Here is a 288358-nt window from a genome sequence, read left to right as displayed (position 1 = left end):
ATGTGTCATTCTGGCGTAGCGAGCTTCCCCGTATGTTAAAAAACAGTAGGGTTAAAACAAGCAAATACCGCCGTTAAAAAACACATATGTAAACACAAGAACACACATCCTTAATTAGACAAATGGCGCCACCTATAGACCTAAGCGAGACAATTGAAAACCTCTTAGCCCAGATCCCTACAGAGCTCCAAGATATAATTAACCATATGAATGATTCGGGGATAATTGACATAATGACGATAGATGAAAACCTATTATCCCAGATTCCCGCCGAACTCATAGAAATTATTACTCGTATGAATGAGTCAGGGCCTTCCGATGAAAACATGTTATCACAGATACCCGAAACAATCATATCTCTAATTACCCAGATGAACGAGAGCCCGAGGTTTAATTCTGAACCACATACACTTCTAAGCCAGCCTTTAACACCCAGATCCGAAGAGTCTGAAACCCAATACGATGTTTTTGAACAGTTGGACAAATGTCTAGCAAATCTGGAGGTGGAAGGTCTTGATCGCAGTGTACAGAACGAGAGCCCTAGGTTTAATTCTGCAACACATACAACTCTAAGCCAGCCTTTAACACCCATGTCCGAAGAGTCTGAAACCCAATACGATGTTTTTGAACAGTTGGACAATTGTCTAGGAAATCTGGAGGGGGAAGGTCTTGATCGCAGTGTACATGTTTTGCGCCGACATAAATTCAACAATATTGAGGTTCGACAGTTTTTCTATTTCGCATGGGGGGGTCAGATTCGGGAATATGCTGTGTTTTACGTAATGATTATGGACACTTTGAATGAACTGTTAGATAGGGTTAGAGATTATAGCGAACCAAGGGATCTCTTACAGTTGGAAATTTGTGGAGACAGTCTACATAGCAATGTATCGCTTATTTTACAGAATGGTGAAGCAGATCTTGAACAATTTGTTAACCTGCTAGAACGCCTTGTTCAGTCAAATTTAAACGTGCTAGCAGATAGGACCCTCGAACTTGTAGTACAATTAATACGTCAACCCCAAGGTGGCGGTGGTCAGAGAAGGAAGCTCGATAGCCTAATGCAGTCAGAAATCATAAGCAATAAAAGGGCCTACCTCATAAACGTGCCCAATCCTGGTAATAAGCTATGCTTTGCCATAGGTTTGGCCCACTTACTCAGCCCAGGATGTACTGATCTAGCAGCGTTACAAAAAGCTCAAGAGCTACAAACTGCTGTGGGTCTCGGTATACAGGATGCTGTGGCTTTCTCGGACATAGTCAAATTTGAAAACTTTCTGAATATCAAGATTGTGGTTTTGTACCACAGTAGGGCTAATGACGCTCTCTTGAAATTCCAAAATATACAAGAGCCACATCCTAAGACTATGTACTTTTATGTGCAAAATGAGCATTACTATGCCGTAACTAACATCACAGCGTTTTTAGGCACCCCATATGTCTGTCCAGCCTGTCATACCGGCTACACACGCAAGGGGGGGCACTCGTGCCGTTACAACTGTTCAGTATGTCTGGATAAACATTGCCCTATGCAACCGTTAAACTTGACCCCCTGTGAGGATTGTCACCGCACATGTCGTTCGGCCTACTGTTACGAAAAACACAAAACTGAAACATGGCACCCCAAGGCATGTAAATCTGTAAGCAGTTGTGACATTAACAAGAAATGTCCAAAATGTCATTGCAATTACAACCTTAAAATAGATAGCCCTAAACCTCATGTTTGTGGAATTCTACACTGCCCAATCTGTAAAGGGCCTTTGAAAAGCAGAGACGCTGAAGTGGTTCAAGAAGTACCACACGAGTGTTACATTCAGCCCGTGGCTGAAGATGAACATACAGAGAAATATGTGTTTTATGATTTTGAGACAAATCAGCAATCAGGGGTTCATTTGCCTATTTTTGTATCCACCATGACTTTCAAGGGTGAAAAGTGGTCGGCCGAGGGACCCAATTGTGCACGGCTCTTTCTAAAACATTTTAGAAAAGCCCAGTACAGAAACTTCACGTTTATAGCGCACAATGCTAGAGCCTATGACTCCTATCTGCTTCTGAACCCTTTGATACAGCAAGGCGTGGCCCCCAGTGTCATAGCTCAAGGGAGTAAAATATTATGTTTTGTTGACCCCGCCTTCAAACAGAGATACATTGACAGCTTAAGCTTCTTACCCATGAGATTGGCTCAAATGCCAGAGGCCTTGGGTTTTGAAAACTCTGTCAAAGGCTATTTCCCTCACTTCTTCACATCTGAGGAGAATCTACATTATATAGGATCTTATCCATCCCCCGAAATGTACGGGTGTGATCAAATGTCTCCCAAAGAGCGTGAGAGATTCATGACGTGGTACGAGACCGTAAGACATGGCACTTTTGATTTTCATAAAGAGATGGAATCATACTGTGACAATGACGTTGTTATACTTCGTGAAGGATGCCTCAGATTCAGAGAAGAGGTAATCAAAGATGCGGGCATTGACCCCTGGAGCTGTACAACTATTGCATCCGCGTGCATGAAAACCTATCGTACACACTATCTAACTCCAGCATCTATAGCTATCCCATCGCCAGACAACTACCGACGCCAATTCAAGGCCTACTCTAGTGGTTCCATTCAATGGTTGGAGTACTTGGCCCAGGATAAAGATATTTTTATCCAACATGCTTTGAATCGGGGGGAGAAGGCGTTTGGGCCTTACCATGTAGATGGATACACACAGATTGACGGGGTTGAGACAGTGTATGAGTACAACGGTTGTTTCTTCCACGGTTGTAAATTATGCTTTGTCCCCCAGGCCCTGTGTGTCCTAACCCAAAAGACTTTTGGGGAAATGTACCAAGAGTTTCAAGACAAACTGAATTCTTTAAAGGCTACTTACGGGTTAAAAGTTGTGGTTTTGTGGGAGCACGAATGGACAGCCCTCAAAAAGGCGGATCCTAGTGTTAAGGCCTTCCTTACCCAATATGACCCTCCAGAGCCCCTGGAACCGCGACAGGCCTTGTTTGGAGGCAGGACCAATGCTTTGACATTGCGTTATGTAGCTCAACCCGACGAGACAATAGGCTATGTAGATTTTACATCCCTATATCCTCATGTAATGAGTTCCTCATGCTATCCTATAGGGCATCCTGAAATTATTCACAGCGACTTTGACGTACCCCAAAATTATTTTGGTTTAATCAAAGCGACTGTCTACCCTCCTAGGGGGCTGTTTATACCTGTGTTGCCATACAAGGGTCCTAAAGGAAAACTTTTCTTTCCCCTTTGTCGCACATGCAGTGAAAACAACAACCAGGAAAACCCATGTGATCACACAGATCAAGAAAGAGCCCTGACCGGTGTATGGGTCACCGTAGAATTCTCTAAGGCTTTAGAGAAGGGGTATCGTGTGGCCAAAATCTTTGAAGTGTGGAACTTTTCCAGGAAATCAGACACACTTTTTAAAGAGTACATCAAGACCTTCTTGAGATGCAAGCAGATGGCTTCAGGCTATCCTGCATCGGTCACAGATCAAGAGAGTAAAGACAAGTACATTCAAGACTACCATGACAGAGAAGGCATACTTCTTGACCCTGACAGAATAGAGGTCAACAAAACCAAAAGAAATGTGTCGAAATTGTACTTGAACTCCCTTTGGGGGAAATTAGCGCAGAGATGCAATATGTTAACAACTTCGATCATTAAAGACCCTGAAGAATTTTTGGAATTTGTTTTTTCGGACCAATACGAAATTTCCCATTTTTCCTTCTTGAGTCAAGACATTGCATTGGTGCAATGGCGGCGCCACCAAAAGTGGGTTCTACCCCCTGGTAATGTAAATGTGTTTCTTGCAGCATTTACCACAGCCTATGGCCGACTTGAACTGTACACCCTCATGGAACAGCTTCAGAGGCGGGTTCTTTACCACGACACAGACTCTGTGGTCTATGTAAGCAAACCGGGGGATTGGAACCCCCCACTTAGCAACTATCTTGGGGGTTTAACGAGTGAACTCGAAGAGGGTGACCATATTACAGAATGGTCCTCATGTGGTCTAAAAAGCTATGCTTTTAGGACTAAAGCCAATCACGTGGTGTTGAAAGCCAAAGGCGTGACTCAAAACTACGAAAATGCCACGCGTGTAAACTTGGAATCAATCACGCGCTTGGTCGAGGGGTTCGTAAATGACAGGAATAGTGACTTGGAGATTTTGAGCTCCTACAACAAAATAGTGAGGGATAAAAAGGGGTTCCATCTAAGAAACGCACCACTCACTAAAAGATTCAGGGTAGTCTATGACAAGCGACAGCTATTGCCTGACGGTACCACATTGCCCTTTGGCTACTGACTTATGCTACAAGCCCCAGTGTGTCTTAAAGCGTAAGATATTATGACTGCTGTCGAGGATTTTGACCCACGTTTAAAACTGCCCTTTTCGGCCTTAATTGCAGGCCCTTCAAACAGTGGTAAAACTTTTTTTGTAAAAAGTATTTTAGAGAATTCTGAACATGTGTTATCTCAAAAGCCTGACAATATTGTATGGTGTTATTCCTGTTACCAACCTCTGTATGATGAATTATTGAAGACAATAAAAATCAAGTTTGTTGAAGGAATACCAGAATCTCTGTCTGATGATGAACTTCTCCCCCCACATAAAAGCAATCTGCTGGTTTTGGACGATATGCTATTTGCTGGTAGCGAACACCCTGAAATTGCAAGAGCTTTTACCCAATATACTCATCATAGAAACCTGTCCGTGCTTTACTTGGTCCAGAATGTGTTTCACCAAGGTAAAAATAGTCGTACCATTAGCTTGAATGCCAACTACATGGTATTGTTTAAAAATCCTAGAGACAAACTGCAAATTAGCACTCTAGCTCAGCAGATGTACCCTGGAAGGAAATCATACTTTATGGAGAGCTATGAGGACGCTACCAAAGAGCCATTTTCTTATTTAATCGTGGATTTAAAAGCAAATACTCCAGAACACCTTAGGCTACGTACAGGTCTGTTTCCGTGGGAGCGGCCTGCTGCATACCTTCCTAAAAAGTAAACGCTATGTCTCTGCGTTTAAAAAGAAACCTGCCCCTCTTGAGAAGGCTAGTTGGGTCTACAGCTAAAGAACGGAAGGCCATCTTGGGTCGCTGTTCTTCAGATCTCATATTATCCCTATGTGAGATTGCTTTGAATCTTCTCAAAGGACGCATTCCACTCACCCTGAACCAATTGAAAAAATTAAAGAGACAAAAGACCGCGATCAAACTCTTTGCCAATAAAAGGGCCAGTCTTCAAAAGAAAAGACATAGTATACAGCAGTCTGGGGGTTTTCTTCTGCCTTTACTCAGTATAGCCGTGCCCTTCATCACCAGCCTTATTGCGGCCAGACGTGGGGGTTGAACACGCGGTGTGATGGCCAATAAAATGTACTTGGTGCCTCAACAAGAGTTGGATAGACTTAAAAAACAAATGCAGGGTCCTGAAAATATCAGACAAACAGCGGAAAATGATTTGGATACGGCCATGAAGGATGTTTTGAACCGAAAAGGATTGAACCCCTATGATAAGATTCAAAAATACACAAACCTAATGCAAAGGTATTTGACTCTGGTAAAACAAGGGGAGAGAGAGACTAACCATTTAACACTTTCCCTACCGGACCCTTTAACAGATGTCAAACCTAGCGATAGCCACGCCCCTGTAAGGCCTGTACCGGCGATCTTACCTAGTGAAGATCCTATGTCTGGTGAAGCTCAAATGCCATTTGAAGACTAAAGTTATGCATGACCTACTGACACATGTGCCGTTACGTAACAGGAAGAATGTTAAATACATTATGAACAAGATAAAAGACTCAAAGGGGATAGCTGCTTGGAACGACTCTGGAGAGTTTATCCTTCAGGGCTCTGTTGTCAGGGGTTCCCATATGCTTGACTTGCTTAAAAGTACCACAGCTGCCCACAAGGTTGCTGATGACAGAAGGCCTCCCGGCTGGCGTCAGTTTCTTAAGGCCCTGGCAATCCTCAACATTCCCCTCTCGGGTGTACCCAACCATAAGCTTCGTCAACAGATTCAAGCTTTAAAACAAAAGCCTTCAACGAGATACAGCACCCCTAAAGATGCCCCAACGACACCGCCCCCCTATGAAAACGATGATGATAACTCATTTACTCCCCTGAACGTCTCAGGACCTTTTCCTAATCCCGATCTCTCGGGGTGGTTAGCCTTTTGAAAATGACTTTTGAATGACTATGATTAAATTCAATAAATTTTCTATTTGAAAAATAAGCAATTTAACATTTGTGGCATTCTTGAAACATATGACGTGAGCATACGCCTTGATTACGCGTTCTTAAAGGACACACATTTGAACACTTTTGATATTTTCTAACAAAACAAGATACAAGGTTATCATTACTTCTTAAATCATCCTTATAAAGAGACATAACATCTTCAAAAGAAACTCCCCGGGCTCTTTGGCACAGGTAAAATACACAGTGGTGACCGCATGTAGTGGAAAGGTTATCTTGCACTTGTTTGATGCTGTAGTAGATCTTTGAACCGTTTAGGGTCAAAAAATCTTTAATAGATTTAGGGAAATGTGAAAAACCGGGGGGAAAGCCATAGGAATCAAAAAAAGTTGAGATTTTTCTTCCACCTTCCTGTTCTAATGTCATAGCTAGCCAATGTTCACCAGGCATGTGTTTAGGATGGGTATTGACAATAAACATTGCAGGCCTCTCAGGCCATATCTCAATAGGTAATTCATCACAAGCCAACACTCCACAAAATTGTTTTCCAATCAAGCGGCTCATGAGCCCTTCCAACTCTTGGGTATTCATGTCTTTGCTCAAAGGTCCTTAATAATAATCCACTAAGACCTGTCTTCGGGCATTCACTTCCAAGATTGAATCAGAGCATGCGTAAACAATCATGCTAACTGTACAGGCTAAAGGTGTACGGAAACGCATTTCCAGCCTGAGGTTACCTTGGGACACCACAGACAGATTTCCTGAGGTGTCATCATCAGGGGATAAATTGAAAGCATACAACGTGTAACCCTCTGCAAAATCATTTCTGTCAATAGGTAAAGAGAGATCTTTTAGATGTCGCCCTGTAGCCAGGAATAGATTGTAAAATTCTCGCACAGATATGTTGTTATTAAATTGGGGTTGGAAAGCCTTAGCCGGAACCTGACGTCCGTCCTGACAGAGAGCTACATACTCTGCATTGAAGTGCTGAAAATTAAAGTTTTTTTTATCTAAACTGCCCGTATTAGAGGCGTGATCAACCAGACCTATAACCACATATCTAGGTAAAGGGCCTAGAAATAGGTTTTCTTGACTGCAGATTCTACTGCCCACAGGTATGCTAAAGGTTTTCATGGTAATTCTTTGGAGAGGGTAAAGGGCATTTCCTTTCATCAAAGCATGTGAGTGACCCAGGCGTACTGCCGGAGATAGACACTTTTTTAATAAAAAGGGTGGCCCCCAACACTTTCAAACTAAAATCCCCGTCTTGGGGAGACATCAGGCAAAACTCATCCTTGGCCCTGGTTAATTTTAATCTTAAATCAACCGAATTTAAGAGTAACCGTTCTTGAAAGAAAATGTCAGAGTGTATAGGGCCTAGCAAATGAAACTCTCGAGATTCGGCGCAGTAGCGAGCGCGTGCCGCTAGTCCTTTGTTTGCACCGGTGGAAGGGTCTGTCGATTCCATAGAGGCTCCTGCAGTATCCTTGCTAAACAGCCCGGCGCTAAATTGTGTTTTGAGAGTGTCTTCGGAGTAGTTTAGTAAACACTCCATGATGGCTCTATAAGGGTATGTGGCGCTGCTTTGACTGATTAGGCGTTCACCCAAAGTCACATCCACTTGGGAGAAAATGGTGGCCAAGGGGTAATTAGTGAGACTCACTTTGGCATCGCCTGCAATATTAGACCCATCTCTTTTGGTCACTTTTAGACGTAAATGCACCAAGGTGTTGTTGAGGTCCAGATAGTTGTCACCGTGGCCTGGTATGAAAAATTCGATAGGCCCGTTATCGATAATAGCCGAGAGGGGGGCTATCTCCACATAACTGGACCTGTCTATTGAATGCTGCGTTAACGGTGCCGTGAAAAGATCGAGTTCTGTCTTTATAGCTTCAGAGGACATTCGGTGTAAAAGAGCCATGTCACTTATTCTTTTAGAAAATACTTCCTAGTATTCTTTTTGTCTTTTTTGGTCCAGACCTCCTCACTTTACCACGTCTTTGACTTACTGAGGTTCTTTTAACAGTTAACCTCCGCTTTTTAGGTGCCGGCCTGCGCCTTAAACCTGGGGGTCTCTTTTTTGGTCTTCGAGACAATATCATAAGCCCCGAGCCTTCTTGATGCTCCACATCTGGTGACGCCCTTCGGGTCATAGCATTGGCTACAACCTCACTTACTATATTTTTAGCCGCTGATTTTAAATGTGGTTTGGCTATGCTGAAGCCTCTCTTCATAAACGGTAAAACCATCCTAAAGAGGTTACGAAATATACCCCCTATCCCCGCACCGTACATTGTCGGTGCTCCATGATATCCTGGTAGTCCATTACCAACTTGATCCACATAGTATGAAACATAACGGTTAGGGTCGAGCTGATGGTGCTCCATAACCCTTTTATTTGTATTATGTTTATAAATATAATACAAATATTATATATGTAGAGAGGTTTTGGTGGGTCTAAAGTGGAGTTTTACAATCGTTTTACCATAAGTAAATTCAATGTTTTCGTTCTGATCCGTTTTAAGCTCAACCAGAATGTTTTCAATATATTTCTTGCTGACATGTACGTAGTGCGGCTTGTCATAATTGACAGTGACGATGTCCCCATCCTTTCCGTCTATATGAACTGTTCGCAGGAGGGGCACACATGTGTCTCCGACCCTTTGATAGGTTATGATGTCGGTATACACAAATATGTTGTAAAAGCCTGCATGTATATCCGCAGGGAATGGGAATAATTTATCGTTCACATACGTCCATTTATTGGGACCCATCCCCAACATGTAGGCTAAATTACCGCTGGTCTTTATACCTCCGTTAGCAGGCCCTGAGATTTGTATCCTTTTATGGATTGGATTGTAGAATAGGAATATTTCCATCTTGTTCAGGGTTAGGTGTTCATTCAACTCTGAGACGATCCTGTCGACGGTTCTATAGAAACCTTTTTTAAGCTTAATAAGTTTCGCAGGTTCCGATAACTTTTTGCAATAAAAGTCACGGTCCTTATCTTTGATATTATACCAACTATGGGGGTATGTAATCTCGCTGAGACCTACTTCCCAAGCTTCTGATAACATATAGGCTTTGGAAAATTGGTTGTATAATTAGAACTCTGATTATTACGATATATATGTGCAGACGCATTACTGGGGAGAGTCAGGTAGAAGCCGCTGTGTTCCATGATGCACTCCTGTGTACACGCGAATGATGCGCTAGTTATCATGACTGTGGGTTTAAGTTAACACCCGTTGCATCCACCACATCGTGCTCCAATACCCAACTGTTGAACTTTTGGGGCCAGTTTTTCCAGCGGACCAGCAACCATTTTTTACCCTTTTCTCTCTTCTGATCTAGAATCTCCTCCACGTGAAAGACTTTGTCTTTACCCAACTGGACCTTCTGTAATTCCTTCTCATAAAAAGATCCCTCTATAAGATCCCCGTCATAATCTTTTAACTTGTAGACCGGGGGTATGCGTGGCAGACATTCTGTAACGGTAAACAACTCCGCGCTGTAACCTTGCTCGTATTTTTTGTCGAAAACACCCCTCAACTTCGATATACGCACCAAGTCACCCACTAGGAATTTAAAAGTCATTTTTTTCTTACGGCGAAGTGGGAACAAACCATACAGATTTTTAAAGACTTGAAAAGAGTTTTCAGAAGAGACCTCAGAGGACTTCATACGTATACTCTTATGGTAGCTGTTGTTGTACCCCTTTACTAAATCCTGAACTATATCTGTATATCTATGCGTGTTGTGAGCTGTAAAATATCTCCACATCCGCTCCTTCAAAGTCCTGTTAAAGCGTTCCACAACTGAAGCTTTCAAATCAGAGCCTGTAGCAAAATGTACTATATTATACTTATTCATGAGCTTCTGAAATGTATTATTAAAAAATTATTTTCCTCCATCAGTCTGCACTTTCTTGGGTGCGCCTCCTGCCTTCAAGATCGAGTCAAAGGCCCGGGTCACCTCTGCCCCGCTCTTATTTTTTAACACCCTTACATAGGCTAATTTAGAGAAAATATCTATAACCGTTAGCATGTAGCGATTTCCATCATTTTTATCGGCAAGGGACTGCATGTCACATAGATCCGCCTGAAATTGGGATAAGGGATGCGTAGAAAAAACTCTATTTCTTGGAAATTGTTTTCTTACAGGTTTATGGAGAGTATAGGCATCCTGCTCGGATAACCACTCATTCACTTTAGCATCGCTTAACAGGCTACCTGTTTCTGCGACTATAGCTCTCTGTAAACGCTCTTTACCCCCATAAGACCCTGGGTTAGCGGGATTATAATAAATGTTTTTCAACAGCTGCACAGCCATCCTTCTTGCCTCTCTGAGGTACAATAACGTTAATGAGCCACTTTCAAATAACGACAACATTTCAGTTTGTGAATTTTTATTTTTTAAGAATGCAACAAGTATTACGTATACAGACAATTCAGGATTTGTTGCAAGATACAAGTCCCAGTTTTCTCAACAATCACAGCATGCAACACCCTGTATATATGGTTTAGATTTACAGGGGTGTGTCGCTGAATTTTTAAAACACACACGTCTGATATATAAGCATATAAACAACAAATATGATACACGTTCACATTAAATGGTGGTTCAAACAAATAATGTAAAATCTTAGACAAAGTTATTTCTAGTTCTTCAGAATCATCAACAAGCCTTGATACCATATGTGTCCATTGTAAACTCTCGCCCGTATGTCGGACATGTTTCATGATTTGCTCCATTTTTAACACACGCTCTACAATAACCCCTGTATTGTGGGTCGTGTAGAACTTTACATTGTTCACATTATTTTCAATAATTTGGTGCATAACATTTGTAAGGTCTCTCAAAAGAAAAAAGGTATTTATTCGCTCAAACATCGTAGACACATAGTTACCCATAGCTTTACGTCTAAATAACAAAATGTCACTCGGTCTCTTGGGATTTATTGAGCCAGAAAAGCATCACATCAGCCACCACAGCTTCCCTGTATTTGTTGTCGTCCACCAGGGTGTGTCGGATTTCTTTGAGTTTCTCGTGGATGAAGATGGCCTCCTTCAGTTCATGTAGGAAGGCTTCGGTTACCCCGTAAACTCTAGGGATAGACGGCACAAGACCCATAGACTCCAGGGCGATGACCAGCACTGGTATAAACCGGCAGGACCACAGTCTTTTCACCAGCTCCTCAAAATGATTGAAAAAGTAGTATCTAGGAGGGTCGTAGAGGCAAGGATGACGACGCTGGCTGGGATGATTGATCTCACAGCCGATGCATTTTTCTCGTATATATTCGCCAATCACCACGTCTAAAAGTGTAGCTACAGAGGCCTTGATGGTATCCACAAAAATAGTACTGGTCACCCCATCAAACACATCCTCAGGCTGTGTAAATGTCGGGGGTGTCTCGGGTCTTGCCAGGGGGGAGTAGAGTGTAGGGCTTCGTGGCATTGAGTCCTTAGTGTCGGGCCCCCATGACGTAGCGGAGTCCTCGTAGATGGTCTGGATATCCATGGTGTATGATGAAATGAAGAACTGGCTGCTTTTTTCTTTTTATTGTAGAACCAGGCCTTTGGGTATCTGGGCGTGGTTAAAGCATCCGCTTACTTAGTTTTCTTCTGACGCTGTATCTTCTTGAGGCTCTTTTGAATCGTAATCTTTACGATTCGTATATATTATGCACTTCTTTAAATGAACAAGGCTCTGCCGCTGTTGGCTCTGTACAAAGAGAGCATCCAACGCCTGCAACATGTTCAATTCCATTACATCCCAACTTTTAAAAGGAATAAGCATACGCAGTCTGGAATCACCAGTCAGGCCACCCTCCCTAATGTTTTGGTTTCGGATTTCCTCGGTGCCGATATAGAACTCCACGCAGCCGCACGGACGTCCATTCTGTCTTTGTATTTTCACCCTGTGAAATATTCGTCCTGAGGAGTCAGGGGTACCTTCCCAACGGGTCTCGTGGCCCGTGAACACACTATACCCCTTGGTGATAAGGCCCAGTTCAGGACACACAACCTTGCGAAAAACCGACCAGTCTTCAACACCATATTCCAAGCCTACATTCGGGTCTGTATATTCTTCTCCTTCAGCTACCGTATAGAGGGTCACTCTACAGGCCAGGTAATCAAACCGATACCCCCACAGCTGGCCATTAGACATCAACACTTGATCTTTCAGCGCATTTGCTGGCGGTATTTGGGTTCTATACACATTTAAAAAACATTTTTTTGGCGCATCATATATTGCGGGTTGATACTTGGCCCTTGCTCTATGGGCAACCCTAAGGCCCGCTTCAGTTGTTACAGTCATCACTGCTTTGTCACTGATCCCAAAATCCATGGTTATTCTTAAGATCTTGTACAGTCTTAAACATGGATTGTTCAGGGGCTTTATAAGGCTGCTGCAAAGCCCAATACCCCCTGACATGACGTTTCCTAGACAACAACCCCGGAGGACTATAAGCAATAAAATAGGCCTTACTCTTTGAAATGTTCATTACACCCCCACCCAACCCGGTCCCCAACAGGACACTTGACATCAAACAGCATGACAAATTCAAAAACAGCATAACACTCTTTTACACACTCTAAGCCGTGAGAAACAGGAGGACCATTCATAGGGTCATAAACCACGCCCCCCCTCAAACCAACAGGGGGTCGGGACAGGAAGCCCAAATATGGGCATGCACACGTCAGCAGGACATAGGGTCATCAATCAACATTTTGACGCGTGACATCTACTTTATTCTCTCTTGTGCTCAACAGCTTATCATGAAATACTCTACCTCAGGCGAGCAAAACCTCGAGTCTTCCTTAGATATTGTGCACCAGCTGTTGTTTACAAATATACATAGACTGCCACCCCTTGTCTTACCAGAGGCTGCTGTTCTATCCTGCCGATGCAGTGTGTAACCCGCCAGCTGTATGTTAATCATGTCGTCGTTCAGCCACGACTCTGTGAAACATAAGATAGAATCGTTTTTAATGTCCCGTTGGTTGGATATATGTACATTTAACTCGTCCAATTTATTTTCCCAGCGATTGTGTGTGTTGGCCAGTAATACGGATGGCAAGGGCATATTAGCCGCTCATCGGTCGATCCTCACAAGGCACCCGGATTTCTTTCCGCTATATATTTTCTGTCGCTTTCTCCTGCGAATGACGGGGATGAGGGCCTGTTCGGGTGTCTGGAGTAAATCCCTCTCATCCGACTCATTAAAGAGACATTCTTTGTCCAGTTTAAGGTGAGTAATCGCTGTTCTGATGTCCAGAAGCTCTTTTCTGTCGTAAGAGACGGTAGCAGCAACATTATGTACAAAATAAGTTACGAAAAATGCGAAAAAAACTACAAAAATTGCACGGTTGGTTAAGAGCCCATGCAACGGCAGGAAGCCATCTGTTAAGCAATATCGAGGCAATTAGCAGGAAGTACAAGAACCAAATAAGCGCGATATGGAGAATTCATATTCATTCATATTTGAAGGCGATGTAAAAGCTAATGGAGAAAGTGGCAAATATATCAAATATATTGTGATATTTAAACAATTTTCTGACCTGATCTTTCTAAACAAACTGCTGAAGGAATTAAAATGTTATTATTTTTTCTGTTGGAGATGGGTTTCCATGCAAACACTTTGTGTTACAATTAAAGTTAACCGCATTTATTGTAATTGTGACACATTAACTACTGTAGTAGTCCATAGGCTATTAACTAAGGCCAATTGCTCCACTTCATTAATAACTTTTGACGAAAAGTTAAACTTTTAATTCTGCTCTCATTGGCACAGAGGACATCCTATAAGGGTCAAAGGTCAAGCTAATTTAGATCATATGCAGTTAATTAATCTCTGTGTCAATTAATCAGAGAAAGATAAATGTACTTTTTAGTGCCTCAGACAACCCAATCACTCTATTGTGCAATGACCTTGGTTCAGTTTGGGTTGTTCTTTGAAGACCATTCTCATATGATTGAGCCTTTTTTCCCACAAGGATAAAAAGTGGGATGCTCATTGGCTTATCATTTCCTGACTGTCTCGTGATCGGTTCCATCCATTGTTCTGTCACGCAACAGCCACGTCAAAATTGGTCCCATACTAGCTCCTGAGCTGTGTCATGTGTTTTTGAATTTCCACTTACAGTAACCTGCACTCATTCTTTCTCACAGCTGTGAATACCTTGGAATATACATATACAATATTTCTTTCATCCCTTTAGTGCTATTTAAACATTATCAACGTACTTGTCATGTGATTCTTGCATTACAGCCCTAATATTCTAGATACTTGTACTGTACCCAGCTAGCACATTTGTTTCCTTAGAAGTTGTGGGAATGTATACATACACACACATACAAAATATACAGCTGCCATCAATGTATTAATCAAAAGTCCATCGTTTTAGGCTCGTGGCAGGCAGACATATGTACATGTCAGTCGGATAAATACATTTGTGAGAAAAGAGAAAGTCGCCGAGCACGTAAGAGCCGTTGTTCTTTCATGTTACAGTCGGAGGCAGGCCTCAAGATTCCCGGTGAACGCGTCTGGCTTTCCTTCCTTTCTCCTCTTCTTTTAACAAGTCCAAGAGACTGGCAACCTGACCCCTTGCACTCGTCTGTGTCCTTTTCTCCAGTTCTATCCATCAAACAATGTCCGTCTATCCTCTTTTGAACTCAAAGGAGCCATTGAGGACGGTCAGCAAGTACGTGCTTGATCACAACATTGATTATTAATGGGCGAACCTTTGATTATCGATAGTTTTTCCTATGAATTTGACAATTTTCTGTTTACCTGCTGCGATGGATCCCTGGGCACAGTGAAAGGAGAGTTTTGATCCTTTTGATATTTAGCTGGGCTCTCCTCTCCTTGTGCTTTGCTTTGCCTCTCTCAGAGCATCCACAGGCAGCAGACCTACAGAGATGCAACTGAAGTGAGGGAGTCTAGTCGATCTGAAGCTCAAACACAAACACATGTGGGTGCCTCACTTGTAACATCTTCAAATGTTCTTTTAAGAAAGTTTCTCGCCAACCACATCAGTGGAGGCAAAAAACTTATGAAACGACCTGCCAAGCAACATACACACACACACATCTCCAGGTTTTTCGGATTCCTTCAATCGGAGAAGCATGTCTTAACCGCTCTCCCCCCCCTCACCCTTTTCTCTGCGAGACGCCTGCTTTTGACATCTGTTCTGGGTTGTGATGGGCGAACTTAACGGGAGATCAATAGTGGGAAGATTACTCACTCTCAGGTGGAAAGGTGAGGGGTACAGTTTAGCAGATTTTCCATGTGAAGGAGAGATGGAGGGGTGTGTGTGTGTGTGTGTGTGTGTGTGTGTGTGTGTGTGTGTGTGTGTGTGTGTGTGTGTGTGTGTGTGTGTGTGTGTGTGTGTGTGTGTGTGTGTGTGTGTGTGTGTGTGTGTGTGTGTGTGTGTGTGTGTGTGTGTGTGTGAGTGAGTGAGAGAGGCTAGGTAATCCCTCTGGGAGTCCTCTCATAGACTTCCACCGGATGGAAAAGGCTTGCGATGCGTTTGTGGTTTTCTTAAAGTCGGGAATATGAGCATCTGATACAGTAGGTAACAGCTTTCATGCAGAACAAAACAGCAGAGTTTGAGCCTCAATGAGTTGGCTGTATGAGACTGTCCTTCTGATGTCACTTTGACTTGTCTGATGGTGAGACTTTAGTTCTTCCCATCTGTTCTTTTACCCATTAAAGTATGGATATGATTCTGATCTGGGTAGAAGTTGCTTGTATAGGCACAAATCCACCCAAAATATCCTTGCATCGCTATCCTCCCCAAGCTGTGAACTTTGAGTATGAGTAGGATCCGCTTACCCTGAACAACCCTACATTAAACATAAACGGGTGGATAAACAAGCGCTTTCAACCTGCTCCTACAATTCTAGCGCTAATTTACTTGTCTTGACATTCAACCACCTGTAGGGGGCAACTTCAATGAGAACAGGTGTACTGAAACACAACAGTACACAGTTATTACTAATCCTATACAAACCAACGCAGTGAGAGAAGGAAGAGTGGCGGATTATCAGAACAAGATGCATCACAACAGGGTTGTGTTCATTAGGCAAACGGGAGAAAACAGATAGAAACAGGGAGCTACTACTTGGACTTGTCCAATAAGAAACGCTCATTTTCTGTTGCAAAACCTCTTCAAACGTTGCGTGCCCTAATAAACGTGACCCTGTTACCCGTGATCCTCTCAAATCTCTTTGATACTAGTGGTTGGGGTAAGGAATTCATGGAGACGTGGGATTGGAGGGGAGGTGGGCGAGGCGGGGATTGTACAGTATTTCATCCTCATCCCACAACTTGAATATCTGCTTTTTGTTTTAGTCACATCAACTGTTTCAATCCTCTTCCACTCCACCTCTTTCTCTCCCCAATTTCAACCTTGTCTCATTGCTGCAACTCCCCAACGGCACCCGGGAGGCAAATGTCGAGTCATGTGTCCTCCAAAACATGACCCGCCATGACCCGCCAAACCCGCTTAACCCGGAAGCCATCCGCACCAATGTGTCGGACGAAACACCGTTCACCTGATGACCGAGGTCAGCCTGCAGGCGCCCAGCTCGCCACAAGACCTCAGCCAAGTAAAGCCACCCCAGCCAAACCCTCCCCTAACCCGGACAATGCTGGGCCAATTGCACTCCGCCCTACGGGACTCCCGATCATGGCCAGTTGTGATACAGCCCGGGATCCCACTCCACCGCTTTCATTCACAGGAAATGTAATGGTGATGTTGACAGTCTCAATGTCACATGATGAATTCTGTGAGAAAATAGAAAATCTGATACCACAAGGCGATGCACAAGTGTCTGTGTGGCCAAAGCTGACCTGTGATTTGGGGGTGCAACCTTTGCACCTTCACGCACCTCACGGCCCTCAGAGACACACACACAAACACACACACACACACAAACACACACACACACACACACACACACACACACACACACACACACACACACACACACACACACACACACACACACACACACACACACACACACACACACACCATCCCTCAGAAACAAACCTCTGAAACTGACGAAACAAAGGAACTGATCATCCCTGTGCTGGTAATGAAAGGCTGTCACCTATCTCATCCCATTATAGGTTTCAATGTTATCGAGCACATCCTGACAATGACCGAAAAGACTAAACGATACAGTACAATAAGAACAGCTTTCCCAAGCCTCAAAAGAAACAAGGTGAGTGCTTTTATACAGGCTGTTAGCGCAGAACAGACAGATGAATATGCAGTGAAAACCAAGAAAGAGAAGGTTGCTATCCCAAAACACAGTAGCATTCAGATTGAGTGCCGCGTAGCTTCCCAGCCTTTCAAAGAGGACATGACAATGCTTTTCCAGCCAGACCTGAACCCGCAGTGGCCAGACGACCTTGAGTTCTTTGACACACTAGTCAGAGTCAGGAAAGGTGCTTTTCCAGTTATCAGGCTTGATGTCTCTAACCCTACTGACCAGGACATTGCCCTGCTAGGACGCACAATAATCGGTACAGTACAAACCATTATGACTGTGTTACCTGCCCAAGTCTTTGAAAAAACTGTCACCCCAGCCACAGTGAATCACACCAGCGTTCGAACCCCATGTACTGCTACTGAACAGTGGGATCCACCAGTAGGTTTAACTCACCTAACCGAAGAGCAGAGAGAGGTTGTTAGGCAAATGCTTAGAGAAGAGTGTCACTCCTTCTCCAGATCAGACAATGACATTGGCTGCATTGAACGATTGAAAATGACTATTTCTCTAAAGGACTCTGAACCAGTCAAGCGCACATACATGTCAGTGCCCAGGCCACTGTATCAGGAGATGAAGGGTTACCTTTATGACCTCATAGCCCAGGGCTGGGTTAGGAAGTCAAACTCTTCATATTCTTCACCTGTGGTGTGCGTTCGTAAGAAGGATGGGACCCTCCGGTTGTGTATAGATTACAGAGACCTGAACAGAAAGACACATCCCGACCGCCAGCCCATCCCTCGGGTCCAAGACATCATGGACAGTTTAGGTGGTAATTCCTGGTTCTCCCTCTTAGATCAGGGAAAAGCGTATCACCAGGGGTTCATCTCTGAAGAAAGCAGACCACTGACAGCATTTGTGACCCCGTGGGGACTCTATGAGTGGATACGGATGCCATTCGGCCTCATGAACGCTCCTGCAGCTTTTCAGCGGTGTATGGAGGAGTGTTTGGAAGGGCTCCGGGATGACATCTGCATTCCTTATCTGGACGACACGCTTGTTTTCAGTAAAACTTTCGACAGCCATGTGAATGATGTGCGAAAAGTTTTGAGGCGGCTCAGAGAGTATGGCATTAAACTCAAACCAAGTAAGTGTGATCTCTTTAAACCCCAGGTCCGTTATTTGGGCAGAGTAGTGTCTGCAGAGGCCAGCCAAGTTGACCCAGCCGATTTTGAAGCAGTAAGAGCATTGAAAGAAATCAGACCAGAGACTGTGGGCCAGCTCAGACAAATGCTTGGTTTACTCACTTACTACAGACAGTACATCAAATACTTTTCTAGGAGGGCCAGCTGCCTGTATGACCTCCTGAAAGCAGATTCAGAGAAATTACCTGACCACCCACGGAAAAGAAAAACAAAGAAAATAAGTCATGTGGTGCCCTCAAACAAGCCAATCCTATGGACTGACCAGCATCAACAGGCACTTGAACAGCTGATTGAGTGTTTGCTTCACCCACCAGTCTTAGGTTTCCCTGATTTCACTCAGCCATTTGTTGTACACACTGATGCGTCACACCAAGGCTTGGGAGCAGTTCTCTATCAAAAGCAAGATGGGAAGCTTAGGGTCATTGCTTATGGCTCTCGAACCTTAACAGCAGCTGAGAAGAACTATCACTACCACTCGGGCAAGCTAGAATTTCTAGCTCTAAAATGGGCAATCACTGATAAGTTCCATGATTATTTGTACTATGCTCCGTCCTTCACTGTATACAGCGATAACAACCCGCTCAGCTACATTCTGTCTACTGCAAAACTGAACGCAACCACTTCCAGGTGGGTTTCAGAATTGGCTGATTTCCACTTCACAATAAAGTACAGGCCAGGCAGAGAGAACGGTGATGCAGATGCGTTGTCAAGGATGCCACTGGATGTAGAGTCACTGATGAGAGAATGTTCTGAGGAGCTTCCACCAGACACCATTGCCGCCACGATACAAGCAGTTGAGGTACAGAAAGAGGCTGTTGTACCTTGGTCACTTTCAGCTGCAGCTATGTCAGTGTCAGCTGAAGGTGAGACAACCACTGCAACAACCAGCTCGATCCCAAAAGATGGGATAAGAGAAGCACAAGAATCCGATCCGGTCATCCGTCCTGTGCTCAATTTCAAACTGTCGGGTTCCAAACCACCAGTTAAAGAGCAAAAGGAATTCAGTCCAAAGACAAAATGCCTATTCAGAGAATGGGACAAATTGACAATAGACAGTGATGGCATTCTGTACAGAATCACTACAGCCCACAAGCAGTTAGTTCTACCAGAGCAGTACAAAGGTAAAGTGATGGAAGAGTTGCACAATAACATGGGACACCAAGGTACTGACCGCACTGTATCACTGGTACGTGACCGCTTCTTCTGGCCATATATGCAATCTGACATCGAGCACTATGTGACTAAAACTTGTAGCTGTGTCAAGCAGAAAAAGCCAGCCCATGAAACAAGAGCTCCTCTGACAAACATTGTGACAACACAGCCATTTGAACTGGTATGTATAGACTTCCTTCATCTCGACAGATGCAAAGGGGGATATGAGTACATCCTCGTGATTGTTGATCATTTTACACGTTTCACTCAAGCCTACGCCACCACATCAAAGTCAGGTAAAACTGCTGCAAATCTCATCTTCAATGACTTTGCCCTGAAGTTTGGGTTCCCGTCCCGCATCCACCATGACCAAGGGGGAGAATTTGAAAATCAGTTGTTCCATCAGTTAACCTCTTTGGGCTCAAGGGGCAGTATTGAGTAGCCAAATAAAAGGTGCCCATTTCAAAAAGGCCTCGTACTCAATTCTTGCTCGTACAATATGCATATTATTATTACTATTGGATAGAAAACACTCTCTAGTTTCTAAAACCGTTTGAATTATATCTGTGGGTGAAACAGAACTCGACTTAGAGCAATTTTCCTATGTGTATGTCAGAATGCAGAATTTTGCTGGCTGTTCTGAGACCTGTGTATTAATTTGCCTGTCCTCTATTGGTTGAGATGCACTGCATACGCCTTCCCCTGGGTGTCAGCGAATAGGGAGACTTGAAATGGAGTTTCTACGTAGTTCCCAAAGGTTATAAATTGCTTGGAACCGAAATGTCCCATCTTTCCACTCTTCGCTCTGACGCAGGGAGGGTCTTGGCATGTCATGTTAGAAGCTCTTGTTTTAGCTCCTAGTTATATCCGGCTCTGTTTTTATTCGATATAGGTGTTAAAGACATCGTAATGTTGTTATTTTAAACCGAATTATATCAGTTTATGTCAGTATATTGCGATTTTCGGGTATTTATTTTCGTGACGTTGTAGGAAGTTGGGTATCTCTGGCCCACATGGCTATTGTTTACTGCTAATTGCAACGTTGAAGACGACGTTCTCCAACCTAGCAACGATTCTTTTGGACAAAGGACACCTTTCCCAAGATTCTGATGGGAGTTCATCCAAAAGTAAGAACTATTTATGCTGATAATTCATTGTTCTGTTGGAAAAAGTAAAATGCATAAGACGCCATTACTTGCAGTGTAGCCTTGCTTTATCGCACCCTGCATTGCGCAGTAACGTTAATTTTAAAAATGTAATTCAGCGATTGCATTAAGAACTAATTTGTCTTTCAATTGCTGTCCAACCTGTATTTTTTTAGTCAAGTTTATGAATAGTTTTCGATAAGAATAGGGGCCTTTCCAAGATGGCGCCGGACAGATTGCTTGAGTATTTGGACACTATTTTCATTGTATAAGCACGATTTGTGCCGCTAAATATGCACATTTTCGAACAAACTCTATATGCATTGTGTAATATGATGTTACAGGACTGTCATCTGAAGAATTCTGAGAAGGTTAGTGAAAAAATTAATATATTTTGGTGGTTTCTACGTTATCGCTATTTTTGCCTTGAATCAATGCTGTTGTTATGTTTGCTATTGTGCTAAGCTAATATAACGCTATATTGTGTTTTCGCTGTAAAACACTTGATAAATCGGAAATATTGTCTGGAATCACAAGATGCCTGTCTTTCAATTGCTGTACAATATGTATTTTTCAGAAATGTTTTATGATGAGTATTTAGTTATTTGGCGTTGGTGTCTGTAATTTTTCTGTCTGCTTTCGGTGCAATTTCTGACTGTAGCTGCAATGTAAACTATGATTTATACCTGAAATATGCACATTTTTCTAACAAAACATATGCTATACAATAAATATGTTATCAGACTGTCATCTGATGAAGTTGTTTCTTGGTTAGTGGCTATTTATATCTTTATTTGGTCGAATTTGTGATAGCTACTGATGGAGTAAAAGACTGATGGAGTAAGAAAAGTGGTGTCTTTTGCTAACGTGGTTAGCTAATAGATTTACATATTGTGTCTTCCCTGTAAAACATTTAAAAAATCGGACATGTTGGCTTGATTCACAAGATGTGTACCTTTCATATGCTGTATTGGACTTGTTAATGTGTGAAAGTTAAATATTTAAAAAAAATATCTTTTGAATTTCGCGCCCTGCACTTTGAGCTGGCTGTTGTCATAAGTGTACCGACGTCGGGCTTGCACGCCAAACAGGTTAAAGAAACTCAGTGGCATGGCGGGGTCCAGAACAACACCCTACCACCCGATGGGGAACGGTCAAGTGGAACGCATGAACAGAACATTGTTGCAAATGTTAAAGACACTAACTGAGACACAAAAGTCAAATTGGAAGGAGTCTCTGAACAAACTGGTTTATGCCTATAACTGCACCCGTTGCGAAGTGACTGGCTATTCACCATTTTATCTTCTGTTTGGGAGATCACCCAGGCTTCCAGTTGATATGCTCTTTGGATTGTACACAGAGGCAGGTTCCAGTAACCATCGAGACTACGTGGAGAACTGGAAACGAGGGATGGAAGAAGCATACGCCATTGCAAATGAAAATGCTCAGAAAGCCGCTGAAAGAAGTAAGAAGTACTATGACGCTAAAGTTAGGAGTTCAGTGCTACAGCCTGGCGAGCGAGTTCTGATTAAAAACCTGACACCAAGAGGAGGACCAGGCAAACTCCGTAACTATTGGGAAGATACAATTCACACAGTAGTGAGACAAATGGGTTCAGACCTGCCGATTTATGAATTGAGACCAGAAAAGGGTAGGGGACGCTCCAGGGTCCTGCACAGAAACCTGCTCATGTCCTGTGACCACTTACCTTTTGAGACACAACCAGAAATGACCAAAGATGACAAAAGTCAGAAAAAAAGGAGACATCAGCCTGCATCACATCCTCTAGATTCTGATGAAGACAGCGGGGATGAATATGACCTTCATCATGAGCCGCTACAGGTTCCCACATCTCCTACAGTACCTGAGGAGAGGAATGCTGAACCAGCGAGAGAGTGGGAACACAGGCCCCCACCAGTGAAACAGACAGTTGCGGTGCCAGTCCCTGATACGCTACCAGCACAGCCTCTTGTTGAAAAGCGGCTGGAGGAGACAACAACAGTTCAAGACCTGCCTGCTGAGGAGATGAACTTGCCTGCTGAAAAGTTGCCTGATCATCGTCCACCAAGTGCCTTTCCTTCATTAACTTCTTGCGACTACAGGGGGTGCTGTTCCGAATTAGCATTTTGTCGTCTCCAAATTAAACTGCCTAGTACTCAATTCTTGCTCGTACAATATGCATATTATTAATTCTATTGGAAAGAAAACACTTTCTAGTTTCATACAAAGTTGGAATGATGTCTGTGGGTGACCCAGAACTCTTTCTACAGCGAAATCCATGACAGACAGTGAAAGGTCTGAGAGCGAAGCTCTGGTTTCAGATCAGTTTTTAAGGTCTCTGTCTATCCTATGGAACGACACGAACTGCACCCGCCTTCCCCTGGATGTCAGTAACCAATGAGAAGTGGAATGGGCCTTCTCCGTAGCTCTCAGAGGTTATAAAAGACCAAGGAGTGAGAGTACCCCCCCTTTCGACGCTCGCCCTTACGCAGGAAGGGACCTCCGGACGCCATTTTCACAGGCTCGGTTATCAACTTGAAATGTATCCGTCTGTAATTTAATTCGATATAGGACTTAGAAACATCATAAGGTAGTTAATTTAAACCGTTTTATAGGAAATTATATCCGTTTAGTGCGATTTTGAGGAATTTCTTTGTTGTGCACTCTGAAACTTTGGACACGTTTTGGGGTCCCGTTCGATCGTTAGTGGATATTTCGAAGGACAGAGGACATCTATCGACCAAAAGACGTTTATAACATAGAAAGGATACATTGCCCAAGAATATGATGGAAGAACAGCTCATAGTAAGCAATATTTAATATGATAAATTGTTGTTCTGTCGAAATATTTTAAACGCATATTTCGCCATTTTGTTTGGTATAGCTTCACTTGGCGAACCCTGTATTGAAAAGTAAGGATAATTTTACAAATGTAAATCAGCGGTTGCATTAAGAACTAATTTGTCTTTCGATTCCTGTCAACCCTGTATTTTTTAGTCAAGTATATGATTAGCTTTCAATTAAACTAGATCACTCTGATAGATGACGTCAGACATATTGAGGCTTGATTTCCTAGTATTTTTATTGTGTAACCACGGTTTTGTATGGCTAAATATGCACCTTTTCGAACAAACTGTATATGTATGTTGTAAAATGATGTTACAGGAGTGTCATCGGAAGAATTCTGAGAAGGTTAGTGAAAAAATTAATATCTTTTGGCGATGTTGACGTTATAGCGCTCTTTGGCTGGAATCGATGCTCTGGTAACGTTTGCACATGTAGTATGCTAACTTATCGATTTATTGTGTTTTCGCTGAAAAACGCTTAGAAAATCTGAAATATGGTCTGAAATCACAAGAACTGGGTCTTTCCATTGCTATGCTTTGTCTATTTTTATGAAATGTTTTATGATGAGTAAATTGGTCATACACGTTGCTCTATCTAGTAATTCTAGTCGATTTGTGATGGTCGGTGCAATTGTAAACTGTGATTTCTACCTGAAATATGCACTTTTTTCTAACAAAAACTATCCTATACCATGAATATGTTATCAGACTGTCATCTGATGGTTTTTTTTATAGGTTATTGGCTATCAATATCTTAGTTGAGCCGAATTGGTGATAGCACCTGAAGGAGTAAGAAACTGATGGAGTTAGAATAGTGGTGTATTTTGCTAACGTGTTTAGCTAATAGATTTACATATTTTGTCTTCCCTGTAAAACATTTTAAAAATCTGAAATGGTGGCTTTATTCACAAGATCTGTATCTTTCATCTGGTGTCTTGGACTTGTGATTTAATGATATTTAGATGCTACTATCTACTTGTGAAGCTATGCTAGCTATGCTAATCAGTGTGTGGGGGGTGGGGGGTGATCCCGGATACGGGGTTGAGGTTCGGTAAAAGTTAACTGATGCTGCTGAACCTGAGGAACCAGCATACCAGCTGCCACAAAGAGAGAGACACCCTCCAAGACGTATCACCTATGATCAGCTTGGTATCCCTTCCTGCTACAGTATCCAGCCACAGCCACAGTTGTTCCCTGTCTACTCTGCACCAGGACTGGTTCCATGGCTGCCATCACTACAGCAATGTTACTTTCAGCCACCTTACATGTATGGGCTTCAGCAAACATGAGGCTACAGAGTTGACATGTTTGACCATGGACTACTGACTGATTTCACAGACTGTCACAAGAGACAATTTGCAGACTATGCATTTAGATCATTAAAATTGATGGACTGTTGATCAATAGTATGAGAAAGGACTGTTTATGTTATACAGCTGGTCAACAGATATGGACTGTGAATAACTTGTTAGTTATATTTGAACTGTGACCCTTGACCTCTGCTCAAGTACTACCTTACAGAAGAGGATTTTCGAGGTCCAGTGCATACAGACTGTTGAAGAAGACAATGTTGGTAATGTTGGGACAACATTTATTTTGTCGGGGAGAGTGTGACAGGTTAAAGGAAATACTAATAGCCTGTTATACATTAAAAAGTATTAGTAAATTCAAAGTATGTGAGGATCTTAAAACATCTAAGGTTAAGAAGATCATGCATTCAGTATTAGTTGATAGATTGATAACATTTATATAATTGTGTTAAAATCCGTCAAGCATACAAAGGGTACGAATTGTGAGAGGAATGTGTAAACGTTATGTTGATTACTTTATGTTGTCGTGGGTAAAAGTGTTAATCTGTGATCTACTAAATGCTCTTAATCTATGAGCCTGAGATCGATTGCTCTGGTCTCCACTCAAGTTCACGGAGAATTCGCGGTCTTTTTCTCATTGCACTAAAAGTTCAATGAGTAAACATTCCGTATCACAATTGTGATTCTTTCTCCCCTTTTTCAGGTACGTTATTGATGATAAAAAAGAGTAATTTAAATGTAATAACTCGCTAACATGTCAAGAGTGTTTAAGGTTTGTCTTAGTAACATATTGAGGAAGTTAGTTAAGTTTGCAGAGAGTAATATGAGCCGTGCTCGGTTGCAGCTAGCTTCGTACTGCTAGGTACTGCTACGTAGCTGCCATTTTATGTCGATTGTGAATGAACATGTGCTTTGTTAATAAGAGATTTTGCGGCGTTATTTGTGTAATGGTTTTTCAAACACTTTATTGCCTGTTGATAAATTGAGTTATGGTTTACTGAGTTAAAGCTTTGTGCTTGACAGTTATATTGAAAATAGTATTTGTTTCAGTGATGTACAGTGTATACTGTTGTGACTTGAATAAGCCTTGTACCCTACAAAACTCTATTTCCTGTAGATCTGTTATTCTGTAAAATGTGTTACTTTTGTAAAATGATTGCACTAAAAGTTCAATGAGTAAACATTCCGTATCACAATTGTGATTCTTTCTCCCCTTTTTCAGGGGTGTAACACCTGCAGGCGCCCAGCTCGCCACAAGACCTCAGCCAAGTAAAGCCACCCCGGCCAAACCCTCCCCTAACCCGGACAATGCTGGGCCAATTGCGCTCCGCCCTACGGGACTCCCGATCATGGCCAGTTGTGATACAGCCCGGGATCCCACTCCACCGCTTTCATTCACAGGAAATGTAATGGTGATGTTGACAGTCTCAATGTCACATGATGAATTCTGTGAGAAAATAGAAAATCTGATACCACAAGGCGATGCACAAGTGTCTGTGTGGCCAAAGCTGACCTGTGATTTGGGGGTGCAACCTTTGCACCTTCACGCACCTCACGGACCTCAGAGACACACACACACACACACACACACACACACACACACACACACACACACACACACACACACACACACACACACACACACACACACACACCACACACACACACACACCACACACACACACACACCACACACAGACACACACAGACACACACACACACCATCCCTCAGAAACAAACCAACCATCTCCTCAACTCGATGTCACGTACACCATCTCCCATGTACCTGCTGGCCATTTCGGCTTGACAGAAAGCCTTTTGATAGCATGTCCTTGGTCCATATGCCTCCACGTTGCATCGCTCAGGGGAGTAAAGGGGTTTTATGTGCCATGTTTAAAGCGCATCCTTTGCACAGAGAACATGTTTGCCTGTACACACAGGGTAGATTAAAAAGACTCCGGCGGTGGCGCAAGGTTTGAGAAGGAAATATGTGACTTCTGACACTTTCGGAGGGATTTATTAGTGAGAGGAGACGGTGAAGGAGGTCGACCATCTTGAAGACCTAGATGAAAAAGATGCTTATCTCATCATGAGCAATGAGCACCCATGTTCTCCTTCATAGGGGCTGAAGGTTCTTTCGAGTACTCCTCTTAGCATGGGATGCGTCTCAAATGACAGCCTATTCATTTCACAGTGCACTACTTTTGACCAGAGCTCATAGGGCCAATGAGCCCCCATATGGCTCTAGTGGGCAGAGGTAGTGCACTAATTAGGGAATAGGGTACTATTTGGGACTCAACCCTAGTCCTTTAGGAGTAAAATAAGGCCTGTAGTGTGAAGTGAAGCAGCGTGTTCGTTTCTCATCTTCAACCATAACAGTGGAGCTGACAAATCTTTTTTCCCGCTATCCGTCCTCCTGCCCTTGAAAAGAACATACAGAGAGACAGCCTGGGAACTCTTAATGCTAACAACCAGAGAATCCGAGCAGAGCGAGCGACATCAAAGGGCTAACCAATTTGCACACCAGCTTACACACACCCACACATGTATACACAAACACTGTCATACATTTCTGTGAGGCATTCTCAGAAGTTCATTACAGTGCATGGGACTGTTGCCTCCCTTTGACAGGATGTGGGTTGTGTTCATTAGGCACCAAATGGACCAAACGGACTGAAACAGGGAGGGACTACCTGGACTTGTGCAATAACAAATGCTTGTTTTCCATTGCAAAACTTTTTAAAACATTGCGTGCCCTAATGAACATAACCCCGACTGGACTGCATGGGAAGTAGCGTAGCGTTCACAAAAGTGTTGAGAAATCTTTCCCTACTTCTAGCAACGCTGGCTTTCCCAGTCACTCTCTATTAGTGGTCATTTCAAAAAACAGCAGGAATCAGTTGTTTTGAAGGATTAGTGGCCATCTCCTCTAGTCTCTGATCCCTTCACTTCAGTTGCGAGAGCAGGAAACCTCCCTCCGCAGCCATCCAGTACACTTAATCTACCACTGCAATATTACACCCCAGGTCACTGCCAAGGCAAACGCAGCTAGCGCACTAGGATTTTCTCGATGGTTCCTGTTACCACGTATGTAGGAGAGAGAGAAGAGAGATCTCACACGAGGAGTGTGGAATGAGTGGGAACGAGCGAGGGAAGAAAGGACAGATTATCGTGAGAACAGAAGAGGAGGGGGACGTGTGGGAGGGGGGGGGGGATGGAGGGAGAGTTGATGGATCCAAGATGTGCAAAGATAGAAAGAGTCCTGAACCGCGATGAAAAGGTTTGGGAGACGTATGGAGTTATTCCACAAAGTCCTTGAGGAATATGATAATAATAATAATAATAATAATAATAATAACAGGGGATGGGAGGGCAAAGGTCAACGGTGACTTCATCATCACAGAACAGACCAAAGAGCTGTTTCACCACACAGCAAAGGTTGAAACAGCCCTTTAGCACTGGTCTAGGGACAGTTTTATATCAATAGTTAACAGTGGCCAAAATTCAAGGCCAATGTGATGAAAGACAAGCGTTTCGGCACAATTCACTTGAACATGAATTGAAATCAACTACACTGTGAATTGTTGGTCAGAAGTGGTCTCACCACATGTTGGAACGATTACATGACGTCATTGTGGTACAATTTCCCACCATGTGCACATGTGAGAGGAAACTATGTCACAGCCTCCAGATGGCACTGATAGACCATGGTGGGAGATACCATCTTTATCCTAATGGAGGGGGAAGTGGTGGGGTGGGTTAGTCCCTTAAGTCTAGGGAGAAACTCATAAATTGGGTAATGAGGAATGGGTAGATCAGACACTCCATTTCCGTGACCTACACACACACACATGCACACACACGCACACATACACACACCTTCTCAACAAAAAAATATGCAATCTTAATCGAGATTAACTGTGACTCACAAAGCCTGGATCAAGTCCAAAAAGACCACTGGATATAGGAATTTTAATTAATCAAAGATCTTTTTGATGTTAATTCAGCATGAGGTAACTCGTAATTAGCCTTTGAAGCTAACAGTTTTTCTGGGGTGGGGCTGTGAAAACATTGCAAAGAATTGCAGCAAGACCTAACAAGCACATATACTTTTGCGGCCGGTAGTGTGAAAGTACGTAGAGCTACTGTGTACCACAAACTACACACCCTGTAAACCATGCAAAGCACAGAGATCTGAGTGTTATTCACTGCCTATTCATTGTAGTTTATGTCCTAATCAGAAATGTAGATATGGTAAAACATTTTGTAGACAGACCACATTGTCAAAATGTGACCATTTCTGTATTTGTTGCTCCAATCTTACTTACAGTATCTTCCCTGCCATAATGATTTACCCGTAATACGCTTTATTAGATATGCAGTACATTGAGTAAGTGATAAGCAATGCTAGTATACCAGTGACCATGTGAATATTTAATTATTTGTAAGTTGTGTTTGTTAATTGTGTTTTTTAATCATCTGTTTTGTTGTTGATAAAATTGAATTTTATTGCATATTTCTGGTGGTTTTGACCCACAGATTTGCAGATGGACCGGCAGGTCAACTCTTTATGTCTTGGCTAGCTAGCTAGCTGGCTAATGGTTCTGGTTTGAATGATGCATCTGGACACAGTACCAGCTTTTTTGTTTCACCAGGCTACTTGTTCCTGATCTTTTGAAAACAATACTTTAGGAGTCACCTGAAGCTTGGGAGGAATGGGAGATGCAGTAGAAGAATACAGTGCTGAGGCAGAGGGCTCGTGGTGAGGACGACTGGCGAGCACGCTGAACTGCGTGTGGTCAGCTTTCTGGCCCCCAGAGCTGGTGAGACATCCCCACAAGTGGGTGCTACACATTGTGAAGGAGGAGAGGTCCAGTAGCTATATGACTCAGGCTGGTTCCCAGAGTATCCCTGTACAAGTTCATCACCAGACTCTTCATCAACCATCTCCCTGACCAACCTTCCTCTGATCGAGCCATTAACTGACCCTCTCCGTCTTTGGAGGATGCACGCACTCAAAGACATGGCCGCTAATGGTTGAACTACCGTAACCATAGCCAGGCTACTCATGATGATGCACTTGCTTGTTGTTGTTTTTTGTTTTGAGATTCTTATGAAAAGAGTTATATTAATGTAATAACTGATTATTATTTATGAATATATTATCACTGGCACATCGTGGGTTCATCTTTACATTCATGAAGTTGTAAACACACCACAAAACAACCAGCAAACTGTCCTGTGTTCTCTTTTTGTCTGCATGCATTTCAAACACATTTCAGTTTTTGTTTATAAATTGCTTAAGTGTTTAATCGGTGGTTTCAGAGTGGGGTGGAAACCGAAACAGAGAGGGACTTTTAAAGTGGATTATTCTCGCAAAAGGAAAACATTTTGGGGCAAAAAAAAAGCACTGCTGCTTGAAATCGATGCTTCTCCCCTGGTGTACCGGGGGGGGGGGATTTAACGCTGAGTGATCTGAAGTGGCGCCCTGCTGTGAAAACCTGAGTGCTTTGACTCCACATGAAACCGCTCCATCACACAGCTCCGTGTTGTACTAAAAAGCCCCTTATGAGATCATTAACAGAAGGATGAACAAACAGGGCCTAATGAGAAGGAGGACGAGAAGAAGCCGTTTGAATGAGAGAAATGAACGAAAGAAAGCTCGATTGGAATCGGAGATGTGATCACTGTTGGTTGGTGGAAGGATTGAAAAGTGGATCTGTATTGTTGAAAAGTGGATCTGTATTGTTGAAAAGTGGATCTGTATTGTTGAAAAGTGGATCTGTATTGTTGAAAAGTGGATCTGTATTGTTGAAAAGTGGCTCTGTATTGTTGTCTCGAGTCAAGACAGAGAGACTGAAGAGGGTTAGCTGCAAGTTACATACCTAAGGAAGAAGAGTCAGGACAGATAGACTGAAGAGGGTTAGCATCAAACTAAATACCTAAGGAAGAAGAGTCAGGACAGATAGACTGAAGAGGGTTAGCATCAAACTAAATACCTAAGGAAGAAGAGTCAAGACAGAGAGACTGAAGAGGGTTAGCATCAAACTAAATACCTAAGGAAGAAGAGTCAAGACAGAGAGACTGAAGAGGGTTAGCATCAAACTAAATACCTAAGGAAGAAGAGTCAAGACAGAGAGACTGAAGAGGGTTAGCGTCAAACTAAATACCTAAGGAAGAAGAGTCAAGACAGAGAGACTGAAGAGGGTTAGCATCAAACGAAATACCTAAGGAAGAAGAGTCAAGACAGAGAGTACGGAAGCGCTTAGAAATAAAAGAAAGACAAATACAGTTTATTTTAGTCTCATGTTATTGCATCTGTGGAACATTTCAGAGAAAACAAACATACACCAAACAGTGTTAAGCTGCAGTATACATTACTTCAGCACTGCCAATAGCATGTGTCATGTATGCCCATGCATGTGTACATACAATACATAACAGTACATCATATCAGAGGGCCTTCCTCGTCCTTAGACATATGTACCCTTTAGTGTATTGAGAGCAGATAAACCTCAGACCCCTTGGAACCTGCAAACTTTTCCAAATCAATCTCTGGTGGAGACATAGACTCGGCCCTCAAACAAACTGAGGGCCTCACCAATGAGGTCCGCCTCATAGTTCTCTGAACTCAAAAGATAATACGAGAAGAGAAGGACTTCGACAAAACAAATTGTTTCGGAACTGGGAACTCTGTGGGAACCCGAAACCCGAAACAGACACATTGACAGTTTCCTCCTGTTAACACACACACATGGGAAAACAAAGTCACATTAATGAAGCTATCAATCAAGTTCAAACGGCAACAACGGGCAGCCCCTATGCAAAGTGACACCGCAAAGCTGTGTGGTCCCCATACACACCTGCTTGTTTCCGCAACAGCAGGCAGCTCCTACGTCTTGGAAGGGTTTGCTTCTTCCCCCACTTAATCTGACTCAATGATTGATTGAATAACTTTGATTTTGAGCTTGTTATGTTACAGTCCGGGTTTCTTCCGCACTTTGAGCCACATCTATGTACTGTAATCAGCTACATTGTTTTGCTGAGCTGGAATGTTAAATTATTGACCTGTTGATTCTTTGATTATTTCACAACACTCATAGCTTGACAAATGTTTTCTCTGATTTGCCATAACATGAAATAGTCCACGGACACCGATTGAGAAATGAAGCATCAAACGAAAGGTGTCATGTTCTCTTGAGCTACAGCGGTCATTCGTAACAGACAGGCGATGTTGATTTGTGGGCACCACCACTAACTCAACCACTAACTCAACCACTAACTCAACCACTAACTCAACCATCAGGTCACTTGGGGCATCAATGGCGAAACACATGGCAACAAAGGATTAAGTTGTTGTGCGATGCTACACATTAGTCCGTTTCGGGACACAATAGGGTGTGACCACATGAAAAGAACATCCGCCCTTGAAGCAGCGCTATCACCGATCTGCCAGGAAAAAAACCTTGGCCCGGTTTTCACCACATGTACTGTTTTCCAACCAGTCAGCCACATGCATAGATTAAAAGCTAGCGACATTAAAAGGTTGACCACCTGTCTCAGTCCTCTCTCTCTCTGGCCTACAAAGAGACCACGGGGAGATTCCCTTCCGCCGAAATGTGCCACCTGCTTCCTTTAATGTCCAGCGACTTTTTTCAGCGACTTTTTTTCCCCAACCACAATAGCTCACTTTGTGACCGGTGCCCAGTTTAGCTACGAGGCTACATCAAACACTGCCGTCATATTGTGTCTTGCCTTCATCTCAGCTGCAAAGTGACGCACTGTTTTAAATCTGGCAAGTGGACCTCCTCAGAAGTTGTTTTCTTCATCGGCCTCAAGAGACATCAGTTGGACAAGCGAGTTTTCTCTCTGTCTTTTTCCCAAATGAGATGTTGTGGATTTTAATACTGGCTCTGGTGGTTGTTCAGGGAACATTTGAGAGTTAGAACATTTTGAATTCGACCATTCATATCTTAAACACGTTTTCTTGTTAAAAACAAATGAAGAAAATGGCGGTTCATGCTGTACAGTACATCTTTTGACATTCTGGGCGTCAGTATCAAAGCCTCTACAAAATCCTTTCATGCGGTAGAGTTGAAAGGCAAAACTAAAACCCTTTAAAGCAATAAAACATTCAAACTGTCTTCGACTACAATACAAACCACACTGTCATGGAAATAATGTGTCAAGTACAATGTTTTCCAAGCTCTAAGATTTTGAGTTTGTACATTACTGCATGTAATATCATCCTGTAATATCATCTTGACTGAGATTTGGGAAAGTTTCATAGTTCATGCAAAAAAAAGAGTTTGTTAAATATTTGGGAGATAGTGACTCCCCACTGGGCAAAAACCTGTTGAATCAATGTTGTTTCCACGTCATTTCAACCAAACAATTGAACGTGATGATTTTGAATCAATGTGGAAAACTGATTGGTTTTGCAGAAAGTCATCAATGTAAGGGAATTTCGTCTTTTTTTCACCCAACTTTTTAACCTACAGCAAATCCAATGAGACGGTGATTTTTGTTGTTGTTGATTTCAGATTGAATTCACGTTAGTCGACAACTCAACCAAATGTAAATCAACTCTAGACGTTGAACTGACGTCTGTCCCCAGTGGCTCACTTGCTTCATCAATCCATTGACCCAATGTTCAAATCAATCTGATACTTCATAGGAAAACTTGTTGGATGTTTCACAGTGAATGAGTCATACAAGCTGTCAGGCAGGCCAAGGCCTTTGTCGTGGGAACCATTTAGGATGGGAGAGCCTTGACACTTGCGTTCAAGGGGCAGCTTGAGGACACATAGTACGACTTAGACCTAGAATGAGAGAAGAAGAATGTCATGTTCTAGTCGTGTAACCACAGCCCTATGAAGTCCTTCGCAGAGCCAGAAGAAGAGAAGAAACCTGAGAAAATCATACTCATTTCAGAGGATGATCTCTTCTCCTCTGTACGTCTGTCATTCTCTCTCTCGCTCTGTCTCCCTCGGTCCGTCTTTTCCTCTCTCTCTCTCTCTCTCTCTCTTTCTCTCTCTCTGTCTTCTCCTCTCTTCTCTCTCTCTCGCGCTCTTTGCTCAAGGCAAGCTCTTTCATCTTTTGTTCCCACCAAAACAGTCATCCGTGACACTTAGGAGTTCATTTAACTTGAATGAAAAAATAAAGACCATGCAACGGGCCGATCCGTTCGGTATAACTAAATTACAGTAATGATGAACAACAGAGATTATTTGAGACGCCCTATGGGTCAGTGCGAGCCCCTTTGATGGGAGTTTATCAAATTGAACACAGCACATCGCTAGGGGGAGAGAGAGAGAGAGAGAGAGAGAGAGGGGGAGAGAGAGAGAGAGAGAGAGACAAAGAAAAGAGAGAGAGAGACAGTCAGTGTTACGCCGAGTTGTGCTCGGTGTTAAATGGAACTGTACAAGTCAAAAATGGAGAGAATTACATCAAAGGTGACTTTCAACAGTGGGATTTTACAACTCAGAGAAAAAGGCTAACTGTCATCGCAGTTACTGTAAGCTCGGGCACGGTTCGTTTTTCCTTCTCTGTTTTTGAAATAGAAAAGTTGTTATTTTCTCGTTCGTTTGAAATTGCATGTAGGTCAACGTCAATAGAGCCTAATGTGCAGTGGGTAAAACAAAAAACTGTAGTTGTATGATTTATGTCATCTACATTGCAACGCACCCCTTCACAAGAACCCAGAGGGGGTCATCAAAGAAGGTGGCGCTTTTTCCCCCATGCTTTTTCTGTGGTCTTGTATATTAAATATAAGAAGAGCATGTTGAAGAGATCAAAGGGGAGGCTGGTTTCTAGTAGGATGGTGTTGCTCTATTTCAACTAAGGCCAGCAGGCAGGAGTCACAAGGTAGGCTACTGTAACCTAACACGTACAGGTAATGGAGCAAGGTTGGGCTTTCCTCTAAACACTTGTGGTTGTCATTTGAAATATGACATTTGAGAACTCCACAAAGTGGCGGCCATCTTTTCTCGCTCCACTTCCCATATGTGCCCGGCTATACTTCAAACCGCCGCCAACAACACCACCTGTCTTTTTAATGTGCAGTAAACAATGAAAACACACTTCAAACGGTATCCGCTTGGCGCTTGTTTTTCCTACTAGCCCAAACTGTTTATCTTAAAGGCATACATCAAGCCACCTCGAGGCATTGTTTGCAAGCAAGCCACTTCCTTCTCTTTGGCTTGTGTGTATCAGGGCTGTGTCACCCTAAACCACATCTCTTTCAACGATCAATGGCAACTTCCTGCTACTGCCAAACGCTATAGACATTAATCATCTTATAGGCAACTTCCTGCTACTGCATATAGTTGATAGAACAGTCAGGGCATGGCTGACGGAAACTCCTTTTGAGTACATTTTAGTAGCATAGTATTTTATATTGATGAAGTTGAACCTCAAAAACATTCACTTTCAAGACCAATGAACCTCTTGGAAATGAGAAAAATGACATGCCTCCAGATGTTCAAAAAGAAAGAAAGAGATTATACAATGGTAATCAAATCCTACTTGAACTGCCCAGATGCATTACCAACAAAAACCCTATGATGCGAAAAAGGATTGTTTCACTTAAAAGCATGTCTTTGGTTCTGGATATCTGCCTCTCCTCGCCAGCTAGATTTGGTCCAGATGGAAGTCAAGTGAAGTAGGTCCCTTTCTCACTCACTCACTCACTCACTCACTCACTCACTCACTCACTCACTCACTCACTCACTCACTCACTCACTCACTCACTCACTCACTCACTCACTCACTCACTCACTCACTCACTCACTCACTCACTCACTCACTCACTCACTCACTCTCTCTCTCTCTCTCTCTCTCTCTCTCGCTCTCTCTCTCTCTCTTTATCTCTCTCTCTCTCTTTATCTCTCTCTCTCTCTTTATCTCTCTCTCTCTCTTTATCTCTCTCTCTCTCTCTTTATCTCTCTCTCTCTCTCTCTCTCTCTCTCTCTCTCTCTCTCTCTCTCTCTCTCTCTCTCTCTCTCTCTCTCTCTCTCTCTCTCTCTCTCTCTCTCTTTATCTCTCTCTCTCTCTCTCTCGCTCTCTCTCTCTTTCTCTCTTTATCTCTCTCTCTCTCTGTCCACATGTGTGTGTGAGAGAGAAAGAGAGAGCTTCCACGTGTGAGGTGGGCATAAGAGGGTCATGTGCGATTGTACATGTGTCAGTTCGTATATTCCAACGATGGCAAAAGTAATGCCATAATATCACACCTTTATTTGTGGTCTACTAAAATATGACTGGAAACCAAGCCGTCATCTGGTAACCCTCTAGCAAGGGTCATCTAAAACATAACCGGACATCAATTACTCTAAATGAATTTAAATCAATAGGAAAGAAAATGGTTGTGATTATAGGTCAAACTCTCGGCTTTTAGATCTGATATCATCCAATTCCAAAGATGCTGCCAATTGGCTGTAAACCCAGCACGATTCTGTAAACATTCTGTACGGCTCTGGCAACATTAGCCATGTATCTGGTGACTTTAGAACAGCGACCAGATGTCCTTTGAAGTCCGCTGATCCCACTTTGTAGCTGACAACAAATAACACACACTTTTATTACACGGGAAACATTTGATGCTTTCACATTTCTTCCCCTAATCCTTTTAAGTTTGTCCTCAGTGGGGGAAAAACTGATGTGCTCTCTCTCTCTCTCTCCCCCTGATTGCCTCTCTTTCTTTCTTTTCTTTCTTTCTTTCTTTCTTTCTAATCCTAGACTAAAGGGACTTGGATACCACTTGAAAAGTTGGATTCTGAAATAGCCAGAACCACATCTGAGAGAAAGACAGAGAATTAACAAGACACCACCAACTCAGGGCAAAAAGAGAGAGGAAAAAGCATATTGTTCAACATGGAGACCCAGAAGTATAATCCTGTAACATAAGTCATCCGGAGGCAATGAAACAGACTCCAAAGCAACTTTCTGAAGGCGGCCAGAGACGAAAATAAAAACTGTTGTCAGACAACATATTTGTCCTCTCTAGCGACTAGGCCTCGTTTGGATTTTGTGGCTTCCCGAGAAGAGAGACACGATGGCTATCTGTGATGCTTTGTGTGGATGTGTGTGTGTGTGTGTGTGTGTGTGTGTGTGTGTGTGTGTGTGTGTGTGTGTGTGTGTGTGTGTGTGTGTGTGTGTGTGTGTGTGTGTGTGTGTGTGTGTGTGTGTGTGTGTGTGCGTGTGTGTCAATTGACAGTGGATGGATAGTGACCAGCGTCATTGCTTTTCAAAGGGTGACTAAACCCCTGTCTCTTTCATGTGGGTGACGACATGACCTTGCTTGGTCTACGGAGGACGCCAGCCAGGCACCACAGTCCGGTTATAGGCAGTGGTAGGGCAAACAATGCCAGGGCCTGGTGCCATCCACCCCTGCATCTCTCCATCACCAGCTGCATCCTCTCAACAAAGCCAGGATTGAAGTGGATTCACTTATTTATTCCGCTTTCACAAGACTGACATGAAAGACTTGACTGTGTGTTTTAATGTATTGTAACTTTGTTGACTAAAGAAGGCTTGAGGAAGACACCCCATAGATCAAAGCTATGTGGAGACACAAAGTGGAGTTCCGTAAAATTTTGACACATAATGTCGTGACGTCGACTGGTTTTCCAGTAATCCTTTCAGACTGGATTACTCAGTTGTGACAGGAAATAAATCACCATGGAGGTGTCCCAAATGGCACCCTACTCCCTATGGGCCCTGGTCAAAAGAAGTGCACTATAAAGGGAGCCATTTGGGACGTGGCCATGACACTAAACCAGTGGCACATACATGGGCATCTACCACATAGCTACACAAGTAAGCCCCTACAACTACACAGCTTCTACACTTACGAACGTAGTCAAGGTTGGCCATTTTCCCTGACTGAGACAGAGAATGGCAAAGCCTCACGTCTTCACCCTGATTACGAGGTAGGATTAGTCCTGCCAGGAGAGACCGGGGTGTGGTGGCGGTGTGGGTAGAGAGAGAGAGGGGTGGGGGATGAGTAAAATAGGGGCGAAAACCAACTCAGGGCATGAAGACTTATCCACAGTCGGCTGAAGAGTGTTCCGAAGCCTGAGATAAGAGGAGGCACGGAATCAGATAAGGAAAGAACGGTGAACCATTCACTTTGCATAAGTCTCACCAAGCCAACTGCCCAGATGTTATCAAAAATCTCTCTCTCTCTCTCTGCCTTCTCTCTCTCTCTACCTGTTTGCTTCTATCTCTTTCTTTCTAATCCTAGACTAAAGGGACTTGGATACCACGTGAAAAGTTGGATTCTGAAATCGCCAGAACCACATCTGAGAGAAAGACAGAGAATTAACAAGACACCATCAACTCAGGGCAAAAAGAGAGAGGAAAAAGCATATTGTTCAACATGGAGACCCAGAAGTATAATCCTGTAACATAAGTCATCCGGAGGCAATGAAACAGACTCCAAAGCAACTTTCTGTTGTCAGACAACATATTTGTCCTCTCTAGCGACTAGGCCTCGTTTGGTGTTTGTGGCTTCCGAGAAGAGAGACACGATGGCTATCTGTAATGCTTTGTATGTGTGTGTGTGTGTGTGTGCGTGCGTGCGTGCGTGCGTGCGTGTGTGTGTGTGTGTGTGTGTGTGTGTGTGTGTGTGTGTGTGTGTGTGTGTGTGTGTGTGTGTGTGTGTGTGTGTGTGTGTGTGTGTGTGTGTGTGTGTGTGTGTGTGCGTGCGTGTGTGTGTGTGTGTGTGTGCCTGTGTGTCTGTGTGTGTGCGTGTGACCATCATTAGCAGTGGACAGATAGTGACCAGCGTCATTGCTTTTCAAAGGGTGACTAAACCCCTGTCTCTTTCATGTGGGTGACGACATGACCTTGCTTGGTCTACGGAGGACGCCAGCCAGGCACCACAGTCCGGTTATAGGCAGTGGTAGGGCAAACAATGCCAGGGCCTGGTGCCATCCACCCCTGCATCTCTCCATCACCAGCTGCATCCTCTCAACAAAGCCAGGATTGAAGTGGATTCACTTATTTATTCCGCTTTCACAAGACTGACATGAAAGACTTGACTGTGTGTTTTAATGTATTGTAACTTTGTTATCTAAAGAAGGCTTGAGGAAGACACCCCAGAGATCAAAGCTGTGTGGTGACAAAGTGGAGTCACGTTAAAGTGTGACACACGTCGTGACGTCTACTGGTTTCCCAGTAATCCTCTCAGACTGGATTACTCAGTTGTGACGGGACAAAAATCACCATGGAGGTACCTCAAATGGCACCCTACTCCCTATGGGCCCTGGTCAAAAGAAGTGCACTATTAGGGAATAGGGAGCCATTTGGGGTGCAACCCAAAAATCTAAACCAGTGGCACATACATGGGCATCTACCACATAGCTACACAAGTAAGCACCTACAACTACACAGCTTCTACACTTATGAATGTAGTCAAGGTTGGCCATTTTCCCTGACTGACACAGAGAATGGCAAAGCCTCACGTCTTCACCCTGATTACGAGGTAGGATTAGTCCTGCCAGGAGAGACCGGGGTGTGGTGGCGGTGTGGGCAGAGAGAGAGAGGGGTGGGGGATGAGTAAAAGAAGGGCTAAAACCAACTCAGGGCATGAAGGCTTATTCACCATTGACTGAAGCGTCTCCCGAGGCCTGAGATAAGAGACGGGGAACCACATCAGGAAGAAAATGTTAGGTCGGGATAAGTCTCACCAAGCCAACTGACCAGATGTTATCAAAAACCTCTCTCTTTCTCTCTCTCTCTCTCTCCCCTATGGCATTTGGCTTTGATTCCAGGATCATGCTGGTGCGCTAATCTAGGCAGCTCCACCCCACCAAGGTAGAGTCCGCAGTACTGCCTTTGCAGTATTTGGTTACACTGAATCGTATGTCTCCACCACACCACCTGCATTGATGTCTACTGCTGGTGTGAAGAAGATAGCCTCAGTATGAACCATTAACCAGGCTGCTACTCGTGCATCAGACCATGCATTGCTGACTGACATTTTCTTCCTGATGTGGTTCCCCGTCTCTTATCTCAGGCCTCGGGAGACGCTTCAGTCAGAAAATGGCGCCGGAGCAGAAGGCAGACGTTTTACGTGCCCCCCAACCGATTGTGTTCTTTTGTTTGTTTATCTGCGTTGTTTGTAACTTATTTTTTGACTATTTTTGTACATAAATGTTGCCGCTACAGTCTCTCATGACCGAAAATAACTTCTCGACATCAGGACTGCGATTACTCACCATGGACCAGCAGAATCCTTTTTCTTCTTTCACGACTCTGACGAGCCCGAGGCGGAGGATATACGGCTCCCTCGGGAACAGGCCCCGACCCCAGTGATCTGCGTAAAAAGGAGTCGGAGAAAGAGAGGCCGGAGGGCGGGCTGCCTTCTGAGGAGTAGGCGGTGATCCCAAAAAAAACACTCCCCTCAATTCTGATCGCAAACATGCAATCTTTGGACAATAAAATTGACAAGTTATTGGAATGATTAAACTACCAACGGGACATTAAAAACTGTGATATCTTATGCTTCACGGAGTCGTGGCTGAACGACGACAATATCAATGATGTACCGGCAGGAGAGAACAGCGACGTCTGGTAAGACATGGGGCGGCGGTCTATGTATTTTTGTAAACAACAGCTGGTGCACAATATCTAAGGAAGTCTCGAGCCATTGCTCGCCTGAGGTAGAGTTTCTCATGATAAGCTGTTTACATACCAACATAGTCAGAGGCTGGCACCAAGATAGCATTGAATGAGCTGTATTCCGCCATAAGCAAACAAGAAAATGCTCACCCGGATGCGGCGCTCCTAGTAGCCGGGGACTTAACTTAAATCAGTTTTACCTAATTTCTATCAACATGTTAAATGTGCAACCAGAGGGAAAAGAACTCTAGACCACCTATACTCCACACACAGAGACGCATACAAAGCTCTCCCTCGCCCTCCATTTGGCAAATCTGACCATAATTCTATCCTCCTGATTCCTGCTTACAAGCATGAAGTGCTTTGAAAGGCTGGTCATGGCTCACATCAACACCATCATCCCAGAAACCCTAGACCCACTCCAATTTGCATACCGCCCCAACAGATCCACAGATGATGCAATCTCTATTGCACTCCACACTGCCCTTGCCCACCTGGACAGAAGGAACACCTATGTGAGAATGCTATTCATTGACTACAGCTCAGCGTTCAACACCATACTGCCCTCAAAGCTCATCAATAAGCTAAGGAACCTGGGACTAAACACCTCCCTCTGCAACTGGATCCTGGACTTCCTGATGGGCCGCCCCCAGGTGGTAAGGGCAGGTAACAACACATCCGCCACACTGATCCTCAACACAGGAACCCCTCAGGGGTGCATGCTCAGCCCCCTCCTGTACTCCCTGATCACTCATGACTGCACGGCCAGGCACGACTCCAACACCATCATTATATTTCCCGAAGACACAACAGTGATAGGCCTGATCACCGACAACAACGAGACAGCCTATAGGGAGGAGGTCAGAGACCTGGCCGTGTGGTGTCAGGGCAACAACCTCTCCCACAACGTGATCAAGACAAAGGAGATGATTGTGGACTACAGGAAAAAGAGGACCGAGCACGCCCCCATTCCCATCGACAGGGCTGTAGTGGAGCATGTCGAGAGCTTCAAGTTCCTTGGTGTCCACATCACCAACAAACTAACATGGTCCAAGCACACCATGACAGTCGTGAAGCGAGCACGACAAAACCTATTCCCCCTCGGGAGACTGAAAAAATTTGGCATGGGTCCTCAGATCCTCAAAAGGTTCTGCAGCTGCATCATCGAGAGCATTCTGCCTGGTTGCATCTGCCTGGCCTGGCATGGCAACTGCTCGGACTCCGACCGCAAGGCATTACAGAGGGTAGTGCGAACGGCCCAGTACATCACTGGGGCCAAGCTTCCTGCCATCCAGGACCTCTATACCAGGCGGTGTCAGAGGAAGGCCCTGAAAATTGTCAAAGACTCCAGCCACCCTAGTCATAGACTGTTCTCTCTGCTACCACATGGCAAGCGTTACCGGAGCGCCAAGTCTAGGTCCACGAGGCTTCTAAACCGCTTCTACCCCCAAGCCATAAGACTCCTGAACATCTAGTCAAATGGCTACCCAGACTATTCACATTGCCTGCATTTCACTGTAAGGTCTACACCTGTTGTATTCGGCGCATGTCACTAATAAGATTTGATTTGATTTGATTTGATCCTCTCCTCATATCAGTGGGAGCACGATGTTTAACAAAACAAGCCCTCATTTGGATTGGAACAAACATTGTACTTTAATGTTACTTAAATGAGGCCAACCATCTGACTCAAGAAGAGGACTGTTTGACTTTGAAACTCTGTCTATCGACTCCATCCCATCCTGATGACACTAGCTGGCGGGAGTGGACAACTTGAGGCAACTGGTGGTCATGCAGACATGAGGTCAGGCATTGTGTTTTCCCGAATGTCACCAATTAGGGTTTTCCCTTATGATGTTGCAATATGTCCATTACGTGTGGCCACAAATCTTTCGTGGGTGGAATTGGGAAAAACTAATTCTGGGAACTCGCCAACGCAAAATCCTAGTATTCACCTTGAAAAAACAGTCAAAATGATTTATCTTTCAGAACTCCATACCCACATGTTTATCCTATTTCCTCCCATAACCATTGTGTGGGATTAACCAAAGCCAGTAGATGCATCTGTCACCCTAGATGAGCCATAGATAAAGAAGGGAGCTTTAATGAGTGTCTGGGAGAGAACAGACGCTGTTCTGTCCATCAATTAGGACTGCTTAGACTGGTGGCCTTTGAACTGTACTGGACTCCATGTCCCAGCATGCTCTATGGCAGAGACCAGGGGTGGAGGACGGGAGGCCTCCTGAGGTAATACATCACCACACCTCAGAATACAGATTAGAATGGAATCAGATTCTATTTCTCTGATCATTTCAATCTAACACCAACCACTCTTCCACTCTTCTCCTGTCCTCCGCTTATAGCTTCCGATAGAAATCATATTGCTAGCTGGGTTGGATTCAATCAGCGATTCATACTACAGGAGCCTGTTCATGTCTCCTGCATCTTGCTCTTCAACCCAACCCAACACTGGGTGTTTCTGCTTCCCAGGCAGGTGTAGCTCACCATCTAGACTAGTGGCCATGTACTGTATGAAACAAACAATCCATATCAACTCTCACATAAAACACATTATAATACCAAAAAACATCAATTCTTGCTTCTCCATCAACTCAAATAACTCCAAGCAAATGATCTGAATTTGCCCCGCGTTACTGCCTCGCATTACCGCCTCGCGTTACCGCCTCGCATTACCGCTAATGATACTAACGATGGAAAGATACTGGACACTGCGTGTGGTTGTGTCTTCAACCATGAAACGATCACGAAACAACCATGAAACAACATCTACTCTCCTTAGGACACAACTTATCTCACTTGGATAGATGTTTTGCCACGGAGGGTTACTGAGAGAGGGGACGAGAGAGAAAAGGGGTATAGAAAGCGAGAGAGCAAACAAGTGACAAGGGGAGATAGAGAGAGAGACAGAGAGAGAAAGCGAAAGACGGGAGAGAGAGAAAGACAAGAACCGTTTGGAGTCATAAAACGCATTTCGAAGAGGCCAAACGGCCTCGTGTGACGTCGGATAGCAACTAATAAAGTGCATCTCTTCACAACAATAAATAATGCATCAAGAGGAAACAACATGAAACAGGGAGACTTGTTTCATCCTCAGAAAGACGGAGAAAAGGGTTTATTAACGGACGTCAGTGCGTTGCATTCATGTCATGGAGGAGCGCTCGTGCCAGGCCTCATTTAAAGTCAATATCTAAAGAACTTCTCCGCAACTTTGCCGACATTTGGTCCCGATTAATATTTTGTGAAATACGTTGAATACATTTGTGTGAAATAGTTAGTGTCGGGCTATAGTTGGTTGGTGAACATGCTGTCGTGTTTGGAAGTGTTCTGAAAACTGTTCAAGTGCGGTCGTGGCACGTCCTGAGGCATTGAAGAAATGTATTTTCTATCTCTTTTCTCTTTCTATGGTGGGATACGTAAACAGAAACAAATTGTCTGTCTGAAGTACTCTTACAACACCAACCCCCCCATCTCTCTCTCTCTCTCTCTGTCTCCCTCCCTCCATTCAGTAACCACTGGAAACCCTTGTGACTCCACCTACAGTCGGCCTCTGCAGTTCTTTCATGTCCTGCCTCGCTGCCCCAGCGGGAAAGGAGAGTCAGTTCTCATGACTCAGTACAATCAACCGGCCGCCCCCGCGAGGGGGGGAAATAGTTCTGACCACCAGCTGACGGCCAAGGACAGAGGATCAAACCAACCGCATAGCGGGGAAAGAGCAACAAAGGGCTAATCTCTGTTAGAATAGACATGCAAAGCGGTTTGGGTTACCGGGATGGGATTGCACTGTGGCCTCCTTGCAGTCGACTGTATGGTTATGATATGAATCACTGGATAGGAAGGTAGAGTTCTGTTTTGTAGTAGAAATGTATTATTTTGGGAGCTGACAGCTGACTTGTCAGCTGATGTGTTGTCTGTCGACAGTGTGTGCCTGTGGTGTAGCAATGAGTTTGGTGTGTTTTGTGTGTGTGTGTGTGTGTGTGTGTGTGTGTGTGTGTGTGTGTGTGTGTGTGTGTGTGTGTGTGTGTGTGTGTGTGTGTGTGTGTGTGTGTGTGTGTGTGTGTGTGTGTGTGTGTGTGTGTGTGTGCGTGTGTTTGCATACATGCATGTTTGAGATTTTCCTGATCACTTGACCTGACAGAGTATCTCACAGCTGTACAACACTGACATCATGTGACATCGTTTGTAAATTGAACTTATACTGTTATTGGGTAAGATGTTGGGTTAAATCATCTACAAATATACAAGAAAACAGTATTTTTTATTAATCGTCAAATTTGTTCTCTACAGAATTTTTTTTCCGGGGAACAAATGCATAGCATTACATAGAAATACACATGGTTTTATTGACATTTAATTCAGGCAATCAATGTTCTCGGTCTCGATTTGCTTTGTCATGCACAGTTGAGTTTCAGCACTGGGCTATCTCAGATGGCAGGGAATCATCGTCGAATTTATCACTTGGTTCTAGAAAGGAAAACACCCACACATCATTAAGACTTGATGGTAATGTTGTTGGGGTTTTTTTAGAGCGAAAATAGCTAGCAAGAAAAAAAACACACCTTCAAAGCATTCTGGGATCTTGAGTTTTCCATCGATGCACTGGGTTGACACTGCATAACCACACTTCTTTTCCTTGTTCATACAGTAGACCGAGAGGACTTCCGCATGTGAGATTTTATTGGGCTCGAAATCCTTTATCCAAAATGTCCTTCCGTTGTAAAGGATGCGTCCTCTTTTAATACCTACCTTGCAGGAAGCTGTGGAACAAAGAGGGAAATTATGATGAATAAGAATTTCGAATTTCAAAAACAGCAACATTCAGCTAATTCAAAAACACTGATTTGATAGGTAACCAAATAAGTTTGGTTCAGCAATGTAATAAAACAAAGCAAAAATTACAAAATTGTCACAAAATCGGTGGTCCTACCCCTGCAAGCTGGCTTTATTGACCAGTCCCCTGTTTTGAGACATTCAATCTCCACAGGCCCATCCAGGACATAGTCTATATCACATCCATATCTGACAGTCTCCTTGAAGCCGTGCTCCCTCTTTTCACTAACGGTCATGTAGCCGTTGTTGAGGTCTGTTGGAGCTGAACAGGTCACCACTGGAAACAAATAGAGGTCAGTCAGGGTTAGTGTGTGTTCAGAATATACCACTTTAACTTCATCCACAAAGCAAATCACTTGTCATTTATTACCACTTCACAGGTGCAATTTGTATTTCATTTCATTTCCTCAGAGGTATCACAAACATATCTGGCCAAAACGAAAAGTAACAAACGGTTACACTAATAACCATCCCCTCAGTTTACAAAAGTTATGAATTGCACATTTTACGGAGGTGACATGAAGTGTTCAGCAATAAATATAAAGATGTTTTATTGTCACATACAGCGCCCCTGGAGCAAATTAGGGTTAAGTGCCTTGCTCAAGGGCACATCGACAGATTTTTCACCTTGTCTGCTTGGGTAGTCAAACCAGCGCCCGCCACCATCAAAGTTACCCATCCCTGCTCTAGGCTACCTGCAGCAATACAACAGATCAGAGCCTTTGACTGATAATACTGTACCTACATTTACATTCTGGTGGCTCAGTCCAGTCTCCGTTAGTGCTGCACGATCCCCTCTCATTGCCTATGAGGACAAGTGGAGGGAGACACTCGTAGGTTCCCCCAAAACCAAACACAGTCGTGTTGCCTGTCAACTTTCTGTCGTAGACTATTTTCCCATATTTAGGTATTGGAGGAAGACCGCACGTCACCGCTAACAGAGGAGAGAGATTTCATTCACATGCTCATTAATCAAGCACATTTGATCAAAATACGTGATATTCTCTATATTTTTGTCAGAGACATATGATGTAACATATGAATATGAATAATATAGGCTACAGTAAAGCCATTATTCAAATCTCAGTTTTACACATTGTAGAATGCTCTTTACAATTACAGTAATAAGGCCACGTTTACATTGTGCTTATAGATGTGTAATTATCAATGTGAGTTTGTATGCATTATCAATGTGAGGTCATTTGGAATCATTACTGTTAAGTGCTAGAGTAGCTACGCATTTCGGTATAAGGCAGACACTTACGTGTACACTTTGGTGGTGGATCACTCCATTGTCCGTCATACAAGCACTCAATGGTACTGGCTCCTTGCAGGATATACCTGTAGACCACATTACCGTAATCTGTCAAATTATATAACAAAAAAAACATCAAGTACACACTATATTAGGTGTATGGGTATACAGTGATTTGAACTTTGACCTACTTTACATGTGTTTGATACAATAACATGTTATAGACGTTGACAGCACGGAGAGGTGGCCAGTCGTCAACGAGACACTAAATCGAATTTGTAAATGGTATTCCTCATACCCCTCATGGCAGGTGTAGTTGATGGTACTCTGGTAGACAATGTCCACAAACTCCATGTCTCCGTGGTCTAATGCTTCTGGGAAAGAGCAACTCTTTGCTGCATCAGAAGTCAAAAGGAATCAGTCAGCAATGTTCAACAGTTCCATCAATGAGTATCAAATCAAATCAAACTATTTTCCACATGCGCCGAGTACAACAAGTGTAGACTTTACTGTGAAATGCTTACTTACAAGCTCTTAACCAACCGTGCAGTTCAAGAAGAAGAAAATATGTACCGAGTAGGCTAAAATAAAAAGTAATAATAAAAAGTAACACAATAAGAATAACAATAACAGGGCTATATACAGGGGGCGCCGGTACAGAGTCAGTGTGCGGGGGTACAGGCTAGTTGAGGTAATCTGTACATGTAGGTGGGGGCGAAGTGACCATGCATAGGTAACAAACAAAAAGCGAGTAGCAGCAGTGTACAAGAGGGGGGGGTCAATGTAAAATGTCCGGTGGCAATTTTTATGAATTGTTCAGCAGTCTAATGGCTTGGAGGTAGAAGCTGTTGAGGAGCCTTTTGGTCCTAGACTTGGCGCTCCGGTACCGCTTGCCGTGCGGTAGCAGAGAAAAGAGTCTATAACTTGGGTGACTGGAGTCTCTGACAATTTTATGGGCTTTCCTCTGACACCGCTTATTAAATAGGTCCTGGGTGGCAGGAAGCTTGGCCCCACTAATGTACTGGGCCGTCCGCACTACCCTCTGTAGCGCCTTACGGTCAGATGCCGAGCAATTGTCACACCAGGCGGTCGATGCAACTAGTCAGGATGCTCTCGAGGGTGCAGCTGTAGAACCTTTTGAGGATCTGGAGACCCATGCCAAATCTTTTCAGTCTCCTGAGGGGGAAAAGGTTTTGTCGTGCCCTCTTCAGGACTGTCTTGGTATGTTTGGACCATGTTAGTTTGTTGGTGATGTGGACACAAAGGAACTTGAAATTCTCGACCCTTCTCCACTACAGCCTCATCGATGTTAATGGTGGCCTGTTCGGCCCGCATTTTCCTGTAGTCCACAATCAGCTCCTTTGTCTTGCTCACATTGAGGGAAAGATTTCTGTCCTGGCATCACACTGCCAGTTCTCTGACCTCCTCCCTATAGGCCGTCTCATCGTTGTCGGTGATCAGACCTACCACTGTTGTGTCGTCAGCAAACTTAATGATGGTGCTGGAGTCGTGTTTGCCACGCAGTCGTGGGTGCACAGGGAATGCAGGAGGGACCTAAGTACACACCCCTGTGGGGCGCCAGTGTGAAGGATACCAACTAATCAACTGATAATACTTGTAATATACTGAGTATCAACTGACAATACATGGAATATACTGAGTATCAACTGACAATACATGGAATATACTGAGTATCAACTGATAATACTTGCAATATACTGAGTATCAACTGATCATTCTTGTAATATATTGAGTATCAACTGATAATACATGGAATATACTGAGTATCAACTGATAATACTTGCAATATAGTGAGTATCAACTGATAATACATGGAATGTTTTTTGAGTATCAAATTATGATACATGAACAGTACTACTGTTTTTGGTCAAACTTTATAACAGCGACCTACTTGAGCACTTGAGTCTAGACTTGGTCCATTGTCCGCTAGCAGTGCAGATGATTGTGCGAGAGCCTGAGGTGGGTGTATATCCTCGTTTACACGACAGCACCACCTCGTCTCCGGGGGAGTACACCCTCTGGAGTGCCTCCAGGTTCATACCGTCACCCAGGGACGGGCGATCACATTCTGAGGGGGCAGACAGGTAACGGGATGGGTCAATAAAACACACACACAGAAACACACACAGACACAGAAAAAAGCATGGACACAGATTAACCAAAGAAGTGCCTGTGCAACTCCCCAGACATGTTACTTGTAGTCTAGTGATAGTTTGTTGAGCATAAAGGTAGGTGGACTATTAAAGTGTATTTTTACTTTCAGCTTACAGTAACTGAAAGTATTTGTCAACATAACACAAGCCCATTTGCCTAAACACACTCTGAGAGTACGTAGGAATATTGAACAGCATACACAGCATACAGCACAGAAACACAAAAGGCTTCTAAATCAACAGGCCAAAGCTGGGACACACTGAACAAACATATAAACGCAACATGTAAAGTGTTGGTCCCATGTTTCATGAGCTGAAATAAAAGATCCCAGAAATGTTTCATACGTACAAAAATCTTATTTCTCTCACATGTTGTGAACACATTTGTTTACATCCCTGTTAATGAGCATTTCCCCTTTGCCAAGATAATCCATCTACCTGACAGGTGTGGCATATCAAGAAGCTGATTAAACAGCATGATCATTACACAGGTGCACCTTGTGCTGGGGACAATAAAAGGCCACGGTAAAATCTGCAGTTTTGTCACACAGCACAATGTCACAGATGTCTCAAGTTTTGAGGGAGCGTGCAATTGAATGTTCATTTCTCTACCATAAACCGCCTCCAAAATCTTTTAAAGAATTTGGCAGTACATCCAACCGGCCTCACAACCGCAGACCACGTGTAACCATGTCAGCCCAGGACCTCCACAACCAGCTTCTTCACCTGCGGGATTGTCTGAGACCAGCCACCCAGACAGCTGATTAAATTGTGGGTTTGCACAACCAAAGAATTTCTGCACAAACTGTCAGAAACTGTCTCAGAGATGCTCATCTGCATGCTCGTTGTCCTCACCAGGGCCTTGACCTGGCTGCAGTTTGGCATCGCAAATGCTCACCTTCGATAGCCACTGGCATGCTGGAGAAGTGTGCTCTTCAAGGATGAATCCTGGTTTCAACTGTATTGGGCATGTATGACGTTTTGCAGGCGAGCGGTTCGCTGATGTCAACGTTGTCAGAGTGCCCCATGGTGGTGGTCGGGTTATGGTATGGGCAGGCACAAGCTACGGACAACGAACATAATTGCATTTTATCCATGACAATTTGAATACAAAGATATATTGTGGCAAGGCCCATTGTCGTGCCATTCAGCTGCCATCATCATCTCATGTTTCAGCATGATAATGCACGGCCCCATGTCGCAATGATCTGTACAAAATCCCTGGAAGCTGAGAATGTCCCAGTTCTTTCATGGCCTGCATACTCACTAGACATGTCACCCATTGAGTCCGTTTGGAATGCTCTGGATCGACATGTACGACAACGTGTTCCAGTTCCCGCCAATATCCAGCAACGTCACAAAGCCATTGAAGAGGCTTGGGACAACATTCCACAGGCCACAATCAACAGCCTGATCAACCCTATTCGAAGGAGATGGTGTCGCATTGCATGAGGCAAATGGTGGTCACACAAGATACGGACTGGTTTTCTGATCCACGCCCCTACTTTTTTCAAAGGTGTCTGTGACGAACAGATGCATATCTGTATTCCCAGTCATGTGAAATCCATAGATTAGGACCTAAGGAATTTATTTAAATGTACTGATTTCCTCATATGAACTGTATCTCAGTAAAATCGTTGAAATTGTTGCATGTTGCGTTTATATTTTTGTTCAGTGTAGATACCGTAATAATAGATACTGTACCTTTCTTGGATGTCACTGGTGTATACAAGGCAAGCAGACAGATCAGCAGCAAAGACAGACTTGGGGCCATTGTCTGTGGTTTGGAAAGAGCGTCTCTCCTCTCTGCTTTCAAGGGTAAAAATCAGAACGTCGCTCCACTTTTTGTGTTACTCAAAGTAAATAGATAAGGGTTGATGACAACGCAGAATGAGGCAACCTCTGAGTCTTTTACTATTTCTGTAAAACACCAGACCTTTGTGAGCCTTACTGGTTATATGCCCCACCCCTATTCCTAGTACACATCAACATCACCAGTTCTCGTCACCAAATCATGGTTGCAAAATAGAATGTGCTTTCAATCCATTTATGTGGTACAATAAAGTTGGACTGAAACTATTCTAGCACTATAACATTGATGTGGCTAGATGATGCAGTGGTGTAGATCTACATACGCAGACCTACTACTATGAATCTTTATTTGTGTGCTTGTATCTGTTAACCTGTAGGACATGCATTTGTAATCTCATACAGTTTGTGTTCGATGTTCTTGTTGCAAAATGGCAAGAGTTCAATCAGATATCGAGTTCAAGTCAAAACAGAGGTTTGTTTACTCTTAGTTAAAAAGTAACTTGTTTTTCTCTCCCAAAACTGCAGAGCCCTTTGTGTATGAGCAGAGCTTCCAAATACTGTAATCTTATACTGACATCTAGTGTTGTTTTCAGGTATCATGTACTATACTAAACAGGCAATCAAATTCAGGCTCATTAAAGTTATGGATATAACAGGTTATTAGCAAAGCAGGGCTGGATTATTTGGACACAAAGTAATAAACAGATCATTTTTAAAAAGTCATATTTATTTGTAATTTATTTGCCCTATTTTTCCTCTTCGTATTGTGTTTGTTTTGTTAGGTCGGCAGGACACATCGCAATCTCAGATGGAAGTGATTTGGGCTTGAGGGTGTACTCCATCTTGCCTGGTTCTAAGAGAAAGACAGACACATTTGGCATTTTAGTTGTGAGAATATTAAAAGGACTCAACTAAGCAGCGTTTGGGAAGCTTTAAAAATGTGACCACAACACATTTTACTCTGGGTCGTGTTCATTAGTCATCAAACGGAAGAAAATGGACTGAAACATGGAGAGACTACGACACGTGTCCAATAAGAAACACTCATTTTTGATTTACGTTGTAAAATGCCATAATGAACGTGACCATGTTATTTTGGTACGACAGGCCTCACCTTTAAAACATTCTGGGGTATTGAGTGTGCCGTCGATGCACTGACTTGCTACTGGAAGGCCACACTTCAGCTCCTTGTTCAGACAGTAGAACACAACAGACTCCCCGTGAAGGATTCTATTGGGTTTCAGATCCCCAATCCAGATCTTCTTGGCGTGGTAGAAGATGCGACCTCTGTTGATGTTAACTTTACAGGGGGCTGCAGTAAAGCGAAGACAAGCAAAGCAACATGACTCTGTTTAGAATTGAATAGAATAGAATGAAATGAAATAGATCATGGAAATTCTTCTGTATTAGTACCCAACCTGACACACCACGTACACAATAGGTTGGGAGCAACACATGGTCAGCCACACAGCAAGCGGCCCCGGAGAAGTTTTGGGAATGCAGTGCCTTGCTCAAAGGCACAACGGCAGTACACTCTCGTTACGTAATCATTTCAGTCATCAAAGATGAAATAAAAGGTTGCTGATACACATCTAATCACACGTAAGTCAACAAGCTGGTTCGATATACAGACACACACAAGTGACGTTCCCACAAGAGTAACAGTGCAACCTTTTCTATGACTCAATGGCTCGGGTGTGAACTTTCCCCTATGTGCAGCAGAGGAGGCTGGTGGGAGGCGCTATAGGAGGACATGCTCATTGTAATGGCTGGAACGGAATAGATGGAACAGAGTCAAACATGTGGTTTCCATATGTTTGATGTGTTTGATACGGTTCCATTTAAACCATTCCAGCCATTACAATGAGCTCGTCCCCCTGCAGCTCCTCCCACCAGCCTCCTCTATGTACAGTTATAGGGTCAGCTTCCCCTCCCCCAATCCTAACCTTAACCATTAGTGAGGGAAATGCAAAACTGACCTGAAGATCAGGGTCTAAGGGCAACTTCACCCTACACTGACTCATTGACTCACCTCTACAAACGGGCAAAGTGGACCAGTTGCCTGTATTCTGACACTGTATTTCCTCAGAGCCGTCCAGAACGTAGTGTTCCTGGCACTGGTACTTGACCTTCTCCTTGTAGCCAGCCTCCCTCATCACAGCAAAGGTTATGAGGCCATGGTCTATCGTTGGTGGGATGGAGCAACTCACCTCTGCAACAGGTCAGAAAAGTCATGGGCTAGTGAAAGTGTATGAACAATGCAATAACCTATTTCAAGTAATATTGTCAGGGTTAATCTAAATTACTTTTTTAAAATTAAGGCATAAACAGAGGAAGACAGAATTATGTAAATTGATCAATTATCATCACTTGGAGTAGATGAACAATAACAATTTTAGAGAATCATCGTCAGGGGCCGGCTCCAGGCATTAGCGACATAAGCGGTTCCCATGCCGCTAGGGGCCCCCACATTTTATTTTATCTCTATTTATTTTGAGGAATTCGGGGTCTCAACTTACTGTTGAGAGTTAGGATAAAAGAATACACAAGGTGCAGGTTCAAAATTTGGTTGTGCGTCACTCAATTAGCCATGTCAGCTAACAAAGATTGGTAAATTAGTCTAGCCAGCTATCTGTCCGAAAACTGACCAGGCACGTGCCCAGGGGCCCTGACCTCCAATGGGCCCCTATTGCTTTTGTTAGTCACTCTCACTCAACACAGCATAAGCAATGGCAAAATGTGTAGAATTGCAGGAAATTAGCTTTAAAACTTTAAAAAATGATCTCCACCCCATGGCAAAATGGGTAGAATTGCAGGGAATTAACTATAAAACATTTTGGGGGGGGGGCAACCAAATCTCAAGTAGGGCCCCCAAAAGGCTAGACCCATGTAATAATGTGACCTAAAAGATCATTGATAATTTATCAGTGGTTCAACCAGATGTCACTCAAAAACTTCTCAACCAATGAGATTTGTTCACCAACCATTTGGCTTATGCTGCCACTGTCTGCACCTACCCTTGCATACCGGTAGCTCAGTCACGTTTCCACTGGCCAGGCACGATCCTCTCTCGTTGCCAATGGGAGCTCTTGGCGGCAAACACTCATACGTCCAACTCTGTCCGTACTGGATTTCATTGCCAGTGAACTTCTTATTGTCATAGACAATTTTACCATGCTTAGGTGCTTGAGGCAGAGCACAACTCATAGCTGCAGGGAAGAAATATTTTAAATAATTGAGACTATATTTTCATATTTAGACAAACAATGGAGAAAAGCAAGGTTACGTTCTTGAGGTATGGTATACCTTTACACATTGGTGGTGGTGCACTGAGGGTACCGTTGTGTAAACACACACTCTCATTGGCTCATGACGTACCTGAAGAACACAAATTCTTATTGGTCTGAGATGCAGAGTCAGCAAAATGTAGTCAGAACTAAACCACACTATTTCCCTCACCCATCATCACATGTGTAGTTGAGTACACTCTTGAGAGGCACGTCAATCATCCCTGGCTTTTGCATAGGCTTGGGGAGAGGACACATCTTTGCTGTGTCAAAAACGTAGAAGATTCACGTGGATATGATTTATGCCTTTAATGTTGTTTAAAAAAAAATTATTCCCATATCCCTAGCCCCTTGCTAAAGTATGGACTGTCCATGGTACTGTATAGGTGACTTTAGGGTTCCAGAATTCTCAGGAACGTTCCGAAAATTCCCAGGTTTTCGATAAATCCCAGTTGGAAGAGTCCATTGAATCAGGAACTAATAAGCAAGGAATCTGGAATCGTCCAACCAGGATTTCTGGAAAACCCAACAATTTACCTGAATTTATGCTTCACATTATGTAATGGATGTTTTGTGAATGGGGTGGAACTTACGAGAACACACAAGGTCCAGTTTGGTCCACTCTCCCGAGGCTGAGCAGGTGATCTTGGCAGTCTTGGCTTTCCCAGGTGTGTATCCACGCTCACACGCCAGGGTCACCTCTTTTCCAATCTCATACACACGCTTTAGGCCCAGTGTATCCATACCGTCGGTCACGGGCGGGTGGCCACATACTGAGGATAAATGGGAATATTGATAGACGAACATAAATGTTACGCTGTAAATTATATAAAAACACATATGAAATACGGCTAAAGCATCTTGTGTAATATATACAGTGCAATAGGTAAGCAGCTTGGTTTGAAGAAATCAACTGTGGGAGCAATTATTAGGAAATGGAAGACATACAAGACCACTGATAATCTCCCTCGATCTGGGGCTCCACGCAAGATCTCACCCCATGGGGTCAAAATGATCACAAGAACGGTGAGCAAAAATCCCAGAACCACACGGGGGGACCTAGTGAATGACCTGCAGAGAGCTTGGACCAACGTAACAAAGCCTACCATCAGTAACACACTACGCCGCCAGGGACTCAAATCCTGCAGTGCCAGACGTGTCCCCCTGCTTAAGCCAGTACATGTCCAGGCCCGTCTGAAGTTTGCTAGAGAGCATTTGGATGATCCAGAAGAAGATTGGGAGAATGTCATATGGTCAGATGAAACCAAAATAGAACTTTTTGGTAAAAACTCAACTCGTCGTGTTTGGAGGACAAAGAATGCTGAGTTGCATCCAAAGAACACCATACCTACTGTGAAGCATGGGGGTGGAAACATCATGCTTTGGGGCTGTTCTTCTGCAAAGGGACCAGGACGACTGATCCGTGTAAAGGAAAGAATGAATGGGGCCATGTATCGTGAGATTTTGAGTGAAAACCTCCTTCCATCAGCAAGGGCATTGAAGATGAAACGTGGCTGGGTCTTTCAGCATGACAATGATCCCAAACACACCGCCCGGGCAACGAAGGAGTGGCTTCGTAAGAACCATTTCAAGGTCCTGGAGTGGCCTAGCCAGTCTCCAGATCTCAACCCCATAGAAAATCTTTGGAGGGAGTTGAAAGTCCGTGTTGCCCAGCAACAGCCCCAAAACATCACTGCTCTAGAGGAGATCTGCATGGAGGAATGGGACAAAATACCAGCAACAGTGTGTGAAAACCTTGTGAAGACTTACAGAAAACGTTTGACCTCTGTCATTGCCAACAAAGGGTATATAACAAAGTATTGAGATACACTTTTGTTATTGACCAAATACTTATTTTCCACCATAATTTGCAAATAAATTCATTAAAAATCCTAATGTGATTTTCTGGATTTTCTTTTCTCATTTTGTCTGTCATAGTTGAAGTGTACCTATGATGAAAATTACAGGCCTCTCTCATCTTTTTAAGTGGGAGAACTTGCACAATTGGTGGCTGACTAAATACTTTTTTGCCCCACTGTATTCTGTAATTGAAAAATACATTTTTAACCGTACCTTTCTTGCATGTCACTGACGTATACAAGGCAAGCTGGCAGAGCAGCAGCAAAGCCAGGGTTGGATTCATCTTCTGCGGGGTTGAGAGAAACTGTGTGGGTTCTCCCGGCAGTGGACGGTGAAAAATGTAGATGGTCCATTCAAAAACCCTGAAAGTCTGATCCAATCAGATCGTCTGAAATAGGCTTCCATTGATTGAACCCAAAGTTCAAAGCACATGCATATTTACTCTGAGTTGAAGGATAACTTTCACTCAGTACACATACACCCTCACTACAATGATTCAGAATCATAACATGTATCAGCTGTATGAAATACAGGTTTCATTATGGTAATACTAATGCTAATACTTTATAAAAACTGTAATTTGAATTAGTTTTGGTTTCTAAAGGGGCGGCTGTGCAGTCTTGCCCTACCTTTGTCTTTCAGATAGGACAGGTTAAGCCTGATTCAGATGGTATTTATTTTGGCCATTGCCCAATGTATACAGTGGGGTAAAAAAGTATTTAGTCAGCCACCAATTGTGCAAGTTCTCCCACTTAAGATGAGAGAGGCCTGTAATTTTCATCATAGGTACACTTCAACTATGACAGACAAAATGAGAAGAAAAAAAATCCAGAAAATCACATTGTAGGATTTTTAATGAATTTATTTGCAAATGATGGTGGAAAATAAGTATTTGGTCAATAACAAAAGTTTCTCAATACTTTGTTATATACCCTTTGTTGGCAATGACAGAGGTCAAACGTTTTCTGTAAGTCTTCACAAGGTTTTCACACACTGTTGCTGGTATTTTGTCCCATTCCTCCATGCAGATCTCCTCTAGAGCAGTGATGTTTTGGGACTGTTGCTGGGCAACACGGACTTTCAACTCCCTCCAAAGATGTTCTATGGGGTTGAGATCTGGAGACTGGCTAGGCCACTCCAGGACCTTGAAATGGTTCTTACGAAGCCACTCCTTCGTTGCCCGGGCGGTGTGTTTGGGATCATTGTCATGCTGAAAGACCCAGCCACGTTTCATCTTCAATGCCCTTGCTGATGGAAGGAGGTTTTCACTCAAAATCTCACGATACATGGCCCCATTCATTCTTTTCTTTACACGGATCAGTCGTCCTGGTCCCTTTGCAGAAAAACAGCCCCAAAGCATGATGTTTCCACAACCCCATGCTTTACAGTAGGTATGGTGTTCTTTGGATGCAACTCAGCATTCTTTGTCCTCCAAACACGACGAGTTGAGTTTTTACCAAAAAGTTCTATTTTGGTTTCATCTGACCATATGACATTCTCCCAATCTTCTTCTGGATCATCCAAATGCTCTCTAGCAAACTTCAGACGAGCCTGGACATGTACTGGCTTAAGCAGGGGGACACGTCTGGCACTGCAGGATTTGAGTCCCTGGCGGCGTAGTGTGTTACTGATGGTAGGCTTTGTTACGTTGGTCCAAGCTCTCTGCAGGTCATTCACTAGGTCCCCCCGTGTGGTTCTGGGATTTTTGCTCACCGTTCTTGTGATCATTTTGACCCCACGGGGTGAGATCTTGCGTGGAGCCCCAGATCGAGGGAGATTATCAGTGGTCTTGTATGTCTTCCATTTCCTAATAATTGCTCCCACAGTTGATTTCTTCAAACCAACCTGCTTACCTATTGCAGATTCAGTCTTCTCAGCCTGGTGCAGGTCTACAATTTTGTTTCTGGTGTCCTTTGACAGCTCTTTGGTCTTGGCCATAGTGGAGTTTGGAGTGTGACTGTTTGAGGTTGTGGACAGGTGTCTTTTATACTGATAACAAGTTCAAACAGGTGCCATTAATACAGGTAACGAGTGGAGGACAGAGAAGCCTCTTAAAAAAGAAACAGGTCTGTGAGAGCCAGAAATCTTGCTTGTTTGTTTGTAGGTGACCAAATACTTATTTTCCACCATAATTTGCAAATAAATTCATTAAAAGTCCTACAATGTGATTTTCTGGATTTTTTTTCTCATTTTGTCTGTCATAGTTGAAGTGTACCTATGATGAAAATTACAGGCCTCTCTCATCTTTTTAAGCAGGAGAACTTGCACAATTGGTGGCTGACTAAATACTTTTTTGCCCCACTGTATATTGTTAATCTGCTACTAATGCATTGGCTTGATATTTAGCCATATATGGCACATTCGGATCACCAAGACAACTACTTACATCTACACTATGAGCACTAACACCCGTCTTGCCTTCTGCTGAAGTCCTGCCCTTACGACTGCTACAAGGCTAACTATTTGTTACAGAGTGACGAATATGTGATGGCTTAGGCCTATAACCTAATCATAAATATGAGGACAACAGTGGGACATAGATACTTTTTAGGAATTGGGAAAGAAAAAGTACTAAGGTCGCAGACAACTGTAGTATGACATGTAATGTGTGTATATGTGTATGTGTGTGTGTGTGTGTGTGTGTGGGGGGGGGGGGGGTTATTGGACACAGGGGAGGGTAGTCCATTTTTTCCTTGGTTTCCATTTGCTATATAATTTATTCCATCCTAGCCAAATTTCCTCATCTGCTTGCATGCACCCTCCCCTATATTAAGGTGTTTTGGTACTTCCCGTATGCACTACGCTTTTCCACTTTTCCGCTAATTTTTACTATACCACAGGTCAATGTAGTCTACCAGTCTAACTGTTTATCAGGCCCTCTATCCACCATTCACAGTGACAATAACGGTAGGTGGATCGTTTGTCCAGATCTGCAATAGCTATCATAGCACACATAAAAGCATTCAAAACTGCATCGATTTATAATATGAATCCACAAGAACAAATAGGAATAGCTGAGAGGCAGCGGAGAGGCATCATTGTAGCATGCAGCTCCCCTATTGATCGTGTTTAGGGACAATACAATTATACTACATAGACTAGCCTACAACACCACAATGCAATCAATAATTGCTTTATTGTTTTAAAGTGAGTTCAAAAATTCTACTCTAGGCTGCAGTGAAAATGTCATTAGAATAACGGCGCAAAAGCCCTGCGAGTTGAATGTTTCATTCCATGTGGATCTGTTGTGGGAATACTCTCGATAGTTTATACAGGTCTAAAAGGGAACAGTAGCAGGCTAGTCTGGTTGTATTTTTACTTCTGATACTGAGAGTCTGTTGCAGATCATCACTCTCCCAAGTCGTCCGATGATAATGTGGCCACATATGCTCCCGACAAGCCCAGTTATGCAGGAAAGTTTCAAACGCATCCTTTCCAGCCCGAGCGGCTATTCCTCGCGCACCTAGAATCTAACCCTTCAGCACCACCGAAATATTTCTCATTTTACTTTCAAATGTATTACCTTTTATATGTGGCATAAACACAACCAGTCACAATGTTTTAATCCGATTAGGCTACTTCCGAAGTCTTCTGTAGGCATACACACGTCCGACCAAAATATAACTCCAGCATCCTCAAAACGGTTTGACATTAACCAGGTATCCAGCCAACCGTTTTATGCGAGTAAAGTACATGTTGGATAAAAATAAAATAGATGGAAACAGCTAATTTATTTGGCAAACTTTCCAAATGTTGACAAAACAAAATACGCTAAACAAGGTGGGATCTTTTTGTGTCAGTAAAATTCCTTATTCGAGAAATGGCGTTGGGAATGCTTTAGTGATATGTTGTGTGGTTCTCCCACTAGGATTCAGGAAAGCATGCCGTTTATAAGGCAACAAATTAAACAGGTTATAATGAACTTCACATGGTGGTGAAAGTGCACGGTGATGAGTTTGGCTGACATTTGACAAATCAAAATAATCTCGCAATTTTGTCCACAATAATCTCATCATGTTGGTGGGCTATACCTGCACTATATCTGCAAGCTATTGGATAGAGCGCATGTGCCAATACCATAATGGGCACATTAGCTATACCTACGCAACATTTTTTTGTGACAAATCCATCAGTAGGCCTAGAGTTAAAAATGCGATGGAAACCCATTTAATTAGTTTAAAAAATTCTGATACATGGGAATTTAACCGAAAAGTTATTTTTATGTGCACTACCTATTTATGGACAGACTTTTATCCGCAACAGGTTAATTTGATGGAAACACAACTCTGATAGGAAAATGTGCATCTTTTTTTAATGCAGATTTTTAGAATGATAGCATAAAAATCTGTTGCCAATTGGATGGAAACCTAGCTATAGACACCCTAAAGGCTATGGCAAGTGTGCCAGTCCAGTGTCACTTTGATTATGCCTGCACATCATGGTTCACCAGCAGCCTCAAACGTTAAAAAATAAGCTACAGACCAGCCAAAACAAGCATGTAATAATTGTACTCCCTATTCACACTCATCTGGATGTCGAGCATTTTAAGCTGCTAGGCTGGCTATCTGTGGGAAAAAAAGAGTACTATTAATTAAACTTGGCGTAGTCCGCAGCATTATCACAGACTCAGCCCCCAGGTACCTATCCAACTATTTTTCCTTTGTTAGAGATGTCCTCCAGCATAATATCAGAGACAGATACTCTAATATTCACTGTTTTAAAAATAAAAGTATATCTGGTAAGAACACATTTTTATATACCGGTGTTGTCGAGTGGAACAAACTACCACAGCAACTCAAAGCCATACCGACCATAACCACTTTTTAAAAGAACGTCAAAAGCTGGCTAATGTGTGAACAGTATAACCTTTTCTGTCTGTATCTCTGTACTGTGTCTGTATCTCTGTAACGTGTCTGTATCTATGTACAGTATGTATATATTTGTGTGTGTATGTAAAAAAAACACAATAATAATATGGACCACAATGGAAATACGTTAACTGACAGATCAATCAATCAATCAATCCAAACTGTGCCGTGGCCATTTGGTTAATGGAAAGAGATATCTGTTACAAAACACACAAAAACGTTTCATGACATTTGGAGATTGTCAAGAGGACTCTTCGATACTTGGTAAGCCTACAAGGTGGGGAGGAATGTATTTTCTGTTTTTCGGGATCGACATGGTCTATTTATTGTGGTGTTGAAAACTCAAACCGTGATATTGAAGTGGCTGAAGTCAGTATACTGTGTTTATTGGTTATGTTGCACTGACACAGACCTGTTGGTGTCAGTGTTGGTGGAAAATCCATTGCATATATTTTATATAAATATGGCATCAAAATGTTGAACATCTGCTTTCCCGATAGCTGATCATTGTCTTCAGCTGGCTCTGATCACAGTGTGGGCCTAATGAAATAGGAAGGGAAAGTGGGCTCGTCTGTGGTGGTCGGCAAACCCTCAACCTTCTGGCCGTAGGACTGCATGGCATCGACTCTGCCACAAAAGCATGCCGAAGTGGTAAAGTCGATATCCACGTATATAAACACAGGATCGCTAACCTGCCCTACAAAGGCAAAATGCAGTAACTACGAATTTGGTAAAAAATCTTTGATCTTTTGTAAGGGCCAGGTATTATCTGGTTAATGTGGTATCAGGTTTCAGGTAAGGCCCAAATGCAGACTGTGGTGAAGTAACAATGTTTATGGCAACAACAGGGGCAGGCAAACGACAGGTCAAAGCAGGCAGGGGTCGATAATCCAGAGTAGCGGTACAGGTACAGGACGACAGGCAGGCTCAGGCAGAGTGGTCAGGTAGGCGGGCTCAGAGTCAGGACAGGCATTGGTCAAAACCAGGAGGACAAAAAGAGATACTTGTGCAACCCAGGAGCTGAGAAACCACTGGTTGACTATAACAAACAAGACAAACTGGCAAAGACAAACAGAAATCACAGGTATAAATACCCAGGGGAAAAGTGGGGAAGATGGGTGACACCTGGAAGGGGGTGGAGACAAGCACCACGACAGGTGGTGCCAATGTGGTATTTAGTTTCCTGACAGAAGAACAAGCCAGTTGATCAGAATATATCAGAAATTGCTCTGTCTAGACAGAAAAAGACTATGAAGTCAGATTTTGCAGTAAAAAAAACAACATAGATACTGTGTTGCCTTTGTAGGGCAGTACTGTTATTATTTGTGATCGTAAACATTAGGGGAGGGTCATGTGAAAATATGACCCTCCCCCCACAGTAAATGTCGAACTGTCCCTAATAAACCATACATAACACATTGATAATGGAAAAAAATGTGATGCCTATGATCAGTGCTTGACTTAGGTGAAACAGGTGCCGGTACTCATTTTGGCCGCTGGTTCTGTTTGAATTTAGGTGCAGGAACTCCGTAATAAATACATTTTAGCCAAGTCAAGCACTGACTATGATATGACTGATATGTAGTTTCACTTCAAGTAAATAATTTTAACCCAAACATTTGCCAGTATCTTTTACACCACTGGATGACGCTCCAATCTTCCAAATTCCAACAGACAGTAGAAGCACTCCCACCAGGCGATTAATTGTAGTGACGTCAGCTCAAGTGAAAGAAGGAAGCAAAGCGCTCAGTGGGGAGCTGTTAGTAAAAGTAGTTGTAGCGACAGCAAGGGAAAGCCCATAGATAGTACAGTGTGTCCAGTTACAGTCTAACCGCCTCTCCTGCTCAGTGGCAAAATACAGTACGCGTGGAAATACATTGGATTGAATAGGCATATACATTGGATAGAGAGGAATAACGTTGCTTTTTGACTATGGCTGATGTCACGCAATTCAACGAGGGGACCGGGGACGTCGCGAAAGGGTTCGCTCGTAAAGGAGCTTTGAGGCAGAAGAACGTCCATGAAGTGAAGGACCACAAATTCACTGCAAGGTTCTTCAAGCAACCGACTTTTTGTAGTCACTGCACCGACTTTATCTGGTAAGAACTTTCTCTCCAGATGGCCTCTGCCTGTTGAACATTTTGGAGAACTCCGCTGTCTTCTCAACCAGCTATTCGCTTGTCACTTTCCCAACATAGCTAACTGTGCTGCACCGTTACGTATAATTTCCTTACTGGAATGTTTGGTCTACCACGCCAAATCTGGACATCTTCAAACCAACATTTGACTATAATGTGCCTCGAAATGCAAGCCCAAAGTAAATGAATCCGTTCTGCCTACAGTGGGCTAGATACACTATACACTGTGACAGACAATTTGTAATGTTTGTTACAAATTGTAAAAGTTGTATTTCTCCTAGTCCTCGTGTAATTGATAAATATTGAAATAACTTCCTGCCAACGAAATATAGGCTCTAAAACCGAAACAAGTAACAAGTGGTAACTATTCGGGATGTTGGGTGGTTGAAGACGCACCCACGTTGACCAACCTTCCTCTTCAAGGGGTTGTGTTGTTTCCTTGACCATGTATTGATAGCTACAGAGAGATGTAATCTTGAGTGAGTGAACATCATTTTACAGCTACTACCTATGGCCTCTAAAATACTCCTAAGTAATGTGTAATGATTATTGGGAAACACCTTAACAGTTTAGGCTACTTGCTTTTCTCTGACGACTGCAGCCTGTCCTACAGTACCTTACTCGAGGTTCGCTTTGCAAAATATAGCCACCTGGAAAAATAGCAACCTGGAAAAATAACAATATTAAAGGGCAGTCGACACCCTTCAGGCTTCTCATCCCCCATGTCCCCTCTTGCAATATCTGAAAGGTGCTCCCCCTTTCCTATTCATCCACACAGCATTTCAATGAGCTGGTATTCTAAATGTCTTGCCTCAACTTTGAGCTTAATATTCAACATTTCCCACCGAATAAGCCCTTAATTGAGACAGATTTATACGTCTTGGAGACTACTCCTGTCTCTGCTTGATATTGCAAACATGTTTGTTTGTGTTTCTGTCAGTTTAATGCTATTTGTTATTTCATTGCTCACTTTCCTCTGTTTTCACAGGGGATTTGGAAAGCAAGGATTCCAGTGCCAAGGTAAAATGAAATTGACATCCGTGCACTCAGCTCCAGTCCACCATGCACTCATTTGTGTGTGTTTTTGTACTGCATTAGTTCAAGAGGACCAGTCCATTTGACTTGCATTGACTAAAGAATGTTGCAATTCGTATTGGAGTTAGTTACCTTTTCAAAGAGTTTGAGAGATACAGGTAGGCTATGTTCCAGTTCCCTCTAAGCTACAAGGAACAGGCTCCCATCAGACTGCAGCACAGTCTTTTTTTCTTAAAGGGGCAGTGTTGTAATTTGAGATGGTCATGAATAAGCTAAGGAGCCAATAGGCAGAGTGTAGCATAATTTGTCTGATTCCCTGTAATAATGGTATGGGAATAATAATGAATTTTATTTTTGTAAAGTGGTTTCTTGCATCACAAAACACACTTTCAGTCACCTCCTTGTCTGATGGACAAGTGGATAAACATTTTTCTTCAAAAGTACGCCTTCATTCAACACCAGAAAATGTCCATGTTAAAATGTTATGGGATGCATTTTTCTCCATTGTTTTTGATGGTAGGCCACTCTGGTGGCCCTACATTATGATCAAATAGCCACAGTGGCTAACTGTTAAAACAGTAAATTAAAGCAGGTACAGCCTTAGTGTTCACAGTAAACATGCGGCGGAAGTTATACAGAATTTTCACAACTTTCAAATTTGCACCTGCATTGACTAAAGAATGTTGCAATTTTTATTGGAGTTACTTACCTTTCAACGAGTTTGAGATATACCAGTAGGCCTACATTTGTCTGTGCTGTTTGAGTAGGATGTCTTCCTTACACACACACACACACACACACACATGAATATGAAGTTGTAAATAACAGAAAATAATGGTTAAAGTGTCTGTGAGAGCACTCAGAAGGTCTAATCACTCAAAGAAATGGCATGGATTGATGTTGTGACCGTTTTCTGTTTCCTTCCCTTTCCCAATCTCATTACCATTTCAAGTCGTTTGAAGCAGTTATTTAAAAAAAAAATATACGTTATTTATACATTTTTAATAAGCCAATGACTCGCAACGTAGAGATTTTGAACTTTCATTACTCTCCAGGCATTTTTGTTTGAGTCTCAGGAGTTTCTTCAAATGCACTTTGAGACTTAAATCATCTTAATTGGATTTATGCAGCTAATGCTAGGGAATATCTTGATGTTTAGCTGTTGTCTGTGTGAAGAATTGATGGTCTACGATAATAAAAAATAAAAAAAGGTTATTTATGATATCAAAGTGAGAACTTTTACAATGCACTCCTCAGCTCTTGGAAAGACGGACCTAGATGTTTTGGGGACTACTTGCTAAACATTTAATGGAGAAATGAATGAGCATGCATTATTCTCAGCTGACTGACATGAAATCAAATCACACATGGCAATCTCATGGATGCCAGAGTTCGAATAGGCCTTTTAAAGGAAAAATAAATGAGATTTTCTCTACAAAACCAAAGCCCTATGAGCCCCTGTCAAAAGTTGTGCACTACATAGGGAATAGGGTGCCCTTTGGGACTTAGAATGGTGTACTGTAGCCTGGCAGCTGAATCTGCTTGTGTTTTAACCAGGCTAGGTCAGAGGGGTTAATGGCATTCGTCTGTAGTTTGCCAAGTCTCTTTAGGCAGACTGGGTCTGTGTCTCTTCCATGTGCCATCAATAATCTTAAACTTCTTGTTTACCGATTCCCATCAGGGCATTGCTCAAACCTGAAGAATGTAGGCTGCTAGGCTGTGCTCGTGCTGAGAAAAGGCAAACTTTTGTCTCAAGAAATTGTTTAATCGAGGTACCAGTTACCAGGATTTATAAAAGGTTTCTAAGCTGTATATAGGCTATATATACACTGTACATGCACTGAGTGTACAAAACATTAGGAACACCTTACTAATATTGAGTGTACCCCCCCCCCCCCCCCCCCCTTTGCCCTCGGAACAGCCTCAATTCACCGTGGCATGGACTCTACAAGGTATCGAAAGCATTGCACGGGGATGCTGGCACATGTTGACTCCAATGCTTCCCACAGTTGTCAAGTTGGCTGGATGTCCTTTCAGTGGTGGACCATTCTTGATACACATGGGAAACTGTTGAGCGTGAAAAACCCAGCAGCATTGCAGTTCTTGACACACGGAAAAACCCGTGCACCTACTACCATACTCTGTTCAAAGGCACTTAAATCTTTTGTCTTGCTCATTCACCCTCTGAATGGCACACATACACAATCCATGTCTCAATTGTCTCTAGGCTTCAAAATCCTCTTTACCTGTCTCCTCCCCTTCATCTACACTGATGGAAGTGGATTTAACAAGTGACATCAATAATGGATCATAGCTTTCACTTGTATTCACCTAGTTGGTCTATGTCATGGAAAAGAGCAGGTGTTCCTAATTTTTTATACACTCAGTGTGTATATTTATGTATTCAGATTCAGTTTTATACTTTTAGATGGCAATTATTTTTTAAAGGGTAATATGTTGTCATGGACATTTAGTGAAAATAATGCTGCGCTAACTCAAGCCAAGTCTTCACTAGCCAGATGTTTATTTTGGTTCTAAAGCATTATGGCCTGACCTGAATATCTTAAATATAGTTTAATAGTGTAGAATTTTGGTGCTTAGATTGTTGTTGTAAGTGCTTGATTGTAAGCCACTATGGATAAAAGTGTCCGCTAAATGACCATTTAATGTGTCTGATATCATATTTCATGTTGAAAAGAGAAACGACAGGAACTCATCATTTTACTGGAGACATCAAAGAGGAAGTGGATCATTACGTTATCTGCTGTCTCGATCTGTCCAACATTTTCTGAAGCTGTCAATTAGCTTGGCGCCAGAGAGAGAAATGTTGGTTCGCTGGTAAAGTTATTATTTTGTTGGAATCGTACTTTTTCCTATTATTTTCCTATCGCCTACATGGCTGCACTTCCAATGAACTGGCGTAATACCTGAGAAAAACCCACTCTCGTCCTTTCTCTGGAAGATAAGAATGTGAGCAAAGCAGGAAGTTTTCCTAAGGAGCAAACACTTCATTAACGATACCGGTTGAATGCCAGTTAAGTATGTTGATTTGCGCTTAAGTGGTGTCCCCCTCGGATATATGCCATCCTCTGTTGAACATGAAAGGTAGTGTAATCTGGAAAGTGGTGATCTTGCCAGCCAGTGCTGAGAGTCCCTGCCTCATGGTAAGTGCTGCTGCTTCAGCCAGCCAGGATGATGTTAACCTGCGATCATTGAGCCGTTGGTTGAATGTGATCCGTTCTGAAAGGATGTCTTCTGAGAGCTGCTGTTAAATGGCAGGAAAGACATCCATTTGCTGGAGTATGAGGATAAACTCTCACCAGAGAAGGATTTTTGATCTCTTGGGGGTTCAGAAGCCCCTTGTCTGGAATATGACTTATTTTATTGTTGTGGAGTGAGTGAGAGAGCGCGAAATAGTGTGTGTGTTTCGGTTCCATGCTTGTGTGTATCGTAAATTGTATGTACACATACGTACGGATGTGTGTTAGACAAATACATAGATGCATTATGTACATGTGTGTGGAGCCTGTCTTCCAGGTCTTAGTAACTGCGATCGATAAAGACACTCCTCCATTTGTATGTGTATCTTGGTGTCTTGGAGGTGCGATGCACTTTGCTCAGAGTGTTTGCCGACGCTCGAATACTTGATGGCAAAGCCTGCTCGTTATCGAGTCAGGGCTAGGTGCTGCGGTGACATGGTTTTAGCTGTGTGCCAAAGCACCATCGGTGAAGCCCCATTTTGTCTCTGTCTTGTCCTCTCCCTCTGGGTTCTGTCACCATCGCAGCATCGCTCGTAACTGTTATAGTCTCTGTTTGTCATGCACTATTAAAGACCTACACAAAACCCTTTTGTTCAGAGTATTAGAGTTAGACTATAGATGTGCATTAGAGATATCAGCAACACTGTCGGTGTGCGCTGCTCTTCTCCCCTAGTAGGCTGCAGGGACTGATCTCTGTATCCATTCCATATACTTACGCAGAGAGCTGGTAGCAGTGGTTTTACAGCCACTCTGGAAAGCATTTCCCCCTGTTATAAATCTGTTCCTGGGTCTACTGCTAAATAAATAATGGCCACCGTATCAAGATGAAGGCGAGGAGGTATCGTCCCTGCTATTCAAAAGCTGAAGGTCCCACTTAAAAATACCTGTCCTCTCATCAATTATTAACGGACTCTTTAGAAATGGGGAGGCTCAAGTCAACAAGCAGGGAGTCTTCTGTTGAGTACAGACATAAGCCTATCCTATTGGGCTTTCTGTGCCGGCCTGAAATGAAGTTTACATTTGATTTTCTGGAATTTGAAACTGTCTGGAATTAATGAATTTGTTGGTGATCAAATGTGAACTCCACATACAGTATATTGTTTCCAACCATTGTTAAATTGTTGCATGCGAGACATTAAAAGGAGCTTGTGTCATATTTGTCTCCATTCTATAACCATTAGCTACCAATCCCTCATGGATGATTTCATATCTAGTCTGTTCAGACCAACTAAAGCAACATTGATGAGATTTAAGAGTTCAAGATCTCTTCCTATCGTTTCGTTATGGGAATCCCCATAGCGCTTGTCAGAAGCCTTAGCCAACAGAGAAATCGTATGCACTAGCTAACACTCAACAAGTCCTTTTTCCTTGGTTTGTAAACCGACACCTCACGGTCACAGTTGAGCTATGCTGTTGTGTCACTACCATGTTACTCGCCCTCTCCAATTATAAGGTTGAGTAAATCAAGTAAAGGTGAAGTGTGAACAAGCCCTCTTGTGTACCCAAGTGCAAGTAGTCACCATGTGAGATGGCATTTGTGCCAATTCTTGTTACCCTCAGACAACCCTGTTTCTGTGGAATCCATTTCCGCAAGTTAACCTGCAGGCGTTTGTATTCATATCCCAATTACATAGGAATTGCTGTTGCCACATTGTCAACTTGTGCATGGCTCCACACCCAGCCTCCATAAACTGTACCATTAAAACATGATGGCAGTCTTTTGTCCAAATGGTAAGAATGTAGGTATTACCACTAATATTGAATGGAGGAGTTAGCGTAAGCATTCTATTGATGGTTATTGGCCCAATTTAACATTTAAGCCCATCTAGGCACATCATATACTGTACCAAGAGCGTATATCAATTGATTCTAAAATAAAATGACCATGGAGAAGTCTGCTTTTAGATCTTACATAATCTCCTGGCAGGTTTGTCCATGCATTGATAGCATATATTGAAACCATGAGAAACCAACCATAAAACCATTGGCTTCAAAATGAACTACCTCAGACGACTACCTTCTCTTCTGTTATGGTTGGAGTATGGATGGAGAAATGGAGCCCAGGGAATAGTGTCTTCATGGAAGGCCATTGATGGTTTGAAGGGTTGAATGGGTCGTCTTTGACAGGTGGTAGTGGATTTTACCGATGCTTTCCAGTGGTCTGTGGCTGGTGAGAGTGGAGGAATAATAGGTTTCTTCATGAGACCAATCTCCCAAGGGAGGGGTAGGAGCAGAGCAATGCTTCTATGTCTATGGACATGTATGGTACATGAATGAGATATGTGGATGGACAATGTAATAGTGATGGCGCCACAAAATTGAGTATTTTTCTCTCGTTTGAACTTAAACAGTCAAATTGAGTTAGATCAGTCCAATATAATACCTGAAAAAAAATTTGGCAAATATTTACATATAACAAAAGGTTTCTAAGTCCTGTTCTCTCTATTCAAAATGACTTAATACAACCAATTAGCAGTGTACCACAGACAAACCAAGCCTGTGTGTCTCTGTTGACTTTCATTGTGTTTGCAGACATGCTTAACCATGTTCAAACCAAACGTTGACCCAGAGGAGACGTGACAACGCACTCCCTCCCGTTCCCTAGGAACCTTCCTCCTGTCCCATTGACGAACGGTGGCCTCTCAACCCGCTCTCAGATCATGCTCCGGGCTTGTTTAGACAGTGCTAAGGGGATCCTTGTGCACATCCTGTGTTGACAGAGGACGGAAAGGCCAACTCTACCCTGTGTCCTTACTTTTAGAGTTAGACCGATTTAATGATTTTTCACCGCCGATACCGATTATTGGAGGACCAAAAAAAGCCCATAATTAATAAATATATATATATTTTTATTTGTAATAATGACAATTACAACAATACTGAATGAACAATGAACACTTATTTTAACTTAATATAATACATTAATAAAATCAATTTAGTCTCATAAATAATGAAACATGTTCAACTTGGTTTAAATAATGCAAAAGCACAGTGTTGGAGAAGAAAGTAAAAGTGCAATATGCACCATGTAAAAAGCTAACGTTTAAATTCCTTTCTCAGAACATATGAAAGCTGGTGGTTCCTTTTAACATGAGACTTCAATATTCCCAGTTAAGAAGTTTTAGGTTGTAGTTATTATAGGAATTATGAAGCGTCGACTATTTCTCTCTATACCATTTGTATTTCATATACCTTTGACTATGGGATGTTCTTATAGGCATTTTAGTATTGCCAGCCTAATCTCGCGAGTTCATAGGCTTGAAGTCATAAACAGCGCTGTGCTACAAGCATTGCTAAGAGCTGCTGGCAAAACGCAGTAAAGTGCTGTTTGAATGAATGATTACGAGCCCGCTGCTGCCTACCACCGCTCAGTCAGACTGCTCTATAAAATATCAAATCATAGACTTAATTATAATAAACACACACAAATACGAGCCTTAGGTAATTTGATATGGTCAAATCCGGAAACTATCATTTCGAAAGCAAAACGTTTATTCTTTCAGTGAAATACGGAACCGTTCCGCATTTTATCGAACGGGTGGCAACCCTAAGTCTAAATATTGCTGTTACATTGCACAACCTTCCATGTTATGTCATAATTATATACAATTCTGGCAAATGAATTACGGTCTTTGTTAGGAAGAAATGGTTTTCACACAGTGCGCAACGAGCCAGGCGGCCCAAACTGCTGCATATACCCAGACTCTGCTTTCACTGAGAAGTGACGCAAGAGAAGTGACACAATTTCCCTAGTTAATACTGCCTGCTTACATGAATTTCTTTTAACTAAATATGCAGGTTTAAAAATATATACTTCTGTGTATTGAATTTAAGGAAGGCATTAATGTTTATGGTTAGGTACATTTGTGCAACGATTGTGCTTTTTTCGCACATGTGCTTTTGTTAATTCCACACCTGTTTGGTTGAAGTAGGCTGTGATTCGATGATAAATTAACAGGCACCGCTTTGATTATATGCAACGCAGGACAAGCTAGTTAACTACACATGGTTGATGATATTACTAGGTTAACTAGTGATTATGTGAAGATTGATTGTTTTTTTATAAGATACGTTTAATGCTAGCTAGCAACTTACCTTGGCTCCTTGCAGCCACAAGGTCCTTTAGATGCTGCACTCGCGTAACAGGTGGTCAGCCTGCCACGCAGTCTCCTCTGATTGCAATGTAATCGGCGTTCAAAAAGGACGATTTACCTATTTGTTATGAAAACTTGAAAGCAGCCCTCATTAAATCGGCCATGCCTACTTACTTTCCCCCGCAGTCCAGCAGGTGTGTATTCTAGTCCTCCCATCACCCATAGTTACAGAGGACTCCCATCTGCCTTCCCCTGTTTTGGAGTTGGTTCTCAGCAGTACATTTAAGCTTGTCTCACTTTCTATTACTGTAACGACTAGTTTGAGAGACAGATTAGGTCTAGTTCTGGATTTAAAACATTCTCAATGGAGATTCTCCACCGAAAGTGCTATTTAGTCCAGGACTAGGCCTAATCTGGGTCCGAGAAATCGTTCCTTAGTATCCAAAAACCTTTTATAGTGTAGGTAGGTAGGTAGTTATGGGGGACTACAGCACTCTTCATTTGCCTAGTTGGTCCTGTTGTATCTAGCAGCCTCTCTATGCTTAATTTAGCCTGTACCTGTATTCTGCAAGGTAGAGTTATTATATTTTTTTATAATCGACACTTTGTTAATATATATAGTTTAGAAATGTTTTGACCAAGACGAGTGACTGACAGAATGTGTGCTGCTATGCTCTGATGCGCTGCATACTCATTGGCGTCACTCCAATTATGTGAAGGCGTCTGCTACATTTTTAATGGAACCGTAACCCTCAATGGGTTACGGTTCCATTATTTTTCCGTGGCGCTGTCTTCATTGTAAATGATCTGCAGTATTCCATATACTCTTTCCCCGCCATATTTCCCCTGGGTTTACAAGGCCTTATAAACTGTATAATGTGGAGGATGAATCAGAATTAGTTGGGTAACATAGATAAATAAGATGTTTTATTTACATAATATGCTTATGTGAGATACTTGTCATTAGAATGTCTCCCTTTGGACTATACTGTTGGCAGTTGCACTTTTCCCTTCTCAGCTAGGGACAAGTCACTTGGGGCCCAGAGAAGGGAGAGGTCAGAATGGAACAGTGTCTTCATATGTGAATGTATCTGTTAAACCATGTGAAGGGATGGCGTGATTAAGGGGGAACCAATTATCTCTTGGCTCCACAATGTCTGTGCGCAAGTCACTCCCCTCAGTGAGCTTGTCCAGGAGTGGGGAGAAGAGGGGGTTTGCTTGAGATGGGAGAATATAGAGTTGACAATTGAGTTATGCCTTGGATGAGGTAATGTTTTGGTACTATGAAGTACCAGGAACGAGATTAGAACCTCGTCTTAGAGACCAAACTGAACGATAATTTATAGCTAATGCTATCTGGCTATGGGATACTCCTTTCTCAAGTAAAAGGCCCTTTTTGAAGTTTTCCTAAGATCTGTGGTTCGTCATGTAAGTTGAGAGGGTTGTATCTTGGCTATAAGATCTTGGTATTATATTGTAGGGACTCTCAGAATTCATTATAGACACTGAATTGATCTGAGAGTCAAAGGGCTATGGTGAAGCTCATATAATTAAAGATGAAGTTTAAGTATAACTCTGACTGGTGTGTGGTTTGTAACTCTCCTCATTTGGTTATACAGGAAATTGCCACGACAATAATGAATACCATCTCTTCCTTAGGGACGTGTGATGGCTTTATCACAAAGTGCGCCTGAAATCACCTTTAATGGACAGTGTTGGTACCAGTCAGTGAGGCAAGGTTAGAGGGAGAATTTGCCATAAACAGACCCACTGCTGTCGACAGGCAAAGGCCAACTGTGTCAACCAACCACGGTTATGGGACTTATGCTGGCGCTTTAGAATGCCAAACACATTGCCCTGTGGTGGAGCCAGCATATTACCTCGGAGGCTGTGGATTGGGGCTTTCACAATAGGGCTCTCCTCCCCTGGTGCTGAGTGCCAGAGAGATTGGCCGCTACAGTGCACTCTGCCTTGGGTAGAGCAGATGTAACCACCACTTCTTCCCCTCTCTCTCACTCCGCATTCTCTCCCTTCCACAGCATCCTAAGGGAAATTATCAATAAAGCCCTCGGTTAGCGCCAGGCTCGTTCTTATGTACTCTGAAAGCTGAGGTCATAACCTTGAATTATACCCAAGCTGATGATTCAGATTTTAGCTGCTGCTCATCACAGTAATGAAAGAGAATACAGAGAAGGCTTGCTAGTAGAGCTTGTGTGTGTCTATCTGTCTATGGGGTTAGTCATGCAACACTCTGATGGTAGGGGTAACCGGGCAGATTAAAGGGATGATGTGACCACGCTGGCCCCGGGAGTAAAACCGCTTAACCCCCTAAACCTTCCATTGGTCCAGCCTCTGGATTCTCCATCCACCGTAGGCCACATAGAACCTAGACAATCCCTCCTTTCCAGCCCATGTATGCACACAGATGCAACAGCATCTCTGGCCCCTAGGGCTGAGCAGCAGGAACAGAACAGAGCGAACCTCCATTACATCCGTTACCCTGAGAGCTACTACAGTACAACAGCTAGATATCTAGGCCTGTATCAAACCCCTCAACCACAACTTACTTTAGTGCCAGGCATTAAAATGCTGTATATGGACTGTATCTAATCATCAACTCACCACAACTCACTTTAGTGCCCGGGTATTATTAAAATGCCGTAGACCTATATGGGCGTTCTAATAGCCAGGATCCCTGTGTCATGGATTGTCTCTACTTTGTAAACGACTTGCCATCGCCACTGGTTAATCCAGGCCATTTCCAGGGCTGTGTGGGTGGATTATGGCTTTAGATCCAACAGAGCTGCTGTGTCTGTCTTTGTGGCCAGGCAGACATGGGGAAAGCCTGCATGGCGGAGATCCCTTCAAAACAGCCCAAGTGTCAGTACTACCGCTGTGTGCCTTTTAAGCTAAACCAGACAGGCAGCACCATGCTGTGATGGGGGCTCCCCAGAGAGTTGGAGCGATACCCAGCTACCCACACTGACCAGAAATGACTTCACAAGACAAACGGCCATTTTGGATTTCCCTTAAAACCTCTGTTTTCGACACTGTAGCTGTACCGCATTGAAATGAAACCCATCCGTTCATGTTGAATTATTTATTCACTAGGGGAAATGTTTTTTGATATGTGAACAGGGTATGTTAATATTTGAGAGGCAGTGAATTGTAGCCGTTTTGCATGCCAAACACGGCCAGATGTGTTGATGGAGAGACTGTATTTCAGAGGGACTGAGAGCTTAATTATCTGCCTCTGTGCTAGAGGTCGACCGATTAATCGGCATGGCCGATTTCAAGTTTTCATAACAATCGGTAATCGGCCTTTTTGGACACCGATTATGGCCGATTACGTTGCACTCCACGAGGAGACTGCGTGGCAGGCTGACTACCTGTTACGCGAGTGCAGCATCAAAAGGGCCTTGTGGCTGCAAGGAGCCAAGGTAAGTTGCTAGCTAGCATTAAACTTATCTTATAAAAAAACAATCAATCTTCACATAATCACTAGTTAACCTAGATATATCGTCAACAATGTGTAGTTAACTAGCTTGTCCTGCGTTGCATATAATCAATGCGGTGACTGTTAATTTATCATTAAATCACAGCCTACTGTACTTCACCAAACGGTTGATTTAACAAAAGTGTTGTTTGTTTTTTAAACCTGCATATTTAGTTAAAATAAATTAATGTTAGCAGGCAATATTAACTAGGGAAATTGTGTCACTTCTCTTGTGTTCATTGCAAGCAGAGTCTGGGTATATGCAGCAGTTTGGGCCGCCTGGCTTGTTGCGCACTGTGTGAAAACTATTTCTTCCTAACAATGACCGTAATTAATTTGCCAGAATCTTACATAATTATGACATAACATGGAAGGTTGTGCAATGTAACAGCAATATTTAGACTTATGGTTGCCACACGTTCGATAAAATGCGGAAGCGTTCCGTATTTCACTGAAAGAATAAACGTTTTCTTTTCAAAATGATAGTTTCCGGATTTAGCCATATCAAATTACCTAAGGCTCGTATTTCTGTGTGTTTATTATAATTAAGTCTGTTTTGATATTTTATAGAGCAGTCTGACTGAGCGGTGGTAGGCAGCAGCGGGCTCGTAATCATTCATTCAAACAGCACTTTACTGCGTTTTGCCAGCAGCTCTTAGCAATGCTTGTAGCACAGCGCTGTTTATGACTTCAAGCCTATGAACTCGCGAGATTCGGCTGGCTATACTAAAATGCCTATAAGAACATCCAATAGTCAAAGTTATATGAAATACAAATGGTATAGAGAGATAGTCGACGCGTCATAATTCCTATAATAACTACAACCTAAAACTATTTAACTGGGAATATTGAAGTCTCATGTTAAAAGGAACCACCAGCTTTCATATGTTCTGAGCAAGGAATTTAAACGTTAGCTTTTTACATGGCACATATTGCTGTCACGGCCGTCGAAAGAACTGGACCAAAGTGCAGCGTGGTGAGCGTACATTACTTTTTATTTGGATAATGTCGCCAACAATAAACAATACAAAACGAGGGCTATAGTACCCCAAACAAAGACAATTTCCCACAACAACAAAAGGGAAAAAGGCTGCCTAAGTATGATTCACAATCAGAGACAACGATAGACAGCTGTCCCTGATTGAGAACCATACCCAGCCAAAACAAAGAAATACAAAACATAGAAAATAGAACATAGAATGCCCACCCAAATCACACCCTGACCAAACCAAAAGAGACGTAAAAAGCTCTAAGGTCAGGGTGTGACAATTGCACTTTTACCTTCTTCTCCAACATTGTGCTTTTGCATTATTTAAACCAAATTGAACATGTTTCATTATTTATTTGAGATTAAATTGATTTTATTTATGTATTATATTAAGTTAAAATAAGTGTTCATTGTTCATTCAGTATTGTTGTAATTGTCATTATTATACATGCATGCATGCATACATACATACATACAGTTGTAGTCGGATGTTTACATACACCTTAGCCTAATACATTTAAACTCAGTTTTTCACAATTCCTGACATTTAATCCTAGTTAAAATTCCCTGTTTTAGGTCAATTAGGGTCGCCAATTTATTTTAAGAATGAAAAGTCAGAATAATAGTAGAGAGAATTCTTTATTTCAGCTTTTATTTCTTTCATCACATTCCCAGTGGCTCAGAAGTTTACATACACTCAATTAGTATTTGGTAGCATTGCCTTTAAATTGTTTAACTTGGGTCAAATGTTTTGGGTAGCTTCCCACAATAAGTTGGGTGAATTTAGGCCCATTCCTCCTGACAGAGCTGGTGTAACTGAGTCAGGTTTGTAGGCCTCCTTGCTTGCACACACTTTTTCTGTTCTGCCCACACATTTTCTATAGGATGAGGTCAGGGCTTTGTGATGGCCACTCCAATGCCTTGACTTTGACTTTGTTGTCCTTAAGCTATTTTGCCACAACTTTGGAAGTATGCTTGGGGTCATTGTCCATTTGGAAGATCCATTTGTGACCAAGCTTTAACTTACTGACTGATGTCTTGAGATATTGCTTCAATATATCCACATAATTTCCCCTCATGATGCCAGCTATTTTGTGAAGTGTACCAGTGCATCCTGCAGCAAAGCACCCCACAACATGATGCTGCCACCCCCGTGCTTCACGGTTGGGATGGTGTTCTTCAGCTTGCAAGCATCCTCCTTTTTCCTCCAAACATAACGATGGTTATTATGGCCAAACAGTTCTATTTTGTTACATCAGACCAGAGGACATTTCTCCAAAAAGTACGATCTTTAGTCTGGCAGTTTTGGAGCAGTCGCTTCTTCCTAGCTGAGCGGCCTTTTTAGGTTATGTCGATATAGGACTCGTTTTACTGTGGATATAGATACTTTTTCCTCCAGCATCTTCACAAGGTCCTTTGCTCTTGTTTTGGGATTGTGTTGTGCCAGACAAAGAGATGCATTGAACATTGAAAGTGTCATCCAATTTGACTCTTATGTTTACATGGTCTGTGCTTGTATTCAATTAATGTTGTGTTTGCGGTGCAAAATTACTCCAGGGTAAATAGAACGGAGACACTCCACTTGTGGTAACTAGGGAGACGGACACTTCATTGTAACCTGCCAATGTCAACACCTCTTATCCTCTGATCCATAGGCTTTCTATAGAACACGCTAATGGGTGCTATAGCTACTGTATTTGCAACTGTCACTTGAGCCATAATTCACATATGACCTTACCTCACTTAGCTCTGCCTTGGTCTGAATGTTGTGACGTTTGTAGATAAAGTACGTTCATCTCTAGAAAACGCTCCTTCCTGAGCGGTATGACGGCTGCGTGGTCCCATGGTGTTTATACTTGCGTACTATTGGTTGTACAGATCAATTGGTTGTACAGATCAATGTGGTACCTTCAGGCGTTTGGAAATTGCTCCCAAGGATGAATCAGACTTGTGGAGGTCTACAATTTTTTTTCTGAGGTCTTGGATGATTTCTTTAGATTTTCCCATGATGTCAAGCAAAGAGGCACTGAGTTTGAAGGTAGGCCTTGAAATACATCCACAGGTACACCTCCAATTGACTCAAATGATGTCAATTAGCCTATCAGAAGCTTCTAAAGCCATGACATCATTTTCTGGAACTTTCCAAGCTGTTTAAAGGCACAGTCAACTTAGTGTATGTAAACTTCTGACCCACTGGAATTGTGATACAGTGAAATAATCTGTCTGTAAACAATTGTTGGAAAAACGACTTGTGTCATGCACAAAGTAGATGTCCTAACCGACTTGCCAAAACTATAGTTTGTTAACAAGAAATTTGTGGAGTGGTTAAAAAACGAGTTTTAATGACTCCAACCTAAGTGTATGTAAACTTACGACTTCAACTGTGTATGTATGTATGTATGTATGTATGTATGTATGTATGTATGTGTGTATGTGTGTGTATATATACATACACACACACACAGTTGAAGTCGGAAGTTTATATATAAATAAATAAATAAAAGTCGTCCGATTTAATTAGTATCGGCTTTCTTTGGTCCTCCAATAATTGGTATCGGCGTTGAAAAATCATATTCAGTCGACCTCTACTCTGTGCACATTCATTCAAATCTTGTTCGCCAGAGAATTCCAGCATGGTTGGAAATGCATCCACTGACACCTGTATGGCATGAGATAATAACCCCTTGTTGATACATGATTGATCCAAGCCGGTTTTGCAGTATGGGGCTTTGAAGTGACTAGGCTAGCAATCAAACGAAGAAGAGAGCCAGAGCTTTGATGGCAACCCTTGCCGAAAAAGGCGGAATATTTTTAGTTGTTCAATCACTTTTCTCTTTGTTGTCAGCCTGAAATCGAATATAACAGTTGTTCTTGTTCACGTACTTTTCAGAGAGCGAGTGATGGAAAAAGGAGGAATAAGTGACAGAAACGAGAAACTGGAGGAGAATACAGACAAGGCCCTTAGGACTATCACCAGTGTCTACTCCAGAGTATGCTTTGTACTCTCAATACTCCTACTCTAAGAATAATATTGACAATGTTACCGCTGGCATCATACACCAGATGATGTCATACATCAGATGAAAAGCTCCCTTTGCCGGACTGTTTTTCCACTAGCAAAGTTCCGGAAGCTTTCCCACACTAATCCTTGGAGCCAGGTCCTTTGATCTTGTTGCCTTGTCCATTGAGAAGATGTATCTGGACAGTACAGCTCACATCCCAAAGGAAAGAGGCTGCTAGGTCTGGACTATGTTGGTTGGTGGACTTTAGAGCTTCTGTCATATGGTTATGACTTGGCAGGCTGATCATAACAGAATCAGATTGACAACACACAGCTACGCCAGTGGGAGAGAAATCATAAGCATACAGGATGAATGGTCACCCCCAAAATGAGAATCATTGTACCATCTAAACCGCTGTGAAATATATTATCCATAACCCAAAATATTGTATTTTCAGCTGCTTGAAGCTGGTGTACAAAACTTAAAAGTAAAATAAGTAAAAATTCTACTTAAGAATGGGAAGCATAGAAATAGCACACATAGAAATCATGTGTCCTGATTTGCCGTTATTGTTCCGTATCACGTCATGTCTAAGAACAGACCTATTCACGATAATCCACAGGTTCTCATGCTAAAATGTAGCCAGATTAAGAATCTGTAATCAAATATTTATTAAATTGTACTTTTAAAGCTGCAACATGTATTTTTGGGGGGTGACCTGACAAAATTCACATAGAAATGTGAGTTATAGATCTGTCATTCTCATTGAAAGCAAGTCTAAGAAGCAGTAGATATCTTCTATGTGTGCTATTTCTATGCTTCCCATTCTTAAGTAGAATTTTTACTTATTTTACTTTTAAGTTTTGTACACCAGCTTCAAGCAGCTGAAAATACAATATTTTGGGTTATGGATAATATATTTCACAGCGGTTTAGATGGTACAATGATTCTCTACACTATACTTGCTCTTTTTGTCACACAAACTGAAATGGGCCAACTATTAGAATTTTAGCAACCAGGAAATGGTGTAGCGATTTCTGCGTAGTGCATCCTTTAACTATTATATTAAGTTGTTTTGAACTGCTAGCTTGTAGCCTAGAAATTACTTTCAGATACCAAGATGCTTTCTGTCTTTTTAATGGCTCTTTTGCTTATCGCTCACCAGTATTGTGTTGTGCCAGACAAAGAGATGCATTGAACATTGAAAGTGTCATCCAATTTGACTCTTATGTTTACATGGTCTGTGCTTGTATTCAATTAATGTTGGGTTTGCGGTGCAAAATTACTCTAGGGTAAATAGAACGGAGACACTCCACTTGTGGTAACTAGGGAGACGGACACTTCATTGTAACCTGCCAATGTCAACACCTCTTATCCTCTAGATCCATATGCTTTCTCTAGAAAGCGCTAATGGGTGCTATAGCTACTGTATTTGCAACTGTCACTTGAGCCATAATTCACATAATGTGACGTTACCTCACTTAGCTCTGCCTTGGTCTGAATGTTGTGACGTTTGTAGATAAACTGGCTTCCTTTAAAGATGCATTATGCAGAATCGCTCCTCCATTTCCTGGTTGCTAAAATTTGAATAGTTAGCCTAATTTCAGTTTGTGACAAAACAAGCAGTCATTGTGCAGACAATCATTGTACCATCTGAACCGCAGTGAAATATCTTTAACGTAATCAAAAATACTGTATTTTTAGCTGTTTAATGCTGGTGTACAAAACCGAACGTAAAAGACACAAAAACTACACTTAAGAACATGAAGCATAGAAATAGATTAGATCTGTTCCATGTACTGCTGCTTAGACTTGCTTTCAATGAGAATGACAGGCCTATAATACACATTTCTATGCGAATTTGGTTGGGTCGCCCAAAATGTTACATATTGTAGCTTTTAAGTAAATTATTGAGGTGTAGGTTAGGCGGCTTACAGCTTATCATGCTGCTATTCAGCTGCCTGCTCTAACAGCTGCTTTTACTGTAAATAAAGTGAATCGAATGTTTTTTTTATACTACGTGGACTACATCAATGAAGAAGAATCCCTTTTGGGGTTTAGCACTCTACTCATGATCATACTAGGATTGCAACATTTTTGGAACTTTCAATAAATTACATGGTTTTCCCGAAATCAGGAAGGAATAAGCAGGAAATCGGGACTCCTCATAGCAGGATTTATGGAAAAACTGGGAATTTATTGAAAGTTCCAGGCATTTTGCAACCCTAATCAATGCCATGGGTAAATCCATCTACTCAATCTGAGTCTCTATGACAACATGAAGTGACACGCACAAAGTGTTCCACTTCTGCGCGCAGGGCACTTGGCGGCAGCTGGATTTCCCTTACACCATTTACCGTTGACCCTCCGCCTACCACATGAACTGAGCAACATCTTCCATTTTCTAGAGCTTTCTGGAGCTCCCATGCTATGTCAATGATCATTGATCCCTGTCATGCCCGGACCCAGTAAGTCTTAACCAGGCTCTCTCAGGACTTAGCGTCTAATGATGTTCTTCTATATAATGTTTTCTAGTGGATCTATGCAAAGCGTCTCAGAGTAGGAGTGCTGATCTTGGATCAGTTTTGCCTATTAAATCATAACGATTAAGAGGGGGGACCTGATCCTAGGCCAGCACTCTTACTCTGAGAAGCTTTGTGAATACGGGCCCTAGTTAAAGCATAGCTTGTTTTAATAGGACTCTAGCCGTCCACTTCATAAAGCTGTCATGGCACGTAAAGGGGGAAATTGGAGAGGTAAAATACCCCATGTTGGTGCAGAGATCTGATGGCTGAGGAACTTTAACACTAGAACAGCTGGGCCTCGAGGGGACCTGCCTTCAAGCTTCAGCCGTTCTGACTGCAACATTCTAACAGTGTAATTGAATATATTTCATTATTAGAATAGACCTTTTATTTCAAGTGACACAATAGCATTTTCATTAGTCTGTTACTGTAGGCTATATGTCAAATAAATAAAAAAACACAAATTCAAGTGTTCATTCAATTCTATTTGTGGAGTGCCTTTTTGTTACAACAGAAACCATATGTGTTGGAACATGGTAACAGCTTCTTTTTATACTGATAAAAGAAATACCCCGGCCACCAAGACGCACGGTCAGCAAGGCGCGTGGTCAAAGGATGAAAACATCCGTAGCCTAAACATCATTAGAAGTGCCAAGTGGCCTTGATAAATCGTGAAAATCATCACAAAGCAAAAATGGCATTATAATGAATATAAGTGTCTATGACAGCAGTAAAAAAAAAAAAAAAACGTCAGCTTGTGTTTACATTGTGTGCGTCTATAGTGCGTAAGTGTCTGGTTTACTCTTTGTGTCCCTGTCGTCTTGCCATTTTTCAGCACCGTTGTGTAGCACAGCGGCTGTACAAGTGCCTTATTCTGTGCAGAGGGTGGGAGCTCCCGATTCCCTTTTGTTCATGGTGCCGGCCAATGTGAAGAGAATACATTTGCCAAAGTAAAGTTCCACAAGCCTCCTCCCCATATTCTCTGACATTCGCTCACCTGCTGCCCGATGTGGATATTTTCCCAGATGTTGAATGCCATTCAGCAGTTACAATTACGCACTCTCTCGCTGTATAGCTTACTCCAAGGAGGGCAGAGTACACTGATTAGACTGGATTCAGTGGACTGATATAGGGTGCGTACCATTTTGAGATTATAATTAGAACAGATTGAGCCAGTTAAACTCTATTGCTTGGTATAATGCTTGGTATACTCTGCTTTTTTTTCATATGGTGTGTTTGAGTACGCTCAGATGTGTGGTCCTTTTTTACCGTTATGAGAGAGGGAATCCAAATTGAGCCAGATTACCCTTGAACACAGATCTAAATTGAACTCGGGCCTGTCATTTAATTTGTCAAATATGTAGGCCTAAATAACTGATCATTCACAATCTTCCACATTATAATCAGAAGATTAGACATGGTCTCAGTTGTAAATGTTCTGTTTCAGCAGAGGCCTAAGCTCAGATCACCAGTATCAGTCAATCATAGCGTGTGCCTCACTGTTGTCACTTCCGCTGACCTTTTCAGTAATGGTCCTCTATTGAGCTGATCCAGGAACTGCTCATCTCGGGTTTCGTGTATCTGGAGTGGTATCTAGTGTTCTCAAGTGGTCCTAGGAACCTTTTGGGAGTGGAACAATGGCATAGTGGACGATGGCGAAGCTAGGTGAGGCTAAGCTTCTGGGAGAGGGTAAAGAGGAGAAATACTTAGTTTGTGAAATATCGGAACGCACTGTGGGCGCTTTTGTTGCAGGGAGAGAACATTTGAAGTGAAACTGAAAGAAGGTGAAAAGGGGTTTTTATGAGCTCATGTTGGCCAAGATACCTTATTTTATGTAATTCCCCTTAATTGCCCCCGATTTTTTTAAACTCGCATGTCAAATCAAGACTGAATGCTACATCAAATAGGGACCAGTTGAGGATTAAGATTGAAATCCTCTCTATTGATGGGTTCATTCGCTTCACCTTTTCCATAATTTCCTAGAACTGAAATGTTCCTTTTTAAGCATGTGTGTCCAAATGTACGAAAGCACATTGTTCATCAAGTCCACAAACGTATCACTCTGGCTCCATTTGACAGATTTAGATGTACGGCTTGTTCTGAGATGAAAGAATTGCACATCTGGCTGGAATGTATAGAGGATTTAGCTCCATACAGAAGTACATCTGAGCACGGTGTACAAAGAGGTTAGCTGTAACCACTGTAGGGACTAAAGAGGGCAGCTATGACCACTGTATTAGGAGCTAAAGAGGGCAGCTATGACCGCTGTATTAGGAGCTAAAGAGGGCAGCTATGACCGCTGTATTAGGAGCTAAAGAGGGCAGCTATGACCGCTGTATTAGGAGCTAAAGAGGGCAGCTATGACCGCTGTATTAGGAGCTAAAGAGGGCAGCTATGACCGCTGTATTAGGAGCTAAAGAGGGCAGCTATGACCGCTGTATTAGGAGCTAAAGAGGGCAGCTATGACCGCTGTATTAGGAGCTAAAGAGGGCAGCTATGACCGCTGTATTAGGAGCTAAAGAGGGCAGCTATGACCGCTGTATTAGGAGCTAAAGAGGGCAGCTATGACCGCTGTATTAGGAGCTAAAGAGGGCAGCTATGACCGCTGTATTAGGAGCTAAAGAGGGCAGCTATGACCGCTGTATTAGGAGCTAAAGAGGGCAGCTATGACCGCTGTATTAGGAGCTAAAGAGGGCAGCTATGACCGCTGTATTAGGAGCTAAAGAGGGCAGCTATGACCGCTGTATTAGGAGCTAAAGAGGGCAGCTATGACCGCTGTATTAGGAGCTAAAGAGGGCAGCTATGACCGCTGTATTAGGAGCTAAAGAGGGCAGCTATGACCGCTGTATTAGGAGCTAAAGAGGGCAGCTATGACCGCTGTATTAGGAGCTAAAGAGGGCAGCTGTAACAGCTACTGGACCAGGTTGCTCGCTTCCTCAGCCGTTTACCACACAACCTACCTAGTTATGAACTGTAATTTAGCCTATTTACTGGCATTGTGATCCCAATATGGGGAAATGGCATTAGGATGAAAATCATTTAAATGAAAATGGGGCATATGGAGATGTGGAAATAACCTACAAGGGCATTTATTAGCAATCTGTTTGTGTAGGTAATGGAACGTTGTGGTGACTAATATTCCGCGAACAAGCAGAGAAGATTGAAACCAATTATGCTTCCCCCGCTTCTAGAAGTCACAGCGATGCCATTTCCATGTTATCTGAAACTTTGGCCTGTGAGCCTATACAACAAGCTACCAGCCAATTAAATTAACATGTTTAACCTGAAAAGTACATATTTGTCAGAGCAAGGCAGCCTCGCTCTACCACAGGCTGTAGCTGACATTGAAGCTGAGGTGGAGTGATGGTGCTATCTGGTTGACTAGCATAGCATAGTGTAGCCTACAGTATCATAGCGTTGCCTACAGTAGCATTGGCTAGCATAGCATACAGTAGCATAGCCTTGACTTGCCTTGCCTAGATTAGCGCTGCACTGGAGCCTGCTCTGTGACATTCCCAAGTATTAGCGGTGACAAAAACCAGGCGCGAATCTGAGCTGCTTCCCCAAGCTCCATTAGTTACCATCTAGCGCTCTGCTCTGTGTGACAGGGAGGGGCTTTGGGGAGGAACGTTGTTGCTCTTAATTTACACCTGTTAGCAAACTAGTCTAGTTCAGCTTTTCTCTCTTTTTGTATCGTTCTCTCTTCTCTCTGTTTCGCCTATACCTTTTACTTTGGATAATATAGCATGAGCTTTCACACTTCTTCAATCATAACGGCCTAACAAATGTTTCCTGCCATACATTTGTTGAACAAATGCTTCTGTGCCGTTCTCAAAACACTGTTTAGGGGGTAAATGCCACAGACAATTGCATAGACTGTGGTTGGCTTCCCCTTTGATTTATTTTACCGTCTCAGTTCTAGCCCCACTTCTTGCCGTGATCAGATTGCAAAGAGTTGCTTATGTTTGTGTAACTAGGGCCCAGAGTTTAATTTTTTTTCCTGGCCAGGTCACATGGTCAAGAACAATTAGGGTGCTGACAAAGTATAACCATTATGCAGTCATTTGATGATGCCACTCTCTAGTCTCCCATCAGTATGAAATGATGCAGGTTAGATAGATGAGTGCACCCATCTAATCAGTCATAGATCTGGCAGCATCACATGAAACATGGATCCTAGTGCTAAAAATGTGTTCGACTGTTAGCCCACTTTGCAACTAGGAGGATCAGGGTGCTTTTAACGTGGAGAAATTAGTTATGTAATCCATAGGAGGTGCAGCCTGGCCCTTGAACATTAACACAGGGATTAGTGGGGGTATTAGTGTCTGAATGCATTACAGGTCTATTAGGTAGATGATGGAGTGGAGACTAATGTGCCAGACCCAAAATGACAATGTTATCTTGACTTTAATTGCCTGGACTTTTGTTTTGATAATGGTATAATCTAATGGAAGAAAACACGGATTTATCTAGAATAGGAACAGGGAGAGTCGAGTTGAATCTTTTTAATCTTCGAATCCCATTTTAGTGGGGATGATATGGTACAGTGTAATGCATTGGTAAGTGGCTGTTCTTATTATTATGTCTGCTACGCAGATTATTTTCGCTGGAAATTATGTTAAGCAGTCACCGACAGTCATGTCAAAATAATATGCAGTGAATAGTATAAAGCACGTGTCAAAGATCCTTCTATTATGTGTTATAGGCCTACATGCATGGCATTGAGACTGTTTGTGCAAACGGCATTCATTCAACTCAGTGGGAGTTATTCTCATTGTGTGGTTGATTATGTTTTTTAGTCTGCTTTATTGTTGAAGAACTCCAGGCTCTCAGAGGAAGGATATATTTAATCGGAAAAACAGTTTTAGGGCTTCTTTCATTTTTTTTCACATTAAATCACTGTGACAGGCTGTGCTTTGCAGTAATTTCCTTCTTCGAACCTTAAATATGAATTGAATTTGCATAATTTTTTTGTACTTTGTTTTTTAAAGCCCTGGGGGGATTTTTCTTCCGATGTGGAATGATCCATTTGGACATGATCCTGGAACTTGATATCTCTGCATCTGTGATATGTGCACTATGGTTGCCAAGGCAGCGGGCTTGGCTGGTCCACGTTGAATGGCACCCTCTTCCCTATATAGTGCACTACTTTTGACCAGTGCCCACTATGTAGGGAATAGGGTGCCATTCACAACGCAAGCAGTGTGCCCTCCCAACTGGTACTGGGAAGAGACAGGGTCCAAGCCAAGCCATAGGGAGGATACAGCACTGCAAATGCAAAGGCATGTCATTTTCACACCAACATAGAACATATGGGGATTTTATTGATCATAGTCATAGAGAGTCGTAATTCTTAAGTCCGCCTGCTTGCAGGTCTAAGAATATTTGATTGGTTCCCAGGAAGCATTGCGTCCCAGACCATTTCTCATTTCTCTCATTTGATTGCTTCCCAGGAAGCATTGTGTCCCAGACTATTTCTCATTTCTCTCATTTGATTGGTTCCCAGGAAGCATTGCGTCCGAGACCATTTCTCATTTCTCTCACTTTGATTGGTTCATAGGAAGCATTCCTAGACCATTTCTCATTTCTCTCATCTGATTGGTTCCCAGGAAGCAATGCTCCCAAGACAATTTCTCATTTCTCTCATCTGATTGCTTCCCAGGAAGCATTGTGTCCCAGACCATTTCTCATTTCTCTCACTTTGATTGGTTCCCAGGAAGCATTGCTCCCAAGACCATTTCTCATTTCTCTCATCTGATTGGTACCCAGGAAGCATTGCGTCCAAGACCATTTCTCATTTCTCTTGTTTCCAATCGCGGCTTGCCATCTGAACAGCGCTTTATTATGGAACCACAGTCTTGTTGTTGTGAAGGTTGAAATAAGTAAAGGACAATGACATGGGTAGACGTTTCGGAAACACGTTTGCAGTCAGCACAATGTTCACCTGTTATTGACAGGAATGGAACATTTCCTCTGGATTTGAATTGAAATGTCAAGTTGTCTGTATCAGTTGAGCTGCGGTTTGAGGCGTCAGCTGCTTCCATCCTTTTGAGCCAATGTCCTTCTGTATGGATTGATGCACACTCTCTTTGCTGCATGGCCTTGAGGGAGACAATATTAGCAAATTGTTTGACATTTTCTACATTGTGCATCCACAATTCTGATGACAAGCTGCAGTTAGTCTCAAACATATACCTTATTCACTTAAAACGGACACAAATACTGCAATTGCTGTCTTCCAAGTTTTCATTTGAGTCATATGGTTCATGAACTTAACATTGGGATTTTATACAATTTAATTTAAAAAATATATATATATATCTCAATGTGTCCACATTCAGCTTTATACATATTTGAAAGAATGTGTTATCAGGCTTCACATATTCAACTGAATTCTTGTTTCATTCTGAGTACTGCTCTATGCATACATTCAACATCAAGAGTCTCTCGCTCTTACATTCACCAAAGGAAACATTCACTGAAAACCCACTCTCAGAAAACATTACCGAATAACTATCAACCCATTCTCCTGTTATTTCCTTGAGAACTCTGCCTCTCTTTCCTCTGCTAATGTCTCCAGCCCAATCTAATGGGCTATAAGCTTCAGCCTTGATGAAACTGCATCTACCATCACACTGGTCTGGACAGAACACACAGGAGGTGAGATGGAGACATTTCTCTTCGTGTGTGTGGTGGAGCCATTCCCTCTGAGCCATGGAGCTCATGGAGTCGCTAATAGGAACTGTCACACTGTTCAAAACGTCACACCCAATGACTCCAGTGGAAATGAAGCCATAGTCAAGTCTCAGTTCAACCTAATAAATACCGTTTTTTTGTATTTAAGATTCGTGTGAACCTGGTTTTGATTACTGCTGGGTAGAATGTGTCAGTGATGGATATATGAAGCGATCAACGCATTCTACTCCCATAGGGCAGCGCGCAATTGGCCCAGGCTCGTTAGGGTTTGGCTGGGGTAGGCCGTCATTGTAAATAAGAATTTGTTCTTTAACTGACTTGCCTAGATAAATAAAGGTAAAAAATACAAATACATTGTTACATTAGTAGTAAGGTTACTACTAACACGGTAGTAGTTCATGTTCTGTACATATTGCAGTTAGGTATCTATGTTTTAAATGACGCAAAATAAATGAGCATACAAAGTACATTCAGTAGATTTGCACTCGTCAAACAGCGCATTGGATTAGCGACATCGTAGACGCACACTGGATTTGCGTCCACGCGCGACAGAGCTGAATCAGTAGTGGAGATGTTACACATGTCTCATTTAATATTCCAACAGGTTGTTACTGCGTTTTAAATCAACTTTGTGGGACATCGAAAGTGAGTGACGCATATTGCAGGAGCATGAAACCGGTGAGGCTTTCGGGAAGGCGTTGAACAACATCAACAAATTTCTCAACTCTCGTGTTGTTGTTTTGCACAGCGTGCTGTAGTGAGAGTGGAACGTAGTGTTTTCGACGTGTCAGTGAGGTGAAATGCGATCTTGTTTTCTCTCACCTCCTGACCACAGAACATCATATCACTCCCACTCCAGCAGGGAAACTGAACTGAGCCTTTGTTTGTCTCTGGACTTAGTGCTATGCTTTGTAACCACGGATAATGTATGAATGCAAAAGTTATTACATCTGTTTTTTTTTGTTTTTTTTGCATTCACAGGCTTATGTGACATGGGGTTTTTAAGATGTTGGATCTGCATCCAATATGTATGACCTCTGTGTGGGTAGGCAAAGGACCAAATGCAACCGTCTAACAGTCTGAATGACAATATCAAATGCTTGTTGGATTTGATGAACTCAGTTGCATTCTCCACTGATTTCCACCCGATTTCATCCCAACTCACATGGTTTATAGGCCTAATTCATGGCAATATCAACCACAGACTAGATACTGCACTTTGTGAGTCATACATGCACCTGATAACTGGTATGAGTCAGAAAGGTTACAATGGGAAACGTTCTAGGTTGTTTTTGGCGTGTTATTTCCTGTGGTGTTTCTCATGTGCGCCTGCCTGCTTGGTGCACTGCTCCAGGGACTCTGCAGAAAGTGTGCATCGGGTCGGTGGCTTTTAGCCGAGGTAACCTAACCGCTTCCTGCCCTCCTCAATCCCCACTGTTGTTTACTGTCTGGTCTTTTAATCCTGCGCAATTTCTCAACTAGAGACTTAAACTGAAGTGTTTTGAATGTCTAAGATCACTTCTTAATCTTCATAGCATCTCTGAATCGTGCCGACAAAGATAAGACGAGGCAGGTTTAGGAACCAAACTCTGGTAGATTAAGATGTGTACACACACACACACACACACACACACACACACACACACACACACACACACACAGGCACGTGCGTGTGCACACACACAGAGCGCTCTTGTCTGCGAGACTTGCCATGGGCCTAGGGGGCGTGGTGCAGCGATTTTGTTTAACTTAATTAAGCTAGGGATTTGGGATCGTAGCGCTATCATGGCTCAGCGTGTCCCGCGGCTCATTTGCTAATCCCAGACCGCTCTGAGAGGTAGTGATAGAGCCATGCATATTCATTAACCACATCCCAGTTATCTATCCTACAATCTAAGTTTAATGCCCTCAATCTCACACAAATGATCATTGAACCTACCAGGTACAACCCCAAATCCGTAAACACGGGCACCCTCATAGATATCATCCTAACTAACTCGCCCTCCAAATACACCTCTGCTGTTTTCAACCAAGATCTCAGCGATCACTGCCTCATTGCCTGCATCCGTAATGGGCCTGCGGTCAAACGACCACCCCTCATCACTGTCAAACGCTCCCTAAAACACTTCAGCGAGCAGGCCTTTCTAATCGACCTGGCCCGGGTATCCTGGAATGACATTGACCTCATCCCGTCAGTAAAGGATGCCTGGTTATTCTTTAAAAGTGCCTTCCTCAACATCTTAAATAAGCATGCTCCATTCCAAAAAATTGGAACTAGGAATAGATATAGCCCTTGGTTCACTCCAGACCTGTCTGCCCTTGACCAAAAACATCCTGTGGCGTTCTGCATTAGCATCGAATAGCCCCCGTGATATGCAACTTTTTAGGGAAGTTAGGAACCAATATACACATGCAGTTAGGAAAGCTAAGGCTAGCTTTTTCAAACAGAAATTTGCATCCTGTAGTACAAACTCAAAAAAGTTCTGGGACACTGTAAAGTCCATGGAGAATAAGAGCATCTCCTCCCAGCTGCTTACTCCACTGAGGCTAGGAAACACTGTCTCTACCGATTTTAAATCCACAATAATTGAGAAATTCAATAAACATTTTTCTACGGCTGACCATGCATTCCACCTGGCTACCCCTACTCCGGTCAACAGCCCTGCGTTCCCCACAGCAACTCGCCCAAACCTCCCCCACTTCTCCTTCACCCAAATCCAGATAGCTGATGTTCTGAAAGAGCTGCAAAATCTGGACCCCTACAAATCAGCCAGGCTAGACAATCTGGACCCTCTCTTTCTAAAATTATCTGCTGAAATTATTGCAACCCCTATTACTAGCCTGTTCAACCTCTTTCGTATCGTCTGAGATTCCCATAGTTTGGAAAGCTGCCGCGGTCATCCCCCTCTTCAAAGGGGGAGACACTCTAGACCCAAACTGCTACAGACCTATATCTATCCTACCCTGCCTTTCTAAGGTATTCTATAAGCCAAGTTAACAAACAGATTACCGACCATTTCGAATCTCACCGTACCTTCTCCGCTATGTAATCTGGTTTCAGAGCTGGTAATGGGTGCACCTCAACCACGCTCAAGGTCCTAAACGATATCATAACTGCCATCGATAAGAGACATTACTGTGCAGCCTTATTCATCGACCTGGCTAAGGCTTTCGACTCCGTCAATCACAACATTCTTATTGGCAGACTCAACAGCCTTGGTTTCTCAAATGATTGCCTCGCTTGGTTCACCAACTACTTCTCCGATAGAGGTCAGTATGTCAAATCGGAGGGCCTGTTGTCCGGACCTCTGGCAGTCTCTATGGGGGTGCCACAGGGTTCAATTCTCGGGCCGACTCTCTTCTCTGTATACATCAATGATGTTGCTCTCGCTGCTTGTGATTCTTTGATCCACCTCTACGCAGACGACACCATTCTGTATACCTCTGGCCCTTCGTTGGACACTGTGTTAACTAACCTCCAGATGAGCTTCAATGCCATACAACTCTCCTTCCGTGGCCTCAACTGCTCTTAAATGCAAGTAAAACTAAATGCATGCTCTTCAACCGATCGCTGCCCGCACCATTTAAACTATTATATTGAAAGATAACCCACAATCTTGAACATCCTCTGCTTTTTCAGTCTTTTTTTTTTATTGCGGGCAGCGAAATATACATAGCTTCTGTTTGTCCATCCCTATAAAAGACAGCTAGAGAACTGACTCCAAAGATAAAAACGTATCATAGGAACGTATCACACAAGCATCACTACTCTGGACGGTTCTGACTTAGGTATTTGTAGTTGTCCACATATTCTATGTGTCTGGTTAGACTGTAAACTCTCCTTCGACTCACATTAAACATCTCCAATCCAAAATTAAATCTAGAATCGGCTTCCTATTTCGCAACAAAGCCTCCTTCACTCATGCTGCCAAACATGACCATCCGTTTTGTCACCAAAGCCCCATATACTACCCACCATTGCGACCTGTAGGATCTCGTTGGCTGGCCCTCACTTTATACTCGTCGCCAAACCCACTGGCTCCAGGTCATCTACAAGTCTCTGCTAGGTAAAGCCCTGCCTTATCTCAGCTCACTGGTTACCATAGCAGCACCCACCCGTAGCACGCGCTCCAGCAGGTATATCTCACTGGTCACCCCCAAAGCCAATTCTTCCTTTGGCCGCCTCTCCTTCCAGTTCTCTGCTGCCAATGACTGGAACGAACTGCAAAAAGAGCTGGAGACTCTTACCTCCCTCACTAGCTTTAAGCACCAGCTGTCAGAGCAGCTCACAGATCACTGCACCTATACATAGCTCATCTGTAAATAGCCCATCCAATCTACCTCATCCCCATACTGTTATTTATTTATCTTTCTCCTTTGCACCCCAGTATCTCAACTTGCACATTCATCTTCTGCACATCCTACCATTCCAGTGTTTAATTGCTATATTGTAATTACTTTGCCACCATGGCCTATTTATTGCCTTACCTCTTATCCTACCTCATTTGCACATGCTGTATATAGATTTTTCTACTGTATTATTGATTGTGTGTTTTGTTTATTCCATGTGTAACTCTGTGTTGTATGTGTCAAACTGCTTTGCTTTATCTTAGCCAGGTCGCAGTTGCAAATGAGAGTGAAGTGCACATGAGAACCGTGTCACACACACTGTTAACACTAGACTACACACTCCAATAAAATACCCTTACATGTCAAACTCTTACTCAAAACCCAATGGGAAGGTATACCCGTCTCCCTTTACTTTGTCGACGCCTCAAATGTTCTTCGGAGAGACACAACCGGAAATTAGATGGACCCTGTTGTTGTGTACTCACCTTTATTCTGGAGGTCTCTAAAAGCAGCGATGTAGTATTAGATGGGCCCGGAGTTTTTCCTGGTCAGGTCACATGGTTATAGGAGGCATGGCTTTGACCATACAGGAAGAACTGCAGAGATGGATGCCTGATGTTTTGTATACATTTGAGCATTTCTGTTTGTCTGTCCTCCTTGTAGCCTGGTAATGGATATGACCCCATCATCAACTCTGCTATCCAAACATTAGCAGCTGTGTTTATTGGACTGCGCCCATAACCCACAATTTACCCCTTCCTACCCTCCCTTCATCCTCCTTCACTACCCAGTGCTGACATCATGCAATAAGGGGGCAAAGTTTTGGAAAATAATACCTCATTTTTTTATGTAGATCCTTTTATAGTTCCTCATATCAGTGGATTTCCGTTCAATAATTTTGACTGTAGTGCAGATTAAATTGTTTTTTTGGTGAGTTACTGCTATGTACTGTACTTGTCTGATCAGGCTAATGAGGACATCAACCATTGGTTAGATCATTCATGTCAAGACAGCACTGTCTCATTGTGACCAACGGTGTGACAAACGGGGTCTTTTTAGTCATATTACTGGGGATGCAGTTGAAGACTTTTTGCACAGTGTTGTGTTGAGAAGCTTTGGGGTAGATGCAGCACGTCTTCTAGTCAGAAATGGTACAGTAAAACAAAAAATGATATTGAGTCATTTTAAAATGGTTGAAAACACAATGAAGGGCCCCATTTATAGATATCTATCTTCTAAATGTAGAAATGGTACATTGATTTTACACTCATTAAAACTGTGAGTACTGTAAATTGTCAATCATGAGCATACTTCATTCAGCATACTGATTGACACTTGATAGGAACATAGCTGCAGCAGCTGAACCCAATTTGCTAGATTGCTGACCCACATGGTGGAAAATGTCACAGCACAGCTTCCAGAAAAAAACGTTGCTTTTAAATGAGGGATTTAGTGGTTGAGTGTGGTAAAATAGGAATTTTACTCATAGATAGTGCATGTATGGACTACACATTGACATATCAAGAGATTTAAAAATACTTAGTAGTCGCCAAAGTACCAGAGCATGTCTTTAACGAAGCCTTGTCATTGCTGATGCACATACAGCTCGATGGAGTGTTAAAGCTGCAATTTGCAACTGTTTGGGCGACCCGACCAAATTCATATGGAAATGTGTGTTTATAGACCTGTCATGCTCATTGAAAGCAAGTCTAAGAAGCGGTAGATCTGTTCTATGTGTGCTATTTCTATGCTTCCCGTTCTTAAGAGGAGTTTTTGTCTTTTTACTTTCGTTTTTTTACACCAGTTTGAAACAGCTGAAAATAGAATACTTTTGGTTATGGAAAATATATATCACAGCGGTTTATTTTCTGCACTATACTTGTTTGTTTTGTCACAAACTGAAATTAGGCGAACTATTAGAATATTAGCAACCAGGAAATGGCGGATCGATTTCTGCATAGTGCATCTTTAAATTAGGCCATTGACATCTGACTACAATAACAAGCCTGCTGGCTAATTTTGTCATTTTGGAGTCACTGCAATCATGAAACCCTTCAACATGGTCTGTCAATCTGTCGATACACCTTCAGGGTATTTTCTGCTTCACAGATTCCATGTACCTCGTTAGACACTGTGGAGACCAACCTGAAATGACGTGTGATGTTGACAGGTGTTTCAGTGAAATCTAGCTACAGTATCTTCACAAACTGTTGATAGATTTGTCTTAACACCTCAAATGTTTTAACACCTAATACGTCTTCACACCTGTAATGAATTATCCTCATTTATGACCTGTTATTCATCCTTGGAGAAAAGACTATACATTGCCTTGGTGATGCCGGGCTCCATTTCCGTTTTGTTCATGGCATCATTATTATGGAAGACAAGTAAATAGTCTCTCTGAAAATGAGAAAATACTCTCTCTGAAATGTTCCTTTTGTTCCTTTCTAAATACAGATGATTCCCCCATATTGTCCTTCATCTCCTTCATGCTGCCTGTTGTGCCTCGTGGTTTGCAAGCTGCACTCTAAATCAGCCCAGTAATTTCATTTTCCCGGGGAAATTTTGTTCCGTAGAGAATTCCGTCCCGAGGCCTGTTCCCGAGCTCTAATGCTCTGCTTTGCTGTGAAAGCGAACAGACAAACGGGGCTCAGCGCGTCCCTGCTGATGAAATCACAGCCAGGCTCCAGGCGTCGGTCACCTCTGACCCCTCTGCCCAGTCAGGGAGCTCCTTGCTGACTCCATGGCAACGGCCCGGTTGGTGTAGGAGGCTGGGTAGCTGCTGAGCCCGTCATAGCTGCTAGGTGCTGGCAACCGTCACCATAATTTCCTATTCAGCTGAGTCATAGTAGCGTATGCCCGGAAGAGCAAGGTCATGTAGTGTTGTGACCATTGGTTGACCTTTTGGGATGTGATCTGCACCGTGTCATGGACTCCCCCAGGCGGGTTGTGTTGTTTTGTCGGCTCAGCATCACTTCAAATGAGCAACACACTAGTAGCAGACTAGCCTAGCCTTGCCATTAGATCTCAAGCCCTGAGAGCGAGAGAGTTCAAGTCTGTAGGTGTGCACGCGCACATGCGTCTCTCAGAGAGTGATATAGAGAGAGAAACAGTGAGCGATGGATAGCAAATAGACAGACTCAGAATGTCAGTGTCTCAGAGACCAATGTCGCCGCCACCGCATCAAAACTCTCTATTTGAGCTCACTCCCCACTCTATTTTGCTGACATTTTAAACAGGACTCCCACCTGAAATCTCATCTAGGCCACAGCTCTCCAGCTCCCAGACATGGTTTCACAAGAAATCATTTGCCTTTTCTACTATCATCTGAAAGCCCTGGGCTGGGTCCCAAATGACACCCTATTCCCTATATAGTGTACTTTCCTTATTTTCTTTAAATTGATTGGAGCATTGAACAGGGCTTCTGGTCAAAAGTAGTGCACTATATAGGGACGAGGATGCCATTTGGGATACAGGAACGTAATAGCGCCGCTATATAACGGCGAAACCTGTTCCATTATGGGTTTACCTTTGTGTTTGGATTGCTACTTATCACATTTTCCTCGTCATTGGATTTGGATGTAGTTCTATTCTTATGGATGGGGACTCTTATTTCAACCCTGAGTATTTCTCAGTACAACAGTGTTTGAGGTGCTAGGGCTTATGTTTGCTCAATGAGCATTCATTTGGTTTGGCGTAGTGAAAGGCCCCTGCGAATTAGCAAGTTGTATTACACCTGCCATTTCTCAATAAGACAGTGTTAGCGAATGATATCCGGAAGCATATTTGGAGTTGCACACGGACCTTCTGTATTTCCTCCTCCGTTGACTCCTACATGCTCAGTCAGTAATGGAAAACACACTGGTAGAGGAGTCAGATGCAGCATACATTATTCATTAGCCTATCTCGGTCATTAGTGTTAATACACTGGGCTGGTGAGCTTGTTAGCATTAGCCGTGGGGCTGATAAAGCTGCAATCAGCAGTTGAAACAATAACGTAGCGTTATTCCCGGTAAAAGCTGGGAGAGGGGCTGGAGAAATGTAACCGCTCTCAAACATTAACTCCAATCGTATATTTTTGTATGACAATTGTACTTAGCTCATGAGGCATTTATAAGAATTATTATTCAAGAATCAGTGAGAACATATTAATTCACAAGTCAACAAAATGTATGTAGCAACTGCAGATTGCCCCTTTAAGTTCAAGGCTAACTGTGTGGGTGTGGGGATACTGCCACAGAAAGCACTGATGTGTTAGCCCGGTCTCATTGGGAAACTGCGTGGTTCACCCAGTGATGTCATAGCCCTCTCCATACATTCAGGGCTCCTGAGTGGCGCAGCGGTCTAAGGCACTGCATCTCAGTGCCAGAGGCATCGCTACATACCCTGGTTCGATTCCAGCCTGTATCACAACCGGACGTGATTGGGAGTCCCATAGGGCGGCGCACAATTGGCCCAGCATTGTCCGGGTTAGTGTTTGGCCGAGGTAGGCCGTCATTGTAAAAAAGAATTTCTTCTTCACTGACTTGCCTAGTTAAATAAGGTTCAAATATAAAAATAAAATTCAGCATCCTTCTCTAGTTCTCATACCATGATGATATAGCCCGTGATCCCACCGCCAGCCAATGAAAACGCATCCATGGCTCGCCCACACTGGTTTGAACTCACTGTCGTGTTCATTAGGCTAGGAGTACATGGACTTGAGTGACTACCTGAACTTGTCCAAAAACAAACACACATTTTCTTGTTCAGTTTCAAAACGTTTTGCAACGGTGTGTCCCAGTGAACACGGCCTTAGTTATAGGTGATGGGTTAGACCTATGGAAGCATGTATGAAAGGGAATACTTTTCTGCTCTGGTTGTCCTATAAGTAACACTGTCGGTGAGTTCAGACAAACACGGGTGCAAAGAAGATGGCGTGGCTTTGTAAACATGCAAGGTAACACCTCTGCAAGTGCAAACCCAAGTATTGTGGTTGTGCTCAATGTGCTACAACAGTGACCGAGTCTTGCATCCCAAATGGGACCCTATTCTCTATATAGTGCACTACTTTTGACCAAGATTAGTGCACTGCATATGGAATAGGGTGCTATTTGGAATGCATACAGTAACACAAACCTCATCATCCACTCAATCCTCCTCGTTGTAGGCCTATGTCATTGTGCTCACTCATTCATTCATTCAATACAGTTTGACTGTTAAAGGGATATTAGTCAACCGTTTCCTCAATAGAGCCAATGCCTTAGGCTGCAACTGTAACCACACTGCTAATTACTGTCTACTACACACATAGACAGCCTGTTAGTCCAAAGAGTGAACAACTAGGCAGAATGAAGGAATACGATGTAGGGTTTAATTACGTTTGCTGCCCTGATGAATGTGTAGTATACCCAAACAAACAGCTTAGTTGCAGAGCCAAAATAGGATTTGGTTTTCGAAGGGCGGAAAATCAATTGGCTCTATATGAATGAATCAAGCGTTCTGTTGCAGGGAGAACACGTGTAGCCTTACCAGTTAGTGTACATGATATCCATCACGGTTCCGGAAGCTGGCTGGTACCTTTTATGGAACTCCACAACTACGTCCCAAATGGCTCCCTATTCCACCATAGAGCTCTGGTCCAAAGTAGTACACCACAAAGGGAATAGGAAGCCATTTAGACTGCTTCCTACATTCCCTCTCACTATAGACCTACTGAGCTTGGCTGATTGCTTTGCTCTGCTATTCTCTGCTCAGTTCTGGCCATTCCTGCATCAAGACGGCCTCCTGATCCCGCAAGCTTACATGCATGAAGGTAAGATCCTATCCTGGTTAAACCAGACTGAACGCTACACTCACTCTTCTTGACAAGTGAAGTGAAACAATAGATCAGTTAGGTTAAACCAGGCTATCAGGATCCCCCTCCCATTCCCTTGCAGTCAGGAATGTCATCTCCACTTAGCTGCATTGTCAGCGATTACAGTGCGTATGCCACAACTGTCCTAGCTTGACTGGCACTGACGGCCAGGACTGTTAGCCAGAGGGGGGCAATAGAACAGTAAAACCGTGTCCTTGGCGGGCATAGAAATAGAATGACTAGAATGGCAGGTATTTTTTGTAATGTCAGTTGTCAGCAAGGAACATTGACTTGAATGGGACTGTCCATTCTAATAATTGTGTATCTATAATGGCTGGTATTGTAACTTCTCGCTGCTGCTCTTATGGCTTTGATAATAAACTGCCTCTGTGCCGATGAAGCAATAGCCATTGCAATAGCCCTCGAGATAACACAGTACCACAGACATGAAACAGGAAGCCACAACATTCATAGTGATGTGCCTAACCCAGAGGTGCCCAGTGGATTGTGGGTGTTTTATGGTGACGGTTGAACTTTGCCCTGGGTGGTGATGGGTAATAAGGATCCTCAGATGACATGTTGTTGTGATGGGGTCACGACGTCATAGAGGAGAGACGGGCACTGGCTGATATGGAGTTTTTTGGAGTGTTTGTCTAAAGATAATCTTTATTACTCATAGTCGACCACATTCTCTGAGGTATTTGTTCAAGAACAAAAGGAATACTAGAGATATGGTCAGGGTGTACTGGAAAAGTAGATACAGTATAGCATAATATAATTTGATTATGTAGTTTTATGGAGGACAGAAACCAGCAGGGTTCAATTGCTGCATTAGTTCATAAAGACTACAAACGTCATCCATTAATGTTATCCATGATGCTGAGTCTTCCAAAAATGTGACCCGTTTCAAGGAACTATAGTAGGCGTATGTTGCATGTCTCTACTTCACAGGAGAGGCATTTTAACATTTCTTTTGAATTTTTATCAAAATAAGTTTTTGGGCAGAAATGCCTTCTGGAACATGTGAACTTTCATGTGCCTTAATAACAAAACTTCTATGCCATTTGTAAATACGAATACAATTGTTAAATAACGAGCCAAGTTGGTTAAGCCATGGAAAAATACAGGAACCTTCCTGCTAATGGAAGATAATGGATGGGCTGGGAATGCGGAGACATGAGTTCAGATTGGTCTGCCATGTAGCATGCTTCTGTCTGTAACATGAGCTGCTAAATATGAGTGGATAATCATGTCTACCTGAGCTTTTTTGAAAGATATGAAGAACTGAAAAAGTTTTGCTACTGCTCTCAACATTGCTGCCCTGAAGTTAATAGCGCTATCGACAAAGCTCAGTGGGAAAACGTGATGAACTACTTTCTGGAGGATGATTGTGCCATGCTGACTCTGAAAATGAATCAGACAATGAGGAAATCCCTTAGGTAAAGAAATTATAATTGAACCAGACATTGTAGAGTCTTCTGATGACAATGGTGGGGAAGAAATGGTGTCGTCAACAGAGTTTTGAAATCAGTGGAATGCCCGGTGGAAGCAGAGAGATTATTGCCAAATGCGGAGAGAGTCCAAAAAGAGAACACAGAAAGAAGGCTGTTGTATAAAACACCTGTCTCCGGATTATACCTTCAAACTAAGGGAAACCATGGCATTCATGACAGAGGGAGAAGCGTTCCACCGTGTGTACGGGTAAGTCTAGGTTCATTTTCAGATATTATACCTTTCTAATTTTGTCAAAGTTGTTTTCATTGCAAGTTAAAGTTTATTGTTTGCTAGCTAGCTAGCTAGCTAGCTAACATTAGCTGGCTGGCTCGCTAGCTAACATTACGTGTATGATCTGTGTAGGAGCTCTAAAAAGAGGCTTGAGTTCCCGAGTTGGATGACCATTCAAATCTATTTTTCCCAGTAATTAAAAAATATATATATATATTTTTTGAACGCGGCATTAGAGTTGGGATTATGGTTCATTGTTTAGCTAGCTAGCTACATGTCTAAACAAAAGACTCCACTATGCAAGTACCCATTTCACTGTACTGTTTACATCTTCTGTATCCTGTGCATTTGACAAATACACTTTTATTTGATATAGTGTGTGTTTACCAGAGACGGTAATGTCAAGTACAACATGACCTGCACCAAGGTCAGATTAGGATGTAGGCCAAGGACTAGATAGTTTATTTTTACTACTACTTTCACCATTTTTAGTCTTGAAAGCTTTGGTTGTTTACTACACTGTGAATCCTTAAAGAGATGGCTGGGGCTTAAGAGGGTGTGAGCAATCCTGAATGGGTGTAGACAAAGAAGAGCTCTCTAGTAGGCATACCAAAACATTCACGGGCCATTTACAAGTTTATCAACTTTCAAAATAGAATTACTTTCCCATTGTTCCTCAACTGCAGTGTATGATATACCATTTTCTAGCTCTGAGTCGCTACTTTTATCCAAAGTTTTAAAAAAACACAATTTCTAATTTTGCTACATAGGACAGAATCCAGGCAGTGGGTCACATTATAGGCAAAATCACTGGCTTCTCTTCGGGAGGTCTGGAAATTTGTCAATGGAGAAATATGTGATGCAAACAACAGGCTGTGGAATGAGTCTGTCCATAGGCCACTATTTGGTGTTTAGAGTAGGGGCATTTTTCAGACAGAAGTCGGTAGCAGGGTTTTGGCTGTGCTGCATTTTGCCAGGCGACCTGGTTTCTGCGGCGGGGCGAGGTGACAGCCAGCATGAAATCATCTGTCACTTTCTTAGAGCACGCTAATTTTAGATTTGTTTGCGGCCCTCTCCCACACAAACACTCCTGCCACACGCTCTCCACTGTGTTAGCTGTGACATGTCGTGACTGGTGGTTTAATAGTGACGTGTGTGTTGGTATGTTGAACAGTGGGGGCTAGACGACACACTGTTTACCCACTTCACATCTCACAACATCTTTCCCAGGATAAGAGTTCTCCTGCTGTTGATATTTAATGACGGACACACGTCACTGGGTCTACTGCTTGCAGGCTGAATACCACTCAACCATTCTAATGGCTCTAAGAATGGTATGTGTAATTACCAGAGTTGTCGTTTTGTGTGTAGGAGCTGGGGTAATAGATTTATTTATCTCAATGCAGTCCTCTCTATAAATTCAGTAATTGCTTCCCTGTTGACGTTGGCTTGTTCAAGTCTAAGAGTGCTCAAATATCCCAGGGCGTCTTGGGTGACAGTGTGAACAAAACAACATGCACTTTCATATGTATTCAAAATACAGATTACAATTTTTATGCCAGTACACGTGTTATGCAATGTAGGCTACATTTGCCTAATATCAAGGCTGCTTAATACCCAGACAACTAAGCAGAAGTTAGCATTGCACAAAGATGGCTGATCCAATCCCTCTTTTTCTCATTTGTATGAGGTCTCCTGTCTCACATAAGTCGTTTTTAGTGTCACCCAATGACTGATGCATTGCATTGCATTGCATCACATATGCACCTCTTTTTTTACGGCTGAATCCCACTGCAATGGCACAGCCTTTTTCTGACATTACAATCGCTCTCCTTGTTTTACCTCCATTGGAAATGTCCTTCTATTCTGTTATTGGCTGTTGGCCTTAGTGACAGGCAGTCATGATGGATGACGGGGGACAGTGTGTTTTTAGCCGCCTCGGGGACACTGGATGACGCGGTGAAAAACAACGCAGCCCAAAGTATACGAGCCTGATGGGCTGAGAGCTGTGGCTCATCCATCAACCACTCAGGTCTGACACCTCCCCAGAATGGCCCAGTTATGGCGACCCAGTTATGGCCTGTTGTTGGAGAATGGTATATTACTCCAAGGAGCATGATAACACAGGAAGAAACACCATTTATATTGGGGGGTTAGAAGTTACACAACACCTGCTCATTGGAAACCGTAGCTATATTACACGAAGGAGCTGGATGGCACAGGAAAATACACAATTTGTTATGTGGTGCGGTAGGTTACACAACACCTGATCATTATAAACCATGTGCAGTATTACTATTTGTTATGGGAGGTGATCATTTACACGGCACCTGCTCAGTGGAAACCATAGCTTTATTACTCTAAGGAACTTGAGAACACTATTTGTATGCTTTGGTATTTTATTAGGATCCCCATTAGCTGTTGCAAAAGCAGCAGCTACTCTTCCTGGGGTCCACTCCACACAAAACATGAAACATAATACAGAATGATGTAATACAGAACATCATTAGACAAGAACAGCTCAAAGACAGAACTACATACATTTTGTCTAAAGGCACACGTAGCCTACATTGTCAATGCATACACACAAACTATCTAGGTCAAATAGGGGAGAGGCGTGTGTGCCGTGAGGTGTTGCTTTATCTGTTTTTTGAAACCAGGTTTGCTGTTTTTTTTAGCAATATGAGATGGAAGGAAGTTCCATGCAATAAGGGCTCTATATAATAATGTACATTTTCTTGAATTTGTTTTGGGGATAATGAAAAGACCCCTGGTGGCATGTCTGGTGGGATAAGTGTGTGTGTCATAGCTGTGTGTGTAAGTTGACTATGAAAATAAATAGGGAATTTCAACACATTAATGGTTTTTATAAAAAGAGGTGATGCAGTCAGTCTCTCCTCAACTCTTAGCCAAGAGAGACTGGCATGCATAGTATATATCAGCCTTCTGATTACAAATAAGAGCAAAATGTGCCGTTTTGTTCTGGGCCAGCTGCGGCTTAACTAGGTCTTTCCTTGCAGGACCACACGACTGAACAATAATCAAGATTCGACAAAACTAGAGCCTGCAGAACTTGCTTTTTGGAGTGTGGTGTCAAAAAAGCAGAGCATCTCTTTATTACAGCCAGACCTCTCCCCATCTTTACAACCATTGAATCTGTATGTCTTGACCATGACAGTTTACAATATAAAGTAACGGCAAGTAATTTAGTCTCCTCAACTTGTTCAACAGCCACACCATTCATTACCAGAGTCAGCTGAGGTCTAGAACTTAGGGAATGATTTGTAGCAAATACAATGGACTTATGTTCAGGACCAGTGTATTACTGGCCACCCATTCCAAAACAGACTGCAACTCTTTGTTTATGGTTTCAGTGACTTCATTAGCTGTGGTTGCTGATGTGTATATGGTTGAATCGTCAGCATACATGGACACACATGCTTTATTGCCAGTGGCAGGTCAATGGTAAACATAGAAAAGAGTAGAGGGCCTAGAGAGCTGCCCTGTTGTACACCACACGTTACATGTTTGACATTAGAGAAGCATTCCATTAAGGAAAACCCTTTGGGTTCTATTAGATAGCTCTGAATCCACGATATGGCAGAGGTTGAAAAGCCATAACACATACATTTTTTCAACAACAGGTTATGGTCAATAATATCAAAGGCTGCACTGAAATCTAACAGTACAGCTCCCACAATCATCTTATGATCAATTTCTTTCAACCAATCATCAGTAATTTGTGTCAGTGCAGTACATGTTGAGTGCCCTTCTCTATAAGCATACTGAAAGTCTTGTTAATTTGTTAACAGAGAAATTGTATTTAGTCAAACACAATTTGACCAAAGACAGTTTGCTAAGAGCTGGCAGCAAGCTTATAGGTCTGCTTTTAGAACCAGTAAAGGCCGCTTTACCACTCTTGGGTAGCTGAATTACTTTGGCTTCCCTCCAGGCCAGAGGACAAAGACTTTCCTCTAGACTCAGATTAAAAAATATGACAGATAGGAGTGGCTATAGAGTCAGCTACCATCCTCAGTAGCTTTCCATCTAAGTTGTCAATGCCAGGAGGTTTGTCATTATTGATCGACAACAATAATTTTCCACCTCTCCCACACTAACTTTGCAAAATTCTAAGTTGCAATGCTTTTCTTTCATTATTAGTTATTTTTTATGCATGAATACAATTGCTCACTGTTCATTGTTGGCATTTCCTGCTTAAGTTTGCCCACTTTGCCAATTAAATAATAATTTATAATAATTGGCAACACCAAATGGTTTTGTGATGAATAAGCCATCTGATTTGATGAAAGTTGAATTTGTCTTTCTGCCCATTATTTCATTTAAAGTACTCAAGTGTTTTTCCATCATACTTCATGTCATTGATCTTGGCTTCATATCACAGTTTCTTCTTCTTTGTGTTGAGTTTAGTAACATGATTTCTTAATTTGCAGTAAGTAAGCCAGTCAGATGTGCAGCCAGACTTATTAGCCACTCCTTTTGCCCCATCTCTTTCAACCATACAGTTGTTCAATTCCGCATCAATCTATGGAGCCTTAACAGTTCTAACAGTCAGTTTTTAACAGGTGCATGTTTATCAATTATTGGAAGAAGCAATTTCATAAATTCATCAAGTGCAGCATCTGTACGCTCCTCATTAATCACATCAGACCAACAAATATTTTGTCCACATCCACATAAGAGTCACAGCAAAATCTTTTGTATGATCTACTATTTTAGGCCCAGCTGTTTGAACTTTGACTTTCCTGGATATAGCCACTATATTGGGATCACTGCATCCAATGGGTACGGATACAGCTTTAGAACAAAGTTCTACAGTATTAGTAAAAATATGATCGATACATGTGGATGATCTTGTTCCTGTAGTGTTTGTAAACACCCTGGTAGGTTGATTAATAACCTGAACCAGATTACAGGCACCGGTTACAGTAAGAAGCTTCCTCTTGAGCGGACAGCTTGATGAAAACCAGTCAATATTCAGGTCCCCAAGAAAGTAGACCTCTCTGTTTACACCACATACACTATCAAGCATTTCACACATATTATTTAGATACTGACTGTTAGCACTTGGTGGCCTATAGCAACACCCCAAAAGACAAGGGCTTAGATGTGCCAAGTGAACCCGCAACCACAACACTTCAATAACACTTGATATAATTTATGAGTCACGATAATTTCAACAACGCCTGTGCTCATTAGAAACCGTGTACAGTATTAGGCACTACTCTATGGACCTGGATAACACAGGAAAAAAATACAATTTCAATACAATACAAAAATAAAAAAGAAATGATTGGAGGCCAAGAAGTTACACAGCATCTGTTTGTTAGAGCAGAAGGAATATGTGAAGTATCAAGTATTTGCCACGGGCTGTTGTCTCAATGAGCCAGAATAATGTGAGTTTATATGCTTTGCATGAGGAAGAGTTAGAATGTTCTACAACAAGGAACTATTTTCTCTCCTGGCAATGTCGTTTTAGGCAGTTGTACAAAGGATGTGGTTGCTTTTTTGAATCCTTACCGCTGCCGATTCCTCCTATCTACTTTCCGTTCATTTTTATGGCTTCGTTTTTCGCAATCGAATGTGTCAAACCACGGCACAACTGTTAGGCCTAGTCTCCAGCATGCTGCTTCAGTGTGGTATTTGTTGACACACTTGCGACTTATGAGTTCTCCTCGTGAGAGTTCAGTTATACTGGGTCGGTCAAGTGTTTAGAACTGGGATGGTGTGCCAAGGCAGTCACGCAACAAGCACCAGTGGGTAAACCCAGGATCTGTCCCAAATGGCACCCTATTCCCTATAAAGTGTGCAATACTTTTGACCAGGTCCCATAGGGCTGGGGAAGAGGCTCCTACTGCTGCGGCTGCTGCTCATGATGTTCCAGAGCAGAGCCAGATGAATGGTGTAATGGTAGTAACTGGGGTTGTGAACAGCTTGGATCCTAACCAGGCTCACTTACTGTACACGCACTGCGCCAATGTTGACTTGTTGCTTTTGCCAGGGAAATGGGGTGTGACTAAGCCATGTCCACATACTCTATTGTCCTTTCCATCAGTAGTTGGGTGAAATGTCTTCAATACATCATCTTAATAGCATGGGTCGTGCTGCTCAAGAGAAGACGATTCAGGTTTAGGAAGCAAACGCTGGCAGGTCTTTATCTCCCTACTCTATCTCACACACACAGAGACGCAGGCTGTAATGTAATGTTCTGTCTAGCAGTATGGTTCATAGGGGCAGCAGTAAGTGGATTCTTATCTGGTCCACTGGTTCCGTTAAAACAGGAAGACATAAAGGAAGAAAATGTATCGATGGGCACAGAACACCAACACAAATAGAAAGTAGTTGTTCATCTGTGATTTCACGCCTCGGATATCTATTTGAAAGTCAATCTTGTGTTCCTTCGCTGCAAACTGAGCCCTGCCTCCCTCCTGTAGGTGTGCTCTTTATCCTTCTTCTCTTTGTCCCTCTTGTCCTTCTAATCACCCCGTTCTCATCCCCAGCTCCACACACCAGGCCAAGCCCCTGGCCCCAGCCTCAGCCCATTGTCCTACAGCCCGAGCCTCAGTCCCTGGTCCTCTAGCTCCTCTGCCCTGGCCCGTGGAGCCATATGGCCTTGCTACTGGCTGGGTATTAACAGCAGGAGAAGTCACGCCCTGAGACACTGCAAACCAGCGCAGCAGGAGACCCTCTCACTATCAGCCATGCTACTGAATCACTCAGCTCTATACCAGATAATGTCTTCCTACTACTAACCCCCTGCATTATGCTAAGTCCTCATAACGTCAACAGGTGTTACGTGGCCTTATGCATTCGCCTATATAAATAAATAATCACATAATGAAATACAATATGAATGTCCATTCCTCACAAGGTGCTCTCGTCTGTCTTACTGTCCACCTATCCCTTAGAAACCAAACACCTTGTCCACTAACCATTAACACTACCAAAATATCAGTCTGAGGGTAGAGGGTAGTGCGTACAGCCCAGTACATCACTGCCATCCAGGACCTCTATACCAGGCGGTGTCAGACGAAGGCACAAAAAATTGTCAAAGACTCCAGCCACCCTACTCATAGACTGTTCTCTCTGCTACCGCACGGCAAGCGGTACTGGAGCGCGAAGTCGAGGTCCAAAAGGCTTCTCAACAGCTTCTACCCCCAAGCCATAAAACTCCTGAACAGCTAATCAAATGGCTACCCAGACTATTTGCATTGCTCCCCCCATCTTTTACGCTGCTGCTATTCTCTGTTTACTATCTATGCATAGTCACTTTAACTCTACCTACATGTACATTTTTTTTTATTTTTTTATTTTTTTTATCCCATTTTCTCCCCAATTTTCGTGGTATCCAATCGCTAGTAATTACTATCTTGTCTCATCGCTACAACTCCCGTACGGGCTCGGGAGAGACGAAGGTCGAAAGCCATGCGACCTCCGAAGCACAACCCAACCAAGCCGCACTGCTTCTTTAACACAGCGCGCCTCCAACCCGGAAGTCAGCCGCACCAATGTGTCGGAGGAAACACCGTGCACCTGGCCCCCTTGGTTAGCGCGCACTGCGCCCGGCCCGCCACAGGAGTCGCTGGAGCGCGATGAGACAAGGATATCCCTACCGGCCAAACCCTCCCTAACCCGGACGACGCTAGCCCAATTGTGCGTCGCCCCACGGACCTCCCGGTCGCGGCCGGCTGCGACAGAGCCTGGGCGCGAACCCAGAGACTCTGGTGGCGCAGTTAGCACTGCGATGCAGTGCCCTAGACCACTGCGCCACCCGGGAGGCCCCTACATGTACATTTTACCTCGACTAACCAGTGCCCCCAGCACATTGACTCTGTGCCGGTACCCCCTGTATATAGCCTCGCTATTGTTATTTTACTGCTGCTCTTTAATTATTTGTAATTTTTATTTATTATTTTTTACTTGTATTTTTCTTAACTGCATTGTTTAAGGGCTCGTAAGTAAGCATTTCCCTGTGAGGTCTACCTACACCTGTTGTATTCGGTGCATGTGACAAATAACGTTTTGATTTGGTCATTTTTCCTTCTAATTATTCTGTTGCTATGTTGAGAGGTGAAACTGCTCGTAAGCATGTCATTGTACTGTGCACACCAGGTGTATCCTGTGCATATGACAAATACACGTTGATAAGCACCAGAAAGCTGACAATGAACACTGCATACTCTACCAGTAAACTGTCCATGTAGCATCAAACCACACCATGTCCTCTGTCTCCTACACCCACATATTCCCGTGACGTCCACTACACGGAGTAATTGTCCTTTCCCCTTGCCAGCTCCCTGATGTACAGGCCCTGAATTCATAAAGCATCTCAGAGTAGGATTTCCCCCGTGCCCGCCTGTGGGGGGAAAACAACCTGTGGTTATCTAGGTTACCCCATTTGGCTCACAGCAAAAACGTAACCTTTTTCAAATGCTGTTTTCTTGTCTGTTTTGGTCAATTACAAAACTACGTTTAAGAAAAATACAACATGTCTACAGATTACTTTTCAACATTGCCCGCTCCCGAGTGTTCCCACTAGTTAGATACAGTTCATATGGTAGGGCTTCCCTCATGCCCCTTTTCATGAAGGTGCTAGCAACCACGTGAGTGCTAGCTAGCCAAGACCAACAACACAAACAAACCATACAGTGGTGGAGTTACTAACGGACTATACTAAAGAAGTTAAATGTCTTACCTGTGATTTTTAATGTTTTCCACAAACATAGCTACAGTAGCCTACTTGGACACTGGGTCCACACTCTTCCACAGCGATTAGCCTGAAGCCACAGGGCTCTTCTTGCAGGCACTATTTCCCTATGTAGGATCATTGCGAACCGTAGGTCGGGATTTTTTTGACCTGGTTACATGTACATTTAAGAACACAGCAGCTTTTTGGCATGTTTTTGTTATTTTGTTATAACAAAAAATTGACGTCTAAGTTGTCTCTCTTACAATGGGGGTCAGTAGCAAAGGATGTTTGTTTTTCTCAATTCGTGGGGGTGGTCGAGGAGAATTCCTTATTACGTGAATATGGACTCAGAGTGTTCATTATGATCTAATAAGGCTAATATGATCCTACTCTGAGACACTTTCCGTATGCGGAACCTAGTCTAGAAGGAAGTGAAGCCACATATTTGCTCCTGATTCTCCCCCTAAAAGCCTATTGTGTTCTGTAAACGCACTTCACACACACACAAATGTATTCCAGGAAGTAAAGCAAAGCAGTGTTTTACATATCTCAATTAGAGACCGATGTAGTGTTGGGTCGGTCCCAAGCGCCACTTCTCTAAAGGAAGAAGAAGAAAGTTCTGGCTGGACAAAGAATTCTGTTCAGAGTAACCCTAACCCGTCCCAAATGGCACCCTATTCCGTATATAGTGCACTACCTTTGACCAGAGCCCTATGGGGTAGTGCATTATATAGGGAATAGGGTGCCATTTGGGATGCACACCCCAGTGATTGTTAATTTATTACAGAATGTAACCCTGGCTTGTACTACATTTGGATGATATCTAATTGATTATGATTGATAGCCATAATTAACTTCATAACTCTGTTTACTTTATATCGATATTGTCTAAGTGTGCTTTGCCCTCGGGACTCGTGTGAAAACATGGAGACTTTGGAATGCTTTTGTTGTAAAATTGACCATTGTAACCAAATTTATTAGCTTACACACACACACACACACACACACACACACACACACACACACACACACACACACACACACACAAAACCATTCATAATAAGATCATGATTCTCGGCAAACCTAATCCAGGAAAAGGCCTCTTCCAGGTGCATGCATTTGTGAGCGTGAGTGGGCCAGTTTTGGTATACAAACAAGTGTGTGTGCGCGTGCTGCTGTGTTTCTGACCCCATTCAATGCTATCCATTCTGTATACATCCAGATACACACACACACACACACACACACACACACACATACACCAGCCACACCCATTAATCGCCCAAGTCTATTTATAGTCCTAAAGAGAAGTCCTTTGGGACGACGTCGAGCGAAAAAAGATTCAATTGATTACACAACAGTGTGTGTGGTCTCTTAGTGTAGTAGTGAAGGCTCCATCGCACAGCTCTGGTAGTGTGTGTGTCTGTGTTTATGTGTGTCTTGTGCTGCTGTAGAGGGGTAAAGAAGGGTGTTGTCTGGTTTCCCAATCTCCTGGGTGTATGTTGTTTGTTGGGGACTTCATATGCAGACCTGAAGACCCCGGAGACTACTCCTCTAGAGAAAGCGAGAGAGAGAGACTGTAAAGGTAGTCCACAGACTCTAACACTACCTGATGTACCTGAAACTGGGCTTTTTGAGTATTTGGAGATATTAGAGAAATGGATTTCTAGTAAATGAGGAACCAACCAAGGAACCAACCAAGAGAAATAGAGATAGAAAATGCTATCCAGGTGTCTTGAAGAAGATGCTTGTCTTGTCTTGTTTTGTTGATCAGCCAACCCGACAGTATCTGCCCGCCCATTCCTCTCTCTCTGATAGGCTAGGCTGTCTGTTGTGAGATGTCCATTGTCGTGGTCTATCGGTCTAACTGGGAGAATCACAGAGTGATGCCCTACATAACACAGACCACGTTGCTCCTTGTCAATACACAGCCCTGGAACTGTGGACAGTCACATACACCTAGACACATTCACAAGCACGCTGCACACACATAGGCACGCTACAGACACACAAACACACACACTTCTTCCCAATGGTCAAACACACACACCTTCTCCACACCTCCCCTACCATGCTTTGTCTATCCACATCTTGCACATCCATTCATCTACCTCTTCATAGAGCGAGAGAGACAGAGACTAGAGGGAGAGAGAGGGAAGAGAAAGTGCCTCTACAGGCTCCTTGTTCTCTACCTACTTAAAACTGCAGTACCCAGAATCCTCAGCTCAATATCCTACAGACCCTCAGGTACTGTCTGAGAGACTGAGTTGGAACGGAACGGAGTTGGGCCTGGTCTCTAGACTCTCCAGTTAATGAAAGTTTGGATACAATCAATAAAATATTAGGATTCGCCGAAATGGACGACACCCATTTACCTGACTGTTCTGTCGTCGGGCAGGCGATGGTAGGATAGAGAGCAGCGTGTGATCGATGTGTGGTGCGTGGGGCCAGGGCTGTAATGTGATGCAGCCTGACGAAACGTACTGTACCCTGGCAAAGCACCTACGGCTACAACGAGCTACCGCTACATACAAACCCAGCTTCTCCGAATAACGGCTTCAGACCAATGAGAGAATGGAGTGCAGTTAGCTTCTGAAGGCTAATAGCAGATCCAAGCTTGAGTGTTTAGTCTGGCTTTGACAATATACAAAACAACACTTTTGTCTATAGAAAGGCATCTGATCATGTGATTTGACACACTATTGATGTCAGACAGGCATTCGGTTTCTCAGTGTGGTTTATGATTTAGGGCCATCTTATTTGTTAACTGTCTGTTTTGGTGATTGATTGATAGCGTGGCACGTTGTATTTCTTTCATGGACATTTTCTCACTGATATTAAAGTTCTTACTGTACAGTAGAATTGCTGTACTAGTGGTTCAAGGGATATTTCATATTTCCCTCTCGTCCAATTTCATTCTTCCCCTATTTCACATTGACCCCATTCCCTCACAAGCTCAACTTTTATGAATGACTATTATTGAACACAGATGCACTCCTATTCCCAAGGTACCACATTCTAATATCTGTGAGGTATGAGTGAAATCCCATAGACTCATCAGTCATCTTCTGTGGGAAGAAAGGACTCTTAGCACGGATAATTGCCGTACAAATTGAATTAATTTCATTCATTTGATTCGGTTCCTCAGCACAATTCCTAGGCACTGCTGGCTATTCATTCAAAGCTCCTTTTGTCCATTGTAATTGGCGAGCTCGAAGTCTTGAGAAAGTTATGTTTAGCCTTGGGGCTGCTCGGAGGTCTTGTTTGACTCCTGATTGCTGCATGTCTCTCCACTTGGAGATTGCGATTTATTTATTTGTATTGTAAAATGTATTGCCAATGTTCAATACATAAATACTGACTTGCCTAGTTAAATAAAGGTTAAATAAATATATAATAAAATAATTCAGACTGTCTGTAAGTAGTATGTCAAGCAATTTTGGAATGTGGCAATAGACCAAAGAGTTAAAAAAAAAATCTTTCTACATTTCTTTCTTTATACCTACATCAATATCTCTCCATCCATCTCACTCTGGTAATGAGGCTTGGCAACTACCTAAGGCGGCCCTCTGACCTCTGATAGTGTAGCCAATAGCACCCTGGCATTTAGCTGAGGCTCGGAGATGAACTGGCTGCCACGACCGCTCCCTCTCCTCCTCTCTAATTGGACAAGCCAGAGGCCTGGTCGGCTAATTGGAGGGACATATCATTCCTAACCCCTCAGCTGAACCCCAGCGTCTCTCTCCGCTCTCTGTCCCCCCCCCCCCAGGCTATTGACCGGGGTAGCGGAGTTCAGGGCTAATATTAAAGTCAAATACAACAACTGGCAGCACTGGCTCAGCTGATAGACGAGGTTGTGCCAGCAGGGGATGTGTGGTCAGGTTTCGTCTATGAGGAGTGAAATGCACGACTGGTCACGGACTTTTCTAACTGCTAGATGGGGTTTGGAGATTGAATAGGCGTTGATATTATAGACCGATCCCACATATGCTTGTGCAGTATAGCCAATTTCTTCGCACGGGAGCACAAACGTATCTGAAACCAGGCTTGCTGTGACACTGGCCTCCACTGCACAAGTGCGATTTTGTGATTCACTAGGAAAATGCCATCTGATAACCGGTTCCTTTTTAAAAGGTCAATGCGCAAAATATTTATAGAGTGTAAAGAAAAGTCTAAACCCTGGGTCTGCAAAATAATGAGTCATGGTTTTATATATTCATTGGCAACTGCATGCATTACTGCATCCAGGACCTATCTAATAAGCGGTGACAGAGGAAGGCCCAGAAATTGTCGAGACAGCCGGTCTGGAGCGCCAAGTCTAGGTCCAAAAGGCTCCTTAACAGCTTCTGCTCCCAAGCCATAAGACTGCTGAACAATTAATCAAATGGCCACCTGGACTATTTGCATTGACACCCCCTTTGTTTTTACACTGCTGCTACTCGCTGTTTATTATCTATGCATACATGTACAAATTACCTCGACTAACCTGTACCCCCGCACATTGACTCGGTACCGGTACCCTCTGTATATAACCTCATTATTGTTATTAAATTGTTACTTTTTTTATTTTCTTAAAACTGCATTGTTGGTTAAGGGTAAGTAAGCATTTCACGGTAAGGTTTACACCTGTTGTATTCGGCGTATATGACAAATATGAGTCTATTGACGCGTCAATCTAAGTAACATAATAAAAAAATCAACATCAAAATCCGTCTTTTTTTTTTTTTTGCATAGGATGTGTCTCAATCCAGTGCATCCGATTATGTTGACCTTCCGCATCTGCGATGGAAGGTGGCTGAGCTACAGTGGTGTTTGTCAGACCATGAGACATCCCGAAAAATCGGTCTTCTCACGAAAACGTCTGTAGCATCTGAACGGTTTGGCATACAAACTATGGAGGAAGGTATCGTGGGGGGGTATGATACAGGAAATATTAGTATGATGGGGGATTTATCAATAAATGTGGGGCAAACACAGAAGTTTATCAGCTAAATAAAAATAAAACCCCTACAAGCTGGCAACCCTGAGTAATGATAGTTGCAATCGTGTAAAGCATCCCTTCACCTCGTTTTGTGATAACATCCATTGCCACGTTCAAAACTTCTGGGAACTCAGAACTAGGAAATCTCCGACTTCCTACTTCAATGCGTTGAAAACAACTTGGAACTCAGAAAAACATTTGCTCCGGCTGGGGAAAAAATCTATTTGAACGGTCATTCAACTCGGAATTCCAACTCGGGAGCTCGGGCCTCTTTCTAGAGTTCCGACCCTGAAGATCACTGGCGTCATGATTTGACCTCGTATTTTTCGGAGTTCCATCTGTTGTTTTGAATGCGGCATCTGGTCTGACAGACGTTTACATGACAACCAGAATGCATTGTATGATGTCAATAAATATGGCGCAACACATAGCTGTCATTTAGCTTAGCAGTAGCTCATCATTATCAATACAACCTTCCAAAAAATATTTTACACACGTTCATATGTGTCCATTGCAATTTATGCAAGAATCAGAATGCATGATTTGTCATCAGTACTTGAAAATGTGAATAAACAGTGAATACATAATGCTCCATACATGCATACGGTGTGCTACAGTAGAAACAACAACACGACATACAGAAACAATAATGATAACGTAATAAGGCACTTACTTTGATAGGAACTCACACATGTCCAAAGTTATTATTAGTAAGGAAAACACCAGCTGGAAAATGTGCCAGGGGGAAAAAGTTAGTGCAGGTTCTGTTTTGACTGGAGATGTGCAAATGGCTGCATACTTGATCTGGAGAAGAGCTTGGGCTCTCGTTGAAGAGAGAAGTTTGTCCGGCTCAGTAAAGCCTTAAAATTGTCCAACAGTGAAATGGGCTACTTTTATGTGAATTAATGAGGTGGAACACACCTTAATTCAAACTGTTGTTAGAAAATCAAACTTTTTAGAAAATAACTGGAAATTGGCAAGTTGAAACAGCCTATAGATAATTAGCAGGCAGAATGCCTTGGTTTGAGGGCAGCACAGTTTAACTGTCCTGTTGTGTAACAATCACATCTTGGAACAGCGAGTGCATTCTGACATCACGCTTATAAAAATAAAAAAAACTCACGCTGGGGGCGACCATTCGAGAGATTTGGAACTCACACGTGAAAAGGTTAATGGTTCTACCAAACAACTCTTTGCTGGTTGTATCAAACGTGTTGCTCTAATGGGAGTTTTGTACTTTGCCAACAAAATGGTCTGAAAATGGTCTTGTTTTTTTATCTAGAAATCTGTTTTAACTGCAAATGGAGATGTCAGGCCCTGTCCTCCCTGCTTTTCTTGGCCTGGGGAGAGTTTATGGATTAGCCTCGCGTTAGCTCAATCCCATTAAGTCTACACCCTATCAATTCCCTCATGGCCTCACTAGCCAGAACATGTCTCTAACCATAGTTACACCAAGGGTGTGTTCACTAGGAAACAAACGGAAGCAAAAGGGCCAAAGCAGGGAGGGACCTACCTAAACTTGTCCAATGAGAAACTCTCCTTATCGTTACAAAACATTTTGCTACAGTTTGCTTCGGTGTGCACTAATGAATACACCCTAGGTTGAAAAAGGTCATGGCAAGGTATGGGCAAGGTATGGTCATGGCAAGGTATTGTCAGAACAGTTGCAATGCATGTGTAACTGCACTCTCAGTGTTTTCTAAGTGTTAGAACATGCCTCGGGAAATTGAACTGTAAACCTGTCTTACATTGTCAGGCTAGCTAGCTGGGTAGCTAGCTCACATCAGCATGCGAACTGTACGCTTTGCATGTTTCGCATTGGAAAGTGGCTCAGCACAGGTCTGTTTCTAATGAAACTGAAGAATTCTACGCTAAAGGAAAAACATCTGCGCAACAGGCTCCCATTGCGGCAGGCAGTGATTATGATACCTAGCCTCCCTCTACTCCCCACCTCTCTTAGGTCTCTTTCACCAGCTCTCCAATGCGGAGAAGCTATGTAATAGAGGCCAGCTGTTCTCCCCATCGTTAGCCTAGCGCTGGCTAAACCGGAAGCCCGGCTCTGCCCTGTATGTGTTTGCCGAGAATGCAGGGAGGAGGAATTTTGTTTTGTGGTCCTCAAGGGAAAGGCAGTGCAGATAATGTTAGAGAGCATTTGGCCCATGGTCGAGTAACAGTTGAACTGTTGAACTAGGCTATAGTGCCTTCAGAAACAATTCATACCCCTTGACTTCTTCCACATTTTGTTGTTACAGCCTGAATTCAACATTTTCTCTCAGCCATCTACACACAATACCCAAAAATGACAAAATGTTTAAAAACATGTTTTAAACATTTCGTCAAATTTATTGAAAATTAAATACAGAAATATCTTGTTCACATAAGTATTCACACCCGTGAGTCAAAACATTTTAGAATCACCTTTGGCAGCGATTACAGCTGCAATTCTTTCTGGGTAAATCTCTAAGACCTGGATTTTACAATATTTGCACGTGATGCTTTTTTAAATTCTTCAAGCTCTGTCAAGTTGGTGTTGATCATTTCTAGACAGCCATTTTCAAGTCTTGCCATAGATTTTCAAGCTTATTTAGGTCAAAACTGTAACTAGGCCACTCAGGAACATTCAATGTTGTCTAGGTAAGCAACTCTAGTGTATATTTGGCTTTGTGTTTTAGGTTATTGTCTTGCTGAAAGGTGAATTTGTCTCCCAGTGTCTGTTGGAAAGAAGACTGAACCAGGTTTTCCTTTAGGATTTTGCCTGTGCCTAGCACTATTGTTTATTTTTATCCAAAAAAACTCCCGAATCCTTACTGATGACAAGCATACCCATAACATGATGCAGCCACCAGCATGCTTGAAAATATGAAGAGTGGTACTCGGTGAATTGTTGTGTTGGATTTGCCCCAAATATAACACTTTGTATTCACATGACGTTCATTTAATTTTTTTGCAGTTTTACTTTGTTGTTTGTCCATCCTCAGTTTTCTTCTAATCCAGCATTAAACTCTAACTGTTTTAAAGTCACCATTGGCCTCATGGTGAAATCGCTGAGCGGTTTCCTTCCTCTCTGGCAACTGAGTTAGGAAGGACACTTGTATTTTTGTAGTGACTGGGTGTATTGATACACCATCCAAAGTGTAATTAAACTTTCACCAGGCTCAAAGGGATATTCAATTACTTATTTTCTATTTTTACCCATCTACCCATAGGTGCCCTTTTTTGCAAGGCCTTGGAAAACCTCCCTTGACTTTGTGGTTGAAACTGTTTGAAATTCACTGATCTACTGAGGGACATTACAGATGTACAGTTGAAGTCGGATGTTTACATACACCTTAGCCAAATACATTTAAACTCAGTTTTTCTCAGATTCCTGACATTTAATCCTGGTAAAGAAATCCCCTGTTTTAGGACAGTTAGGACCACCACTTTATTTTAAGAATGTGAAATGTCAGAATAATAGTAGAGAGAATGATTTATTTCAGCTTTTATTTCTTTCGTCACATTCCCAGTGGGTCAGAAGTTTACATACACTCAATTAGTATTTGGTAGCAATGCCTTTAAATTGTTTAACTTGGGTCAAACATTTTGGGTAGCCTTCCACAAGCTTCCCACAATAATTTGGGTGAATTTTGGCCCATTCCTCCTGACAGAGCTGGTGTAACTGAGTCTGTTTTGTAGGCCTCCTTGCTCGCACACGCTTTTTCAGTTCTGCCCACACATTTTCTATAGGATTGAGGTCAGGGCTTTGTGATGGCCACTTCAATACCTTGACTTTGTTGTCCTTAAGCCATTTTGCCACAACTTCGGAAGTATGCTTGGGGTCATTGTCCATTTGGAAAACCCATTTTCGACCAAGCTTTAACTTCCTGACTGATGTCTTGAGATGTTGCTTCAATATATCCACATAATATTCTGTCCTCATGATGCCATCTATTTTGTGAAGTGCACCAGTCCCTCCTGCAGCAAAGCACCCCCACAACATGATGCTGCCACCCCCGTGCTTCACGGTTGGGATGGTGTTCTTCGGCTTGCAAGCCTCCCTATTTTTCCTCCAAACATAACAATGGTCATTATGGCCAAACAGTTCTATTTTTGTTACATCAGACCAGAGCACATTTCTCCAAAAAGTACGATCTTTGTCCCCATGTGCAGTTGCAAACCATAGTCTGGCTTTTTTATGGCGGTTTTGGAGCAGTGGCTTCTTCCTTGCTGAGCGGCCTTTCAGGTTATGTCGATATAGGACTCGTTTTACTGTGGATATAGATACTTTTGTACCGGTTTCCTCCAGCATCTTCACAAGGTCCTTTGCTGTTGTTCTGGGATTGATTTGCACTTTTCACACAAAAGTACGTTTATCTCTAGGAGACAGAACGCGTCTCCTTCCGTAGTGGTATGATGGCAGCGTGGTCCCATTGTGTTTATACTTGCGTACTATTGTTTGTACAGATGAACGTGGTACCTTCAGGCGTTTAGAAATTGCTCCCAAGGATGAACCAGACTTGTGGAGGTCTACAATTTTTTTTTTCTGAGGTCTTGGCTGATTTTTCTTTTGATTTTCCCATGATGTCAAGCAAAGAGGCACTGAGTTTGAAGGTAGGCCTTGAAATACATCCACAGGTACACCTCCAATTGACTCAAATTATGTCAATTAGCCTATCAGAAGCTTCTAAAGCCATGACATCATTTTATGGCATTTTCCAAGCTGTTTAAAGGCACAGTCAACTTAGTGTATGTGAACTTCGGACCGACTGGAATTGTGATACAGTGAATTATAAGTGAAATAATCTGTCTGTAAACAATTGTTGGAAAATGACTTGTCAGTATTTCCCCGTACATTTCTGGGTAAAATTAATAACACTTTGAAAGGACAATAGTGAAAATTGAAAGTTTTTCACACAGCTACACCCCCCCCCCCCCCCCCCCCAAAAAAAAACCACAAAGAAAAATAACCCCGGTTTACAAATAATCGGGTCACCTAGTTAGAGAGAGGGTAAGACTGGAGGAGGCGCTGTCCTCCTACATTGTACATCAAGTTGACATTGACAGATGTGTTGACGATAAAAGTGTGTGTGTGTGTGGTTACCTTGACAGATTGGCATACATCTGTGGTAAAATGTGGTCCCTTGGTCAAACCAATGCTACTCATGCTATATGCTACCCATGCAACCCATTACAACCACTTGACCACCTTCTGGAACTCTGCTCTCGCATAAACTCTTTGTTTCCTGTGTTCCACACTGACCGTACCCGCAGCACTTGCACTCTGTTTAAAAATGGAGAACGTAGCCTCCAATTTCAAAACGCAACATACAGTCATATCAAGAATCAACTGAACGATTCCTCAATGATATGTTTTCACTCCAACAAGCCCACTCGTGAGAGAATAACAGGACCCATTATCAAGCTAACAATAAAGAGGCTTGAGGCGCTCTAAAGACCTCCTGCTGGGTCGTCTTCTCATTGACGTCAACCCATCGGGTGTTTTTTAACGCGACTATGTCTATAACGCTGCTATTTTCAACCTCACCTCCTCAACCCAAACAGAACAATTATGCAAATGTCCTCTGCTCATCTCCGTGTAACAGGGACGAGGGAGAGAAATAATGCAGTCAAATGAGCTTTATCGTCACCTTTTCATTTTCGCGTTGGTCACTGCCGTTCCCCATGCGCACACTGAATTAAGCCCCCTTCCTCCCTTCACAGTAACGCTAGCTCCCAGTTGCCTTGATACATTGAATGCTTATGGCTGTTGGGTAATGGATTTTCGTTTCTGCTTGTATGGTCGGGGAATCAGTTAGCCATCTGATTATTGCGTGTGGTAATGGAAGCCCGAAGCTTTGAGCCGAGGGTCCACGTTATAAGGATGTCGGTTCGTTTCGGATGGCTCACGTGATGCCGATGCACTCTGGTTTATGGGGACACGTTGATAGGGTTTACGGGGACTTGTTTGTGGGGACAACAAACAGAAGAGGGACAATGCTTTGCCTGGGGCCTATGTGTTTTCATGCTTACGTTTCGTATTGATCTGTCCAGGCTAGTCTTCCTTGGCGTATATGGGGTCTGCAGACATCATAGAGCTTTGTCAAGAACAGATGGAGCCAATCCAAACAGTAACCCAAGCCTCCTGCTATGGGCTTTATTGCTGCACCTATAGCCTATGGTCTCCTGCCTATATTGTGCCATTGATATTGTTGCATAATACACAGTGGAGTAAAGGCACAGGAAATAGTCTGAATAAATGGAATGTTTTTTTCCACCCCTGCTCAATTTAAGAGTCCCAATGTTTCGTGTTGCAGCCTATTCGTGCAGTCTGTGATCAGTAGGATGACGACAACAGTGATGGAAATGCATCACTAAGCAGCGTTCTCTGCTTGGTTTGCTTACGCATCAGCACAGCAACAATCATGCTTCTTCATTATGTATTTTTCTGATTTATTCTCCTCTAGATGAGAGGTTTCGATGGACAAAAGAGCTTCTTGCGTGTGAGCAACCCCAGCCCAATCAAAATCTCAATGCACGCAGCAGACTACAGAGACGATTAATGTATCGTTTGATTTTGTATCAAAACTGCTTTGATGAGGCTGTATTGATTCCGGCCCAGATTGCTTTTCTATTGATCGTCAGATTGTGTTGTTCCTCCTCCACTACAGACAGACCACAGACAACAGTAGCAGCAGCAGTGATTAAGGATCTCCCTACTGAAACGTGACATTAGCTGTGCCAACAACAACAACCAAAACCTCTTTCATTACATCCTAATCTGCGGTCCATTGATCGGGGAAGACTTGTCTTGAGCTTCATTTCCTTATTCCTTGTCCTGTTTAATTGGACGTGATCTCTTATTGTTCCCAAGGTGCAGTTGCCTTTTTTACTGTGTGTTATTGATCATTGTCTTGTCTTTGCAATCACTGCTGACGTTTGTTGTGGTAAAACAATTCCCTAAATTTGGATCAATCAAGTACTAGCCTACTCTCTCGCTACTCTTTTGACAATTTTGTTGCCAGTTTCTGTTGGAGGAGGAACATCACTATTTAACACCTTCTAGTCTGGAAGAACTAGAAATGAACCTCATTATCGGCAGTACATTGGAGTTTTACCACATGGCTTAATTGATTGCTCAATTCTGGAAACGGTTAGGTTTCAGAGGAAAGCTGCCAAGACAAATAACAAACAGAAGGAGCTTTAGCTGGATAATTTAATTGAGCTCATAATTCAAATACGAAAAAGTTGTCCTCCTGTGGTTATAGCCGATTTTATTATGCCCAGCAAGTGTTTGTTTGACTTATTGTAACGGTTTTCTTTTGTGGAAGGAGAGGACCAAAGCGCAGCGTGATTAGTGTTCATCATGTTTAATAAAAGACAAAAAACGGAACACTTCCAAATTACAAAAAACAACAAACGTGAAAACCGAAACAGTTCTATCTGGTGCAGACACACGAAGACTGAAGACAACCACCCACAAAACCCAACACAAAACAGGATACCTAAATATGGTTCCCAATCAGAGACAACACAAAACACCTGCCTCTGATTGAGAACCATATCAGGCCAAACAGAGAAATAGAAAACATAGAAATACAAACATAGACTGCCCACCCCAACTCACGCCCTGACCAACTAAATAAAGACAAAACAAAGGAAATAAGGGCAGAAACGTGACACTTATCTCCTGGTTATTACAGTTTGATTGTACATAACAGTTAACTGCTATTTGTAGGGTCAATTAGAACCTGGTCAATAAGGGCTTTCAGAAGGAAATGGGGGGCAATACAGTATGGTTATGAATGCTGTTACCTGAGGCCTAACAGACGGTGTGATTTCACCTGTACAATGCACCAAAATAATCAAAAAAATGATCATGCAAACACAGCCTTATTTTCTTGGATAAAGCCACAAGTATAAACCACTGGAGGTTCCAGTGTGCTTCAGAAGCTTCTAATTGTGTGGGTTTTGGTTAGCAGCTACATTAGCCCCACTTAACAGGCTTACAGCCTTGATCTCTTCACTTTGTGCCGGAGATGAACATCAGTGAGGAGACTATAGCGCCGCATTAGCGATTAGCACGCCACGCCATGCCATCTGTGGTGCTAGCAGCTAGCGGCCTGGCGCTAAGCGACGACGGCGTTTGAAGCTCATGTGTGAACATGTGTTCCGCTATGGACTGGGGACAGCTCACTAAGCCCCTGGCCATGGTTGGTGCAGACAGTGATGATGGATATGATGTAACAAGTCAACCAAGACAACGTAGAGAGGGACGGAGAGAGCTGCTGCTTCCACACAACTCAGCACCTCCGGAGGAACGTGGAGGATTGGCTGATCCTGGACACCTGCCAAAATTAAACACCACACCACCGGCTTGGAGTCACACACCCTGTAATTAGTCTTCACTACAAAATCTCAGCTGCATTATAACCTCTCTGAAAATGACATCTCTCCAGTACAATTCTTTACCTGTGGAAGATGGGGAATCCTTTTATTGTGATATTGATGGTGATTGACAGACACAGAGCCTCAACTGGAGACATTGTTCTAGCAAGTGAATTGTGTCGCTGTCTATCAACCTCCAGAGCTTGTTTCCCCTGTCTCCTGCTGTGTGTTTAAATGGATGGTCTGACCACATGTCACATCCACTCTCTATGGGGGCAGGAAGATCGATGATGAACAGAGCTCTACAGGGACTGGTAATGCGCCTACCAGCCATAGGCTGGACCGCCAGCCAATCTGAGCTAAGGGCCTTCTGAAATCTATCTATGGGAGTGTCACAGAGGAAATGTCAGGTCAGATGTTCATGTCCTGTCGACTAGTCAGGGTCCTGTTCATTAGCTGAAACAGGGAGGGACCACCTGTGCAATTAGAAACACTCATTTTCTTTCTATGTTGACAGAGTGCCCGGTTGCACACGACCCATGTTAGATGTTTGTTTCTTGTAGGACTAGTTGGCTGTCAGGCCAGGTTTGCTGTAGAGTACAAACAGCCTAATATATCTTTCAGCCTAATATACCAGACGATTACCTCTGGCGAGTGGTTTATAGGGTCATTTCAAACGACTCTCTGCAGTGCAAGCATCGATGACAATGATCATGTTTCATTAGATCAGGGGTTCCCAAACTTTTTTGGCCCGCCACCCTATTTTGATATCTGAAAATTCTCGCGACCCCAACCAGGTGAAAAAAATTATGTAATTAACAGCAAATGTTTACTTTTTTATTTGGGACTATGGCAGTCAATTGAAATGCATTTTGACAGTATTTCTGATTGTCTTAACTCACCATCACATACCTTTTAATGTGGCGCTATGCGAGTCAATTGCAAATTAGTCTGACAAAATGTCTCTTCTCACCACCACTAATGAGATGGGTGTGATAGATACATGTCGCTTCGGAGCTTCTTAAAATCAGGGAGCGTGGTCGACAGTGCGCACCTCATCTCTGCTGTCACATCTAACCTGGATCAATATTTGGTTTTAATGCAGACGAGAGCACTGAATCCAGCTTCACACAGATATGAGCTGGCGAAGGGTAGATGTGACATCTGTTTTTTATTCAAAAATAGTGTCTGACATCTTTGGGCGGCAGGTAGCCTAGTGGTTAGAGCGTTGGGCCAGTAACCAAAAGGTTGCTAGATCGAATCTCCGTGCTGACAAGGTAAAAATCTGTCGTTCTGCCCCTGATCAAGGCAGTTAACCCACTGTTCCTAGGCCGCCATTATAAGTAAGAATTTGTTCTTAACTGACTTGCCTAGTTAAATAAATAAATAAAAATTTAAAAGGCTGCAGTGAGGTTGGGAGTGTGATAGGGTGTTTAGCACCTCAAAGGAAGGTAGTAAACACGGTCAAAAGCATCACACACGCACACACACACACACACACACACACACACACACACACACACGGTCAAGATCATCTCCTCAACACACTCACACACTCAAAATCCAATCAGATCCAAACCACCACGTCGTTCAGGTCTGTAAACAGCTTCACTTCACCCAAACTAATCTATTTTCTAGACAAGGTTGGCTTGGTTCAATCAACAACAGATAATGAATTAAAATACTCCTGAATAATTGCCTGTGGGGAAATTGAATCTTCCGCCTATTCCGCTATTCCTACAGCAATACTGTGAGTGGCATTACCTGTGAAAGACATTATTTGTTGCATAATTGAATTGTAATCCAAGGCACAGTTGATGGATAGGTAATAATCTCACACAGCTATACCATCTGGAAAAAAGAAAATTGAAAAATTTATCGAGGTCATGTTCCTGTTCAATGATTTTAGTGAGTGTATTCCATTGGCACAGTGGAATTCCATTGGCACAGTACCTGTTGCTGTGAAACGAAGCCTGGGTATCTTTGCTACATCATAAACCATGAAGAGTCACATCGGAGCCCTTTATGAAGGCTACTCTAACGCTTTCCCAGTGACCCAGTCTCACATAATTATCAATGATTAATGGACCCTCATATAAGCCGGATATCAACCTGGTTCAGCTTGACGCCATTGTTACCTTGGCATCATTGTTACCGTGGCCTTTGACGCCATAAGCTCCCGTTTGAATGGGCAGATGATTAATGCCTCTAGCCCCGCCTCCTCCATGTGCCCCCTGCCAGTGTTCCTTCCTACAGTTTCCGTCCCCAATAAGTGCTCATTATGTAAAAAGCAGCGACTGCCTTCCTGTGACCTCCATTCTGTGTCAAGCCTCTGATGTGGCCATATGGACTGAGTGTCGATTGAGTTCGGCCAACCTCCATTCTGTGTCATGCCTCTGATCGCCTTCCATAAGTGGCCATTGTAAAGAGTGTCAGCCGTGTTTCCCGCCAACCTCCATTCTGTGAAGATCCTCTTTTTGAGAGCCAATAACAACGTGTTGACACCATTCCAGACACCTCCGTTACAGATCAAGCCTGTAGACCTCTGTCTGTTCTCCATAGAGCTCTGATTATAACCAGTGTCATCTATGCTCCGTAAACTTCCATTGTGTGCCAAGCCTGTAAGACCCCTAATCATCTGTTGAATACTGCAAGGATTTAGTCAATAGAAGGTAATTGGCACTTTGAATGCAGAACCTGCACTCAAACAATTACTTTCAGAAAACGACGACAGAACCAAAGCTAAGATTGACCAGGAAGAGTGTATACATTGTGGGACTTCCACTTCCTACTTACTCAAGCTCTGGATCAAAATGTAGATTTGGCTGCCTTGTTGCTGATGATGATTCTGTTGGAACAAAAAGGGTATCAATGACCCAGCTAAAGTCATTAGGTCTCCTTGACTGAGTAACTATTGGTGATATGGATGACCGGAAAGGACCAGTGCGGTGGGTGTTCAAGAGATGGTCTCAATTCCCAATGGATGATGTCTTCCTTTCAGTTCAAATGTGTGTGTTGAGTGGAGTGGCCTCCATGTTTTGAAAAGACTGAGGTGTGTTCCCTGTCAAGCGAAGATCCCTTCCCTGCACCACTGTTGGACCTGGCTGTCATCGTGACCATGGGCTCTATAATATCTAGAGTGTTGTGCAACAGGAGGTCCATGTCTCATCTTCGTGAAGAGAGAACACTGATGACAGCGGCGGGCAATCATCACTTACATGCCTGACAATACACACATGCAGTGACACGCACGTGTATTCATCCACGCAGGCAGACGTGCGCACACACACCTCTGTTCTCGCCCTTCCACCCTGGGCTACTGATGGAGCTGTGAGAGATGGTCTCTTGAATTTTTTATGATTATGACATTATTGCCCTTACTGTGCTTGTTCCCTTGGAAACAGACAACCCTTTCCCTGCACGAGGGGGCCCCTCCCTCTCTCCTTTTGGATTGGTCTTTTCAAGGCAGTAAACACTGGCTGTACAGGACAGAGCCTTCCAAACAGGGCTATGTTTTGAGCAGTACTCAACTAGCAATAATGTGGTATACGCTGTTAAGACACTCAAATAACCGTGACCACTTGAGTTTCAACAGCACTTTTAGTGTTGGTGTTTATGTGTGTGTGTACAGTATGCTGGTGTGTAGTCCTTTACATTCGTACTTGAATACAGGTTGAAAATGGCTAATAAGCGCCTAAATTGGAACACAGTGGCTGTGGAGTAACATGCTATGCATGGCGTCAGAGCTCTGGCTCGCTGTACGGGTTAGCTAGTCATGTTGGCAATAGAACACGCTCTCAAATCATGCTCACCTGATCCAGATTGCGATTTTATAATGGAACGTTTTTGGATTGCGTAAACAACAACAGTGATTGTGTGACGGCGAGGATGCAGAGTTGTGTTCGTTGAGTTCCTCAACGGCACAGCTACTGTAGGAGAGCTGAAAAAAGTACCTTAAAGTTGATGTCTTTGAAATTGCTTAAAACTGTGCACACTTAATTTGTTGCACCTACCCCACATTTTCCAGGAATAGTCTTATGTTGCTGAATGTATCCAGAATATTTTCAGATTTCGTTATCAGCAAATGCGGTGAAACATGTACAGTAAGGAACATTAGGAACTACTGAATATAAGAGCAACGTCAACTCACCATCGTTACAACCAGGAATATGACTTTCCCGAAGCGGATCCTGTGTTTTGCCTTCCACCCAATACAATGGATCTGATCCCAGCCGGCGACACTAAACAACGACGCCGTAAACGAGGCAAACGAAGCGGTCTCCTGGTCAGGCTTCGGAGACGGGCACATCGCGCTCCACTCCCTAGCATACTACTCGCCAATGTCCAGTCTCTTGACAACAAGGTTGATGAAATCCGAGCAAGGGTAGCTTTCCAGAGAGACATCAGAGATTGTAACGTTCTCTGCTTCACGGAAACATGGCTCACTCAAGAGACGCTAACGGAGTCGGTGCAGCCAGCTGGTTTCTTCACGCATCGCGCCGACAGAAACAGACATCTTTCTGGTAAGAAGAGGGGCGGGGGTGTATGCCTTATGATTAACGAGACGTGGTGTGATCATAACAACATACAGGAACTCAAGTCATTCTGTTCACCTGATCTAGAATTCCTCACAATCAAATGTCGACCGCATTATCTACCAAGGGAATTCTCTTCGATTATAATCACAGCCGTATATATTCCCCCCCAAGCAGACACATCGATGGCCCTGAACGAACTTTATCTGACTCTTTGTAAACTGGAAACCACACACCCTGAGGCTGCATTCATCGTAGCTGTGGATTTTAACAAGGCTGATCTGAAAACAAAACTCCCTAAATTCTATCAGCATATCGATTGTGCTACCAGGGCTGGTAAAACCTTGGATCATTGTTATACTAACTTACGCGACGCATATAAGGCCCTCCTTTCGGAAAAGCTGACCACGACTCCATTTTGTTGCTTCCAGCCTACAAACAGAAACTAAAACAACAAGCTCTCTCGCTCAGGTCTGTTCAACGCTGGTCCGACCAATCTGATTCCACGCTTCAAGACTGCTTCGATCACGTGGATTGGAATATGTTCCGCATTCGTCCAACAACAATATTGACGAATACGCTGATTCGGTGAGCGAGTTCATTAGAAAGTGCATTGACGATGTCGTACCCACAGCAACGATTAAAACATTCCCAAACCAGAAACCGTGGATTGATGGCAGCATTCGCGTGAAACTGAAAGCGCGAACCACTGCTTTTAACCAGGGCAAGGTGACCGGAAACATGACCGAATACAAACAGTGTAGCTATTCTCTCCGCAAGGCAATCAAACAAGCTAAGTCCCAGTATAGAGACAAAGTAGAGTCGCAATTCAACAGCTCAGACACAAGAGGTATGTGGCAGGGTCTACAGTCAATCACGGATTACAAAAAGAAAACCAGCCCCGTCGCGGACCAGGATGTCTTGCTCCCAGACAGGCTAAATAACTTTTTTGCTCGCTTTGAGGACAATACAGTGCCACTGACACGGCCCGCTACCTTAACCTGCGGGCTCTCCTTCACTGCAGCCGAGGTGAGTAAAACATTTAAACGTGTTAACCCTCGCAAGGCTGCAGGCCCAGACGGCATTCCCAGCCGCGTCCTCAGAGCATGCGCAGACCAGCTGGCTGGTGTGTTTAAGGACATATTCAATCAATCCTTATCCCAGTCTGCTGTTCCCACATGCTTCAAGAGGGCCACCATTGTTCCTGTTCCCAAGAAAGCTAAGGTAACTGAGCTAAACGACTACCGCCCCGTAGCACTCACTTCCGTCATCATGAAGTGCTTTGAGAGACTAGTCAAGGACCATATCACCTCCACCCTACCTGACACCCTAGACCCACTCCAATTTGCTTACCGACCCAATAGGTCCACAGACGACACAATCGCAACCACACTGCACACTGCCCTAACCCATCTGGACAAGAGGAATACCTATGTGAGAATGCTGTTCATCGACTACAGCTCAGCATTTAACACCATAGTACCCTCCAAACTCGTCATCAAGCTCGAGACCCTGGGTCTCGACCCCGCCCTGTGCAACTGGGTCCTGGACTTCCTGACGGGCCGCCCCCAGGTGGTGAGGGTAGGTAACAACATCTCCACCCCGCTGATCCTCCACACCGGGGCCCCACAAGGGTGCGTTCTGAGCCCTCTCCTGTACTCCCTGTTCACCCACGACTGCGTGGCCATGCACGCCTCCAACTCAATCATCAAGTTTGCGGACGACACTACAGTGGTAGGCTTGATTACCAACAACGACGAGACGGCCTACAGGGAGGAGGTGAGGGCCCTCGGAGTGTGGTGTCAGGAAAATAACCTCACACTCAACGTCAACAAAACAAAGGAGATGATTGTGGACTTCAGGAAACAGCAGAGGGAGCACCCCCCTATCCACATCGACGGGACAGTAGTGGAGAAGGTGGAAAGTTTTAAGTTCCTCGGTGTACACATCACAGACAAACTGAATTGGTCCACCCACACAGACAGCGTTGTGAAGAAGGCGCAGCAGCGCCTCTTCAACCTCAGGAGGCTGAAGAAATTCGGCTTGTCACCAAAAGCACTCACAAACTTCTAGAGATGCACAATCGAGAGCATCCTGTCGGGCTGTATCACCGCCTGGTACGGCAACTGCTCCACCCACAACCGTAAGGCTCTTCAGAGGGTAGTGAGGTCTGCACAACGCATCACCGGGGGCAAACTACCTGCCCTCCAGGACACCTACACCACCCGATGTCACAGGAAGGCCATAAAGATCATCAAGGACAACAACCACCCAAGCCACTGCCTGTTCACCCCGCTATCATCCAGAAGGCGAGGTCAGTACAGGTGCATCAAAGCAGGGACCGAGAGACTGAAAAACAGCTTCTATCTCAAGGCCATCAGACTGTTAAACAGCCACCACTAACATTTAGTGGCCGCTGCCAACATACTGACTCAACTCCAGCCACTTTAACCTGTTTGGCGTGCAAGCCCGACGTCGGTACACTTATGACAACAGCCAGCTCAAAGTGCAGGGCGCGAAATTCAAAATATATTTTTTTTTAATATTTAACTTTCACACATTAACAAGTCCAAGACACCAGATGAAAGGTACACATCTTGTGAATCAAGCCAACATGTCCGATTTTTAAAATGTTTTACAGGGAAGACACTATGTAAATCTATTAGCTAACCACGTTAGCAAAAGACACCACTTTTTTACTCCATCAGTCTTTTACTCCATCAGTAGCTATCACAAATTCGACCAAATAAAGATATAAATAGCCACTAACCAAGAAACAAATTCATCAGATGACAGTCTGATAACATATTTATTGTATAGCATATGTTTTGTTAGAAAAATGTGCATATTTCAGGTATAAATCATAGTTTACATTGCAGCTACAGTCAGAAATTGCACCGAAAGCAGACAGAAAAATTAGACACCAACGCCAAATAACTAAATACTCATCATAAAACATTTCTGAAAAATACATAGTGTACAGCAATTGAAAGACAGGCATCTTGTGATTCCAGACAATATTTCCGATTTATCAAGTGTTTTACAGCGAAAACAAAATGTAGCGTTATATTAGCTTAGCACAATAGCCAGAAACACTTGGGCGCCGGCGACTACGGCAGATATATGAAATAACATCATAAAATGGGTCTTACTTTTGCTGATCTTTCATCAGAATGTTGGACAAGGTGTCCTTTGTCCAGAACAGTCGTTGTTTGGATTCAGAACGGACACTTTCCCTCTTCATTTAGCAAGCGCGCTAGCCGGGTGCCACGACACTCTCCATGTCAACAAACGGAAGAGAACGGAACACAGCAAAACTCCCGAAAAAATTTCAATAATCTGATGAAACCATATTGAAAAAACATACTTTACGATGATATGGTGACATGTATCAAATAAAATCAAAGCCGGAGATTGTAGTCGCCTATAACGGAAGCTAAACAAAAGGCAATCACACTGTCCAGCTCGCGCTATTCAGAGTACCGAAAATGGTGGACACGAGATTCCAAGATGATGTGTTCCAACTCAGATCGAGATAATCACCTCATTTCTTCTCTCACAGCCTCTTGACAACCAGAGGAAGGTGTATGACGTGTATGTATACTAATAGGTCTTGTGCCCATGTATAGGCATGAAGAAGAACAGAGCATCGATTTCAGACGCTCCACTTCCTGGTCAGGAAAAGTGCTGCAGAATGAGTTCTGTTTCACTCAGAGAAATAATTCAAACGGTTTTAGAAACTAGAGAGTGTTTTCTATCCAATAGTAATAATAATATGCATATTGTACGAGCAAGAATTGAGTACGAGGCCGTTTGAAATGGGCACGATTTAACTGGCTACTCAATACTGCCCCTTGCAGCCATAAGAAGTTAATAATGGGAATTGATGGGAATTATGTAAAAATGTACCACTAGCCACTTTAAACATGCCACTTAATATAATGTTTACATACCCTACATTACTCATCTCATATGTATATGTATATACTGTACTCTATATCATCTACTGCATCTTGCCATCTTTATGTAATACATGTATCACTAGCCACTTTAAACTATGCCACTTTATGTTTACATACCCTATATTACCCATCTCATATGTATATACTGTACTCTATACCATCTACTGCATCTTGCCTATGCCGTTCTGTACCATCACTCATTCATATATCTTTATGTACATATTCTTTATCCCTTTACACTTGTGTGTATAAGGTAGTAGTTGTGGAATTGTTAGGTTAGATTACTTGTTCGTTATTACTGCATTGTCGGAACTAGAAGCACAAGCATTTCGCTACACTCGCATTAACATCTGCTAACCATGTGTATGTGACAAATAAAATTTGATTTGATTTGATTTAAAATGCACATAAAATCAACAATGTAATGTTTGGATTCAGTATTGTGTTAGGTGAACTGTTGTGTCCTCACCTTTTTGATCTAATAATTTTCCCATTATCTCCAAACGGTTCCCTTTCAACTACTACCATGGTTATGCATATGCTTTTCATTAGTGATGCACCGATATGACATTTTTGGCCGATACCGATATCCCAAAAAACCTGATACCGATATAATTTTTTTTAGCTGCCTTTTAAGCATTCTAGTACAGTTAAATAGTTAACACACACACGTGGACGCAGCGGTCTAAGGCACTGCATCTCATTGCAAGAGGCTTCACTACAGTCCCTGGTTCGAATCCAGGCTGTATCACATCCGGCCGTGATTGGGAGTCCTATAGGGCGGCGCACAATTTGCCCAACGTCATCCGGGTTGTCATTGTAAATAAGAATTTGTTCTTAACTGACTTGCCTAGTTAAATAAAGGTTACACACACACACACACATGCGCCACACTGACCAAAAATGTATTTTGTTGGCATTTACGTATGTTCCCATTACCAGTAAAACATAATCAAAACCTATTTCTTTCACTTACTTCATGTGCTGTTTCGTTGCTCATTTGTTCTGTCTTTCATTCTCAACCAGGATTTCTATGGAACGCCGTTTGGGTCTTTGTGTGTCAAAAAAGATACACGTCAAATAACACTTTCACGTGTCAAATAAGCTTGTTGACCAATCAGGACCTGAATATGACTGCACGTCAAATAATAATTTTCCGCGTTCATAATTTTTTTACGTAGTTATTACACATTGATTACGCTATCAGTCGTATTTCATGTGTCACAACAATTCATCGATAGGTATGCTATGATGCTGGTAAAGTTGTCTCGCGCACCTACAGCGCTAGTCATTAAAAAAAGATAGCTACCTCATGGATGCAAACAATGTTCTTCCCCAAAAACATAGCAAAACGACATCTCTTTCAGTAGCTATAGATAGCTAGCTAACTATATAGCTAGGTGTCATCATCTAAAAGAACCATAATTTATAAGACAGTTCTTATTTGATTAGTGGTGGTCAGACCCATCTATGTGAAGCTAGCCACAATAAGGATTAGTCACAATTGTGGACTTTACGGGTTAGCCTTCAAAAGAAAAGTATGGCATAATTCTACTATTTGTATTCATTTGCATCACTGTCAATGGCATACATATTTTGAAGGCAAACTGCAAATTCCACTATTGTGCCTAATCCTTATTGTGGCTAGCTTCACAGCACAACCCGGTCCGGTCGAGCCTCACTAGCCAGATGAAGCTAGCTGGCTGCCTATAACGTTAGCTTTGGGCAAAAGGGTTAAGTAGCTTGCTATGAACTGAAGTTCAATTTCAATAGGCAAACAACAAGTGGCAACCTAGCTCTTAATTACTCTCACAAGGATTCCTAAATCATTACTAAGAATAATAAAAATGACTGCAGTTTCTACTGGTAATTGTTTTCAGGCTGGTTGTATTGGTGCTAGCTAGGTACCAAGCTAAAGCTAGCTACCCCAGAAGTTGCGGTCGAACAAATGATGCTTTATTACCAACGCGGATTGTAAACACATCGTTCATGGCTGGTGTTTGCTTGTTTGCAGACTTTTTTGTACAGCTTTGACAGTGCTACTGTATCTTTTTTGACACGCAAAGATCCAAACGACGTTTGAAAAATGTCGCAATTCGTAGTGAGTACCGGTGAACAACCAGTCGGCGAAAGCCAACATCACCCAAGACAGAGAAAAGTTGATTGTCAAGGGCAATGAATTCCATTATCTTGGCTTTAATGGATTTTGCCTTTGAGTTGTCTCGCTGAAACTTGTTTACTGCTCGATCCACACAGCAGACATTGTGGGCTAGGTTAGTAATGCTGTGTTGCACGTGTAGCGCAAAATGTTACGTGGCGTCATTATGTCCTGTACCTATGTTATATAGGTATGGACGGTAGCTTTAACATCGGCGTTAAACTAGACATCGGGCCGATTCCGATATGTTCACCGATTTATATCGTGCATCCCTACTTTTCATATTACTTCTGTTAGAAACATTTCAATTTAGCCCTATCCATAAAGGCCAATTCACACGAGTGTAAAGGGTTAACTGTCTATGTGTGTGTGTGTGTGTGTGTGGGGTCCAGTTACAGAACATAAATTAACCCTACGGTTAATTCCACAGCTGTGGATGTGAGTTTGTCCATTTGCCTTTCTTGGCACACAAGGAAGCAGTGACTCTCTCACCCGGCCCAGATCACCCAAGTGTGACTAAACAACTACCCAAGCCTCCTAAAGCCTCCCTTGGAATCAGATTAAACTCCTTTCCTCCCTCTCTACTCACCACCCGGCACTGAGGAATTACTAGCCTCCTCTTAGGGGAATTACATTTAGGGGAAACATTGAGCAGTTTCTTCCTCCATTTCCCTCATGAAACCTCTGCTAGCCCCGGCTGAGACTCCAGTAACTTTAAGCTAAGCTGCTCTGAGATGAATCACAGTTTCCACCCTACTAACCTCCACCAGGGCCGTGTTCAGTAGGCACGAAACAGTACCTCCACGTTTCACTCCGTTTTCTTCTATCTGAACTAGTCCAATAAGAGATTGCTGTGCTAAACATCTTGCAACAGTTTGCAATAATGAACACAAACCCGATTTTGCAGTACAGTGGGTGGAGAGGAAGAGCATTGTACAGTATAGGGAGCTAGTTGGTTAACACTGAGCTGGAATTAGGAGCCCTTACTGTACGTCTGAATGTGTAATGACATAAACCTGACATGACACATCTAAATCCTTTCACAGTGGCTGCAAACAGAGCATCATACAGGAAGCTAGTTGGTTAACACTGTGCAGGAACCCTTATGTCTCTGAATCAGTAATGACATGACATCATAAACCTGACATCACAAGTCTGAACCCTTTTCATGGCTTTCACACTGAGTGACATGACAAATGTAAACACATTCACATCAGCCAATGCTTGATGACCATCACATAAGCGATAGTATAGTCAAGCCCACTCTAACACATCACGACAATGGAGCTTCGTCCATGTTATATGATGCATATTGTATGGGTTATATGATGCCTAGGTAAGACGAAGCTGCAGAAGTTCTGGGTTGTAAAAGTCACTGAAGCTATGCTATGCTCTAACAGACCTATTTCAGCTTGATGACCCAAACGCCAGAAGGTTTTATTGCAGATGAAGACGATAGAGGGATTTATATATTTTTTTGTAATTACCCATCAAACAAGCTTCTGAGAAATGATATATTATGATTATGCCCTTGTAGCATAAGAGCTGTTTGGAAGGAAAAGCGGCTGAAATTTCAGCCTGTTTTTGATGGGATGGAGTTTTGGCCTGCCTGGTGATATCCCCAGGCGATAAATTAGTTAATAGACCGATAAGAAAGTTTCAAACCTCTCTGCCAATAACAGTTTTCAGTTTTCCCCTCCCCACTCAGACCACTCCCAGACAATCCTAGCAAAATCATTTATTGAGAAATGCACTTTGTGAAGAAGCTTTTTTGACTCTTTTTTTGACTATTTTAAAACAATCACAGTAAGGTACTTAATTGTTATCCAGAAATAATTTGATATTGATATAGAAAACGACTGCATTGGACCTTACTGCACCGATCACACAGATTTATGCGGATAATAGACATGTATTAATGAATCTATACTATTACAACCACTGAGATGGCCAAGCCAAATCTATAACCTATCGCTTCTTCTCCCTATTTCCCATTTAAAACAGAAATATTGGAGTTGGCCAAACTTGAGTGGGAATCAATCACACAACACAATAATGTCTGAATTCATTTATTTCTCCAGTTTCATAACTCCTCCACGACGTTACTTAACATGATGGATGGTTACTCCTTTTGTCATCCACTCAGGCCCTGGTTTATATTATACCAGAGAGGAGTAGATTTGGGGAAATATTGCCACCCTTTCCACTTCTGGATATGTTAGTTTATGATATTATTCTAACCTGACCGCTGACGGCCTTCATCATATTATTATTATTATTATCCTTACTTTCATCATAATTATTATTATCACCATTATCATTTGTATCGTCATCATTATCGTTGCTATGGTGGTCATAGTTGTCGTCATTGTCTTAATGGTCGTGGTTTCGCCGTGTTGCAACGCAAATTATTACAGATAAGACAGTTGAGGCCATAATACGCACCACACGAAATAAAATAAAACCGATTTGAATCTCTTAGAATTACTGTATGATTTGAAAAAGATTATTAGGTACATTATAGCTGAGTACTGTGCAGTATTGTGCCTAGTGTTTCAGCGTTTTGGGAGTTTCCTTATTTATGGCCTCTCGGGTTGGTTTATGATGAAAGCAGCATTCTACCAATGTCACTTACATTTACATTTAAGTCATTTAGCAGACGCTCTTATCCAGAGCGACTTACAAATTGGAAAGTTCATACATATTCATCCTGGTCCCCCCGTGGGAATTGAACCCTGGTCCCCCCGTGGGAATTGAACCCTGGTCCCCCCGTGGGAATTGAACCCACAACCCTGGCGTTGCAAGCGCCATGCTCTACCAACTGAGCCACACGGGACCACTTCCCTCCTATCCCCTGTCTCCTCCACCCACCCTCTGACTATCCATGTCTGGGTCGAAGTTGATTCACTGCCACATGGATTGGAGGTTGTCTCCAGACTCCCGTTCTCCCTGGTGTGGTGACTGACTGTCCCGCTCCCCTATCCTTGACTTCTCCTCCGTCTCTTTGGCGTGACATGGAAGACCTGACACAGTCGGGTTAGAGGCAGAGCGCTCTGCTCTTCAACACGTTCTCATGTTCGCCTCTCAAGAGCACTTCACACACGGAGACACACAGAAGTGACTATCAGGCCTTCAGCTAGAGTTCAGTAGACTTGTATTTGGAGGCTCACCTCACCATTAGAACCAGCACTTTTGTGCAACTTAAAGTGTGGTTATTGTAAATCAATAGAATTATTGCAATTACTTTTGTTATGGTCAAGCTCGCACAATGTTCTAACTAAAAGTACATCAACAAAACAAAAAAACATGCTGCCTCGTACCGGAAGTTTTCAACAAACCTAGGTTTTCGTTTTCATGTTCCTCATACGCGGCTAACTGTTCTAAACAGTCAATGATCCATTTAACGAGTTTCACCGTAATCCCACGATTATTTAGCAAAAGCCGGTAAGTGCGTGCCTGTTTATATGCTTTGCGCTAAAAGAAACAGTGGAGGGACTGAGCCGGAGTGACGTTGAACAGCCTGCTGTTAGAGCCGGCAATGGGATGCCATGCTTGCCGAAGGTCAAGAAACGAACGTCTCTGAATTGCAACCATCCGCCATAACATTAGCATGGGCATGGTTTGATTGGAGTCGGGAGCGATTGCATGGAAAGAGAGACATTATCATTCAGATAATTATCCCTTGTTCTGCTGCTGGAGGGGTATTTGAAGATATAAGTATTTATTGTAAAATCCACATTACATTGTGGCCCCTCCATAATTGATGATAATGAGATCACAGCGAGACCCTTCATTAAAAGTCAACATGACATTTTCTCTCTCTGCTCTTCTAATGCCGTTTTCACCGGCTCATTTACTTCTCCTTCTCCCCGAGAAAGCAAAGCCTTGTGAAACCTCACCAAGTCGTACAAAGTCTTGCTATCTTTTAGAGTCTGTTATTTCTGATCTAGGTACAGCCTAAAAGTGATCCGTCTACAGTTATTAAAGGATAGTTCATGTTGGTTTCCTTACCCTGTAAGCAGTCCATGGATAAGGTTTGAAAACTTCTTCGGGATCGGTGTCCCGTCCACAGGACAGTTGAGCTAACGTAGGCTAATGCGATTAGCATGAGGTTGTAAGTAACAAGAACATTTCCCAGGACATAGACATATCTGATATTGGCAGAAAGCTCAAATTCCTATTAATCTAACTGCACTGTCCAATTTACAGTAGCTATTACAGTGAAATAATACCTTGCTATTGTTTGAGTAGAGTGCACAGTTTTGAACATGAAAAGTTATTAATAAACACATTAGGCACATTTGGGCAGTCTTGATACAACATTTTGAACATAAATGCAATGGTTCATTGGATCAGTCTAAAACTTTGCACATACACTGCTGCCATCTAGTGGCCAAAATCGAAATTGCAGCTGGGCTGGAATAATACATTATGGCCTTTCTCTTGCATTTCAAAGATGATGGTACAAAAAAATACAAAAGAACGGTTGGTTTTTTCTTTGTATTATCTTTTACCAGATCTAATGTGTTATATTCTCCTACATTCCTTTCACATTTCCACAAACTTCAGTGTTTCCATTGAAATGGTACCAAGAATATGCAAGAGATTTGTGGCGGATCCTTAAGAAGTTAAGTTTCCTTGGCACTGTTTCCAAATGCTCAAAATTATAATATTGGTACCATGACTCCCATTCAAGTTACAGTTCAGATGTAAGCATTTTTTCACGCATCATGTTCAAATCATCTATAAGTGACTTTGTTGAGCTTCACAACCAATTTGAGATGCTTTCGGAGGGTTCGGATATGTTGTACAAAAATGCTAATAACGCTACCAGGACTTGGATGGGATTTGTGCCACAAATGCAAAAACGTTAGCATTTGGAAACAGTGCCAGGGAAATAAACCCAAAGCATGGCTTGCTGTCATACCTTGTCCATAAACTGCTTACAGGGTAAGGAAATCAATGTGTCATTTTGTAATTTGGTTGAACTATCCCTTTAACTGTACTTCTTGTTCTGATCCAAGTGCAGATGTGCAAAACCACCACTTTGTCCACATTGCTCCGGATCCAGGAACTGTGTAGTGATTCACAGCCATTGACAGTTTCCATGATCCAAGTACAGCCATTGCATGCTCAGCTCATCCCATCTCATAGAACCGTGAAACCCTGTTTAATAAGGGCATGCTATTAGCTTTTAATCATCGCTCAATACAGTTCCCCTGTATTTACAAGTCTACAAAACGGATCGCGTTAACCTATGGCAACAGTGCAGTTGCATTAAGGCTTGTCTGTGCTTTAGGCGCCTAATGAGACTGTTGCTCCAAAATGGCGGTGGTGATGGATGAGTGGTGAAGCCCTACAGTAAGTGCTCCTTTCGGCCTGTAGGAGAACAGTGGATCTAGTTCCACTGGCAGATAGCCCCTCTAATAAGGCCACCAGGGCCTGTATCCATGGAGATGTAGCCGTAACCTCTTCAGCCTTTGACCTTTCTCTTTCAACCACTAGCGAGGAAAGTCTCATAAAGAAACAATCACTTCAGGGCAGGTTATAGGTTGGGTCATGTGCTTTTTTACCGTCTTAGCTGAACAGCAATGTTCCCTATTGTTCAGAATGACCCAATTTCTTCTGGAGCAGCAGGTTCCACTAAAGTTGTCCTAAAAATACATCAAATAAAGGCACTTCTCAGAGCAGTTTGGGAGCACCGAAATAGAATAGACATCCACTGAACTGCTGCGAGACTTTAGTCTGACTAATGTGTCTCATTATTATGGACGTATTTAATCCCTCAGAGAGACCATAGTACACCTCTTCCTCCGCATTCATTAGAGATTACAGACCGCTGTATATCTCTCTGACTGCTGGGGCCTGACGGCGCACTGTCTTCCTTCTCGGCCTCACAGCAAGTTGTGCCACGCAAATGAAAATTGTCTACCTCCTGTATATCATTACGCGATGTGATTTCAGAAACCAAATGACTGTGAATAGGGGATAGAATTTGAGCGATTGTTTTTATTGCGCGTTGGTTTGTTGCGACCCTACTCACTGTTTACTCGCTTATAGCACTCTGTGGCGTCGTGTGGCAGTTCGTAATGATCTGGATGCTTCAGACCATTTGCCGGCTATACTGCAGATTTATGGAAGTTATTGATCATTTGGATTTACGGTGTGGCGGCTTTCATATGGGTGGCTGTGGTAATATAAGTTATGGGTTGTGGTCTCGCGGGGTTATTGGCAAGCCAGTATCTCAGGGATGGGAGGTGGTGAGATGGGACAGGGTTGTTGATATTGATTTGGCCATCATTAATGTTAACATGAGACATTGGCCTTGATGCTTACTGGGTTTCAGCCAGATCAGACTTCCTGAATAAATGTAGGCCCAGCCGATACTCCGCTAGGCTGGTTCTGTTGAGTAATTGGGTCATGAAAAGGTCAAAGGGCTAACAATTACTAGTGGTAGCTGTTAACTGCGGTGCATCTCTGAACATCAATGCTATTGATCTACAGTGGTATCATTTAGTGTAGAGCGAACAACATTTGGTATAGAGCGAACAACATTTAGTATAGAGCGAACAACATATAGCATAGAGCGAACAACATTTAGCATAGAGCTAACAACACTTAGCATAGAGCGAACAACATTTAGCATAGAGCTAACAACACTTAGCATAGAGCGAACAACATTTAGCATAGAGCGAACAACATATAGCATAGAGCGAACAACATTTAGCATAGAGCTAACAACACTTAGCATAGAGCGAACAACATATAGCATAGAGCGAACAACATTTAGCATAGAGCTAACAACACTTAGCATAGAGCGAACAACATTTAGCATAGAGCGAACAACATATAGCATAGAGCTAACAACATATAGCATAGAGCGAACAACATATAGCATAGAGCGAACAACATTTAGCATAGAGCGAACAACACATAGCATAGAGCGAACAACATTTAGCATAGAGCTAACAACACTTAGCATAGAGCTAACAACACTTAGCATAGAGCTAACAACACTTAGCATAGAGCGAACAACATATAGCATAGAGCGAACAACATTTAGCATAGAGCTAACAACACTTAGCATAGAGCGAACAACATTTAGTATAGAGCGAACAACATTTAGTATAGAGCGAACAACATTTAGCATAGAGCGAACAACATTTAGCATAGAGCGAACAACATTTAGCATAGAGCGAACAACATTTAGCATAGAGCGAACAACATTTAGCATAGAGCTAACAACATTTAGCATAGAGCTAACAACATTTAGCATAGAGCTAACAACATTTAGCATAGAGCTAACAACATTTAGCATAGAGCTAACAACATTTAGCATAGAGCTAACAACATTTATTTTTTATTTTCCCATGAAATATGGGACCAACACTGTACATGTTGCATTTATATTTTTGTTCAGTATACTATAGTTCGGAGAGAGGGAAAGAGATAGACGGAGACAAAAGGTATAGCTACAATTCTGAGAGATCTATAGGCACAGCCAGCAACCTGTAGCCAAGCTAAAAGACAGAGCCATCAGAGACTATCTATTATTCAAGCAGCCAATACTCAGCTCCACCACCACTATTATCCCCCAGTGTCTGAGCTCAGCTCGGTTTCCAATGTGGTGCTAGTGTAGCCAAACACTGGGTGTAGTCAATGATGCTGTGAGAATTAGGAGCTCTGTGCCGTGCCGTTGTGTGTGTTTGTGTGTGCCCGTAAGGCCTGTGAGACAGTGAGGAGGTAGTGGTACAGTACTTTGGCTGCCATAGGCTGTACAAGCCATCTGGAGAGATGATTAGCCAGACATCGTTTTTTCCCCACTCTGCTCTTAGTGGTGTCTGTTGTATGTCTTGCAAGACTTCAGGCTAATTTAGATCTGCTAAAGCTATGATACAGTAAAACAAATCAAGTTGACTCACTCTTCTTCTCTCTCTCTCTCTCTCTGCAGTTTGCTGTTTCGTGGTCCACAAGAGGTGCCATGAGTTTGTCACGTTCTCTTGCCCCGGTGCGGATAAGGGTCCCGACACAGACGTAAGTAGCTGTACCCCACCCTCTACCCCTCATGTTCTCACCGCCTCTCCACTCTTAGGGTCCCTAAGCTTCTGTCAATGTACCCCTCCCAAAATGCACCCCTAGCGAAAGGGGGCACCGCCAAGGCACATCTCTTCTAAGCCTGCGTCCCAAATGGCACCCTATTACCATATAGTGTATAAATATGTTGGTATAGGGTGCCTTTTGGGACGCAGATTGAGTATATGGTTACTCTCAAAGTGACAGCCTTGCAGGACGGACCGAACGGCCTTGTCTCGTTGACCGGGGCTGAGCATTAAGGAAGAAGAATGAGTCTGCTCCTTGTCTGACAGGAGATCATTGTGTGTGGAGGCCCAGAGCTGTAGTATCGTACATCACCTTGCTCTGTGTATTGGGAGGCCAGTCAGGCTAGTTTTTTTGGCTTGAAGTTGTAGGAATTGAATTTCGGCAGAGTTCTTTGGTTTGGTATCATAAAGAAGCTGGCTCTGTACTCTACTTTCAAACACCTGACAAGAACTTTCCATTTAAAACGGTGCGTTTTGAAACGGAAAACAAAATGGACAAGTCCAGGTGGTCCCTTCCCGTTTCAGTGTGGGTTTTTTTCTTCTCAATTTGATGCCTAATGAACGCAACCGGTCACTTCAAGTTCAGTGACACTGTTGTAATCTCTCACTCTGGCAGGAAGTCGGATAATGAACAGGGCTCTGGATGAATCATACCAGCTGATGGCCAGCTTACCTCGTTTCACCTCAATATACATAATTCTATCTTCTGAGGGGTGACTTTGTCCCAGTCATTATATCACTCGAGGACACTTCCAGGTCCACTCCGAAGTGTACACTCGTTTACTCCCTGTTAAGAGCCGGGACATGGGGAGATCCCCCATGATTTAAGACTTTTGACTGGGCCCAGTAGTCTAACTAAATGACAACCCACACCAGTGTCATACTTGGCACTCTTGACATGAAAATGTATTACATTAACTTTCAGCATCTATGTTGAATTATTTAGTGCATAAATCTCTCCTGAATAAATCTTACTTGGATCACCACTTCGATTCCATAGCAGTGGATGAAGAGTGACTCCTAGTACTTTCCTCTGTGGGAGTGTGGCTTCCTAGCACGTTAGGTGTGAAGGTACACTAGCCTGGCCTAGCAGCACAGCTCTGACTGTTTGCATCCCAAAACACATCCTATTCCCTATAGAGTGCACTAGTTTCGACCAGAGTCCTGGTCCAAGAGTGCACTATATAGGCAATGTGATGCCATTTGGGACTCAACTTCTTTCTCCCTCTCATGGCGTTCTCCGGGTGGCCCCGTAACGGGAGATGTGTCATTCAAGCTCCTCAACCGTCCGCTGCCTTTAATAGAACGCCCCGCGGCTGACACACATGCTCTAAAGAAAGTAGTACCTGATTGATGACTTAAGGCCACTAATTAGTAAGGAACTCCCCTCACTTGGTTGTCTAGGTCTTAATTAAAAGGCAAAAACAAAAAGCAGCAGACACTAGGCCAGCGTCTCCCAAACTCGGTCCTCGGGAACCCAAGGGGTGCATGTTTTGGGTTTTGCCCTAACGTGCTGGCCACACCGGTCGCGTGGCGTGTGCGAGCAATGCTAAATAAATGTACACATACATGTTATTCAATCATTGCACCCAAGCTGCTCGCGCGCGCCAACGAGCGTCTACGTTGCCAGGCGCTAAAATAGAAGTTGATTCTATTTGTGACACAGAACGCGATGCAAGTCCTGCCTCTCCCATCTCCTCATTAGTTTTTAGAAGCATATACCCACGTGCCATCTCCTCATTGATTTTTAGGAACATATGCCCACGTGGGTGATTGAAAGATGAACTGAGGTCGGTTGTGGTAATGCACCTTATTATGAAAGTTAGTTGCCAAAAGCCATATAAAGTCCAAAGAAGAAAAAGAAGCCTGGAAGGAGGAGCAATGACTAGAAACGATTCGGTTGACCGTTTTATATGTGTATTCATTGTCGGAGTAGAGGACCTTGTGCATTTCAGGTAAAATAACAACACACTGTTTATATCCCAGGACAAATTAGCTAGCAACAGCAAGCTAAATTGCCATAAATGTTTAATGCTTTTCGACCTGTCCCCAAATGAATATAATTGGTATTTGATATTTCAACCTGCGTGTCATGATCGCGCTTGGACAAAATTATTTTGCGCACGATGGCGTCTGGTTTGGGCATAGTGTAACACAGCTGATTCAGATGATCAAAGCTTGATAATCAGTTGATTATTTGAATCAGCTGTGGAGTGCTAGGGCAAAAAACAAAACATGCACCTCTATTGGATCCCAAGAACCGAGCTCGGGAGACCCTGCGCTAGGTCGTCCATGGAATGAGTTTGACACCCCTGTGCTAAGGGATTTTCTTCGCTAGTGGGGCTTGGAGGGGTTATAATGATAAGGGCAGCAGGTAACTCCCCATTTTGTCAGCATTCCAAATATATGTTCATGTCAATTATAGTAATCCAACTTTATGGATTTATTAGGGCAGAAGTTGTCATTAGGCACAGATCTAGGACCAGCTTACCAACCCCCAGACTTAAACTTGTGAAGAACATAGGATGCCCTAGATCTGAAGTCACTATCAGATATGTTATTAGCAAATCAGTCATATGTGGCCACATTTCTCAGCATTACAGTAACAGATGGTTGAGTTACATAATGTAAGAAAAGCACTGTTCCTACTGAAAAGTGTCTGGTTCATGGGCTTACAGAATGCATCCGAACAAAAAGTGTGCGTTGTTCTTTTGAGTCTGCTAATGTAGCCATAATGACAGCCGCGAGCCAACGTTAGCCTCGCGAAATGCCCACATCTTGATCATTTAGCCCATTCCACATGGGATACGCATTTAGTGCACTAAATGGGCCCATTTAAAGTGAACTGTAAAGGTCTAATGAAAAACTCTTGCGCTCGCATCAACCAATCTCCAAATACCACCCTTTCCACTTGAGCTATAGGGCTATGTTTTCCCGGAGGCACATTGAGGGTTAATTAGCTAGATTAGTGCAGTTAACTGCTTCAAAATGGTTTCAATTGGCCACTCTGCTCTTTGTTGCCGACAGAGGCTTGGCTACTATGTGTAGTGTTTTGCAGAACAAGCTTGGTTAATAATTAGGGCTGGGAATTGCCAGGAACCTAACAATATGATATCACGATACTTATTTGGCGATATGATATGTATTGCGATTCTCACGATTCTATATGTATTGCGATTCGAGACTGTGGTTTTATTCGATGTTCCAAACATATTGCTCACCATATGTCTGCCGCAGAGAGACGAGAGAGAGCCATGAATAAAATAGATTTGATCAGTCATGGAAATACAATTGGTTCCCTAATTGATAACAAAGTATGAAGGGAAAATAGTGGAGTTTTGTTTCAGGTACAGCCAACTAGCACAAAAATAACATTGCAATATTGTCAAAGCGATACGCTATATCGGCAGAAATAACATCCCGATATGTAACTGTATCAATTTTTCCCCCATCACTATTAATAATGCATGGACTTCCTGGTCCCCCGACAGGGCCATGGAGATGAAACACAGATGCCTGCATTCCTAATGACACCCTATTCTTTACATGGTGTACTACTCGGGGTAATACATAGGCTGTGTTTACTCAGGCAGACCAATTCTGATCTTTTTTTTCACTAATTGTTATTTTGACCGATCAGATGTGAACATATCTGATGTGATTGGTCGAACGAGCAATTAGTGGGGGGGGGGGGATCTGAATTGGGTATGCCTGTGTAAACGCAGCCATCGAGTCTTGGTCTCAAAACAGTGCACTATATAGGGAATAGGTTGTCATTGGGGATGCTGCCTGAGAGAGCCAGTGGCTGTCATGAAGGACTTATCCTTCCTACCTCCCCAGTATATGAACCCAGGAGCCTGAGTAGGCCCTGCCGCATGCCTGACGGTAAATGTAGCCTGCTAGCCGCCCATGTCTCTATGATGTAATCATGCCCGTCTCTGGCATACTCCAACCCCCCTCTCCTCCTTTTCACCCCTCGCCCCCAACGGAGTCGAATACCAGCGTGTGCTCTCAGTAGCACATACCCCTGCGCTTGCATGCCAGACCACAGGAGGTGGTGGCACCTTAATTGGGAAAGACGGGCTTGTGGTAATGGCTGGAGCGGAATTAGATGGAATGGTATCAAATACAACAAACACATGGTTTCCATATGTTTGATGCCATTCCATGATGCCATGCCATTCCATCCTCCCCTCAGCAGCCTCCACTCTGTGTCAGACGTTCCGAAGAGAATGTGGCTCACACACCGAGTGCTGGAAATTCGAAATGACATTTTTGTGCTTAGCACCTGCTTTTTGTCTCGTTTCTTTAGTGTTGACATGTACAGCGGAGCGGAGGGTGCTGCTGTCCCTGGTCTTTTAGCCAAATGAAAACCCATGACCTCTCTCTCCTCTCTTTCTCTCTCCCGCGCTGACTTTCTCTCCTCTCTTTCTCTTTTCTCTTCTCTCTTTCTTTCCTCTTTCTTTCTTTCTTTCTTTCTTTCTCCTCTCTCCCTCTCTCTCCTCTCTTTCTCTCTTCTTTCTCCGCTCTCATCTCTTTCTTTCTCCTCTCTCCCTCTCTCCTCTCTTTCTCTCTTCTTTCTCCGCTCTCTCATCTCTCTTTCTCTCTCCTCTTTCTCCGCTCTCATCTCTCTCTCTCTCTCTCACACACACACACACACACACACACACACACACACACACACACACATACACACACACACACACACACACACACACACACACACTGTCTCCCCCTCTTCTCTCTTTCTTTCTCTCATTTATTTCTTTCTCTCTCTCAGCACAGTCATCGGGGCCTGCGCTGCTCCGCTGGAGCTTCTGATAACTGTCACATAGAATTACATTCATGATTGAGACCCAGGCTAACTAGACTACAGCAGCCCCATTAATTCAGTGTGGCTGAGGAAGTTTGTGGGGGGGGGGGTCACCAAGCTTAATACATGTTGTTAATGAGGTTGCTTTAATGAGCCTCGTGTTTGAATAATTTTTTATTATATCTGCTTCCCAAATGGCACCCTATTCCCTGTATAGTGCACTGCTTTTGACCAGGGGCTCTGTTCAAAAGTAGTGCACTACTTAGGAAATAGGTTGCCCTTTTGGACACCACCAATGCCTCAATGCACAGGATGCGAGGCTGAATGCCTCTTGTCCCTCCCACACAAATGAATGGTGTCCGATCATTGAGTCTGTGTGGCTAATGAGGTTCCTCGTACCACACAGAGCTAATTATTATGATCCACTGTCATGCAGGCTACTTGATCAAACGGCACTAAATGAAAGCGAGACGTTGAATGAACATGAGATATTACTCATTACTACCATCTGCTGATGTGGTGGGAATATAACCTCACATCAGTCATCATAGTTGTTATATGCATGTATATATGGAGTGATCTGGTTATCAATTCCTGTATGTACAATGTTGTTAATAGATTACTTGTGAATGTGAATACTTTCAAAACAATGTTATTGAGATAATGCTTATTTTCTCACTCAGAGCCGGTCCTGACCTCCCTGGGGCCCTAAGCAGAATTCTGCTAAGGGGCCCTCCTACCTGACCTGTGAGCCATGTAAACCATTTACCATTGCCACACAGCCACGCCTGACATCCCAGTGCTGGCACTACAATCCTCCCTCCTTTAAAACAGTTTGCTCCATCTGTCGGTCTAAGAATAAGTAGACTTCTATAAAACAGAATGAGGTATAAACAAACAATATTTATTGAATGAAATATTGTCTGTGGAATCTTAAGATAAGTGAATATTAACATTAACATAAATAAGAAATTGTAGGAAATATAATAAAATATAGCACTGAGCTTTGGCTCTGCTGCCTGGTAATTAGTCCAGTCCTCACAATATTAAACAATTAGCTTTGTCTATACAATGTAAACATAATCCTATTGGTTATGGCTGCAGCTATATGTCTCAAAATAGTCAAATAAAACCTATACAGCTGTGTGATTAACTTTGGTTCCCTTTACAGCCTGGGCATTTTCAGCATCAGCATGGCCACCGGTCTATCTGAACTGTCTGGAAGAAATTGAGAAAGTATGTCACATAGTTAGTGAAGCACTTACATCATTTACACAAATACACTTCTGCCATACAATCTTAAATGTTACCAAGTGTGTAAACATTTGAATGTTTGAATTAAAATCTTTCCGTCAAAATATTCCTCTTCTGCACTTTCTTGATGCAGAATCACCAATGATGTCATCGTAGGACATGCGTTTCACCCACGTCATGATTTATGCTCGCGATGGCCAGACCACTCACACGTTCCTGTGACATGGAAGACCTCAGGTAGCTTTTGATGAGCTTTCATTTTGAAAAGCTCCTCTCTGACGATGCTACTGGTAGGGTGACTGCAATTCTTAGGGCTATCCAAAGGTTAGGATAGAGTTCCTCCAGGTTTTTCTCACAGAGAAAGGAAAGCAGCTCAAAGGCAGTCATCTTATCTGATGGCAGATCAGGTACATTCTGAGTCTCGTGTGTCAGATCCATTCCACTGATGTCACAGTCATCTCTGAAGGTTAGAGTGTTTTCAACTTCCATGCAGTGAGCCTTTAAAGATTCACTGGACATCTGAGAGGCAGTGCTGAAGTTCAGCAGCACTCCATATTTGGTTTTCACCTGGTTGAGTGTTTCAAATCTCTCATCCATGGATGTCACAGCAGACTCGACCACAATGTTGAAGTAGTTGACTTCAAGGTTTTTCAGTGCCTCAGTCACTGGTTCATCAGGAGCCTCGTAGCTGAAATGCCTCTTGCTGATTCTCAGTCTCTTCTCTTTCAGAACAGCCTCCACATTCATTTCTTCTGGGCCTCAGAGTTTCCCGGTATGTACGTATGTACGTGTTTCCCGGTATGTACGGTACTGAGGGAGCCCTTTTCATTTGAGATTAAATTCACTGCGATATACAACTGCATCGAGGCGGATTGGAGGAGCTTGTTCACCTTGTTTGTCATTGTCGGTATCTCACACCATACGACACATCAAATCAAGAAGCCGTAGGACCCAACTATATCTGCGAGTGCTTGTGCCTCCACTTTGGCCAACAGGATTGTTGATCATCTGTCTGGCTTCCAGTAATGCCTCCCGAACCTCAGAAGCCTGATACTTGATTGCATGAACACCTTGGAGCCTACTCTCCCATCTCGTGTCACTAAATTAATTCACGGTTATTTCCACGTGTTTCTTCAAAACACTCCATCTTTGTGTGCCAGCTGAAAAGAAGGTGAAGAGCTTTGGCACATGCTCAAAAAAAAACAGCTGCATCTTTTGACGATTTGGCAGCAACTGCAATGACAAAGTTTAGAGTGCTCCACATGGGACGAACACGCCTCTGGGATTTTTATTGAGCAGTCTGGCTTGTACTCCTTGGTGCTTGCCCTTCATGTTGGCCCCATTGTCATAAGCTTGCCCTCTGCAATCTTCAAATGGAATCTTCAGCTCGTTCAGCTTATCTAAGATGACAGTGGACAGATTCAAGCCTGTTGTAACCTCAACATTCACAAAGCCGAGGAAGTGCTCCTTGATCTCTGGCTTTCCCTTTAAAACCACGCTTCTCAGAATAATGGCCATTTGCTCCTGGTGACTAATGTCAGGTGTACAGTCCAAGATAATGGAGAAGTACTTTGAGTCTCTTGCTTCCAGAGTCTTGTCACTCACAATCTGTATAAGCTCATTCTGTGTGCGCTTCCCAAGGTAATGAGCATGTGTCTCTTCCATCTTTAATTTTGCTGAGATGATTTTACATAACGGGGTCAAATTTTGCCCGTAATTGAACCTCTTTTAGGAAGTTTCCATTATCTGGTTGGAAGAGTTTGTCTGATGAACCCCTGAATGCTAGGTTTCTTTCAGCCAGAGACTGGGTGATACTTATTAAACGTGTAAGGACATCCCGCCATCTCTTTCTTTCAGCCTCCCAAATTGTAATTTGTGTCTGGCCAAGAGTCTGTCCCCGACTTAGGCGCAGATCAAGTTCTCTCTACTTAATCACATTGTGTGTGTGTTCAGGACTACCCTCATGGTGTTTCAGAATGGCGTTGATATTTGACCAGTCATTCACGCCTTCCTTTATTATTTTGTAGTCTTTTGTAGAAAAGAGCTTACAGGAAAAACAATACACAGTGTTGTTTTTGATTGAGTATGAAAGCCAGCTCCTGCTAATCTTTTCCCCAGTTGACAGCTGTCTCTGTAATAAGCCTCTTCTAGACTTGTCTTTAGGGTAAGAAAAATCCAGTCCTGGTTTGAATGGACCTCTGCTCACTAACTCAGTCCTCATGAAGTCTGTTTAGACTGGGGGCCAATCTGCTGGGTCATTTGGTGGAGCAGAAACTGTTCTCTTAGGGTCTGAGCTGCTTGTATCTGATGCTGGCTGTACACCTCTGGTTGTGCTAGTACTGGATGAGGCTGCCTGTACTTCACCTGGGTCTGTGTTAGTACTTGCTGAAGACAGCTGTTCTGGGTCTGTGTTAGTACTTGTTGAAGCTGCCAGTACTGGGTCTGTGTTAGTATTTGCTGTACTGGGTCTGTGTTAGTATTTGCTGAAGCCAGCTGTTCTGGGTCTATGTTAGTACTTGTTGAAGCTGCCAGTACTGGGTCTGTGTTAGTATTTGCTGAAACCAGCTGTACTGGGTCTGTGTTAGTACTTGCTGAAGCTGCCAGTACTGGGTCTGTGTTAGTATTTGCTGAAGCCGGCTGTTCTGGGTCTGTGTTAGTACTTGCTGAAGCTGCCAGTGCTGGGTCTGTGTTAGTATTTGCTGAAGCCGGCTGTACTGGGTCTGTGTTAGTACTTGCTGAAGCTGCCAGTACTGGGTCTGTGTTAGTATTTGCTGAAGCCGGCTGTACTGGGTCTGTGTTAGTATTTGCTGAAGCTGCCAGTACTGGGTCTGTGTTAGTATTTGCTGAAACCAGCTGTACTGGGTCTGTGTTAGTACTTGCTGAAGCTGCCAGTACTGGGTCTGTGTTAGTATTTGCTGAAGCCGGCTGTTCTGGGTCTGTGTTAGTACTTGCTGAAGCTGCCAGTGCTGGGTCTGTGTTAGTATTTGCTGAAGCCGGCTGTACTGGGTCTGTGTTAGTACTTGCTGAAGCTGCCAGTACTGGGTCTGTGTTAGTATTTGCTGAAGCCGGCTGTACTGGGTCTGTGTTAGTATTTGCTGAAGTTGCCAGTACTGGGTCTGTGTTAGTATTTGCTGAAACCGGCTGTACTGGGTCTGTGTTAGTATTTGCTGAAGTTGCCAGTACTGGGTCTGTGTTAGTATTTGCTGAAGTTGCCAATACTGGGTCTGTGTAAATATTTGCTGAAACCGGCTGTACTGGGTCTGTGTTAGTATTTGCTGAAACCGGCTGTACTGGGTCTGTGTTAGTATTTGCTGAAGCCGGCTGTACTGGGTCTGTGTTAGTACTTGCTGAAGCTGCCAGTACTGGGTCTGTGTTAGTATTTGCTGAAGCCGGCTGTACTGGGTCTGTGTTAGTATTTGCTGAAGTTGCCAGTACTGGGTCTGTGTTAGTATTTGCTGAAACCGGCTGTACTGGGTCTGTGTTAGTATTTGCTGAAGTTGCCAGTACTGGGTCTGTGTTAGTATTTGCTGAAGTTGCCAGTACTGGGTCTGTGTTAGTATTTGCTGAAACCGGCTGTACTGGGTCTGTGTTAGTATTTGCTGAAACCGGCTGTACTGGGTCTGTGTTAGTATTTGCTGAAGCCGGCTGTACTGGGTCTGTTTTAGTATTTGCTGAAGCTGCCAGTACTGGGTCTGTGTTAGTATTTGCTGAAGCCGGCTGTACTGGGTCTGTGTTAGTATTTGCTGAAGCTGCCAGTACTGGGTCTGTGTTAGTATTTGCTGAAACCGGCTGTACTGGGTCTGTGTTAGTATTTGCTGAAGCCGGCTGTACTGGGTCTGTGTTAGTACTTGCTGAAGCCGGCTGTACTGGGTCTGTGTTAGTATTTGCTGAAGCCGGCTGTACTGGGTCTGTGTTAGTACTTGCTGAAGCTGCCAGTACTGGGTCTGTGTTAGTATTTGCTGAAGCCGGCTGTACTGGGTCTGTGTTAGTATTTGCTGAAGTTGCCAGTACTGGGTCTGTGTTAGTATTTGCTGAAACCGGCTGTACTGGGTCTGTGTTAGTATTTGCTGAAACCGGCTGTACTGGGTCTGTGTTAGTATTTGCTGAAGCCGGCTGTACTGGGTCTGTGTTAGTATTTGCTGAAGTTGCCAGTACTGGGTCGGTGTTAGTATTTGCTGAAACCGGCTGTACTGGGTCTGTGTTAGTATTTGCTGAAGCCGGCTGTACTGGGTCTGTGTTAGTACTGGCTGAAGCTGGATGTGGATCAACTGAGTTTGTGTTTGTACTGGCTGATGATCCAGCATCTCCTCTACTGACAAACTTACATAGCACCTGTAAATTATACTATTATTAATTTTATCAGCTGTATCAGGCCCATTCAAACTAGCTACCCCATATTTCCTTTTATACATTTTCAAATGACTAAGATGTCAAATGTAAATATTTCCACAGGCTTTTATATGTTGTGTACGGAAACAATCGTGGCTGTTTAGTCATACATTTTCCTTCACTTCGTGAGAGTGAAATATGAAGTCATAAAAGCACAACTCATTCCTATTCCAGTTTTACTGGAACAAGAATGAATCATGCAAAGCCTGTAGCAGAAGTATGAAATGAATCTTCTATATTGTGGTGTACTGTATATATGCGTATTATTTGCATTAAGCACAATGCGCCCCTCAACCTGACAGAAGTTGTTCTTCAATCACTGGTCCTAGAGACCCACAGGGCAGGCTTTTATTCCAGCCCAGCACTAACACACTCTGTCACCCAATCACAAAGCCCTTGAATAGTTGAATCCAAAAACCTGCACACCCTGTGGTTCTCTAGGACCAGGACTGAAGAACTGTGGGGTCCAACGACTGACCAGTCAGGTGAGAAGAGAATAAAATGAGAAGATAAAATAAAAAAATAAGCTTTTGCTGGTAGAGCATGGTGCTTGCAACGCCAGCATAGCGGGTTCGATACCCGACACCGCCCATACATTAACTTCTCTAGGGTAGGGGGCAGCATTCTGAATTTTGGATGAAAAGCATGCCCAAATTAAACTGCCTGCTTCTCGGGCCCAGAAGATATGATATGCATATAGATTTGGTAGATTTGGATAGAAAACACTCTAAAGTTTCCAAAACTTAAAATAGTGTCTGTGAGTATAACATAACTGATTTGGCAGGCAGAAACCTGAGAGAAATCCATTCAGGAAGTCGTTTTTTGGGGGGTTTTGTAGTTTTCTATTCAATGCCATTACAGTATCCATTGACTTAGGACTCAAATTGCAGTTCCTATGCCTTCCACTAGATGTCAACAGTCTTTAGAAATTGTTTCAGGCTTGTATTCTGAAAAATGAGGAAGTAAGAGCAGTCTGAATGAGTGGACCCTAAAAGTGTCACAGAGCTTTTTCATGCGCGCGACCGAGAGAGTGCCTTTCTTGTTTACCTTTTAAATTGACGACGTTATTGTCCTGTTGAAATATTATGGATTATTTAGGCTAAAAACAACCTGAGGATTGAATATAAATATCGTTTGACATGTTTCTATGAACTTTACGGATACAATTTGGATTTTATATCTCCCTTTTTTGACTGCGTTTGAGCCTGTGGATTACTGAAGAAAACAAAACGGAGGTTTTTGGATATAAAGAGACTTTATCGAACAAAAGGAACATTTATTGAGTAAATGAATGTATGCTGAGTGCAACCATATGAAGATCATCAAAGGTAAGGGATTAATTTTATCTCTATTTCTGACTTGTGTAACTCTTCTACTTGGCAGGTTACTGTTTGTAATGATTTGTCTGCTGGGCTATGTTCTCAAATAATCGTAAGGTATGCTTTCGCCGTAAAGCATTTTTAAAATCTGACACCGTGGTTGGATTCACAAGAAGTTCACCTTTAAACCTATGTCAAATATGTTTTGTTTTCGGAATTTTTATAATGAGTGTTTCTGTATTCGAATTTGGCGCCCAGCAGTTTCACTGGCTGTTGAAGAGGTGGGACGCTAACGTCTCATGTACCCAAGAGAGGTTTTAAACAAAAATGAACGCATGACTGTAAGTCACTTTGGATAAGTGTCTGCTAAATAGTATGTTAGTGGTTAGATCATTGGGCCAGTAACCGGAAGGATGCTGGATCGAATCGCCGAGCTGACAAGGTAAAAATCTTTCGTTCTGCCCCTGAGCAAGGCAGTTAATCCACTGCTCCCCGGGCGCCGAAGACGTGGATGTCGATTAAGACAGCCCCCTGCACCTCTCTGATTCAGAGGGGTTGAGTTAAATGCGGAAAACACATTTCAGTTGAATACATTACATTATTATTATAAGTAAGAAGAGGTGTATGGTGAAGAGACGAGGGTGTGTGTGGTGTTCCCTTGGCCCCTTTAAGCCAGGGGACAAGGGGTAAAAACAACAGTGTTTATTCTGTCTTGTAAATGTTTATTATAGACTTTGGCCCTGCATTCAAGTATGCCTCAAAACTATCTCTCCAACTATTCGCAAGGGCTAAACGGGGTTCATTACAAATAATGAAATGCAACCAGACCTAGTGAACATGTTGTCGTCTACTTAAATATTTAGAATGTTTTTGCTTTGCTGGTGAAAGGGCCACTTCACGTAATGCCTGTCGATGAGTCTGGCAGCACATGTTTCAGTATAGTACGATCCTCTCATGCTCTGTCAGGTTGGATGGGGAGCATCGCTACACAGCTATTTTCAGGTCTCTCCAGAGATGTTCGATCGGGTTCAAGTCTGGGCTCTAGCTGGGCCGCTAAAGGACATTCAGAGTCTTGTCCCAAAGCCACTCCTGAAATGTCTTGGCTGTGTGCTTAGGGTCGTTGTCCTGTTGTAAGGTGAACCTTCGCCCCAGTCTCAGGTCCTTAGTGTTCTGGGGCAGATTTTCATCAAGGATCTCTCTGTACTTTGCTCCATTCATCTTTCCCTCGATCCTGACTAATCTCCCAGTCCTTGCCGCTGAAAGCATCCCCACAGCATGATGCTGCTACCACCATGCTTCACCGTAGGGATGGTGCCAGGTTTCCTCCAGACGTGACACTTGGCATTCTGGCCAAAGAGTTCAATCTGGTTTCATCAGACCAGAGAATCTTGATCTCATGGTCGGAGAGTCCTTTAGGTGCGTTTTGGCAAACTCCAATGTGCCTTTTTACTGAGGAGTGGCTTCTGTCTGGCCACTCTACCATAAAGGCCTGATTGGTGGAGTGCTGCAGAGATGGTTGTCCTTCTGGAAAGTTCTCCCATCTCCACAGAGGAGCTCTGTCAGAGTGATCATCGGGTTCATGGTCACCTCCCTGACCAAGGCCCTTCTCCCCCGATTACCCAGTTTGGAACCACCAAGCTCTAGGAAGAGTCTTGGTGGTTCCAAACTTCTTCCATTTAAGAATGATGGAGGCCACTGTGTTCTTGGACTTTCAATGCTGCAGAAATGTTTTGGTACCCTTCCCCAGATCTGCGCCTCTACGTAATCCTGTCTCGGAGCTCTACGGACAATTCCTTCGACCTCATGGCTTGGTTTTTGCTCTGACATGCACTGTCAACTGTGGGACCTTATATAGACAGGCGTGTGTCTTTCCAAATCATGTCCAATCAATTGAATTTACCACAAGTGAACTCCAAGTTGTAGAAACACCTCAAGGATGATCAATGGAAATAGGATGCACCTGAGCTCAATTTCGAGTCTCTTAGCAAAGGGTCTGAATACTTATGTAAATAAGGTATTTCTGTTTTTTTATTTAGAAAACATTTGCAAAAAAATCTAAATCTGTACTCGCTTTGTCATTATGCGATATTGTGTGGAAATTGATGTATTATTTTTTAAATCCATTTTAGAATAAGCCTGTGACATAACAAAATGTGGAAAAAGTCAAGGGGTCTGAATACTTGCCGAAGGCACTGTATTTGTGTATAATCCCTTCCCTGTCTGTCAATAGATCAAATCAAAGGTGCTTGAGAACTTGTCTCTATGATTGGGGTCATTCGCTCCCAACATGCACCTATACGAAGAGAACCACTGCACAAAATGGCTTTCCCTTAAAGTACATAGCTGGGTACATCTCAACAGCCTTACTTGACTTCCTTACCTCATCTTATTTCCTTCATCTGCACTGATCTAGAACATTTGTATTTCTGGTGAAAATATAACAGATAGACTTCACCTATTCTCTAGGCTCAGATGGAGAGGAAGCCACTCTAGACTAGTGAGATGTGTCCTCCTCACTCACTCACTCACAAGCTGAACACTGACGTGCACAGATGCTCACTCCACTCACTCACTCACTCACTCACACACACAAACTGAACACTGACGTGCACAGATGCACACTCACACAATTTCTCTCTCACAGTGAGGTTTGGGCGGATCTTGAGGATGTGGCTAATGTATTTGGGGTCTGGCTGGCCTGTACTGCCTGGTTACCCCCTTAGTGGATCAGAGCAGTAAGACCCCGGCGGTAATGGGGCAGATTAGCTCTGGGACGAGACAAAAACACACTCTCGCACACATTCACTTTAGCAAGCAAATCACACACACACACACACACACACACACACACACAGACACACAGACAAAATGACCCTTTGAACTCTGTAATGCAGTATCACTCCTCTCTCTGTTTAGCAGTGAGCTTGAAGAGCGTGGCGGCAGCACCGGAGCAGGACTTGGTGAAGGGAAGGTCTCCTAGGTTCTGTTTACCAACAGCTCCTCCAACTCCTAATGAGCACTAATGGACCTTGAGTCCGTCTCTCTAATGTCCTGTGACATGCCTGTCTGAGAGAACATTTGGGTCTGCGTCCCAAACGGCACCTTATTCCGTAGTGCACTACTTTTGGTCAAAAGTAGTGCACCATATAGGGAGTAGGGTGTCACTTGGGACACAACCTTGGTTTCTGGCGCTTTGGTGAGGTCTGCGGATGCAAGGTTACACCGTGAAGCACTTCCTGATGGAACACCCCCTGAGGGAAGGGGCTATGAATGGGTCTGCTGACATGAAGCGTATCCCCCTTGTGTTCTGTCACCTAGGGCGTCTGGTTCCTGGAGGTGTCAGCGGCGCTGCAGACCTTTTTAAAGCAGGTTGGGGTTTTTCCCCTGTGCTGGCTCGTGTCTTGTTTCCCACTGATCACACACACTTGTTTACGCATGCATACACACACACACACAGTGGGGCTCCGCTGGGACTTTTGAACCTACCCACACTTTCTTGGGCATCATAATTGAACATTGCTGGAAGAGCAGGCCCGTGCTCTGATCAACCGTGGGTGAAGCGGCACTCTTTTTTTTATCCCCATAATGGATGGAAAGTGCTCTGAGCTCATCTCTCACTTTCTCTTTACTTTACTTTGCTGAAGGCCAACCTTGGAGAAACACGGGTAGAAGGCGTAGAGAGAAAGAGAGAATAACATAAAAAGGAGAAGAGAAGGAAAGGGAGGGGGGGGGGCAATAGATGTTATGCAAGATATGACATCAAGCCCCCCCCCCTCCTCCTTCCTTCCATCCTTCCTTCCATCCTTAGGTCAGAGCCTCATGCTCAGCCGGGGAAAGTGTGTCGTCTGGACAGTGCCAGCATCATGCCCATGCTGTGCCCACATGGCAGCAGTGAGCGATGCCCAGTGTTTTCTTTGTTTTGTTACCACGTGCACCGACTAGGCTCTGTCACCCGGGGGGGTGGTCTCATTCATAACCCACCCTAGGGAGCTGTGTTGTCATAACCTCATTGTAGTCACACAATCTGTCGCCTAATCAGACTCTTCCATAAACCCCCCCCCCCCCCCCCCCCCCCGGTCCAGATCTAGCTGGCTGAGGTTCGTATTTAGGCCAGGGCTGAATAAAATAGAGTTCAACTAAAGTAATTCACTTCTATGGATGAAAGTAAAAGTGTCATAAATAAATCACTTTTTGAATCAACATAAGACACTGAAGTCCTCTTAAGTATTGGTATTTTATTATGGATCCCCATTAGCTGCTACCAAGGCAGCAGCTACTCTTCCTGGGGTCCACACTGTACCAGGGACTTCTCTCACCTCAGAGCAGAAACCCTGGTCTCTAACCTCATCACCTGCACCAGATGGTGTAGTACACCACCCATGGCAAAACACACTCTTCAGAGAGTGCAGCAGTTCAGAAGCTGCAGAGAGAAAGAGATGACAGGATGCATTGCGCTACGCAGGTCAGTGCTAGACGGCATCCAGACCTATGACCTTTTTCTCCCTGGTTTCCTCGCATCGTCTAGCTTTCAGTTCAACCTGTTTCTTTTCTCACACTCGCTCTCTCTCTGCCCCCCTCTCTCTCTCTCTCTGCCCCTCTCTCTCTCCTCTCCTCTTCTCTCTCTTCTTACACAGACAATGCTCTCCTATACTTGTCTGTATCTGTGGGTTCAGCAGTGGGCGTCAGAGCTCGACCAGAGCGTCTGAGACTCGTCTTTCTCGGCTGCGTCTGGCAAGCTCTCTGGGCCAACTGGTTTTCCCCAGAGCCATGTATTTAGAGAGTTGGGTCTAAGCAGTTTCTGCATTATGATGCGTTTACGTGACACTTCAACATTCTACGGCGGCCATGTTAGCTCCGCCATGAACATTACATGGGGAATATTTAAACATTTTTATGTACAGTGTGGTCTGAAATGATTTATACCCTTGATAAAGATGAGTAATAATGACTGTGTATAAAATAAATAATTCCAATATTCAGCTATATTGTATGCTCCATAAGATGGGGAGTGAGAAAGTTACAAAGGGTCAAAGATCATACCCCCAAGACATTCTAAACTCTCACCATTAACAATAACAGGGGGAGGTTAGCATGCCTTGGGGGTATGATCTGTAACTTTCTCATCATTATTCACGATTCATTCAGGATTATCCGCAATCATGGTAGCAGTGTTTAGAAGCATATTCTATTCTAATTTACAATGAAATGACCTCCAAAATGACACAATACGTTAGGGGTGTGCCGAGTAGTCAGGTAAAACGAGTATCGTAATGGAAATGGGCAATTTTTGGGATACTATTATGAACAGAGTATTTTTGTAATTATCCGTGATCGGGAAACAATTCATTTTCGGGTGCCAACATGCACGTATCTTTCTCATGTCAGTCAGTCAAGTAAGGCCTTTATTTATTTGAATCTTTAGGGGTGTAAATCAACCTTTTTTAAATTTATTTTTATTTTTATGACTTGTTAAACAAAATCTCTTTCTCAGAGCAATTGTATTACTATAAAATAACATAATTTCCCCCGCAGTATTTTAATTATTTATTTCCTACAGTCATTTTTTTAAATCAAGGGTGTCAACACTAACAATAATTCAAAAAGTTGGCCTAACTCTGGAAATATTTGGCTCTGGTTTTCCCTACCCCCCGGGGGTTACTGTATCCTCATAAGGAGGGGCCGCAGCTTACGAGAATTCCTCCCACTGCTCACCCCCTCCAACCCCCTAGCTCTAGACCCCTCCAGCCCAAAATTCCACCGTCGTCTCCACTCCAGAAGTTTTTTTCCGCTGAGTGGCTGCTGGCGACTCAAGCGGGCCTTCTCCCAGAGCTTCACAGGTATTACTAATGGAGGTGTTCCAAATGGCACCCTGTTTCCTGTATATATAGTGCACTAGTTGTGACCAGGGCCCATAGGGCTCTGGCCAAAAGTAGTGCACTCCATAGGGAATAGGGTGCCATTTGGGACTCGGATAATGACTTGCAGAGGGAATGCTGGAATGGCTCTTGGCCCAGAATGAAAACACTGGAGAGATGCTGGTGCCCTCTTCTAAAAGACGGTTAGATAAGATGACCGTGAAGGAAATCAGTCTGAAACTGCTACAAACTGCTACAACGTGACTCTGTTGACTGATGATGATGATGATGATTGGTCTTTGTTTCCATGAGCTGTAACTGATTGGGCCTAGCCTGTGCGTATGTTTTAATGCCAATCTTTGTTGCACCTCAATCCATGTCAGTGTTTGGCAAAAGCCAATGCCTCAGATGTTTTGTTTTGCGAGCATACACTTTAAACAGCAGAATGGAACGGGGTTGGGCTTTGTGATTTAATGATAAAATAATTGTAATGATCAGAGCTGCGGTGATGCCTGTAAGCATATGTGTGGTCGAGAGATGGATAGGGCTGGGTTTTTGCTGCCCACGCTTCGACGGGTAATCAGCGCTCCTCAACCAAAATCAACGCTCTTCAACTAACACATCTTAGTCGTCCAACATGAGAGAGACAGATAAGAAGGATGGAGGAAGAGAGAAAGAGAGCGCGAGCAAGACAGGAGGATAGAAAGAGAGAGAGGGGGATAATGATGGCAGTTTGGCAGTGAGGGATAGATGAGAGCGGGGGATAATGATGGCAGTGAGGAGATGAGAGGGGGATAATGATGGCAGTGAGGGATAGAGAGATGAGAGAGGGATAAGGATGGCAGTGAGGGATAGAGAGTTGAGAGAGAGAGAGGGGGATAATGATGACAGTGAAGGATAGAGAGATGAGAGAGGTATAATGATGGCAGTGAGGGGATGAGAGAGAGGGATAATGATGGCAGTGAGGGATAGAGAGATGAGAGAGAGAGGGATAATGATGGCAGTGAGGGATAGAGAGATGAGAGCGGGATAATGATGGCAGTGAGGGATATAGAGATGGATAATGATGGCAGTGAGGGATAGAGAGAGGATAATGATGGCAGTGAGGGGTAGAGAGATGAGAGCGGGATAATGATGGCAGTGAGGGATATAGAGATGGATAATGATGGCAGTGAGGGATAGAGAGAGGATAATGATGGCAGTGAGGGGTAGAGAGATGAGCGGGATAATGATGGCAGTGAGGGATATATAGATGGATAATGATGGCAGTGAGGGATAGAGAGAGGATAATGATGGCAGTGAGGGATAGAGAGATGAGAGGGATAATGATGGCAGTGAGGGATAGAGAGATGGATAATGATGGCAGTGAGGGATAGAGAGATGAGAGCGGGATAATGATGGCAGTGAGGGATATAGAGATGGATAATGATGGCAGTGAGGGATAGAGAGAGGATAATGATGGCAGTGAGGGGTAGAGAGATGAGAGCGGGATAATGATGGCAGTGAGGGATATAGAGATGGATAATGATGGCAGTGAGGGATAGAGAGAGGATAATGATGGCAGTGAGGGGTAGAGAGATGAGCGGGATAATGATGGCAGTGAGGGATATATAGATGGATAATGATGGCAGTGAGGGATAGAGAGAGGATAATGATGGCAGTGAGGGATAGAGAGATGAGAGGGATAATGATGGCAGTGAGGGATAGAGAGATGGATAATGATGGCAGTGAGGGATAGAGAGAGGGATAATGATGGCAGTGAGGGATAGAGAGATGAGAGGGATAGTGATGGCAGGGAAGGATAGAGAGATGAGAGAGAGGGATAATGATGGCAGTGAGGGATAGAGAGATGGATAATGATGGCAGTGAGGGATAGAGAGATGAGAGCGGGATAATGATGGCAGTGAGGGATATAGAGATGGATAATGATGGCAGTGAGGGATAGAGAGAGGATAATGATGGCAGTGAGGGATAGAGAGATGGATAATGATGGCAGTGAGGGATAGAGAGAGGATAATGATGGCAGTGAGGGGTAGAGAGATGAGCGGGATAATGATGGCAGTGAGGGATATATAGATGGATAATGATGGCAGTGAGGGATAGAGAGAGGATAATGATGGCAGTGAGGGATAGAGAGAAGAGAGAGAGCAAAATTCTATAGAGCGGGAGAAATGGAGGGAGAGGGGGATAAAGAGATTGCAAAATGTGAAACAGAGGAAGAAAAAAGGACAGTGAGGGAGAACCCGAGTCATACTGTAAAAAACGCTTCAAAGGCTCATGACCAATCTTCCTCCGGGACTGCCACGCAGGAGAAATATCAGCCTGTGCAGAGAAACACGAGATTGAACCTCACTCAACTTTCTAGAGTTTTCCCCGTTAACACTGTCAACGTTTCCCTTTACTGTGGGAATTGTGATCGAATCAACTCAATATTAGACACTTTCAATGCAACATACCGAAACAAAACAAACTATACAAGACTTAGTATGCACAACTAACTATGCAAGAGATGTTGTTAAAGGCAGAGTGCATCGGAATGGATTCTATTGCATTGACAGGCACAACTCAGACCCATACTCTACACAGACCAGTGTGCCATAACCAATCAGAGCTACAGTAGGCCTATTTGCAAATAGACCATTGCCATATGGATTTGTGCCATTCACTTTGAACTGGACTGTTTTACAGCATGAGCGGTCGCGATTATTATGCACTTGTTTTGAGATCGAAGAGAGAGCTGCATGTAGCCATTTGTGCACATGTTGTTCATATCCTCTGCTAGTTAGTGAGTTATTAGCCCAGTTAGAGATCATTTGTAGTCTGCAATGGGGGAGTGATTGCATATTTGAAAAGCAAGTCAGGTAAAGAGCTGGTTTTTTTTAGGTTTTAAAGGGGCAGTGTTGTTGTAGTAGCCAATAGGCAGAGGGCAGGATAATTTGTCTGATTCTCTGTAATACTGGTATGGGAATAATGATACATTTTATTTTGTAAAATGGTTTCTTGCATCAAACAACACACAAACATTTTCAGTCACCTCCTTGTCTGAAGGACATAAAATGGATCAACAGGTTCATGTCAAGCCCTGCATGTTTTTTCAAAGTCTCATGGAATGCAGGTATACATTGAACACCACACGTTGGCTGGTACTGTAGGCTGAATGATAGAACAGCTATTTCCATGTTAAAATGTGATGGGATGCATTTTCTCCATTTGTTTTTGATGGTAGGCCTTCATTATGATCACATAGCCACAGTAGCTTACTTAGCCACTTTTTTATTTTATTATCTAACTTGGCAAGTCAGTTAAGAACAAATTCTTATTTACAATGACGGCCAAATCCGGACGACGCTGGGCCAATTGTGCCCTGCCCTATGGGACTCCCAATCATGGCCAGATGTGATACAGCCTGGATTCGAACCAGGGACTGTAGTGATGCCTCTTGCACTGAGATGCGGTACCTTCGAGCCCTGCGCCACTCGGGAGTCCACTGTTAAAACAGTGAATTAAAGCAGGTACAGCCTCAGTGTTACCAGTAAACACGCACGTTTGCGCGCTGCAGACCTGAAATTGGCTCAGTGACGAAGCATATTTTAAGTGACCATTTCTCACAATGACTCGTTGTAGCTATTTGCAACCCAGATATCTGTGTCCAACCTATTTATCTTCCTCCTTCCTCAGGGCATTACTTTTTCCACTCTGTACGTCAACGGCAACTGTCCTGACACGGTTTTACTCATCTCTTTCACTCTCTGTTTGCCCCATCCCTCTCTTTCTCCCCCCTCTCCCTCTCTTTAATTTCTCCCTCTTCCCCTTTCTTACTTATCTTTTTAGACATACTCTCTCTTTCTCTCCTTCTCTCTCGCTCCACTCTCTCTCTAATGTCTCTTTTCCCCTGTCTAACTTTTCAGACTCTCTCTCTCTCTCTCTCTCTCTCTCTCTCATCCCCCTTATCTTCCTTTGTCTAACTTACCTTTCCAGACTCTCTCTCTCTCTTTATTGTAACTTAAACCCATTTAATTTAGTCTGTTTGAGCCACCGTCAAAACATTTACTTTCAAGCCCACCCATCTGCTGCACCAGGTTATTCATAGATGCAATGAACTGTCTGTTTTCACTTTTCACAAAGTAATTGTTATCCCCTTTGCTCTTTTTCTTGGACAGTGACCTGAGACATAGTTCTTGCAGCATCAGGCCTATGAATTCCAGGGGTGACAGAGGAGGAGGGGCAAGAGGGGGGAGTCTGGCAATGGAGAGCTCCATTCCGTGGCCTAAATGGATGGTTTTGACATTAAAGCGAATGTTGCACTTGGGGAGCAAGATCTGAATTTCCCCAACTACACCAACTGCTCGAGGTAGAAGCGGCCTCTATGTCACTACTGATCTAGGATAACCCTATTCCCAGTCCTAGCCTTAATTTGTTAGGAAGTTAAATAACATCTGACCCTGTATCAGTGGTTAGGAGCAACATCTGCCTATTCCAGGTTAGGTGGACTTGAGAGAGTGGGTCTTAGTTTTAGGGCCGTCGATGGCTGTTGATTGGATAGGTTGGAAATGGTCACCAGTTTATTTGTTGACTGCCTTGTTACTGCCTTGTCATTACATTATAGTCAAGTAATTCTTGCGTTATTTTGAATAGCCTTGGATTGCCTCTATCAAAGCAATGAGCAAACAAAAAGAAACCTTCTTTCTCTGTAGTTGGCATTTCTCTTCATTTGTGTATGTGTTGACGCAGTTGACGACTCACTTTGCCACTCCAGTTTAAGACCAGTCATCATCATCCCAAGGCGCTAGTTAATGTGTTCCTTTAGTAAGAAGGTGATGCCAGTCACAGTAGTTAATGTGTTCCTTTATTAAGAAGGTGATGCCAGTCACAGTAGTTAATTTGTCTGAGTGTTTGTTTTACTTGTAATACTCACTCACTCACTCACTCACTCACTCACTCACTCACTCACTCACTCACTCACTCACTCACACACTATTAGGTCTCCCCACTTCAGGGCTTCTGTTTTCTTGGCCTTCCTCTCCAGTTGTTTGCTCTATTAAGGAAGAACAAAGACTCCTAGGCCAAAAACGGTACTCCCAAAACTCTAAATCAGGCTTCAGACACAGTGTGTTCTTATTTCTCAGACTAACTTAACTTTCACAGAGAATCACACTGAGCCTTTGCGCTAAACTACCGAAAAATAAGAGAGGGAACTTACCGCCAGTGTCACTATTAATTACTTAAGTTTAGAGAGAGACTCTGGTGGGACTCGGCCGTTAAACACTTTCTAGGCCTTAATTATTAAATACCTGAATATGGCCTGTCTCAAAGGCCATTTATTCAGTTTAGGGTTAACTGTTTAGCAACCTGTTTTGCAAATGAATCTCTGAGCCAATAACTTTTCCAATTTTTATATATATATTTTGTTGTTGCTACCTCAGTGGAACGGAAAGGTTGCGGTGAACGGAGCTCTCGCTTCCAGAGCCGGCGAGACAGGCATGACAGACTCCCAAGTCCTTCCCCGACCGCGAAGCCGCCCGTCAGACGGAGCAGTTTCACTGCTCAATAGGGTTGTAACCGTTTTGAGGGGTTTGAGCACCTGGAGGACCTCCTCCTGCCACTTTCACGTCATCATCAGACAAGGTGACGGTGTCTTTTTATTTCTTTTCAGGGTCTTGTCTGTCAGTGCAGAGTATACAGCTGTTCAAGATACCGCTCCAACATGTCATAAGTGGAGTTCCATCTTGTTGTGACGTCGTGTATGAGTTTGTGGGTCGGTAGCTGTAACATTTCCTGCTTGGTCTTAAGCACATGAGCGGCTGTTGTGCTTCGGTGGAAAAAAGGAAAACCACCTTCCTGATCCTCCCAAGGAGGACGGTCCGTCTGGTTCACTGAGATTCCCCTTTGGGATGCTAAATTGATCACATGTGCAAAGCAAGCTATCTGTGGCCCCAGTCCAGCCTCTTATCACTGCATTTACTTGGCGTTATCTGTGGTGATTGGGATACTCTCTAGCTTCCACTCTGCTACTGCTCCTAGCAGTACCTGCGCCAGATTTGTGCCTGTGTGACTCTCATAGAGGGGGAGTGTCTGTAGCACCGGACTTCGCATCTCCCACTCCTCTGTGGTGCAGTGAGCAGTCAGTCACGTAGCTTTCCGTTGCCCTGGAGGTCCCCCCCGTCTGTGGTGAGGGCAACAGCGGATGCCTTGGATAATTCGTCGACAATTTTGATATTTTCCTGTTCATAAAGATCTGGCGCGATCTTCATACTGAAGTGGGGGCGGCAGGGGATTTCCTAGCGTGGCTCAAGCACTTTCACCATATGTTTAAACCCTCTGTTTTCCACAACAGATTATGGCATCAGGTCTGCAGCGATAAACATCCCAATAGATTTGGTGATGGCTTTAGTCCGGTCTGATTCTGCAGCAAAAGGGCGTAAATGCCGCGGTGAGAAAGTTGTTGTCTCTTGGCTGAGTTGGCTCCCGCCACCGACTCACCAGGGTGATGACGCTTTAAATGTGTGGCCACGCTCGATGTATTTCCATGATCATACGGCTATCTTGTGGCACAATGCCTACACACCGTAATGGTGTTGTCCACCACCCTTCTTCCCATCATCGTATTTGACAGGGAAGCCAAAATGCTTCCATACAAGAGACTTAAATGAAGCGGGAGGCTTTTCCAGTTCTTCAGCTCCTCCGCTAGCCATGGCTGTCACTGCTCTTTTTTCTTCTTTGCTTTTTGCAACGCGAGCATCCAGGATTGATTCGTTGGGATTCAACATGCCCCGTTCACGTGAACAGTACACACAACTGCTTTTTTTTAAATAATCAAATCAACCTTCAGGCTTCAGAGTAAATCTGTCTTGTCTTTATCTTTTCTCTGCAACTCTGCATCGAGATTTAGGGAATTTAGGGGGGGGGGGGGGGGTGATCCGTCAACTGAGGTTCGTTACACCGCTATTCAATTCAAATGAGCTTTTTAACCAATCTTTGTGCGTCACAAACAACTTGCATGTCAATGCCTTTCCTTTCAGTGCCACACGTTATTGTTGCCGTACGTAGTATAGAAGGAGCCTTTTCCTTCTCTGCTCCCTTGCGTATCTCTTAGTCGGGGCACATCATCACACAGTGAGTCTACACACTGTACTGACTATGAGCAAAACTTCCTTGGCCTTGGCCTGGAAGTTATTCTGTGTGTGTGTGTGTGTGTGTGTGTGTGTGTGTGTGTGTGTGTGTGTGTGTGTGTGTGTGTGTGTGTGTGTGTGTGTGTGTGTGTGTGTGTGTGTGTGTGTGTGTGTGTGTGTGTCGAATCAAATCACATTTTATTTGTCACGTGCCGAATACAACAGGTGTAGACCTTGAAATGCTTACTTACAAGCCCTAACCAACAATGCAGTTTTAAGAAAAATACCTAAGAAATAAAAGTAACAAATAATTAAAGAGCAGCAGTAAGTGTGTTTGTGTGTGTGTTTATACGAATGTGAAGTGGGTCACAGCCCCAGCGGGTGGTTGATGGGGGCACATCCGCCCAGCAGGGAGGCCTCATTAGGGAGCTGTTTTCTAGGCTTGGGGCGCGGGCGCAGCACGGTGGGTGCCATCAGCACTCTCACCGGAGCACAACACATACTCTCTCTCCCAGATCTATAATGAAAAGCCCTGACTTTGTGTGACTAGTCGACATAGAGGGGAGCAACTTTATGCAAAAGCAGACCTGAAAAAGCCCAGAAACGTTATCGAGTCTTTGACTTTTCTCTGCTTTTCCAAGTCAGTTTTGCAGGTACAGTATGTTCCACGATTGTACGTCAAGGGGTTAGTCCGTATAAAGAATGTATTGTGTTACATCATACGGAAGACTTGTACTGTTATGTATCATATGTCGGATCATAGTTTGTGACCTCGTCAATATGAACGTTGTGTGTCATCTCTACAGATACTGGGGGACGTGGTAGCTTGGGGTAGGGGTGAATGCATGGGGGTGGGGTTACCATTTTAGGGTACAACGGTTTCCACACACTACTCCAGAATATGGAGAGAACTCTGTCTAGTAAGCACTGTGCTAGTAGCTTCTCTCCTTGGTGTCTCATTACCAGTGATGTATGTGTAGATGTGGCAAGCAGCCATTTTGAGTGCTTCAGCGTAGTGTACCTGGCTCTCCGTTTGGGAGCCCAATAGCTCTCCCACTGAGCTCCATAAGGTCATTTGATTATCAAACTATTATTACAATATTAAAATCCAATCACGTATATGATCAAATTGATTCTTAAAATGGCTATGTGTATCTCCAGCACCTTGTTAGTCACCTGATTTTGTATTTCTTTAGTCATTTAAAATGCAGGTAAGGAACCCCCTTGTGTGTTAGCGAACCTCCCTCTCATCACTTTGCAGCTTAGGGAATAAAAAGGCCAGCGGGAAGGAACGGCAGTGATTTGCGGGAAAAAATAATAATAAAGCTTCACGCTCACCTCGAGATAAACGATAGCACTGTTTTGTTCCCGTGGATGGATCCCTACCATCCTCCTCACCGTTAGCACCCCGAAGCTCCAGGCCTGGCAGAGGAGTGAGGGTGTGGGTTGAAGGTTAGCGGGCTCTGGTGACCCACATGCAGCTAGCTGCTAAGCTAGCACCATTGACATGAGAAAAGTCAGGTTTGCGCCATACTAAATTCCACACCATTGTTAGCATCTCAATTGAAGCCTTGTCTGTGGATGAAACTCGCTCCTAGCCTAGCTAGTGCGTGTTTTAAATGGAAGAGAAGGGATTGACTGAAACAAATGAAGTATGCTAATGTTTGAGCTGTGAATATAATCATCTGCTGACACTGACTGACATTGCTTCACTTCACTGTCGAGATGAAATTACAGTGGATCCTGCCTTAAGACTCGCTTTCTAATAAAACGTATCTGAAATGACACTGCTTCACTGACAGGAACATCATCGCTCTCACTTTCTATCTCTCTCTTTCTACTTCTCTCTCCATCTTTCTTTCTCTCTCACCGTTTTCTCATCTCCCCCTTGATTTCCCTCCCTGCCCTAAATCTTGCTCCCCCTTTCTCTTTCTCGCACACTCTTCCTCTCTCTCTTCTTTTTCCTCTTTCCCTTTCCCTCCCTCCTCATCACCTCTACTCTCTCTGTCTATCTGTGCTGTATAATTACCCCTGTCAGGAAGTGGCATTGTTGTGTTGTGGTTGTGACATGACGGCGGGGAGCCGCGATGGATGTCGCCCTGGGCGGACAGGCGGGAGGAAGTGACTTCTTCACGGGGAGGGGCTCCCAGACCGCCGCCACCAAATGTCACCTCACACTAAGGTGTGAGAGATGGGGAGACGGGAGAAAGGAACTGGGAGGGAAGCATGGTGACGAACGATGCACCCTGAGGGGGTCGTCTGGTGTTGTGACCCTCCAGAGCTCTAGATACGATGGGGTGACCCTTTGGAACCTGGAAGAGTCTTGTGGGACCCCATGTCCCTGTTATCTCATGCAAAGTCTGTTTTGAGAGTCCTGCTATTAGACAGTGTTGCAGCAGAGGGGTGTGTGAACCAGGGGCAGATGAACCCCCGCCCCCCTGCTTCCTGTGTGTGGAAGCAAGGTGATGTGTTTGAGCCACTACAGCAGAAAAATAGCCTCTCTCGCCCTCTTTCTACTCGCACCAGTTACCACGACTACAAAAGAGACGGTCTCACTGTGCCCTGACAAAGAGGGATAGATTCTCCCTGTAGGGAATTACATGTTGGATAGTAAAGATTTGGTATCCTGCATCTCCCTGTGGTGCTGCTGTACTAAAAGCTAACTGTAATTTACCCAATGGCAGGCAGCCTGAGGCGGTGTGCGTGCGTAGTGCATGTGTGTGTGTGCGTGGGGTGTGTGTGTGTGTGTGTATGTATAATCAGAGCCCAGAAGCTGTAGCAGAGGGAGCTATCTTTAGCCCTCGTCCCCTCTGTTTCTGTCTCTACTCCCCCTCCTCTCGTCCCTCTTTCCCCTCCTGCTATCGCTCTGTCTGACAGTACGGACCACCTGCAGAGCCACGCGCACAATGATCAGCAGCACACTCCGTCCTATGCCAAAGAGACTGCACCCCCTACCGTACCAAACCTGGGGCTTGTTCCTGCTCACAGCAGGGGGTGTGTGGGTGTGTGTGTTGATGCCTGTTTGTTCCTGTGAAGGTTGGCCAGAGGGCCCAAAACGGACAGTGTATTTACTATTCAAACCTTCTTTAAGGTGAGATTGTGTTCACTCTGAGCTCCTATTTCATGACTGGATGACCTTAGTATTCCTGTTGACACCGTGTGAAATGATTACCCATGTAATCTGACCCAGTGGGTCACAGTGCCCTGGGGAGCTGCCCAGGTTTCATTGGAGAGGATTTGAGAGATGGTGTGTGGATGAAGGAGTGGATGAAGGAGTGTGTGAATGACTGGGTGGATGGATGGATGACTGGGTGGATGGATGGATGACTGGGTAGATGGATGGATGACTGGGTGGATGTGTGGATGGATGACTGGGTGGATGGATGACTGGGTGGATGGATGGGTTTAATTTGATTGGATGGATGGCTGGATGGATGGATGGATTGCTGGATTAAGAAAGGGAGAGAGGGAGGAAGCAACCTTGGGGGTAGACAGACATTGGGTTAGCTGTTCAACATCAATGTCCTTCAGGGGCAATTCAAACAGAGAAATAGTATATATCTATATTGCTTGAAAAAAGAAAACTGAATTCAAAATGATCTCATGATCTATAGAAAGAGTATGTCTTTTAGAATTACCCCAAAAGACATTGATGTTGAGCAACTGACCCGACGTTAGCACATGTCATTTTCAAACCCTCATACGGTACATTACAAGTACATTCTCAACGCAAACACCGGTCGTAAAAAACACTCCTTGAAATTCCTGTGTGAGTTCACTGGAAATTGCACTCAATATCCAACAACCCCCATTCTGACAGTGCAATGCACGCTTGATTTCCATTCAAATCTAATTGATATTGGCTCCAGCACTACTTCTTGTCCAGGGCCATGTTCTGAGTGTTGTTTAGGTCCTTCAGTGGAAAAGTGTGTGGGCGTGATTGGATTGTAATGCAGTATTGTGAGAGAGTGGGGATGATGGTACATGCCGATAGCAGTCTTAGAGGACCTCCCCTAATTGGCCCAGAGTGGAGTTTGGTCACCCTCGACTCCCAGTAAGAGCCCTAATGATTGGCTGAGACTGCAGTTACCTGCCCAGAGGAGCCAGACTGATTACAGAGATAGGATGGGGATGGAAAGAGAGCAAACACTTGAATGACTGATACCCCACTCTGGCCCGAAATGACCCGCCAAACACACCATTATTCTCTCTCTCTGTCTCTCTCTGTCTCTCTCTGTCTCTCTCTGTCTCTCTCTCCCTTCTTCCCTTTCTCTTTCCATCTATCTTTGTATCTCTCCCTATCTTTATTTTCCACTGCTGTCTCTTATGCGAGGGGATGGGGGATATATTATTGAATGTGCTTACTGGTAGACCTACAGTAGAAGACTCATACTGCTACAGACTCCATTGATGTTGGAAAGACCTTTTGATCTGAAGTGAATAGAACATAACAGCCACCCCACTTTATCAGGTATTTCAAAGGACGGATTGGCTGCTTGTCAAACTGGGTACGTCTCTAATGGTGCCCTATTCCCATTTTACTGCCCTACTTTTGAGTCAACTCTGGTCAAAAGTAGTGGACTATATAGGGAATAGGGCGCCATTTGGGACACTGCCTTCTGACTGGAACGGATCGATGATACGCTCAATAGGCAACACACGACCCCTGGTGACCGGATCAACACTCTTTACAATGGCCCTGGTCTGTTAGCGCTACCGCTAACCGCGTCTGCCTCAGGTTTGCACAGAGATTAGTGCACAATGCTAGCCTCGCCAAGCCTCCCCGTTGGCATAGATCGAGGGTCTTTGGGTCTGTTAAGAAGAGCCCACGGTAGCCGGCTAGCCTCGGAGCTGACGACAGCAGCTGCTACCAACAGCCACGCCGCTGATAGATGAGCTCTGTCGAGGGGAGAGTTAGTGAATGGATCATGGTATTTATATATGGCTATCACGGCCGTGGTCAGTGATTCCACAGCTTACGGGACCATCAATCAACTAGCTGTAAAGGAGGGGTGGGGGGGGGGGGGGGGGGGGGACATGGAGGGCTTGGTGGAAGTGTGATTTGTTTTGGAAGTCTCTATAAATGGAAGCATCTGATTTTATGCCATTCTATTTTATACCCTTTAGTTTAGTTTGAAGTATTCCTCTTCTCTTGTTGTATGATGTGTCATCAACAAGACCATTTTCAGTTTTAAGTTGACGTCAACATTCTAGTAAGCTCCTCAAGTCATGAACTTCCTCATCCAGGCATGTTGAATGTATCACTAATGTACAGTAAGTATTATAGTGAGAAATTGGAAGATCCCAACCCTCTCCTCACCCCAAACCACCCCCGCAGACTTGCTGACATCAACTGAGCCCCCACCCGCCCCCCTTTTTTGGGGGGATGCCCTGCTGCACCGCCCCGGCAGATGGGTAATTAACCAGCGCTGGTTGGCGACGGCAGCGCTAATTAAGCTGCGCTAATTAGGAAACGCTAAGAGAGGAAGTGCATGAGGCCTGCTAATTAGCGACTGGTTCCGACAGTGTGGCTGTGGCGGCGGCGGCGTCTGTTTTCATCTACCTCCCCACTCGGCCTCGGCAGCCGTTTGATCAGCTAGTGCCCTCGACTCTTTTTGATCTGCGATTCAATGCCACAGATAGCCCCGCTCGTCAGTCACCACACACGCACTTACTTGATTTCAGGTAGTCCAATGAAAGCCGACGATGAAAGCCGATACCTCTCATACAGCAAGCAAGAAACTACACACACACACATTTCCCAGAAGAATGCCCCTCATTCTAGCTGCAAATAAAGCTATAGAGAAGAAGAGGGTTAAAAACACTGGTATACATGAGAATCAGAGTAATGGTACACTTAGAAAAAAGGGTTCTTAAAGGGTTCTTTGGCTGTCCCCATAGGAGAACCCGTTTTGGGTCCAGGTAAAGCCCTTTTTGGTTCCAGGTAGACATTTTTGAGGTACCATGTAGAGTCCTCTGGGGAAAAGGGATTCTACATGGAACCCAAAAGGGAACCAAAAATTGTTCTTCAAAGGGTTCTCCTATGGGGACAGCCGAAGAACCCTTTTAGGTTCCAGATTGCACTTTTTTTCCCAAGAGTGTATGGGAAGAGACATGGTTCACACAGTATATAGTTGTGGAGATTGCCATCTCATATAGATTCAAACATATTGATGTTTTGCCTGTATTTCTCCCAGTGGTCTCTCCTTGCTTACTGCATGGAAAAATAAGCTGCAAAAAGATCTTTCCACAGAATGGTGTGTGAGACATTGATCCATTTATAAAAAAAATGGGCTTATGTCCTTGACAAGTGGCCCTTTAAAATACAGCTCAATTTATCCCTGCAGCCTAGTGACTAGCAGCTTGGTGCACCTAGTACAGTGCCATAATATTTTGGTAAGGTTACTGCATGGGGGAGAGTGTTTAATAGGTAAGTGTATTGACATTTTAATCACGTGTTTGTGCTTCGTAGGAAACTGTGTATTTACATTTTAATCACATGTTTGTGCTTCGTAGGAAACTGTGTATTTACATTTTAATCACGTGTTTGTGCTTCGTAGGAAACTGTGTATTTACATTTGAATCACATGTTTGTGCTTCGTAGGTAACTGTGTATTGTCATTGTAATCACGGTTGTGCTTCGTAGGTGACAGTGTATTGTCATTGTAATCACGGTTGTGCTTCGTAGGTGACAGTGTATTGTCATTGTAATCACGGTTGTGCTTCGTAGGTGACAGTGTATTGTCATTGTAATCACGGTTGTGCTTCGTAGGTGACAGTGTATTGTCATTGTAATCACGGTTGTGCTTCGTAGGTGACAGTGTATTGTCATTGTAATCACGGTTGTGCTTCGTAGGTGACAGTGTATTGTCATTGTAATCACGGTTGTGCTTCGTAGGTGACAGTGTATTGTCATTGTAATCACGGTTGTGCTTCGTAGGTGACAGTGTATTGTCATTGTAATCACGGTTGTGCTTCGTAGGTGACAGTGTATTGTCATTGTAATCACGTTTTGTATTAATATATAAGAATAAAGCCGTGTAGCTGTAGATTAGACCTGTAGGTTTGCTACTGCACAACAGACGTGTCTTCACTGCAGAGTGGAGAAGAGAGTGGAGAAGAGAGTGGAGAAGAGAGTGGAGAAGAGAGTGGAGAAGAGAGTGGAGAAGAGAGTGGAGAAGAGAGTGGAGAAGAGAGTGGAGAAGAGAGTGGAGAAGAGAGTGGAGAAGAGAGTGGAGAAGAGAGTGGAGAAGAGAGTGGAGAAGAGAGTGGAGAAGAGAGTGGAGAAGAGAGTGGAGAAGAGAGTGGAGAAGAGAGTGGAGAACAGAGTGGAGAAGGAAATAGACAACCATGTTGTTTATTTTTTTTAAAGCCCTTCTGATGTGATCAGATGTTTTTCCACTGTTGATTGCCTGCATTTTAAATCGTTTTTTGCCTCCTGGGTCTTTGGCCTATTCAGTATGACCAAGTCATTTTTATCAATGTATCATCATCATCTGGAGGTTGTGTTTGTATGTACTTTCATTTCCCCTAAAAGAACGGCCAATCACTGTTTTTATCCTCACCATTACTCAAATTTTCTCAGAATGAGAGAGCTTTTTATTTCCTTATAGTAAATTGTGTGGAGATTGGCCCTCTCGTCTTTGCAGCTTAACGGTAGACTCAGCGAAATAACGTTGCCATGAGCAGCACCGTAGATAATGCGATGAGCGAGATGCCCGACTCTCACACACAGCATCCGCGCATTTGTACACGTCCCCTTCACGTTGTCACAGTGTGGTAGCAACGGGACCGAAACGGCGGAGAAGTTTAGCTTCCACTTCAACGCTCTTAGTTGTTGACACACTACTGCTGTTTACTTTGTACATCTACATCATATTGCCGAGTCTACCTTCTAAGTAATATTTGATTGTCTATATAAGCCATGGAATGTTAATATACTATTATAGCTGCTCTGGTCCCCCTATTAGATTTTTTCCATAGTTGTCACGCCCTGACCTTAGAGAGCCTTTTTTATGTCTCTTTTTGGTTTGGTCAGGGTGTGATTTGGGTGGGCATTCTATGTCCTTCTATGATTTTGTGTTTCTTTGAAAACTCTGTTTATTAAGTTTTACACACACACAGACAAGACAAAGCAATATAAATAATATACTCAACTAGAAAAAATACAAATAATACATATAAAAAAAATAACTTTAAAGATACCATACTTTAGACAAGTTAAACACACCAGGCAGAAGGCTACAAAAGGTTAAAGGGCAATCTATAGTATAGGGACAGAGCAAACACCTCACCATTGTTCCTGTAAACAGTCAAGGGATGGGGTGGAGAAATGCAACCACTCACAGACAGTCAAGGCCACAGACCAACCATCCACTGGACCAAAAATAAAAAGTTTACAATGCTTTAAAATAAAAAATGAATAATAATAATTTTATGTAGGCGTGAACAGAGTTAAAAAATAAAAATAACTGGGAAAAACAAGCTCACACCTTAGTCTCTGCCCGGGCAAGATGAACAAGGCATCCGCAGGTCACAATCAATAAGCACATCAACCTTAATGCCCCCCACCCCCACCCCAGAAAAAAACACAGAGAAATGCTCATCCAACCTCTAAGTCACAGGGGGGTCAAATACAGACTTATTTTGGTTTTAATAGGAATGCCATCAGAGGATGGACTGTTTAAAGTAAGACCGGAATGGAGCCCAAGCCTCATTAAACAGTTTGGGGTTCCCACGTGAATTGAATTTAATTTTTTCTAGTTTCAGAGAGCACAACACATCTCTCACCCAATATTTATAAGATGGGGGAGCTGCCATCTTCCAGTTCTGTAGTATTAGCCGTCTAGCTAAAAGAGTTGTATAAGCAACAGTGTCCGACTGGATTCTTGACAGGGGGGTGCCTATGGGCAGTACTCCAAAAAGGGCTGTAAAGGGGAGAGGGATCTATAACAGTGTTATATATATCAGAGAAACATTTAAATATTAATTCCCAGAAACCTGACAGTTTATGACAGCCCCAGAACATATGCAACAGTGTGGCTGGTTCAATTTTACATCTGACACAGGTAGGATCAAAATCAGAGAATATTCTTCCAAGTCTGGCCCCAGACCAGTGGATACGGTGAACCACCTTGAATTGAATGAGGCTGTGTCTAGTGCTAAAAGAGGACGAATGCACCCTGCGCAGCACAGATTCCCAGGTGTCTTCCCCAAGTTCCTCCCCCAAATCCTTTTCCCATCGAGTCTTTAAAGGCACCAAAGAAGGGTTCTGTAAGTCATGAATGATTGCATATACATCTGAAATTGCGCCCCTAGGAAGCTTGTTCAGCTCCAGGATGCTCTCTATAGCTGTATTCACAGGCCTATGGGGAAATTCAGGTGTGTTAGCTCTGACAAAGTTCCTAGTCTGGAGATAGCGGAAAAAGTGGGATTGGGGGAGGTTGAACCTTTCCTGTAGCTGAGCAAAAGAGGCAAATGTATCATCAAAGAATAATTGGGCTAGTGAGGAGAGGCCTAGTGAGTGCCAGATGCCAAAAGCCCCATCATTCAAAGATGGAGGAAATAAAATGTTCTGATTGATTGGGCCTGATAGAGAGAAGCCTCGGAGGCCAAAGGCTAAACGGAACTGATTCCACATTTTAAGAGACTGCTTTACAATTGGGTTGACACACCTTTTGCCTAGGGACACTGGGAGAGACGAGCACAACACAGAAGAAAGTGCAGCAGGTTTACACGATTCAGACTCCATCTGGACCCAGATTGGTCTAGGGCCAGTAGGATCAGTCTGCAGCCAGTACAGAAGGGTTCTGAAATTTGCAGCCCAATAGTATGTCTGAAAATTTGGTAGAGCTAAACCCCCCAATGACTTAGGCTTCTGTAAATGTTTTCTACCAATCCGTGGTACCTTGCCATCCCAAATAAAATGCATGAATGTTTGATCCAGTGAAATAAAAAAAGATTTTGGAATAAAAATGGGTAAACATTGAAATAAATATAGAAATTTGGGCAACACACTCATTTTAATGACATTAATCCTTCCGATAAGAGAAAGAGGTAGCGCATTCCAAAAAGTAAAAGATTGTTTCAAACTGTCTGCTAGAGCAACCAAGTTTTCCTGAAACAGATTTGAATATTTCCTTGTCACTTTAACTCCAAAGTAGGTGAATTGATCCCGGACAATCCTAAACTGAGAACTTGTAAAAGAGCACTTTAAAGCAGCCTTGTTTACAGGAAAAAGCTCACTCTTGCCTAGATTCAGCTTGTACCCTGAGATTGATCCAAACCTTTTAAGAACAGATAAGGCGCGTGGCAATGAGGTATCAGGGTTAGAGATAAACAAAAGGAGGTCATCCGCATATAGCGAGACTTTCTGCTCTGAGCCCGTCCGGATTATTCCTTGAATGGCATCATTAGAGCGTAGTGCAATGGCGAGAGGTTCGATTGCCAAAGCAAACAACAAGGGGGAGAGTGGACAGCCCTGTCTGGATCCGCGGTGCAAGGGAAAATAGTCAGAGGACAAGTTGTTAGTCCGTACCGAAGCCATGGGGGAAAAATAAAGAATCTTTATCCACGCAATGAATTTGGGGCCAAAGCCAAATCTATAAAGGGTAGCTGTTAGGTAATCCCACTCAACGCGGTCAAACGCTTTTTCTGCATCAAGTGAGACCACCACCTCTGGGTCCTCCGACGCAGGGGAGTACAGTATATTCATAAGGCGCCTAATATTGAAAAACAAATGCCTATTTCTCACAAAGCCAGTCTGGTCAGAGTGTATTACTTGATGCAGCGAGCCTTCCATACGGATGGCTAAAAGCTTGGCTAGGATTTTGTAATCACAGTTTAAAAGCGAGATTGGGCGATAGGATCCACATTCCAGGGGGTCTTTGTTTTTCTTTAATAGTAATGAAATTGAAGCCTGATAAAGACTAGGCGGTAGCTTTGAGGTATTAAGGCACTCTGCAAATAGTCGAGACAAGAATGGGCAAAGCAGACCAGAAAACGTCCTGTAAAATTCGGTTGGAAAACCATCCGGACCCGGTGATTTACCACTTTTCATTGCGGACACTGCTGTTGCAATCTCCTCAGGTGTAAATTCTTCTTCTAGACAGTCATGGGTGTCTGTATCAATTGAAGGCATATTCAGGCCATTAAAGAAGGAATCAATCAGCAAAGGGTCTTGAGGGGATTCAGAGGTGTATAGCGCAGAATAAAATTGTTTGAATTGATCATTGATCTCTTTATGTATAACTGTGGTGGCACCAGACGGGGTCCTTATTTGTGGGATTAAACGCGAGGCCTCAGATTTACGGATCTGATGTGCAAGGAGTTTACTGGCCTTGTCGCCTTGTTCATACACTCTGTACCGAGCTCGCAAGAGTAACTGTTCAGCTTGCCTGGTAGAAAGCTCATCAAATTCAGATTGGAGTAGTTGGCGCTCTTTATGCAGATCAGAGGAAGGAACCGTGGCATACTTCTCATCCAATGTGGCTATGGATTCGCTCAGGTCCCGAAGTCGCTGAGAGCGAACTCTGTTTTGGTTGGCTGTATAAGAAATAATTTGGCCACGTAGGTATGCTTTGAGAGACTCCCATATGGTAGAGCAGGACATACCTGGTGTTGAATTAGTTTCTAGGAATAAGGTGATTTCAGAAGAAATGAAATTGACAAACTCCTTATCTGAGAGTAAAATGGGGTTAAGACGCCATTGATAACACATAGGAGGTCGCTGGGGAAACTCTAGTTCAAGCACTAATGGTGAATGGTCAGAAATAACAATACTCTTGTAAGTACACTGCCGAAGGTTAGGCAGAAGTTTTTTGTCCAAAAAGAAGTAATCAATCCGGGAGTATGTTTGATGAACATGAGAATAAAAGGAATACTGTCTATCTGTAGGATGTAGGAAACGCCAGGCCTCAAACATGGCATATTTCTGAAGAAAGGCTTGAATAAGTAGGGCACATTTAGATGGGCCTGTAGTTGTTCGTGAGGACTTGTCAAGAACTGGGGACATTTTGCAGTTGAAATCCCCCCCTAAAATCAACAAATGAGAATCTAAATTGGGTATAGCAGACAAAAAGGAAGAAATGAAACTTGTCATCCCAATTGGGAGCATAAACACTAGCCAAAACAAGAGGGGTAGAAAACAGTTTACCGGTTACTATGACGTATCGTCCCTTAGGATCAGCGATAACCTCAGAAGCTACAAAGGGAGTGGCTTTATCAACCAAAATGGCAGCCCCTCTTGATTTACTATGAAAGTTAGAGTGGAACACTTGACCAACCCAGTCCCTACGCATCCTAAAGTGCTCACCAGTCCTCAAGTGAGTCTCTTGTAGAAATGCAACATTTGCATTCAAACCCTTTAAGTGTGTCAACACCCTCTTACGCTTCACTGGGTTATTAACCCCTTTGGTGTTCCACGAAATGTACTTGATCGCATTGTTTCGGCCCCTCTGGGCATTCCCGTTATACAACCCTGTCATTAGAGCATAGAATGGAAAAGCAATGAGCGCCCAAAAACCCCAGAATAACTTGTCTCAGAGTAATAATGTACGGTGGTAGATGTTTGGAAAAAGTACAGAAAAAAAAAAAAAAAAGACAGAATGACAACATTAGAACTGAACAATTCAACCCCTCCCCCCACCCCCTCCCCCCATCCCAGACAGTACCTCCCCAAACGAGGTACAAGCCTAAATAGAACATGTTCTCTTCGCACAGTATGTCTGTGAGAGTGCGGTCTTAAACCTAAACCCACAGTCCCGCTCTTTAAAGTCGTGTTTTGTTAGTGGATCAAACAGCAAAAAGAGATAATCATTTTTTAAATAAAAAAAATTTAAGTGAATCCCTTGTGCAGACGAAATTACAAAAGCACCACTTGTAGATGTATATAATTATATTCCCAGTCTTATAACAGGCATTTGAGAGAGAAAATAAAGAAAATAAATAGAATGTATAAAGGCTCTCAGCCGAAAACCTAATTTGAAGTAAGGAAATCGTAGTAAGACAATCAAAAATAATAATAATTATTATTATTATAATAGTTGTCTAGTTGAATGCTGAGACAGCTTACAACCAAGACCAAAAAACTACGTGTGCGCAACGTTGAAAGCTTGCTGGGCATAAATGACGCTCAGAACTTTTAAAATTTAAGTGAAGACCCCAAAAAACGTGTCGCCTCGGGAAGCATTTACTGTTTACTGGGTCAATGCAAACGGATGCAGTAAGCAAATAACCAAGAATATTTTGAGTCACTGAGACACTATGTAAACAAACTGAATAGGTGAGCAAGACAGCCTAGAAAACACAGGAGTATAGTAAAACCGCAATACAATGAAATTAAAATGACAATGCTTGTAAGGCAAGCACACTAGATGATCAAAACATTAGATCACATCAAATAAGCCTGAATGGGTACGCCAACTCCCCAACTATACAAAATTAGCATGTTGTAGCTAAACATAATTGTACCACAGGTGGGTTACTTACTATCCACAGTTCGCAAGCAACAGTTGCTGAACTATGAGCAAGTTCAAGACTTCTTGATGTGACGTTGAATGTGAGAGAGAGCCTCATCCGGAGATTCAAATGTGTAGTCTTTACCATCATGAGATAGCCATAAACGGGCCGGGAATCGCAGTCCGTACTTCACACCTGGATGGTCCCGAAGTAGTCGTTTGGCCTGTCCGAAAGCTGCGCGCTGCCTGGAAACAGTGGGGGAGTAGTCCTGGTAGATGGAGAAGCTCTGTCCTTGAAAGCTCAGAGTGGTATTGCGGGCTCGTCGGAGAATCTCCATCTTCTCATGGAAAAAGTGCACTCGAAGAATTATGTCACGGGGCCTCTCCCCATCCCGGGGCTTTGGGCGCAGCGACCGGTGGGCACGATCAATCAGGGGCTTTTCATCTAAGGCAAGAACATCCTTCAGCAGCCCAGAAACGAAATCTGTGGCGCGAGGCATTTCCGCTGACTCTGGGACTGATACAAGTCTCAGGTTATTGCGGCGAGAGAATCCCTCCAAACTTACACAGCTCTCCTTCACCTTTTTCAAATCCGCAGCTAGGCGTTTCACGTCAGCCTCCAGGGATGTAGTTAAGTCGGAGACATTTGTAGCGAAGGTCTCCAGTGCTGCAATCGTTGTAGTGTGCGACTCCATTGTTGTTTTGAGTGATGCGATTGCCGGCACCGTCTCGTTCCGCAGGATGGTTAGATCTGCTTTTAAAGTATCAGAAACCTCCTTTATTCGGGCCTCAATCGTAGCAACCACCTCCGTTTTCATTTCAACTATCTCAGAGCGTAGTAGTTTGATGGCCTCGAGAATGTTCACTTCAGCGCCGCCAGGCCAAGCCGCCCCCCCGGGTAAAGTATCAGTCCCCGGGCCGTCAGGCTCAGGGGAGGGCGGTGATGAGAGTGTGTCTTGTAGGCCGGGTTTTCTCAAAGTCATGCTTTTGGCCTTATGTTTCGTCGACATGCTGATATTTGGAAGTAAAGTAGTCTTGGTTTTTACGGGAAGGGATCACCAAAATAATATATGAAAATAAATACGGTTCTGCTGCAAAATTCACAAACTTTAAAAATACCACGGGAGCAAACGGAAAACACGTCAGTCGCACATGGCGTCCCTCCAATCCCCCATGATTTTGTGTTTCTATGTTTTGGCTGGGTATGGTTCTCAATCAGGGACAGCTGTCTATCGTTGTCTCTGATTGGGAACCATACTTAGATCGCCCTTTTTCCCTCCTTTCGTTGTGGGTAGTTAACTTTGTTAGAGGTTTCATAGCCCTGTTAAGCTTCACGGTCGTTTTGTGTTGTTTATTGTTTTGTTGGCGACATTCAAATAAAAAGGAATATGTACGCTCACCATGCTGCACCTAGGTCCACTTCCTTTGACGGAGGTGACAATAGTAGCTACAGTACCTTCAGAAAGTATTCATACCCCTGGACTTATTCCACATTGTGTTGTGTTACAGCCTGAATTCAAAATGGATGAAATAGATGTTTTTCTCTCACCCATCTATTATTAGTTATTACAACAGAAATACAGAAATATATAATTTACACAAGTATTCACACCCCTGAGTCGATATATGTTAGAATGACCTTTGGCAGCGATTACAGCTGTGAGTCTTTCTGGATAAGTCCTGTAAGAGCTTTGCACAGCTGGATTGTACAATATTTGCAGATTAGTCTTTAAAACAATCTTCAAGCTCTGTCAAGTTGGTTGTTGATCATTGCTAGACAGCCATTTTCAAGCCAATTTTAAGTCAAAACAGTAACTATGCAACTCGGTCGTTTTGGTAAGCAACTCCAGTGTATATTTGGCCTTGTGTTTTAGGTTATTTTCCTGCTGAAAGGTCAATTTGTCTCCCAATGTCTTTTGGAAAGCAGACTGAACCAGGTTTTTCTTTAGGATTTTGCCTGTGCTTAGCTCTATTTTGTTTATTTTTATCCCAGTAAACGACAGTACCTAGTCCTTGCCGATGACAAGCATACCCATAACATAGTGCAGCCACCACCATGCTTGAAAATATGAAGAGTGTTTCTCAGTGATGTTGTGTTGGATTTTCCCCAAACATAACGCTTTGTATTCAGGACATAAAGTTCATTTATTTGCCACATTTCTTGCAGTTTTACTTTAGTGCCTTATTGCAAACAGGATGCATGTTTTGGAATATGTTTATTCTGTACTGTTCCTTCTTTTCACTGTCATTTTTGGTTAGTATTGTGGAGTAACTACGATGTTGTTGGTCCGAGGCTAGCCGGCTACCGTGAGCCCTTCTTAAACAACCCAAATAGTCTGGGTAGACGTATTATTGCACACAGAGTGAGTTCATGCAGTTTGTGACTTGTTAAGCAAATGTTTACTCCTGAACTTATTTAGTCTTGCCATAACAAAGGGGTTGAAAACTTACCGACTTAAAATTTCTATAAACAAAATTCCGCTTTGACATTATGGGTTATTCTGTGTAGGCCAGTGACACAAAATCTCAATTTAATCGATTTTAATCCCACCCTGTAACACAACAAAATGCGTGAAAAGTCAAGGTGTGTGAGTACTTTCTGTATATCAGAACGATGCTTAGCTGAATCGGGTGTGTTTACACTGTTAGGTCTGGTCCAAAAGCATCCATACCCAGTAGTTCCCCAGGATGAGCGTAGTAGGCATAATGGGTTAAGTCCAATTCGGGAGCAGGTCAGATTTGATGATCTGCTGCTGTCACCTACCTCCGTGCCCCCCCCACACACACACACACACACACACACACACCACACACACCTACCTACCTTAATTGCCTGGTTGGTCCGGGTCGCGCCCACCCTTTCTCTCCAGCCTCTCTCATTAACTTGCGGAGGAGAGGACCACTATGTCCAAGCGCAAAACGGGCAACGATTTGCTAAAAAGAGAAACACTAAGTTAGCATGCTAATTGATTTTAATATTTTTTTTTTCATTAATGTGTTTGCCATTGTGCCATATAATCTCAAGCGTAGCCATCGGTTGCAGCCATAGATGGTGTTTTGCCATCAATCTCAATTAAGAACCAATTTGTCCGCTACTTTGCCCAGCAAAGATCCATGCTGATGTTGTAACTCCATCTAGCTGTAATGACCTTTTCCCTGTACAAACCAGTCAATCATCTCCTATAACCCTGTAACCTGATATCCCAGAATGCTACACTAAATGCTACGCTAATGCAGGGTTTCCCAATCTCCTGGGTGCACTACACAGCTGATTCAAATCATCGAAGCTTGATGATAAGTTGGTTATTTGAATCAGCTTTGTAGTGCTAGGGCAAAAACCAAAACGTGCACCCAGCGCGGGCCCCAGGACCGAGTTTGGGAAACCCTTCGCTATAACATAGCACAAGGTCTGACCTGAATGGCCAAGGCGAAAGGCCCAATTAGATCCTAATGAGAGACTGGCCACAGAGGTGGGTCCCCAGTCCCACAATCCACATTCCCCACCGTCCTCTGGTCAGATGTACTGGTTTAGAGGTAATACAGCCAAACTCTGGGACGTAGTGCCTTGCATATCTGTCACGGGGAATTGTTAACACGCACCTGAATGACAAAAGCTTGCTAATATATAGTCATATTAAAAGCTTGCTAGTTTATATCCACAATGAGGATTTCACAGTCTCTCCTTATAACTTTACTCTAGGCGTCCTGTGAATTATCTTGTGAAGTGAAATCCTAACCCAGTCTGCAAGCGTTTTCTTTGCCCATGCTAACTTACGTGACCAGAGATCAAAACAATAGATAAAGTCCTCGACAGCTGAACTCTCCTCCCCTCCTCTTATTCGTTCCTTGGAAGGAGAGAACAAGGCAATGGATGGAACACAAGTGGATAATCCTTCAGGATCAGATATGCGTGGGTGGACATGAGTAACTGCAGCTGGCGCGACAACCCTCTCTCGCTCTCTGCCTGCCTGTGTCTCTGTCTTGCTGTGTGTGTATCTCTCTCTCTCTCTCCCTCTCCTTTTAACCAGCCAGGTCTGCTTCGCCGAAAACACAGCGCGGACAGCTAATTAGGGGGTGTGCGCGTGTGAGAGTGAGAAGCAGGAGACGACAATGCAATTAAAATACAAACACTCACTCAGACACTTTTATTCCGGGTCCTTAATGTATCATCCAACACGACAAGGGGATGGAGTGGGATGAAGGTGGGAAATTGAAGCGATTTTTTTGAAGGGGTGTGTGCCAAGGTGCCCAGTTAGTTCCAACTGTAATGTGAGACAGCTGGCGAGCTGGAGAGGTGAGACAGCTTGGAGAGTAGAGCTGGGACGCTAAACCGAAAATGATCGACGCGGACCATACCTATCCCTTATCGCAGGCATTTTGCTGATATCGTTCATTGCAATAAGTAGCCTATACTAGAGAAATGTGAAGTTTGAAATGAAATAACTTTGCTAATATGTGCGGTTGTTAACAGGACGATTGATGGCCACATCCATCAAGGTAGTAGTTTAAAGGATAATTTAAAAACTGTGGCGCACAGTAATGTTATAAACGTATTGTTCTATTTAACGTTATCTCATCAATTCAGGCAATTTATCTTGATATAGATATTTGTCGATATCACTCTATTGGAGTGTCCAAGAGTCCTCAGGCCGGACCAACGTGTCACTGTGCCACAAGGATAAATGACAGAGTGAATCACATCGTTACCTCCCTGCTTAGCTCTCGATCACCCATCAAAAAGACACATAGCATCGTTCCCTTTCTCTCCCTCTTCTTTCATTAAGTGTGTTTCCTTTTTGGCAGACAGTCTACGATTGTGTCTCAAGGAACTGAGGAGATATTTTTGGCTGCGTTTCCCGAGCTTCATTCAGCGGGAGCATACGTTTATCCCCACTTTCCTGGAAAAGAGAGCAGCGCTCAGAGGGTTCCAGTTTTACAAACAGCCAGGTGTTCACATCAAATGGAATTCATTGCAAAGGGGTAGTCTGGATGGGGTTCTCAATGCAAATCCACTTCAAATTGAATTGGACTCTCTAAAAAGAGGCTTGTGGCTGAAATAGAGAAAAAACACACACTGTTGAATGCATGGGCAGTATGAATGAATCCATGATGCAGTTTGAGTACTGAGGCATAGTCCTAGTCATGGCATATTGACAATTCAATTCAGTTGACGCTTCGGCTGTGAGTGAGTGACACACAGATGGCATTATTCTCCAATTGAGTATGGATTATGAGTAGGGAGTGTGATGCGCGCCGCTAATGAATATCTGATCAGATTTTCCGTTTCCCCCGAATGTGTACTTTCAATGTGCCATTTTTCATACAATTAGTAACACGTGTACACATAAATGCAACTTTCAATGCACTCCCTTCCATGATGCTGATATGCTGTTTACATCAGGCCTCCAACCACGTCACATAACAACTTGATCTCAGTTTGCTATTCTATTGCGATGCCATGATCCATCTGGCATCGCCTCTATCCAGCACAGGGTACAGAAGAGATGACAACTCCCTGCTGTATTTACATTTGTGCTTTGTTTCTTCAGGAGATTATGTGCAAGATAGGACATGCGACTTTACTTACCTTCTCCCATATTTGTCCAAGGTAGAGATTGTGCCTCCTGTTTGCTTTAGAAATTGCCACAAAGGGAGATTCAGTCGAGCGATAGCTGGAATGTTTTCTCATCTATAAAACATTGCACTATTGAAAAACGAAAGGACCTGCGAGCAAGAAACCGAGTTCGTAAATGTGACAGGCAAGCCAATGGAATTAGGTTGCGTTGAAACGAATGACTGCATCATTGAAGCAACTGACTGCAACGTGTAAACGTGAATGTTGTCACCATAGAGATCCTATTAAGTTACTTAGTATTCTAATTCCTAATTCTACGGTTATAACATTGCGCTTCAGAGTTTATAGGCATGCATTACACTCTTTCATTGTATAGTTCAACAGCAATGTAAGCTGTAAAATAGACATTACCCTTTATAGGTTAAGTATAAGTATTCAGAACCCTTGACTTTTTCCAGATTTTGTTACGTTACAGCCTTATTCTAAAATAATTTAAATTACATGTTTTCCTCATCAATCTATACACAATACCCCATAATGACAAAGTGAAAACAGGTTTTTAGAAATGTATAAACAGAAATACTTTATAGGTCCCACAGTTGACAGTGCATGTCAGAGCAAAAACTAAGCCATGAGGTTGAAGGAATTATCCGTAGAGCTCCGAGACAGGATTGTGTCGAGGCACAGATCTGGAGAAGGGCCTTGGTCAGGGAGGTGACCAAGAACCCGATGGTCACTCTGACAGAGCTCCAGAGTACCTCTGTGGAGATCGGAGAATCTTATAGAAGGACAGCCATCTCTGCAGCACTCCACCAATCAGCCCTTTATGGTAAAAACCTGTTTTTGATTTGTCAAAAAGATTGATGAGGGGAAAACAACCATTTAATCAATTTAAAAAATAAGGCTGTAACGTAACAAAATGTGGAAAAATTCAAGGTGTCTGAATACTTTATGAATGCGCTGTAGATCACTTTCAAACCACATACTGAGGAGACCATTCCAGTTTTAGGGTAATGGCTACCGTAGATTATTATGCTCCTGTTATGCACACCGGACATGCTTTGGTAGTACCCAACTTGCTAATGACCATCAGGTCGCTAACGGCCTGGTACTCTGAGCTCTATTGGCCCTCTAACCACTCTGACATCACTGCAAATGCAATCAAAAATCACATCAAACATCATCAAAGAAGGATCATGTTTTTAAAACCCACCTCACCTTGATCAATTTGATGAAAGAAGTTCAACAGCAGGTTGAAAGTGAGTGTGAAGAATGGTCATTGTGGAGGTTGTTTCAAAGCCTAACACAACAAAATGGACAGTGCTTTCTAAGGTGATGATTCATTCAAAACACCCGTACGTATAATAGGGCTTATGCGTAGCCCAATGATTGTGCCGTTATACAATACATAGCCTATGCATGGCAGAAAAACATCAAACTAAACTGATATAAGATGTCTTTGGTGCGTAATTGGTCTAGTCTACTCTCCGTAATTAAACACATTTGAGTAATGGCCTTTGAGTGTGGGCTGTATTTTCATGCATACTGGATGGACTGGTTAGGCTACCTTATGCTACGCTCCAGCATTTCTATCCACGAGTCTGGGAGAGAACGTATAGCCCGAGGCTCATTGGTTGTGCAGGGTGATTTTGAATAGCCTATAATAGGGAATTTTAATAATTCATTGGGTGACATTACCTTTTAGCTATACAGAATATCTCACCACCATTCATGTCCATCTCCTCCTCTTTCTCCTTTATTCGTTTATCGAGCGTGCAGAAGGTGCCGAAATATGTTTCGTTGCGAAAGTATGTTACTATCGATGTTCCCGGACAGATTTCACTTGGTTTCCTAAGTTAAACACTGGGTAGCTGCAGGAACAAGGTTGGAGAGCCCATGGCATACAGAATTTGGGCGGATAATGGGCCATTCTAAATCAAAACTAGTTTTACATATTAGTACAGACGAGATTAAATTGTGAATAATCTGATGGGTAAAAGTTTGATCACTTGATGAGAGGAACAGCGTGTGCAGCCTGAGGCAAGTAACAGAATGCATGCTTTTTTTGCAACTTTCTCAAATCATCAGTAGCCTTTAGTCGCATCATGCAGCCCATTTTTAGATTTCTAAGAAATTCTAAGGTTTGTATCATTCACAACTAGTTGCCAGATAACTCTAAATCTAGCATTATATAGCATTTTTTTCCCCAAATGATCACTTTTATGCTCAACATGCTAAATGAACAAGGCTACAGCCTATGGCATGGCGTATAGCCAGATAACATACAGTAGGCCAACTCATATTCTGTTCTTCTTAAATACATTTTCTTCATATAAAAATGTTTCTTTAGACCTGACTAAAATAAATTGTGGATTTATTGTGATGGCGTATATTCAATTGATTTATTATACTATTTTAAAAGTACATGTTGCAAAGGCACACATCAGCAACTTGTATGCGTTGAGGCCTGGAGATACTAAATGTGTTTATGTTAATTAACGGTCAATTACCGTGGGCCCGGCACTCTTTTGCATGACAGTAACCGGCCGACACAGTTTCATGACGCCACAGCCTGTAGGTACGAAGTAGATGTTCTCCATGTAGAGCCCCATCTCATCTTCTTCTTTACTTTATCTCATGATCTCTTTAATGGCGGTATTATCAACATCTCTTTGAACATCGTAATTGACTTTCTATCTTTTTATACGGTTTTATTTATTTATTTCAGTTATTACATTCTTACGATGGGCAATGGATTTACAATAGATTTCATTTCCAGCGAAGCTCGGCATACTCTGTTCTGACCGGCCCCTGTAGGACTAAACTCTGTTATTTCTAACTTCCTGTTCTCCGTGGATATAAAACTGAGTCCTTGTGATAATTGCCGTGATTTGACTATCCAAACTACAGTACGGACAAGGATCTGATGAGGTGTTGCGTCTCGTAAAGCTGTACCGTTGGCCTGATTCTAAACAGGTGCTGTTAACCCCGCTATGTAAACACATGGTCACGTTTGGAGATTATAACAGAAAACCAGACACCATAGTGAAGCTGTTCACACTCTACATGTAGTACTACTGCTCCAGGGAGTCTACCTACCATACTGATCTATGATAGGCTGCAATACCGGGACACGTTTTCTATCCTTCTGATCTCTTACACTTGCTTGGACCTTTTTATCTTTGTTCACCATGCTCCATGCTCCAAGGGCAACACTCCTATTTGATCTTAGAGGTATATTACATTGGCACACCATGCTCTTTGGGCCTCAGTAACGCTCCGGTCCTGGTCTGGGATCAGTTTCACAGCACACCTATCCAGGTGTTGCAGATGGCTGTTGGAGGGCTGTATACTGACTTCAGAGCTGTCCTTGATGATCCAGTGATAAGCAAGGAGAGATAATCATGTCAGGTGATACTATGGTGTCAGAAGTCTACTGCTTTGATACACACATGGCTCATTGTCGAGGGAAACAAGGAAAAGATGCCCAACGCTCTCTGTGTCAATCAACCGTGGCCTGCAAATATGAAAGATAGAGGAGTATCAAAGGTTGTTTAAATTACTACTCATTTGAGCTCTTTGAGCACTTCGTATCCTATTATGACTCATGTTGTCATGTCAATGACCGTAGTAACCAACCATTCACTAAGGATTGTTTGGTTATTTTCTCCCTCGGAAAAGTAGTGTAGTAGGATGGAGTTGCCCGTATACACTGCTCTAAGATCAGTGTTTTGTTTTTCCTCCTATTGTTGAAGTTCCAGTTTGAGGAGTGAAAGCTGATCCTAGATCTGTGTCTAAGGCCAACTTCTACTCTGAACACCCGGGGGTACTGACGTCAGTTCATACATGTTATTTTATAATGATATACATTACTAGAACATGTCTACAACTCTAGTGAAACCCCAAGTCAACATCGGTGTATAATATCTATCCTTGACTTTTCTGACATCTGTTAGTCATCCAATCAGTTTCTCACCTACTCTCTTTGAAACAGATTGATATACTGTGATTCTCCATGAAAACCAATTTTTTTTCACAATGTATACCAAATCATTAATAGTGTATAAGACTGATTTAAATGCACCAGCATCGCCTGGAGGACGGGGTTGTGGATTAGCCAGGTACTGAACTGGTACATGAAGGCCATGGTCTGTTGCACTTTGCCTCACACAAACCAATTCCGGAGTGACACATTCTCGCCCAATTACAACAAAGCTTATTGGTATGTACAGTTGTAGACTGTTTTTGCTGCTATTACCAGTTCGGAATATAATGTTGTGTACGCTACTGCTACAAAGTCACTGTTCCATTTCTTTGTGTGTCGCAGTACAGTGCCTTCAGAAAGTACACACACCCCTTTACTTATTCCCCAAAAACATTCCATAAAATAAAATTCACCGCTGAAATGTCTTCAGTCTATAAGTATTCAACCCCTTTATGTCAATCCTAAATCAATTTTCTAAATGTTCTTCCACTTTGACATTACCGAGTATTTTGTGTAGATCGTTGACCAAAAATGACAATTAAATTCATTTTAATCCCACTTTGTAACACAGAAAAATGTGAAAAAGGGTCAAGGGGTGTGAATACTTTCTGAAGGCTTTGTATGCAAGATGTAGGAGTAGCACTAAGAGTACTGTAGTACAGTAGATCAGTTCCAGCTAATAAAAAGTCCAAATGTAACATAAGGTGCAGCCATGGCTGTGGCTCAGACAATCAGTCTACAGTGATTGACCGACTGCAGAAGTTGGATTTTCACCTCAAGTGTGGCCTCCACGTATGAGTGGTTAATGAAAATGTAAAAAGCAAGCGTGCCGATTGCAATCGATGCACGATCAGCGCTGGGAGTTCTGAGCCTGCGGGACATGCTTTTGACAGCTTTTTATTGTGTTTTTTTACAGACCATTTAACAGCAAGCCAGTCAGTGCAAAATAGAATTAGAGGTTTGGAGATTGTGATGGTTCTATTTAGAAAAGTACAATGTCCTCTCATTTTGAATTCTGTAAAAAAATGGCCCTATTTCATTATTAGAACAGTCCTTGCAGAAATGATTTTGCCCTTAGCCTTGTCTAATTCATTTCATGTTTGCTTCTTTTCCTCATAGAAAGATACTTTTTCAAGCCAGTGCTTATATAAAGAAGAACATTCTTTATATAGGCAGTACAAGTTCTAAAAGTGTTTCATTCAAATGAAATGACTAGCGCAGACTCATCTCGTTATCTCATGTATCGACTCCAATTATTACTCTCATATATTTTTCATATCCTGCCATGTCTGGCTCAGTTGAACAGCGTTTCCGTCATTACTGTATCTGTGGAAAAGGAACTTGAACTGTACAGTCTGGAGTTGATAAAAACACTTTTTTTCAAGCTCTACATTCATGTTTTGGGTACCTTTTCTTTCTGTGGCATACCACTCTGATCGTACTGCGTATTATACATGATCACACTTAACCAACTACTCACCATGTCTCTTTTGTCTTTGCAGGACCCCAGAACCAAGCACAAGTTTAAGATCCACACCTATGGCAGCCCCACTTTCTGCGACCACTGTGGCTCTCTCCTGTATGGTCTCATCCACCAGGGGATGAAGTGTGACAGTGAGTAATGTATCTCTCCATCCACTTAGCCTGGGGATCACTATACACAACCTGCGATATAAACCTTAAGCGGGCACGCGGTGCACCTGGCTATGGCCAATCTAACCAATAGTGGAGCGATGATGTTACACCCATCGCGGTTGATGTCGTCTGGTTTGCTTGGTTAGCTAGCTAGCAAGCTACACTGAACAAAAATGTAGAGTGTTGGTCCCATGTTTCATGAGCTGAAATAAAAGATCCCAGAAATGTTCCAAATGCCTAAAAAAACGTATTTCTCTAAAATGTTTTGCTCAAATTTGTTTACATCCCTGTTAGTGAGCATTTCTCCTTTGCCAAGATAATCCATCCACCTGACAGGTGTGGCATATCAAGAAGCTGATTAAACAGCATGATCATTACACAAGTGCACCTTGTACTGGGGACAATAAAAGGCAGCTCTGAAATGTGCAGTTTTGTCACACAACAGAATGCCATAGATGTCTCAAGTTTTGAAGGAGCATGCAATTGGCATGTTGACTGCAGGAATGTCCATTAGAGCTGTTACCAGACAATTTAATGTTAATTTCTCTACCATAAGCCGCCTCCAACCTCATTTTAGAGAATTTGGCAGTACTTCCAACCGGCCTCACAACTGCAGACCACATGTATGGCATTGGGTGGGCGAGAGGTTTGCTGACGTCAACGTTGTGAACAGAGTGCCCCATGGTGGTGGTAGGTTTATGGTATGGGCAGGCACCAAACACAATTGCATTTTACCGGTGGCAATTTGAATGCACAGAGATACCGTGACGAGATCCTGAGGACATTCTGAGGCATACATTTTTTTAAGGTATCTGTGACCAAAACATGCATATCTGTATTCCCAGTCATGTGAAATCCATAGATTAATGCCTAATGAATGTATTACAATTTACTAACTTTCTTATTTGAACTGTAACTCAGTAAAATTGTCAAAATTGTTGCATGTTGCATTTATATTTTTGTTCCTTATGAATACATGGCTCTGAGTCTGGCAAGCACTGGCAGGAGTATGGGGTAACCTTAGTTACAGCGTGGTGAGGGTGAATTCAATTCTTTCTTCAACATCTTGCTAGCTGGCTAGTTATCTAGCTAGTTGTAGCAAAAGGACTTTCTACAAAATGTTGGTAGCTAGCTAGCAACATTAGCAAAGCTAGCTACACAGTCACATTGGCTACCTAGCAACATGACATAATTTCTAAATTCTGGAAGCAGTGGAAACACAATATGAGCTAACCCACCGAGGCCCAACCCGGGTTGATTTCAAACTTCCAATGGAAACAAGGCTTTAGATGGGTTCAAAATATATTTAAACCTAGCTTTATTGACGTCACTCATACTGCACAGGACACAATGACGTGTCCTGTGCAATGCCCAATGATGATTTCCATTATTTAAAACTGCATTTCCGTTTTCTGTCCATTCCTTCCAGCAGTTTCCCCTCTGAAACCCACACACGATTCACATGATTCACTCTTTCCAGAGATCTTTAAATATACATTATCAAAGCTGCTGCGGGCCTGTTATTAGTACAGTTCCCTCAAGTTTATGATTTTCATATGTGATAAAGCACAAATGATTAATTCAATGGTAAATAGTGCCTCATATCTCTTCACCAGAGCTGGCGTTTAATACTAATTATGACTCAGGGCTATATGTAAATAGGGATTAGGTTATGGTGGAAAATGAGTTTGGCACATGCTGGCTGTTCTAATCCTACTGCAAATTAGATTATCATCATTTGTTTTTAATTGTGTGTTGCCACGTTATAGACTAGAGGCAATATGGGATATGTTCTGGTCAGCCTCAGAGAACAACATCGACCTATACGGTGACTCGTTGAGTGAGTTTTTATTAGGAAGTGCATTGGAGATGTTGTACCCACTGTGACTATTAAAACCTACCCTAACCAGAAACCGCGGATGGATGGCGGCATTCGGGCCAAACTGAAAGCGCAAACCACCCCATTTAACCATGGAAAGAGGTCTGGGATTATGGCTGAATATAAACAGTGTAGTTATTCCCTCCGCAAGGCAATCAAACAAGCGAAATGCCGGTACAGGGACAAAGTGGAGTCGCAATTCAACGGCTCAGACACGAGACGTATGTGTCAGGGTCTACAGGAAATCACGGACTACAAAAAGAAAACTAGCCACGTCACAGACACCGACGTCTTGCTTCCAGACAAACTAAACACCTTTGCCCGCTTTGAGGATAACACAGTGCCACCGTCGCGGCCCACTAACAAGGACTGCGCCCCCCCCCCCTCTCCTTTTCCGTGGCCGACGTGAGTAAAACATTTAAACGTGTTAACCCTCGCAAGGCTGCTGGCCCAGACGGCGTCCCTAGCCGCGTCCTCAGAGCAGGCGCAGACCAGCTGTCTGGTGTGTTTACGGCAGAGGTGTGGACTCGAGTCACATGACTTGGACTCGAGTCACAAATATGATGACTCGACTTTGACTTTAACACCAATGACTCGTGACTTGACTTGGACTTGAGCCTTATGACTCGACCTGACTTGATACCCTCCCCAAGCCCAAATATTAAAGAATATGCTACTAAAAAAAGTGTGCAGCGCATCTACTCTTCACTTAACGGATTACATGAATCGGACAGCAGCCAATTAAATTGTGCGTGGCAGTGCAGAGGAACATCGGCGGGTGAATTCAGATGGAGCCTTTGCAAAGATCATACCCAAAATTATTATTTTCGGCTGTAAAGACAAAGCTGTATCAACAAAAAACGGATTGCAACTTGCAAAACATGCGGGAAGAAAATTACAGATGGAGGTGCAACAATTTCCAACTTTGTTCGACATTTGAAGCAGCACGAAGAACGTTATGTCGTGGCTAATATAGCCGACAGCTATATATTTTATTGTATTACTAGTGTATCATGTAGGCTAGCGTAACGTTAAATCAATGAGCCTCCACACAGTCAGTCAGTGCGGGAACGTGATCATTGCACCCAAGTTTGAGCTACAACTGGCTAGGCAGTTGGTAGCCTAAATCCTGCCTGATGTTCCAAAAACAAAGTTGGGCGATCGTGTACAAGCTTACATCGCCAGATTGCGCCCCATAGCGATCCTCGATCACTATTGGGGGGGGGGGGGAGATATCTTTCTCATGGCTACCCATGTATTTCCATGGAAATATAATGTTTATTTGGAAAGTAATAAATATATAGATATTTTTAAAAGCATTCATGATTTGCATAAATGTAATATACTAACTATTACTCTATTACTAACTATTACTCTTGTTAAAAATATGAAATGGTATTACATTTGGTGAAGATCACGCGTAGCACATTCATCTCCAGCACATCTATCACTCCAGTGTTTTATTGTTATATTGTATTTACTTCGCCACCATGGCCTATTTATTGCCTTAACTCCCTTATCTTACCTCATTTGCACACACTGTATATAGACCTTTTCTACTGTATTATTGACTGTATGTCTGTTTATTCCATGTGTAACTCTGTGTTGTTGTATGTGTCGAACTGCTTTGCTTTATCGTGGCCAGGTCGCAGTTGTAAATGAGAACTTGTTCTCAACTGGCCGACCTGGTTAAATAAAGGTGAAAAAAAGAGCACATTATGACTTGTTTAGGACTCAAAACTCAAAGTTAAAGACTTGAGACTTGACTTGATACTTGCCTGTCTTGACTTGGGACTTGACTCCGACTTGCCTGTCTTGACTTGGGACTTGTAAAACAATGACTTGGTCCCACCTCTGGTTTACGGACATATTCAATCACTCCCTATCCCAGTCTGCTGTCCCCACATGCTTCAAGATGGCCGCCATTGTTCCTGTACCCAAGAAGGCAAAGATAATTTAACTAAATGACTACCGCCCCGTAGCACTCACTTCTGTCATCATGAAGTGCTTTGAGAAACTAGTCAAGGATCATATCACCTCTACCTTACTGGCTACCCTAGACCCACTTCAGTTTGCATACCACCCCAACAGGTCCACAGACGATGCAATAGCCATCACACTGCACACTGCCCTATCCCATCTAGGACAAGAGGAATACCTATGTAAGAATGCCTTTTCAATGACTACAGCTCAGCATTCAACACCATAGTACCCTCCAAGCTCATCATCAAGCTGGAGGCCCTGGGTCTCAACCCCGCCCTGTGTAATTGGATCCTGGACTTTCTGACGGATCGCCCCCCAGGTGGTGAAGGTAGGAAACAACATCTCCACTTCACTGACCCTCAACACTGGGGCCCCATAAGGGTGCGTGCTCAGCCCCCTCCTGTACTCCCTGTGCACCCATGACTGTGTGGCCATGCACGCCTCCAACTCAATCATCAAGTTTGCAGACAACACTACAGTAGTGGGCTTGATTACCAACAACAACGACGAGACAGCCTACAGGGAGGCGGTGAGGGCCCTCGGAGTGTGGCGTCAGGAAAACAACCTCAAACTCAACGTCAACAAAACAAAGGAGATGATCATGGACTTCAGGAAACAGCAGAGGGAGCACCCCCCTATCCACATCAAAGGGACAGCAGTAGAGAAGGTGGAAAGTTTTTAAGTTCCTCTGCGTACACATCACAGACAAACTGAAATGGTCCACCCACACAGACAGCGTTGTGAAGAAGGCACAACAGCGCCTCTTCAACCTCAGGAGGCTGAAGAAATTCGGCTTGTCACCAAAAGCACTCACAAACCTTTACAGATGCACAATCGAGAGCATCCTGTCGGGCTGTATCACAGCCTGGTACGGCAACTGCACCGCCCTCAACCACAAGGCTCTCCAGAGGGTGGTGCGGCCTGCACAACGCATCACTGGGGGCAAACTACCTGCCCTCCATGACACCTATGGCACCTGATGTCACAGGAAGGCCAAAAAGATCAAGGACAACAACCACCCGAGCCACTGCCTGTTCACACCGCTATCATCCAGAAGGCGAGGTCAGTACAGGTGCATCAAAGCAGGGACCGAGAGACTAAAGAACAGCTTCTCTCTCAAGGTCATCAGACTGCTAAACAGCAATCACTAACTCAGAGAGGCTGCTGCCTACATTGAGACCCAATCACTGGCCACTTTAATAAGTGGATCACTAGTCACTTAAACAATGCCACTTTAATAATGTTTACATATCTTAATTACTCATATGTATATACTGTATTCTATACCATCTATTGCATCTTGCCTATGCCGCTCTGTCGTTGCTCATCCATATATTAAATGTACATATTCTCATTCACTCCTTTTAGATTTGTGTGTATTAGGTAGTTGTTGGGGAATTGTTAGATTACTTGTTAGATATTACTGCACTGATGGAACTAGAAGCACAAGCATTTCGCTACACTCGAGTTAACAACTGCTAACCATGTGTATGGGACCAATAACATTTGATTTGATTTTGATTTGAGACTATGTTTGTAGATGCTGATGGGTGTTTTGAGATACAGTATCCATGTTTTCACATGTAAACAGCACAGTTACAATTTGTTCAGGATGAAATCAGTTTTGCGATATAAATGATTCCCTAGCAACACCTGGCCTTTTGACTTTATAAATAAAGCACATCAGTTTTTGCTTAAACCAACTTTTCTAGTTTGTCTCTCCGTCTCTCCTGGTACCTCTTTAATGTCGTCTCTCTCTTTCTGTCTGTCTTCCTGTGTGTCTGCATCCCTTCAGCCTGCGACATGAACGTGCACAATCAGTGTGTGATGAACGTGCCCAGCATGTGCGGGACGGACCACACCGAGAGGAGGGGACGCCTCTACCTGAAGTGTGACATCACAGGGGACAAGCTGCAGGTCACAGGTAGGCCTCCGGACCGGACCATCTCTCAGACAAATCTATTTCTCATTGTGTGTCCCAAATGCACCCGATTCCCTTTATAGTGCCCTAATGGTGACCAAAGCCCACAGGGATCTGATCAAAATCAGTGCACTATGAAGGGAATAGGGTGCCATTTCGGGCACATCCGTTGCCTTCTTCCCCAGTGGGGTTATGGTGTGTAATGGCTGACAGAGCTTCCTCTTACCTTTTCACAATCAGTCCCAACCATCAGTCCCCAGCCACTTTAGCTGTCAGTTGCCTGTTACAGCCCCATATTGATTGATAAGAAAGAAACCGCTTCTGGCCACAAATCCATTCACAGTATGGCTCGCTCCCACCGGGCAGTCATCACCGCTGATTCCTGGCAATCTGTGTGTGTGTGTTCATTCTTGTGGGTGTGTGCGCCCATGTGCATGTATGTTCCCTCTAACCTGAGCCTACATCGATTTCGATCTACACAATTGTCAATCGCATCAATAGGCCCAGGCTTTGAAAACCATTCTATTGTAAAAACACCTGTTCACAGTTCAATAGAGGAAGTGAACTGGTTGTCATACCAAAAATCACCATTGTCTGTTTTTGAGTGACAGCAGCCAAGAGACAGCATGTGGTGAGGCAACTATCACTTAATAAAAGCCTCCAGTCTACAGCCTACAGAGACACGGGTCAATTCCCTTTGGTATACAGATCAATACTGTGTGTGATTTCCAAATAGCACCCTATTCCCTATATAGTGCACTACTTTTGGCCGCTGCCCATGTACAGTCACGACAAACCCTGTCCATTTTTGAAAAAACCTTTTTAAACATACCCAGGGGTATATCTGTGTGGGCTTAGCCAGAAACACGGGTTTCTCTTTTACATGTGTTTAGTGAGTCACGACTCAATTTTCATGTCTTTTTCTCTTTTGTGTGTGTGTGTGTGTGTGTGTGTGTGTGTGTGTGTGTGTGTGTGTGTGTGTGCGTGTGCGTGTGTGTGTTTTAACTGTTGGTTCTGTATCGGATGATTTCAGTCAGGCGTAGAATGGACAGCATAAAAGGTGGTCCAATCAGGCAATCTGCTAAGTGCTACTGCATAAAGTGGTACTGCATTTTACTTCCAAGGCCAAAATATTAATACTACTGAAAAACATTGTGCAGTGGTTAAAAACAGTAATTTTTAGGGTTTCTTTGATATGGGATGTTGTAGGAAACAGTTCCCTCTTTATGCTAATTATAGCTAATGCAGCTGTAGTTACATAATAATCACATACACATGTATTTAGTAGTGTAGTCCTACGGTGTCTTTTCAGTGTTGGTACACATTCGGATTCAGTACGATGACTACAATTTCATTTGCTGCTTGTGTAATTACTTACAATACATGTGAAATTCCCTCCCCGAATAAAAATATGGATACCCCCACACCACAAACAGGGCTGTAGGAAATTGGAAATATGTACACACAGTCAGTCCATTAACTGGTTACGCCGGGATCACTAAATCACATCGCGTTCCCTCAACACACTCACATTATCACCCACGAGATGGAAGCAACCCTGGAAATATTCAATCAAATAGGGTAGTGGTCTTCGGCATAGTTCCTTCCAAAGGGTAAAACACACACTGTTGACATTACGTTTGCTCTTCTGGGGAACTGATAATGCCAAGTCATGTACTTGTCATACAGCACTTGCCCTCAATTTTCCACTATTGAGAGTTCACTCTAAAACCATATTATGTATCCCCAAATGTTTTGTTAGATATGAAAATTGCAGTTCAGCTTAGTGCAGAGAAACTTGTTTCCCTCCGAAATGTGAGGTCACTTTTCATGGCCTAGTCATACGCCCGGCTGGCTGCCAAGCTCCCGGACCAGACGTGTGTGTGTGTATAATTCGAGGGTGGCTTCCCTCCGTCGGCGTAATTGCTAGTGTGAAATTATGTGTGACTCAAATGCAGGGGAGGTGGAAGGAATCGGGAAAAGGAAAGGAAGTGGACCATTTTAAAATGTGCACAATCCAATAGAGTTACAGAGAGAAAATAGCACTAGGAAGTGGAGATAGGAGGACCCATGTACTGTACTGTAAAGCCCTGTTCTGATGTTGAAATGCATTGTTATTTCCTCCACCCCTTCATGCAATCAGTAATCTAATCTATTTTGAATAGGTGAGCGTAAGGGTTCCACTATATAGCTTAATACCAAACCAGTCAAACCAGCGATAGCGAAGGGACCAAAGTAGGATGTGGAGGGCCGTTTTGAAAGTGTTGGCACCGGGCCTACAAAACATTAAGGAGATACCACTGGGCAGTGCAGCGCTAAAACATCAAGTACTCTGTGTTGGCACCCATCATATGGCGCTGTCGGAGGAAGGAGAAGAGAGCAAAGAGTGCCAAGCCGTGTTGCTAACAAACACAGACCCACGTCTATTCCAATTGACTACTTGTGTCAATGTATCCCTCATCCCTTGGCTGGTGGTAGCCTTCCTAAGCAGCCTTCAACTAAGTGTCACTTTCACTCAGTCAGTTCTGCTTCAAAGGGTTTTTGGCTTTTGGCTGGCTTCTCCTTGGAACATTCTGCTTCTGTTTACTCTATTGGGCTTCAGTGCAGAGCAGCGGCTTGCTGATATTCCTACTGGCAGACAGTCCCACTGGGTTCGGCTGTGCTGTGGCTATGAGGCGCACACACACACACACACACACACACACACACAAATATTCCCATAGCTAAATCGCTAACTGCTCTTCTCACAAACGGTTAGTGCTAGCTCGCTAACTGCTCTTCCCATCAACAGACAGCCAGATTGGAGCGCCGATTAGGGCCCGTCTAAAGTGGACAGACTGCTAAATGTTAAATGCACTGGCAGCCAAACAGGATGCGGAGCTCTCTCCTTATACTGAAACGTGTTTTAGTGGGCTATGGTGGAGCCAGGAAAGCTGTGATGAAGCTGGACCTCGCTGGTGGAAGTAGTTTCTTGATTTGAAGAGGTTTATGTTGGCTAGGTGTTAGCAACACCTGGGGAGTCATTTCATAACGGCTAATGTTATCGTTCTTTGGCAGTGTTATGACTGTCGTTATGCGGAAATCCTCCAAAATAAACCTTTTAACGTTAGCAAATTATGACATTTCTATCACACATTTACTTACATAAGTCATTTAAATTAATATGAGGTACAGATGCAGCTATCTGGTCTAAAAGTTACCTGCCTCATTCTTATGATGTGAATGTAGTGCATTTGCCCAGGCAGGCAGACAAAGACAACTTTGCCAGTGTGTTTGCATTGCCCTGCTTATTGGTTCCCTGTAAAGCATAGGCTATGGGCAGGCATAAGCTACGGACAACAAACACAATTGCATCATATCGATGGCGATTTGATTGCACAGAGATACCGTGACGAGATCCTAAGGGCCATTGTTGTGCCATTCATCTGCTGCCATCACATGTTTCAGCATGATAATGCACGGCCCAATGTTGCAAGGATCTGTACACAATTCCTGGAAGCTGAAAATGTCCCAGTTCTTCCATGGCCTGCATACTCACCAGATGTCACCCATTGAGCATGTTTGGGATGCTCTGGATCGACGTGTACGACAGCGCGTTCCAGTTCTCGCCAATATCCAGCACGGCCATTGAAGAGGAGTGGGACAACATTCCGCAGGCCACAATCAACAGTCTGATCAACTCGATGCAAAGATGTGTCGCGCGTTGCATGAGGCAAATGGTGGTCACACCAAAGACTGACTTGTTTTCTGATCCACGCCCCTGCCTTTATTTTTAAGTTATCTCTGACCAACAGATGCATATCTGTATTCCCAGTCATGTGAAATCCATAGATTATTTGATTTTAATATTTATTTCACCTTTTTTTAACCAGGTATGCCAGTTGAGAACAAGTTCTCATTTACAACTGCGACCTGGCCAAGATAAAGCAAAGCAGTGCGACAAAACAACAACACAGAGTTACACATTGGATAGACAAATGTAAAGTCAATAACACAATATAAAAATCTATATGCAGTGTGTGCAAATGTAGTAAGGTTAGGGAGGTAAGGCAATAAATAGGCTATAGTTGCGAAATAATCTCAATTTAGCATTAACACTGGAGTGATAGATGTGCAGATGATAAATGTGCAAGTAGAGATACTGGGGTGCAAAACAGCAACAACAACAAAAAATAACAATATGGGGATGTTGTAGTTGGGTGGGCTATTTACAGATGGGCTGTGTACAGGTGCAGTGATCGGTAAGCTGCTCTGACAGCTGATGCTTAAAGTTAGTGAGGGAGATATAAGTCTCTAGCTTCAGTGATTTTGGCAATTAGTTCCAGTCATTGGCAGCAGAGAACTGGAAGGAAAGGCGGCCAAAGCAGGTGTTGGCTTTGGGGATGACCAGTGAAATATTCCTGCTGGAGATTAGGGCCTAATGCATTTATTTCAATTTATTCATTTCCTTACATGAACTGTAACTCAGTAAAATCTTTGAAATTGTTGCATGTTACGTTTATATTTTTGTTCAGTGTGTGACCATTCTAATTATATGAATCTGTGTTTTGTGGCTATTTACTGAGAGCAATGTTTGATAGTGTGCTGGGACTATATGACGTATGTGGGATGTGAGAAAATGCCATTAGGAAAAGCAACATAATGGCAAGTATTGCGCGTGCGTATCTGTCGGCCTGCCTGCCTGCCTGTCTGTCCATCCGTCCTTCGTCTGTCTGTGTGTATAACATACACTTAGAACAGACTAAACGATCCTGTACTCAGCCCTGCATTCCCACGTCTTGGAGCTGTACAATTTCATTTCATTTGGTTGATCGGACCTCCGGGGATGTGAATACACAGTAATACACAGTAATACAATGCTGAATTGCCATGACGTGAAGCTGTTTAACTTGGCTTCTATGAAGGAATTCAATACTTCGTCTCAGAAGCCCAAACGCAGCAGTAATAGGATCCGATAAGGATAACGTTTACGCCTGGCTCGTCACCTCGACGAGATTCCTAACGCTTAGAATTCACCCCTGAATATTCATCTAACTTCTCACTTAGTCTCCCATTGACATCAATGCATGACTAAGTGAAAAATCTAATTTAAGTGGAAATGAGGATTCTCCCCTTAGACTGGGTGGTCTTCTCCTCCCCCTTCTCCTCCTCCTTCTCATATCTCACCAGCTCTAAGTACTCTGTGTATTGAGCTGAGGAACTTAGTGGTTTACCTTTTTAAACCGTCAAGGGATAAAAAAAAACAAGTGCCATCACCCAGGCGCCTTCAGAACATGCACTCTACCCTGCCTCTTCAAGATCCATAATCATACCTTTATTCACCCACCCACACACACGCACGCACACACATACCATGCACAAACTCACACTCTCATCCTGTGACACACACTCCACCCTGCCTCTTCATCTATAATCAGACCTTTATTCTCAAACACACACACACACACATTCGCACATACAGTACATATACACGCATGCATGTGCACACACACACTCACACACACACTCCAGTATTGGTAAGGGCCAGGAGGACAGCTGGCCTATGACACCTCTCCTTCCTGCATCAGGAAGACCACCAATAGTGTCAGTGACTTCACTCGTCACCAGATATTCTCCATAGAGGACAGGAAGAGACTGCTCTGGCACAGGAAGAAGGGTGGCTCCACTTGACTTCTCCATGATGCCTGGTGAAGAGAGAGAGAGAGAGACCGGGGGACAGAGAGACCGGGGACAGAGAGAGACCGGGGACAGAGAGAGACCGGGGGACAGAGAGAGACCGGGGGGGAGAGAGAGACCGGGGGAGGGAGAGAGACCGAGGGAGGGAAAGAGAGACCGGGGGAGGGAAAGAGAGACCGAGGGAGGGAAAGAGAGACCGAGGGAGGGAAAGAGAGACCGAGGGAGAGACCGAGGGAGAGACCGGGGGAGAGAGAGAGACCGGGGGAGAGAGAGAGACCGGGGGAGAGAGAGAGAGAGACCGGGGGAGAGAGAGAGAGAGACCGGGGGAGAGAGAGACCGGGGGAGAGAGAGAGAGAGAGACCGGGGGAGAGAGAGAGAGAGAGACCGGGGGAGAGAGAGAGAGAGAGAGACCGGGGGAGAGAGAGAGAGAGAGAGAGACCGGGGGAGAGAGAGAGAGAGAGAGAGAGACCGGGGGAGAGAGAGAGAGAGAGAGAGAGACCGGGGGGGAGAGAGAGAGAGAGAGACCGGGGGAGAGAGAGACCGGGGGAGAGAGACCGGGGGAGAGAGAGAGAGAGAGAGACCGGGGGAGAGAGAGAGAGAGAGAGACCGGGGGAGAGAGAGAGAGAGAGAGACCGGGGGAGAGAGAGAGAGAGAGAGACCGGGGGAGAGAGAGAGAGAGAGAGACCGGGGGAGAGAGAGAGAGAGAGAGAGACCGGGGGAGAGAGAGAGAGAGAGAGAGACCGGGGGAGAGAGAGAGAGACCGGGGGAGGGAGAGAGAGAGAGAGAGAGAGACCGGGGGAGAGAGAGAGAGAGAGAGAGACCGGGGGAGAGAGAGAGAGAGAGAGAGACCGGGGGAGAGAGAGAGACCGGGGGAGAGAGAGAGACCGGGAGAGAGAGAGACCGGGGGAGAGAGAGAGAGAGAGAGACCGGGGGAGAGAGAGAGACCGGGGGAGAGAGAGAGACCGGGGGAGAGAGAGAGAGAGAGAGACCGGGGGAGAGAGAGAGACCGGGGGAGAGAGAGACGTGGGGGGGAGAGAGAGACGTGGGGAGAGAGAGAGACCGTGGGGAGAGAGAGAGACCGAGAGAGAGGGACCGAGAGAGAGGGACCGAGAGAGAGGGACCGAGAATGAGACCGAGAGAGAGAGACCGAGAATGAGACCGAGAGAGAGAGACCGAGAATGAGACCGAGAGAGAGAGACCGAGAATGAGACCGAGAGAGACCGAGACACCGAGAGAGAGAGACCGAGACACCGACACCGAGACACCGAGAGAGAGACCGAGACACCGAGAGACAGAGAGACCGAGACACCGAGAGACAGAGAGACCGAGACACCGAGAGAGAGACAGAGAGACCGAGACACCGAGAGAGAGACAGAGAGACCGAGACACCGCGAGAGAGACAGAGAGACCGAGACACCGAGAGAGAGACAGAGAGACCGAGACACCGAGAGAGAGACAGAGAGACCGAGACACCGAGAGAGAGACAGAGAGACCGAGACACCGAGAGAGAGACCGAGAGAGAGACAGAGAGACCGAGACACCGAGAGAGAGACAGAGAGACCGAGACACCGAGAGAGAGACACCGAGAGAGAGAGAGACCGAGACACCGAGAGAGAGAGACCGAGACCGAGACACCGAGAGAGAGACCGAGACACCGAGAGAGAGACCGAGACACCGAGAGAGAGACAGAGAGACCGAGACACCGAGAGAGAGACACCGAGAGAGAGAGAGAGACCGAGACACCGAGAGAGAGAGAGAGAGAGACCGAGACACCGAGACACCGAGAGAGAGACAGAGACACCGAGAGAGAGAGAGACCGAGACACCGAGAGAGAGAGAGAGAGAGAGACCGAGACACCGAGAGAGAGAGACCGAGACACCGAGACAGAGACACCGAGACAGAGACACCGAGAGAGAGACACCGAGAGAGAGACACCGAGAGAGAGACACCGAGAGAGAGACACCGAGAGAGAGACACCGAGAGAGAGACACCGAGAGAGAGACACCGAGAGAGACAGAGAGAGAGACACCGAGAGAGAGACACCGAGAGAGAGACAGACCGAGAGAGAGAGACCGAGAGACCGAGAGAGAGAGACCGAGACACCGAGAGAGAGAGAGAGACCGAGACACCGAGAGAGAGAGAGAGAGAGACCGAGACACCGAGAGAGAGAGAGACCGAGAGAGAGACCGAGAATGAGGGAGAGACACCGAGAGAGAGACAGAGAGACCGAGACACCGAGCGAGAGACCGAGAGAGAGACCGAGAGAGAGACAGAGAGACCGAGACACCGAGAGAGAGACAGAGAGACCGAGACACCGAGAGAGAGACACCGAGAGAGAGAGAGACCGAGACACCGAGAGAGAGAGACCGAGACACCGAGACCGAGACACCGAGAGAGAGACCGAGACACCGAGAGAGAGACCGAGACACCGAGAGAGAGACAGAGAGACCGAGACACCGAGAGAGAGACACCGAGAGAGAGAGAGAGACCGAGACACCGAGAGAGAGAGAGAGAGACCGAGACACCGAGACACCGAGAGAGAGACAGAGAGACAGAGAGACCGAGACACCGAGAGAGAGAGAGACCGAGACACCGAGAGAGAGAGAGAGAGAGACCGAGACACCGAGAGAGAGAGACCGAGACACCGAGACAGAGACACCGAGACAGAGACACCGAGAGAGAGACACCGAGAGAGAGACACCGAGAGAGAGACACCGAGAGAGAGACACCGAGAGAGACACCGAGAGAGACAGAGAGAGAGACAGAGAGAGAGACACCGAGAGAGAGACACCGAGAGAGAGACAGACCGAGAGAGAGAGACCGAGACACCGAGAGAGAGAGACCGAGACACCGAGAGAGAGAGAGAGACCGAGACACCGAGAGAGAGAGAGAGAGACCGAGACACCGAGAGAGAGAGAGACCGAGAGAGAGACCGAGAATGAGGGAGAGACACCGAGAGAGAGAGACCGAGACACCGAGAGAGAGAGAGATCGAGACAGCGAGAGAGAGAGACCGAGACAGCGAGAGAGAGAGAGACACAGAGAGAGACCGAGACACCGAGAGAGAGAGAGAGACCGAAACACAGAGAGAGAGAGAGAGACCGATAGAGAGAGAGAGAGAGAGAGAGACCGATAGAGAGAGAGAGAGAGAGAGAGACCGATAGAGAGAGAAAGAGACCGAGACACCGAGAGAGAGAGACCGAGACACCGAGAGAGAGAGAGACCGAGACACCGAGAGAGAGAGACCGAGAATGAGGGAGAGACCGAGACACCGAGAGAGAGACCGAGACACCGAGAGAGAGAGACCGAGACAGCGAGAGAGAGAGAGACACAGAGAGAGACCGAGACACCGAGAGAGAGAGAGACCGAGACACCGAGAGAGAGAGAGACCGAGACACCGAGAGAGAGAGAGACCGAGACACCGAGAGAGAGAGAGACCGAGACACCGAGAGAGAGAGAGACCGAGACACCGAGAGAGAGAGAGACCGAAACACCGAGAGAGAGAGAGAGACTGAGAATGAGAGAGGGAGAGACCGAGAATGAGACCGAGAATGAGACCGAGACAGACCGAGACAGACCGAGACAGACCGAGAGAGACCGAGAGAGACCGAGAGACAGAGAGAGAGACCGAGAGACAGAGAGAGAGACCGAGAGACAGAGAGAGAGACCGAGAGACAGAGAGAGAGACCGAGAGACAGAGAGAGAGACCGAGACACCGAGAGAGAGAGAGAGACCGAAACACAGAGAGAGAGAGAGAGACCGATAGAGAGAGAGAGAGAGAGAGAGACCGATAGAGAGAGAGAGAGAGAGAGAGACCGATAGAGAGAGAAAGAGACCGAGACACCGAGAGAGAGAGACCGAGACACCGAGAGAGAGAGAGACCGAGACACCGAGAGAGAGAGACCGAGAATGAGGGAGAGACCGAGACACCGAGAGAGAGACCGAGACACCGAGAGAGAGAGACCGAGACAGCGAGAGAGAGAGAGACACAGAGAGAGACCGAGACACCGAGAGAGAGAGAGACCGAGACACCGAGAGAGAGAGAGAGACCGAGACACCGAGAGAGAGAGAGACCGAGACACCGAGAGAGAGAGAGACCGAGACACCGAGAGAGAGAGAGACCGAGACACCGAGAGAGAGAGAGACCGAAACACAGAGAGAGAGAGAGAGACTGAGAATGAGAGAGGGAGAGACCGAGAATGAGACCGAGAATGAGACCGAGACAGACCGAGACAGACCGAGACAGACCGAGACAGACCGAGAGAGACCGAGAGACAGACCGAGAGAGACCGAGAGACAGAGAGAGAGACCGAGAGACAGAGAGAGAGACCGAGAGACAGAGAGAGAGACCGAGAGACAGAGAGAGAGACCGACAGAGCGAGAGACCGAGACCGAGGGGGGGGGGGGGGCCCGAGAGTGGGGGAGACCGAGACCGAGAGTGGGGGAGACCGAGACCGAGAGTGGGGGAGACCGAGACCGAGAGTGGGGGAGACCGAGACCGAGAGTGGGGGAGACCGAGACCGAGAGTGGGGGAGACCGAGAGCGGGCGAGACCGAGACCGAGAGCGGGGGAGACCGAGACCGAGAGCGGGGGAGACCGAGACCGAGAGCGGGGGAGACCGAGACCGAGAGCGGGGGAGACCGAGAGCGGGGGAGACCGAGAGCGGGGGAGACCGAGAGCGGGGGAGACCGAGAGCGGGGGAGACCGAGAGCGGGAGAGACCGAGGGAGAGACCGAGGGAGAGACTGAGAATGAGAGACAGAGAGAGAAACTGAGATTTTGGTCATTAAAAACAACCAAAATCCATTAGATTACCCAATAACCCAACAAAAAGCTCAAATCTATTAAATCAAATTAGGCTTGTGGTCTACACAACATCAGAATTGAAATGCTGAAAAACAGCACACCTGAGTTGCAAAATGCTGTGCTTAAATTGTTCAACATGGTTTTAACTTCTGGCTGCTTCCCTGATGTCTGGAACCAGGGGCTCATCTCCCCTATCCACAAAAGTGGAGACAAATCAGACCCCAATAATTACAGGGGAATTTGTGTAAACAGTAACTTGGGAATGGTTTTCTGTAGCATTTTGAATTCAAGAATTCAAACCTGTCTTCAAGAAGAAAAAAAAATAACTAAATGTCAAATTGGCTTTCTCCCTAACCATCACACTACTGACCATATATACACCTTACACACACTAATTAATAAACACGTCCACCAAAAAAAAGAGGGCAAAATCTTTGCTTGCTTTATTGACTTTAAAAAAGCATTTGATTCTATTTGGCACGAAGGGCTATTCTACAAAATTCTCCAAAGTGGGCTTGGTGGTAAGGTGTATGACTTAATAAAATGTATGTACACAGAAAACAAGTGTGCAATAAAAATCAAAAACCAAAGAACAGAATTCTTTTCACAATGTCGAGGTGTGAGACAAGGCTGTAGTTTGAGTCCAAATCTTTTCAACATTTGTATCAATGAATTAGCAGACATGTTGGACCATTCTCCAGCCCCAGGACTCACACTATTTGACACAGAGGTGAAATACCTGCTATATGCTGAAGACTTGGTACTTCTATCACCAACCAGAGAAGGTCTTCAACAGAACATTAATATTCTAGAGCAATATTGCCATAATTGGGCCCTGGCAGTAAATTTCCCAAAAACTAAAATCATGATTTTCCAAAAACAAAACAGATGTCAGAAACACAAATATAAATTCACCCTGAACAACACCATAATTGAACACACAAAAAATTACACCTACCTTGGTCTGACCATATCTGCATCGGGAAACTTTAATAGGGCAGTGAATGCACTCAAAGAAAAAGCCCGCAGAGCTTTTTTTTAATGATAGCAGTTTAGTGATGGTGGTGGTGGTAGTAGTGGTAATGATGATAGTAGTTGTAGTACCGATGTAATGATGAAGATGACCGTTATTTATGACCGTTATTTAGTTATAAGTTAGTTATAGTTTCATTTTTTTATTACATTACATTCGATTATTGACTGTTACCATTTTATTGTTACTATTTTTATATTTAATTTTGTATTATTATTTACTGCCATTCTATATTATTATGTCATTGTTTATAATTTTATTACAATGTATATTGTATACATTGTTGCTTTGGCAATATTGACACAATGTTTTTCATGCCAATAAAGCAGCCTGAATTTGAAAAATTTGAATTTGACTGAGTGAGAAAGAGACTGAGTGAGAGAGAGACTGAGTGAGAGAGAGACTGAGTGAGAGAGAGACTGAGTGAGAGAGAGACTGAGTGAGAGAGAGACTGAGTGAGAGAGAGACTGAGTGAGAGAGAGACTGAGTGAGAGAGAGACTGAGTGAGAGAGAGACTGAGTGAGAGAGAGACTGAGTGAGAGAGAGACTGAGTGAGAGAGAGACTGAGTGAGAGAGAGACTGAGTGAGAGAGAGACTGAGTGAGAGAGAGACTGAGTGAGAGAGAGACTGAGTGAGAGAGAGACTGAGTGAGAGAGAGACTGAGTGAGAGAGAGACTGAGTGAGAGAGAGACTGAGTGAGAGAGAGACTGAGTGAGAGAGAGACTGAGTGAGAGAGAGACTGAGTGAGAGAGAGACTGAGTGAGAGAGAGACTGAGTGAGAGAGAGACTGAGTGAGAGAGAGACTGAGTGAGAGAGAGACTGAGTGAGAGAGAGACTGAGTGAGAGAGAGACTGAGTGAGAGAGAGACTGAGTGAGAGAGAGACTGAGTGAGAGAGAGACTGAGTGAGAGAGAGACTGAGTGAGAGAGCGACTGAGTGAGAGAGCGACTGAGTGAGAGAGCGACTGAGTGAGAGAGCGACTGAGTGAGAGAGCGACTGAGTGAGAGAGCGACTGAGTGAGAGAGCGACTGAGTGAGAGAGCGACTGAGTGAGTGAGCGACTGAGTGAGTGAGAGAGCGACTGAGTGAGTGAGAGAGAGACTGAGTGAGTGAGAGAGAGACTGAGTGAGTGAGAGAGAGACTGAGTGAGTGAGAGAGAGACTGAGTGAGTGAGAGAGAGACTGAGTGAGTGAGAGAGAGACTGAGTGAGTGAGAGAGAGACTGAGTGAGTGAGAGAGAGACTGAGTGAGTGAGAGAGAGACTGAGTGAGTGAGAGAGAGACTGAGTGAGTGAGAGAGAGACTGAGTGAGTGAGAGAGACAGAGACTGAGTGAGTGAGAGAGACAGAGACTGAGTGAGTGAGAGAGACAGAGACTGAGTGAGTGAGAGAGACAGAGACTGAGTGAGTGAGAGAGACAGAGACTGAGTGAGTGAGAGAGACAGAGACTGAGTGAGTGAGAGAGACAGAGACTGAGTGAGTGAGAGAGACAGAGACTGAGTGAGTGAGAGAGACAGAGACTGAGTGAGTGAGAGAGACAGAGACTGAGTGAGTGAGAGAGACAGAGACTGAGTGAGTGAGAGAGACAGAGACTGAGTGAGTGAGAGAGACAGAGACTGAGTGAGTGAGAGAGAGAGACAGAGACTGAGTGAGTGAGTGAGAGAGACAGAGACTGAGTGAGTGAGAGAGACAGAGACTGAGTGAGTGAGAGAGACAGAGACTGAGTGAGTGAGAGAGACAGAGACTGAGTGAGTGAGAGAGACAGAGACTGAGTGTGAGAGACAGAGACTGAGTGTGAGAGACAGAGACTGAGTGTGAGAGACAGAGACTGAGTGTGAGAGACAGAGACTGAGTGTGAGAGACAGAGACTGAGTGTGAGAGACAGAGACTGAGTGTGAGAGACAGAGACTGAGTGTGAGAGACAGAGACTGAGTGTGAGAGACAGAGACTGAGTGTGAGAGACAGAGACTGAGTGTGAGAGACAGAGACTGAGTGTGAGAGACAGAGACTGAGTGTGAGAGACAGAGACTGAGTGTGAGAGACAGAGACTGAGTGTGAGAGACAGAGACTGAGTGTGAGAGACAGAGACTGAGTGTGAGAGACAGAGACTGAGTGTGAGAGACAGAGACTGAGTGTGAGAGACAGAGACTGAGTGTGAGAGACAGAGACTGAGTGTGAGAGACAGAGACTGAGTGTGAGAGACAGAGACTGAGTGTGAGAGACAGAGACTGAGTGTGAGAGACAGAGACTGAGTGTGAGAGACAGAGACTGAGTGTGAGAGACAGAGACTGAGTGTGAGAGACAGAGACTGAGTGTGAGAGACAGAGACTGAGTGTGAGAGACAGAGACTGAGTGTGAGAGACAGAGACTGAGTGTGAGAGACAGAGACTGAGTGTGAGAGACAGAGACTGAGTGTGAGAGACAGAGACTGAGTGTGAGAGACAGAGACTGAGTGTGAGAGACAGAGACTGAGTGTGAGAGACAGAGACTGAGTGTGAGAGACAGAGACTGAGTGTGAGAGACAGAGACTGAGTGTGAGAGACAGAGACTGAGTGTGAGAGACAGAGACTGAGTGTGAGAGACAGAGACTGAGTGTGAGAGACAGAGACTGAGTGTGAGAGACAGAGACTGAGTGTGAGAGACAGAGACTGAGTGTGAGAGACAGAGACTGAGTGTGAGAGACAGAGACTGAGTGTGAGAGACAGAGACTGAGTGTGAGAGACAGAGACTGAGTGTGAGAGACAGAGACTGAGTGTGAGAGACAGAGACTGAGTGTGAGAGACAGAGACTGAGTGTGAGAGACAGAGACTGAGTGTGAGAGACAGAGACTGAGTGTGAGAGACAGAGACTGAGTGTGAGAGACAGAGACTGAGTGTGAGAGACAGAGACTGAGTGTGAGAGACAGAGACTGAGTGTGAGAGACAGAGACTGAGTGTGAGAGACAGAGACTGAGTGTGAGAGACAGAGACTGAGTGTGAGAGACAGAGACTGAGTGTGAGAGACAGAGACTGAGTGTGAGAGACAGAGACTGAGTGTGAGAGACAGAGACTGAGTGTGAGAGACAGAGACTGAGTGTGAGAGACAGAGACTGAGTGTGAGAGACAGAGACTGAGTGTGAGAGACAGAGACTGAGTGTGAGAGACAGAGACTGAGTGTGAGAGACAGAGACTGAGTGTGAGAGACAGAGACTGAGTGTGAGAGACAGAGACTGAGTGTGAGAGACAGAGACTGAGTGTGAGAGACAGAGACTGAGTGTGAGAGACAGAGACTGAGTGTGAGAGACAGAGACTGAGTGTGAGAGACAGAGACTGAGTGTGAGAGACAGAGACTGAGTGTGAGAGACAGAGACTGAGTGTGAGAGACAGAGACTGAGTGTGAGAGACAGAGACTGAGTGTGAGAGACAGAGACTGAGTGTGAGAGACAGAGACTGAGTGTGAGAGACAGAGACTGAGTGTGAGAGACAGAGACTGAGTGTGAGAGACAGAGACTGAGTGTGAGAGACAGAGACTGAGTGTGAGAGACAGAGACTGAGTGTGAGAGACAGAGACTGAGTGTGAGAGACAGAGACTGAGTGTGAGAGACAGAGACTGAGTGTGAGAGACAGAGACTGAGTGTGAGAGACAGAGACTGAGTGTGAGAGACAGAGACTGAGTGAGAGACAGAGACTGAGTGAGAGACAGAGACTGAGTGAGAGACAGAGACTGAGTGAGAGACAGAGACTGAGTGAGAGACTGAGACTGAGTGAGAGTCTGAGTCTGAGTCTGAGTCTGAGTCTGAGTCTGAGTCTGAGTCTGAGTCTGAGTCAGAGACTGAGTCTGAGACTGAGTGAGAGAGAGACTGAGTGAGAGAGAGACTGAGTGAGAGAGAGACTGAGTGAGAGAGAGACTGAGTGAGAGAGAGACTGAGTGAGAGAGAGACTGAGTGAGAGAGAGACTGAGTGAGAGAGAGACTGAGTGAGAGAGACTGAGTGAGAGAGACAGAGACTGAGTGTGAGAGACAGAGACTGAGTGTGAGAGTCAGAGACTGAGTGTGAGAGTCAGAGACTGAGTCAGAGACTGAGTCAGAGACTGAGTGAGAGACTGAGTCAGAGACTGAGTGAGAGACTGAGTCAGAGACTGAGTGAGAGACTGAGTGAGAGACTGAGTGAGAGACTGAGTGAGAGACTGAGTGAGAGACTGAGTGAGAGACTGAGTGAGAGACTGAGTGAGAGACTGAGTGAGAGACTGAGTGAGAGACTGAGTGAGAGACTGAGTCAGAGACTGAGTCAGAGACTGAGTGAGAGACTGAGTCAGAGACTGAGTGAGAGACTGAGTCAGAGACTGAGTCAGAGACTGAGTCAGAGACTGAGTCAGAGACTGAGTCAGAGACTGAGTCAGAGACTGAGTGAGAGACTGAGTGAGAGACTGAGTGAGAGACTGAGTGAGAGACAGAGACAGAGTGAGAGACAGAGACAGAGTGAGAGACAGAGACAGAGTGAGAGACAGAGACAGAGTGAGAGACAGAGACAGAGTGAGAGACAGAGACAGAGTGAGAGACAGAGACAGAGTGAGAGACAGAGACAGAGTGAGAGACAGAGACAGAGTGAGAGACAGAGACAGAGTGAGAGAGAGAGAGACTGAGAATGAGAGAAAGAGAGGGGGCAAATGGAGAGGGATGAGTGAGGGAGATGAAAAGAGCTAGAGAGTAAGATATCGAGCGGGGTAGTTGGGAGAGAACAGTGAGGGTGAAATGCTTGCAGGAAAGGCAAAACATTGAACACAGAGTGGGGTGATTTTGCCAAACGGGTGAAATCGCTATGACAGGAATGGTGCCGTAAGGAGCTAACTGGACAGAACCAGCTTTGTTTTGTTCCGGTTGAGGACAAACCTCGGGGTATATGCCTTCCTCCTTCTGTTCTTCCCTCAAACACAGAGTCCATTCTCTCCCTCTTTCTGTGTGTTGTTCAGTTGTTTTGTCTCGGGCCTCAGCCTTTGTTCATTGAGTCCGGTGTTATGTAAGACAGGGTGACATTGTTTCTGTTGCTGTTTTGTAAATCTGGACATGGTAGGAGAGGGGAGTGAGGTTTGGTTGGCTCAGAATGATGCACACAGAGACTGACAGTTACTCATGTGTACACACAGTCAGACAAACAAACCCATGAAAACATGAATACAGATGCCTGCCTGCCTGCCTGCATGCTGTACTGGTAACCCGTGTATATAGCCAAGTTATCGTTACTCATTGTGTATTTATTTATTCCTTGTCTTATTATTTTTCCTATTTAGCATTTCATTTGTTTCTGCTGTTTCTCTTTTTTCTCTCTGTGCATTGTTGGGAAGGGCCCGTAAGTAAGCATTTCACTGTTAGTCTACACCTGTTGTTTACCAAGCATGTGACAAATAACATTTGGTTTGATTTTGATTGCTGTGTAATTGTGGCCTGTTAGTCATGGGAGTGTGTGTGTGTGTGTGTGTGTGTGTGTGTGTGTGTGTGTGTGTGTGTGAGGATGAGAAGTGTAATTGCTCTGACTCATGGCTCGGCTCTGCAAAACCTCATCTAGAACAACCCCCTCATCCCCGAGCTCGTTCTGTCTCTGCTTCCCTCTTCTTAGTTAAACACCTTTCAAGCTCCTGCTTTCCTTTGTCTTTCCGACTCTCTCCATCTTGCTTTTTGTCTCTCTCTTTTCTTTTTTTTTGCACTCCTTTTCTTCTCTCTCTTTTGGATGTCGTTTATCCCTCATCCCCACTGTTCCTTCTCTCTTTCAGTCCCTCAAATTATAATGGAACTGGGCCTCATCATCCTGTTGTTCTAATTGTCTTTTCGTGACCTCGTTATTTACGATAGCAGCTTTCCTGTGTTTTGTCTCTCTGGTCTTTTTTTGAATCTCTGACTCATAACGTGATATAGAGGAACGAGTACACTTGTCTCTGTCTCCAGACTCTGTAGACGACGTGGTTGACATGGCTTCAGAATATGTTACATGGCAGACATCATTCGGTAGTTTCTCTGCAGTAATACTAGGCAAGAGGCCGGAAGATTGTGTTGCCAGTTAGGGAGTATTAGCTCTACCTCTGTGTCTAGTCAATAGCACATTTTGTAAGATGCTTTAGAACTGCACAAAGGTGAATGTTGGCCTACCACCCTTGGCTATCGATGCCATATCCAAGTCTTTGCTTCCACCTGCGTACGGAAAACCATTGTCTGCATTCAATAGTCCTCTCTTTGCTGTCACGAAAGCTGAAGAAATTCTGTCCAGCTTGGCCGGCGGCCTTTAATGAGCTGTCAATCACATTACAGTCAATCAGATTTGCCGTGTATTATACAGCACTTGCTCTCAGGATCCATGATGCGGTCTTTTCTAGTTAACAAAGAGAAACCGAAACAAGGTCCGCTTCCCAAATGGCACCCTATTCCCTACATAGTGCACTACATTTGACCAGAGCCCTATAGGCCCTGGTCAAAAGTAGTGTACTGTATAGGGAATAGGGTGGCCATTTGGGATGCGACCATTGCCTGCATTCCATTACCCCGCCCACTCCCACATAGTCTACAATGTGTATTCAAACTGGCACAGTATTTCCCTCCATGAGGCCAGCAGTTTTTTCCTTATGCTAATTTTTTCCATCTCCACTAAATACTTCATTGTTGTTGGTAATGACCCTAGCAGGCCACCATAGCAGGCGGTGTCTGTGAGTCATCAGCTGTAATAACCGCGGAAACACACTACAGGCAAATGAGGAATTCTCTAGATGACGGTCATGACGACATTGACGGTGACGACGATGTTGACGGCAGTGATGCTTAACATTTACTGACACAAATGAGGTCACTGGTGTCAGGGAAGTAACCTCACACACAACGTCAACAAAACTAAGGAGATGATCGTGGACTTGAGGAAACAGCAGAGGGAGCACCCCCCCCCCCCCCCCCCCCATCCACATCGACAGGACAGTAGTGGAGAAGATGGAAAGTTTTAAGTTCCTCGGCGTATACATCACGGACAAACTGAAATGGTCCAGCCGCACAGACAGCGTGGTGAAGAAGGCGCAACATCGCCTCTTCAACCTCAGGAGGCTGAAGAAATTTGGCTTGTCAAAAAACACTCACAAACTTTTACAGATCCACAATCGAGAGCATCCTGTCGGGCTGTATCACTGCCTGGTACGGCAACTGCTCCGCTCACAACCGTAAGGCTCTCCAGAGGGTAGTGAGGTCTGCACAACACTCTTTGTGGTGCTCTGTACGATGCTATGGGGGCCATGCCTAAGGGACTGTCATGGGAAGAGGTATGGAGGGGGACTGCTATGGGAAGAGGTATGGATGGGGACTGCCATGGGAAGGGGTATGGAGGGGGACTGCCATGGGAAGAGGTATGGAGGGGGACTGCCATGGGAAGGGGTATGGAGGGGGACTGCCATGGGAAGAGGTATGGAGGGGGACTGCCATGGGAAGGGGTATGGAGGGGGACTGCCATGGGAAGGGGTATGGAGGGGGACTGCCATGGGAAGAGGTATGGAGGGGGACTGCCATGGGAAGGGGTATGGAGGGGGACTGCCATGGGAAGGGGTATGGAGGGGGACTGCCATGGGAAGGCGTATGGAGGGGGACTGCCATGGGAAGAGGTATGGAGGGGGACTGCCATGGGAAGAGGTATGGAGGGGGACTGCCATGGGAAGGGGTATGGAGGGGGACTGCCATGGGAAGGCGTATGGAGGGGGACTGCCATGGGAAGGGGTATGGAGGGGGACTGCCATGGGAAGGGGTATGGAGGGGGACTGCCATGGGAAGGGGTATGGAGGGGGACTGCCATGGGAAGGGGTATGGAGGGGGACTGCCATGGGAAGAGGTATGGAGGGGGACTGCCATGGGAAGGGGTATGGAGGGGGACTGCCATGGGAAGAGGTATGGAGGGGGACTGCCATGGGAAGAGGTATGGAGGGGGACTGCCATGGGAAGGGGTATGGAGGGGGACTGCCATGGGAAGAGGTATGGAGGGGGATTGCCATGGGAAGGGGTATGGAGGGGGACTGCCATGGGAAGGGGTATGGAGGGGGACTGCCATGGGAAGGGGTATGGAGGGGGACTGCCATGGGAAGGGGTATGGAGGGGGACAGCCATGGGAAGGGGTATGGAGGGGGACTGCCATGGGAAGAGGTATGGAGGGGGACTGCCATGGGAAGAGGTATGGAGGGGGACTGCCATGGGAAGGCGTATGGAGGGGGACTGCCATGGGAAGAGGTATGGAGGGGGACTGCCATGGGAAGGGGTATGGAGGGGGACTGCCATGGGAAGGCGTATGGAGGGGGACTGCCATGGGAAGGGGTATGGAGGGGGACTGCCATGGGAAGGGGTATGGAGGGGGACTGCCATGGGAAGGGGTATGGAGGGGGACTGCCATGGGAAGAGGTATGGAGGGGGACTGCCATGGGAAGAGGTATGGAGGGGGACTGCCATGGGAAGGGGTATGGAGGGGGACTGCCATGGGAAGAGGTATGGAGGGGGACTGCCATGGGAAGAGGTATGGAGGGGGACTGCCATGGGAAGGGGTATGGAGGGGGACTGCCATGGGAAGAGGTATGGAGGGGGACTGCCATGGGAAGGGGTATGGAGGGGGACTGCCATGGGAAGGGGTATGGAGGGGGACTGCCATGGGAAGGGGTATGGAGGGGGACTGCCATGGGAAGGGGTATGGAGGGGGACTGCCATGGGAAGAGGTATGGAGGGGGACTGCCATGGGAAGAGGTATGGAGGGGGACTGCCATGGGAAGAGGTATGGAGGGGGACTGCCATGGGAAGGGGTATGGAGGGGGACTGCCATGGGAAGAGGTATGGAGGGGGACTGCCATGGGAAGAGGTATGGAGGGGGACTGCCATGGGAAGGGGTATGGAGGGGGACTGCCATGGGAAGGGGTATGGAGGGGGACTGCCATGGGAAGAGGTATGGAGGGGGACTGCCATGGGAAGGGGTATGGAGGGGGACTGCCATGGGAAGAAGTATGGAGGGGGACTGCCATGGGAAGGGGTATGGAGGGGGACTGCCATGGGAAGAGGTATGGAGGGGGACTGCCATGGGAAGAGGTATGGAGGGGGACTGCCATGGGAAGAGGTATGGAGGGGGACTACCATGGGAAGAGGTATGGAGGGGGACTGCCATGGGAAGGGGTATGGAGGGGGACTGCCATGGGAAGAGGTATGGAGGGGGACTGCCATGGGAAGAGGTATGGAGGGGGACTGCCATGGGAAGGGGTATGGAGGGGGACTGCCATGGGAAGGGGTATGGAGGGGGACTGCCATGGGAAGAGGTATGGAGGGGGACTGCCATGGGAAGGGGTATGGAGGGGGACTGCCATGGGAAGAGGTATGGAGGGGGACTGCCATGGGAAGAAGTATGGAGGGGGACTGCCATGGGAAGGGGTATGGAGGGGGACTGCCATGGGAAGGGGTATGGAGGGGGACTGCCATGGGAAGGGGTATGGAGGGGGACTGCCATGGGAAGGGGTATGGAGGGGGACTGCCATGGGAAGGGGTATGGAGGGGGACTGCCATGGGAAGAGGTATGGAGGGGGACTGCCATGGGAAGAGGTATGGAGGGGGACTGCCATGGGAAGAGGTATGGAGGGGGACTGCCATGGGAAGGGGTATGGAGGGGGACTGCCATGGGAAGGGGTATGGAGGGGGACTGCCATGGGAAGAAGTATGGAGGGGGACTGCCATGGGAAGGGGTATGGAGGGGGACTGCCATGGGAAGGGGTATGGAGGGGGACTGCCATGGGAAGGGGTATGGAGGGGGACTGCCATGGGAAGGGGTATGGAGGGGGACTGCCATGGGAAGGGGTATGGAGGGGGACTGCCATGGGAAGAGGTATGGAGGGGGACTGCCATGGGAAGAGGTATGGAGGGGGACTACCATGGGAAGAGGTATGGAGGGGGACTACCATGGGAAGAGGTATGGAGGGGGACTACCATGGGAAGAGGTATGGAGGGAGACTACCATGGGAAGAGGTATGGAGGGGGACTGCCATGGGAAGGGACTTGTGGTGGGAAAGGACAAGGAGGGGAACTCATGGGAGAAGTGGGTATGGCGAGGGCTTCCTAGATTTATAGGTAGTTTACCAAAGGAGGAGAGGAGGCCTAACATGTAAGAATTGAGGGTTGGTGGAGGGTGGGAAGTTCAGCCTCAAAAGAGAGAATGCTTTGTGTAGTGAGAACCTCTATGTGGATTTTAAAGCCCTCCAGAGTTGACCTGCATGGTTGGGTCAACTCTCTGGGCAACCAGAAACTTCATGGGGGTGGTTTCCCGGACACAAACTAAGCCTAGTCCTGGACTGAAAAGCAAGCTCAGTGGACAATCTCTATTGAAAGTGCTTTTTAGTCACCAGACTATATATTTATAGTAGTTTGTTGCTGCAAAGACAAATGTGCATGTCAACAGAAACGCACACTTTCTCACCTGCAGCACACACACTCAGTCAAATGCATACACACACACACACACACACACACACACACACACACACACACACACACACACACACACACACACACACACCCTGATTCCTCAGCGGGGCTCCCCGACAGAGAGAACAGAGCAGCTGAACTTCCAAGAGAGACTTCCAACAGGCAGCCATGTCATTGGTATTCTGTGGCTGGCCCGGCTGCCTGGCTCTCTACTGAGGACCACTTTCCCAGTCTCTCTGTCTCTCCCTCTCTCTTTTTGTGTCTGTGAGTGTATACACGCACAACCATCTCGGTTTCTCTCTCTCACCCCTCACACACACACTCACACACTCATACCCTTTCCCTCCCTCCCTTTGACCCCCCCCCCCCCCCCCCCCCCCCCCCCCACCGCTGTTAACTTGGTGACTGACTAACATACCCGCCCCTCTTCTTATGGTTTGAGGAAAACACCTTTGTGTCAAAAAGCTGAAGTGATCCCCTGTTATCCAGCCCAGTCGTTCTGACATTGGTGCCTCGCTCCCTGAGCTCTTTACGTTTGACTTCACATTCTACTGTCTTTGTGTCAGTTCCATTGGGTTTAGGACCAATAGACAAAGATATGTGCCGTATGGACAACTGCAGAATAGTCGGGAAAAGTCCTGCAAAGAAGAGTTTTAGAAACATTTAGATATCATTTCTAACGTTGGTCCTAAAATGTCTATATTTCTTCATTTTTACTTTTCGATTTGTGTGTATTGTCGTCTATTGTTAGATACCACTGCAATGTTGGCGCTAGGAACACGAGCGTTTCGTTAACAACCGCGATAACATCTGCTAAGTATGTGTGTGTGAAATATGATTTGATTTGGTACAAACAAAGTACGGAGAGAGAAAAAGGGTCTGAAAAGAGAAGTACCGTTCTATCTGATTCACTACTTCTGTTACCTCCGTCTATCACTCAATATACTGCAACCCACTCAGACGCGGTCCGCATTAATCACGTAACAAGTGCCTGTTCTTTACAATCCAAGGCGCTTTTTATAAGGAGACTGTCCTCGAGACTCTGGTATCCAAGGTAACGGCAGTGTTGAGGCCTCTCCCCCTTTCATGTCCCAGTGTGTCAAGTGAGGACTCAGTCACTGACACACACACACACACACACACACACACACACACACACACACACTTGTAGGAGATACTCTCGTACTTGTAGGAGATGGAATTGTCGGAGATGTGTGGTGCGCAACCAATGTGTCAGTCCACTAAAATAAGGCTTTTTATGCACATACACTACCGGTCAAAAGTTTTAGAACACCTACTCATTCAAGGGTTTTAATATATTTTTACTATTTTCTACATTGTTTAATAATAGTGAAGACATCAATTCTATGAAATAACACATGGAATCATGTAGTAACCAAAAAAGTGTTAAACAAATCAAAATATATGTTATGTTTGAGATTCTTCAAATAGCCACCCTTTGCCTTGATGACAGCTTTGCACACTCTTGGGATTCTCTCAACCAGCTTCATGAGGTGGTCACCTGGAATGCATTTCAATTAACAGGTGTGCCTTAATGTGTTTGAGCCAATCAGTTGTGTTGTGACAAGGTGGGGGGGTATACAGAAGATAGTCCTATTTGGTAAAAGATCAAGCCCTTATTATGGCAAGAACAGCTCAAATTAGCAAAGAGAACAAGAACTTTGAACGTTTCTTCAAGTGCAGTCGCAAAAACCATCAAGCACTATGATGAAACTGGCTCTCATAGTCTGGTCCAAATAGTACATTTTTGTTTCCAACCGCCATGTCTTTGTGAGACGTGGTGTGGGTGAACGGATGATCTCCACATGGGTTTTTCCCACCGTAAATCATGGAGGAGGTGTTATGGTGTGGGGGTGCTTTGCTGGTGACACTGTCTGTGATTTATTTAGAATTCAAGGCACACTTAACCAGAATGGCTACCACAGCATTCTGCAGCGATACGCCATCCAATCTGGTTTGGGCTTAGTGGGACTATCATTTGTTTTTCAACAGGACAATAACCCATCGCATCTCCAGGCTGTGTAAGGGCTATTTTACCAAGATGGAGATTGATGGAGTGCTGCATCAGATGACCTGGCCTCCACAATCCCCAGACCTCAACCAAATTGAGATGTTTTGGATGAGTCGGACCGCAGAGTGAAGGAAAAGCAGCCAACAAGTGCTCAGCATATGTGGGAACTCCTTCAAGACTGTTGGAAAAGCATTCCTGGTGAAGCTGGTTGAGAGAATGCCAAGAGTGTGCAAAGCTGTCAAGGCAAAGGGTGGCTATTTGAAGAATCTCAAATATAAAATATAACACTTTTTTGGTTACTACATGATTCCATATGTGTTATTTCATAGATTTGATGTCTTCACTATTATTCTACAATGTAGAAAATAGTCAGAAATAAAGAAAAACCCTTGAATGAGTAGGTGTTTTAAAACTTTTGACCTGTACTGTATGCTACAATTCAACACTGTAGATTATACAAGAACAACTGTAATGCCATCAAATAAGTCTACATCTATTGTGTGAAGCTCATCAGGTGGTAGGTAGCATGTGGTACAACTGTTCTGATAGTAGAGTCGGATGCAAGCAGCGCAGACAGACAGACGTTCTGTTAGAGGGTCGAGGGTTCCTCCTACTGGCTGCTAATGGAAATGGCGTTTGTTTAAGAGAGCAGAGGGTTTGTTCAAATTTGAGTTAACAATATTATTTTCTGGGCTTGCATGACAATGGGTTATACACAAGCAGTTAACATTTTGGTGGAGTTGGTTCTACACACGCTCACACACACACACACACACACACACACACACACACACACACACACACACACACACACACACACACACACACACACACACAAACACATAGTCCACACACCACAGTCCAGTCAGGTAATATCATGCTGTTGTCTCCCCGCCCACGCTATCAAAACGTAAGGCCATTATTCAAAGGTCACTTGGCTACTAGCGCTTTGCCTACCCCTTTATTTGGAACCGTTTTAAATATTCAAAACCTAACCTTTTGTATTGTGACAGTTAAAGTCGGGTCCTTTAAGAAATAGTGTGTAGTAACGTGTATGGTCTTTGGTCACCCTGTACATGTTAGTATATTATACTAGGATCTATATGGAGATGTTGTGTATTGTATTTATACCAATGAAACAATAGTATAAACTTAAGCCTATTGAATATATCTGTACATTGTATGTTCATACAGTATGCAATAATGAACTGGTATTTACAAAACTGGGCGGTACTCATGTATTCTCATATGTTTGTAGGTGTGGGAGTTCATTCCTAGAACATGCATTATACACTTTGGAAACCGATATCAAGACGCATCACTATCTTCGTATTTTACCTTCTGTCAGTGTTGCATGACAAAGAATTATGCTATAATGACACAGCACATGCTTCGGAGGGGTTCCTTACCTAGCCAACTGTAGGCTAGAATGACTCTAGGGCTGTCTCAAATGGCACCCTATTCTCTATATAGTGCACTACTTTTGACTAGGGCCGATAGGGCTCTGGTCAAACGTAGTTCACTGTAAAGGGAATAGGGTGCAATTTGAGACTGCCGTTTTGAGAAGCATCCTAGCTATCTTCAACACATTATTCCAGCCTAGTTCGATTAGCCGGTTAGGTCCGAGTTAGCCTGGTTGCTAATATGTTTTTCTGCTTGTCGTTATCCGTCGCCTCTGATATGCATTGTCCTACCAGGGATGACATTTGGTGGCAGCATTGTGATGTCACAATGTCTGGTATGATATATTGTTTTATTTATGGTGTAGGCTGCTGTTGTGATGTAACCGTTTTAGCCCTGTTTGGACCCCAGGAAGAATAGCTTCTGCTCTGAGTCCCAAATGGCACCCCTATTCCCTATATGGCTCTGGTCTAAAGTAGTGCACTATGTAAAGCATAGGGAGACATTTGGGACAGAGCCCCTCTCTCCCAATGAAGTGTTCTAACCCTCCAGCCCTCTCTCGCCTCTGACGGCATACTCCATCACCCGCTATCCAAACGACATTAACCCCCCCCCCCCAAATCCCCCAGCACAGGTGCAAGCGGGAAGAACAGACAGAAGCAAGTTAAAAGCTTATTTGCACATGGCTTATCGAATTGTCTGGTAACTTAATTCTCTCTCATATGACAATCCCAGAGGCAAGAATGTAGCCCCTTTGTTATGTATATAGAACTATCAATGGCTGATACGATATGGATTAATTTTCAATACGTTTGGTGTTGTGAGGGAAATATAATTACTTATAGTTTAAAATGTATTTAGGTAATAGAACTACTATAGCTTAATATAATTACTACAGCTTACATTTTCTTTAATATTTATTGATTGGGACTCCCAGCATCCCCTGTTTGCTGAAATTCTTCCCTCAAAGCGAAGATACAGGCACTCTAAGTGTAGAACTAACAGGTCAAAACTCTCCTTCATGCCAGCTGCTATCCGCTTTCTCAATAAGCTGTAGTACTCTACTGTTAGGTATGGACTGACACTATTCATGCCTGGTTTAGAGGTCTACTTCCTGTGTACATATTGCTGTATATATCGTTTTTGTGTGTGTTTATTGTCATGTGTTCATTTTGTTTTTACTATGTGCTGCAAAATGGTTTGCCCCTCTGGGATAATAAAGACTCTAGTCTATAACTCTACTATACCCTATCAACACAGAGTGCCAAAATGGCATCCATTATGCAGTTTTACTCTCGTAGCTTATCTGCTCTCGTTCCATGTCAAAGGTCAATCTAGCATTATAATCAACAGTCAGGGCCAGCATTTGATTGACAGGACCACATGAGAAGCTGTCTCCTGGGCTTAAGGGCTTGCCTGGCCAGGCAGGCGTTCAGTGGGTCGGTCTCCGTGGCGATGCCCTGCATAATGTAAAGTGGTTGGCTGTGCTCCATGGCTCTGGGAGCCGAAATGCTAATGGGGTGCTAATGTCCGTGTCTGGGCGCTGTTTACTGAACATGGCTAAATACAGGACCACAGGGAGGCTGGTACTACTGAAATAGTAACAACAATACCCACACTGTATTTTTTATAAAATGTCCCCTGATTGTTGAATTTCCATGCCCATTATTAAATCCATCATGGTGTTACAAGGCAACTTTATAAAGAACACATTAACTTTTCTCAAAGTAATCCACTGAACAAGCAGTTATGTCACCTGTACCACTGTACAATGTATTAGTTCAAAATCAACCTTTTCCCCCTGTGTTGTTTCTCCATCAGTGGGCGAAGGTCGAAATCTGATCCCCATGGACCCCAACGGCTCATCTGACCCTTACGTCAAGCTCAAGCTCATCCCAGACCCCAAGAATGAGACCAAGAAGAAGACCAAGACCATCCGCGCCAACCTCAACCCCACCTGGAATGAGTCTTTCATATTGTGAGTTGAGGTGTACCCCTGGGCACAGTGTTAGGTCCCTTTCACGTTTGTGTATTATGGGTTATGTAGTCATTATCATTAACCCTGTACATATGTCTGTGTGTTATTCCAGCAAGCTGAAGCCTACAGACAAGGACCGCAGGCTGTCTGTAGAGGTGTGGGACTGGGACCGGACCACCAGGAACGACTTCATGGGCTCCCTGTCCTTCGGCGTGTCAGAGCTGATCAAATCGCCTGTGTGTGGCTGGTAAGTACAACATTAGATGACATTCCAATGCAGTGTTTCTCTATCTGGTAGTGAATATACAGTGCCCGCCATAATTATTGGGTCAGTGAAGCATTATTTCTTCTTTTGGCTCTTTACTTCAAAACTTTTGATTTGAAATCAATCAATGACTATGAGGTTAAAGTGCCGTCTGTCAGCTTTAATTTGAGGGTGTTTTCATCCTTACCGGATGAACCGTTTAGAAATTACAGCACTTTTTGGACCTCCATTTTAGGGGAGCAGAAGTATTGGGACAAATTCACATGTGTATTAAAGTAGTTAAAAAAAATGTCGTATTTGGTCCCATGTTCATAGCACGCAATGACTACATCGAGCTTGTGACTTGACACTTGTGTTGGATGCATTTGCTGTTTGCTTTGGTTGTGTTTCAGATTATTTTGTGCCCAATAGAAATGAATGGTAAAAAAAATGTATTGTGTACTTTTGGGGTCACTTTTATTATAAATAAGAATAGAATATGTTTCTTAACACTTCTACATTCATGTGGATGCTACCATGATTACAGATAATCCTGAATGTATCGTGAATAATGATGACTGAGAAAGTGATAGACGCACAAATGTCATACCCCCAAAAAGATGCTAACCTCCCCAGGTATTGTGATTATGAGAGGTTAGCATGTCTTGGGGGTATGATATGAAATGCTAACCTCCCCAGTTATTGTGATTATGAGAGGTTAGCATGTCTTGGGGGTATGTTATGAAATGCTAACCTCCCCAGTTATTGTGATTATGAGAGGTTAGCATGTCTTGGTATGATATGAAATGCTAACCTCCCCAGTTATTGTGATTATGAGAGGTTAGCATGTCTTGGTATGACATAAAATGCTAACCTCCCCAGTTATTGTGATTATGAGAGGTTAGCATGTCTTGGAGGTATGATATGACATGCTAACCTCCCCAGTTATTGTGATTATGAGAGGTTAGCATGTCTTGGGGGTTATGATATTAAATGCTAACCTCCCCAGTTATTGTGATTATGAGAGGTTAGCATGTCTTGGGGGTATGATATAAAATGCTAACCTCCCCTGTTATTGTAATTATGAGAGGTTAGCATGTCTTGGGGGTATGATATAAAATGCTAACCTCCCCTGTTATTGTAATGGTGAGAGGTTAGCATGTTTGGGGGTATGATATTTGTGTAACTTTCTCACTCATCAACATTGACAATTCATTCAGAATTTGTCCCAATACTTTTGCTCCCCTAAAATGGGGGCACTATGTACAAAAAGTGCTGTAATTTCTAAACGGTTCACTCGATATCGATGACAATACCCTCAAGTGAAAGCTGACAGTCTGCACTTTAACTTCATAATCATTGTTTTAATTTCAAATCAAAACTTTTGGAGTATAGAGCCAAAAAACGAAACACTGCTTCACTGTCCCAATAATTACAGAGGGCATTGCATTTGTGTCAAAAAATGTTTTTATTGTGTTTTATGTAGTCTACAGGAAGAGTAGCAGTCGTTAAGTTAATAGTGAAGAAGGGATCTTAATGAACATATACTTCATTTAATTTGTCTTGGTTTCCCGTTGGAAGCAGTAAGAGCTGTAGTCTGATATGTTTTATTGCGATTTTCTATTCGGAAAGAGCAGTGATAAATCAAGATAATAAGTGCCTTCTTCTCAACTTACCTGCATTTCATGTTATTGTTTGTCATCATCACTATATCAGTCTGGTACAAACCGATCATTAATCACAACAGCAACAGTGAACTTTATCTCCACATCTCAGTGCCCTTTGAGGTGCCATCTAATGGCCGTGGGTCATAAATAGCGATGCGTCTCATGAGCACCGCCCAACACAAGGATAATTCTGGCCCAGTGGACTGGAGCCGAAGGGACTATTGCTTTGTAATGAACTATGCGTCTGGGCCAAGTGGGTATGAATCAGGAGGTAGAGCGAGATAGAGGCATGAAGTGATGCAGGAAGGGAGGGAGGAATGCAGAGACGTAAACTAGTGGCCGCTCTATACCTAGTTTTTTGTCTCCGGGTAGAACATCTCTCTTTTTTCCCCCTTCAGTTTTATAGGCTGTTGGGATGTTTTTATTCTGGCCCTTAGAAACATTCTGTTACTTTTAACACTTATCTACTGGACTATAAATAGCAAGCTGGGTCTCTGTGCTTGGATTCACATCTATAATGTTGTTTTTTGTAAACAGTCATAATTGAAATACAAATGATTTTTCTCTCTCTCTTGCTCTCTCTCTCTCTCAGGTACAAGATGTTGAACCAAGAGGAGGGCGAGTACTACAACGTGCCCATCTCAGAGGAGGATGACGGAAACGAGGAGCTCAGACAGAAGTTTGAGGTGAGGCCTCAGATACAGGACTGGGGAACATATTAACCCAATGTCTTTTAGTTATTGTAGCCCATCCTGCTTTCATCGAACATTCTGGGATTTTATTACACATTTGCCTGTTAGTTTGTATGAATGACTTCCGTTTTATCCTAGTGTTTCATACAGTAACAAGTATTTTTTTTAAATGTTTATTATATCTACATGTGACCATGACTAAGTGAACTAATCATATTAAGTCCTTGAGCTTCTTCCAAAGCCACTCCACAACCACATTAAACTGGCATAATTGAATTTGGCCCTTCTCCATGACAAATATGTTTGCATTTCAAAATGGCCACCATCCCCCTCCAGACCGTAAGCATTGTGTGTTCGGGAGCATCTGGACATAAAAGGGTCATGGATTCTCTATGGAAACAGGGCTGTTAATTAAAACTCTGTTGCGCTTCTCGTCTGCCTGAGGCGCCCAATGAGAGGCTGCCTCGTTGTTAATTACTCTGGGTGGCTCACAGGTGGGGTGGTCTTTTTCTCTTCCTCCAAGACACTAGTTTATCCAGCTTTGTAGATACAGGCTTATAGAATATGGTAGGATTTGACCTTTGACCGCTGTTTTAGAATCAGTGGTAACTCAGACTGGTGTCACTGTAAAGCTGTCAGTTCATCAGCACAAACATGGATTTGGGCTGGACGTCCTTCACTCCTGAGAATATCAGTTTTAGTTTTTTATTTTCATTCTATTCCAAAAGCTCTGTAATTTATTGAGTGATATGGATGGAAATATATCTACCACTTGTCTTATGGGCAGTAGATCAGGGGTGTCACTCATTTTGCCCTTGGGGCCGCATTCAGTCTTTAACGAGGTCCCGAAGGCCACAGTGATTAAAAAATATATATATTTCCTTGCCGTAAAAATGTGCATAAAATAGTTCTCTATCGTTTTTTGAATTTTCAATACTCCCTGACTGACTAGTGATTATAACCGAGCTGGACAGTCAAGAAACTGTTTACATGTAGGTCCATTATTATTTCTAACCAGATTAAATTTGGGTTTAGTCATTTTAAAGTATATTGAGTATGTTTAAAAAATAAAAATAAAGTTTTTTACTCAAACCACCTCTGCATTAGATTTTCATTCTAGAACTGTTAGAGAGGTTAGAGTGGAGGGGTCAGAGTGGAGGGATGGAGGGGTCAGAGTGGAGGGATGGAGGGGTCAGAGTGGAGGGATGGAGGGGTCAGAGTGGAGGGATGGAGGGGTCAGAGTGGAGGGATGGAGGGGTCAGAGTGGAGGGATGGAGGGGTCAGAGTGGAGGGATGGAGGGGTCAGAGTGGAGGGATGAAGCGGTTAGAGGGGAGGGATGAAGCGGTTAGAGTGGAGGGATGGAGCGGTTAGAGTGGCGGGATGGAGCGGTTAGAGTGGCGGGATGGAGCGGTTAGAGTGGCGGGATGGAGGGGTTAGAGTGGAGGGATGGAGGGGTTAGAGTGGAGGGATGGAGGGGTTAGAGTGGAGGGATGGAGGGGTTAGAGTGGAGGGATGGAGGGTTAGAGTGGAGGGATGGAGGGGTTAGAGTGGAGGGATGAAGCGGTTAGAGTGGCGGGATGGAGCGGTTAGAGTGGCGGGATGGAGCGGTTAGAGTGGCGGGATGGAGCGGTTAGAGTGGCGGGATGGAGGGGTTAGAGTGGCGGGATGGAGGGGTTAGAGTGGCGGGATGGAGGGGTTAGAGTGGAGGGATGGAGGGGTTAGAGTGGAGGGATGGAGGGGTTAGAGTGGAGGGATGGAGGGGTTAGAGTGGAGGGATGGAGGGGTTAGAGTGGAGGGATGGAGGGGTTAGAGTGGAGGGATGGAGGGGTTAGAGTGGAGGGATGGAGGGGTCAGAGTGGAGGGATGGAGGGGTCAGAGTGGAGGGATGGAGGGGTCAGAGTGGAGGGATGGAGGGGTCAGAGTGGAGGGATGGAGGGGTCAGAGTGGAGGGATGGAGGGGTTAGAGGGGAGCGGTTAGTGGCGGGATGGAGCGGTTAGAGTGGCGGGATGGAGCGGTTAGAGTGGCGGGATGGAGCGGTTAGAGTGGCGGGATGGAGCGGTTAGAGTGGCGGGATGGAGTGGCGGGATGGAGCGGTTAGAGTGGCGGGATGGAGCGGTTAGAGTGGCGGGATGGAGCGGTTAGAGTGGCGGGATGGAGCGGTTAGAGTGGCGGGATGGAGCGGTTAGAGTGGCGGGATGGAGGGGTTAGAGTGGCGGGATGGAGGGGTTAGAGTGGCGGGATGGAGGGGTTAGAGTGGAGGGATGGAGGGGTTAGAGTGGAGGGATGGAGGGGTTAGAGTGGAGTGGTTAGAGTGGAGGATTGGAGGGGCTGGAGTGGAGTGGTTAGAGTGGAGGGTTGGAGGGGCTGGAGTGGAGGGTTGGAGGGGCTGGAGTGGAGGGTTGGAGGGGCTGGAGTGGAGGGTTGGAGGGGTTGGAGTGGAGGGTTGGAGGGGTTGGAGTGGAGGGTTGGAGGGGTTGGAGTGGAGGGTTGGAGGGGTTGGAGTGGAGGGATGGAGGGGTTAGAGTGGAGGGTTGGAGGGGCTGGAGTGGAGTGGTTAGAGTGGAGGGTTGGAGGGGCTGGAGTGGAGGGTTGGAGGGGCTGGAGTGGAGGGTTGGAGGGGTTAGAGTGGAGGGTTGGAGGGGTTAGAGTGGAGGGTTGGAGGGGTTAGAGTGGAGGGTTGGAGTGGAGGGTTAGAGTGGAGGGTTGGAGGGGTTAGAGTGGAGGGTTGGAGGGGTTAGAGTGGAGGGTTGGAGGGGTTAGAGTGGAGGGTTGGAGGGGTTAGAGTGGAGGGATGGAGGGGTTAGAGTGGAGGGATGGAGGGGTTAGAGTGGAGGGGTTAGAGTGGAGGGTTGGAGGGGTTGGGGTGGAGGGTTGGAGGGGTTGGAGTGGAGGGTTGGAGTGGAGGGTTGGAGGGGTTGGAGTGGAGGGTTGGAGGGGTTGGAGTGGAGGGTTGGAGGGGTTGGAGTGGAGGGTTGGAGGGGTTGGAGTGGAGGGTTGGAGGGGTTGGAGTGGAGGGTTAGAGTGGAGGGATGGAGGGGTTGGAGTGGAGGGATGGAGGGGTTAGAGTGGAGTGGTTAGAGTGGAGGGTTGGAGGGGTTAGAGTGGAGTGGTTAGAGTGGAGGGTTGGAGGGGTTAGAGTAGAGCGGTTAGAGTGGAGGGATGGAGGGGTTAGAGTGGAGGGAGTCATAGCAACGGCACACTGCTGTTTTGCAGTCGTCATAGCAACTATCAGCTACCCTCCTCCCTCACACTAACACATAGATATGTAGATGGACTCACACACATCCAAACACACACCAATGCCCCCCATTGACCCGTGTGTTAACTCAGTGTGGTTCGGAGGCAGGGTGCCGCTACAATGTGTCAGAACACACACAAAACTAACACACCCTTTAGGCAGACCCCACCCCCTTTCCCCTAATACACAAACACTCCCCCAGGCAGACAACACATCTCACTCTACTCCTGTACTCAGTGATAAGGAACCTGTCAGGTTCTCTCTCGCTATCTCTTTCACACAAACACGCACTCTCTCTGTCTCTCTTTCTCTCTCTCTCCATCTCTCGCTCTCTCTCTTTGACTCCCACCTGTTATACACGTCCCACGTCATCCACAGCACAACAGACAGAGCAGGATGTCATCTCCTATTGATAACACAGACAACTGTCCTCTACCCTCACAATACAGACAGCTAGTCATTATTCTAGTTGGAGATAGTTTGAAACCCTGTGGAGAGTTGTTGCACACACAGTATAATAGGACTTTATAGATCGTTTTTGAGATGGGAGTCATTCAACAATAACTGTCCACACTTTCACAATACAATACCCACTGGGCACAGACATCAGTTCAATGTCTATTTTTTATTTACATTTTGTTGAGTTGTCAGCTACCGTGAATTAAACATGAAATCAACTAAAATTGTCACCCTGTTATTGGATTTTTGTTAAATTGGGTGGAAAAAAATATACGAAATTCCCTTATGTTGATGACTTTTTGCACATATGACACACACACTCACTCACACACACACACACACACACACACACACACACACACACACACACACACACACACACACACACACACACACACACACACACACACACACACACACACACACACACACACAAGCTTCTAACTTGTGTCAAAAACAAGCAGTGTCTGTTGTGAACACTTCTAAGTTGATAAAGGGAGAAGGGAAGACTTGTGCTCGTCAAGGGAAACAAATGTCTCTATACCTGTTTGTGTGTCCTTCATTTACACGGCCATTTTGATGTCTTAAAGAGAGCCAATTCAGTGTGAAGGTCCCAAATGGCACCCTATTCCCTACATAGTGCACTACTTTTGACCAGAGCCCATTGAACAGAGCCCTATTGGCCCTGGTCAAAAGTAGTGCACTAGATAGGGAATAGGATGGTATTTTTTGGACGCTAACTGAATTGCAGCATTTCTCTTATTCAAGTACTCTTTGGTTTGTGCTTTTTTCCCCTCATTTATTTCAAACGAACAACCCTTTGGTATTCCGACGTGCTGTGTGTGCTTGGGTTGCCATGGGTTACCAGGCTAGACATATGAAGCAATGTGAGCTAGAGAGTGTGAGGGCTCAAGAAGTTCCTGTCTGTAGCACTTAATTGTAATCCTGTCTAGTTGGTCTATTTCTGTGGCCCACTGACAAGATATCTTAAGGTTGGTATGTCTGGCATTAGGCAATATTTCTTCCATGTCTTTCACAAATTTAGGTGAATTGTAAAAGATCATTCTTGCTTTGGCTGGTATGTACGAGAGGTCAGGAGTTAATGGGCTGAGGTCACTTCCTGTTGTTATTTACAGTAACTACTGTGTCTGTCTGACTGAGACAAGTTTAGTCCAAGAAAATAGCTCTCCCTCTCTTTCTCTTTCTGTCTATGTCTCTTCCTCCCTCTTCCTGTTTCTCCCTATTTCTCTTCCCCTGTCTCCCTCCCCCCTCTCACTCTCTGCCTGCCCTTCTCTCTCTCTTCCTTTTTATCCCTCTCCCTCACCGTAACTCTCCCTCCTCTCATCTGTGCTCTGTGAGACCTCCAGATGCCCACCCTTTGTCTTGTCAAATCTAATGCCTGAGTTTCTCTCCTCCCTTTTCCCCGTCTCTCTCCCTCTCTTCCAGGATTGCCAAATTAACTATCACTTCCTAAAGGTATCTCTCCTCTCCTCTGCTCCTCTCCTCCTCCCTTCCGCTGTCTCCTTTCCTCGCCTCTGTTCCTCTTTTGTCTACCTCTATTTATCTACCTCCTTTGTGTCCAATCACTCGCTTTCTCACTCTCTTCTGCTCTGATCATTTGTACGTGGTTTAAGGCTACTGCAAATAGATCCAGTTTACTAACAATTTGTTCTCATTGTGGGGTTGGAATTAGCACAAGAACAAGAGCCATCAGATAGCAGGAATTGCTCTCATAAATCATTGTCTGGAGCTGTAAATAGCCTTGTATTTTGTTGAGAAAACCAAGTGTAAAGCTATCAAGCCGGAAGGGAAATGTGACTGAAAATGGTCCTACAATAACAGTTAATATTACTTTTCTTTATATAAGTATTATTCACTACAAAGATAGCGTTTATGGAACTATATACGTACAGGTAGGCTACTTCCACAATAAAATAGGATAGTATACAAATGCAAGATGCTGAAAATACAAGTGTCCTACAGGGCTACTTCCTCATTGTATCATCCAATAGGAAAACAGGCAATAACCTCTGTAGACCCCAAGGACAGAAGTGACGATAGATGCATGTGTCAGTGCCTGTTCATTACAGGGACATTGCAGCCAACCCACCTCCCACATACACGACACACTCTGTTATTCTTCTTCTCGCTCCCTCCCCCTCTTATCTTTTTTTCTCATCTACCAGTCCACCTCTTCTTTATTATTCATTTAGCAGACACTCTTATCCAGAGATACTTACAGTAGTGAGTTCATACATTTTCATACTTTTTTTTGTTCTGGTCCCCCGTGGGAATCGAACCCACAACCCTGGCGTTGCAAGCGCCAACTGAGCCACATGGGAACTCCCCCTCCTCCTATTCCTTCCTCAACTGTGTAGGGGGTGTCCATGGATACTGTGGTCAATAAAGGGGGGTGGGGATATGGGGTGGGGGGGGGACTCCTCATTGGGTTATAACTGGTTGGAAGGAGATTGTTAGTAAATGTTTCCCGTCTATGTCTGTCTGGCTACATTATAACGTCTGTCGTTCAGTCTGTCTGTGTATGGTGTCTGGTTGTCGCTCTGTCTGTCTATGATGTCTGCCTGTGTCTGTCATCAAACTTTTTCTCTTTTTTAATTTGTCTTTCATCACTATCTGGTCATATTTTCATCTTCCTCCTTTGTGGCCTATATGTTATTTTTGGATGCTTGGTCTGTACAGGGGTGGAAGTTAAGCTGTGTGCCTATAGCAATGAGAGGTCAATACAAAGATGGACAGCACAGTTAGTTAGGCCCGTCTCCGTTTGTTCAGTGTTGATTTTATAGAGCCATAACGTGGCTTTTACTATATCTTTATAAACACAAGCATTTCGTTGAACCCGCTAATACATCTGCTAAACTGTGTACGCAACCAATAAACTTTGATTTGATGAGTTGAATTCTATCACGTTGTTCATCGCTTATCCACAAGAGGGCAGTATCAAGCCAGGTTTTAAAATGCATTGCATGTAGGTGCAGTGAATCGAATACAGCACAATTTACAGTGCATTCAGAAGGTATTCAGACGCCTTCCCTTTTTCCACATTTTATTACGTTACAGCCTTATTTTCCTCATCAATCTACATACAGTACCCCATAATGACAAAGCGAAACAACAGGTTTTTTGACATTTTAGCAAAATTATTACAAATAAAACACAAACTTTATTTACGTAAGTATTCAGACCCTCTGCTATGAGACTCGAAATTGAGCTCAGGTGCATCCTGTTTCCATTGATCATCTTTGGGATGTTTCTACAAGTTGTTTGGAGTCCCCCTGTGGTAAATTCAATTGATTGGACATGATTTGGAAAGGCACACACCTGTCTATATAAGGTCCCACAGTTGACAGTGCATGTCAGAGCAAAAACCAAAACATGAGGTTGAAGGAATTGTTCGTAGAGCTCCGAGACAAGATTGTGTCAAGGCACAGATCTGGGGAAGGGTACCAAAACATTTCTGCAGCATTGAAGGTCCCTGAGAACACTGCCCTCCATTATTCTTAAATGGAAGAAGTTTGGAATCACCAAGACTCCTCCTAGAGCTGGCCGCCCAGCCAAACTGAGCAATTGGGAGAGAAGGGCCTTGGTCAGGGAGGTGAGCAAGAACCCGATGGTCACTCTGACAGAGATCCTCTGTGGAGATGGTTGGCCTTCTGGAAGGTTCTCCCATCTCTACCATAAAAGCCTGATTGGTGGAGTGCTGCAGAGTGGCCAGGCGGAAGCCACTCCTCAGTAAAAGGTACATGACAGCCCACTTGGAGTTTGCCAAAAGTCACCTAAATTCTGATCTGATGAAACCAAGATGGAACTCTCTGGCCTGAATGCCAAGCGTCACGTCGGGAGGAAACCTGGCACCATCCCTAAGGTGAAGCATGGTGGTGGCAGCATCATGCTGTGGGGATGTTTTTCAGCGGCAGGAACTTGGGGACATCTCTGGAAAGACCTGAAAATAGCTTTGCAGCGACACTCCCCATCCAACCTGACAGAGCTTGAGAGGATCTGCAGTGAAGAATGGGAGAATCTCCCCAAATACAGGTGTGCCAAGCTTGTAGCGTCATACTTAAGAAGACGCGAGGTTGTAATCGCTGCCAAAGGTGCTTCAACAAAGTACTGGGTAAAGGGTCTGAGACATTTGCAAAAATGTCTAAAAACCTGTTTTTGCTTTATCATTATGGGGTATTTTAGAATAAGGCTGTACCGTAACAAAATGTGGAAAAAGTCAAGGGGTCTGAATTATTTTTGAATGTTCTCTGTATCATTACATAGAGTTATCATGAAAAGCATAATTTATGACTTACTGATTTATGGTTTTAGACCCTCAATTTCATAGTGTCAGTTTGTGGTCTTTTACTTTTGCTTAGGAATTTGCCTTGTCATACCTGAACCCTTGTAAAGGAAATGGCACTTTAGTCTAACTCTATCAGCTCAAAATGATTCTAAATGCATTTGTTTTGTCTTTTGTTCGTGAGACAAAGAAACGTAATAAGAAAGCTATAGTTGGAGTTTTCCGTCAAGTTGTCTCCACCAGTTACCACTAGATGCCACCATAGCACTTCATTGTAAAACCAGTATGAGCGACTGTGCTCCTGAGATAAAATGTGTCTGTGTTGTCATAGTGTTATGAGTGACTGTGCTCCTGAGATAAAATGTGTCTGTGTTATGAGCGACTGTGCTCCTGACATAAAATATCTGTGTTGTCAATGCGTTAGTGTTATGAGCGACTGTGCTCCTGACATAAAGCATGTCTGTATGGTAGTGCTTCTGAAAGTATGGCTGTGTCTCAGCTGTCAGCCGTTCTCCGTTCACCTCTCCCCCGCTGTGGTTGCAGGGCCAGGCAAAGGACAAATCCAACCAAGTTCAGGTGCGTCCGAGAGGAAGTAAGGCCGCTTTTGCGAGTCTCTTCTCCTCGTTGGCTTCGCTTATAGGTGTGCTGTGGTCTGCATAGCCCAATAGTGTGCTGCCTACACCTTACTAGCTATTTCTAGGCCCCGCCCACTAAACAACCCCTAGCCGCTGTAGCATAGACGCCTGTCTGAATATGCCAGGAGTGGAACGGTGTAAGCAAAATAGCAAAGTCTTCACCTAGCCTATCAGAGGGCAGGGTGGAGCTATAACCTTTTGCATATGGCTATCAAATCCTGTCAGATCTACATGAAGTGAAGAAGGTGAGGGGCTAGGAATGATCTGGACTTGTATGCAGACGCCATTAACCAAACTAAAGCCGCCTGACCAGTTTGTTGCACCTCGTCTAGCCATAAACACCAAGGGGAAACAGCAGTAGATTGACACAGAGAACCTCACACACGTGACGTGTCAATTTATTGGACGGATTCCAATGGGATCAAATGTCTTTGGGTCAGTTTATTTGGATTGTCGTATATTCTACACAAATGGGCTGCTTTTATTGTTGTGTGTAGTTTAATGTGTGTGGCTGCCAGCCTGTCCAGTGTACTAGACAGACAAGATGAGCTGTAGTGTGGACCAGGTTTAGCATGAGTGTGCCAGCTGCTCGATTAAGCCCAGGCTCTTGAGTGTGCGTGTGTGGTGTGTGTGCAAAAGAGAGATTTGACACCTGTGAGTAAGGGTGAAGAATGAGGATGACACCCAGGCCGTCGTGACACTGTCATGTTCCCACTGCCTGGAAAACAGATGGAATATGCCTCCGGAGAAAATGGAGGTCGCAAGAGTGTGTGAAAACGGGTGTGTGTAGTGCATGTGTGTGTTCGAGGCCAAGAGAGTTTACCGTCTCGCTCTGATTCTGAACCAAGCATGACTTGACGAGCTTTGAAGCTTTGTAAGAGCATGTAGTGGACATACTGATTGGATGGCACATTGACCAATGACAATGCATTATCACTAAGGGGTTTGACAGTAATTCATTCAAATGTCTTTAAATGAATTTCAACATTTTGACCGAAGGGTTTCTTGTAACTTCACAAAAATGAGTTATTTTACCATAATAGGTTAACATAATGACAAAGTCACGAGTACTGTAATTCCATATCTACTTTTTTATACCTTCTGTGTCTATGTGTTCCATCTCCTCCAAAATGAACATTTAGTTTTTTAATAATTTTGAATTGTGTTCTATATTGTGTTACATAAGGCTGCAGAGCAGTGTGTGTGGGTGCGTCAGGTGTGTGTGTCTCACGCCGTTCCCCTCTCCTCACCACACATAGAAAGCCAAGCTGGGCCCTGGTACTAAGAAGGTGATCGCTCCATCAGATGACAGCAGGTCTAATCTGCCCTCTAACAACCTGGACTCTGTCAAACTCACCGACTTCAACTTCCTGGCCGTGCTGGGGAAAGGCAGCTTCGGCAAGGTGAGCCAGGATTTGACTTGTATTATTAAGGAGGATGATGTGCTAGTTTCCCGGACACAGATTAAGCCTGGTCCTGGACAGAAAAGCTCTTTCAATGAAGATTCTCCATTGATCTTGCTTTTTAGTCTGGATCTTGCTTTTTAGTCTGGATCTTGCTTTTTAGTCTGGATCTTGCTTGTTCTGTGTTTGGGAAACCACCCCACAATGATTTGTCACAAGTTATTCTTATTGGCCTCTAAAATCAGCTACCCAACTTGTCATGTTGAATGTCCTGTGTACCGCGGGATGTTATCTATCGGACGAATCTGACATTGAGTAAGATCCAAGTCTATGTTGGTGTACGTGAGCAAAATCACGGACTTGGCCACATCATCCATAATTGACACAAAACAGAGTCGTATAATGAACGAGTACAATGCAATGTTTCGGTTTAGACTGTCCGTATCTCGATGTAGCACAACGTGAATAAAGGAGTATATCCGCGCATCAGTTGAGTAACAAGCATACAGTAACAACAAAACAGTAGAGTTAATAACATCACTGTCCGCATTAAGCCACCCTATTTAGAAGCCATCGGTCTAACCTTTGATCTCTCGTGTTCCTGTGTACCAGGTGATTCTGGCAGAGATGAAGCCCACAGAGGAGCTGTACGCCATCAAGATCCTGAAGAAGGACGTGGTGATCCAGGATGATGATGTGGAGTGTACCATGATAGAGAAGAGAGTCCTGGCCCAGCAGGACAAACCACCCTTCCTCACCTCACTCCACTCCTGCTTCCAGACCGTGGTATGGAGACGACGGACACACGCATGCACAAGGGGATAAACACACACACGTATACACACTTGGGTCTATGGGCACGCCCGCATGCACAAACACACAATTACTTGTTTTTTGCGGTCCGTTGTTGATGATGACGTTGCTCCCAATTCTCATAAGTGTGGTTATTGTGATGGGGTAGGGTTTGTGCCCTTGCATGTGTCTGTGCAAGCCACACACACTGACATTTGCAAACACACACACACACACAGGCAGGGGCATAAACACGCACACACTATATACATATTATTTTTCTCTTACTCGTCAAGCTCCTCTATGACACACACACACACACACACACACACACACACACACACACACACACACACACGTGTATACACACACACACACACGTATATACCCACACACACACACACACACACGTATATACCCACACACACACACACGTATATACCCACACACACACACACGTATATACCCACACACACACACACACGTATATACCCACACACACACACGTATATACCCACACACACACACGTATATACCCACACACACACACACACACACACACACACACACACGTATATACCCACACACACACACACGTATATGCCCATACACACACACGTATATACCCACACACACACACGTATATACCCACACACACACACACACACACACACACACACACACGTATATACCCACACACACACACACGTATATACCCACACACACAAAGTTCAATTAAGTTTTTCTTTGTTTTAATCTCAGCTTTCTCAGCACTTCTCTCATTCCTCCTTAATCTTTAATCCCTCAATCTCTCTCGCGCAGAGACGACAAAGGGCAGGCGCCAGCTGCACCGTACGGTGGCCAACACACATACACACACACACATCCCCAAAGTGGAAATCAAAAATTCGATGCATTTTAAGTGAGAAGTCCAAATCCTCTTCACAATAAGATGCCACTAACACTTTGACGGTAATTGTTTAAGGAAACCATTTGCCTTGTCTGACAGGTTATGTCAAGCTTATGTTGAGCAAAGTGCATAAAATACCGTAAACCTTGTTATAATCTCGCAGCGTGATTTCATTTCAAATGTATTCTTCAACAATGTGCGTTATGAGGAGGCGACAATTTAAATTGGGTTTAGTAAGCTGAGGAATACATAAATAGTCGCCTCTTCAGAACACACAATGTTGAAAAGTTTCAAATGAAATCACACTTCCAGATAATAATTAAACAATAAGGCCTGAGGAGGTGTGGTATATGGCCAATATACCACGGCTAAGGGCTGTTCTAATGCACGACGCAATGCAGAGTGCCTGGATACATGTAATAGTGCTAGACATGCACACAAACATATACAGTTGGCATTGCTGATATAATTTTAGTTGTCCTTGATGTCCTTTGTTTGTTTGTTTTTTGCATTGTTTTTTGCTGTTTTCTACTGTCTTATGTTTTCTCTTTAGTTCATTTTCTTGGTTGTTGGTGCATTTGGGGGTTCTTGGGGGTGGGGAATGGAATTAAATTGTATTTTTTGTATTAATTATTATTATTATTATTTTTCTTCTTGGGGGGAGACTGTAAGGGGGGTCTCGAATGGTTCAGGGACAGCTGTTGGGGAACTGTGGGGGGGGATCTTGGAGGGTTCGCGTTCATGTTTTTTTTGGCCTGGTGGGAGATCTGTCTACGTGCCCTTGAGCAGGGCATTGACCCTGGATGTGTGTGTCACTCTGAATGGGAGTCTGGTGGATGACTGGTGTGGTGTAGTTGTTGAGCGGCTTAACTGCAAGTATATCATAGGTTTCAGATATTCAATTAAAAGAAATATATTTAAAAAAAGTGCCTGGATGCAGCACTTAGCCATGGGTATATTGGCCATATACCACAAACTCCCGTGGTGCCTTATTGCTATTATAAACTGGTTACCAACGTAATTAGACCAGTAAATGGTCATATTTTGTCATACCCGTGGTACACAGTCTGATATATCACGTCTTTTAGCCAATCAGTATTCAGGGCTCGACCCACCCGGTTTATAGTGAGGTGTATGTTAAAGTTTTGCACTTTGAAAATGTCGCCCTGTGACTAGTGCAGGACAGACAGGTAAGAGGCTGTCTGAGGGATTTACTTCAGTTTGACTAGACATAATGGAGTCCTACAAGGGAAATATTTCTGAGGGGTGTACTTTTTCCTCTCATGTTGTTGTTCTGCTTTCTATAGTACTTAACACTCCTACCGTATCCCCTATATGTGACTCAATACTACACAACAGCCTCACCACTGGGTCCTACAGTATAATGAAGAAAGCCTCTCTGTCTTTCTGACATAGCTGTTATCATGACACAGTGTATGACGGTAGAACAGATGCCAACCCAAAACATTATGAAAAACAATGTTATATGATATTAAACAGCCCCGTCTCTGTCTCCCTCTCTGCCCAGGACCGGCTGTACTTTGTCATGGAGTATGTGAATGGGGGAGACCTCATGTACCACATCCAACAAGCGGGCAAATTCAAAGAGCCACAGGCAGTGTAAGTTACCCTTTCCCCTCGCTTTCACCTTTTATACTGAACAAAAATCTAAACACAGCATGTAAAGTGTTGGTCCCATGTTTCTGCTCCCGAGTGGCGCAGCGGTCTAAGGCACTGCATCTCAGTGCAAGAGGCGTCACTACAGTCCCTGGTTCGATTCCAGGCTGTATCACATCCGGCCGTGATTGAGAGTCCCATAGGTTGGCGCACAATTGGCCCAGTGACATTTGGGTTTGGCCGGGGTAGGACGTCATTGTAAATAAGAATTTGTTCTTAACTGACTTGCCTAGTTAAATAGCTGAAATAAAGGATCCCAGAGAATTGTCATTTCTCTACCATAAAACGTCTCCAACGTCGTTTTAGAGAATTTGGCAGTACATCCAACCGGCCTCACAACCGCAGACCACGTGTAACCACGGCAGCCCAGGACCTCCACATCTGGCTTCTTCACCTGCGGGATCATCTGAGGGGTGCCGAGGATCATTTCTGTCTATAATAAAGCCCTAATTCCGATTGGCTGGGCCTGGCTCCCAAGTGGGTGGGCCTATGTCCTCCCGGGCCCACCCATGGCTGCACCCCTGCCCAGTCATGTGAAATCCATAGACTAGGGCCTAATGAATTTATTTCAATTGACTGATTTCCTTCTATGAACTGTCATCAGTCAAATCTTTCAAATTGTTGCATTTATATTTTTGATCAGGGGGAATAAGAGTGTGTGTGTAAAAGAGAAATAAATAGAGGGCTTGGAAGAGAGAGCGAGAAGGGAGAAGAAGAGGGAAAACTAGACTGGGCACTGCAAAGTACGGAGGAGAAGGAGAAACGACAGCCTAGGTATAAGAATGAATATATCTATCAGCATGTGCCCAGTCTAGCTGAAGCACATTCCAGTCCTTTACAATCCTTCCTGTTGAAATGAATGGCTTCAGGGCTGTCTTAACATGGAGCTTCAGGGCTGTCTTAACATGGAGCATGTCATTGCAGGTTCTATGCAGCAGAGATCTCTGTTGGCCTGTTCTTCCTGCACAAGAAAGGAATCATTTACAGGTGAGTCTTCTTCCAATGTACACCAACTCAGAGGCACTTTATCCCATTCTAGGATCAATGTTTACCGTACACTGTGTATTGTCAAACCATTCATTCATCAATGTAATAATGTAAATGTCAAGAAAGTAACAGGAGGGGTGTAGAAAAGGCCCTAAAATACAATGGTCATCTTCATTTGGCCCTTGTCACATGATGCGGGTGTCTCCTGCAGGGATCTGAAGCTGGACAACGTGATGCTGGACTCGGAGGGCCACATTAAGATCGCTGACTTTGGCATGTGTAAAGAGAACATATACGAGGGAGTGACCACTCGCACCTTCTGTGGGACGCCCGACTACATCGCCCCAGAGGTAGGAACAGGGGGAGTGTGTGTGTGTGGGGGGGAGGGAGAGGGGTGGTCATCTTTGTCATTGTCTGGCCTGCGCCCCCGTCTCCGTGGTGATCCACATCCGAGTCGACAGCTCAGGATGCGCACACACACACACACACACACACACACACACACACACACACCGTGTCTACTGAACATTTTGAGTGAGAAAGATTACCGTGTCTACTGAACATTTTGAGTTCGAAAGAGAGCGTTTTGCATGAGAATCTGCCCTTGATGTAACCAACCCAGTCAAGCACAGCCCAGTGAGGGACACCATATTGATTTCCTCTAAAACGTCCCCAAATAGGTTCATGGGTGCTGAGGCTGGGTGGACAAGCTGTGTTGGTGAGGTACACACCAAGGTACACAGGGTGGTTGGGGTGGTGGTGAGCCCCTTTGCAAATGCACCGTCCAGCTCTCACAGCAGGGGCTCCAGTCAGGCTCTTATAACTCCACACGCTCTCGCTCTCTCTGACTTTGAGAGACTTGAGAGAGTAGAGGTTGATACCATTATATTAGCTCCAATGAAGGGTTGGAAATGGACATTTACCTAAAAGTCTGATTTCTTAATTGAAGTGAAATTGACCTCCACCTCATAATACGAGACGTTTTGCTTCCCCTATATGTTTTATTAATTTTGTCTTGCTATTTTTGCGATGTGGAAGTTTGCTATCCTCTGTGTTTGTCGGTGTGTGTGTTCATGCACTTTAGTGTGTGTGTGAGAGTGTGCGCGTGTCCCTGTATCTACACGCATCAGTGTGTGTGTCCGTCTACAGTGGCTTGCGAAAGTATTCACCCCCCTTGGCATTTTTCCTATTTTGTTGCCTTACAACCTGGATTTAAAATAGATTTTGGGGGGGGGGTTGTATCATTTGATTTACACAACATTCCTACCACTTTGAAGATGCAAAATATGTTTTATTTGGAAACAAACAAGAATAAGACACAAAAACAGAACTTGAGTGTGCATAACTATTCCCCCCCAAAATCAATACATTGTAGAGCCACCTTTTGCAGCAATTACAGCTGCAAGTCTCTTGGGTTATGTCTCTATAAGCTTGGCACATCTAGCCACTGGGATTTTTGCCCATTCTTCAAGGCAAAACTGCTCCAGCTCCTTCAAGTTGGATGGGTTCCGCTGGTGTACAGCAATCTTTAAGTCATACCACAGATTCTCAATTGGATTGAGGTCTGGGCTTTGACTAGGCCATTCCAAGACATTTAAATGTTTCCTCTTAAACAACTTGAGTGTTGCTTTAGCAGTATGCTTAGGGTCATTGTCCTGCTGGAAGGTGAACCTCCGTCCCAGTCTCAAATCTCTGGAAGACTGAAACAGGTTTCCCTCAAAAATGTCCCTATATTTAGCGCCATCCGTCATTCCTTCAATTTTGACCAGTTTCTCAGTCCCTGCCGATGAAAAACATCTCCACAGCATGATGCTGCCACCACCATGCTTCACTGTGGAGATGGTGTTCTCGGGGTCATGAGAGGTGTTGGGTTTGCGCCAGACATAGTGTTTTCCTTGATGGCAAAAAAGCTTGATTTTAGTCTCATCTGACCAGAATACCTTCTTCCATATGTTTGGGGAATCTCCCACATGCCTTTTTGCGAACACCAAACGTGTTTGCTTATTTTTTTCTTTAAGCAATAGCTTTTTTCTGCCCACACTTCCGTAAAGCCCAGCTCTGTGGAGTGTACGGCTTAAAGTGGTCCTATGGACAGATACTCCAATCTCCGCTGTGGAGCGTTGCAGCTCCTTCAGGGTTATCTTTGGTCTCTTTGTTGCCTCTCTGATTAATGCCCTCCTTGCCTGGTCTGTGAGTTTTGGTGGGTGGCCCTCTCTTGGCAGGTTTGTTGTGGTGCCATATTCTTTCTATTATTTAATGGTGCTCCGTGGGATGTTCAAAGTTTCATATATTTTTTTATAACCCAACCCTGATCTGTATTACTTGTGTCATGCACAAACTAGATGTCCTAACTGACTTGCCAAAACTATAGTTCGTTAACAAGAAATTTGTGGAGTGGTTGAAAAACTAGTTTTAATGACTCCAACCTAAGTGTATGTAAACTTCCAAATTCATTTGTATACTGAGATCATGTGACAGATCATATGACACTTAGATTGAACACAGGTGGACTTTATTTAACTAATTACGTGACTTCTGAAGGTTATTGGTTGCACCAGATCTTATTTAGGGGCTTCATAGCAAAGGGGGTGAATACATATGCACGCACCACTTTTCCGTTTTTAAAATTGAAACAATTCATTTTTTAAATTTCACTTCACCAATCTGGACTATTTTGTTTATGTCCATTACATGAAATCCAAATATAAATTATTTTAATATACAGGTTGTAATGCATCAAAATAGGAAAAACACCAAGGGGGATGAATACTTTTGCAAGGCACTGTATATACATGCACCAGTGTGTGTCCCCGTGTCCGTGTATCTACACACCAGTGTGTGTCTCCGTGTCCGTGTATCTACACGCACCAGTGTGTGTCCCCGTGCATATCTGTATGGGAGTACTCCTCCGTGTACTGTAGGTGTTTGTGTCTCTTAGTTGTCAGGACCCATGTGGAAATAGCTCACACTGTCCCTGTGCACCTCTCTCTCTTTCGCCTGTCACCACCACATTACGCCGCACACACACACAAACACACACACACACACACACACATTGCATTGCTCTACTTCTCTCTCTCTTTCCACTCTTTACCTCTCACCCTGACCTACATAGGCAGCCATGGGAAGGCTCTGTGAGCGTCCCAAACGGCACCCCGTTTCCTCTATGGCCCTATGGGCCTTGGTCAAAAGCAGTGCACTATAAAGGGAATAGGGTGTCATCTGGGATGCAGCCTCTATCAATCTGAGAGGAACACGTTGGTCACTGTATGCTAATGGCAATTTACACACTGCGTTACCAGAGTAACAAGCCTGTGAGATAGAGAGGGGGAGGGTGAGATGGAGGGGAGGATAAATAGAGAGAGACTGTGAGAGAGACTGTGAGAGAGACTGGGATAGAGACTGGGATAGAGACTGGGCGAGAGACTGGGCGAGAGACTGGGCGAGAGACTGGGCGAGAGACTGGGCGAGAGACTGGGAGAGAGACTGGGAGAGAGACTGGGAGAGAGACTGGGAGAGCGAGAGAAGCTGCTTTAGCGCTATCTTCGGATTGTCCTCTGGCTCCTTGTTTTGGCTTCAACAACTTCACTTCCTATTTTTAGGCTTTATGCAATTAGTGGTTGCGGTGACAGATGTTTTCAGATCAGAGCAATTCGTTTCTGTGTTCAATCCTCTGTGTTGACAGAGGAAGAAGTCGTGAGAGAAGAGAGAGAGAGCGAAACTGCCAAAGTACATTTTTGCACTTTGTCAGTGTGCACTAAACTCAGCCTGACCTCCCATTTTGCCTCGCTCCCCAAAGCCTTTTAGCGATAGCAGCTAACGTTAGCCAAGACGGAGACCCTTCAACTGCTCTGCCATGCACTGAGTAGCAGTTGCCCAAGCTTATCTTGCCCATAACCTAACCCCAACCGTTGGAGGCAAGTAGACCAGGGTTTAACTTAATACACTTTACAGGTGCAAGAAAATGCCTCATTCTCTTGTAAGATTCAGTTTGATAAATTAACTGATAACAAAATGCCATTCTAACACCAACTAATTATCTACAGCAGGGCTAGAGCCAGCTTAAAAGCCGTCATAGCCAGTAGCTCTCCAGGAGCACGGTTGGCCATCCCTGATATACACTAACTTCTGAGTAAATCGTATGCCAAATCAGCTGTTCTCCTGAAAGCCCTACTGCCTTTCCATTCAGCCGTGTGACGCTGTTTGACTGAACACCATCAATCCAGGCGTGCAGTCAGTATAGTAGCCTAACTAGTCAAATGGATTCACTTCAAAACCTAGCAACAGACGTACAGCTTATGGCTTAATGTACCGTACTCACCGTGGTGCGCGTCGCTTAAACGAATCCAGTAACACTGAGGTGTGGGCCAACATCACTTCAACCCGCTGTGATGTTGTTTCTGAGATCAGGCTGAGGTTGTGTTCTGTGGCGTTTTAGTAGTTGTCTTGTCTCCGTCGTTCCTATGTGCACGGCGCTATATTAAGAACGGTAGTGGTGGTGGAAGCCTTGAGTAGCTGTGAGTGATCCAGAACTGTCAAGTAGCATTAGGCCTGCCGGGAGACATCCAGCGCAGATGGACACAACCGCACGCACGCTCACACACACTCGCACACAGTACGTTTACGTTGAGTGATCTGGCCGTAGGCCTCTATGGAGTGTGGGAAATGAAAGAAAACAACATGAGATAGTGGAGCGACGGGTCATCAGAGTGTGTGTCCCTATCACATTCATTATGATGCCAAACCAGGGAAGAGACTGACTGGGACACACACACTTGCAATCACTCATATACACAGATACAGACTGCATTCACACAAACGCACTCGGTCAGTCTCAAACAGACAGACTGACAGAGACCGACCCACACACACGCACACACACACATACACTTAACTCAAATGAGTATTCTCACAGAAAACCCTACTCACACTTCGCCACGCAGTGCTGTGCATGGAGTCGAAGGTCACCATTTGCCCTGTGTCATTGTGACAGGCGACAGGCAAGGACAGCGGTGTCACATTGGTGCTCACTGCAGTATGGCCTGAAACAGATCTAAATACCTATCTGTCAGCATTACCTCCTTTCTCTCTGTGTCTCTGCCTCTCTCTCTCTGTGTCTCTGCCTCTCTCTGTGTCTCTGCCTCTCTCTCTCTGTCTCTGCCTCTCTCTCTGTGTCTCTGCCTCTCTCTGTGTGTCTCTGCCTCTCTCTCTGTGTCTCTGCCTCTCTCTCTGTGTCTCTGCCTCTCTCTCTGTGTCTCTGCCTCTCTCTCTCTCTGTGTCTCTGCCTCTCTCTCTCTCTGTGTCTCTGCCTCTCTCTCTCTCTGTGTCTCTGCCTCTCTCTCTCTCTGTGTCTCTGCCTCTCTCTCTCTCTGTGTCTCTGCCTCTCTCTCTCTCTGTGTCTCTGCCTCTCTCTCTCTCTGTGTCTCTGCCTCTCTCTCTCTCTGTGTCTCTGCCTCTCTCTCTCTCTGTGTCTCTGCCTCTCTCTCTCTCTCTCTGTGTCTCTGCCTCTCTCTCTCTCTCTCTGTGTCTCTGCCTCTCTCTCTCTCTCTCTGTGTCTCTGCCTCTCTCTCTCTCTGTGTCTCTGCCTCTCTCTCTCTCTGTGTCTCTGCCTCTCTCTCTCTGTGTCTCTGCCTCTCTCTCTCTGTGTGTGTGTGTGTGTGTGTGTGTGTGTGTGTGTGTGTGTGTGTGTGTGTGTGTGTGTGTGTGTGTGTGTGTGTGTGTGTGTGTGTGTGTGTGTGTGTGTGTGTGTGTGTGTGTGTGTGTGTGTGTGTGTGTGTGTGTGTGTGTGTGTGTGTGTGTGTGTGTGTGTGTGTGTGTGTGAGAGAGAGAGAGAACCTGCCAGAGCTCTTAGACGTGTGTGTTGAGGTAAGGTGATTCTTTGTGTAATGCCAGTGAAGCGCTAGTTGCCATTATGTGGAGATGTCACCTTCCTTAAAAGGTTGTTGGTTTACGCCCAGGTCTGGAAGATGGACCAAATGCCACTGTGTTACACTTTATCTTAACGATAACACTGCTGAGTACCTAACATGAGGTAAAAACAAAGGATTTTAAGTGTTCACATAAAATATATCATGATTTGAGTTTATTCCTGTTTTAATTGCAAACAGAAAACGTACCCCGGGTTGGCTCCAAATGCATTGCAATAGAAGTTGAAGTGGTAGAGTCCTCTCATTGGTGCTGTGAAGATACCTAGGGCAAATGAGGAGCTTTTAGATATCACGTCTACGTAAAACATTTCCAGTATATTATGGTTTAGTGCATCACATTACTACCTCTGGTGGGTTTATAGAGGTCGCCAACGTTTGTGAAGAACTTTTTGTAGACCAGGGTAGTTTCAGTGTTGAAAGGTCCTACAGTATGTTCCCTGCCTTGATTCCCAATGCTGCAGAGAAGGCCACCATAGGTCTGTCTGTGAATGATATGAGAGTACACACTCCATGACAATCTATTTGACCGTTGACTTCAAATTAAGTTTTTCCTGACCGTGTGATCTGAGGGTCATATGTTTTTTCCTAAATCTGCAGTTCAGCGCTATTGGTGATTTTAAATGCTTTTTTTGGTGATTTTAAATGCTTTTATTGGTGATTTTAAATGCTTTTTGGTGATTTTAAATGCTTTTATTGGTTATTTTTAAATGCTTTTATTGGTGACTGTTTTGAGTAAATCTGAATATATTGTCAAAGCTAGTGTAGCTATTCTCTAGTAGTTGAACCTTTGTCATGTTTATCTATGCATGACAAGTTTTACGGCCGCATTATACTTGGATGCTTTCCGTGAAGTGTTACCAAAATATTCTCTCTCCATAGTATTTGCCAATAATGTTATTACGTTTTCTCTTCAGCTCCTCCGCCTGGTTCTCACTGGCTTTCAGTCTGGCCTCCATCTCTCTCAGCACAGTGTAGATGTCCCGCTGGCAGGTTTGCTGGAACTGTGTTGAGGCTGCGACCTCATCTTTCGGGTTTCAGATTCCCGTCCTCTGTAGCTATGGCATTGTCTCCCTGACCCAGCGCCCCAGACGGGCAGTAGCACAGAAATGCTAGCTGCAGAGCTATAGGGGTCTTCGTTCTTCATCTGGACTCTTGAGTCGTTTGTTCTCCTGTGATTTCTGATCTCTAGTCCGTGGTACGGTACATTTTATAAGCACATATCCTTTTGGGCACAAATGGAATGTTCCAGGAGGACTTTGATCCAGTTCAAAGTGGCTACCTTTCAATCATGTTCAAGTGCTTAAGAAACGTCAACGGTTATGGATTGACGTGACCTGCTTCTTTAACCACTATTTCAGCTTGGGTAAATGTTTCACAAAACTATTGTCTCTCTTCACAGTACCATATGAGTCATGTGTTTGGGTTTCAAATACTTCATCTGTGCCTGGTGGGCTTTCCTTGCTTAAGAAACGAATAGAAACATTCCCCAAATTGCCCTCCAAGCAGACTTAAGCGAACGCTCAAAGTATTAGCATTTTTTTATTTAAGGAGGTGATCCCAGGTCTGGTGTTTACCTCAAGGAGTATGTGAACGCCTGTTAATCATTATTTTCAAGATATCCTTCTCATTCAGGTCATGTTTTTTTTCTTCCAATCCTTATTTTTCAATCCTTCTTCAACCCACAGATACATTGAAGAAGGACATAAAGCTATGAGCAACAGCAAATACACCCGAGAATAAGAACACACACCTCAGAATAGGCTACATGTACAATGTGATAGTAACAATGACTCAGCATAAAATGTATAAAACAGCATCACACGTCGCTGTTGGTTTGTGTACAGTAAATGCAGGATGGAAGCTGCCAGAGGCAGGGTTATTATGTGTGTCATTCTGTAAACACCACAGATGTACTAAACTGAGAGATTTTTTTATTTAAATAAACAGTGTTAATCTTGTCCATTCATTTTTTGTATTATTATTATTTTTCTTTCTGTTGCATGTAGCTGGATCTGTCAAACAGATGGTGTGGAACTTATCCCCATACAGAATACACCGGGCAAATAGCAGAATGCCAGTGAAGGTGCTGAGGTTGCGGTCATTTTCTACCCAGATCCATGAGTTGGCTTCAAGGCGCACCTAGACCTGATCTCCCTCCTCAAGCATCAGTACAGCCCCGCTAGATTCATTATCTGAACCATCACTAGATGTTATGGGATCTGCCGTACCAACAACTCTCTCTCCTTTCGTGAACAGAAATGCCATCTTGGCTCCATGTGTATGGCAATAGAAGGTGAAGTGGTGGAGTCCTCTCACTGGTGCCATGAACATACCTGTAGCGAAGGAGCTTAATAAATGGTTTATAAATATACCGATTTTGATCAATCATTCCAATTATCAATAGTTTACTGATGGTATTGCTTAACACTGTTTTTTTGTTTTGTTATTATCAGCACAATGTAAATAGGGATACTACTAATGTAAGAAGAATCTGGACACACCAGATTTGGGGTCAATTCAGAATTTAGTTGTGAATTGCTCTTTAACCTCTCTGGTATAAGTGGGACCCTAGCGTCACACCTCGACAACAGCCAGTGAAATTGCAGGGCGCCAAATTCAAAACAACAGAAATCCCATAATTAAAATTCCTCAAACATACAAGTATTATCCACCATTTTAAAGATAAACTTCTTGTAAATCCAACCCGCTGTGTCAGATTTCAAAAGGCTTTACGGAGAAAGCACACTTTGTGATTATGTTAGGTCAGCACCTAGCCACAGAAACCCATACAGCCATTTTCCAGCCAAGGAGAGTGTAACAAAAGTCAGAAATAGCATTAAAATTAATCACTTACCTTTGATGATCTTCATCTGGTGGCACTCCCAGGTCTCCATGTTAGACAATAAATGTTTGTTTTGTTCGATAATGCCCCTCCTTTTTGTTTGCGTGTTTTGTCCAGTTATCCGAATGCTTAAGGCACTAAGTCCAGACGAAAAGTTTTAAAAAAGTACAATAAAAGTTAGTAGAAACATGCCAAACGATGTTTAAAATCAATCCTCCGGTTGTTTTTGTCATAAATAATCAATACATTTCAACCGGACAAAAGCTTCGTCAATAGGAAAGGAGAAACAAGAAAGGCGCGTTCCTGATCAGGCGCATGGCTGATGAATGGAAATTTCCACTGGCCACTGATTGAAAGTGCTCTGTCTCCCTAATTTTTTAGAGTAAAAGCCTGAAACAATGTCTAAAGACTGGCCACGTGTAGAGGAAGCCACAGAGCTCGTGAACTGGGTCCTAAGTCTTTGTATGGTGAATAGGCTTTCAATGGAAAAACAGCCTTTCAAAATAATAGTACTTCCTGGTTGGATTTTCAGTTTTGGAAACTTTAGACTGGTTTCTATCCAAATATACTAATTATCTACTAATTATATGCATATCCTATCTTCTGGGCCTGAGTAGCAGGCAGTTTAATATAGGGCACGCTTTTCATCCAAAATTCCGAATGCTGCCCCCTACCCTAGTGAAGTTAATTCAAATTAATTCACCATTTGAATTGGATTGGAATTGGACACACCCCACAGGAAAACATTTTGATGATATTTTAATATAATGAAGTGAAATTAAACTGAAATGGCTAATGTACTCTACACATCACTGTACACATTTACATTTTTTCATCAATTATAGATGGTTACCAGTTATATGTTACAGTAAATTAGGAATTAGGAAATCTATATAGTACATTGCCCAGGAAATATATGCATTCCCTGTTGCAATGGTAAAGGTATAGATCTACCGGGAAAAGAAACAGTTCACTTTTAAAACTTTCAAAAGTGAACTGTCGCTTTATCCTTTTTCAGTTATTGGCTCCAAATTTCTTGAGAAATGTTATTGTTTGTGCTTCACATTACCGGTTGTAGGCGTTGCCGATGTCGGTGATGACCTTCCCGTAGACCAAAGTAGTTTCAGTGTTGAACGGTCCTTTTGTTGCTTCCGGAACCATCCTCGGTCAGTGCAGCTGAGAATGCCACTCTTGGTCTTTCTGTGAAGACAACGATTACACAATCTTAGGTACATTATGATGTGGTCATAATGCATTACAAGACGCTTATAATGAATCAAAGTCATTGGGCCTGTCCGAATACCAAGGCTAGTTTTATAGTATGTGAAACTTCAGAAGTGTAGGATGATTGAAATGCCAGGGTGTCATATTCAGCGTTTCATCTAGTATGACTTGACAGCACACTATTGAGGAAGAGAATAATCTTATCAGACCCACGTGTATTTGGCAATAGCTGATCATCAAAAGAGGGGACGTGCTGTTCCAAAATGAACGAGTGGCGCGAACAGACGCGATTGTGCATTTAGATGGCGCCTTCTCAATATGGACGAGCCTAGTACGTTGTTGCTTACTGCATACATTTTTTACTGAACCGTATGTTCTAGATAGTATGTAGTATGGTTTGTACATTTAGTACCCTGTGCCACGTAAAAATGTATTTCTAAAACGTGATAAGGGCTCATACATCCTTTGGAAGAAGTAATAATACGTTATAACTCTCTTTACCTTGATTCATTTTCCTTCATTCATCAACCTGGTTTTCTGTATTTCTCAGTCTGGTTCTCAGCTCCTCTTCCTGAACCCTACTGGTACTCAGTCTGGCCTCCATAGTTTCCATTGGTTTGGGTCAGCTCAACTATCTGCTCTACCAGCATCTCTTTCAGCATAGTGTGGAGATGGTGTGATATCTTTGTCTAGCTGTTGCTTATTGACAACCACTCCTCCTTCATGTTCACTGTCTGACTGACCCAGTTCCCCAGATGGGCAGTTGCACGACCATGTCAGCTGCAGAACTATAATGGTCTTCATTCTCAATATGGACGATTGAGTCGTTTTGTCTCCTGTGTAATTTCTGATCCCTGGCCCAGGGGTTTATAAGCATGTATCCATCTGAAACGTTACCTAAGATAGACCTGTTGTTGATGTACACTACTGGTCAAACGTTTGGACACCTACTCATTCAAGGGTTTTTCTTTATTTTTACCATGTTCTACATTGTAGAATAATAGTGAAAACATCAAAACTATGAAATAACACATATGGAATCATGTAGTAACCAAAAAAGTCTTAAACAAATCAAAATATATATTTATATTTTAAGATTCTTCAAATAGCCACCCTTTGCCTTGATGACAGCTTTGCACACTCTTGGCATTTTCTCAACCAGCTTCATGAGGTAGTCACCTGAAATGCATTTCAATTAACAGGTGTGCCTTGTTAAAAGTGAATTTGTGGAATTTCTTTCCTTCTTAATGCGTTTGAGCGAATCAGTTGTGTTGTGACAAGGTAGGAGGGGTATACAGAAGATAGCCCTATTTGGTAAAAGACCAAGTCCATATTGTTCCAAGAACATCTCAAATAAGCAAAGAGAAACTACAGTCCATCATTACTTTAAGACATGAACGTCAGTCAATCCGGAAAATGTCAAGAACTTTGAAAGTTTCTTCAAGTGCAGTCACAAAAACCATCAAATGAAACGGGCTCTCATGAGGACCGCCACAGGAATGGAAGACCCAGAGTTACCTCTGCTGCAGAGGATACGTTCATTAGAGTTACCAGCCTCAGAAATTGCAGCCCAAATAAATGCTTCACAGAGTAAAAGTAACAGACACATCTCAACATCAACTGTTCAGAGGAGACTGCGTGAATCAGGCCTTCATGGTCGAATTGCTGCAAAGAAACCACTACTAAAGAACACCAATCAGAAGAAGAGACTTGCTTGGGCCAAGAAACACAAGCAATGGACATTAGACCGGTGGAAATGTTAAGATTTTTGGTTCCAAACGCCATGTCTTTGTGAGACGCGGTGTGGGTGAACGCATGATCTCCGCATGTGTATTTTCCACCGTAAAGCATGGAGGAGGAGGTGTTATGGTATGGAGGTGCTTTGCTGGTGACACTGTCTGTGATTTATTTAGAATTCAAGGCACACTTAACCAGCATGGCTACCACAGCATTCTGCAGTGATACGCCATCCCATCTGGTTTGGGCTTAGTGGGATTATCATTTGTTTTTCAACAGGACAATGACCCAACACACCTCCAGGCTGTGTAAGGGCTATTTGAACAAGAAGGAGATTGATGGAGTGCTGCATCAGATGACCTGGCCTCCACAATCCCCCGACCTCAACCAAATTCAGATGGCCTGCAGAGTGAAGGAAAAGTAGCCAACAAGTGCTCAGCATATGTGGGAACTCCTTCAAGACTGTTGGAAAATCATTCCAGGTGAAGCTGGTTGAGAGAATGCCAAGAGTGTGCAAAGCTGCCATCAAGGCAAAGGGTGGCTATTTAAAGAATCTCAAATATAAAATATATTTTGATTTGTTTCACACTTTTTTGGTTACTACATGATTCGCTATGTGTTATTTCATTTTTTGATGTCTTCACTATTATTCTACAATGTAGAGAATAGTCAAAATAAAGAAAAACCCTTGAATGAATAGGTGTTCTAGAACTTTTGACCAGTAGTGTAGCTCATGGAGAAAGATTGATATACTCACGGAATCAATTTTGACCTGTTCAGTTTAGTTTGAGACTGAGTATGGCCTGGTTAAGCCAAAAAGACAGGACGACCAAACAGAAAACAATCCAATATTGTATTTACTGTTAGGGAAACAGGTTAAAGTCCTGCTTGTGTGCTCGTTACACAAAGACACACTCTACTTACACACACACAAAGACACCCTCTCCTTATACTGTGTGTGAAAAACAAAGCACTGACCTCTTTCCCCACCTCATCTCCATGACATAATGGCCTATCTTTTATTGATCATCTTCCTCTAGCAGTCCCTCGTGTTGATGTATTCATTGATGCACTCGTTTTATTGGACACGTCCTCTGAAAAGAAGTTCCCGTTTGCTACACTTTCCAACACGACACAGTAAGACGCTCGGGTTTTCCTTCTGATACTCAAGGCACCTCTTCAGCTTCATTTCTGCCGGCCGCCGTCTAGTCGTGCAGCTGCTTCTCCTCTAGCACTGTTGGGGATTCAGGTGTCTTGTTCTCGGCTTCTACCACATGTTCAATGAACGTCCCTTGATATGCACATGCATGCATAATGTGTTCTTGCATGCATGGGCGTACTTACCCCAGCTGTTATTGCACAAGTAGAGATACGCCGCCCACCACTTCACAAAACAATAATAACATTGTCTCCCTCCATTTATTTCGCATCAGTGAATTCTCCCATGGACCGTACTTTACTTTGCATCGATGGATTTTCCCTCTGCAACATAGCAGTACTTCGCTCCGGCAAGGCTGTCTCGTGTCTTCATTAGAATGGATCCAATGATAAGCTAGGGGGACACAACAGCAGATGGTGAAACTGGTTGACAGGATGTGCCTGCTCTCTCAGTAATGAACCAGGTTCCCTCTAGAAGAGGATGCTAATTGCTAATAAGAGCTAGATTGACTGGTGGGGCGTGTGTGGAAGGCATTTGTCTCGGACTCTCTTGGGTACTGTCAGTTAGCGATAGACATATCGTGCCGACAATGTGAACGGCTAGTGTGTGTGTGTGTGTGTGTGTGCATATGAATGTGTTACTGTAGCTGATGCAGAGTGTGGTGTGAGACTAAAAGTTTTTTTTAAATGTGTGTGTGTGTGCCTGTCTCTTTGTCTGTAATGTGTATATACTTTGCCAGCATTTCACCTTCTGTGAACATGTGCATTGTCTTATCTAATCCCATGTAACTCTTTTCATCCCTCTTGCTCTCTCTCGTCTCTGTCTCTCTCGCTCTCTCTCATCTCTGTCTCTCTCGCTCTCTCTCGTCTCTGTCTCTCTCGCTCTCTCTCGTCTCTGTCTCTCTCGCTCTCTCTCGTCTCTGTCTCTCTCGCTCTCTGTCTCTCGCTCTCTGTCTCTCTCGCTCTCTGTCTCTCTCGCTCTCTCTCGTCTCTGTCTCTCTCGTCTCTTCTCTCTCGCTCTCTGTCTCTCTCGCTCTCTCTCGTCTCTGTCTCTCTCGCTCTCTCTCGTCTCTGTCTCTCTCGCTCTCTCTCGTCTCTGTCTCTCTCGCTCTCTCTCGTCTCTGTCTCTCTCGCTCTCTCTCATCTCTGTCTCTCTCGTCTCTGTCTCTCTCGCTCTCTCTTGTCTGTCTCTCTCTCTCTCTCTCTCTCTCTCTCTCTCTCGCTCTTTGTCTCTCTCTCTCGCTCTTTGTCTCTCTCTCGCTCTTTGTCTCTCTCTCTCTCTCTCTCGCTCTCTCTCGCTCTTTGTCTCTCTCTCGCTCTCTCTCGCTCTTTGTCTCTCTCTCTCGCTCTTTGTCTCTCGCTCTTTGTCTCTCGCTCTCTCTCTCGCTCTTTGTCTCTCGCTCTCTCTCTCGCTCTCTCTGTCTCTCTCTGTCTCTCTTTGTCTCTCTGTCTCTGTCTCTCCAGATTATTGCATACCAGCCATACGGGCTATCAGTGGATTGGTGGGCATACGGAGTGCTGCTCTACGAAATGTTGGCAGGACAGGTGAGTGTGCCCCCCACCTCGCTCTACACACACACAGACACTCACGTGCAAATCCTTCAGGTTTCTAGATAAAGACACAGTCGGGTAACCTTCACACTGACCTTACAGTAATCCAGTCTCATGAGAACGAAAGCACACACACACACACACACACAATGTCGTCACCCATCTGCACCCCTCTGATGGGACATGGCGTCATTTTGGACAGCTCTCAAATAGACTCAACTATTTTCAACGCCGATACCGATTATTGGAGGACCAATAAAAGCCAATACCGATTAATCGGACAATTACAACAATACTGAATGAACACTTATTTAAACTTAATATAATACATAAATAAAATCTATTTAGTCTCAAATAAATAATGAAACATGCTCAATTTGGTTTAGATAATGCAGAAACACAGTGTTGGAGAAGAAAGTAAAAGTGCAATATGTGCCATGTAAAAAAGCTAATGTTTAAGTTCCTTGCCCAGAACATGAGAACATATGAAAGCTGGTGGTTCAATATTCCCAGTTCTTCAATATTCCCAGTTAAGAAGTTTTAGGTTGTAGTTATTATAGGAATTATGACACGTCGACTATTTCTCTCTATACCATTTGTATTTCATATACCTTTGACGATTGGATGTTCTAATTGGCACTTTAGTATTGCCAGCCTAATCTCAGGAGTTGATAGGCTTGAAGTCATAAACAGCGGTGTGGGTGAAGCATTGCTAAGAGCTGCTGGCAAACGCAGTAAAGTTTGAATGAATGATTACGAGCCTGCTGCTGCCTACCACCACTCAGTCAGACTGCTCTATCAAATATCTAATCATAGACTTAATTATCAAATCATAGACTTAATTGAAATATAATAAACACAGAAAGAAGAGCCTTTGGTCATTAATATGGTCATATCCGGAAACTATCATTTCGAAAACAAAACGTTTATTCTTTCAGTGAAATACGGAACCGTTCCGTAATTTATTGAACGGGTGGCAACCCTAAGTCTAAATATTGCTGTTACATTGCACAACCTTCAATGTTATGACATAATTATGTAAAATTGTGGCATATTAGTTCGCAACGAGCCAGGCGGCCCAAACTGTTGCATATACCCTGACTCTGCGTGCAATGAACGCAAGAGAAGTGACACAGTTTCCCTACTTAATATTGCCTGCTAACATGAATGTCTTAACTAAATATGCACGTTTAAAAAAATATACTTCTGTGTATTGATTTTAAGAAAGGCATTGATGTTTATGGTTAGGTACATTCATGCAACGATTGTGCTTTTTTCGCGAATGCGCATTTGTTCAATAATCCCCCGTTTGGAGAAGTAGGCTGTGATTCGATGATAAATTAACAGGCACCACATTGATTATATGCAACGCAGGACAAGCTAGATAAACTAGTAATATCATCAACCATGTGTAGTTAACTAGTGATTATGTGAAGATTGTTTTTTAAAAGATAAGTTTAATGCTAGCTAGCAACTTACCTTGGCTCCTTGCTGCAGTTGCGTAACAGGTGGTCAGCCTGCCACACAGTTTCCTCGTGGAATGCAATGTAATCGGCCATAATCGGCGTCCAAAAATACCGATGCCCGATTGTTATAAAAACTTGAAAACGGCCCTAATTAATCGGGCATGCCGATTAATCGGTCGACCTCTACACTCTATATGACATGAGTATAATTGATATGGAAATGTGAAGTGCACATTTGGACTCCTGTGTTTGCCTTGCTTGTATGATATCAAAGCGGTATTTACTATTAATCCTCATGTCTCATCTTTCAAAATACATAGTCACCCACGTCATGTATAGCATGTTACTGTACAGCCACTGTGTTCCAATCTGCCATTTTCAACCCGTGTATGGGTATGAGTGTAAAGGCTTAACAGATGCTTTTCGGTTAAGTCCATAACCGTCCCAACCATCAGTAAGGACAGTTGACTGGTCAGTTGACTGGCTAAGCGGCTACGCTATCGAATACTCTGAGTGAGCGTCCGAAATGGAACATTAAGATACTAGATAGATTATCATGAATTTACCCGTTTGATTAAATTTGGGGCGGCAGGGTAGCCTAGTGGTTAGAGCGTTGGGCTAGTAACCGAAAGGTTGTAAGTTCGAATCTCCGAGCTGACAACAACAAATCTGTCGTTCTGCCCCTGAACAAGGCAGTTAACCCACTGTTCCTAGGCCGAAAATAAGAATTTGTTCTTAATTAACTGACTTGCCTAGTTAAATAAAGGTAAAATAAAAATAAAATTAAAGGCGAAGGTCATTACAGACATATTTGAGGTCATTACAGATGTACTACACATTCTGATGTGTTAACATCTACATGATATTGTCAACAAATGTACAACATGTATATAGCATTCGCAACATATTTACAACATATGCATAACATTTGCAAACTATTTACAACATGTATATAACATTTTCAACCCAACATTCTCAAAATGTATATAACATTCTCAACCTATTTACATGTATAAAACATTCCCAGGATATTTACAAAATGTATATAACATTCTCAACCTATTTACAACATGTATAAAATATTTACAACATGTATACAACATTCGCAACGTATTTACAACATGCATATAACGTTCTATGCATATAACGTTCTATATAACGTGTTGTTCCCCAGCCCCCGTTTGATGGTGAGGACGAGGACGAGCTCTTCCAGTCCATCATGGAGCACAACGTGTCGTACCCCAAGCAAATGTCCAAAGAGGCCGTGTCCATCTGCAAAGGGGTGAGTACGACCTTTGACCCAAAGAACCCTTTGAACCTCAGCCCCTCTCATAGAAATACAATTACTTGAATGGAAATTCCCATTGAAGTCAATGTCATTATATTTCTATGGCCCTTATGCCTTCACATCCTGCCCCACAACCATCCCCCTTAAACCCATGGTCTTCCCCACTCCCCTTTGAAGCTAGTCTCTCACCCCTGCTCTCGTCCTCTGTCATCAATAACACTTAGTCCCATACCCACTGTGACCTAGGTCCAATTATTAACACTTCATGAAGTCAACCTTTTGAAGCCGTCTTTACAATGACCTTTATGGAGACACTATCCATTAGCATGTACAGTAGGAAGAGCATGAAGTGGTATGTCGATAGAATCTATGTCGATAGAATCTATGTCGATAGATATGACTGACTCTGACATGTAACCTTTAGACTGGAGATTTTGTCGTTGAAGGATCTATTACTGTAGTCTATAGGCACAGGGGTTACTACCTACATAGCTAAGGGCAGACTGTACTATAGGGGGGGGGGGGGGGGAGTGGATTCAAAACAAGCTGGATTGGAGAAGCACAGTGAGGAGTTATGGATGTGTGTACCTCACCCCTATTCATCACCGATGTAGCGCCCACCTGTGTTATGGTGGGTGGCCGTCTGCGCTCTTTGAAGGTCCTTTAGATCAAATAGTGTCTGTTACAGGTGCGTAGGTTTCAAAATAGGAGAACAAGGAGAGATGGAGACTTAAAAGCTTAAAGCTAATTTTTCCTTATTTTTGACAGTGTGTGGGTCCCATCTCTCCTAGTACCCACCTGTATGCATATGTTGGACGGCAGCCATATTGTGCCAAAAACGAATTAAATGCAGAGAAAGAGGGAGACACATAGGGAAAGTTGTGCGTGTGTGAGAGAGGAGAGGTGAAGGCACTAATAACATGAGCAGGAGGAGAGACGAGCGTTCCCGGGGCCGAGTCAACAAACTGTGTGATAACACACTCGTGTCCACACCTCCCCACTTCAACCCTCAGAGCTCACCACATCCTCTCTACCTCTCCTTCTATCTAGCCCTCTCTCTATCCCTTCCTCCCTCTCTCACTCTCCCCCTTTCTCACACTACCACCACTTTCTAACAACTGTCTCTGCAATCTGTCTGCCCCTCAATTTCTCTGCCAACCCTCTCTCTCTCGCTCTCTTTGTCTCCGCCTCTTTCGCATCTCTCTCTCTCCTCAAAAAAAATGGAAGATTCTACATCTGTAGTATTTAGGTTGCAGCAGAAATGTCCTACAGCGTTTTACCTCAAATCCCTCCATCTATCCCAAATGGCACCCTATTCCCTTTGTAGTGCATTACTTTTGACCAGGGCCCATAGGGAAGAGAGTGAGGTCCCTCCATTGTTTCTGCAGATGGGGGATTTGCTTTGATCCAATGCTCTGCCTTTGTGGACGGGCCATCCTCTAAGGCTCGCATGGATAGAAGGTCTCGGGGAGGTGTGTGCGCGTGCGTGTGTGTGTTCTAGCAAGGAGAGAACACTGAGAACCTGGTCATGATTTCTTAGCTCACCAGCCAGAGACAGACACAGACTGATTCTCAGGCCGCTTTTGGGCCTCAAGTTTACATTTTGAAGGTGAAGTCGAGCAAAGGAGACAGGATTCGGTTTGCAGCGTACAAGGGTTCCCTTGTAGGGGAACAGCATAACCTGGGAACACAACCCTAACAAATTACTTTTTCCTTTTCACCAGCTGTGACACACACACACACACACACACGTGTCTAAGTCACAATTCTGTGGCTGCCACCGACAGACGACAGGAGTAGATAGGGACTGGCTGTTATTTTTGGCGTTGTTACATTACCCAGCATGCTTTGCCGCCATCACCCCACCGCTGTGTCACTGCAATTTTTGAGGAGAGGAGAGGAGAGGTGTGAAGGCGCTCTAGCCAAGCTTTTCTCATTACTCTCCCTGGCCTCTTCACACTGCAGCTGGGATGAGTTTTCTGCACCTTTAGACCAGCTAGGATTACTCACTCACACACACACGTTCACAGACTCACCTCAAACTCCCTTGCAAAGACTGTGAAATGACGAATGGGATAGAATATCGGGACTGGGCTGGCGACTGTGTTCAGGAGAATTACAGAGAGAGTCGTGGTTTGGTGAGTGAGTGTTGGGCTAGAGGCCTGAGCAAATGTAGCTTAAAGGTTTCTGGAGTTAGATAAGTATCTGGATTCGTTTTACTCCCCCATCCTATGCTATCCTACAGTATATTCCACTATACCCAGATGCTATGTTGCTGCCAAAAGTTCAGAGTTTCAAACTAAAAATAAATTGCAATGGATATCACTCTTCCTCCCACGACAAAGACTCTGGTCAAAAGTAGTGCACTACGAAGGGGATAGGGTGCAATTTTGGACGTGGTCAGGAATACTTTTTTTACAATGACAACACATTATTATGTTTTTCTGTTAAGAAACTGTACTGTATCTGCAAGGCTGGCTATGCAACCAATGTCATCCCCTGCTGATGTAACGCACACCCACTGACAGACACACACCTAATGAGCGTTATGTTCCAATGTAGGTGGGCAACTTTCTAATAGGGCTATCTAAGTCCACGCACGCTGTTGAGAAACTTAAAGAAAGAAAGAGAGAAAAGCGAGCTAGAATTCGTGTTCAACTAGGAATGTAAACTGCTGTAAAATATACTGTGTCTGTAAAATGTATATAGTATGTATAAGCTGGAAGTAGAATCCTAAGTGTTGCTGTCCATTAGTATACTGCAATTAGGGGAGGGATGGTAGGGTTAGGGGAAAATAATAAAGGAAAATCTATTAAAAAAAATAATTATTATATACAGTTCGTCAAAAGTTTTAGAACACCTACTCATTCCAGAGTTTTTCTTTATTTTTTACTGTTTTCTACATTGTAGAATAATAGTGAAGACATCAAAACTATGAAATAACACATATGGAATCATGTAGTAACCAAAAAAGTGTTAAACAAATCAAAATATATTTTATATTTGAGATTCTTCAACATAGCCACCCTTTGCACACTCTTGGCATTCTCTCAACCAGCTTCATGAGGTAGTCACCTGGAATGCATTTCATTTAACAGGTGTGCCTTGTTAAAACTTAATTTGTGGAATTTCTTTCCTTCTTTTTGCGTTTGAGCCAATCAGTTGTGTTGTGACAAGGTAGGGGTGGCATACAGAAGATAGCCCTATTTGGTATAAGACCAAGTCCATATTATGGCAAGAACATTTCAAATAAGCAAAGAGAAACGACAGTCCATCATTACTTTAAGACATGAACGTCAGTCAATCCGGAAAATGTCAAGAACTTTGAAAGTTTCTTCAGGTGCAGTCGCAAAAACCATCAAGGGCTATGATGAAACGGGCTCTCATGAGGACCGCCACAGGAAATGAAGACCCAGAGTTACCTATGCTTTCAGAGGATAAGTACATTAGAGTTACCAGCCTCAGAAATTGAAGCCCAAATAAATGCTTCATGGAGTTCAAGTAACAGACACATCTCAACATCAACTGTTCAGAGGAGACTGCGTGAATCAGGCCTTCATGGTCATATTGCTCCAAAGAAACCACTACTAAAGGACACCAATAAGAAGAAGAGGCTTGCTTGGGCTAAGAAACCCATGCAATGGACATTAAACCGGTGGAAATCTGTCCTTTTGGTCTGATGAGTCCATATTTGAGATTTTTGTTTCCAGCCGTCATGTCTTTGTGAGAAGCAGACTAGCTGAATGCCTCCAGGCTGTGTAAGGGCTATTTGAACAAGAAGGAGAGTGATGGAGTGCTGCATCGAATGCCCTGGCAATCACAATCACCCGGCAATCACAATCACCGCAGAGTGAAGGAAAAGCAGCCAACAAGTGCTCAGCATATGAGGGAACTCCTTCAAGACTGTTGGAAAAGCATTCCAGGTGAAGCTGGTTTAGAGAATGCCAAAAGTGTGCAAAGCTGTCATCAAGGCAAAGGGTGGCTACTTTGAAGAATATAAAATATATTGAGAATTGTTAAAAACAAAATGGGGTTACTACATGATTCCATATGTGTTATTTCATAGTTTTGATGCCTTCACTATTATTCTACAATGTAGAAAATTGTAAAAATAAAGAAAATAATTTGGAATGAGTAAGGTGTGTCCAAACCTTTGACTGGTACTGTATAAAAAAAGTACTGTTTTCCTTTTTTTATAATATATAATACAGTTGAAGTCGGAACTTTACATACACTTAGGTTGGAGTCATTAAAACTCATTTTTCAACCACTCCATAAATTTCTTGTTCATAAACTATAGTTTTGGCAAGTCGATTAGGACATCTACTTTGAGCATGACACAAGTTGTTTTTCGAACAATTGTTTACAGACAGATTATTTCACTTATAATTCACTGTATCACAATTCCAGTGGGTCAGAAGTTTACATACACTAAGTTGACTGTGCCTTTAAACAGCTTGGAAAATTCCAGAAAATTGTCATGGCTTTAGAAGCTTCTGATAGGCTAATTGACATCATTTGAGTCAATTGGAGGTGTACCTGTGGATGTATTTCAAGGCCTACCTTCAAACTCAGTGCCTCTTTGCTTGACATCATGGGAAAATCAAAAGAAATCAGCCAAGACCTCAGAAAAAAACTTCTGGTTCATCCTTGGGAGCAATTTCCAAACGCCTGAAAGTACCACGTTCATCTGTACAAACAATAGTAAGCAAGTATAAACACCATGAGACCACACAGCCATCATTCCGCTCAGGAAGGAGACGCGTTCTGTCTCCTAGAGATGAACGTACTTTGGCGCGAAAAGTTCAAATCAATCCCAGAAGAACAGCAAAGGACCTTGTGAAGATGCTGGATGAAACAGGTAAAAAAGTATCTATATCCACAGTCAAACGAGTCCTATATCGACATAACCTGAAAGGCCGCTGATAAGAGAATTTTGTTCTCAATGTTCATAAACTGAACTTCAATTAACTACTCAGTCTGCAACCCAGAATTTGTAAGATACTGGTTTAAATGAAAACAGACAGAGGCCCAGCCTACAATAGTCAAATGTTTATTCACGAGAGCACTCTGAAGTCAAGAATACAAAGACATCCATTTTATAGCTGCGCACATACTTCCACACACATTAGGAGAGCTATCTTCTTCTCTACAATTCTCACCACAGTTTCTCACTACCCAGCTGACAGTTCCAGTCCCCCCCAGATAAAGGAAACCTGGAGGGGTGCTCCCTGCCCTATATTATCTTCCCAGAGTTATAGCCGGGTCGGTTCAACCATAGTTTAATTGTTTCTAGGTGTTTTCTTAAGCATACACACATTTCTCTCTCTCCCAGTCTAACCTAGTTGGACTTATGTTTAATACTTTTAATTACTCCTTATCCATGCTACATAACCTCTAATCCCTAATGGTTAAGTTTCCGGGTATAATTATTTAATCATTTATATTTAAACCTTATAAACTCTTTTATCAGCCGCTCAGCAAGGAAGAAGCCACTGCTCCAAAACCGCCTTAAAAAAAGCCAGACTACGGTTTGCAACTGCACATGGGGACGAAGATTGTACTTTTTGGAGGAATGTCCTCTGGTCTGATGAAACAAAAATAGAACTGTTTGGCCATAATGACCACTGTTATGTTTGGAGGAAAAAGGGGGATGCTGGCAAGCCGAAGATCACCATCCCAACCGTGAAGCACGGGGGTGGCAGCATCATGTTGTGGGGGTGCTTTGCTGCAGGAGGGACTGGTGCACTTCACAAAATAGATGGCATCATGAGCAAGGAAAATTAAGTGGATATATTGAAGCAACATGTCAAGACATCAGTCGGGAAGTTCAAGCTTGGTCGCAAATGGGTCTTCCAAATGGACAATGACCCCAAGTATACATCCAAAGTTGTGGCAAAATGGCTTAAGGACAACAAAGTCAAGGTATTGGAGTGGCCACAAAGCCCTGACCTCAATCGCATAGAAAATTTGTGGGCAGAACTGAAAAAGCGTGTGCGGGCAAGGAGGCCTGCTAACCTGACTCGGTTACACCAGCTCTGTCAGGAGGAATGGGCCAAAATTCACCCAACTTATTGTGGGAAGCTTGTGGAAGGCTACCCAAAATGTTTGAACCAAGTTAAAATATTTAAAGGCAATGCTACCAAATATTAATTGAGTGTATGTAAACTTCTGACCCACTGGGAATGTGATGAAAGAAATAAAAGCTGAAATAAATCATTCTCTCTACTATTATTCTGACATTTCACATTCTTAAAATAAATTGGCGATCCTAACTGACCTAAGACAGATAATCTTTACTAGGATTAAATGTCAGGAATTGTGAAAAACTGAGTTTAAATGTATTTGGCTAAGCTGTATGTAAACTTCCGACTTCAACTGTATATGCCGTTTAGCGGATGCTTTTATCCAAAACAACTTACTTTTGTACGTTCGCACATTTTCGCACTGCAGGCCCCAGTGGGAATCCAACCCACAAAGAGTGCCTGTCATTATTGACATTTGTCATGATGTTGTTTGAGTGTGGTTTCTCCTCCTCTAGTTTAACAAGGAAATACAATTGTTTGATGGTTTTTCAATGTCGAGTTGTTGTTTTCTACAAAGTGCGCCCCCATGTCGCCTCCTGCTGTGCGATTGTAAGTGACAACAATAACACATTACATCTAAGAGAGACAAATTCCTTTTTACCAACCCCCCATCTGTTTGGCTCCCTACTGACCCAGAAAAAAGAGAGAATAAGAGAGAATAAAAAGAGGAAGCGTAGAAAATAACTGCCCCCATATTGACTCCAATACTAACTTGCTCTGAGTCTGTTGTTATCCATTCCACTCATCCTATTTCTATGGTGTCCATTAAACTCATAATGACTCATGTTCCCATTCCTCCCTTCTTCTTTTCCCAACCTCAGCCAATGAGCAAATAATAGAATATGGAATCTATTTAGTCTTTCTATGGCTATCTTTTCTACGGTCTGTCTACTCCAGCCGTTCTGACTGGCTCTCTCATCCTCCGCCTGCTGCCTGCTGATGATCACATGGGTTTCTGTAGATCTAAATGCCACTATCTCTGTGGTCCTTCCCTGATTGACACAATAGTGACATTTCTATCTGTAGAATTTCCATTCTAACTCTAGGGCCTTTCACTCCTTATCCCTCCCAGCTGATGACCAAACACCCGTCGAAGCGTCTGGGCTGCGGCTCTGAGGGCGAGAGGGACATCCGGGAGCACGCCTTCTTCAGACGCATCGACTGGGAACGTCTCCAGAACCGCGAGATCCAACCCCCCTTCAAGCCCAAAGGGGTGAGTCACACACACACAACCTACCCATGTCTGATTAAAATGAGGTTAAAAAAATGACATTGTACAAGTTGTTATTCGCTGTGGTAATCTATGTTTCATCTTAAATGCAAAATTATTGAAATGGTGGCGCAATCGTAGCTTTGTATTCATTGGTATGTTTGGCCCGTTGTCACACACAATGGACATTTACTCCACTGAGGAGTGTGTGGTTGCTTACTATCTGATGTGATCTCAGTTTCCCATTCAGATGAGTAACAACATCCACTCACACACACAAACATTTATGTATACACAGACACATACACACGCGGGAGCATACTTACACACACACACTTACAAACTATGCAAACGTATACAATACACACACACAAACACACCTGTGAATGTCCGGGGGCCGTCTGTCACCATAGTAGAGCCCAGGCAGACTCCCACCTGGTCTGTTGTCAGATCAGATTGGCCTGCATCTGAATGGTGTCTGTTTGGCAACTCTCACAGGTTACAGTCCATTCCGGTCCAGCACCATTTGTTTAGCATGGCAATGCCCCAGCGGCTATGGTCTCTGTCGTCACACTGAACAAAAGACAACCTTTTCTAACGACAAAGCCTCGGCATGGGCTACAATACAATAATACTACTCATTTTATTCACATATTCGCTACCGTTCAAAAGTTTGGGGTCACTTAGAAATGTCCTTGTTTTTGAAAGAAAAGCACATTTTTTGTCCAGTAAAATAACATCAAATTGATCAGAAATACAGTGTAGACATTGTTAATGTTGTAAATGACTATTGTCGTTGGAAACGGCAGATTTTTTATGGAATATCTACATAGGCGATCAGAGGCCCATTATCAGCAACCATCACTCCTGTGTTCCAATGGAACGTTGTGTTAACTAATCCAAGTTTATAATTTTAAAAGGCTAATTGATCATTAGAAAACCCTTTGGCAATTATGTTAGCACAGCCGAAACTATTGTGCTGATTAAAGAAGCAATAAAAGCAATACAACTGGCCTTCTTTAGACTAGTTGAGTATCTGGAGCATCAGCATTTGTAGGTTCGATTACAGGCTCAAAATGGCCAGAAACAAAGCACTTTCTTCTGAAACTCGTCAGTCTATTCTTGTTCTAAGAAATGAAGGCTATTCAATGCGAGAAATTGCCAAGAAACTGAAGATCTCATACAAAGCTGTGTACTACTCCCTTCACAGAACAGAGCAAACTGGCTCTATCCAGAATAGAAAGAGGAGTGGGAGGCCCTGGTGCACAATTGAGCAAGAGGACAAGGACATTAGTGTGTCTAGTTTGAGAAACAGACGCCTCACAAGTCCTCAACTGGCAGCTTCATTAAATAGTACCCGCAAATCACCAGTCTCAACGTCAACAGTGAAGAGGCGACTCTGGGATGCTTACCTTCTAGGCAGAGTTGCAAAGAAAAAGCCATATCTCAGACTGGCCAATAAAAATAAAAGATTAAGATGGGCAAAATAACACGGACACTGGACAGAGGAACTCTGCCTAGAAGGCCAGCATCCCGGAGTCGCCTCTTCACTGTTGACGTTGAGACTGGTGTTTGCGGGAAATTTCTTAGTGACCCTGAACTTTTTAACGGTAGTGTATATACCACACATATTCCTCATTCAACCTCATTATATTTTCATATTGTATGTATATATTTGTATATAATTCAAGCAGTACTACTATGTAAGTACACATACAGTACGTGCTTAGATCTCCCAGCAATGAGAATATTCCCCAGAGGCCAACATTCACAGTTGACTTTCAAATGTGTAATTACAAAACAGTAGTTACATAGTAGACACCGAGCATGTAATAACATCCGTAGTCACACATGTGGAATAACCTTCGGCAAGTTAATGTGTACTTACACATTCCTTGTTCCAGTTGTGTAATAACTGATTCCGCAACAGCCCTATTACCATGGAATGACATAGTAAAACCTATAACTACTATGTTAGCAGTTATTACCGTGTTAGTTACATCATAATAGGGACAACTTAATGTCAAGTGTTATCCAATCAACCCAACGGATGCAACTACACCAACTGTGGATTAGTCCCAAATGGCACACTATTCCTTACATGGTGCCCTATAGAGGGAATAGGGTGCCATTTGGGCGCCGCCTAATGTGGAGGGTCCACATTTCAGCAGCAATGCAGCAGGCTAGTTGACTCATGACCAACCATCAAACCCTTCCGTAGCGATCTGTCCTCGCTCTGGTCCAGGGTGTTACGTCAACCTCCTGATTCTTTCCGTTCATCCAGACGCAGTGGAAGAAGGCTCAGCCGCACATAACGCCCTGGACCAGAGCCAAACCATGAACGAATGCAGCTTCTCGTTGTCCCCCATTTTAAACACGGTCAAAACAACCCTGTAAGACCTGTATAATGACTTAGACTGTCGCAATGGAAGGCGTTGGCAATGCTTAATTAACAGCATGTCCATGCATTATGTATGTATGTCTTTAACATGAGCGGCCTCGCTGTCATACGAAGTCAGGGCGTGTTTCTGAATCCATGTACGCACACGCACCCACACAGACAAACACATACTTTATTATGAAAGTGGGACAAAGTAAGTCATTCGGTGTGCACGTTCAGGTGTGTGTGTGTGTCTTCATTGTCTATCTTCCTTTTAAATATGCAGCACACTTCTGTTTCAAGCCCCAAGGTCTCCAGTGCTTCTCACAAGGTGAATACTGGCATCCCACTGTCCCTGTAGTCTCGCGCTGGATTCAATTTGTGTGTTGATGTGTGGACTCCAGTATGAGTATGTAGGTAGAGGTGTGTGTTGGTGTGTGGACTCCAGTATGAGTATGTGGGTAGAGGTGTGTGTTGATGTGTGGACTCCAGTATGAGTATGTAGGTAGAGGTGTGTGTTGGTGTGTGGACTCCAGTATGAGTATGTAGGTAGAGGTGTGTGTTGGTGTGTGGACTCCAGTATGAGTATGTAGGTAGAGGTGTGTGTTGGTGTGTGGACTCCAGTATGAGTATGTAGGTAGAGGTGTGTGTTGATGTGTGGACTCCAGTATGAGTATGTGGGTAGAGGTGTGTGTTGATGTGTGGACTCCAGTATGAGTATGTAGGTAGAGGTGTGTGTTGGTGTGTGGACTCCAGTATGAGTATGTGGGTAGAGGTGTGTGTTGGTATGTGGACTCCAGTATGAGTATGTAGGTAGAGGTGTGTGTTGGTGTGTGGACTCCAGTATGAGTATGTAGGTAGAGGTGTGTGTTGGTGTGTGGACTCCAGTATGAGTATGTAGGTAGAGGTGTGTGGACTCCAGTATGAGTATGTAGGTAGAGGTGTGTGTTGGTGTGTGGACTCCAGTATGAGTATGTGGGTAGAGGTGTGTGTTGGTGTGTGGACTCCAGTATGAGTATGTAGGTAGAGGTGTGTGTTGGTGTGTGGACTCCAGTATGAGTATGTGGGTAGAGGTGTGTGTTGGTGTGTGGACTCCAGTATGAGTATGTAGGTAGAGGTGTGTGTTGGTGTGTGGACTCCAGTATGAGTATGTAGGTAGAGGTGTGTGTTGATGTGTGGACTCCAGTATGAGTATGTGGGTAGAGGTGTGTGTTGGTGTGTGGACTCCAGTATGAGTATGTAGGTAGAGGTGTGTGTTGGTGTGTGGACTCCAGTATGAGTATGTGGGTAGAGGTGTGTGTTGGTGTGTGGACTCCAGTATGAGTATGTAGGTAGAGGTGTGTGGACTCCAGTATGAGTATGTAGGTAGAGGTGTGTGTTGATGTGTGGACTCCAGTATGAGTATGTGGGTAGAGGTGTGTGTTGGTGTGTGGACTCCAGTATGAGTATGTGGGTAGAGGTGTGTGTTGGTGTGTGGACTCCAGTATGAGTATGTAGGTAGAGGTGTGTGGACTCCAGTATGAGTATGTAGGTAGAGGTGTGTGTTGATGTGTGGACTCCAGTATGAGTATGTGGGTAGAGGTGTGTGTTGGTGTGTGGACTCCAGTATGAGTATGTGGGTAGAGGTGTGTGTTGGTGTGTGGACTCCAGTATGAGTATGTAGGTAGAGGTGTGTGGACTCCAGTATGAGTATGTGGGTAGATGTGTGTGTTGATGTGTGGACTCCAGTATGAGTATGTAGGTAGAGGTGTGTGTTGGTGTGTGGACTCCAGTATGAGTATGTGGGTAGAGGTGTGTGTTGGTGTGTGGACTCCAGTATGAGTATGTGGGTAGAGGTGTGTGTTGGTGTGTGGACTCCAGTATGAGTATGTAGGTAGAGGTGTGTGTTGGTGTGTGGACTCCAGTATGAGTATGTAGGTAGAGGTGTGTGTTGGTGTGTGGACTCCAGTATGAGTATGTGGGTAGAGGAGTGTGTTTGAATGCAGGTGTGTGTGGATGAAAGGCAAGTGACAAGATGAAAGGAGAATGATAGATGGAAAGTAAAAAGATATATGGAGAGACCATTGTGTGTGTGTGTGTGCATGCATGCATGCATAACGTGCTTTAGCTATATTGGTCTGCATGTGCAATGTGCATGCTGGAGACGTGTCATTCAGTCTGTGTGTGCGTGTGTGTGTGTGTGTGTGTGTGTGTGTGTGTGTGTGTGTGTGTGTGTGTGTGTGTGTGTGTGTGTGTGTGTGTGTGTGTGTGTGTGTGTTAGAGAGAACTAAACCTCTTCCCCTGACCTATAATAACCATCATCCATTTCAATCCAACTCCACTGTAACACAGGCACCACCGGGAGTCTATTACAACCAATTGGCTGTCATTAGATTCATCTTTACACCGCCATCCATCCCTCCCTCCATCCCTCCCTGACCTGACTTTGTCTCTCTAATCCTCTTCTCCTCTCATCCTCATCCCCCTCTCATCCTCATCCCCCTCTCATCCTCTCCTCCTCTTCAGTCCTCTCCTCCTGAATCAATCACACTTCATGCCTGTTCTGACAGCTGGGAGATTGCCATTTAATAGCCAGGTACAGCGAGACCCAGATTATGAACACTAGAGGGTTTATCCATCTATCGGAAACAGAGCAGGACAGATAGACCGCAGGGAAGAATAACAAGAACACCTGCTACAGTAGCTATTTATAGACATAGCTTATCTAGACTCATATTTAGAGAACCACTTGATATGTGGTTTAAGTTTGTAAAGATGGAAGTGGGTCAAAGTGGAAGGATATGAGACTTGCTGATTAATGGTGATGGAATCACTGTGGTCAGGGAGCTTACCGTAAAACTTCAGTTAATAGCCCGGGTGTTTATTTGCTTCAATCACTGCACACAACAGGTGCTTATTGGAGACAAACTTCTATTTGAGCCAGGTGTCTATTTCCTTAATGAGCACAGCTTTTGCTCATTTGCATGTTTAATTCCAGCATTCACTTCCAACATTTTAATTCATTTCTTCATTCCCTGCACTAATGTGTTATCATTTACATGCTGTGTCATGTTTATTTTGTCTTAGTATGCCTCTATTAAGAAAAAAATAATAATAATAATTCCTTGCCAGAATTTTTCTCCTGTTAACAGTGCATTTTCCACTAGAGGGCGATCAGCCAATTTCTAGGGGTTTGTACTCCCTATGTTGTTGACTGTTTTTCTGCTTGTCAGTTAGCTAGCAGTTCTAAGCTGTTAGCAGTCAATGGTTAGCGGTTTCTTACAGGCTATAAAAAAGAGATTGCCTTCATTTTTTTTTTGTGATCTCTGAATTATTTAATGTAACAAATCAAACGATAAACCTCGTAAACAATTCATGGTAACCTGGTAAATAATACATTTAGAGCCGGCGTTTATTTAAAAAGGGCATTTATTTGATTACATTTGTGTCGTTGCCCGGGTATTAAAAGGGACAAACGGCTACTTGAGACTCAGCGTTTAATTTACGTTTTTAAGGTAGTCATATTGAGGAAGTGTTGGATTGGAACATAAGGCACGGCTGGGATGGTGTTAAACACACATATTGTAGGTCAGACACAAACACACACATACACACACAGACAAACACATGAAAAATACTGTATGCACAAACTCACCAATCTACATTTTGGACTGTATGAGTCCTAGTAGATTTAGTCGTGTTATTTGTTAAAGCATGTCCACTTGTCCCGTCGTATGTATGTTTTCAGTGGTGGTGGTTGTCTGTGTTCTTTTTGGATTTTCCCTTTTAGATTCATGTGAGAAAGAAACATAATAGTATTCTCTGATTACTAAAGAACAATTAGGATATTACTATAGACCAACTGATTTTAAAGGATGGATGAAACAACTGTAGTATTTTGAGTGTTGTTGACCAACGATACAGTGCCTCAAAGTATTCACATCCATTGACTTCTTCCACATTTTGTTGTGTTACAGCCTGAATTTAAAATGGATTAAATATAGATGTTCTGTTACTACACAATACCCCATAGTGTCAAAGTGAAGTTCTGTTTTTTGACATTTTTACAAATTCATTCAAAATGAAAAGCTGAAATGTCTTGAGTCAATTTGTTTTTGCAAGCCTAAATAAGTTCAGGAGTAAAATGTTAACAAGTTGCATGATAAGTTACATGGACTCACTCTGTGTGCTATAATAGTGGTTAACATGATTTTTTTATGACTACCTAATCTCTTTACCCCACACATACAGTTATCTTTAAGGTCCCTCAGTCGAGCAATGAATTTCAGTCACAGATTCAACCACAAAGACCAGGGAGGTTTTCCAATGCTTTGCAAAGAAGGGCACCTGTTGGTAGAAGGGTAAAGAAAAGTTGACATTGAATATCCCTTTGAGCATGGTGACGTTATTAATGACACATTGGATGGTGTAGCAATACACCCACAAAGATACAAGCGTCCTTCCTAACTCAGTTGCCTGAGAGGAAGGAAACCATTCAGAGATTTCAGCATGAGGCCAATGGTGACTTTAAAACAGTTACATGTGATAGGAGAAAACTGAGGACGGATCAACAACATTGTAGTTACTGCACAATACTAACATAATTGACAGAGTGAAAAGAAGGAAGCCTGTACAGAATAAAACATGCATCCTGTTTGCAACAAGGCACCTAAGCAATACTGGAAAAAAAATTGCCAAGCAATTACATTTTTGTCCTGAATATAAAGTGTTTTGTTTGGGGCAAATCCAATACAACACATTACTGAGTACCACTCTGCATAATTTCAAGCATAGTTGTGGCTGCATCATGTTATGGGTATGCTTGTTATCTTTAAGTCTGGGGTGTTTTTCAGGATAAAAGAAACGGAATGGATCTAAGCACAGGCAACATCCTAGAGGAAAACCTGGTTCAGTCTGCTTTCCACCAGACACTAGGAGATTAATTCACCTTTCAGCAGGACAATAACCTGAAACACAAGGCCAAATCTACACGGAATTTGCTTGCCAAGAAGGCAGTGAATGTTCCTGAGTGGCCAAGTTACAGTTTTGACTTAAATCAGCTTGAAAATGGTTGTCTAGCAATGATCAACAATTGATGTGAGAGCTTGAAGAATTTTGAAAAGAATAATGGGCCAATGTTGCACAATCCAGGTGTGGAAAGCTCTTAGAGACTTACCCAGAAAGACTCACAGCTGTATTCGCTGACAAAGTATTGACTCGGAGGTGTGAATACTTATGCAAATGAGATATTTCTGTATATAATTTTCAATACATTTGCCAAAACTTCTATTGGGGTATTGTGTGGAGATGGGTTAAAAAATATATATTTTATCCAATTTGAATTTAGGCTGTAACAACAAAATGTGGAATAAGTTGAGGGGTATGAATACTTTCTGAAGGCACTGTATAACTAGTAAGAAGATCATCAAAACAACAGTGAGATGCTGAGGTCGTTCTGCAGTAGGATAGGGAGTGAGTGAGAGAGAGAGAGAGAGAGATAGTTAGGGATGGAGAGAGAGAGAATACTTCAGCAAGTATTTTAATAGAAACAGACAGCCATTCATCATACTAAATAGAATTCATTTAATATGCTTGAGTGCGAGTGGTTTTTTGCGTGTGTGTGACAGATAAATACTCAAACAGCAGTTTACGAGCAATGCCATCTGTCATTAAGAGTAGCACAACGTAGCGTGTACAATGAGTGACATTGTAACAAACATTAAACACAACGAAACTAAGCTATACAGCAGGTTTGAGTCAATTTCATTGGGGTCAGCATTCAGTCAATTCAGGAAGTAAGCTGGAATTGGAATTGCACTTGACTTCCTGAATTAATTGAATAGAAGGGTAATTGACTAGAGACACATTTGCATATGGGGGTTAGGTCTCAGAGGCAAAAGGGGGAGGATGAAAAAGAGGAGAGGAGGTGATGAGAAAATAAGTTGGGACAGAAATGTATTGCCTTTAGTGGAAGATTTGGGAAACCGTGTAGGAGATTGTTTGTCAAGATCAATATGAGATGTGTTGTGGCGAAATCCTGCACAGAGCCTTCACCGTGCGCTGCCACTTTAAGAGCGCATCAGCAGTAAGGAAGGAGGAAATAAAGACAGCTCTTTGGGGAGGAGCTCTTGGTTGGCGCGACAGTTTGATTGTGTGTGCTGTGCTGCTATGTCCTTGTTTATTTTCAGCGTGTGTAGTTTATAAAGTGTTTAACTCAATAATCGGTGTGACCGCTCTAGGTCGTGGTCGTTATCGTTTGGGACTGCACCTGTTATAGATTAGTAGCAACATTGTTGCGAAGCTTTGACATACAAACCATCGGACGGCCAGACAGGACAACTGCAAGCCTGAAGACCACAGCTAAGATCTCTCTCTCTCTCTCTCTTTCTTCCCTCTATCGTTCCAGTGCTTTACACTGCAGCAGACTTTCTATTTTTCAAATGCACTTCCGGTTGATGTTCATTAGAGCTGGACTATTATTGCCCTGCCAGAAGTATTTGGGTGGACATTTTAGTTAAAAGGGAGGTTGCTTGCAAGTTGTGGATTGTTATTTGAATTGTATTGAGGTGGGGTGTACTAATGACATGTGGCCGAGAAGATTGTGGACACTTTTAAGGCCTTTGTTTTTTCTAAGAACACCCCCCACATTCAAACCCTCTGCACTCCTCCACTGGAAGATAATACAGATTATTGCAAATCCTCTGTTGATGACTGGGTTCTTTCTTGTAAATTGTTTCTATGAAGTTGCTGTTCAATTGCTCTGCCATTATTATTATTATTATTATTATTATTATTATTATTATTATTATGATTGTATGAGGTATTCTTGGTGGGGTTACCCCTGTGCTGTGATGTGGGTTTTATAGCGTGTGTATTCTCTTTTCTCTCCACTGGCTATCTGGTAAACAGGCTACACTCTAGGCAGTCTCTTCTGCTGATGTGTGTGGGTCTGGTAGTGGTACTCTCTCTATTCTACTCTTTTCCTTTCGGCATGGTTAATACCTGCCTGGCGCCCGAACAAAATCTTTATCTTTACCCCTGTCTGATAAATACCGCTACAGTGTGACTGACTGGCCATTGTTCAAACAGGCCAAATAGACACTACAGTATTCGAGGAGACGGATGAAAGAGGTGGATGGGAGGACTTTGTGCAATACTCCTTTTCATCCATCTCTTTTGTGGACACATTGAGAGCGAGGATGTGTGTGCGTGGGGTCGGTTTGACAGAGGTATGTGTTTGAGTGCACACATCTTTGTGTCTGTAGTATGGAGTATGCTGTTGTTTCGGCCGTCATTTGGTACAAAACCCATAAACGTCATCGTAATCTGTCAGCGTGAATCAATCTGCGTCTTTTCTTCAACAATATATATTATGAGGAGATCTGTGCTCTTTTGCGTCAAATGTCGCCATATCAGTATGTGCCTTCTCTCTTCTATGTTGATGTGTGTTGCTGCTGTTTTCCTCTTCTCCGTTCTACTGCGTCTTGACACGGAGTGACAGTGGGTGGCTGGGAGCCAGTGTCACCTGTCTGTCAGTGTAGGAGTCAAGGAGGACACAGGCTCACTGAACACACACACACCACACAACTCGGAATATAGGACAACAGGACTTTTCTACTTTGAACAGACACATGCCACCACCAACGTGCCGTGTAGACGACCACACCGACCCAATCAATGGAGGTTTTCCAACCACAGTGGAACACACACAGCTGTGCAACAATGTAGACCTCCATAGGGAATCCATAGTGAATTCCACTCTGGAGAAAAAACTTCCACATCCAGACCCAGGCTTTCCATGTTAAAAAAACACTTTCACACTATCATGCCAACCCAAATATTACCGTGCTGGCTCGGATTTTTACCTTTCACATTGTCCTTTCTGGCATGGTTCCAGCAACTATGTTGGGTGTATTTCTGAGGTGTCCTAATCAGTGATTGGTGTAGATTTGGAGTCAATATATCACCAATCTTCCCCTATCTGCAAGTGTGGCCAATGGCATTACACCTTATTGACATGTAAATTCAACTAACCAATCTGAATAAATAAACATCCAAATAAATATTTCTGCAGTAGCAAGAGGAAGCATAACCAACCCTGTTACAGGTGCGTGACGAGGCCAGCACAGTACAGCTTGCATCTGCTTCTCTGCTAAGTAATGTAAATCAACCCATATCCTTTTCCCATGTCGGCTTACAGTACAGAGAGAGATATAGAGAGGTAGGGATATTCCCTGCCAGGTCCCTGGGGAGATTTAAAGCCTATTAAGTAGGACAAACACACACACACACACAGTGTAGGTGGAATAACTGATGAGGACAGAGCGAGAATAAGAGGTGCAGCAGGGTTTCTGGTGTAAACACAGAACCACACTGTGAAGTTAGAGAATAAGTCTTTAATTCCCCAGTCCCCACTACCTGTGCTCTCTGTAATGCCCCTATGAACTTTGGTGTGTTATTATAGATTTACCATTGTCATTTTATGTGTTGACTGTTTCCTTAGTAATGTAATGGTCCTAAAGCGTTTTGAGTTATCTATTTGAATTTACCCAATTACCCAAGGTACTGGCGACAATCCTCAGACTCTTAAGACCCAACCCAAGAGGGAATCACTGCAACCTACCAGTAGCCTGCAAAATAAACCACCATTTTGGGGAAGGTTGCCTTTGAAAATAAATGTTCCACCAAACTCTACAGGCCTTCGCCTATCAATTGTTAGAAGGAACATTGTGTGAGGAAGAACAATTGAGGCCTTCACAAGTTCAAGCCACAGTGCCAGGCGCTTTAAATGGTGTCAGAAGTGTGACAGCAGTATACTGGGGGTCAGATGTTACGTAAAACCTCTACATACAGTGGGGGTCAGATGTTACGTAAAACCTCTACATACAGCGGGGGTCAGATGTTACGTAAAAATACTGACAGCAGTATTTTTGGTGTTGGCGGCCATTTTGTGCCATTTGCGTCCCAGTCGCCTTAATGTTCTTCAGTAATGCCGTAGGGCTAGAGCAGCTGCTCTTATTCAGATGTATTGACATACTGTCATGTAACAATCATTCAAGATGGATGCAAAATACTTAAGCAGACGTATTCTACGGTCACTCTGGATAAGGGCATCTGCTAAATGACTCAAATGTAAAGTGTAAATCGTTTTCTCTGCCCATTTTGCATTCAAGTTTAAAAAACATACACAATACAATTGAAATAAGACAACTGAATGCTGGCTTGACTCCATTGAGAACTATGTCATACTGTACATACATACAAATCAATCACATAATGTATGTTTTCTTGGACTATCATCTTGTAGATGACAGAAATGAGATGTACACCCATGCTCCCAGAGCGTTCACAGAGTTGACCGTGGCTTGTTAGCTGTGGAATGCTAATCCAACCACCCTCGCCTGATACGTCTCCATGCTATTGATAGGTTTGTCTTTACAGTCAGGATGAAAGCGGCTCCACTTCTCTCACATTTAATAGCAGAGGTTTGCTCTGCTCTTGTCAACACGCCAATTAACCCTTTGACAACCCCGCTGTACGTCGATTGGCGACGTTGCTATTTTGATTCAAGTGAACTTCTCATTTGTTACGCTAAACCTCTACATACAGTGGGGGTCAGATGTTACGTAAAACCTCTACATACAGTGGTGGTCAGATGTTACGTAAAACTTCTACATACAGTGGGGGTCAGATGTTACGTAAAACCTCTACATACAGTGGGGGTCAGATGTTACGTAAAACCTCTACATACAGTGGGGGGTACGATGTTACGTAAAACCTCTACATACAGTGGGGGTCAGGATGTTACGTAAAACCTCTACATACAGTGGGGGTCAGGATGTTACGTAAAACCTCTACATACAGTGGGGGTCAGATGTTACGTAAAACCTCTACATACAGTGGTGGTCAGATGTTACGTAAAACTTCTACATACAGTGGGGGTCAGATGTTACGTAAAACCTCTACATACAGTGGGGGGTACGATGTTACGTAAAACCTCTACATACAGTGGGGGTCAGGATGTTACGTAAAACCTCTACATACAGTGGGGGTCAGGATGTTACGTAAAACCTCTACATACAGTGGGGGTCAGATGCTACGTAAAACCTCTACATACAGTGGGGGTCAGATGCTACGTAAAACCTCTACATACAGTGGGGGTCAGATGTTACGTAAAACCTCTACATACAGTGGTGGTCAGATGTTACGTAAAACTTCTACATACAGTGGGGGTCAGATGTTACGTAAAACCTCTACATACAGTGGGGGTCAGATGTTACGTAAAACCTCTACATACAGTGGGGGGTCAGATGTTACGCAAAACCTCTACATACAGTGGGGGTCAGATGTTACGCAAAACCTCTACATACAGTGGGGGTCAGATGTTACGTTAAACCTCTACATACAGTGGGGGTCAGATGTTACGTAAAACCTCTACATACAATGGGGGTCAGATGTTACGTAAAACCTCTACATACAGTGGGGGTCAGATGTTATGTAAAACCTCTACATACAGTGGTGGTCAGATGTTACGTAAAACCTCTACATACAGTGGGGGTCAGATGTTATGTAAAACCTCTACATACAGTGGTGGTCAGATGTTACGTAAAACCTCTACATACAGTGGGGGTCAGATGTTACGTAAAACCTCTACATACAGTGGGGGTCAGATGTTACGTAAAACCTCTACATACAGTAGGGGGTACGATGTTACGCAAAACCTCTACATACAGTGGGGTCCGAAATTATTGACACCCTTGATGATTCTTAGAACTAAAGAAATTGTTTGGTCCATAGCATGCAATGACTACACCAAGCTTGTGACTCTACAAACTTGTTGGATGCATTTGCAGTTCGATTTGGTTGTGTTTCAGATTATTTTGTGCCCAATAGAAATTAATGGTAAAAAATGCATTGTGTCATTTTGGAGTCAGTTTTATGATGAATAAGAATAGAATATGTTTCGAAACACTTCTACATGAATGTGGTTGTGACAATGAATATGGATAATCCTGAATGAATAGTGAATAACGATGAGTGAGAAAGTTTGTCAAAGATCATATCCTCAAGACATGCTAACCTCTCACCATTACAATAACAGGGGAAGTTACCATGTCTTGGGGGTATGATCTTTGACCGTTTGTACTTGTTAAACAAAACATTATTTTCTGAGCAGTTTTATTAATATAAAATAATATAATTTCCAAATTTTTGTGAGCATACAATATAGCTCAGTATTTGAATAATTTATTTTATACAGTCGTTATTGCTCATCTTTTTTTTAACATTTACATTTGAGTCATTTAGCCGACTCTCTTACCCTGAACCACTAACAGTAAGGAAGTGCATACATTTTCATACTGGTCCCCTTTGGGAATCGAACCCTACCAACTGAGCCACGCTTTAGTGTGTCAATAATTACAGACGCCACTGTACATTCAAACAACACGAGGAGCTCTATCGATACAGGTTACCGGGTCAGAAGCGACTAAGACGTGTTTGACTGTAGAGATCCTGACATCATCTCCTTCAATTCCCTCTGCGACTCTTTCCAAAGTCTTGTTTGTACAGTACAGATTGCTGTTTCACAGCTGCACGCCAATGTTACTTTTTAAAACCATTGGATTCAATTGCATTAAAAACATTATAATCCAGGTGACTGGGGTTTCCTCCCAAATGGCATCCTATTCCCTCTACAGTGCACTACTTTAGGGCCCATAGGGCTCTGGTCAAAAGTAGTGCACTATAAAGGGAATCGGATGTCATTTGGGACTCATGCTGGGATGTAGAGCATGTCATGTGATGTTAGCGTGGGAACAGGAGGGGGAGAATAGGAATAGAAAGAGCGGTATCAGGTGTGAAATGTTCTCTCTTTCCCTCCGTTCTCTCTTTTAGCAGACCAGGCGATGGAGGTGGAGGGATATCTAATCAAGCCCAGTTTCTATTTGCACATGTATTTCTTCTTACCTTTGTGTGTTCCGTATGTTACAGTTGCAGCCACCTACGCCTCCCATTTTAAAACCTCTGTCTCTCTCTCTCTTTCTATCCCTCCCTCGCAGTGCGGAAAAGGGGCGGAGAACTTCGACAAGTTCTTCACGCGCACCCAGCCCCAGCTCACGCCGCCCGACCAGCTGGTCATCGCCAACATCGACCAAGCTGACTTCTCAGGCTTCTCCTTCATCAACCCCCAGTTCATGCATCCCTCCCTGGTCTCCCTGCACACCGTATGAGGAGGAGGAAGGGGGGGGGGGACCACGGACCCCCCTTCCTACCTCCGCTACCTACCTAGCACTAACCCTCCACCAACTGCAGCTTCTTCGAGCCAAACTCCCAACCACCAAACTGGTCCAACTTTACAACAACAACGTGGACCCTGATATCGACCGCCATTTTGAGTTCCTCTATCAATGTATTAATGATGTGTCCTCTAGGAATTGGACTTGGGGCTCTGAGTGAGAGGAGTTGGTGAGTGGAAATGCTGTGTGTTAATGGTGAGGGGGAGGATGAAGGTTTGAGGAAGGAGGTGTATGTAGGGTTGATGTACTTTCCCACCCACCCGTTGTGTTTGTATTCGAATGGGCAAATATTTGAAATCGACTCCTATTGAAGTGAATCATGATAGATATTGAAATGAATCATGATAGATATTGAGATGACTGACCTGTTGTTTTGAATGTGTGGGGACAAAACCCATGAAACAATGCCAGTTTTTTAAAAACTGATTCTAGAGCGAAGGGTTAACTTCTTGTTAAACCCTGTACTGGCTATACTAGTCTCCATTGAAACCCAAGGAAACTACAAACGTAATCTCTTGTTTTGAGCTATTGGGTCAGAGTTTGAGCCAAATATGAGGTCAGTACAGGGAGACTATGTTTACAGTCTTACCTTGTGTTGGTGAGATTTTATTTCAATATGTGTCATAACAGGTGCCCCTATGTTTCAATATGCATCAAATAATACACACCCAGTACGAATATCATGACACACTAACAATAACACGCACATACAGATGTAGGATCTTCATTTGATCACCATATTGCAGGACAACTTTCCTGCATTGCAAACTAAAATGTGTAATGTATTTGAGGTTTAAAAAAGAAATGTCAGACTTGATTTTCCCTGAAGAAGAAAAATGTATCAACTACTTTAAAAAATGGCTATTAATTATGATCCACCTAATAATTCACATTTCCTGTAGCCGCGGGATTATTTTCCTGCTGTAGCAAACTGGCTCAAATTAAGATCGTGCATCTGTACACACAAGTTACAGTTACACAGGGATATATTGAACCTTGAGCTACAGGTTGTATGGTTATCTTGTCATTAGGTTTACAACTGTGAGTGGACATTCAGACAGAACGCAGTAGAAGTTCTGGTTAGATGAAGTAGACAGTGCAACAGTCCCATCTTCTTTAAACACCTACACAAGAATCACAGGTTAACAGAAGTATAAAGGTGGTCTATCCAAAACCAAATCGAGATCAAGTAACACTACTTTGTGACAACCTTTTTACTCTCCTCATGTCTCAACTTTGTTGTCACTGTTTGCCCACTTATCAAAAATGTCTCTCAATGGCCATGATTCTCTTTGACGTGAAGAAGTCCTTCAAAGTTAAGTTCCCGGAGGAAATTTCTTGAGGATTTAGGAAGGAAATGACCTAAAACTCTGTTTTTTTGTTTGTTTGAGAGGTAGCAACTAAATGAAATTGATGTTGAGTTATTGTTTGCTTACTCTATGAACCGTGCAATATTATATTGCATGCTTATACCCTTATACATGGATATAACACCATTATAACAAATGTTGACTAGAGTATCACGTTATTAAATGATTAGTTCCCTTTTCTGCTTTTATGTGATGTCATGCATCCCCCCCCAATTAGTTCTAATTAATATTTTAATGTAACACATACCAGTGTATTGACTCTTTTGTAAATATTCATGAGTGATTTAAAAAAGTATAGTATCTCGCAGTTTTTATACCAACAACTGAATGTGATTTTATTACGTTAGATAGGTTAACATATTTCTATGTAAAAAAAAAAAAAATTTAAAGTACCCCAAAATATCAACTTTGTAACAATTAGGTAATGAAGTCGGTCGGGATTAGCAAACCGAGAGAAACATCTGGAAGACTTTTGCAGATATTATCAAGCGTTTTCCGTTTGCTCTCGTCTCCATCGCACATATCCGATGTTCTTGAATGCGATCGCTGAGTGAGTTGACTGAATGTGTGCCTGGCTCTTGTATCTGCATGTTGTTGGTAAGGATGAAAAAAAACGTGATCATCATATAAATGCTGCATGATACTCAGTACCAGTAACCAGGCCCCTGGTCAGACAGCAAGGAGTCTCCGCCCAAACACAGATCCAGGATCAGCTGAACCTAAGCCATTCACAATTAGGAGACTATGGGCAAATCTGACTCCAGATATGCGGTTAAGGGAACTCTTAAACTTGTCTCTGTACTAGACCAGCGCGACAACTTGCTCTCTAGTGTCTCAATGAAGGGGTTTTGTTTCTTATCGTTAGTGTTTGTTTGTATAAAAAAATTACAATTTACATAATTTTTTGTCGTTGTTTTTTGGGGGGTAATAGATTCTGCTCAAGTAATTCAGGAATGTTTCTCGGAATTATCACCATAGCAATTCATATCTTCACATCTAACTGTTGATAGATTTATAAAATTCCCTCGACTTTTGCTCCTCTAAACCTTCTCCTAACCTTGTAACTGTGCCAATCCTGAAATAGCCAGAACCCGACAATAGCAGCGTTGCACTAGCTGTAGTCATACCAATGACGTGTCATTACCAAAATCTTGTCAATACCGATGACTCGTCAGTACAGATGTCTTTCCCTGGTAGACACTTAGTGGTTAGTCCAAGAAAGTGTGCCAACGCCACATATCACAACGTCTGTCCGACCCATGTGCTTCTCCCTAAAAATATGTAGCTAAGGGAATGCTAATTCAAATAATGTCGACATGGTTCTGATGCCAGTCAATCCGGCAGTCGTTTCTTGTAGTTTTTTTTATGTCACGTTAGTAGCCTACACCTCTGTGTGAGTTTACCTTTGTGCTTTATAGCCGGACAGCAGTATGACGCTTCTGCTATACCATGCCTGCTTACCCCTTACCCTACCTCTCTGTGCCTATCAGTCAGAGTGTATGTGTTTACATGTGCGTGTGAGAGAGAAGGAAGGAAAGCATAAATGGGTGGTTGATGAGTGATTGGTTGAATAAATGAGTGTGTTTGGTTGAGTGAATAATTGATCAGTGAACAACCCCGTTCCTATTGGCCTGTTAAACCCCCTGTCTGGGTAGCTCATCTCCTCTGTTCATCCTTCCATGCCTCCCCCCTTTCTCAGTGCCTGGGCAATCGATCCATTCTCTTATTGACAAAGCCCTCATCCCTTCTCCTTCAAGATCCAATCAGTTCATGAAAGCAGTTTTGTGTGAGAAACTCGCCTCTACAGGCTGACACCAACCTGTCCTTCTTGCCCCTTCCCATCCTCCCAAAACACACTGGGGAAAGAATTGGTCAAATATGTTATTTTTCACCTTCGTTTACATCCTGTGTTATATTTTCCTTTGCCTTAGCTCCTACGGGTGCATCCCAAATGCGCACCCTATTCCCCATATATTGCACTACTTTTGTCCATAGGCCCTAGTCAAAAGTAGCGCACTATATAGGGAATAGGATGCCATTTGAGAAAGTCAGTCTCTAACCTCTCCCCCATTCTCTGTTGATTCATGTCCAAACCAAGCGCTTCTTTTGTACATAAGGATTTAGATATCTACATAGACTTGTAAAAGAAAGAATATATTGTATTTTGCAAATGGTGTATGTTCGTTCTTCCCAAAACCCTTTGAAAGCGAGTCTGGGCTACTTACCTTGTAATCGATAGTGTAATTTGTACCTACTGTATGATAATGCAAATAAAAAATAATGGCTATTCGGAAGCTGTTGTCTTTTTTACTTAAATATAAACTCAACTCATCAAAATCCACCATTATAAAAGGTTAATTCCTGGGAATGACATTACTCTATTTAAATATACTGGGTAACACTACGGTCTGTAATAAACCATTTAGAAGGCATTTACAAAAGGTTTGCTCGCCATTTATTAGTCACTACTCCCACGTTTGTAAAAGTTAGTACGTTTTGAAATTACACTGGTCACTCCAAACATTTTGAAAGTATTTCTAAAGTACAAATAGAGCTCACTTTAAATTGCAACAAGACTACTAATGATTCATAAATGCCTTATACATTATTTATTACAGACTCTTAAAATAATGTGACATTTCTGTCAACTCACAATCATCAAGTGTTCTCAAAATGGGATTGGTTTTTCTCGTCTTATTTTGAGAGATGCATCTCCTCTAGAACCCCAATACCGCTGTCACCGTTTCCTCTCCTTTACTGCTGACTTGGGACAGGAAGTTTGCAATTGATGAAACCATTGGAAATTTTGATTTGAGCAAATAAAGTATGAAAAGGCACAGAAATGGGGTTTTAGTTGTGAGGAAGAGAAGATGGCTTGCTGGGGAAAAGTCAGATGACCTTACCTGATTCTTTGACTGTCAACCCATCTACACTAACAGCAAGACCACAGAATACAACAAGGAAACGACTTTCACTAACAGTTGGTCCAGTTGTAAATTGGTATATGGACAAAGTCACGATAACATTTCTCATAAATGTCTGGTAAAAATGAAGCTTCCTGATTTATGATCCCTTACGGGAATCAACACATGCAGCCAAGGTGTATGGCATTATGTCCACAATCTCAGTAAGCTTCAGTAACAGAAGTCCAAGTGTCTCTTGCCATTTGAAAAAGCGTGATGAACCTTAACCAAGGTTCAGTAAGCCTGACTTACCATCATATGTGAGGACCAGGGGTGAGTGCATACGGACATTAAAGTTTAACAAGTCAAGCTCTCAGAAGAAGCGTGAAAATGAGGTGCTGAATTTTTCATTGTGGACGCTGTGGCAATCAAAGTCTTTGTCAGCTGCTGGCTTTCTCATTTACAAGCTGGTTGGCACAGGAAGGCCCCTGCAGATGTTCCAGTTACTGAGTTCAACCTGTACTTAATGTCTATCACACCCGGGCCTTGTCCCAAATGGCACCCTATTCCATATATAGTGCACTACTTTCGACCAAAGCCCACTGAGTGTACCAAGCATTAGGAGCACCTGCTCCTTCCATGACATAGACTGACCAGGTGAAAGCTTTACAAACGTCACCTGTTAAATCCCCCTCAATCAGTGTAGATGAAAGGGAGGAGACAGGTTTAAAGAAGGATCTTTAAGCCTTGAGACATGGATTGTGTATGAGCGCCATTCAGAGGGTGAAACATTTAAGTGCCTTTGAACGCAGTATGGTAGTAGGTGCCAGGCGCACCGGTTTGAGTGTGTCAAGAACTACAACTCTGCTGGTTTTTTCACCCTCAACAGTTTTCCGTGTGTATGAAGACCACCCAATGGACATGGAGTCAACATGGGCCAGCGTCCCTGTGGAACGCTTTCGACACCTTGTAGAGTCCATGCCGCGACGTATCTGTTCTGAGAGCAAAAGGGGTGCAACTAAATATTAGGAAGGTGTTCCTAATGTTTTGTACACTCAGGGTATATAGGGAATAGGGTTCCATCAATGGGCAGGGTTCCATCTCCCATGTGGACTCATGAGGTCATTACACCTTTGCAACCAGGTCAGAGAAACAGAATACAGGAACTATAAAAGCTTGTGGTAGGTAGGTAATGAAATTGCTCACTGTAATGTTTGTGTACTTAATACTTATAATTTCATATCTGTGTTTGTGTGCATGCATTTGTGGAAGAGCTTGTGATAAGCATATTCTTGTACTGTGTACGCTACACTATATCCTGTGCATAATGACAAATCAACTTTGATGTGGCATGGACAGACATAGACAGACATGTGAGTACTATACACCCACCTTATGCAGATGTGTGAGTAGGTTGATCATCAGCTCCATTGCTGGATAGATTGAAGGACAGGCTGGTGTTGATGAAGGACTCTGGTGTAATGGTCAGATCTGTTAGAACTTATCAGAAAGGGCAGCATTTTGGCGGATCTACAGAGCGGATATCTACGGAACGTCTTACCATCCAACCAGGCTCCACGGTGCCTGAGGGGCCAATCAATGAGGTGGAAGGAGCTACATGCATTTCATGTCATTTCAATTCGGTCAATTCAAGGGATGAAATTCAAATATTGTGAACAAGCAGATATACAGTCCATTCGGAAAGTATTCAGACCCCTTGACTTTTTCAAAATGTTGTTACATTACAGCCTTATTCTAAAAGTGATTCATCATCAATCTACACACAATACCCCATAATGACAAAGCAAAAACTGATTTCTAGAAATGTTTGCAAATTTATAAACAAAAAATTCTGGAAATATCTCATTTACAAAAGTATTCAGACCCTTTACTCAGTACTTTGTTGACGAATCTTTGGCAGCAATTACAGCCTTGATTTATGACACTACAAGCTTACCACACCTGTACTTGGGTAGTTTCTCCCATTCTTCTCCTCAGATCCTCTCAAGCTCTGTCAGGTTGGATGGGAAGTGTCGCTGCACAGCTATTTTCAGGTCTCTTCAGAGATGTTTGATCGGGTTCAATTCCGGGCTCTGGCTGGGCCACTCAAGGACATTCAGAGACTTGTCCCGATGCCACTCCTGCATTGTCTTGGCTGTGTGCTTAGGGTCATTGTCCTGTTGGAAGGTGAACCTTTGCACCACTCTGAGGTCCGGAGCGCTCTGGAGCAGGTTTTCATCAAGGATCTCTTTGTACTTTGCTCCGTTCATCTTTCCCTCGATCCTGACTAGTCTCCCAGTCGCTGCCGCTGAAAAACATCCCCACACCATGATGCTGCCCTCACCATGCTTCACCGTAGGGATGGTGCCAGGTTTCCCCCAGACGTGACGCTGGCATTTAGGCCAAATAGTTCAATCTTGGTTTCATCAGACCAGATAATCTTATTTCTCATGATTTTAGAGTCCTTTAGGTACCTTTTGGCAAACTCCAAGTGGGCTGTCGTGCCTTTTACTGAGGAATGGTTTCTGTCTGGCCACTTTGTCTGTCACGATCGTCGTAATGAGGCAGAGTGGACCAAGGCGCAGCGTGAGAGAAATACATCCTCCTTTTATTAGACGAAGACGTAACACGAAACGAAACACTCTTACAAAACAAACAAACGACCGTGAAGCTATAAACGAATGTGCACACACAAGCTACTAACGTTCAACATAGACACGAAGAACGCATGAACAGGTACAGACTACACAAACGAACGAACAAACGAAACAGTCCCGTGTGGTGCACAGACACAGACACGGAAGACAACCACCCACAAACAAACAGTGTGAACAACCTACCTTAATATGGTTCTCAATCAGAGGAAACGTAAAACACCTGTCCCTGATTGAGAACCATATCAGGCTAAATGACAATGAACCTAAACATAGAAACACATAACATAGAATGCCCACCCCAACTCACGCCCTGACCAACTAAACACATACAAAAACAAGAGAAAACAGGTCAGGAACGTGACATTGTCATAAAGGCCTGACTGATGGTCCCTCTGACAGAAATAGTTGTCATTATTGAAGGTTCTCCCATCTCCACAGAGGAACTCTGGAGCTCTGTCAGAGAGTCCATCGGGTTCTTGGTCACCTCCCTGACCAAGGCGCTTCTCCCCCGTTTGCTCAGTTTGACCGGCGGCCAGCTCTAGGAAGAGTCTTGGTGGTTCCAAGCTTCTTCCATTTAAGAATGATGGAGGCCACTGTGTTCTTGGGGACCTTCAATTCTGCAGAAATGTTTTGGTACCCTTCTCCAGATCTGTGCCTCCACATAATCCTGTCTCGAAGCTCTATGGACAATTTCTTCGACCTCAGGGCTTGGTTTTTGCTCTGACTTGCACTGTCAACTGTGGGACCTTATATAGACAGGTGTGTGCCTTTCCAAATCATGTCCAATCAATTGAATTTACCACAGGTGGAGTCCAATCAAGTTGTAGAAACATCTCAAGGATGATCAAAGGAAACAATATGCACCTGAGCTCAATTTCAAGTCTCATAACAAAGGGTCTGAATACTTATGTAAATAAGATATTTTATTTATTTTTTAACACGTTTGCAAACATTTCTAAAAACCTGTTTTTGCTTTGTCATTATGGGGTAATGTATGTAGATTGATGAGGAAAAAATATATTTGAACAATTTTAGAATAATGCTGTAACAAAACAAAATGTGGAAAAAGGGAAGGGGTCTGAATACTTTCCAAATACACTGCACTATACAACATAAGGCGTTACAATGACTTCACCTGAATGAGCAAAAAGCCCACTGATAGTCCTATGGAAACATACAGCTCTCTGTCTCTCGTTCTCTCTCTCCCTCAAGAGGTCAAAAGCTGTTACTTTTACTTTGTAAGACACAAAATTGTACAAGCGTACATCGTGCTCTGCAATGTTTATTAGTTTCAACATAAGTAACACCCAGCCATGACATCTTAGCACTCTGACGTGCGTACGTGCGTATGTACGTGCGTGGGTGGGGTGGTGGGCAAGGAGAGGAGGTGTCATTAGATTAGTTGAATCTCTCTCTCCCCCTCTCACACCCTCTCTCTCTCTCAATCTGACTCTACATCTTAACAGAAATTAACCCTCTTCAATAAGAGAGTCTTTGCTGTCAGTCTGGTATAATTTAATTACTAGAACGCTAGTGATGAAGAGCCATTGGATCTCTCGCTGCCTTATTAAAGCCATCATGGCCCTGTCCCAAATGGCACCCTATTCAGTACACTACTTTTGACCAGGGCTCTAGTCAAAAGTAGTCCACTATGTAGGGAAAAGTTCCATTTGGAATGCAGCCCATATCATTGTGTCAACGGCTTCCTTGAATCTGAATCTAATTAACTGTCTGCTTTGCTCTACCAGTAACCACTAGGGATGTCTGCTCAACGTCTGAGCTGCTATAGTCTGGAGCCCTAAAAGTCTGTTCATTGCTCTAGTGGGGTATTGGAATGGGAGTATTGGAATGGGAGTATTGGAAGCTCTGTGAAAACAATGGTATTGTATGTTGAGGGAACTTGTTAAAAGGTCCCTCTCTCTCAAATCCAAATTCCTTGATTGTCATGAGAAA

The 288358-nt window shown here is 43.8% G+C and overlaps 3 protein-coding genes across 3 annotated transcripts; 1 reads left to right on the top strand and 2 right to left on the bottom strand.

Annotated features, from left to right (window-relative positions):
* Positions 1-44993: 44993 nt before the first annotated feature.
* LOC120065653 (beta-2-glycoprotein 1-like) lies at positions 44994-50947 on the bottom strand. Its single transcript, XM_039016722.1, has 8 exons — positions 50718-50947; positions 48752-48928; positions 47138-47234; positions 46849-46925; positions 46330-46518; positions 45682-45861; positions 45314-45511; positions 44994-45218 (listed from the first exon to the last, which is right to left on the bottom strand). The coding sequence occupies exons 1-8, from the start codon at positions 50785-50787 to the stop codon at positions 45163-45165; spliced, it is 1044 nt and encodes a 347-aa protein (XP_038872650.1). The 5' UTR covers positions 50788-50947; the 3' UTR covers positions 44994-45162.
* Positions 50948-51565: 618 nt separating this feature from the next.
* On the bottom strand, positions 51566-56306 carry LOC120065662 (beta-2-glycoprotein 1-like). Its single transcript, XM_039016732.1, is given in 8 exon segments — positions 51566-51678; positions 51940-52137; positions 52858-53037; positions 53843-54034; positions 54132-54191; positions 54268-54375; positions 54706-54885; positions 56186-56306. Coding segments are annotated over 8 exon segments (1095 nt in total). The 5' UTR covers positions 56256-56306; the 3' UTR covers positions 51566-51571.
* Positions 56307-62588: 6282 nt separating this feature from the next.
* Positions 62589-281256, top strand: LOC120065642 (protein kinase C alpha type). The gene is made up of 17 exons (XM_039016710.1): positions 62589-62939; positions 63967-63998; positions 140644-140726; positions 190050-190161; positions 195840-195968; positions 223166-223322; positions 223435-223569; positions 225826-225919; positions 235822-235965; positions 236578-236751; positions 239196-239287; positions 240269-240331; positions 240543-240681; positions 254684-254764; positions 257411-257518; positions 264683-264823; positions 279239-281256. Exons 1-17 carry the CDS (start codon positions 62773-62775, stop codon positions 279407-279409), a joined length of 2022 nt encoding a protein of 673 aa, XP_038872638.1. The 5' UTR covers positions 62589-62772; the 3' UTR covers positions 279410-281256.
* Positions 281257-288358: the final 7102 nt, after the last annotated feature.

This window comes from Salvelinus namaycush, chromosome 2, assembly GCF_016432855.1.
Source record: "Salvelinus namaycush isolate Seneca chromosome 2, SaNama_1.0, whole genome shotgun sequence".
Lineage (NCBI taxonomy): Eukaryota > Metazoa > Chordata > Actinopteri > Salmoniformes > Salmonidae > Salvelinus > Salvelinus namaycush.
Note: the sequence above shows the minus strand (reverse complement) of the source record. Positions and strands in the feature narration are given on the sequence as shown.

Coding starts and splice junctions, on each gene's coding strand:
- LOC120065642 (XM_039016710.1), top strand. CDS start 62,773: ATGGCTGATGTCACGCAATTCAACGAGGGGACCGGGGACGTCGCGAAA. Junction 223,570..225,825: donor AAATCGCCTGTGTGTGGCTG/GTAAGTACAACA, acceptor TCTCTCTCTCAG/GTACAAGATGTTGAACCAAG. Junction 236,752..239,195: donor ACTCCTGCTTCCAGACCGTG/GTATGGAGACGA, acceptor CTCTCTGCCCAG/GACCGGCTGTACTTTGTCAT.
- LOC120065653 (XM_039016722.1), bottom strand. CDS start 50,787: ATGGCCCCAAGTCTGTCTTTGCTGCTGATCTGTCTGCTTGCCTTGTAT. Junction 47,235..48,751: donor GTCTAGACTCAAGTGCTCAA/GTAGGTCGCTGT, acceptor CTTCTGATGCAG/CAAAGAGTTGCTCTTTCCCA. Junction 46,519..46,848: donor TCCACCACCAAAGTGTACAC/GTAAGTGTCTGC, acceptor CTCCTCTGTTAG/CGGTGACGTGCGGTCTTCCT.